This window comes from Haliotis rufescens, unplaced genomic scaffold (assembly GCF_023055435.1).
Source record: "Haliotis rufescens isolate VD_foot unplaced genomic scaffold, xgHalRufe1.0.p SCAF_12, whole genome shotgun sequence".
Lineage (NCBI taxonomy): Eukaryota > Metazoa > Mollusca > Gastropoda > Lepetellida > Haliotidae > Haliotis > Haliotis rufescens.
Window position 1 is genome coordinate 1,690,001 of NW_025963802.1, and position 239,230 is coordinate 1,929,230.

The 239,230-nt window shown below is 42.3% G+C and overlaps 5 protein-coding genes across 10 annotated transcripts in view; 4 read left to right on the plus strand and 1 right to left on the minus strand.

The window, feature by feature from the left end:
* Positions 1-3,269, plus strand: part of LOC124118251 (OTU domain-containing protein DDB_G0284757-like) — a 7,099-nt gene extending 3,830 nt beyond the window's left edge. The window contains exons 7-11 of the mRNA XM_048393827.1: positions 143-325; positions 418-459; positions 672-758; positions 2,756-2,824; positions 3,183-3,269. Coding sequence (XP_048249784.1) covers positions 143-325; positions 418-459; positions 672-758; positions 2,756-2,824; positions 3,183-3,269 — 468 coding nt within the window. The remainder of the gene's footprint in view (positions 1-142; positions 326-417; positions 460-671; positions 759-2,755; positions 2,825-3,182) is intronic.
* A 170-nt stretch (positions 3,270-3,439) lies between these two features.
* Positions 3,440-9,085, plus strand: LOC124118246. The gene is made up of 13 exons (XM_048393240.1): positions 3,440-3,555; positions 3,752-3,784; positions 3,893-3,964; positions 4,155-4,208; positions 4,981-5,073; positions 5,243-5,271; positions 5,548-5,591; positions 5,756-5,862; positions 6,208-6,360; positions 6,641-6,702; positions 6,907-6,972; positions 7,095-7,171; positions 7,769-9,085. Exons 7-13 carry the CDS (start codon positions 5,588-5,590, stop codon positions 7,774-7,776), a joined length of 477 nt encoding a protein of 158 aa, XP_048249197.1. The 5' UTR covers positions 3,440-3,555; positions 3,752-3,784; positions 3,893-3,964; positions 4,155-4,208; positions 4,981-5,073; positions 5,243-5,271; positions 5,548-5,587; the 3' UTR covers positions 7,777-9,085.
* A 59,753-nt stretch (positions 9,086-68,838) lies between these two features.
* On the plus strand, positions 68,839-85,454 carry LOC124111739 (arsenite methyltransferase-like). Of its 3 annotated transcripts, XM_048393241.1 has the most exons (10): positions 68,839-68,995; positions 69,979-70,146; positions 75,075-75,225; positions 76,282-76,418; positions 77,127-77,196; positions 78,231-78,312; positions 79,217-79,348; positions 80,700-80,839; positions 82,309-82,434; positions 83,834-85,454. In XM_048393241.1, exons 2-10 carry the CDS (start codon positions 69,986-69,988, stop codon positions 83,927-83,929), a joined length of 1,095 nt encoding a protein of 364 aa, XP_048249198.1. In that variant the 5' UTR covers positions 68,839-68,995; positions 69,979-69,985; the 3' UTR covers positions 83,930-85,454. The 3 variants fall into 3 exon arrangements, with proteins under 3 accessions (XP_048249198.1, XP_048249199.1, XP_046327493.2); XM_048393242.1 differs by lacking the exons at positions 68,839-68,995; positions 69,979-70,146 and adding an exon at positions 70,492-70,545; XM_046471537.2 differs by lacking the exons at positions 68,839-68,995; positions 69,979-70,146 and adding an exon at positions 70,612-70,659.
* A 2,125-nt stretch (positions 85,455-87,579) lies between these two features.
* On the minus strand, positions 87,580-138,759 carry LOC124111738 (dynactin subunit 1-like). 4 transcript variants are annotated; one of them, XM_046471531.2, is made up of 37 exons: positions 138,661-138,759; positions 136,775-136,894; positions 136,273-136,388; positions 135,020-135,152; positions 134,003-134,331; positions 133,284-133,484; positions 130,636-130,707; positions 129,689-129,893; positions 129,324-129,402; positions 128,253-128,412; positions 126,823-126,927; positions 125,188-125,289; positions 124,885-124,974; positions 124,585-124,701; positions 122,260-122,310; positions 120,291-120,390; positions 118,765-118,850; positions 117,948-118,075; positions 117,413-117,527; positions 115,748-115,801; positions 114,898-115,029; positions 114,538-114,621; positions 113,634-113,696; positions 113,164-113,266; positions 108,693-108,707; positions 106,063-106,162; positions 105,012-105,105; positions 100,453-100,581; positions 97,337-97,479; positions 96,325-96,467; positions 93,896-93,960; positions 93,532-93,603; positions 92,436-92,591; positions 91,537-91,594; positions 91,107-91,198; positions 89,416-89,511; positions 87,580-89,221 (listed from the first exon to the last, which is right to left on the minus strand). In XM_046471531.2, the coding sequence occupies exons 2-37, from the start codon at positions 136,872-136,874 to the stop codon at positions 89,084-89,086; spliced, it is 4,026 nt and encodes a 1,341-aa protein (XP_046327487.1). In that variant the 5' UTR covers positions 136,875-136,894; positions 138,661-138,759; the 3' UTR covers positions 87,580-89,083. The 4 variants fall into 4 exon arrangements, with proteins under 4 accessions (XP_046327487.1, XP_046327485.1, XP_046327489.1 ...); XM_046471529.2 differs by lacking the exon at positions 108,693-108,707 and adding an exon at positions 111,541-111,564; XM_046471533.2 differs by lacking the exons at positions 108,693-108,707; positions 122,260-122,310 and adding an exon at positions 111,541-111,564.
* A 161-nt stretch (positions 138,760-138,920) lies between these two features.
* On the plus strand, positions 138,921-191,992 carry LOC124111737 (vacuolar protein sorting-associated protein 51 homolog). Its single transcript, XM_046471527.2, has 20 exons — positions 138,921-138,952; positions 140,045-140,340; positions 141,496-141,651; positions 142,910-142,983; positions 145,518-145,650; positions 146,005-146,093; positions 146,604-146,724; positions 147,639-147,742; positions 152,768-152,867; positions 155,195-155,295; positions 155,863-155,942; positions 157,108-157,250; positions 173,874-173,996; positions 176,359-176,463; positions 180,231-180,371; positions 181,364-181,593; positions 182,113-182,233; positions 182,932-183,044; positions 184,393-184,471; positions 191,173-191,992. Exons 1-20 carry the CDS (start codon positions 138,937-138,939, stop codon positions 191,200-191,202), a joined length of 2,355 nt encoding a protein of 784 aa, XP_046327483.1. The 5' UTR covers positions 138,921-138,936; the 3' UTR covers positions 191,203-191,992.
* Positions 191,993-239,230: the final 47,238 nt, after the last annotated feature.

Genomic DNA, 239,230 nt, shown 5'->3' on the forward strand with positions numbered 1-239,230 from the left:
TTTGTTATTACAGGGCGGTTTAACTTTAACTGTTACTTGTAACCTATAACTAAGTACACTTACAATATATAAAGGAAATATAAACTTGGCGGATACAATGATATCTTTGATATATAGATATAATTTGTTGTATGTTTTTCAGTTTCAAGATATCTGTAATGATGACAGAAGATTGGACGAAATAGTAGTGACGATAGGTCCCTACCGAATATCAAAATTGGATATTCTGACAATAGCACCAATACTTCCGAAAGAAACAGAAGACCAGCTGAGAGTGAAAATTGACAAAGAGACCAGATGGACTGTGGGCTGGTTAAATGATCAGGTATGTGTACACCACTGTATACACATGAAGTACATTTATTAAACGGTGATAAAGTGGAACAATAACGTTAATAATATTATGTTTCTTTGCAGATAATAAACGTCTCCTTGTATGTGCTGTGTCAAAGGCAGGGGGTAAGTGACAGGATATTCAACATACCGTGATATATACATATGATATGTACAAAATGATATGTAGATATGTTTACAAGATGCCATGTCATTCATTAATAGATTAATCAACTTTGTTACAAATTGTGATAATGTGTGCAAATACCAAAACAATATTCGTCCTTGATTATATCACTTGCTATTTTAGAATATGTTATTTGTTTCGGGGTAAGCAGAGAAACGCAGCTTTATCAAGCCAAGTTATAGAGGGATGGCAACATTTCAAGTCCAAAAGGAGACGCCGGGCGCCACTTGTTCAAAAGGTCAGAATTGCTTTTTAGAAATATCTGCAGTTACAATTTTAAACTGAAGACAAAATATGCCAAGGGAATATGTAGTTTTTTTATTCGCCCGTAAAGAGATCACCCGTTTAATAAACATACAGCTGTATAACACGTTGTATAATACCAAAGCGCGTGCTTATATACTGCGGGAACAAGTTTCAGTAACAAATATTGAAAACTCCCAACATCCCTGGGCTTATTCAACGACATTGCGTGTAGTGACGATAGATCACTGAGAGGGTATGCACACGCAATGACCCTCTCAACCCTGATGCTATGCTGACGTCACATGACATTGTTTCGTGGTTGGATCTTGTAACAATATTCTACATATTACGTCAGAGGGTATTGTGACGTGTTGTAATCTTTTTGATGCAGCATCCTGTTCCACAAGTCGATAGTAGAGCAACGACAGACGTAAGTTTATGTTACTATAAGGGTAAATCTATTTTTCAGTGCATTATCATTTGCAGAAGCCCGAGGTCTTCCATTAAGACCGAGGGTTTCTGCAAATGATAATGCCCTGAAAAATAGCGTTACCGTTATAATAGCTAAAAAGGATGGAATTTGTTATCAAATAAAAAGAATCAACGATATCGGTTTTGAAACATTTACTGCAATCAACACGAATGTCACTGACCCGCTTTTACAAATATGGAAACGCCATAGAACAAACCAGATGACGTCACTATTGAACATGACGTCACCTATCCCTATCCTAACAAATAGTCAAAACCCAAGTATGACATCATCTGGTTTGTTCTATGACATTTCCATATTTGTAAAAGTGGGTCAGTAACATATTTAGAAAAGTTATAAACGGCAAGTAATAAATAAATTACTAAGCTCGCTCCTGTTTAATAACATTTTTATGAAACTCGTGAATAGTTTCTTGTATCGGACTCCCTTTCGATCGTGAGATACCAGAACTATTCACTCGTTTCATACGATAAGTATTACAAAGGAGCTCGTTTAGTATTCTCTATTTGTCATAAAGTGGGAATGGGTAAAGAGAAGGATATTTCGAAGATGACGTTGAGGAGAAGATATCATTCACTGTCGGTTGGTGAATAAGAATCGCCTAGCCTTGCAAGGCTTGTCATTATTGAGAAAAGAAAATTAAATCTTCAAGAAAAAGCGTTTTCTGAAATTGACAGTATCATAAGTGAGATAAGATGCACTGGAAGAGTTTCTGAACCGCCGAAAGACGCCGACATATTGAGGAAATGAATTGAATGAATTGAATAAAGTTGATGAAGACAAACATTCCCTTAATGTAGCAACAGGTAACTGGATACATATCAAGTCTAATCGTTGCACATATATGAAACCTTAAGACGGGATATTATGTTGTTTGTTGTTGTAATGCCACAATAAACAATAGTCTAGGTATATGGCGACGTTTTAATCATGTACATGCTACTGTTGGAACTACTTCTAGATTAACAATATAATATGAGGTACGGTATGAAACAAAAGGTATGTTTTCAAGATGGATGCATGTTGTTATACTGTCTTCAGTTGTCAGATATATATGGGCAGTGAATGTCATAAGAAACGTTTTAATAGAAGATAGATGCAGTTCTTTTGATGGTTGATGTTTTAACATAATGACATGGAAACGAACTATGTACATGAGATGAACATAGATATAATTTACCAGTGATATTTTATTCAATTAAATATTTTATGGCTAACTGAAAATTGCCACAACACAACAACATAGGCTACTGTGAAAGACTCGCTACACTAATAAAGAAAACAAAATTTAATGTCCTCAATAATATATGTGAACAACCGATTGCCTGTTAATACATATGATACCAGAGATGTTCAAGGGACGACATGAGATACCGTTTGTAGGATGAGATTAAGTACACAATGCCGTGAGACAGCACAACCTTAGTCCTGTACTGTAGATTGTAGGTATTTGAGTATTGTTCCGAATGTAAAGGACCATGTTCGTTGTATTTCAGGAAAAACTCTCGGAAGCAGAGAAAGTGTTTATACCGATTCACAGACATGGAAGCCATTGGACATTGCTGGTAAGTTGTATTTCCTAGGTATTTGAGACAGAAATTGACCACACATGAATGGTGCCTATCGTATGTGTGTAGTTGTGTGACTCACGTCGAAGTGTGTGGGCGTGTGTTGGATTTCAATCGTGTGACTGAATTTCGGGTCGATCACTTGATCCTCAGATTTGTGTACAGGCCCACGTCGGATGGCAACAAATACATACGTTTTTGTGCAAATTGTGTGAATGGCAGTTGCTTCCATTTGGGGAGACATGCTTACCCCTTTCGTAAAAACCTGGCGTCGTCTTTGATTTTCAGTTTACCTTTATGTGAAGGTCACATATAGACGTACAACAGTTACTGTCACTCCTTATTTCTGACGCAGGTGTTGGATGTACAAGCCAAACGAATGCGCTTCTATGACCCCTTGAACCGGAGATTAGACGAAGAAGTGGTCAACACAACAAGGTAGGGTTGCTGAATAAGTAAATGCCCTATATCGCCACATCTATATTAATAAATGAAGTAGTTTTATAGCCTTACAAGTACATGGCTGCTTACGTTATTACTATGAACTGCTGCGTTGCCTGTCGGTCCAAACTCATTGCATTTGCACTTTTCTTCAAAGGGAGAACATGGAATACAGACTTCAGAATGTACCAGATGATGCAATTGACCTATCAAACTTCAACGTAGAGGTCAGTCATGAGTACACCACACAGACGGATGCTACAAGCTGTGGTGTTTGCATATGCATAGTGAGTACAGCAAGGTCTTAGAAAGAGTTGTTCAAAACTGAATAATAACGATTAAATATTTTCTCGCCACTGATTACACTTTGACTTATTCACGGTTACTATGAAGAAAATATTTTTTTTAAATTTATGTAAATGAAAGAATACCTGGAATAGTGAGTGATTTAATGGTCACATTGAATATGATTTCGTGTTTCAGTATGCGTGGAACGAATGCAGCAAGGACAAGAAGGTACGACCGTTTTTTTTGGTGTATTGAAGTTCTAATGTATAGCAGTTATATTACAGACGATATGTATCAATGATTATTTTTAAAATAAAAACATGACATATTTTGCAGTGTGACCCGAGCAGTTGCCGTTCTTTCATAGCCAAAGAAATTTTGAATGCAGTGAAGGATGTGGAACCAAAGGTACTTTATTTGTGCACTGTGAATAATTGTGACAGTAATGGGCATATACGCTACTGTTTATTGTTCGTAAGCTAACCAAAGATATGTGTCACAAATATATCCCCGTATTTCGAATATTCAATAAGTAATTCACATGCAATTCTATTCTACTTATAAAATATGTGCTACTTGGAACATCGTTCCATTTCAGAATACAACAAAGGAAATACGAAGCAAATACGGACTGCGGGAGCAAGTTCCAGTGGTAAAACATAATGAGGTTTCACTGATACATCTAGATGGTCGATTCCATTTCATGTAGTACTGAAAATACATTTAGTATACATGCGACCCGTGAAGATCCGGGTAGAATAGGTCTTCAGCAACCCATGCTTGCCGTAAAAGGCGACTATGCTTGTCGTAAAAGGCGACTAACGGGATTGGGGGGTCAAGCTCCCTGACTTGGTTGATGCATGTCATCTATCCCAATTGCGTGGATCGATGCTCATGATATTAATCACTGGATTGTCTGGTCCAGTGGTCCAGACTCGATTATTTACAGACAGCCGTCATATAGCTGGAATATTGCTGAATGCGGCGTTAAACAACAAACCAACCAACCAACTAGTACACATGCATGTGTTATGCACATAATGCATTAAGTACCCATGACAACAAACTGTTATGATTCATACCTAAAATACACCCGTGAAGATCCGGGTCAGAAAAGGGTCTTCAACAACCCATGCTTTTCGGAAAAACGGGGTCTGTGCTTGCCGACTTTTATTCAGTGAATTTATCTCCATAAGTTTGCATGGAAGTGATGCGACCCTATATACATGTTGTATTCACGTGCACTTTCTGGTTTCATAAGGTAATATAGAATTGACGTAATTTAATTCGTACTATAATTCATTAAACATAATAACTAGTAATAATGGTACACTGTTTCAAAATTTCATATAAAATTTATTCGCTCCTGAAATTCTGTTACTACACTCAGGACACAAAAACATTTCTATATGTTTCTGAATCAGAAGAGATTTTCGGATTCGTGGTGTGCTGACCAACCTCTGCCATTGAAACGAATACGAAGACCTGAATATGCGGCATTGAAGATCCAAACACAGGTACAGAAAGTAAAATCTGATTCATGAAATAACTGAATGTTCTGTTCTTGCTCCATCACAAGAAGACTTACGAGAGTGTTGTACAGTTCGTATCTTAGGTTGATAAATAGTATACATTTGTTAAAAATTGGTTTGTGAATGACCATAGAATTGTTTGTATTTCATTTAGAAACCGAATCCTGAGGTGCAGCTTAAAAGGTATGATACTTTTGACAATAATATATGAAAACATTTTAATAATCATAATAAATCTTTGCTTGAAACATGATACGATTAAGACGATATCATAAGTTTGTGAATAATAAATTTCTATACTTGTGTCGCTTGATACACATCGACTAGTCACATAAGTTTGCAGGCAGTTATCATACAGCAATTAAAATATATTGGAGAAAGAATAATTACTAATTGCATTTACTGTTGCGAAAGAGGGAATACTAGAGATAATTATTAATTTACTACATATTATTGCAGCACAAAATGTGTCGAAAAGACGACAGTGACAAGAAAAGCCATGCGTGAGTATTTGTTTAGAAACCAACCTCATATAAGAATTAAGACACACATGCACGCACGCACGCACGCACACGCACACACATGCACACACAGACAAACACACAGAGAGAAAAAGATGCCCATGGTATAAACTCAAAGTATGAATATGTTTGTTTAATACAAATAGCGGTTCCTGCAGTAGACATGAAGGAATATGGTGACCAACAAGTGAACATACTTGCTGATGATCTCGAGGAGCTGAGGACTGTGGAACGATCAGAATTCCGAAATGTGGTATGAACATTCATATATATTGACCTACAGTTTCAGTTGTAAATATTATATTGGCATAACAACTTGTGAGTTTCAATATAGATAGATAGATAGATAGATAGATAGATAGATAGATAGATAGATAGATAGATAGATAGATAGATAGATAGATAGATAGATAGATAGATAGATAGATAGATAGATAGTGTTAATTTCCAATCTCTAGACTGTAGTAAATGTGTCACGAATAACAATATGAAAACGTATTTTTGATGACGTTTTTATTCCATTGGATTTGTAACTATATAAATATGTTTCTGTGTACACTTGATGAACGGTATAACTAGGAATGTTTTGTTCCTTTAGTTGGAAAAGATAATTGATGAAGATGTACCCAGGCTGTACCGGTACCCAACAAATGATACAGAAGAAGTACCTGAAGAGTTCAGGAGACATGTGCTTTATTTTCAACGAAAGAAGCTGGAGAGGAGCAGGGCCATGTCCCACCTCAATGCTGTTGTAAATATTACTCTAATTTGACTTCACGAATGTTGAAAACGCCTATTAATTTGCCAGTGTTTGGAAATACTGATAACCATCTCAACACAGAAATACTGAGTTACATATTAAATTTGCTTACAGATAAACGGTATGTTCATACTACAGTGACATTTGTCTAACCGGCCTCTGTCTAAAGCGGATATGCCCATATATGAAGATATTTTCGATCCAAACTTTTACACGTAAATTTATACTGAGAGTACATGACATGACTTAATGATAGAATGACTGCTTTCAGGGATATGCCATACTGATGCAGTCCATGGAGACACATTTGGTGACGAGGACAAGAGGTCCAAGGTAAGTATAGGATAAAATAAACTTAAGGAACATATTTAATTTTCCATCAAGAAGCTTCTGTTTGTTTGTCATCACTATATAAGAATCAAGCGCGTATTAAGAACGAATAAGCTTTGTTTCCACATCTGACCGATAGTTTTACGCTATACACTACCAACAAATATACAGAAATGATGTAGTGATTTATTTAATTTGCATTTTCAGACTTTATGACATCACAAAAAGAAATCTGATACTACCCGATGTTGTACTACAATTTGGACGTCCAAGGTATGTGACTGATGATTGTAAGTTGTAATACATAGTTCTGTCCTAATGGTTGTACGGGTGACAGAAACATGAGGCTTCAGCCATCACAAAAATTGCTGTCACTCGATTCATATATTTTTCAGGAACGACTATTTCCTCAAAGTGGTGGAAGATTTCATTTTCTACCATGCCAGAAAGCATTTCGAAACAAGGCACACAGATATGTAATTCTTGAGTGGGTGAGTGAGTGAGTGAGTGTGATGTTCGTGGATATGAGTATACCAATAATAAATGAAAGGATTTGTCAGCATATTAAAGAGGAGAGAAAATGCCGAGGTCATGCAGGTCGAAGTCATGTAGGTCGAAGTCATGTAATCCTTAAATGACTGTCACTTCGTTGAAACCATTTTGTGTAAATAAACTACTTTTGCATTTTCAACATGTATACTCGAACCGTGTTTTGTCGAATGTACCGATATGTCGAACCTTGTCTGTGGTCGCGACCGCCTATACAAATACATATAAATTTACCCGCATCTGTCTAATTAGACACGATATAACATATCGTTATCTCGAAATTTGACTTAAATATTTAATGCTTGCCACGTTAACAGTTTTGAGAAGCGCAAATAAACATCTCGCATAGTTGTGAGCAATTCTCCTACATACATGCATGTATAGGCCTATTTGTAGTATATTTCTTCTCACATCTAACAACGCTGTAAATGGATTTTGAACCAATTGTTCATACACGTATGTAGTTACAATTTTGTCCAGTTGTCATGTATGTAACTTTTAGTACGTTATTTTGTTTCAGATTCATGACAGATTGGATATGCGCTTATTTAAGAGAAAGCGTTATGAGTACATAAGAGTATATCTATTACAAAAAATGAGGACCGGGTTGATATAAGAGTGAGTGAAAGGTTGATACTGGAGTGAATGAGTGAGTGACATTAAGAAGATATGTTGTTTGAATATTGAATATTTGATGTTTGTGCTTAGTGGAAGGCCATAGAAAACTTGTTTAATAGAAATTAGCGTAAAGCAATTGACAAATTATCCACTTATTACAAGGCTGGATAAGTGAAAGAGAGCTAAATATTCCAATGAACAAATACGCGAAATTGCAGCAAATTAAGAACATGTAGTGTGCAATTCATGGGACTAAATTAAATATAAAAGTCGTGTATGAACCCTATTTACTACTAGATTGTAATCAATACATTATAAATATGGGAACACTGCCCACTTCCTGGAATGTACAAGCAAAACAACCGAAACTAAACAACACATTAAAACACAAATGTTATTTCAGAAAGTGGTCATATGTAACAAGTGTCATATTTGGGACAACACGTTCTTAGTAAAGTACAAATTCTCGCACTTTGTTTGGTTGAGTCCCTATCTAATTACCCACTCAGCCACCGAGGCTTACGCAAAAATGGAAGTACGACAACTGGTAGTCTAGATCACGTACTTTGTGTACCGTTCTGACAAGTGTAAATTGGCACAGCTCCCATGGCCGAAAGCTATGAACTTTACTAAGAAAGTGTCATCCAAAATATAACATTTGTTACATATGACCACTTTCTAAAATGACATTTGTGTGTTCATAAACTTAGCACTTTTGTCTCCAAAATTACTATAAAGAATAAGAAGGCCTCACTGCACACTTTGGATAGCAGAAATACCAACCTGAATATAAATACAATACAAAGAACTATATATTGCACCTTACGGTTTATTAAGCAGCAGCAGCTGTGACAAGTTTATAACAATGTCATTCAAAGAATTGAACTTACACAAAAAGCATCCGGTGAGTTATCACTGTTGGGGACAAGAGATCTACTCACGCACCCAGTGGCAAACTGGGCATCATTGAGCTGAGTACTCAAGCAGTCCAGACAGACACAACCCATGCACTGTGTCAAAGGCCGACAAACTTATTCTCAGATCTGACGTTTACAGAACACCCCTAATACATGAATCACTTCACTTAAAGTCAAAGGCTCTTCACTTAGTTTACTCTTTTCCATATTTTCAATTTTGTAGATATATGTTTGTACATCTAGTCTAATACCACCATTAGCCATCAAATGTATATAAAGTTCAGTTCAGTGTCGTCTGAAGGAACTTCCATGCGTATGTGTAATGGACGGAAGTGACAGTCGCTAGGGCAACGTGAATGAGTGAACTGTTCATTTGAATAATTGTGTCATTTGTACTACTTGCTCTGTGTTTATATCTAATACTCTCTTAATTATGTAATCACGACCCCAAGAACGCGAGGGTTAGTACATGTACTGGTCTTCAGCAACCCATGCTTGTAGTAAAAGACGACTAACGGGATGCATATCATCGTATACCATTTGCGTGATCGATGCTCACGATGTCAATCACTGGATTGTCTGGTGTAGACTCGATTATTTACAGACCCGTGGTCATTAGCTGGAATATTGCTGAGTGCGGCGTTGAATAACAAATATAAATGTATTAATGGCCTTAAATGTTGATGTGACCCTATGGGGAGTCCTAAAGAAGTAGGCGTTGCCTCAAGTAACCTGTGCTTGTCGTAAGCGGCGACTTACGTGGACTGGGTGGTCGGACTCGGTGACTCGGTTGATTGAGTGTCACAGTATCCCGAGTGCGTTAATATTTGCTGGTGAAGCTATTTGAAGCAGGTATACCTAACACACCTTTTTTATTACAATGGATATATTATATATGTTTATTATTCTGTTATGAATAAATGTCTTTGTTATCATGTACCCCAAAGTTTGAGTTCATTGTGTGCACTTAATGCATGTGTATGGTGTTATACGCTTCAACGGCTACATCACGGCGTCGGGGGGCTGCAGGAATGGGCTTCAAACGAAACATTACCCCGATGTAAGGAATCGAACTCGACAGTTTAGGCGTTGATTGAGACACTGAGCTACCCTATCGCTAATATGGACATATTTTCTTCACACCTATTACATTTACAAATATTACCGTGCACAGTGGAATCTGTCGGGACAGGACTTTAACTAATCAGCATTTGTATTACAAGGCGATATCAATGGTGCCGAATATACTATGATTCATAATAATACTTCTATAATATTCCTAACACAGGCCTCTGTAAAAATCAGACTAACCTTCGGCCCCACAATAAGTAAAACGTTCATTTCACCTGGATGTCAAAACAATGACGCAATGAAGTCCGAAGCAGATATTCCACTGTACTACACAATACACATTGAACGTCAAAAGCCCATTGGATGAATGTGCAATTGCAATGCTGATGCGATAGGGTAATTCTCTCAAATGTTGGAGGCAAAGGGAATTCCAAAGCTTTGTACACATAGATTGCGGTGTTCTCAGCATTCCAGAGAATCCTGCGCTCGTCCTTACGGTAGACTTCACCAAATGCATGGTGATAAATGATGATTTGTTTGTTGTTTAACGCCGCACTCAGCAGTATTCTAGCTATATGACGGCGTCTGTAAATAATCGAACCTGCACCAGACAATCCAGTGATTAACATCATGAGCATCTATCTACGCAATTGGAATAAGATGACATACATCAACTAAGTCAGCGAGCCTGACAACCCGATCCTGTTAATCGCCTTTTACGACATGCATGGGTTGCTGACGACCGATTATAATCAGGAGCATAAACGGCGTCTCACCTACCATGGGAGGTATTTACAGGTTGTTACAATCAGCAATCCCCGTTATTTGAATCGGCCAGATGTTGTATTTTTAGTAATTTATTGTGTATTGTTCGTCATACATGATGCGACACACTAATGCAATATTTTCGCCTTTGTTAACGGTACCAAAACACTACAGAGATGTAATGATGATTTCCCCTGATATTGTGCAGTCTGGATCAATTAGAATTGACTGAAGGGTTTGGCAATAACACTATGGTCATATAAATTCGTCTACCGTAAATAAACCAGAATTGATTAAGTAAACTATGTAACTAACTTTTCTGACAAACACTATATTTATATTAAAAAGTGCAGAACATTGAAAAAATATTTTAATTATCTCAAGAAGTCGGCGTGAGAGTTCTGGAGACGGATGTGAGTTAGGGGCGTCCCGTATTTCTACAGCCTCGTAATAAAGGATCTGGCGAGGGAGGCTTGCCGCCAGTCTATGTAACTTAACTCTCCCCTGGGTTCACGCTTACTGGCACTTCTTTGTGGCTCCCGGCACACGGCACATAGGAGCCTTCCCCTACTCCTAACTGGTCGTCTAGCGCGAATACCTTCAGCGTGTAAACGGTTCCTCACTGCCTGTGATTGCCGTAGTTGTAGAGGTGGCCGTGGTGGTTCTTTCACATCGGTGAGAAGCCGTGTGAATCTGCTCTGTGCTCTAGTAGTGATACGTAGTCGAACGGATCTTGGAAGGGTCACGTGTTGTCCCGTGTGTCTAATAACGGTTCCCGGTTTTGTAGTGGTGCTTGGTGCTAGGTGGAAACACCTGGCCACAACTGACGATTATTCTCCTGTTTGCAGTCGGCCTATGGCGTTGTTGCGTTGGGCTTCCGTCAGTCGTGGAATGTTTTCGCTGTTCACTTGCTGTAAGATTTGATGACATGCAAATGAAAACCCAACGTTTTTATAGCCCAACAAGTGATGTCATATCATGTCATGTTGGTGTGTTTAGGTGCAAGGCTCTCAAGTGGCTGTGTTTTTGCGATTTGTTTCATCTTTTCACCAAATTTCCACCATTTTTCCACACAAATCAATCCCATCCATGCAAAAATTACCAATTCATTTTTGGTATTAATTTTGTATGTATGTTGGCAACACTCTGTCAGATATTTACGATTTTACTACTTTTGCGTTTCTTATTTTTTTCCCAACAGAGTATATATGGTCACCACGTTTTGTAACAAATGTCCCATTGATCACAGAATGAAGTTTGTTTGATGGGATTCCTTTCACATCAGGCTTACATGCTGTAATATAACTGAAAATACCAGGGTAGAATAGGTCTTCAGCAACCCATGCTTGCCGTAAAAGGTCACTATGCTTGTCGTAAAAGGCGAGTAACGGGATCGGGTGGTCAGGCTCGCTGACTTGGTTGATGCATGTCATCGATCCCAATTGCGTGGATCGATGCTCATGATATTAGTCACTGGATTGTCTGGTCCAGACTCGATTATTTACAGACCGCCATCGTATAGCTGGAATATTGCTGAGTGCGGCAACAACAAACCAACCAACCAACTGTTCAAATCAGTGTTCAGCCGTAACTCATTGCAAAACATAACCGTGGATATTCCCACTTGATCAAGCTGTTTTCATTTCCAGTCATTTATACATGTAGTGCAAATCGTTAAGGGAGGTTTCATACTTTTAGAAAAATCTTTGACATGAAATATTCCACAACAGAGAATATATACACTCTGCTGGGTAAATAAGATTATGGGAAAGTAGTAACTGCACATTATATAAACTGCATAAGACTATTCTGAGTGTTGTCTTGTCACAACGTCTTCCAGCCCTATATAAAAGAAGAGTGAAAACAGAATGAAACAATACACCCGCGAGCTGATCACACCATTAGCAAAATATCTAAAGACCAAATGATAAATAGTTATGTATTTCCATGTCAGATCGATTTATACTAAACAGTTCCATTTTGAACATCATTCAGCTGATAAGATATTGGTACGAGGTGATTTCCTAATTGTATCAAATGTTAACCCGGAAGTCGGTTGGCACAGAACTAATGTGTGAAATCATTATAAGACATCGTAACATCAATGCGCACCTCATGGCAAGTCTCTCTGCAGTGTTTTATTGCACGATTAACAACCACCACGAGTCGTTTATTTCTTAAATAACATAGACAGTCGAACAGAAACAAACTGATGTTAATTAGAAAGTATAACTGCCCGAGTACACAATGAGCCCCAATATATGCCATTGATGCAGACTCTATAGCACACAGTGTTCTTGATTGTAACCTACGAAGAAATGTAAAATCAGTTATATTAGATTATGTTACGCCATAAATGTGACAATTGTTAAGAGGAGGTTTGTACCTTAAGAGAAGGCTTGTATGGTAATCGTAATGCCTCCTCATTGTCTGCTGTATTAGGCCCTGTGTTCAGTTAAGTAATGCTTAGCGGTTTCACAAGAACTGTTATTATTAGAGTGTGGCCCTCGCCCCACTCCACTCCCTACTCTCCGGCCCCGTCTACAGCCACATCCAGCACTCCAACACTCCACACATCGCACTACATCCCCTACACTGCGGTCGACTGACGTGACAGGTGAAAAAAATCATGATGATGGTCTGAACTTCATGTTTGAGAAGATTGCTATCGTTGTCCAATGCATTTCTAAGATCTCAATGTAGCTATTTACTGCTATTATATATGTCACGCAACCGATATTGCTCTCCAGAGCTCGGCCTTTCAGATGGGTTTAACGCCATTCTGAACTGTATTTAATGTACTTCATGGCTTATCAGCTTCATGTTGCAAGGAAAGACCAGATAGAATGACAACAATGACAGACCCGGCCCAGTAGACAGATGCGGCAATGACTGGTCACGATCCAGCAGACGGAATGACATAAAGTGATTTGATGTGTTATGAAGACAAAAGGTAATAAAAGCGACAAAACACATTACATAATGATATGAAATCTCTACTAAAGGCAGAGTCCATTATACGATTCCGACTATATAATGTGTTTGTGAGTCATGATCAAATAGTGATGAAATAGTTGTTCCCTGAAAGGTAAGAGTATCATGCCCCACACATGCAAAGGCAAGTGAACTCTTCACCTGAAAGAACAGTAAAGCATATAGCTCTAGTTAAAATAAAGGATTACATAAGACACCATTTTTGTCACTGATGAGTCAAATTTGGAAATATGTTCCACTTGTCAATCATAAATGTTTTTCAAAGCTTTGCTGAGGCCATGAATGTTGCGACCCTGATCAAACAACATATATATTTGAGCAAGAGTCGTAAGAGCTCTTTGAAATATCGTAACCTTGATCAAACAACATTTAAGAAAGAGTCGTATAAACTCTTTGAAATCTTCGTCGAAAGAGCATACCCGATTGTACCTCAAAAGCTGTGAAATGTCGACACCAACGACTGGAGTTTCTGAAATACAGTTGGACATGAAAGGAAACTTGACAATTGGAAAATGAAGGCATCCCCCTTGTCGTGTAACCTTGTGGATAGTTTTTTGTGTATCTCTTTATGCACAGATCTAAACATGAAACAGATGAGGCGATTTCACTGGTAGAGCATCTGACATATTGTCTTCAGATTACCTTTGAATCACCACGGTTAGTGACAAATGTCCCACTGATCAAGGAATGAAGGTTTTCCTGAAGTTTGTTATGTGGGATAGTGATGTACAGAAGTTAAAAGATCAAATGCTTTAAAGGAATACAATATATTTTAATAAAAATACATGTATGTAAATATTGTTATCTAATGATTAGAATATACAAACATACAAGTACAATAGAAATGTCCAATAACAAGAACATGTAATTATCATCTACTTTTAATTTGTCCTTGCTGTTAGTGGAGACCCAAAAATTATTCCTGAGATAACATACAAATATATACAAGAAATATGTTCTGTCAACTCTCGCCCTCAAATAGCATTGGCCACAAAACAGGCTTTAAATGTATGAATATACAGTCAGGTGTTTTTAATGACAATTATCAAAAGAGTACTAACAGTGCTGCAGTTGACTGGATGTACTACGTCCCTTCGTTCATAAAAACAATAACTGTGGAATATAATGGATGGACAGGATTGGATTGACTGGATTCTTTATAATGTCTTATATCGCTGTGAAGGGTTATGAAGTCGTACTGAATAGAGTTATATATGTCCATTATTTTAGTAACTTCAGTTTATGTGTGTTTCATTATCTAACATTGTGTAATATACATTACTTTAGCCAGAGACATATACAAGTTTATGTTACACATACAAATTACATTTGGCGATTTAAGGTAACAATCAATCTAAAGGAATGGCGTTCTATGTGCTATTTGTCTGTCTTCCGCCGACTGCGTGAGTCCAGTACCAGCAGTGGAGGTTGATAACCCTACTTCGGTGTGTAAAGTACCGGAAGTCTGGGATCTACCCTGATGCCACTTTTAGAATATTGTCCTCAACAAATAAGTGGAGTGAGAACAATTTCCTTAATGCCGCTGGTCATTCGCTCTTCGCGCGTGTTCTGATGGCTTGCTCCCACTGCCATGACTCCAATGCCATGACCTTTCTTCCTTTCTTGTTGACATTTATTTATCTTTCTAATGTCGCCCAACTGGTAGTAGCTTGAAATAACTTTAATTGTCCGTGTTAAAGACTTAAAATGATACTTTTTCAACAAATATAAATAGTGATTTTATGAACTAAGAAAGTCGACTCTCCTGGCCAGTAGTCAAATCCAGGTCGCCTGCTATATACACATCCATGTCCAGCTTTAGTTATATGGTCGTGTATTGATTTAAGCTGTTACGCGATGACAATAAGCATTGCCTCCTCCATACTATTGCAAAATGGACAAGAGGGAATTCTTCTTTATTCAACTTAATGCATGAATTTGACATCCGGGGTCAAATCCAGCAATGCCAATCCTATGACCATTGTCATCAAGTGAGTGAGTGAGTGAGTGAGTATGTTTTTACACCGCTTTTAGCAATGATCAGGCAATATCACGGTGGGAGACACCAAAAATGGGCTTCAAACATTGTACCCATGTCGGGAATAGAACCCGGGTCTCTTCGGGGGTGACGAGCGAACGCTTTAACAACTAGGCTACCCGACCGCCCTCTTACCAGAAAGTTTATATAGAGAATGTCCTTCCTCTTGATGTCCGCAATGCTGATGCCAACATGAGAACACTCCTGTAAGAAATCGGGAAAGATAAAGAATGCTTCATCAGAGGTGGTAGAATAGTAATGAACTCGACCACCAAGATCAAAACTCCATATTAGTGGCGTGTCCTACTCGGCTTTAGGAATGTGGAGGCCGGTCACTAGACTCTGAAAACTATTAGACGAAATGTTCTAGAAAGCTCAGATTTTTTGCCTGTGAATCATATTTAACAGATAATAAGGTTTTAACTTGAATACAAACTATACATGGTATGGTCATAATTGGTCAACTCGTCATGATGGTGGTGGTGGTGGAATTGGGTTTAACGTCGCGTCCAAGATTATTGCACTTATATAGCGACGTGCATGCACGTGTATGTGTGTGTGTGGCTGCTTGTACTAGTCCGGACTGATGCCGATTTATAGTTCTAGCTCACTGAGATACCATGCCTCAGTTTAACATGAATACCCCACTCAGACACAGTATACTGACTCCGAGCCGACCAGTCCTTGTTTTAGCCCCTTTATGCCGAGCGCCAGACAGGGTAACAACAAGTACCATCTTTTAACGTCTTTTGGTATGACGCGGCCGGGGATCGAACCCCGGACCTTCCGCTCTCCGGGCGGACGCTCTACCACAAGACCACGGAGGCGGCCAACTCGTCATGAATCTGCGAGGAAGGGGTCGGGGGTGTTGGTGCCTTCATTAAGAACACATTCCTGTTTCTGCTTCATTTGTCCTGCGTACTAACAACATGGCGCTTGAATCACCATAAGTTGAAGAAATTCTTCCAAAAGGATCTTGAGCGTCGGTGCTGTTATGTTTGCAAACACAACCGCAGGTACATGTTGTCCATGCGTATGCATAGAAATGTCAACAAGATATCAATATCAAGATATCAATCTTCATGCACAACCAGATTTTGCAACCGGTTCCAGTTTGGTCTGTCAACGAACGAAAGTTGTTATGTATTTACACTTAAAAATATATTTAACGTGGTTAATAAATAAAATACCACACTCATTCTCGTTAGATACCATTTTTACGATGGTATACAATAGAAAGTCCAGTCCTTTCGTAAAAATGGTATCTAACGAGGATGAGTGTAATATTCTCTATGTTTTAATACTTAATTTAACCAATCTATATTTCGTTTCTCATAAGAACTGCCCATATAGACTTGAGTATCACTAAGAAGTAATACAAAGAAAAGGAGAGCGTTCAAGAAAAGCTCGACCTAAGAGAATTTTAAACTCATGGTCCTCTTGCTGCTCCAGCAATGGGGTCGGTCGAACCTCGACTTGTACATCATGTGCACCTACACACATCATCATCATTAACGGTACTACCCATGACCCATGTATTATTGTCACGTTGGGTCACAGTTTTCTGTATAAGTAAGAAACATAATCAATCATGACAACCGGGAGATATTGGATCAGCTCGATCAAGTAACTTTCCTTCCGCTTCACTACTTAAGGGACTTTGTTTCGCGGAGTTTTTTGCAAATTGGAGTGAATCCTTCGACATTCCTTTAGCTTGTTTTAGAGCTATATCAATGCTTGATTGAAATCCTATGATGGAATTCGGTCCACGTTTGGACCCATCAACTTTTCTCAAACCTATCACGAATTTGCGCGAAATGTTATTTAGTTTATTTGGGGGTATTTCTTGAATTGATCTTTATTCGTTTCATTTCGCACACAGGAAGATATTTCACATTGTTTTTCAGTTTCATTTTCATTTTCTATCCGAAAATTGTCAACGTCTGGATCATCTACGTTAACGAATCTTTAATGTTGTTCGACGTTGTCAAAAACCTCATCTGCCACTAACTCTTCACATACACACTGAGGCAAGTCTGTCGAGGCAGGCGGGACCGATGAGACCGTCCCCGGCCCAATCCTTAATCTGTATCGTGGTACTTGTCAGATGCTCTTTGGGGCACGGGTGACCCAGTCGTCTGATTTGTTGTGCAATGTTGCGTCCCTTGGGCTCGCCAGAAACCTATGGTTGTGGGTTCGAATCCCGGTTCGCCCCGATTATGTTTCTAGGTTTAATTTGTCAGCACCATACCCGTGCTCGTGGGTTTTATCGAAGTGGTAAACGTCTGAGACCTGCATCACTTGGGGCTTTCCTCCAACATTTAGCTGGCATGCCGTGACTGGAATACTGTTAAAAGCGGCGTTAAACCCAACTCACTCACTCAGATGCTCTTTTACAACGTAAACATTAAATGTATTGAAAGCTTGTAAAACAATGTCTCTTACTTTCACCAAATCGTTGGCATAATTGTCCTGGAGGCCAGCATTATATATATCAGCAACTAGATTTCTATCAAGTATCTACAATGAACGTTTTACGTTGCACAGATCATTGTAGTTTTGTTCACAAATGTGTATAAAATGTTTAAATATATATGCAAATCATCAAGCCGAGTTTTTTACAGAAAAATGTCATTTCCACGAGCGTTTAATACCCTCTATTCAAGGAGAAATGTTCTCTACCTATATGGGCCGGAGGAATATTAGTTTCTCGAAGGTATGAACGCATCATCTCTTTTGACTTAACCATACGGAAATGCAATATCTTATAAAATATTCATATAATCTTTGACACTGATATTTTTCAAAGTGTATTATATGGTCCAACTGTTTTGAGTAGAAACAAAGACCCAGCAGAGAGGATATGTTTCAAATGATATTTGGAAAGACGTATCCATTCATGTTTGGACCACGAAGCAGCGAGTATTACATTTGAAGTTACAAAGAAGTAGTATTAACGGCATCACATTCAAACAAAAAATGGGCAATGGCGTAGCCTGGTGGTTAAAGCGTTCGCGCTCGTCATGCCGAAGATCCGGGTTCGATTCCCCAGATGGGTACAATGTGTGAAGCTATTGATGGTGTCCCCCATCTTGATACTAATAGGATATTGCTAAAAGCGGCGTAAAACTATACTCACTTACTCACTCTAACGAAAGAGGAGCATAAATTGATAGGTTGCTTCTGTTCCACACAGGTGTGTCGTGTCCATTGTTTGCACATCATTGTAGAGGTGTAACTGTTTTATCACAATATTTTCTCTGAGATCTAGAAACACTGACATGCAGACATGATGCGGTGTGTTTATTAATTCACCGTTCGTGCATTCGCGACCAGGTTCTACTTGAAACAGGAAAATACATTCTTGACTTGCTTCATCGTAAAAATTGGCCATGTAGTGCGCGTGTTTATGTTATAATTTTAACCTACAAACATACCTTTCAGAACAGTAGTTTATAGCGCTGAACGTAATTATCAGCTACTCGGCGATATATTCTTTAATGTGTCCGTATTACTATTGATGTATTGATGATACCAAATCCCAATATATGTTTTGTCTGTACAAAACTGCCTGCAAAGCGGGCCTTCAAAGTTACCAATATAGATGCAGCGGTACTTCATAGCAATTAGCATGAACTATGAGCCACCAAACCTACAGTAATATGCATCTTTTCCTGTCCTGTTTCCTGTGTCACGGAAATTAATTGCCCTTTCATTCCTATCCATGCTGATGTTGGCCGAGTGCACCACGTCTCCTTGTCGATAAAATTAATAAACAGGGAATACGACAGATTCTTGCATTCCATGAACGTCAGAGTTTTCTGAAGATTTCTTTCCATAATAATTCCGTTACAAATGGCAGGTTAGTATGGCATTACTATCGTCATTAAACGTAGGGAAATGGATGTGGCGACCATGTCATATCCTGATGCACACTGCGAGTGTAGGGAATAGTACCTCCATGGAAGCAGCCTTGCTTCGGGGTAAAAACTTATTGTATCAAACAGTTACCTAATTATCTAACAGCGCCAGGCGACTTCACATAGAAGTCATATGTAGTATTCATTGGATTATATATTTGGCCCATATCGCTGTGATTGGTTTGATATGTAGAACTGTTTAGATTTAAATATGCCCGTTATATTAGCTATTGTGTTTTTGTGTTCCATTATCTAACATTGTGCTACTTACATGATTTCATTCATCGACATTCACAAAGTTTATATGATACACTTTTGACCTTTGACGTCATACCTTCGTTTTGTATTTTCGAGGCTTTTCATGTATTCCCGATATTTAAGTAACCAAAGTGTATGTGTGTTCCATTATCTAAGATATAATAAACATTACCTAAGCCATTGACATTTACAAAGTTTAAGTAATACACACAAATTAATTGTAGTGATTTCAGGTAAAAGAATTACTTTATAAACAAATGCGACAAAATAGGGAATTGCATAGAACATCATTTCTGTCACTGATGCGTCAAATTTGGAAATGTTCCTCACAAGTCTACCATCACACTTTTTGAAAGCTTTAATAAGGCCTTGGATGTTGTGACCCTGATCAAACGACTTTTAAGCAAGTCGTATAAGGGTCTTTGAAATCTTCGTAGACAAATTTGCAAATGTTCTCCACATAAAAAGAGCATGCTCGATTGCACCTCAAAAGTTGCGAAATGTCGACGGCTGGCATGCTGAAATATTGCTCGACTGAAAGGGAAGCTGACTACTGGAAAGTCATCTCTCTTGTCAAACAATATTGTGGAGAGTTCTATTGTCACTCTTAATCTTTATGCAGGAAACAGATGATGAGGTCTCACTGGTCTCTTTTAGTTCTGTCACAGGCGGGTAAATCAATAGCTTTGAGGCTCTGTGTTCATCATTGACGTCATACAATTGTTTAACATTTCATTTTAATACTTTTTATGCCCTTTATTTTAGTAACAAACATTAATGTGTCCCATTATCTAACATATAAAGGGGCGGTCGGGTAGCCTAGTGGTTAAAGCGATCGCTCGTCACGCCGAAGACCCAGGTTCCATTCCCGACATGGGTACAATGTGTAAAGCCCATTTCTGGTGTCCCCCGCCGTGATATTGCTGGAATATTGCTAAAAGCGGCGCAAAACCATACTCACTCACTCACTCACTCACTCACTCACTCACTCACTCACTCACTCTAACATGTAATGTACATAACTTTAGCCATTATCATTAACTAAATTTATATTATACATAAACAACTAAATGCAGTGATTATGGGTAAATAATTAACGTATTAATGACAGCGACAAAAAGTCTTTCCTTAGTGATAAAAAATCACAGCTTAAACCTCTTTGCGGTTCCGACTATATCATAATCATTTGTTAATGAATTGCTATCAACATTTATAGTGATTTTACCAACACATCAGCAACAGTAACTGTCACAAATACATGCGAAGACAAGTCAATTGTAAACCTGAAAAAACATGGGCTACAAGTAGAATTAAGAAATTGCATTGAACATAAATCTGGTCACTGATGCGACACATTTGCAAATGTTATCCATATAGAAAGAGCATGCTAGAATGTACCTCAAAAGTTGGGAAATGTAGACACCCCGACGGCTGGTGCTCCTTGAATATTGTTTGAAATAAAGGGAAAGTTGACAACTGGAAAGTTGAAGTCATTCGTCTTGACATAGTCTTGTAGGGAGTTTATTTGGTCACTCCGAATGCATTTATATCTAAATATGGAACAGATGAGGGGGATGCTTTCACTGGTGTCTTATTTCTGGCTCAGGTGGGTAAATCAATGGTTTTCATGTGCTGTTTTTTCTGTGACGTCATAAAACTGTTTAAGTTTTTCGAAGGTACTTTAGGAAGGAAGACGTTCCTCGATTTAGCAGTAAGTTTTAATCATTGGCTGCACTTACGCGACGTATTCCTAGGAAATTTTTCAACAAGCTTTCTCAGCATCGGTTTTCTATTCACTTGGTTAATTTGATTCTATTTTGAATGTAACTGATACGCATTAGGTTTTCCCAGTGTTGTTATTTTAAACTATTTGTATTTTTCTTCTTCAATACGGGTAAGAGGAGTTGATGTATGTAGAGTAGAGATGACGTCGGCAGATAAATGGCATTCTTGTCGTGGGTACTTTTGCATCAGTCGTGATGTCTTGCGTCAATGAAATTTCGACAACTGGTTTCACATTTACAAAATCTTTAAACGTTTCTGTAACAGTATCCCTGCCTACCTGCAGTACAGTGCGGTCTGTCTATAACCTGCACAACGTGACACTCCGTGGTCTAGTGGTAAGAGCGTCCGCCGGAAGAGCGGAAGTTCCGGGGTTCGATCCCCGGTCGCTTCATACCCAAAGACGTTAAAAGATGGTACTTGTTGTTTCCCTGGAGGACCATTAGCATTAGGGGGATAAACAAGGACTGGTCGGCTCGGAGTCAGTATGCCGTGTCTGAGTGTGGTATTCATGTTCAACTGTGGCATGGTATCTCAGTGAATCGGCATCAGTCCGGACTAGTGCAAGCAGCCACACAAACACACACACGTACATTCACGTCGCTATATAAGTGCAATAATCTTGGACGCGACGTTAAACTCCATTTCACACCACCTAATACAGCAAGGTGGCTCTGTTTTAGGTTTTATTTGTTGTATTTATTTCACCTTCTTACGATAACTGCCAATGTTTTGTGGATGAATGAACAATTGTAAACAGTTTACGCTTTGGATATACATTGTATACTGATAATGTCACCTGAATGTCTTTGGATATCAAATATATCAACACGAGGTGATAAACGTTTAAAGCTCCGAGGTTTACCGAGACTTGAAATTTATCATCCAAATCATTCTTCCAAGATTTTCAATTTGTAAACAGTAATTTGTAAACAGTAATAACCAGGCCATGTTCAGAATGTTGTAACCTTGATTAAACAACATGTAAGAAAGAGCCGTATGATCTCTTTGAAATCTTCGTAGAAAGAGTATGCTCGATTGTACCTCAAAGGTTGTGACATGTGGACATCCTAGGGCCGAAGCTGCTGGAATATTGTTCGACATGAAAGGAAACTTGTCTCTTGGAAAGTTGAAGTCCCCCCTCTTGTAATAAACTGTTTTGTCACTCTAAATCGTAATGCATAGATCTAAATATGGAAGAGATGGGGCGGTCTCAGTGGTCTCCTTTGTTGCTTGTTCAGGTGGATAAGTCAGTTGAGAACCATCTGGCTATTTGATGGTTATTGAACGATATCAGATAATTGATATACCTGAAGCTGAACATAAACTTCTTAGCTAAAGTACCTTGTTTTCACTTTGCCGACCAGACATTTCGATTCATATGCATTAAGAAACAGATCAGCAAGAAGGGGAGCACGATTGGTGCCCATGGAGATCCCTCCTTTTACCGTGCTTGCCCGTGCTTGCTGTAGAAGGTGACTTTGCTTGTTGTAAGAGGCGACTAACGGGATCGGGTGGTCAGGCTCGCAGACTTAGTTAATGCATGTCATCGATCCCAATTGTGTGGATCGATGCACATGATATTATCAACTGGATTGTCTGGTCCAGACTCGATCATTTACAGACCGCCGTCATATAGCTGGAATATTACTGAGTGCGGCGTTAAACAACAAACAAACAAACCCGAATTGTGGTCGCAGTCGTTGATCCAGTGCATTCCATCATTTTTTTATTGGATTGAAATCTGGAGACCTGGAGGGACATGGCAGGACCTGGATATTGTGGTTCCTTTAAAAGACTGTTGTCAGTCTTGCCCTGAGAGGTCGGGCATTGAATTGCTGGATGATGACGTTTGCTTTGTTGCATAATGGGACGGACGTGTGGCCGAATAATCTCATCCGTGTAACGATGTGCCGTTATATTTCCCAGTACTTGCACCAAGTCTGTTCTACCAGTGTGGGAGATGACTGCTCACATCATAACACTACTACCACCAAATCTGTCCACTTCCTCTATGCAGTTTCGTGCATAACGTTCCACGCTACACCTGTAAACACGACGTCTACCATCCGCAAGGCGAAGCATACAACGTTACTCATCAGTAAACCAAACATGTCTCCATTGCAGTTGTAGCTATACTCTGTGACCTTGACACCATTGACGTCGCAGCCGACGATGTAGGTCAGTCATAATGACACCTCTAACTGGTCATCTAGCGCGAATACCTTCAGCGTGTAAACGCTTTCTCACTGCCTGTGATTGCCGTAGTTGTAGATGTGGCCGTGGTGTCTCTTTCACATCGGTGAGAAGCCGTGTGAATCTGCTCTGTGCTCTAGTAGTGATACGTAGTCGAACGGATCTTGGAAGGGTCACGTGTTGTCCCGTGTGTCTAATAACGGTTCCCGGTTTTGTAGTGGTGCTTGGTGCTACGTTGAAACACCTGGCCACAACTGACGATTATTCTCCTGTTTGCAGTCGGCCTATGGCGTTGTTGCGTTGGGCTTCCGTCAGTCGTGGAATGTTTTCGCTGTTCACTTGCTGTAAGATTTGATGACATGCAAATGAAAACCCAACGTTTTTATAGCCCAACAAGTGATGTCATATCATGTCATGTTGGTGTGTTTAGGTGCAAGGCTCTCACGTGGCTGTGTTTTTTTGCGATTTGTTTCATCTTTTCACCAAATTTCAACTATTTTTCCACACAAATCAATCCCAATCCATGCAAAAATTACCCATTGATTTTTGGTATTAATTTTGTATGTATGTTGGCAACACTCTGTCAGATATTTACGATTTTAATCTTTTGCGTTTCTTATTTTTTTCCCAACAGAGTATATATGGTCACCACGTTTTGTACCAAATGTCCCACTGATCAAAGAATGAAGTCTGTTTGATGGGATTCCTTTCACATCAGGCTTACATGCTGTAATATAACTGAAAATACCAGGGTAGAATAGGTCTTCAGCAACCCATGCTTGCCGTAAAAGGTCACTATGCTTGTCGTAAAAGGCGAGTAACGGGATCGGGTGGTCAGGCTCGCTGACTTGGTTGATGCATCTCATCGATCCCAATTGCGTGGATCGATGCTCATGATATTTATCACTGGATTGTCTGGTCCAGACTCGATTATTTACAGACCGCCATCATATAGCTGGAATATTGCTGAGTGTGGCAACAACAAACCAACCAACCAACTGTTCAAATCAGTGTTCAGCCGTAACTCATTGCAAAACATAACCGTGGATATTCCCACTTGATCAAGCTGTTTTCATTTCCAGTCATTTATACATGTAGTGCAAATCGGTAAGGGAGGTTTCATACATTTAGAAAAATCTTTGACATGAAATATTCCACAACAGAGAATATGAACCTTCTGCTGGGTAATTAAGATTATGGGGAAGTAGGAACTACATATGTATATAAACTGCATAAGACTATTCTCAGTGTTATCTTGTCACAACGTCTTCCACCCCTATATAAAAAAAAGAGTGAAAACAGAATGAAACAATACACCTGCGAGCTGATCACACCATTAGCAAAATACCTAAAGACCAAATGATCATTTGGTTATGGCTTTCCATGTCAGATCGATTTATACTGAACAGTTCCATTTTGAACATCATTTAGCTGATTAGATATTGGTACGATGTGATTTCCTAATTGTATCAAATATTCACCCGGAAGTCAGTTGGCACAGAACTAATGTGTGAAATCATTACATGACTACACAACAATGCGCACCTCATGGTTTAGTCTCTCTGCAGTGTTTTATTGCAAGATTAACAACCACCACGAGTCGTTTATTTCTTAAATAACATAGACAGTCGAACAGAAACAAACTGATGTTAATTAGAAAGTATAACTGCCCGACTACACAATGAGCCCCAATATATGCCATTGATGCAGACTCTAAAGGACACAGTGTCCTTGATTGTAACGCTACGAAGAAATGTAAAATCAGTTATGATAGATTATGTTATGCCATAAATGTGACAATTGTTCAGATGAGGTTTGTACCTTAATAGAAGCCTTGTATGGTAATAGTAATGCCTCCTCATTGTCTGCTGTATTAGGCCCTGTGTTCAGTTAAGTAATGCTTAGCGGTTTCACAAGAACTGTTATTATTAGAGTGTGGCCCTCGCCCCACTCCACTCCCTACTCTCCGGCCCCGTCTACAGCCACATCCAGCACTCCAACACTCCACACATCGCACTACATCCCCTACACTGCGGTCGACTGACGTGACAGGTGAAAAAAATCATGATGATGGTCTGAACTTCATGTTTGAGAAGATTGCTATCGTTGTCCAATGCATTTCTAAGATCTCAATGTAGCTATTTACTGCTATTATATATGTCACGCAACCGATATTACTCTCCAGAGCTCGGCCTTTCTATTGCTTACTACCCTCCTCACTTCTTCGGACTGACAAAGCAAGAGACTTGAGTGGCCAACCGTACGAATGTAACTGACTAGAAGTGTAGTTTTTTTCAGACATGGGAAAGTTGAACTAACAAAGGCTCTGCAAAAGTTAAACTCTTAAATGCAAGACATTTTTCACTCGAGAAAATTTGTAATGTCAGCCCAATTGACAGTTGACAGCTAAACTTTCTCACGGTAGCATATTTTACTTGATTTCGATTTCCAGAAGATAACACTTTAACATTCGATTTATTGCGAGGAATAATGAAATGAATGTAGATCTAATGTCCCGTGTTCCTTTCACGTTTTAGCGTGATCTCAATAACTAGAGCGAGGGAGTGACTCAGATGGGTTTAACGCCATTCTGAACTGTATTTAATGTTCTTCATGGCTTCTCAGCTTCATGTTGCAAGGAAAGACCAGATAGAATGACAACAATGATAGACCCGGCCCAGAAGACAGATGCGGCAATGATTGGTCACGATCCAGCAGACGGAATGACATAAAGTGATTTGATGTGTTATGAAGTCAAAATGTAATAAGACACATTCCATCATGATATGAAATCTCTACTAAAGTCAGAGTCCATTATACGATTCCGACTATGTAATGTGTTTGTGAATCACGATCAAATAGTGATGAAATAGTTGTTCCCTAAAAGCTGAGGGTATCCTGCCCCACACATGCAAAGGCAAGTGAACTCTTCACCTGAAAGAACACTGAAACATGTGGCTCTAGTTAAAATAAAGGATTACATCAGACACCATTTTTGTCACTGATGAGTCAAATTTGGAAATATGTTCCACATGTCAATCATAAATTTTTCAAAGCTTTGCTGAGGCCATGAATGTTGCGACCCTGATCAAACAACATATATATGTGAGCAAGAGTCGTAAGAGCTCTTTGAAATATCGTAACCTTGATCAAACAACATTTAAGAAAGCGTCGTTTAAACTCTTTGAAATCTTCGTCGAAAGAGCATATCCGATTGTACCTCAAAAGCTGTGAAATGTCGACACCAACGGCTGGAGTTTCTGAAATACAGTTGGACATGATAGGAAACTTGACAATTGGAAAATGAAGGCATCCTTCTTGTCGTGTAACCTTGTGGATAGTTTTTTTTTGTCTTTCTTCATGCACAGATCTAAACATGAAACAGATCAGGCGATTTCACTGGTAGAGCATCTGACATACTGTCTTCAGATTACCTTTGAATCACCACGGTTAGTGACAAATGTCCCACTGATCAAGGAATGAAGGTTTTCCTGAAGTTTGTTATGTGAGATAGTGATGTACAGAAGTTAAAAGATCAAATGCTTTAAAGGAATACAATATTCAAATAAAAATACATGTATGTAAATATTGTTATCTAATGATTAGAATATACAAACATACAAGTACAATAGAAATGTCCAATAACAAGAACATGTTATTATCATCTACTTTTAATTTGTCTTTACTGTAATTGGAGACCCAAGAATTATTCCTGAGATAACATACAAATATATACAAGAAATATGTTCTGTCAACTCTCGCCCTCAAATACCATTGGCCACAAAACAGGCTTTAAATGTATGAATATACAGTCAGGTGTTTTTAATGACAATTATCATATGAGTACTAACAATGCTGCAGTTGACTGGATGTACTACGTCCCTTCGTTCATAAAAACAATAACTGTGGAATATAATGGATGGACAGGATTGGATTGACTGGATTCTTTATAATGTCTTATATCGCTGTGAAGGGTTATCAATCGTACTGAATAGAGTTATATATGTCCATTATTTTAGTAACTTCAGTTAATGTGTGTTCCATTATCTAACATTGTGTAATATACATTACTTTAGCCAGAGACATATACAAGTTTATGTTACACATACAAATTACATTTGGCGATTTAAGGTAACAATCAATCTAAGGAATGGCGTTCTATGTGCTATTTGTCTGTCTTCCGCCGACTGCGTGAGCCCAGTACCAGCAGTGGAGGTTGATAACCCTACTTTGGTGTGTAAAGTACCGGAAGTCTGGGATCTACCCTGATGCCACTTTTAGAATATTGTCCTCCACAAATAAGTGGAGTGAGAACAATTTCCTTAATGCCGCTGGTCATTTCGCTCTTCGCGCGTGTTCTGATGACTTGCTTCCACTGCCATGACTCCAATGCCATGACCTTTCTTCCTTTCTTGTTGACATTTACTTGTCTTTCTAATGTCGCCCTACTGGTAATAGCTTGTAATAACTTTCACTCTCCGTGTTAATGACTTAAAATGATATTTTTCAATAAAATATAAATGGTGATTTTATGAACAAAGATAGTCGACTCTCCTGGCCAGTAGTCAAATCCAGATCGCCTGCTATATACACATTCATGTCCAGCTTTAGTTATATGGTCGTGTATTGATTTAAGCTGGTACGCGATGACAATAAGCATTGCCTCCTCCATACTTTTGAAAAATGGACAAGTGGGAATTCTTTTTTATTCAACTTAATGCATGTGCTTTCATTTCACGTCAAGAAAAATGCAAATCAGTATGGAAGGTTAAATAATGCAATATGCTCAGAGTTGTATCTCTCCTGATCGAACCTGGTAGACGTCGTGCAGTTAGTCATGGCGGTAAGTCCAAATCCTATGACAGATGCAAACAGTCCCCGGGTTGACACGCTACTGAACTTAAAAATCGGAAACGACAGAGATTGGGAGATGAAAAAGTAAAATTATAGTAGGAAAGGAGGACTTGTGTGGTACAAATAAACATGTAATACACCACGAAGCTGTCGTGCATGACAGCCGCCATGACAGTCAACGTCACAAGCATCGTAATGATGAAGTTGAAACGCACTCTCCAGATCTCAGCTGTTGACATTCACCAAGTATCTAATCCTGTTGGAAAGAGAAACCGTTATCCGGTCGAGGCTAGTGCTATGGCACATGGCTTGTGTTCATTTATCGCCTGACATCTGTGACATGTTCAACGTTGTAAGAAACAAAATGTCCACGCTTGAAACAAGCACTGAAGCGTCACTAAAATTAGGTCTGGGGAAGATTCTTGATAAAAAACTTTAAAAACACAAATGACTGTGAAATCAATAGGTGCGGAATGAATTCAAGACCGAGATGAAGAAACTCAACTCTCTAATCGATGATGTACAAATGTGATGATTATCGGACACATCCGGGGTCAAATCCAGCAATGCCAATCCTATGACCATTGTCATCAAGTGAGTGAGTGAGTATGGTTTTACACCGCTTTGAGCAATGTTCCAGCAATATTACGGTGGGAGACACCAGAAATTGGCTTCACATATTGTACCCATTTTGGGAATCGAACACGGGCCTTCAGCGTGACGAGCGAACGCTTTAACCACTAGGCTACCCCACCGCTCCCATTGTGATCAAGAACCTGAGTGAAGACAGTAAAGAGAAAGACAATAACTGTATAACTAAAAGTAAGGTTGTCAGTCTCGTCAGAGATGGGCTCTTACTAAAAATACGTTAACAATAACTCGCAAGGAAAGAAGAGGGAAGTGCTCCGTTGTTGTGATAGCTTCAGTGCAAATCTCGGAACAGATGTCTCAGGTGATGAAGGCCAAAAGCAGCCTAGCTGATCACAAGTCTTACCAGAGTGAGTGAGTGAGTGAGTATGGTTTTACGCCGCTTTTAGCAATATTCCAGCAATATCACAGCGGGGGACACTAGAAATGGGCTTCACACATTGTACCCATGTGAGGAATAGAACCCGGGTCTTCGGGCGTGACGAGCGAACGCTTTAACAACTAGGCTACCCGACCGCCCTCTTACCAGAAAGTTTATATAGAGAATGTCCTTCCTCTTGATGTCCGCAAGGCTGATGCCAACATGAGAACACTCCTGTAAGAAATCGGGAAAGATAATGAATTCTCCATCAGAGGTGGAGAATAGTAATGAACTCGACCACATAGATCAAAACTCGATATTAGGGGCTTGCCCGAATCGACTTTAGGAATGTGGATGCTGGTCACCAGACTCTGAAAACTATTTGTTAGACGAAATGTTCTAGAAAGCTCAGATTTGCTGCCTGTGAATCATATTTAACAGATAATAAGGTTTTAACTTGAATACAAACTATACATGGTATGGTCTTTATAGGTCAACTCGTCATGAATCTGCGAGGAAGGGGTCGGGGGTGTTGGTGCCTTCATTAAGAACACATTCCTGATTCTGTTTCATGTGTCTATTATTGAAGAAGCAACTGATGATAACATGTGGCTCAAGGTCAATTCCAAGTTTCCCTCATGCACATTATGTGTCCGTGTCTGTTACCTACCGCCGGCGATCCGTGAAGATCCGGGTTAGAATAAGTCTTCAGAAACCCATGCTTGCCATAAAAGGCGACTATGATTGTCGTAAAAGGCGAGTAACGGGATCGGGTGGTCAGGATCGCTGACTTGGTTGATGCATGTCATCCCAATTGCATGGATCGTTGGTCATGATGTCAATCACTGGATTGTCTAGTCCAGACTCGATTATTTATAGTCCGCCGTCATATAGCTGGAATATTGCTGAGTGCGGCGTTAAACAACAAGCAACAAACCTACCGCCGGGTGGGTCAACTCGACCGCGTGACGCTGAGGAATTCTTCCGCATGCTGCACGAACATCTGTGTACATTTAACAAAATAGGTCGGCTATATTTGTGCGGGGACTTAACACACGGTATGGTAACAACGCTGATTTCATAGCGGGTGTTGATCACGTGTCACCACGAACTGGTACAGATGAAATGGAAAATGGACATGGATATCTCCATTCGTGACCAACTCGTGTTATTCCGGGACAAGCCGAATAGCGACTCGTGCCCCTCTCAGGGCCATTTTTGCGACCGGGTTTCGTCTTAGCGCAAACGGGCATACCTAAAATTGTTGTCAACTCGTCGCGTTATGGTTCACATATATTTCCACATATATTATATATATTTCAGATGCAATTTAAAGCACATCTGGACATGCGGAATTATACAGCATGACTGAACATATTTAACTGTGCCTTGGGTATATCTTTAGATGCAAGACATGTAAAATCAAAAATTATTTCTGAGGGATTCTTTGACGAAGAGCTTGAAATCATACGCGCATTCTGATTGGTTTGTCGTATTTTCGCACATAACATTAATCGATTGGGGGACGATTCTTCTTGCAGGTTACGGAAAAAGGCGAATGGTGACGAATGGGAGATCTTCTGGTTGACTTTCTCACACGCTCTGATGCTTATATGTTTAACGGTAGATTATGTCAACAAGATTTTACCTACGTTTCAACGAGGCAATTCAGTTGTTGATTCTGTCATCATCTCAAAGGAACAATTCTCCTTCTGCACTGACTCAAGGTTCATCGTTTGACAACCTTGGTACATGACTTCGATAGCTGTTCACAGTGTCCTGGAGTGGACAATACGACTGGAAGTGGATATAGCAGCAGATACAGACAAAACCAGCACATCCAGAGGGCTTAGATGTATTACTTCAAACGTTCCAAACAACTTCTTCAAAGATGAAAACGCAGAAGGAAACCTTCAATAGTCACTCACAATTTATGGAGAAAGCTCTAGCAGAAACGAATATAGACCTTGCCTATGATGTGTTTAGCTGTTGTGAACTCTGAAATGTTGGATTAACTCCCGAGAAACCTACTTCACCTGGTCGATATGGAGGGCAAAATAAAATATGTAAAGTCTAAGCCTACTGGAATAAGTCTGAATAATCTTTTTACGTCAGTGGGCATGAAAGAAAAGACTTGACTGAATTGTAAAAGCAAACAAGAAACTAAAACACGAATTTGGTAGTGAAAGAAGAACATTTAACAGATGATTGCGAAAAGCAAAGGGACAATATCAGCTGGAGCAGAAGGTACATAACAATGCCAAACTTTATAATGCACCCGACTGCGACGGTTTTGACGGCATCTCCAAGGTATTCACAGCTGAAAAAAACGCGAACGTTTTCACCCCGATTATGTTTCTAGGTTTGTCAGCACCATACCCGTGCTCGTGGGTTTCAAGGAAGTGGTAAACGTCAAAGACCTGCAACACTTCGGGCTTTCTTCCAACATTAAGCTGACACGCCGCGATATAACTGGAATACTGTTAAAACGGCGTTAAACCCAATTCACTCACTTTTTCATGAATACTATTACTCACAAGGTGAGATATGGGCTGGTTAGACCCACAAATGAAATTATGTGTTGAATCAGCTAGGCTGTGGTGTGAACCTCCCACGTTTCAAAAGATCTGCTCACGCCTCTTCGTTGTGGTTCTATGAAGCTAGAGGCTGAAACTGGCAGATTCAGTAAACAGCCTATCCCAGCTGATAGGCGTTATTATAAATTCTGCGTCAACGCTCTCCTTGATTGTCCCTTGACGACATCCGCTACAGTGAATTACCAACAGTATTATCTAAGGTCTGTACGCATGGTAACATTAATTAGGATACGACTAACTCTATATCATCTGTAGGTAATATGTGTTTTAAATGTTTGTTCGCAAAAAGCTTTATTACAAGTAATTTTACCACAGTACATGTTCTATCAATCGATCACTTTATTTACATGTAGTTTTATATATTTATGTAATGCTCCTACTGTCTCGTTCAAGTATAACCTCACGTATATATACCTCCAACTCATAGATATGGCTGTTTGTTTACCTGTCCAATACCTGGTACCTCCTACTCATAGATATGGCTGTCTGTTTACCTGTCCAATACCTGGTACCTCCTACTCATAGATATAGCTGTCTGTTTACCTGTCCAATACCCGGTACCTCCTACTCATAGATATGGCTGTCTGTTTACCTGTCCAATACCCGGTACCTCCTACTCATAGATATAGCTGTCTGTTTATCTGTTCAATAGTGGTACCTCCTACCCATGACTACAACTCCGAGCTATAACAGTCTGTTTACCTTCCTCATTCTTTGGTAGCTTCTCCTTATGCAGGACCGCCTCCGTGGTCTAGTGGTACACTGTCCGCCCGGACAGCGGAAGGCCCGGGGTTCGATCCCGGCCGCGTCATACCAAAAGACGTTAAAAGATGGTATTTGTTGTTACCCTGTCTGGTGCTCGGCGTTAAGGGGCTAAAACCAGGACTGGTTGGCTCGGAGTCAGTATACTGTGTCTGAGTGGAGTATCCATGTTAAACTGCGGCATGGTATCTCAGAGGGCGAGCACTATAAATCGGCATCAGTCCGGACAAGCAGACACACACACACTGCACGTCGCTATATAGGTGCAATAATCTTGGACGCGACGTTAAACCCCTCTCACCTCACCTCACCCTGGCGAAACTGTCCGTTTACCTTTTCAATCCCTGGTACCTCCTACCCATGGATATAACTGTCTGTTTACCTGTTCACTACCTTCTACCCATGGATATAACTGTCTGTTTACCTGTTCACTACCTTCTACGCATGGATATAACTGTCTGTTTACCTGTTCACTACCTTCTACCCATGGATATAACTGTCTGTTTACCTGTTCACTACCTTCTACGCATGGATATAACTGTCTGTTTACCTGTTCACTACCTTCTACCCATGGATATAACTGTCTGTTTACCTGTTCACTACCTTCTACGCATGGATATAACTGTCTGTTTACCTGTTCACTACCTTCTACCCATGGATATAACTGTCTGTTTACCTGTTCACTACCTTCTACCCATGGATATAACTGTCTGTTTACCTGTTCACTACCTCCTACCCATGGATATAACTGTCTGTTTACCTGTTCACTACCTTCTACGCATGGATATAACTGTCTGTTTACCTGTTCACTACCTTCTACCCATGGATATAACTGTCTGTTTACCTGTTCACTACCTTCTACGCATGGTTATAACTGTCAAGGTCACTACAAGTCTTGCTCAACTGCCTCCAGTACGGCACCAGATATTATCCATCCGTGCGTGCGTGGGAAGGAAACGCTCTCTTCCGATAGTTATTGAAATATCGAAGTCTCTTCAGAAATGTATGCAGACAGCGTCTGTCTGGAAGTGTCACAATTGGCTGACGAGTTGGCCTACATAGAGTACACCACGGGCCTCAACGTCGTGAAAAATGCTCGACCCCGCAAAATCCAAATAAGATGCATGAATTTGAAAACACATGACAACAGGGCAATGAAAAAACATTAACAATAGACAGACATACACTGGCAGCAAAAACAGTAGATCTGCAGCTTTGCAAAATAATGACGGTAATACCAATCCCCCATGTCACTCGGCAGCAGTAATTGGCAACCATCTCAGGGAAACATTCTGTAATAAGGATTATTGATGTGGTCTGTGTTAGTGTAAAGATCATTACTGTATAAGGATTGCTGGTAGTGTCCGTGGGTTGAGGTGGGGTTTTAATTTAGATAAACATTCTGTGTTTTCAAGTTTGTGGGTGTTTTTTTGTGCTAGCCCACTCTGATATACAATGCCACAGTTTAACATGGATTCCCAGAGCGCACACATTATGCAGATATGACGTGTCCTTGCTTAATGTCCATAATGCCGGACCGCCTCCGTGGTCTAGTGGTAGAGCGTCCGCCCGGAGATCGGTAGGTCCGGGGTTCGATCCCGGCCGCGTCATACCAAAAGGCGTTAAAAGATGGTACTTGTTGTTACCCTGTCTGGTGCTCGGCATTAAGGGGCTAAAACCAGGACTGGTCGGCTCGGAGTCAGTATACTGTGTCTGTTTCAACTCACCTCACCCCTTAATGCCGAGCACCAGGCAGGGAAACAATAAATACTAGTTTTAACGTACAGTAAACTACGGTTATAACGAACACGCTTATAACGAACTGACGGATATAACGAACCTACTTTTTGGTCCCGACTACTTGCTGTAGTCATGCTGTATATGTACTTATAACGAACTACGGTTATAACGAACTAAAAATAGTTGTCCCTTTGAGTTCGTTATAACCGTAGTTTACTGTATTTTGGTATGGCGGGGTCAGCGAATCGAACCAACGACCTTCCATTACACCAAGGAGGCGGGTGATTTTTTTGGTGGTATTGTTGATGGTATTGTTGATTTGATGCCCGAAAATTTCATTCGGATCCGAACCGTTGCTTATTTATTTTCTGAGGCACTTACTTTCTACATGAACTCTCATATTCGTGAGACATATATGACTTCTATGGCGTCACCCTGCAATTCGATGACGTCATAATACAATGGAAAACGTCACGTTCTTCCTAAGCTGGTTCCCGGCTCTCTATGCGCATCGTCAACTTGCTTATATTCTGATATACAGAGACAGGACCCAGCTTACATGCTTCCGTGATAACTGAACTCTCGTTAGCAGAATGTGAAAACCAAAAAAGTAAAAATCGAAGTGTGTTTTTTTATCAAACTTAATTTTTATTAATGTCGTATCCATTTCGACAAACCGAATGGCCCGGTTGTTTTGTTTTCCAATTTGTGGTTGAGGAAGATATTTATCAAGAAAAGCAGACCTGAAATTACCCACATCAGAACATATCATCAATAATCACATCCACTCTGTCTCCTGGCAACACACTAAGGTCTTCTGTACAAACATGAACAACTGGAGAAAGTCCCAGCTCCAAGAAGCTATACGCCTCAGACGAGCCAAGCGATCCATTATTCGTAATCAACGCGTTTTCCTCCCCAGTGCATGGTACATATATATCACTGAACACACACTCATCAACTGTAAAACACTTCCAATCAACTCCATCAACTACTCATCTAACAAATTATTAATCCTTGATACACCACGCACCTCGCATCAACTCCCATGACAAATATTGTACCAACATTAATATGTTCCCGACTGGATTCACATGTGAACACACAATGAACACACAATGCCATTTAGAAAGTGATCAAATGTTACAAGTGTTATATTTGGGATAACACTTTCTCAGTAAATCAAACCCTTTCGATATCCAAAAGAAATCTCTGCATAAACCGTGTCGATTTTACAATTCCGACTTTATCATGAGCATGTGTTTATGAACCACTATCATATACAAATGAAACCAGGTGTTCGCGAAAAGATGAGCGTATCCTGCCTCACCGTTGGCACCCGTCACAAACACATGCAAAGGCAAGTCAAATGTTCACCTACAAAACGTGGGAACATAGGGTACAAGTCGAAATAGGGAATTGCCATACTTTTTTGGTTGAGTCCAGTCTAATTATGGCTTCATTGTCCTTCACCTGATTATGGGGGAAGAAGTAGCCCTGAAACGTTATAAACATACAATCAAGAAGTTCCTTTTCTCCTTTTCATGTGGACCATTATTCCCTTTTTAGTCCGATTGACACATTAGTTGAAGCTAAGCAAGGAGGCTGTCGGTCGTGCAAAGGGCTGCTTGATTGGTATGATCCCCAGGGAGCAGAGTTTGCAGCGTCAAGCAGCAAACAGACCATCGGTGGTTTCTATTGTTTTTACGATAACTACACATTTACAGTTATCACAGTCTAGTATTTGTGAGTAGAGTGAGCGAGTGAATTGGGTTTAACGCCGATTTGACAGTATTCCAGTGATGCCACGGCTTGTCAGGTTGATGTGGGAGGAAGGCCCGAAGTGATGCAGGTCTCGGACGTTTACCACTCTGATGTAACCTACAAGCACGGGTCTGGTGCTGACAGACCTAGAAACATAATCGGGGCGAACCGGGATTCGAACCCACAATCATAGGTTTCGAAGGCCAAAGTACTCTACAATGATTGTATGCAGTGACATTAAAATGTTTTTTAAAATATTCAAATGAAGACATAGTGTCGCGAAAGGCTGGTATCATAACCATTTGACGGTGATTCATAAAAACACGCTTATGATACAGTCGGAGTCGGACAACCGACACTGCTTTTAGCAGAAAGTTCTTATGATTATGGAAATGTTTTGTCACTTCATATTCATGACAGCATTTTAAAAGTCCCTTGTCATACTTTGTCTTATGAAATATACCCTTTTGTCAATCTTTTGTGTTGATTATTATAACTACCTTCAACAAACAAATCGTTCTTGGGAGACGTTGTCACTAGCGTAATGTAGTGAGTGAGTTGGGTTTGACGCCGCTTTTAACAGTATTCCAGTTATATCACGGCGTGTCAGCTTAGTGTGGGAGGAAAGCCCGAAGTAATGCATGTGTCAGACGTTTACCACTTCGGTGAAACCCACGAGCACGGGTATGGTGCTGATAAACCTAGAACCATAATCGGGGTGAACGGGATTCGAGCCCAAAGTCATAGGTTTCTGGCGTGCCCAAGGGACGCAACTCTGCACAGCGAGTAATGTGGCGTATACTAGTGTTTAGATGTTGGCGACTGTATTCAAAAGAACGATATGAGCCCTGTTTAAGTTAATTCAAATGAAAATAATGTATCCGACATTGTTTGCCTATAAATCATTCTCATTGTTTTCAACTACGCTTAAAGGGCGGTGGGGTCGCCTAGTGGTTAAAGCGTTCGCTCGTCACGCCGAAGACCCGGGTTCGATTTCCCACAAGGGTACAATGTGTGACGCCCATTTCTGGTCTCTGCGGCGCCGTGATATTGCTGGAATATTGCTAAAAGCGGCGTAAAACGAGACTCACTCACTCACTCATCTTTGCTTAGAGCCAGCTTTTGGGTACAAATTACCTGATTTCATTTTATTCATCTCGAATTTTCCCCATTAAAATCGAAAACAAGACTTGAAATTGTTTGCGTTAAGATGGTGTCTACACTCCTATAGCAACACAGTACTACACCCCACCGCAGTTAAAGGTACAGGATTTTTCTAAATCCATCAGCTAATGTTGAAAAACTTGTTTTAAACGCAGACTTGACCATATTTCAGAAATGCGCTGTTGAACAGAGTACGATTTACGGTTTAGACACATTAAGACAGGTCATAAAACCATTCTTATTTCAACGACGACAGGAAACTCCTTCCAATTTAATCAAAAACTTATAAAAGAGCGCACCGTCAAGTTTTAGCCATATACTGCTCCAGTGTGTTAGTTGTGACAAGGTATTATCAGTCTATAGCATCCCTCTGAGGTATAGTAATCACATGATTCGCAATGCAGCATTATTTACGGTGCTAAATATGTTAACCCGGTCCGACAAAGTCACACGTAACAAGGTAACACATCCTCCCCAGAGGCCTGGTGATCCAGCGTGAGCGAGATAAGTCTGTCACACCGTCTTCCATAAGTTAAAGTGATTTAAACAATGTACTTGTACAATGTGACATTTCTGTATAATCACACATCCTTTGGGATTGTAGCAAAAGTAAGCCCCGTTTGATTTCGGAGAATTGGCTAGGTAGTAAATCTATATCCGATTCTTCAGTATCAGGCTAAAACTACTCCCCCTGTTCTATGTCCGATTCTTGAGTATCAGGCTAAAACTACTCCCCCTGTTCTATATTCGATTCTTGAGTATCAGACTCAAACTACTCCCCCTGTTCTATATCCGATTCTTGAGTATCAGTCTCAAACTACTCGAACTAGAAAGGATCCCAAGCACCACGGTCGCAAGGGGCGACTCAGTAGTTAAGTTCACTGGTTCCAGGAATAGCGTTGATTTTCCCGATACACCACTTCGAGCCTTAACCACCTCGATTGGTCGTGGAATGGGTCCGGTCCTATTAATCGGCTGATCATGCCAAGCCCTGTGAATCAAAATTGACTTGCACAAGTTTGTAAAACTGTTGGATTATTTGATTTTCCTCTCTCTCTCTCCCTCCTGCTTTCTATTTATTGAGACTGTCCACAATAAAAGCGACAAAAACCTTTCCCTATTCCAGGTGAGGTAAGAAATATTAAACGATTGCGTACAGGATCTCTATTAACAGAATGTCGTAGGAATCATCAATCTATCAAACTGACGTCAACTGATTGTTTGCTGGCGTTTTGGTCTTGGTTTCCGCACATACACCACTGTATGCTAGCAAAGCACTTATGAGAGACAGGGGTCGATTGTTGGAAGATGTGACTGAACTTGAGATAGTGCCTGAAATGAGAGCGCAAGAAGTTGCTTTTGTATATATATATATATATATATATATATATATATATATATATAAAGCACAGTAAAGTTCTAACTCTCAGGCACAATATAGTAATAATTAAATAAGTGGAGTAAGATTGAACACAGTTTTAATAGGCTAGCGCTTTCAACTCGTACCACGTACGAGTCTCATCAGGCCTTAACTGAATAATGGACATGAAGTAACTACTACTTCATGTCCGTTATTCAGTTATGGCCTGATGAGACTCGTACGTTGTACGAGTTGAAAGCGCTAGCCTATGAAAACTGTGTTCAATCTTACTCCATCATCTTCTTTATATCAGCAGAAGAAGAAGAAGATGATGGACTAACGTGGACTTTATTATTTTATTATATATTTCATGTACACCGAGTGAACATTTACCTCATTTTTGTGTGTGTGTGTGTGTGTGTGTATATATATATATATATATATATATATATATATATATATATATATATATATATATATATATATATACTCAACAACAAAAGTTCCTGTGACACCAATATTTTAGTGTATTTTTCAAACAAGTAAAGTTTGGTTTTCAATATTGTAGTACATGTATGGAATCAAGACACAAAAACGCAATTGCTACAGAAAAGCATGCATTCCATGCAAAAGTTGACTTTTATGCAAGCCCCATGCATTTCACTACCAAAGAATGGGTATAAAAACATGTGCGTTAACGGGATTCCATATGCATTGTTTAGCATCGTGCTGACAACCACTCAGAAAAACAACAAAATTACGCAATTATTCAACATTACGAAATGCTACGCCTGTCCGAAAATGAGCGCGTCTGCGAGCCATTGGTATGCTTGAAGCAGGATCGAGTCAACGTGATGTTGCAAGACAATTTAACGTCCACAGAAACAGCATTTGGTGTTTATGGCAACGTTGGCAACAGACGAATGCAGTCAGATACCCTCCTCGGAGTGGCAGGCCACGCGTAACCAATAACCGACAAGACAATTGGATTCGAACAATACACCTACGAAATCGATTCAAGCCAGCAACAGTGACTGCAAGAAGCATTCCTGGCCTTCGACGAATATCTTCTCAAACCGTACGTCGTCGCCTCAGATGTGCAGGGATTGTCGCCAGAAGACCTGCCAGACGTCCCATTTTGACAGGAAACAACCGTCAAGCACGTCTACAGTGGTGCAGACAGCGTCTACGCTGGACGGCCATGCAGTGGGGACAAGTTCTCAGTCACAGCAATGGACGGATTCGAGTGTACCGACGTCGAGGTGAACGTTACGTCAATCATTGTGTCATGGAAGAAGATCGGTTCGGGGGCGGCAGCGTTATGGTATGGGGTGGGATTACAGAAAGACAGAGGACCCGTTTGATAGTGGTAGAGGAAAAACTCAATATACAGCGCTACCGCGACGAGATCATATTGCTCGACTTGTTCAGGATTTACAACAAAACAACGTGAATGCCATCCCCTGGTCGGCTCGCTCCCCTGATCCCTCACCAATCGAGCACATGTGGGATGAGATAGATCGGCGCCTTCGACGTCAACCAGGTGTTCCACAGACACTCCAAGAACTTCGAAACATGCTCCAGCAGATATGGACAGATAACCCACAGGACTTTGTGCGACTCCTGGTCCATTCCATGAGACGAAGATGTGCATCGCAACCAGAGTTGGACACACACGCTATTGATTTGAACACTTACAGGAGTCTTTTATGTGATGCAAACCGAAATTGTTTCAGATTTGGTAAGAAACATAACTTTGCATTAAATCGTATTCAATTTCACAGGAACTTTTGTTGTTCAGTATATATATATAACTAGACCTTGATAAATAGGCTACTTGGGGATCTTGCCAAGGGAAGATGCTTCACCTCAGGAACAATTGTTATTTCAGTCCGCTCCATAACCGTAATATGAAACAAATATGACACAAATATGAAACAAATTGTAAAAACACAGAGAGCCATTTAGAAGGTGGTCAAATGTAACAAATGTTATGTTTGGATTAACACTTTCTTAATAAAGTGTAGTATGTTTTGTATTTTTTTTTGTATTTTTTTTTGTATTAAAACAAAAAATTAGGGGGGGGGGGGGGGGGGGGGGGGGTTGAGAGCCATTAAGAAGCAGGTGAAATGTAACAAATGTTATGTTTGGATTAACACTTTCTTAATAAAGTATAGTATTTTTTGTATTTTTTTTGTTATTTTTTTTGTTATTTTTGTTATTATTTTATTAATTAATTTATTTATTTTATTATTATTATTTTTATTTTTTATTTATTTTTTTTGGGGGGGGGGGGGGGGGGGGGAGTCCCATCCGGGATTCGAACCAACACTGCCAGAGAGAAGCACCTTATCGTCGAGGGGATGGAAGAGCACGGATCTACAGACGTCGGGGAGAACATTACGCCGGAAACTGAGTACAGGAAGTTGACAGGTTTGGTGGCGGTAGCGTTATGATGTGGGCCCCTATCTCTTGTCATGGCAAGACAGGTTTGGTCCATAATCAGGGCAATCTTACGGCTCAACGGTACATCAACTTAATTCTCCTACCACACGTCCTCCCAATTGCAGGTAACGGTGTTTTTCAGCAGGACAACGCTCGACCGCATACAGCACGGATCACAAGAGCCTGTCTACACAACAACGTTAATGTTCTCCCCTGGCCCTCCAGATCGCCAGACCCGTGAAGATCCGGGGTAGAATAGGTCTTCAGCAACCCATGCTTGCCGTAAAAGGTGCTATGCTTGTCTCAAAAGGCGACTAACGGGATCGGGTGGTCAGACTCGCTGACTTGGTTGATGCATGTCATCGATCCCAATTGCATGGATCGATGCTAATGATATCTATCACTGGAATGTCTTGTCCAGACTCGTTTATTTACAGACCGCCGTCATATAGCTGGAATATTGCTGAGTGGGCGTTAAACAACCAGCCAACCAACCAACCAACCAACCGGATTTAATCCCGATAGAGCACCTGTGGGATGAATTGGATAGACGGCTACGCCGACGTCAACCACAACCCCAGACGTTGCAGCAGTTGGCGGTTGCGTTGCAGGCCGAGTGGGCTTCCATTCCCCAGGATGTGATTCGTCTCTTCCATGGGCAGGAGATGTCAGGCCGCTATCGATTCCAACAGGGGACATATGCGTTATTGATGGTGTCTGACTACAATCACCTGGTGTTCTCTTGACAACATTTTGGCTCGATACCTTGTACGGTTCCTCGTATAAATGCATTTTCCTACCTCACACAGATCAGGCTTTGCGTTTCTTTTTTTGAAGAGTATATTTGGGATAACACTTTCTTTTGAAAGTTCAGATTCTAGTACAAAACAGTGCTTGAATCTGTCCTTTACAAAAAAAGAATTTACAATAAATTTCAAGTGAGTGAGTGAGTTGTGTTTCACGCCGTTTTTAACAGTATTTCAGTTTATACCAGGGCGTGTCAGCCAAATGTTGGAGGAAAGCCCGAAGTAATGCAGGTCTTAGACGTTTACCACTTCGGTGAAATCCACGAGCACTGGTATGGTGCTAACAAACCTATAAAAATAAGCTGGACGAACCGGGATTCGAAACCACAATCATGGGTTTCGCGGGTGCCCATGGGACGCAACTCTGCACAACGAATTGCGACGCCTTAGACGACTGGGCCACCCGTGCCCAAATTACATTTCAAAGTAACAAAGAGAAATATTTTACATGAAAAGCATCAACATGTTTTTAAGAGCAAACATAAACATACATAAAATGCATACATAAACTCATATACACGTGCAGACCTACATATATAATTACACATAAATACACATACATACATGTACATACACATATACACACACAGCAGATATATATACACACATATATATATGTAGCTACATACACAAACACACACACACAAACACGGACGCAAGCACACACACACACTCTCTCTCACACACACACACACACACACACACACACACATGATACATATACATATATTTATTCCTCGAATCGATTGTTCAACAAGCACTTGGACAGAACATCGTGAATGTGATCCGATGGCCTGCCCGCTAACCAGATCTTTCTCATATTGAACACATGTGGGATGGAATGGACCTTCGTCTCCAACGTTTACCACGTGCTCCGACTACAGTGGAGAAAAGCTGGTGGAGATATGGGATGCCATCCCACAATACTGTGTTAGACGTTTGATCCGTTCAAAGCGAAGGAGATGCATGTATGCATCCAAGCGAGAGGGGCCACACACGCTACTGACGTGTGAATTGACAATTCTGTTCAATTGCATCTTTCTTTTGTTATAACGTCATTAAATGTGTAAATTTGTTTCACTGGTCCTTTGTTTAAAAATATGAATTTCAGATGTGTGCGTCTACTTTAATCAAGTTCTTGTTTTATATCGTTTCACAGGAACCTTTGTTGCTGAGAATATATTTTTGAAAGCTTTTGAAAATTAAATTATTGTGACTTTCATCACCATAGAGAATATTTTGCATGTACACGTACTTCCAGCTGTAATAATGTTTGTGAACATGGTATTTCTGAGAATAGAGTATTAGGGACATTAAAAAGAGCAGGACGAAGTATCAGATAAATTTACTTTGAAAAGATCTTCATTTAGGGAACTGCAAGACTGTCTTAGACGTGGAGGTAAAATGCTAGATCTTCAGTTGCCGGTTAAGAAGTACGAAGGTGGAGCTGCAATAGTTGTTTTAATCATCTGTTTGAAATTGGACAATGATGTTGTACTTCTGTATTCAGGCGGTTAACTCATTCCATAGTGTGATGGAAGAAGGTATAAATAAATGCTGGTGTGTAGTCTTTCGTGACTGCGGCATATTCATATTGTTACTATTTCGTAACTCATACCTAGTAATAGTTGATACTTTGGGCGATGACGTGCCATGCAAACACGATGCACATGCACTATCAACAATGTTGTAAATTTTACAAAGCATTTTATATTTTCTTCTATTAGATAGCGATTCCTATCCTGTCAGAAAATATAAACTCGATCTTGAAAGAATTTAGGGAGACTTTTAACCATACAAGCTGCTTCGAGTTGAATCATTTCAAGTTTTTCGGAGTTTTCTTGGCTAAAGTTATCCCCTACATCTGAAGCATATTCTAATGTATGCCTTTTGAAAACGAGATACAATTTGGACAGGGTTGGTCTGTAAATATTTAACGGTTCTTAACGAACACAACATTTTGGAAATCTAGTGTGACACATCATTAACAATAGATATAGCAAATGAAATAGTAGCTAAAAATTCTTCCTCATCAATTGATTTACTGAAATTTCCGAAATATAAAAAATAAGGAAAAGATTATTTCTGATAGTGCTGAGGATTATAATTAAATCTTTTCCATTTATGGGTTGCATACCGCCTTAGGACAGGCTCATGATACTGCTACGGGTGCTGATAATATTCATAATCAATTACCTTATTCATGCATGGAAACACTGTTTAATATATTTGATCATATCTGGACAACGAGAAATCACCTTTAAAATGCCGTTATAATTACAATGCCTAAACATATCCGGGATCACACTGAATATAGGCTAATATCGTTAACTAGCTGTGTTTGAAAGACTAGAATAGATCGAAAACAGATTATTAGGGTATTTAGAAACAAATAATCTTCTTGCAAACATTCGGTGTGGTTTTTGAACAAATAGAAGTACGATTGACCATTTGGTTAGATTCGAAACATATTTACAAATACTATAATCAATAAACAACACACCGTATCTGTATTTATCTATTAAGATAACATGAAAGATTTTAGCCAAATGGAACTGAGAGACCGTTTGCCTAATTCCATATCTTATTTTTTAACAGATAGGCATTTCCAGGTGTGTGAAGAATACGCTTCACCAGAAGCCCCACGGGACAGCATATTATTGGTAACGTTTGTATCAAAATGAATACTGTATCTACCGTTTTAAATAAATCTGCTAATGCGCATTACTTGTGGATGATTTCATTGTATGATGTCGATGTAAACACATGCACACGATTAGGAGACAATTCAGCTTTGTTTCAATATAATCATGGATCATATAACTCAATGGATTTAAGATTTCTAAATCAAAAACTTATTACATTTATTTCTGTCGAAAGTAAAAACAGCCAAGGTGACCCAAAATTGTATCTAACTGGCACACTCATGAAAGGCCTTCCTTTGAATGTCTTTGTGTCACCACCGTACTTTCTTGCAACATATAAATAACTTGAAACAAACTGTCGGGAGGCATTGGGTGTATAAATAGCTGATTCTAAGTCAACACTGCTTCACTTGTAAAGATCTATGGCTCCATCACGTATTGGTGGTGCTGGCAAAAGTAAGCTTACATAACTCGATGCAATCCATCATCACCGTCTAAGAGTCTATCTCTTGACTCTTTCGGGGCGTCTATCTTCAGGCTGATGAGCCATCTCTTTTACAGTTCCGTATCAAATTGTCGTTACAACACATCATAAAACTTATATTCTAATGGGACCAACCCTTCATAATCTGTGTCGTCAAACCCCTTTGTGAGGAAGTATACAATAAGGAGTCATCTCTAATTCCTCCCATTGGAATAAGTGGAACCAATATATATCTCCTTTCCGCCTTCTTCTCTTTGGAGGGGCGGTCGGGTAGCCTAGTGGTTAAAGCATTCGCTCGTCGAGCCGAAGACCCGGGTTCGATTCCCAACTTTGGTACAATGTGTGAAGCCCATGTCTGGTTTCCCCCGCCGTGGTATTGTTGGAATATTGCTTAGAGCGGCGTAAAACCATACTCACTCACTCTTTTCTTTGGCAATTGGCAAAGCCACAGGTAGACCTGTCATTGACCAAATTAAAGAAAACGGAAACAAATCTTTTACCGTATCAACATGAATATTATCACTTTAAAAGCACCTACAACACACTGTCGTTGGATGGAGAACTAATTAAGGATACAGAGTAAATGGTTCATTTTTTCAGCCGATTGAGATGCAATTTTAACAGCTCTAGAATACATTAGTTAACAGTCTAACCAAAGGCAATTCATTATTTTTCAGACTCTCTTTCCTGTCTTCGGGCATTTCAAAATAATTCGCGTCAGCATCCAATTTTGCTTGACATCATGGAATTACATAATTACCCTGCTACTGGCCGATACATCTTTTTTTGTTGGCTACCCAGCCATATTGGCACCATTGGTAACCCGAGTAAGTATAAACAAATTGCATGGAATAAAACACACTATCAGTTACATTACCTGGGTTGTCAGTCGGGATTTGACCATTTTACGACAATGTCACATTGACCATTCAATGGATAAACATGACTATTTGTTAAATGCTGTGGATCCTCTAATGTTTATCCCTTGACTTTGTCGATTTTCCCATGTCAATTATACTTGCCAGCAACAAAACTTTAACCTCGTCAGCAGCTGAAAGCATGGTGTAAACCCAGGTCCCCGTGAAGATTCCGGGGGAGAATAAGTCTTCACCAACCCATACTTGCCGTAAAAGGCGACTATACTTGTCGTAAAAGGCGACTAACGGGATCGGGTTGTTAGGCTCGCTGACTTGGTTGATACTTGTCGTCGATCCCAATTGCTTGGATCGATGCTCAAGATGTCAATCACTGGATTGTCTAGTCCAGACTCGATTATTTTACAGACCGCCGTCATATGGCTGGAATATTGCTGAGTGCGGTGAAAAACAACAAACAAACAAAACCTTGCAGGTAGCAGAGGCACTGTCTTCACGGTCCCTAGTAGAGTTTTGGAACTTTGGATGCTGACGATCTTTAGTCCGAATTTTATTTTGTTTCTTTGTTTAACTAAAGTTATTGTATTCTCCAATCTATGATAAATAAAATTATGGGATATGTTATTGGTTGTTTTACTCTTCTTGGTTGGCAGGATTTTATTTTGATACAAAGGTTGCAAATATTCTAGCCACAAAAGGGGCGGTCGGGTAACCTAGTGGTTAAAGCGTTGGTTCGTCACGCCGGGTTCGATTCCCGACATTGGTACAATGTGTGAAGCCCATTTTTGGTGTTACCCTCCGTGACATTGCTTGAATATTGCTAAAAGCGGCGTAAAACAATACTCACTCACTCTAGTCACAATATGACTGAAATACTGCTAATGTTACGTTTTCACTCACTCACTCACTCACTCACTGCACCCACACATCCACACACCCACGCACCCACACACTCACTCACTCACTTACAACGGTATGAAAAAAAGCATCAAATAGATACAAAACAAGAGTTAATTTTAAAACATGTTGAATGTATTTAGACGAAATGTAGGCTGTAGCCAGGATCAGATGAGCAGATAGATGTATCAATGATTCGGCTTGGAATCTGATGTTGCCGTTGCTACTATGATGTCTGCAATACGGAATGAAGCGTGACTATGTCAAACAGGTGCGTGAAGAACGTCATCCCGGGACAGCTAAATGGAATACAAAGAACAAATGTAAGGCAATGTGTTGTAGACAGACAGGACAAGAGGTTTATTTTTCTGAAGGAAACAGATCGTTACTGACTTCCATCAGGCAATGCTAACTTTCTACCAAAACAACTATGTGTTTAAGTTTTCAAGTTTCAAGACATCAAAGCATCTATCGTGACAGACACCATTGATCTCCCCATGGATGTCTTCACCAGACTAATATGTTTTCCACAAAAACATATTGTCTTTTATAAATGAATAGTTGCTCACCTTGGTGCTTTCTTTTCTTTTGTTCGTCGATGTGTATGATGATATTTGACTTATAAATTCGACATGAAAAAATCGAATCATTGTGTCTGACATTAACTACTGGTGAAAATGTTTGAAACGACATGAGTCATTTTGGGTAAATATCAATTCATTTAAATGTATCCGTTAGTTGGGTTTAACGCCACTTTTGAACAGAATTTCATATATATTGACCATATCATATCAAAGTGTGTCAGCTGAATCCCCAAGGTGACGTACATCTCTGAAGTAAACCACACGGGTATGATGCTGACACACCAAGAATCATTATTTTAGTCTTGGATTCGACCACACAATCATCGGATACTGGCACACCCAAGGGATACAATTCCACATTTGATCTGAACTTTAACAACAAACTGAAGAGACAAAAAAATCAATAAAATGTCCTACCTATAATCATTTTCTGTGAAAACGATGGCAGCAGCATGTTGCGTATTTATGTTTGTAATGTCAGGATCTATTGAGAGAGTCATCGTAATGTTTGGGCGGTGGGGTAGCCTTGTGGCTAAAGTGTTCGAACGTCACGCCAAAGCACCAGTTTGATTCCCCATATGGGTACAATGTGTGAAGCCCATTGCTGGTGTGCCCCGCCGTGATATTGCTGGGATATTGCTAAAAGTGGCGTGAAACCATACTTACTGTCACATTCACTCATCGTAATATTTTAGAACTGATTGTTGTAATGACAGGATCATCTTAATATTTTAAAACTGATTGTTGTATTGACAGGATCATTGAGATATTTCAGAACTGATTGTTGTGTTGACAGAATCATTGATATATTTCAGAACTGATTGTTGTATTGACAGAATCATTGAGATATTTCAGAACTGATTGTTGTATTGACAGGGTCATCGTAATGTTTAGAACTGATTGTTGTGTTGACATAATCTTCGTAATGTTTAGAAGTGGTTGTTGTATTGACAGAATCATTATAATGTTTAGAACTGATTGTTGTATTGACATGGTCATCGTATGTTTAGAACTGGTTGTTGTATTGACAGATTCATTGTTATATTTTAGAACTGATTGTTGTATTGACAGATTCATTGTTATATTTTAGAACTAATTGTTGTATTGACAGAGTCGTCGTAATGTTTAGAACTGATTGGTGTATTGACAGGATCATCATAATGTTTTAGATTTGATTGTTGTATTGACAGGGTCATCGTAATGTTTAGAACTGATTGTTGTATTGACAAAATCGTTGTTATATTTTAGAACTGATTGTTGTATTGACAGGGTCATCGTAATGTTTAGAACTGACTGTTGTGTTGACAGGGTCATCGTAATGTTTAGAACTGATTGTTGTAGTGACAAAATCATTGTAATATTTTAGAACTGATTGTTGTATTGACAGAATCATCGTAAGGTTTAGAACTGATTGTTGTAGTGACAGAATCATCGTAAGGTTTAGAACTGATTGTCTTGTTGAGAATTCAATGTTATGTCGAGAGGATAATTGCTTTGTTGAGAACATATTTTAATGTCGATTGAATTAACTATGTAATATTTTGCATCTCTGCTCCTATTTCCTGTGATGTAGATGTCGCGGGAGCAAGAAGCTGGCGGTGGCCACTGTTACAGTAGTCGATGGTTCCGCACACGGTGTAGGCTGCCAGTTGGAATACTGTATCTACTGATAGATGAGGCCAGTTTATGGGGATCCTTCTCATTGCTCACTTTAGCAGTGTCCTCATTTAGCAGTCACGACAAGACAAGAACTGACAGTTGTCACATCCACGTATCTAATCCACACATCAAACAGACAAGGGAATATTTCACACCGTGATCCCGGCAACACTAACGATTTCCTCTTGAACGGCATCAACGAACAGGGAAACAAGAGACAACAGTCTTCGCAAGGCGTCAGGCAATACATTCTACACACCTGTGTCAAACATCATTCAATTCACACTACACACCTGTGTCAAACATCATTCAATTCACACTACACACCTGTGTCAAACATCATTCAATTCACACTACACACCTGTGTCAAACATCATTCAATTCACATTACGCACCTGTGTCAAACATCATTCAATTCACACTACACACCTGTGTCAAACATCATTCAATTCACACTACACACCTGTGTCAAACATCATTCAATTCACACTACACACCTGTGTCAAACATCATTCAATTCACACTACGCACCTGTGTCAAACATCATTTAATTCACACTACACACCTGTGTCAAACATCATTTAATTCACACTACACACCTGTGTCAAACATCATTCAATTCAGACTACACACCTGTGTCAAACATCATTCAATTATCACTACACACCTGTGTCAAACATCATTCAATTCACACTACGCACCTGTGTCAAACATCATTCAATTCGAACTACACACCTGTGTCAAACATGTTTCAATTCACACTACACACCTGTGTCAAACATCATTCAATTCACACTACCCACCTGTGTCAAACAAAGTTCAATTCACACTACACACCTGTGTCAAACATCATTTAATTCACACTACCCACCTGTGTCAAACATCATTCAATTCACACTACGCACCTATGTCAAACATCATTTAATTCACACTACGTACCTGTGTCAAACATCATTTAATTCACACTACACACCTGTGTCAAACATAATTCAATTCACACTACCCACCTGTGTCAAACATCAGTCATTCCATTCTACCCAGGTGTATCTAATGTCACTGGACTATTTACAGACAGCTGCCATATAGCTGGAGCCGAGTGAGGTATTAAACAACAGTAAAACAGCATTGTTGTCATGGCTTGATACAAACTTGCTGGCACCAGTGTAAACTCTCCGCCTATGTCTGGTCGTGTGAATGAGCTGGGTACTCGTGAATCAAAAATCAGTCAATACTCTCTACCCATGTATATCAGCCATCAGTCAATACTTTCTACCCACCTGTATCAAACATCAGTCAATACACTCTACCCACCTGTATAAATCATCAGTCAATACTCTCTACCCACCTGTATCAAACATCAGTCAATACACTCTACCCACCTGTATCAATCATCAGTCAATACTCTCTACCCACCTGTATCAAACATCAGTCAATACACTCTACCCACCTGTATCAATCATCAGTCAATACACTCTACCCACCTGTATCAAACATCAGTCAATACACTCTACCCACCTGTACCAATCATCAGTCAATACTCTATACCCACCTGTATCAAACATCAGTCAATACTGAGTCTCTCTACCCACCTGTATCAATCATCAGTCAATACTCTCTACCCACCTGTATCAATCATCAGTCAATACACTCTACCCACGTGTATCAATCATCAGTCAATACTCTCTACCCACGTGTATCAATCATCAGTCAATACTCTCTACCCACCTGTATCAATCATCAGTCAATACACTCTACCCACCTGTATCAATCATCAGTCAATACTCTCTACCCACCTGTATCAATAATCAGTCAGTACACTCTACCCACCTGTATCAATCATCAGTCAATACTCTCTACCCACCTGTATCAATCATCAGTCAATACTCTCTTTTCACGTGTATCAATCATCAGTCAATACTCTCTACCCACGTGTATCAATCATCAGTCAATACTCTCTACCCACCTGTATCAATCATCAATCAATACTCTCTACCCACGTGTATCAATCATCAGTCAATACTCTTTACCCACCTGTATCAATCATCAGTCAATACTCTCTACCCACCTGTATCAATCATCAATCAATACACTCTACCCACGTGTATCAATCATCAGTCAATACTCTCTACCCACCTGTATCAATCATCAGTCAATACTCTCTACCCACCTGTATCAATCATCAGTCAATACACTCTACCCACGTGTATCAATCATCAGTCAATACTCTCTACCCACCTGTATCAATCATCAGTCAATACTCTCTATTCACCTGTATCAATCATCGGTCAGTAGCGGGGGTATAGGGGACGTCAATAGAAGGGATATAGGGGACAGCAATAGTGGGGGTATTGAGGGCTGCAATAGCGGGGATAGAGAGGGCTGCAATAGCGGGGATGTAGGGGACAGTAATATCGGGGATGTAGGGGACAGCAATAGGGGGATATAGGGTACTGCAATAGCGGGGGTATAGGGGACTGCAATAGTGGGGGTATAGGGAACTGCAATAGCGGGGGTATAGGTGACAGCAATAGCAGGGGTATAGGGGGCTGCAGTAGCGGGGGTATAGGGGACAGCAATAGTGGGGGTATTGGGGGCTGCAATAGCGGGTGTATAGGGGACAGCAATAGTGGGGGTATTGGGGGCTGCAATAGTGGGGGTATTGGGGGCTGCAATAGCGGGGGTATAGGGGACTGCAATAGCGGGGGTATAGGGGACAGCAATAGCGGGGGTATAGGGTACTGCAATAGCGGGGGTATAGGGTACTGCAATAGCGGGGGTATAGGGTACTGCAATAGCGGGGATATTGGGGACAGCAATAGTGGGGATAAAGGGAACAGCAATAATGTGGGTATAGGGGACTGCAATAATGTGGGTATAGGGGACAGCAATAGTGGGGGTATAGGGGACAGCAATAGCGGGGGTATAGGGTACTGCAATAGCGGGGGTATAGGGTACTGCAATAGCGGGGGTATAGGGTACTGCAATAGCGGGGATATTGGGGACAGCAATAGTGGGGATAAAGGGAACAGCAATAATGTGGGTATAGGGGACTGCAATAATGTGGGTATAGGGGACAGCAATAGTGGGGGTATAGGGGACAGCAATAGCGGGGGTATAGGGGACTGCAATAATGTGGGTATAGGGGACAGCAATAGTGGGGGTATAGGGGACAGCAATAGCGGGGGTATTGGGGGCTGCAATAATGTGGGTATAGGGGACAGCAATAGTGGGGGTATTGGGGGCTGCAATAGTGGGGGTATAGGGGACAGCAATAGTGGGGGTATTGGGGGCTGCAATAGTGGGGGTATAGGGGACAGCAATAGCGGGGGTATTGGGGGCTGCAATAATGTGGGTATAGGGGGCTGCAATAGTGGGGGTATAGGGGACAGCAATAGTGGGGGTATAGGGGACAGCAATAGCGGGGGTATTGGGGGCTGCAATAGTGGGGGTATAGGGGACAGCAATAGCGGGGGTATAGGGGGCTGCAATAGTGGGGGTATAGGGGACAGCAATAGTGGGGGTATAGGGGACAGCAATAGTGGGGGTATTGGGGGCTGCAATAATGTGGGTATAGGGGACAGCAATAGTGGGGGTATAGGGGACAGCAATAGCGGGGGTATTGGGGGCTGCAATAATGTGGGTATAGGGGGCTGCAATAGTGGGGGTATAGGGGACAGCAATAGTGGGGGTATTGGGGGCTGCAATAGTGGGGGTATTGGGGGCTGCAATAGCGGGGGTATAGGGGACTGCAATAGCGGGGGTATAGGGGACAGCAATAGCGGGGGTATAGGGTACTGCAATAGCGGGGGTATAGGGTACTGCAATAGCGGGGGTATAGGGTACTGCAATAGCGGGGATATTGGGGACAGCAATAGTGGGGATAAAGGGAACAGCAATAATGTGGGTATAGGGGACTGCAATAGTGGGGATATTGGGGCTGCAATAGTGGGGGTATAGGGGACAGCAATAGTGGGGGTATTGGGGGCTGCAATAGTGGGGGTATAGGGGACAGCAATAGCGGGGGTATAGGGGGCTGCAATAGTGGGGGTATAGGGGACAGCAATAGTGGGGGTATTGGGGACAGCAATAGTGGGGGTATTGGGGGCTGCAATAGTGGGGGTATAGGGGACAGCAATAGTGGGGGTATTGGGGGCTGCAATAGTGGGGGTATTGGGGGCTGCAATAGTGGGGGTATAGGGGACAGCAATAGCGGGGGTATAGAACACTAAGTCTAGAATGTAGACAAGCGAAACGAGAAACACGTAGGGCACTTAGGAGATTTAGAACACAAAGAACAGTCGCTAACAGAATTGTGTACTGTAGACAAAGAAATCATTATAAATTTTGTTGCAGAAAATTTAAATCCATTTCACGTAAGAAATCAGTTGAAAGATTGCATAGAAGCATAAATAGTCAATCTAGCTTTTGGAAACAGATAAGATCATTACAAAACAAACCCAGACAGAAGAATCATAAAACGAAAGCAGAATGGCTTTGCCATTTTAGAGAGGTTTTTGCAAATGACAATGTTTTTTCTCCTCACTTAGATGATGAAAATGAACTCAGTTCTAATCAGTTTACAGATATTGATGCATTCATACTAAATTCTACGATAACTGAACATGAAATTACATCATCAATATTTGAGTTAAAAAAAGGAAAATCCGCCGGGCCCGATCAAGTGCTGATAGAAATGCTTAAATGTTCCCAATTGGATATTATGCCATTTCTTCATAAATGTTTCAACAAACTCTTTGATAATCAAATATTTCCAAACAGTTGGTCTTGTTCCTTAAATAGTCCCTCTACATAAAAAAAGGCGATCCGAGAAACCCTGACAGGGGGATCTCATTAATGAGTGTTTGAATAACAGGCTTAGTAACTGGGCGAATATGAGAGATAAGATACCGGAAGTTCAAGCTGATTTTAGAAAAAATTATTCAACCATAGATCATATTTTTACATTATATGCTGCAAAACAAAAATGTCTAACACGTCGTAAACACAAGGTTTACGTTGCTTTTATTGATTTTAAAAAGGCATTTGATACAGTTGATCGTTATAAATTATGGTGTTGTTTAAGAAAAGCTGGACTACAAGGGAAGATGTTTAATATACTACAATCAATGTATTCAAATATCAAGTCATGTGTACGTAGTGATTATGGTGTTACTGATTTAATCGATTGCCCATCTGGTTTACGTCAGGGATGTATACTGGGTCCTCTGTTATTATCGTTTTTCATTAGCGAATTATATTATGAAATCTCAAGTAACGGCAAGCATGGTATACAGATGTATCCTGACATCCTTGAACTTCTTAAGCTCCTTTTTGCCGATGATGTTATTTTACTATCTGACACTGTTATTGGTCTACAGAATCAGTTGAATGTATTAGATAAATATACTAAGGAATGGAATTTATCTGTAAATTTAGATAAGACAGAAATTATAGTATTCAGAAAAGGGGGTCCTTTAAATTTTAGGGAAAGATGGTACTTAAATGGACAACAAATTAATGTAGTTAATGGTTATAAGTATCTCGGCATAATGTTTAATTCAACACTAAATATGAACAAATGTGTATCTGACTTATCACTGCGACGGAAACGAGCTTTACTTAATATAATGTCTGTTTCACATAAACTTGGAGTTATTACTCCAAAAGTATTTTTCAAAATATTTGATACTCAAATACAGCCAATTTTATTGTATGGATCTGAAGTGTGGGGTTACCGAAGATATGAATGTTTAGAAAGAATTCACCTACTGGCATGTAAAAAGTTTCTTCGCGTTGGAATAGCAACACCAAATAATATGATATATGGAGAATGTGGAAGCTTAAGATACCCACTTTACATTAATTCACAAATAAAGTGTTTAAAATATTGGTTTAATATCATCCGTATGCCAGAACATCGGCTTTCGAAAAAAGCTTATAACATGCTCTTTCATTTAGATAGTATCGGTAAGATTACATGGGTATCGCATATTAGGACACTATTATTCTCACATGGATATGGGTATATATGGCTTAACCAATCTGTTGGTGATCAATATTTATTTCTAAATGATTTTCGTAAAATAGCAATAAATATGTTCTATCAAGGTTGGCAATGCAACTTGGAAAACAGTTCACTTTATGATTTGTACAGAACATTTAAGACTCTATTAGAGCCAGAAAAATATCTATCAGTTTTAACAAATAGTCACCTAAGAAATGGATATATTAAATACAGACTTGGCTTGTCAAAACTTATGATTAACTATGGACGGAATATATCACTTGAAAGAATACAAAGAATTTGTCCATTCTGTAACTCTGCAATAGAAGACGAAATGCATTTTACCTTTGAATGACCTGATTATGCAGAATTACGTACTAAATATATACCAGAATGTTTCTTATCTAAGGGGAGTAGAATAGCGTTTGTTTTTATTTTGTCATCAAATGATGCCGATGTAATGTTTAAACTGTCTTTATTTGTAAAACATGGGATGGAACTACGAAATAACATGTTGAGTGGAAATTCATAATTTTAATTACCTCACCCTAGAAAGTCCTCATGATTATCACCGATTGTTAAATGAATGTTATATTTATATAATTTTTGTTGTATCTGTAAATTCTCACCCACTGTATTTATCTGAACTTGTATATGGGCCGATGGCCTTTGATACAATAAACGTCTTTGACTTGACTTTGACTTGACAATGGCGGTGATGTAGGGGACTGCAATGGCGGTGATGTAGGGGACTGCAATATTTGAGATGTAGGGGACTGCAATATTTGAGATGTAGGGGACTGCAATAGCGGGGATGTAGGGGACAGCAATTGCGGGACTTGAGATGACTTTATCTTTCTTCTACAAGTAGGGAGTCGGGGGATGAATGTAGTTGGAGCTGAGAACTACCATCGTGAATCCATTAACCAAGGCTATAAAGGAAGATTCGATTTTACCGTTGCGTCGTTACTTGATAGTAACTCTCTGGAAATCGGTCTGTTTCGTCATGTAATGACTTGGATGCAATTACATTGCATACAAGGTACAGGTAAATAGCATCAAAACACATCGACGGAGGAACAAACTCCCAGGACCCCGTTGCACAAAGCGATCGTAGCGGTACAAAAGTCCATGTTAAAGCTTAGCGCTACGATCGGTTTGTGGAACGGGCCAGTGGAGGGCTTCTGGCAGTGGAATATTATGATGTAGGGTAACGCGGGGCTGCAAAGTGCGTCGTGGTCGTGACCCGTGATCTGTCCACTGCAGCGGGTGCAGGAGGGTATAATTACACGCGGTCAACCAGGTCACCGCATCTAACCACCAAGGACCCGTTCCACAAGGCGACCTCAGCACGACGGCGGTCGTAAGTTTGTGTTTAAATATGGGAGTTGCGGAACAGTGGAGCGGCTAGGTATAAAAAAGTGTCGAATTGTGCACTTTGAGTAAAAAGCTTGAATCTTGGTACAAAAAAAGCTTTATCCATGGTGATTAATTTTGGCTACAGGGCCAAGCAAAATGGCCGCCTTTTTAAAGATGGCCGCCATTTCATGCCTGAAATTCTGCCTGCTTCTTAGTAGTGTTCACAGAGAGTGCTACTGAAGCTATTGTCGAGAAGAAATGACCCAATTAATACTATGAAACTTAATCACTATTTTGATTTGAGTAAATATGTTGAAAAGTGCAAAAACAAACAGTTAAATGGTTAAAGTTAAAGTTAAATGGTTGAAAAAAGTTTCCAGCTTTTATCTGAGATTGTGGCATAACCGTCTGATTGATCTTTGAATTAAAATAATTAATTTTGGCACATTAACAGCTCTAAGAATGATAGCATTAAAAAGGTAAAAGGAGACACGAGGCGTTCGAGGGATCGCGTGGTTTTTCATTGGGTGAGTGAGTGAGTGAGTTGGGTTTAACGCCGCTTTTAACAGTATTCCAGTTATATCACGGCGTGTCAGCTTAATGTGGGAGGAAAGTCCGAAGTGATGCAGGTCTCAGACGTTTACCACTTCGGTGAAACCCACGAGCACGGGTATGGTGCTGACAAACCTAGAAACATAATCGGGGTGAACCGGGATACGAACCCACAATCATAGGTTTCTGGCGTGCCCAAGGGACGCAACTCTGCACAGCGAATCGCGGCGCCTTAGACGACTGGGCCACCCGTGCCCCCTTTTTCAATTGGACATAAATCTAAACGGACAGGAAACGTGAAACTGGAAAGAGGCCTCCACGTTAACAGTGGCAATCCAACTCGAAACTACACTCATCTACAAAGGTACATATTGAGTTGATAAAATCTTATAAAAAAAATTGACACTCTTTGGAGTTAAAAGTCCTCCTATACTGCACAGGGAAATCGGGTTTTTTTTAGTCCACCATTTCGCGTCAAACTCAACCACAGGGTCGATAGGTGACGCTCGTACTTCAGCAACTGACGAGGGCTTGACAGAGCACAGGCAACGAGTGCCGCATTTCAGAGTTTTTTTAATCATCACAGATTCACAGTTTACACATCTAGGTCATCACTCAAATGCATCTGGGTATTCACTTGAAAATTAAACATTTCGACAGCAATCCCACGTGTAGTTTCAGTGCTTTAAGAAATACTTGATGTTTGCTCCCTCATATACCATGTTTGTAAACCCCTACTCTCGGCTCCGTGTCAGCACAAATTATATATCCTCAAGTGACTAGTTATTCTCAACAAATCGTTATTATACTTTTTTCAACACTCCCGAGAATTTTCTCTCTCAATGATATGTGTTTTACTTCAGCTATATTCCGCTGGGACCTGGCTGCGGACTACGACCACGCAGGGTAGTAAGAATACAGTTCGAGTACGCGTGCACTGCTATGTATTTAATTAAAGGGCCGCGACACTCCAACTCTCAGTCGTCTAGCCGGCGCCATTTTTATTAGTCCACATAATTACCAGAAGACAATTAGCGCCAGCGACCCAACAAACTGGGCTACTGACCCAGAGAGGAGCCAACTGGAAAACCGCGTTCACAGCGCTTGGTATCCCCGCATTTGAGAGGAGGATGTTTACTGTAACCTTTCACCCTGCAAATTTATCTGGGCACTGTGAAACTACGCGTCAAACAGGCAGGCAGGCGATGATTTTATAGGTGCTTCATTTCTCGCCCCTCCCCTTTTTTATACCACGGATGCTGTTGAATTCTTCCATCTGGATCCGAGGGAAATGTATTAGAATTGAGCCCTTTATTAATTGCGTCTGTATCACTAAGTTGCATTTTTTAAAGGTCTATCCCGTCTGTATCCCTGTATATACATTTCTCAGTGGTCTATCACGTCTGTATCCCTGTATATACATTTCTCAGTGGCCTATCCCGTCTGTATCCCTGTATATACATTTCTCAGTGGCCTATCCCGTCTGTATCCCTGTATATACATTTCTCAGTGGCCTGTCACGTCTGTATCCCTGTATATACATTTCTCAGTGGCCTGTCACGTCTGTATCCCTGTATATACATTTCTCAGTGGTCTATCCCGTCTGAATCCTTGTATATACATTTCTTAGTGGCCTATCACGTCTGTATCCCTGTATATACATTTCTCAGTGGCCTATCCCGTCTGTATCCCTGTATATACATTTCTCAGTGGCCTATCACGTCTGTATCCCTGTATATACATTTCTCAGTGGCCTATCACGTCTGTATCCCTGTATATACATTTCTCAGTGGCCTATCACGTCTGTATCCCTGTATATACATTTCTCAGTGGTCTATCACGTCTGTATCCTAGTATATACATTTCTCAGTGACCTATCACGTCTGTATCCTTGTATATACATTTCTCAGTGACCTATCACGTCTGAATCCTTGTATATACATTTCTTAGTGGCCTATCACGTCTGTATCCCTGTATATACATTTCTCAGTGGCCTATCCCGTCTGTATCCCTGTATATACATTTCTCAGTGGCCTATCCCGTCTGTATCCCTGTATATACATTTCTCAGTGGCCTATCACGTGTGACTCCTTGTATATACATTTCTCAGTGGTCTATCACGTCTGAATCCTTGTATATACATTTCTCAGTGGTCTATCACGTCTGTATCCTTGTATATACATTTCTCAGTGGCCTATCACGTGTGACTCCTTGTATATACATTTCTCAGTGGTCTATCACGTCTGTATCCTTGTATATACATTTCTCAGTGGCCTATCACGTGTGACTCCTTGTATATACATTTCTCAGTGGTCTATCACGTCTGAATCCTTGTATATACATTTCTCAGTGGTCTATCACGTCTGAATCCTTGTATATACATTTCTCAGTGGTCTATCACGTCTGTATCCCTGTATATACATTTCTTAGTGGCCTATCCCGTCTGTATCCCTGTATATACATTTCTCAGTGGTCTATCACGTCTGAATCCTTGTATATACATTTCTCAGTGGTCTATCACGTCTGTATCCCTGTATATACATTTCTTAGTGACCTATCACGTCTGTATCCTTGTATATACATTTCTCAGTGGTCTATCACGTCTGTATCCTTGTATATACATTTCTCAGTGGTCTATCACGTCTGTATCCCTGTATATACATTTCTCAGTGGCCTATCACGACTGAAACCCTGGTTCAGACCAATGACAAAACTCTATCCTCATTACAATTGACGTTCGGCTTTTCTTCAAATTAACCAAAGACAGCACAAGGTGGCAACACAAAACGACGTCAGATTATTCACTGTCTTCTCTCTCTATTCTTTTATTACAAATATTTATCATAGAATTGAGATATAAGTTAAACATAATACACTGCATTATCGAGCATGTATTGATGAACGGTTCTTCATAGGAAGAGGTTGAATATGATTTCTTTGTTATTCAGAGAAAGCAATTTATTCACTGCCTTAATATGAGTCCGAATAAACTCGGTACGCTCTGTTTAAGAAGTAGGTTAGGTACAATAAGAAAAATAAGCTGTGGTCGATGTTCACATTTTATACAGAGATGACAGGTCAAATGGAACAATGATTTTCTCAGCCGAGACCCCAGCTGTCAATGTGAGCGTGTTTATGTTGCACTGACTACTTGGCGCTGACAGCCGACTGTGATTCAGTAAGGCTATTTTCTTTAGGGGTAACGCCTTGTTTCTAGGTCAAGGCCTGACTTTGTAAGTGTAAATATAAATTGTCAAAGCAAGAGAATAACAGACTAGATTTTCTGCCGTAACAGATTCCACTTGGCGTAAAGGGTAAAATCAGTGACGACACCGGGTGTTCGCGAACAGAGTGAGCATGTCCTGCCCTACCGGTAGCAGCACCGCCATTCATACAGTTTGCATAACAAGTAAGAATGTATTGCCTGACGCCTCACAGTAGTACCCTGCCATGTGACGTCAGCTTGTAAACAAACCAGACAATCCAGTGACACGAGAGTACCATTACTAATTTTGTAGAAACTAATAAAAACGATATGTTAAGTTTGAATTACGCCGGCAGTTTACAAGTGCAGATAATTTGCTGCTGATAAGTAAAGGAAAACGTAATTTTTAGAGATGAGGCCATGCTTATTAGAAGTAAGGCCATTATGGTAAGGCCTGGTCTATTGTGGTCAGACCATGTCTCATAGAGAATTACAACATCTATGGTGGTCATTTTAAGGCCATATGTCCGGGAAAAAGATCTTGTCTCTGGTGGGAGGTCGTTGTGTTTAACGCTGCTTTGAATAGTGTCTCAGTTCAAATCACAGCGTGTCAGCCAAGCAGGGGAGGATACCTGAAAGAGACGGCTGTCTTGGGTGTTTATTACTATGTTTTTGTTTGTTTGTTTTGCAGTTCTGGCACAATCAACTCAACTTTGCTTTAAGGTGTGCTAAAACAAGCTGTGGTGTATCTGTTAGTGATCATCTCACAACAACTGATAAAGTAAGTCTGTTCTCTTCTTTCATGTATAGGGGGCACGGGGCGAATCGCTGTGCAGAGTTGCGTCCCTTGGGCACCCCAGAAACCTATGATTGTGGGTTCGAATCCCGGTTCGCCCCAATTATGTTTTTAGGTTTGTTAACACTATACCCGTGCTCGTGGGTTTCACCGAAGAGGTAAACGTATGAGACCTGCATCACTTGGGGCTTTCATCCCACATTAAGCTGACATGCCTTGACTGGAATACTGTTAAAAGCGGCGTTAAACCCAACTCACTCACTCACCCACTCAGATGCTCTATTACAACGTAAACATTAAATGTATTGAAAGCTTGTAAAACTGTAAAACAATGTCTCTTACTTTCGCCAAATCGTTCGCATAATTGTCCTGGAGGCCAGCATTATATATTTGGCTGTGCAGAGTTGCGTCCCTTGGGAACGCCAGAAACCTATGATTGTGGGTTCGAATCCCGGTTCGCCCCGATTATGTTTCTAGGTTTGTCAGCACCATACCCGTGCTCGTGGGTTTCACCACGTCTGAGACCTGCATCACTTCGGGCTTTCCTCCCACATTAAGCTGACACGCCGCGATATAACTGGAATACTGTTAAAAACGGCGTTAAACCCAACTCACTCACTTTTTCATGTATACTATAAGATAAGACGTATCCTTGCAGAAATAAGTGTATCATTACCACAGGATCAAGCATGGAAGGCATCAAATAATCCATACAACCAGCGGTCATATGAACGTAGTGGCGTCAGCAGGGAGTTAACCATGGCCCAGGTGTTCTATACAGTGACATACGCTCTCTTAAAGTTAGCGATGATTTACTGAAAAGTGACAATCTTCGACAGGCCTTTGTTTTCTCGAGTAATGAGTAGAGAAATGACAGTATGCACTTTGAGGTTGGTGGTGCTTTCACTTTCTAAAAGGTTGAGCAACCACAATATGCTAAAAACGCTTGGAAAAATATAATTTTCAAATCAAAAGGTTTTAGAAGATCGTGGTATAGATCATGGTATAGAAAGACTTAATGACTCAATATGAACTTTTGTATGGGCTCTTGGAGCTAAGGCTCAACACGAACAAACTCCGTTTTGAAAAGCAGTTGCTGCAAACGTCCAGGATGCCATTTTCGTCAGCCATTTCGATGCCATTTCGTCTACCTTCGACTATCAACCGATATCAAGATCTGGTTCTAAAGTAGACCATGTAGACCATGTTTTCTGAATAGGTATAAATATGTCCCCAAGTAACATGGAACTGAAGATTGAACAAGTGGTAGGTTATAAAAATAAAATTGTAATTGTTACTGATAAACAAACACTAGGTATCAATTCAGATCTCACCACACCTTAATAACTCAACCAAGCACAGGCACAACAGGAATAGTCAAACCACAGTCATCTACTGTAATTGAACCTCATTCAACCCAACCCTGCAGTGACTCAACTACGTTGTACTGTAGCTAGACCTCATATGGATACAAAAACTGGACTTTGGTGTCTTAGGCTTAGCAGCTATATATGCAGGAAAAGTTACCGTCTGATATTAAGGTTCGCTACGTGTATGAGGCTGGTGAACTCTAAGGAGGTCGTGTTAAGGACACCGATCCCATATGGTCTTTGAATTCATTTTAAATATCGTGATTAGTCACAAAGCCTGTTGAACCAGCGTTGTATGATCTTAATAGTGGTCCAGGTCGAGGGTATTACGTGAAGAATTACTTAAAGATCCTCGATGCTCATGATATCAATCACTGGAATGCCTGGTCCAGACTCGATTATTTACAGACCGCCGTCATGTAGCTGGAATATTGCTGAGTGCGGCGTAAAACAACAAACAGATATACAGTGTGTCGCAAAGGCATGCACTTCCTCTTTCTCCATCACCTACCCTACATGTCACACGTATGTTTCCCTTACAGTGTCCTTTACTGTTATCTAATCTATCTGCACTAAACTGCTGTGTCCCTGACGGCTGGTAGCTCCATAACATTTCTATATTACACACAGAGCAGTGGTTGCGCTAATTATCTCTTTGTTGAAGTACATAGTCAACACTGAGGTCAAACTTCTATCTTTTCTTAAATCATGTCGCTTGTACAGCATACGGTTTTTTTCTGGATTGTTTACTGACATCTTGTTTGGGTACCTCAGGTTGTTTTTCGTGGCGAACAGCTGATATGCTGTAATCGACTTAAGTATTCTAGCCTGGAAATAGCAAATTATGGCAGATTATTCCATTGTATCCATGCTCTTTGATCTTTGATAGTTAGACCTTGGGAAGAATGATGGTCATAGATGCTAGTAATCGGTATTGTCTACCATGTCTGAGGCCTTGAATGTTGTAACCTTAGTCAAACAACTTCTGAGCAAGAGTTGTATGACGCTCTTTGAAAGCTTGGTAGAAAGAGCATGCTCGTTTGTATGTCAAAAGTTGCGATGGTTAATGTAGACATCAAAGGCATCAAAGCTGCTGGAATATTGCTCGACATTAAGGGAATGTTGACGTCATCCATCTTATCATACAGTCTTGTCGAGAGTGTTTCGTCACTCTGAATCTTTATGCATAGATCTAAACTGAAACAGATGAGGCGGTCTCACTGGTCTCCTTTATTTCTAGTTCAGGTAGGTAAATCAGTGGAAGTGGATGGGATATTTGATAGTTATTGGACGATATCAGATCATCGGTATACCTGAAGCGTAGGTAAAACGTCTTGTTTTGACTTTGCCAATCCGAACAGTAATTCCGATTCATATGCATAAAGAAACAGATCCGCAAGAATGGGGGCACAATTGATGCCCATGGGGATGCCTACTTCTTGCCTAAATGTTTTACCCCCAAATTGTAAGTACACGTTATCAATGAGAAAGTCACGCATTTCACATATTGATTTCTCAGTGAACGTCAGATGGCATTTGGTTTCATTTTTCACAAATTGTCCCAAACCTCTGAATATAGATGGGCGTTTTTTAACAAAAGCCCCATGAATCAAGGAATGAAATTCTTCCTTAAGTTTGTCATGTGAGATAGTGGTGTACAAAGTTGAAAAATGAAATGTTTTGACAGAATGGTGCTTGGTTCTTTCCTGAGATTGCAAAAAGTCAAGCAAATCCTTTGAGATTTGGAGAATCGGCATGGTATTAATTCCACTTATCTCAAATACTTTCTGTGAATATAACGAAGGTCCTTGCTTGATTGTATTAAGGATTATGGTAAATCTTTGAGAAAGAGGTTTGTAGGTACATGTGCTGAACCCAGCAATATGCCTCTCCTTGTACGGATGTTTATGGAGCTTTGGAATCCAGCACAAAAGAGGAATGGACGGACATGTCTTCAGGTTTTAAAGTAAAGTCAAAAGTTGACATTACTGATTTGTGGTTTTGACCGATTTCTTTTATCATTTATACCAAGTTCTTTGCTCAGACAATTAATTAGTGATGCTTACATATAATGGTTTTGTTATTTCAGGCCTTGTCAGTGGGAACAACCACAAACTTTTCATGTAGGAAAGCCAGACTTTGGATGACATCTGGCTGGGACAGAATGGGTTTATTCCAATTCCGATTCCTCTTTTTAAGTTTGAGCATTCTACCAATGACAACATCACTCACTGATTTAACCCACCCTGAAAGACATTCAGCAGGTTCCTCTTCTATTTTGGCCCACTTTTTGGCATATTCTTCTACAACATCAATAATGATTTTAAACTTGTGATCCCAATTGGTAGGAGGTTGCATATGGTATTTTGGTCCATATTTGAATAACTGACGAAGGTTGTCAACCTGTGATTATATGACCTGCAGGTTGAAAGCAGTATGATGAGTCTTAGCGGCCACTAGTAGTGGAAAATACCTCATGAGCTGCCAACTCCACGTTCTGCAACACGTTCCTATAATTGAACAACCCGGATGAAATTGTGTTCGTATGGGAAAATGAAATCGTTGGGTGTATCTGAAATTTGAAATATAGTTGGACATTTTGTGAAACTGATCTTTGACTGAGAATGTTACTTAAATTAATTCCCCTGTTTGCAAATTTTAATAAATGGATCAAATAAGCCCAGTGAGCGCTGACAAAGATCGCTGATTAATTACATCAGATCAAATATCAGTGACTTGGCTAAGCAACTGTATTACAGTAATATAACGAGAGTAGCTGGAACAGCACTATGATAAGATAGACAGGATGCACAGGGAGTCAGTAAGGTCGGCTGCGACCAATTAACGCCTGACTTAATTAACTACACACTCTAATGGGCCGAGTTGAATAACAGGAAATCGGTAAATAAACACAGAGCGCTTATCGCTAAAATAAGTCACGAGACTTCTTGACGTGAACATCTGAATATCAGGTCTAACAGACTGAAAATTTTGACTTTGACTAAGCAGGGAAATACTAACATTTCCCAAAAGCTAGACAATCACGGGAACGTTAGCCAAAGTGTTTTTATTGGTTGGTTGGTTGGTTGGTTGGTTTGTTGTTTAACGCCGCACTCAGCAATATTACACATCCGGGTCAGAATAGGTCTTCAGCAACCCATGCTTGCCGTAAAAGGCGACTATGCGTGTTGCAAGAGGCGACTAACGGGATTGGGTGGTCAGGCTTGCTGACTTGGTTGATGCATGTCATCGTACCCCAATTGCGAAGATCGATGCTCATGATGTCAATCATTGGATTGGCGGGTCCAGACTCGATTTTTTACATACACCGTCATTTAGCTGGAATATTGTTAAGTGCGGCGTTAAACGACAAACAAACAAACAAACGATATTCGAGTCAATGCAGTGACGGCCATGTGTGCACATAAACTCATGGGAAAAAGAAGGCATACACTTTAAAATTGATTTATTTTTCTCAAAAACTATCAAAGAGAGCAAAATGGTATAACGCTTAAAACAGTCGCCCAAACAGCCGCCGAGAGCTGGAATCTGATTGGTCCATAGGAGAGACTTAGAAGGGACATAACTGGTAATAACCACTGGTGGCGCTACGATCGAGCCCAGTAATTCCAGCCTAGTTCGGCAAGGGTGGAAACTGGACTTTTAAAGTCAGTTAACTCTCTTGCCTCGGGAAGATGGAGTATACCGTCGCAGGTGGGAACGTTTAGTGCCAGGCTGCATACAAGAAGTTCATCCCGATGGTGGAGCGGTGTGATGGTTTGGGATGGAATTTGTGGCAACCAACGTACGAGACTTGTCATCACCCGTGGCAACCTCAACGGCCAGCGATACAGAGATGATGTTCTTCAACCCGTGGTGCTTCCATTCCTTCACCAACAGCAACAGGGAACACTCCTGCAGCATGACAACGCTAGACCACACACTGCAAGGCTCGTCCATGACTTCTTGAATACGAACAACGTCAATGTTCTTACGTGGCTAGCACTCTCGACTGACTTGAACCCAATGGAACTCTTGTGAGATCATCTGAAGCGTCAGATCCGATGACGTCCACACCCACCAGCAAACCAGCAACAGCTTGCCGACACTGTTAGGACTGAATGGAATCGCATTCGCGATTACGTCATCAGGCGGCTGACAACATCAATGAGGCCGCGAGTCTGGGTCTGCATTGGTGCTCACGGTGGTCATACTCGTGACTGAGCGTACCAGATACCATGTATCCGTTGAAGACCACAAAATTATCCAGACAGCACCTGGTTGACTCTGATCATTCCTCTGAACTGTGATCTGCCTACCCTCATGTTCATGTAAACGTCATGAACACGTCACCTGTTTTGAGTTTCGCACTAAAATTGTGCATTGACTATCGCATGTGACCCTGTTAGCGAATATACCATCATTGAGTAACATTCTCTTGTTTGTTTTCATTTTACAATTCGCTGTGCGTCCCTTGGGCACGCCAGAAACCTATGATTGTGGGTTCGAATCCCGGTTCGCCCCGATTATGTTTCTAGGTTTGTCAGCACAATACCCGTGCTCGTGGGTTTCACCAAAGTAGTAAACGTCTGAGACCTGCATCACTTCGGGCTTTCCTCCCACATTAAGCTGACACGCCGTGATATAACTGGAATAATGTTAAAAGCGGCGTTAAACCCAACTCACTCACTCACTCATTTTACAAACATTGGTGTATACTTTCTTTTGCCATCTAGTTTACAAAGAGTGAGTGAGTGAGTATGGTTTTACGCCGCTTTTAGTAATATTCCAGCAATATCACGGCGGGGAACACCAGAAATGGGCTTCACATACTGTACCCATGTCGGGAATCGAACCCGGGTCTTCGGCGTGACGAGCGAACGCTTTAACCACTGGGTTACCCGACCGCCCAGTTTACAAAGAATAGTGAGACCTGTGAAGATCCGGGGTAGAATAGGTCTTCACCAACCCATGCTTGCCGTAAATGGCGACTATGCTTGTCGAAAAAGGCGACTAACGGGATCGGGTGGTCAGGCTCGCTGACTTGGTTGATGCATGTCATCGATCCCAATTGCATGGATCGATGCTCATGATGTCAATCACTGGGTTGCCTGGTCCAGTCTCGATTATTTACAGACCGCCGTCACACAGCTGGAATATTGCTGAGTGTGGCGTTAACAACAAACAAACAACAGTGAGATAATAATATCGTCTCTCCTTCACAACCAGGACGCAGTCATACCACAGACTTGTATATAGGTAAGAAATATCGTGTGTTCTTAAAAATGCAAAACCATATACGCCAATACATCACTTATTATTCATACATTGCATATTAAAGGAAGCCATCGAGTCATACTCAAGGCTGGAAGCCCCGAAGTAACACGTGACCTAAAACCCGTCACAGTGGAATGCCCTTTCTACACGTAGATGATACCAGTGACTTATATGTGAGGAAAGAGTGCATGAACTATTTCTAAAACTGATGGTCTAAAATACATCGCGATTGATTTATTGATTGATTGATTTAATTATATTTTTCTTTATTTTTTTATTTATTCTACAAATGATCTAAAAAAATATTTTTTATTTATTTATTGCTTTTATAAATTTACTGAAAAAGCTGTCTTTTTAGTTGACAGATTGACTAAGAAAATGGAGTTCAAAAGGGCCCCAAAACATGTAAAAGTGACTAATTATGCTAGGTTTAGGGGCCAAAAATATAACATATATATATATATATATATATATATATATATATATTAACGTCTTTTTTAAATTTTAATTCCATCATTTTTCAGTCACTGGGTGATGCAACTGAACATCAAAATGTTTTATATTCGTTATCATAACGCAATCAATAGATGGACATATTTTTCAGTCAATTTTTATAACGACTAAAATATCTAGGCGTTTTGTAAATGAGCCATGCAAAACTGTCAGTCATATTCCACACTGACTGTAACACATACAATTTAAAGGGTAATATAGGTGAAAATGGTGACGCTCGCCTGCCTGAAGGGATAAACAAATGAACAGCGGTCACCTTCTCAAGGATCGTCGATGCACCGATAATGTTAGCAAACTCTATATCAGCGCTTGCTACTTTCGGAGTTATCATGGTCACATGTAAGGGGAACTAACTAATGCTGCGGGGAGCTTGTAGGCGGTTGTGACACACGACTGAGCTATTCTGCATTGTCACTCGTCCGCCAGGAGATAGATAGACAGGGCCTATCGGTACACACACTTGACATGTAAGTATTAGCCTAGCTACAACGGTACAAATGAACGGTACATCACCCTCGCTCACTGGCAGTGTATTTCAGTTCTGTTTAGAACCAGTGAGAGTATATAAACGCCAGTAAAATCACAAACATAGCATCAGTGGTAGAATATTAGCCTGAGATTATTCTGGCACGTGTTGGGGTGTTGGTTCTTTAGGCCCTAGTTGTTGTTTTGTTTGTTTACGCCGCACTCAGCAACATTCCATGTATATGACGGCGGTCTGTACATAATCGAGTCTGGACTAGACAATGCAGTGATTGACATGAGCATCGATCCGCGCAATTGTGACACGATGACATGCATCAACCAAGTCAAGCCTGACCACCCGATCCAGTTAATCGGACTACCGTGAGTGGGTCACTGGGGGGGGGGGGGGGGGGGGGGGGGGGTTATATTTAGAGGGAGATAACTCTGTGTTACACAGAAAGTATGACCACTAATATTTGTCTGAGCAGGTGCTATAACATCATAGACAGAGTTTAGAAAAAGAAGATTTTAATAATGTTTAGTATACTTACTAGTAAAACTAGAGATTTTTCACAAGACATGACAAATTTAGCTCAAGGCAACACTGAACTAATAACGATTTTCATCAAATTTTTCCCAAATGTGAGACAAGTCATTTTATTTTTTATTTACTTGTATTAAAGATTTACATTAACTGCTATGGATGTTGTTTTAATGTTTGACACATCATAAACAAGAAAAAGGTTGTAAAATTGAGTGACCTCGTTTTACTCTCATGGTCTTGGAATACATAATCCCAGTTCTTTTTACGTCAAAATATTGGATCACTTACCATATTTAACATCTTTTGGTCTCAACACTGTTGAGCATTAGTCACCTCTTACGACAAGCATAGTCGCCTTTTACAGCAAGCATGGGTTGCTGAAGTCCTATTCTATCCCGGATATTCACGGATCACACTGATTGTGAATCTCTCTCTCTCTAGTCTCATCATGGCTGACAACAGTGTCCGTGACTCTGTGAAGGAGTATTATGGGAAGACCCTGCAAAAAACCGATGACCTCAAGACAGGAGCCTGTATGACCCCAGCCAAGCTGATGACAAAACCCATGAGAGCTGCCCTCAGTGCAGTGCATGATGAAGTGGCCATGAAGTAAGTCTAGGTGTGTTACGAGGCCCCCAGTGCAGTGCATGATGAAGTGGCCATGAAGTAAGTCTTGGTGTGTTACGAGGCCCCCAGTGCAGTGCATGATGAAGTGGCCATGAAGTTAGTCTTGGTGTGTTACGAGGCCCCCAGTGCAGTGCATGATGAAGTGGCCATGAAGTAAGTCTTGGTGTGTTACGAGGCCTTTAGTGCAGTGCATGATGAAGTGGCCATGAAGCAAGTCTAGGTGTGTTACGAGGTCCTCAGTGCAGTGCATGATGAAGTGGCCATGAAGTAAGTCTAGGTGTGTAACGTGGCCCTCAGTGCAGTGCATGGTGAAGTGGCCATGAAGTAAGTCTAGGTGTGTTATGAGGCCCTCAGTGCAGTGCATGATGAAGTGGCCATGAAGTAAGTCTAGGTGTGTAACGTGGCCCTCAGTGCAGTGCATGGTGAAGTGGCCATGAAGTAAGTCTAGGTGTGTTACGAGGCCCCCAGTGCAGTGCATGATGAAGTGGCCATGAAGTAAGTCTAGGTGTGATACGAGGCCCCCAGTGCAGTGCATGATGTAGTGGCCATGAAGTAAGTCTAGGTGTGTTACGCGGCCCTCAGTGCAGTGCATGGTGAATTGGTGTGTTACGAGGCCCCCAGTGAAGTGCATGATGAAGTGGCCATGAAGTAAGTCTAGATGTGTTACGAGTAAGGGTGCGAGGTACTACCGTCATATAGGTAAATTGAGGTTCATTCTTTCCACGATATATATCACAATATAATGTTTTCATGCTCGATATATCGGGTGTTTCAAATAGGGATTTTCAACATGTGTTTAACATGCTTATTTATTGAATGTGTAAACATTATGTGGTACCACCATCTTGTTTTGTTCCATTCATATACCTTAATGTATCAGATTGCTTCTGAATCAAAAATTTAGAATTATACAATATATCGTGTTACATATCGCAATACGACCTTGTGCATTGCAAAATATTGTGATACACATTAAACCTCCAATACCCATCCCTAGTTACAAGGCGACAATGAAGTAAATCTTGATGTGTTATGAGGCGACAATGAAGTAATTTTGGTGTTCTAGGAGGCAACAATGTGATTGTGTAATCCAATATCTGTGTAATCTGACATCTGTCTAATCCAATACTGTGAATCTGGAAACTAATGCGTCTCCAAATGAATATGACTTCTGCCCCCCCCCCCCCCCCCCCCAAAATGCAAAATGCGACTCAACATCAATGCGACCCTTTTTCACATTTTATTCATGCTCGCGTTAATTTCAAGATTTACGGTATCTGTCAATCCGACTTATCTAATCCAATATCTATCTAATCCGATATCTATCTAATCTGACATCCGTCTAATGTGACATCTGTCTAATCTGACATCTGTCTAATCTGTCATCCCTCTGATGCAACATCTGTCTAATCTGACATTCGTCTAATCTGACATCCGTCTAATCTGACATCTGTCTAATCTGACATCCCTGTAATGCAACATCTGTCTAATCTGACATCCGTCTAATCTGACATCCGTCTAATCTGACATCCGTCTAATCTGACATCTGTCTTATCTGACCACTGTCTAATCTGACATCCATCTAATCTGACCACTGTCTAATCTGACCACAGTCTAATCTGACATCTGTCTAATCTGACATCCGTCTAATCTGACCACTGTCTAATCTGACATCTGTCTAATCTGACCACTGTCTAATCTGACATCCGTCTAATCTGACCACTGCCTAATCGGACCACTGTCTAATCTGACATCTGTCTAATCTGACATCCGTCTAATCTGACATCTGTCTAATCTGACATCTGTCTAATCTGACATCTGTCTTATATGACCACTGTCTAATCTGACATCTGTCTAATCTGACATCCGTCTAATCTGACCAGTCTAATTTGACCACTGTCTAATCTGACATCCGTCTAATCTGACATCCGTCTAATCTGACCACTGTCTAATCTGACATCTGTCTAATCTGACCACTGTCTAATCTGACATCCGTCTAATCTGACATCCGTCTAATCTGACCACTGCCTAATCAGACCACTGTCTAATCTGACATCGGTCTAATCTGACATCTGTCTAATCTGACATCTGTCTAATCTGACCACTGTCTAATCTGACATGTCTAATCTGACATCCGTCTTATCTGACCACTGCCTATCTGACGTCTGTCTTATCTGACATCTGTCTAATCTGACATCTGTCTAATCTGACCACTGTCTAATCTGACATCTGCCTTATCTGACATCCATCTAATCTGACATCTGTCTAATCTGACATCTGTCTAATCTGACCACTGTCTAATCTGACATGTCTAATCTGACCACTGCCTAATCTTACCACTGTCTAATCTGACCACTGTCTAATCTGACATCCATCTAATCTGACATCCATCTAATCTGACATCTGTCTAATCTGACATCTGTCTAATCTGACCACTGTCTAATCTGACATGTCTAATCTGACCACTGCCTAATCTTACCACTGTCTAATCTGACCACTGTCTAATCTGACATCCATCTAATCTGACATCCATCTAATCTGACATCTGTCTAATCTGACATCTGTCTTATCTGACCACTGTCTAATCTGACATCCATCTAATCTGAAATCCGTCTAAACTGACATCTGTCTAATCTGACATCCATCTAATCTGACATCTGTCTAATCTGACATCTGTCTAATCTGACCACTGTCTAATCTGACATCTGCCTTATCTGACATCCATCTAATCTGACATCTGTCTAATCTTACCACTGTCTAATCTGACCACTGTCTAATCTGGCATCTGCCTTATCCGACATCCATCTAATCTGACATCTGTCTAATCTGACATCTGTCTAATCTGACCACTGTCTAATCTGACATGTCTAATCTGACCACTGCCTAATCTTACCACTGTCTAATCTGACCACTGTCTAATCTGACATCCATCTAATCTGACATCCATCTAATCTGACATCTGTCTAATCTGACATCTGTCTTATCTGACCACTGTCTAATCTGACATCCATCTAATCTGAAATCCATCTAAACTGACATCTGTCTAATCTGACATCTGTCTAATCTGACCACTGTCTAATCTGACATCTGCCTTATCTGACATCCATCTAATCTGACATCTGTCTAATCTTACCACTGTCTAATCTGACCACTGTCTAATCTGACATCTGCCTTATCTGACATCCATCTAATCTGACATCTGTCTAATCTGACATCTGTCTTATCTGACCACTGTCTAATCTGAAATGTCTAATCTGACCACTGCCTAATCTTACCACTGTCTAATCTGACCACTGTCTAATCTGACATCCATCTAATCTGACATCCATCTAATCTGACATCTGTCTAATCTGACATCTGTCTTATCTGACCACTGTCTAATCTGACATCCATCTAATCTGAAATCCGTCTAAACTGACATCTGTCTAATCTGACATCCATCTAATCTGACATCTGTCTAATCTGACATCTGTCTAATCTGACCACTGTCTAATCTGACATCTGTCTAATCTGACCACTGCCTAATCTGACCACTGTCTAATCTGACATCCGTCTAACCTGACATCTGTCTAAACTGACATCCGTCTAATCTGACATCTGTCTATCTGACCACTGTCTAATCTGACATCCGTCTAATCTGACATCCGTCTTATCTGACATCCGTCTAATCTGACCATTGTCTAATCTGACCACTGTCTAATCTGACATCTGTCTAATCTGACATCCGTCTAATCTGACATCCGTCTAAACTGACATCTGTCTAATCTGACCACTGTCTAATCTGACCACTGTCTAATCTGACATCCGTCTAATCTGACATCTGTCTCATCTGACATCTGTCTCATCAGACACTTTTTCCCGGTCCCGAGCAATGGCTGTTGTTTAGTATTAACTTTTCATCGCTAACCAATGGTTTTGTTCTAACCAGTTCAAATGGCTTGGTTTTCATCATATTTAGGTTTCTTTGGGGTGGTGGGGTAGCCTAGCCTTTGCCCATTTCCGGTGTCCCCCACCGTAATATTGCTGTAATATGGCTAAAAGCGATGCAAAGCCATACTCACTCACTCACTCACTCACTCACTCACTCACTCACTTTAGGTTTCTAATGCATTTAAGTATTAAAACGGGTAATGAAAAATATGTAAATATATATATGAAGGGTTGTGTGTCTTCTGTACACCGTAGTATGAACCCCTGTAGTAAGAACAACTGTACTAAGAAACCCTGTAGTATGAACCTCTGTAGTAAGAACTACTGTAGTTTGAACCTCTGTAATATGAACTACTGTAGTATGATCCCCCTGTAATATGAACCTCTGTAGTATGAACAACTGTAGTATGACCTCTGTAGTATGAACCAATGTAGTATGAACCACTGTAGTATGAACCAATGTAGTATGACCTCTGTAGTATGAACAACTGTCGTATGACCTCTGTAGTATGAACCCCTGTGGTATGAACCACTGTAGTATGAACCCCTGTAGTATGACCTCTGTAGTGTGAACCCCTGTAGTATGACCTCTGTAGTGTGAACCCCTGTAGTATGACCTCTGTAGTATGAACCCCTGTAGTATGACCTCTGTAGTGTGAACCCCTGTAGTATGACCTCTGTAGTGTGAACCCCTGTAGTATTACCTCTGTAGTGTGAACCCCTGTAGTATTACCTCTGTAGTATGACCTCTGTAGTATGAACCCCTGTAGTATGACCTCTGTAGTGTGAACCCCTGTAGTATGACCTCTGTAGTGTGAACCCCTGTAGTATGACCTCTGTAGTGTGACCCCTGTAGTATGACCTCTGTAGTATAAACCACTGTAATATGAACTACTGGAGTATGATCCCCCTGTAGTATGAACCCCTGTAATATGAACTACTGTAGTATGAACCTCTGTACTCCACCCATCTGTACACAGGTACTATGGCTGTGGACTGGTCATACCAGAAAAGGTGGAATCAACACGCATCCTTGACCTTGGTAGTGGAAGTGGGCGTGACTGCTATGCGCTCAGTAAGCTGGTGGGTGAGGAGGGGTCAGTTGTGGGCCTTGACATGACCGATGAACAGGTGAGACCTCCACAGCAAATTACCCAGAGTATATACATGTACATACACTCTATAACGAAGGCGGTACATCTCGCTTGTAGTTAATCAGACATGTATAACGGTATTGTGAACTTAAGTGACTTGTCACACACCTGGGGCAGCACACTAACAGATACAGATTAGATGTCACCTGCATTTTAAGCAGAATTTATTCTAATAATGTCAACATATTGGTGTAAAAATACCCAGCAGGCTGCAAATACAGAGTACAAATATTTTAAATCAAAAGCAGACTTTCAATACCCATTGTGAATATATTATGAGAATATACTCAATGGCTAAAAAGAACAGGAAAACTGCTGCGATGTCAGACTAGTCAGTTGTTGAGAACAGGAAAGATCAATTAGAGTGTCTGGACTTTTTTGTTTCTTTCATAGAATTACTTGATATTGAAAATTATTACAACATGTTTTGCCCAAACTGTGCAGAGATCCCCAACACATTGTATCCTTAAAATCAGATGTGAGTGTTCGCTACTGCCACACCAAAGATGAACTGTTTTGTGCGGCGATAGTGACCACTTAGATCTGTTTTTATGAGATTCCAAAAACAGGTGTCACCTTAAAAAAGTTTCTTTATAAATATAGTGTAAAAGAATGAGGCTGGAGACGTTGAATTGGTTCACACGAATAAAAACAAGAATTAAGTGTATAGAGGTCAAAAGATACACCTCATATGGCGATATGACAAATATGTCTTTGTTAGTTATCTGTTTAATCACTGTAATTGTAGAGCTCTGTATACAAGGGTTTAGCTGGTGCCATGTGCTTGCAACCCTCAACATGCTCGTGGGAGTTATCTCCCTTATCCTGTCATTGGCTGAGGCCCATTTAAGGATGGGGCCCATTTAGGGTTTAGCACACCTTACACCACAGAAATATCATTGTACCTAGTGCAACCCTGATCGTGACAGTTCATGAAGTTTCTAATATGATTTATAAAGTACAATATGCATGTTACATGTGTTATAATGCACATAATAACATATTGTGTCTTCTTTTGTCTCCTTTCTCTCAGCTGGAAGTGGCGAGGAAGTACATTGACTACCATACTCAGAAATTCGGCTACTCCAAACCCAATGTGGAATTCGTCAAGGGCTACATTGAGAAAATCACTGAGGCTGGGATCAAGGAAAACAGTATAGATATCATCATGTATGTATAGAGCCTTGACACGAGTAGTGAAGACATCATGTATGTATAGAGCCTTGACACAAATAGTGTAGACACCATGTATGTATAGAGCCTTGACACAAATAGTGAAGACACCATGTATGTATAGAGCCTTGACATGAGTAGTGAAGACATGTATGTATAGAGCCTTGACACAAGTAGTGTAGACACCATGTATGTATAGAGCCTTGACACAAATAGTGAAGACATCATGTATGTATAGAGCCTTGACACAAATAGTGAAGACACCATGTATGTATAGAGCCTTGACACAAATAGTGAAGACATCATGTATGTATAGAGCCTTGACACAAGTAGTGAAGACATCATGTATGTATAGAGCCTTGACACAAATAGTGTAGACATCATGTATGTATAAAGCCTTGACACAAATAGTGTAGACACCATGTATGTATAGAGCCTCGACGCAAATAGTGTAGACATCATTTGGGGCTGTACTTGAACATCTGCTAATTAGAGGAAACCTGAAACAACATAGAAGTAGAACTGGTATTAATAAATGTCTACTCATTGGTTTACAAAACCCAATAGACAAAACACAAGAGAGTAAACATTTGTTGAATACCACTAAAAAACTATACAGTTTGAATGATAATGTGAGTAAATACTCTTGGGCTACATAAACTATGTGGCTCCCTGACTAATCCTGTACCGACTCTCTCCTCCCAGCTCCAACTGTGTGGTGAACCTGTCCCCTGACAAGAAGAGTGTTCTGAGGGAGGCGTACAAGGTTCTCAAGGTAGGTGTGTTGACCAGCAGGGTGGGGATGTTGACCAGCAGGGTGGGGGATGTTGACCAGCAGGGTGGGGATGTTGACGAGCAGGGTGGGGATGTTGACCAGCAGGGTGGGGATGTTGACCGGCAGGTTTGGGTTGTTGACCAGCAGGGTGGGGATGTTGACCAGCAGGGTGGGGATGTTGACCGGCAGGTTGGAGTTGTTGACCAGCAGGGTGGGGATGTTGACCAGCAGGGTGGGGACATTGACCAGCAGGGTGGGGATGTTGACGAGCAGGGTGGGGATGTTGACCGGCATGTTGGGGATGTTGACCGGCAGGGTGGGGATGTTGACTGGCAGGGTAGGGGATGTTGACCAGCAGGGTGGGGATGTTGACCTACAGGGTGGGAACGTTGACCAGCAGGGTGGGAATGTTGACCGGCAGGGTGGGGATGTTGACCGGCAGGATGGGGATGTTGACCAGCAGGGTGGGGATGTTGACAAGCAGGGTGGGGATGTTGACCGGCAGGGTGGGGATGTTGACAAGCAGGGTGGGGATGTTGACCAGCAGGGTGGGGATGTTGACAAGCAGGGTGGGGATGTTGACCGGCAGGGTGGGGATGTTGACCGGCATGTTGGGGATGTTGACCGGCAGGGTAGGGGATGTTGACCGGCAGGGTGGGGATGTTGACCGGCAGGGTGGGGATGTTGACCTGCAGGGTGGGGATGTTGACCGGCAGGATGTGGATGTTGACCTGCAGGGTGGGGATGTTGACCGGCAGGGAGGGGATGTTGACTGGCAGGGTGGGGATGTTGACCGGCAGGGTGTGGATGTTGACCTGCAGGATGGGGATGTTGACCGGCAGGGAGGGGATGTTGACCGGCAAGGTAGGGATGTTCACCAGCAGGGTGGGGATGTTGATATGTTGACCGGCAGGTGTACTGCTGTACTTTGAAGATGGTCAAAGTTATGGTGTTATGGTGTAAAAATTAGTTAATAAACTGATTTGTGAGCAATGCAATACTTTTTTCTAATTGACTCTATGTTTGATTGGCAGGAGGGTGGAGAGCTGTACTTCAGTGACGTCTACTGTGACCGGGACGTGCCAGATTCAGCCAGGAAACATGAAATCCTCTGGGGTAGGTCGTCAGGCACCAGGTGCCCCAGGGTAGGCAGGACACCAGGTGCCCCAGGGTAGGCAAACACCAGGTCTTCTGGAGTTGGTAGTGAAGACACCAGGTGCTTTAGGATATGTAGAATCAGGTGTTCTGGGGTATGTAGAGCCAAACACTAGGTGTTGTAATGTAAATTGAGCCAGACACTAGGTGTTGTAGGCTAAATAGAGCCAAACACCAGCTGTGCTAGGGTAAATAGAGCCATACATTGAGTGTTCTAGAGTAAAAAGAGCCAGACACCAGGTATCTAGGGTAAATAGAACTATACATTGAGTGTTCTAGAGTAAATAGAGCCGGACAGCAGGTGTCTAGGGTAAATAGAGCCATACATTGAGTGTTCTAGGGTAAATAGAGCCAGACACCAGCTGTGCTAGGGTAAATAGAGCGACATTGAGTGTTCTAGGGTAAATAGAGCCAGACACCAGGTGTCTAGGGTAAATAGAGCGACATTGAGTGTTCTAGAGTAAATAGAGCCAGACACCAGGTGTCTAGGGTAAATAGAGCCATACATTGAGTGTTCTAGGGTAAATAGAGCCAGACACCAGGTGTCTATGGTAAATAGAGCCATACATTGAGTGTTCTAGGGTAAATAGAGCCAGACACCAGCTGTGCTAGGGTAAATAGAGCCATACATTGAGTGTTCTAGAGTAAATAGAGCCAGACACCAGGTGTCTAGGGTAAATAGAGCCAGACAGCAGGTGTCTAGGGTAAATAGAGCCAGACACCAGGCGTTTAGGGTAAATAGAGCCAGACACGAGGTTCTAGCTTATGTTCTTTTGTAGGTAGTCAGATGGCATGCACATGCCCTGGGTATATAGTCCTGAATGGTCAACCATGTGCCCTGAATGCTCCTGATATCTTATTACAGGCGAGTGCATCAGTGGTGCCCTCTGGTGGGAGGACTTGTACACGCTGGCCAAGGAGGTGGGGTTCAGCGAGCCCAGGCTTGTGACAGCAACACCAGTTCCCGTGACCAGAGACGATTTCAGACAGGTGCTTGGTGAGCAGAACGCATTCAGTCATTTGAGAAGCATAGTTTGTCCGCAAATGTTATTTGAACATGGATAATGATGTGGTTAAAGATATGACTGTCATATACACTAAAAAGGTGAACGGTGAATGGTGAACTTGGTTGACAGCAACCTATGTTCATTTTGCAATTGAGACAATGAAAACATTGCTCACGTATATTTAGAATGTTCTTATGTTAAAGATTTCTGGGATGAATTTAATGCTTTCATAAATGTTATTTTCGGTCATGTTATTATTACAAAACAAGATATCTACTTTGGAGGTACAAACAACTTCTACTGTATCACTTACTGATATGAGCAAACAGACACATTTACGTAACATATTAAAGGAATAAAACCATGTGTTAAGTCATATAGAAATATACCGATAACATTTACCATGTTGAGTTGTTCCTTGCAAATAGAAACGGAACAATAATTTCTTATTGTAGGCTGACTGACTTACTTAATCGATATCTCTTACAATTATTCCAACGTACATCGGAAGATAAACTTACCGTCATGTCACATCCTGTATATTTTTCTCATAATATTTACCATGTAATTTGATGCCTCTTATGATACGATGACTATGAACACAATGTAGGTCTGGGACGTGTAACTCGGGTACTCGGGTCGGATGGGTCCTCAGTAAGACCCGGGTACCCAGTAAGACCCGGGTACCCACATGACTACCTGGACCCGTGGTTAGTCACATGATATACTGTTTGATGACATTAACAATAAAACTCAATGGTTACACTACAAGTCTAGCTAATGTTCACATTTCATTCTCACTGTGCAAACATTCGTTCTGACTTTTATATGTTCGAGTAAGGATAAAGCGTCTATCAACTGCAGTGTATGGAGGATCAGATCGTTTTATACATGTAGCTAAATAGTTTTTGCCAGGGCTGCCGTTAAACAATACTCATTTGGACATTTTGTACCCAACTCTTGAGACCTACAGTGGGTACCCGGGTAGGGTCGGGTAATAGGGTGCTGGGTACCCGGGTAGTAAATTTGGACTCGTCACAATGCCATGTACCCTCTGAACAAGATTTTTTTTTTATAATTATTGTTCATGTGTTGAATTAAACTGTTACTGACATGTTGCTTCTGGCGTGACATGATGACTGTTGTGAGCATGACCTTTGTAGGAATTTATCAGTGAAAAAAAAGTTTTTTAACATGCATAATATTATGTGTTTTCATCACTTTTCTCAAAACAGACTCCACATGACATTGCCCCTTATGGCTCTAAGCTCTTCAGTTGTGTGTTAATACTGGTGGTGGCTGTGTATTGTGTGTTACCCCTAACTAAAGTGTCTGTGTCAGGTGATGCCCAGTTCGTGTCGGTGACGTACCGACTGTTCAAGTTACCATCCACCCTGCAGCCTAAGAGGCAGGTCATCTACAATGGGGAGATCCCGGGCTATGAGGGGGAATTTAAGTTTGACTACCAGCTCACATTCAAGGTAAGGTCGCCTCACTGTGATGAACACCCGTGAAGATCCGGGGTAGAATAGGCCTTCAGCAACCAATACTTGCCGTAAAAGGCGACTATGCTTGTCGTTAGAGGCAACTAACGAGATCGGGTGGTCAGCCTCACTGACTTGGTTGATGCATGTCATCGTATCTCAAGTGTGTGGATCGATGTTCATGATGTCAATCACAGGATTGTCTGGTCCAGACTCAATTATTTATAGACCGTCGTCATTTAGCTAGGATATTGCTGAGTGCGGTGTTAAACAACTAACAATCAAACAAACTCTTTGATGAAAATTCAGCCACACTAGTCTAAAACAGAAAGGACAGAACCGAGTACCACGGCACTGGAGCTCACCTTGATTCAGAAATATCACATTTAAGGGGGGAGGATGTGCTACTTATGCTGAAGGGGTCGTTTTCGGCACAGGTACTACAGAAATGTACCCTGAGGAAAAGAGGTTGACATGAAGGCTGGTTTCTACTCACTGAAATGAGCTGCTGGGGAAGCCATTTTTAATTTTTTCAATGATAATTAGTTTTCTTTGTTGGCAAGGTGAGCTAATGACCATGTGTTGTCAAAATTGATAACGTTGTTATACAGAATAACATTGTCGGCATCGATTTAACACTGTCACAATATACAGCATTGCCATCATTATGGAACATTGTCACATTGTCAGCATTGTTAAATGTTGAGTTGACCCATGAAGATCCGGGGTAGAATAGGTCTTCAGCAACCCATACTTGCCGTAAAAGGCGACTGTGCTTGTCATAAGATGTGACTAACAGGGCCGGGTGGTCAGCCTCACTGACTTGGTTGATGCATGTCATCGTATCTCAAGTGTGTGGGTCGATGATCATGATGTCAATCACTGGATTGTCTGGTCCAGACTCGATTATTTACAGACCTCCGTTATATAGCTGGTATATTGCTGAGTAAGGCGTTAAACAACAAACCAACCTACCAAACCAAATGTTGGATTGTCAGGCATTGTCAAAGAACAATGTTAGCATTGTCACAACATTGTCAGGGGGCACGGGTGGCCCAGTCGTCTAAGCCGCCGCGATTCGCTGTGCAGAGTTGCGCCCTTGAACACGCCAGAAACCTATGATTGTGGGTTCGAATCCCGGTTCGCCCCGATTATGTTTCTAGGTTTGTCAGCACCATACCCGTGCTCGTGGGTTTCACCGAAGTGGTAAATGTCTGAGACCTGTGTCACTTCAGGCTTTCCTCCCACATTAAGCTGACACGCCGCGATATAACTCGAATACTGTTAAAAGCGGCGTTAAACCCAACTCACTCACTCACTCACTCAAAACATTGTCACCATTGTCAGCAGATTTGTTATAACAGAAAATGAATTTGATGCCACATAAATTTCCATGAATATTAAAACACCTAGTTAGGACAGTGTGTAAGTAGGGCAGCTGCTTAATGTCATGTTGTCGGCCACAGAATGGGGATGCAGTCAGTGTAGGGGAGGAGATGTCCACCATCTTGTCTGCATCGCGGTTCAAGGACGAGTTTGACTTCCAGCCAGTCTCTGCACCTGGAAATTGTTGTGTCCCGGCCATGAAAGTGGTAAGTACCATTCTGAGCTCCCGACACCAATAAGTGTCCATGAAACTTCCAGACCATCTGTAGGTAATCTTATAAACATGTGCCCGGAAATTTTCATGACTTGTGTATTACAGATATCTGTCAGAAAAAACTGCAGTCTATAAGGGGTATATGATTGTGTATTGACTAATATATCAAAGGCGTTAGTTTCATTTAAAGTACTAAGTTTGTTATCTACCACTTGATCGCTGACAACAGATTTAACTTATGTATGGTTAAAATTAGTGCCTTCATTTGTCAATTTTCTTATTGCGGCAGATACACCATAAATAATCAGGTCAGAGAAGCGGGTTTGTCAATCATCTGTACTAATAAGGCCTGGGACGGGTAACTCGGGTCAGGTCAGGTTGGTTCTGAGTAGGGCCCAGGTCTCAGGACTATCCGGACCTGTGGCTAGTCACGTGATTTATTGTTAAGTGATGATAAAAGTCAAACTCCATGGTTACACAAGTCACTAAATGTGTTTGCACTTCTTTCTGACTATGCACACATTCTGACTTTTATTTGTTTGAGTAAAGATATAGCTTCTGTCGACTTCAGAGTATGCATTATCAGATTGTTTTATGCATGTATCTGAGCAACTTTTGCCAGGACTCGGGTAAAATTAGAAGCCTACAGCGTGTACCTGGGTAGAGTCAGTAAATTTGGACTCGTCCCAGTCCTAGTACTAATACAGGTACACTATGTTTGAAGGTCAATGCTGACCTAAACAAGCCTTCGCAACATCAAGAACTATTCAGGCCAAACTCAATTTGCAGACATTGTTAACGCAGATCAAGTTCAAAGGGCAAGCAATTCAGTCACTATGCTCGAAGTAGTCACATGTGATGATTGTTGTCCAGTTCAGCACAAATCCTAAAGGATTTCTTCCAGTTTTGGTTTCTGGGATACCGAAACAACCCATATCTATAGCTTTGTTAGCTTTTTCATTCATGTTGAATTTTGAATCAGATTTATGTAAAATAAAGAACAATCATATTTTGGGACAGTAAACTACGGTTATAAAGAATTCAAAGGGAAACTAATTTTGGTTCGTAATAACCGTAGTTCGTCATAAGCATATAAACAGCATATGTACAACAAATGCCCAGGACTAAAAAATAAGTTTGTTTTATCAGTCAGTTTGTTATAAGCATGTTCTATATAAACGTAGTTTACTGTATTTGATCCAAACTCTCAGGTTCATGATTTCAATTTCCAGCAGATTAATGAATCATTCTTGTTGTTCCTCGTTGTGACCGGCAACTACACAGAAAGCGTGGTTCCAGCACACCACAAAGTCTGAACACTGGTGTTTCTGCTCTTGTTCCATGAAGATCGATTTGTTATCAGACATACATACAATAATTTTTTTTAACAGAAAGTTGACCCATTCGAGTACATGGCCCAGTTGGATGCCAAGGGAGAGTTACCTGCCCCTGCTTGCTGTGCATCGGATGAAAAGAAGTGCTGCTAATCCGATCATCATAATCACAGAGCAATGTCACATATCGTGCAAGAATTGTCCAGATCTTCAGAGAAAAACAATTGATTCTCAGCCAATGACATCAGTAAAATGAGGGCAAATGACAATTTTAATTGTTGATCTTAAACAGTGTGCTGTCAGATCAGAATTTCAAATTATACCCTACAGCAGAAACAGGATTCTTTCTTGTAAGTTGATGGCAACAAAGAAGAGGACCTGAATTTGTGATGTATCTTGTTGGTGTCTGCTGCATCCAACATCATTTGGAAGTGGGGGCACGGTTGGCCCAGTCATCTAAGGTGGATTTTGGCCACACCAGAAATATGATTGTGGGTTCGAATCCCGGTTCATCCCCAATTGTTTCTAGGTTTGTCAGCACCATACCTGTGCTCATGGGTTTCACCAAAGTGGTAAATGTCTGAGACCTGCATCACTTCAGGGTTTTCCCCCATATGAAGCCGACACATCATGATATAACTGGGATACTGGTCAAAGTAGCATTAAAAGCCAACACACTCACTCTTTTGGATGTGGTGGGTAGCAACAGGATGATCAAGCTGTTCAGTATTTAATAACAGCATTGATGGCAGTTAAATCCACGGTTTCACAACTCTTTCATCACGTGTATGTTCCAACAATCAGGACGTTGTTTTACATCTCCCCACATTTACAGTGTACTTGAGTCACCCACAGTGGGAAGAGACAAATGGTTTTACATAATCCATGGCTCGAATAAACAGGATTCTTGTCACTGAATGCTCTTACAGATGCTAGTAGCGACATTCTTCAATTGTATATCATTGTTGACAACGCTGTCTCTTTCTTGCCTTCAGTTCATTTACCTCTCATCACCTTAACTAGTCTTTTTTAACACTTTAACAACTTGATTTAAGTTGTTCAAGTACCACTCAAATAACCCAGTTCAAATTTTATGATCTGTATCTAACAGAAACTTATTGGCCATGTCATTAATTACATATGGCCTCAAGAAAATAGGGCACCAGAGCCTCGACAGTCTTTAAAAAGACACATAATGCTCAGGTGCTCATTTTCATCATAGATGTCTAGGTATTGAAATTAGTGCCTTGTGTGAAACAAACTAACATCCTCCATATGTATATAAGTAACTGTTCACTGTTGGATTGACATATATCATAAATTTTTATCGAAACGACATACTGATGTTTGAACGACTTGCTGTAAACTTTGTATGACTGGCTACAAGGCGGAGCCGAGTCTTACATGGATTATTATGAGTTCTCAACTTCCTGTTTTGAGGTGTAATTCATCTGAATCTTCAATAAATTAAGACAATTGACATGAGACTATAACAGTAATAAATTTCATTGTTTCATTTTTGTTGTTCAATGACTTTCCAATTGTATCAGTATTCTACATGATTAGGAAGCACTGTTTGGAGAATGTGCTCATCAGAGATTATCAATCATGAATACTGTCATGTGACCCTATTTATGATTTGTGCGATTTATACAAATAAATTTGCTCAACAAATAAATATCTTTGGTTCTATATTCTGATTGGTCCAGGACATTCATCAGTTACCGACATAAATTTCCATGGATACTGTTACACCTTGTTAGGATACTGTGTAACTATGGCAACTGATTAATGTCATGTTGTCTGCCTGTGTGGGCCACAGAAAGGTGATGATGCAGTCAGTGTTAGAGATGGGTGGTGGGGCAGCCTAATGGTTCGCTCATCATGCCGAAGATCGAGGTTCAATTCCCCACATGAGTACAATGTGTGCCATTTTCCATGATATTGCTGGAATATTGCTAAAAGCAGCATAGAAACATGCCCATTCATTCACTCAGTGTAGGAAAGGAGATGTCCACCATCTTGTCTGCATCAAGTGGAAAGTACCATACAGAGCACCTACTCTAATAAGAGGCCCATAACCAACTCTAGACCAGGCTTTAGATATAAGAGAATGGGTTCTCAGGCAATGGCTTTTGAAATATGGTGCAGGTGGGTGGTGTTTTTTGTTTGTTATTGTTGTTGTTCAAGCTAGTATATAACCATATTTTGTTTTCAATAATTTTGGCAAAATTATGTTGTTCTTAAGTATTGTAGCATTTCACTGCCGGGGTGGTGTGTTTGTGACAAGGAATATTTGACGATTTTTGTGTGTGTTTAAAATAGAAAGAAAAACGAAACATGTGGCAGACTTGATGTGGGCAGTCCCGAGAACCAAGACCCTTTTTTTTTTTAACTCTTAGTAATCACATAAACGCTGCCTAAACCCGAAAATTTACATGACAAGTATGTGAGTGATATCTTACAGAAAACGAAGCAGTCTCAAAGGGGTAGTAGGGTAGCCCAGGGGTTACAGCACTTACTTATCTCACTCAAAACTCAGGCTATTCCCCTCATGGGTTCAGTGAGAACTCTCAGCATGGGGACTCCAGGTTAGAATTGGTCCCCAGCCACCTGTGCTGGTCGTAAGAGGCGACCAGATGGATCTGGGGGTCAGGCTCAGTGACTTGTTGATTGTGAGTGAATGTATCCCAATGGCATGGATCACTGTTCACCCACGGGAATGACTCAATTATTGGTCTCCGTCATGTAGCTGGAAAATTGCTGAGGGTGGTTTTAAACAACAAAAACAGCATTGTTGTAGTAGCTTGATACAAATTTGCTGGCATCAGTGTAAACTCTCCGCCAATGTCTGGTCTGCTGGGTATCAATGCTGGTTTTGAACAGTATTTCTGTCATGTTACAATGTTTCAGCTTGGAGAATAGCACCAAAGTGACACAGTACGAGATAGATATCTATCAGTGCCACACATCAACTTGATCCCCCCACCCCTTCACCTCCCCCTCCCACCCCTCCCTTGTACCCTGGTGGTGGTGATTACAGCTGTGATATTGACGAGTACTAAGGCCATAATAAATTAATTGCTAGATTATCATCCGCCTTTTCAAGTTGAAGACTGGACACCTTGGTATGAACAACTGATGACTGAAATAACAAAGATAATAAATAAACATTGATTTCAACAGTAGCAGTCGGATGAATCTGTGTCAAACCTATTTTCTATTTCCCAGCCCCAACTTGTACTCGTTTGTGAATTTATCCTCAATTGATGCTAACTTGTCAAGTTCCCCACAGCAAACTTCATAGAGCCATAGACACTAAACATATCACTTGGGCAAATCAAATTAATTTGTCAAGGGGTTGGTCATGAGTTGGGAGGGGATGATAATGTGGCAATTAATTCATTATTTCTTAACAAACGAGGGCAAAAGTGAGCGTGGCTCACTAATACCCCCGACCCGCCTAGTGTGTCAGTAGTTTCAAATTAAATAATGGATAGGGTTAGGGTTAATGTTTGAAAAATTCATAAAAAAATGGAAAATTAATAAAAACAATTTTTTTCTTTGGACTGCATCCCTCCATATGACACAGATTATATGTACTAAGTTTGAGATGAATCCACTGAATAGTTTAAGAAAAATCGCGCAGACAAAGTTTTCGGACAGACGGACGGAACCTTGGTATAACTATATACCCCCGACCTAAAAGGTCGGAGGTATAAAAAATTATCCCAATTTGTATTGTCATCACAGTGGCCATCAACAAAAACATCACAGTGGCTATCAAACACAAACAAAGACAGTTTCAAGGCAAGTGTTTTACTGGCAGTCATAAAGCACATTGATAATATTCTACATCATGGCAGCAGAGGTACATACAGGAAGGTGTCCCTGACAAGGTTATAGCTCTAGCACAGTCTCTGTAAACACAGTTGTGTGGCACCTATACATGAGGTGGTAGACACAGCTTGCCGTCAACCTCCACTGCATCACATGCAGGAAGAGATACGCCAGGGGACACAGGGATAATGGTACACAGTTCAGTATTGTAGATTCAGCTGCAGACAGCTTAAGTACAATTTAGAAGATTTCTACAATAGTCAGTCTAAATCTCGTCGAAATACATTGGTCACCTGTCAACAATGGGGTGATCATCCTCCTCGAAAGTCTTGGGGGATATATCCCACTGCCTTCAATAATCCCGAACATACTAGAACCACACAGTGGGATTCAAATTGTACATCAAAACAGTGGTCACTATAATGTTTTTTTTATGCCCAAGGTGATATAGTTTGTAGGAGAATGTAGCACCCATGGACGGTGACCAATGGCATCGTCTGCAGCTCGAGGACAATATATCAGTTCTGGGTAGCGTTGTACAAAGTAACTTTAGCCCTACAACTGTCATAAGCCTATGTTAAGGTATAGGAGTTACGATCACCTTAGCACTAAGATCACTTTCTACAACAGCACCCTGGCCCCACAAAGTGATCGTAGCTGTACAATTGTTGTATTAAATCTGCTAAATTACTTTGTGCAACAATAGTGCTATGACTGTTGAAAGTCTATGTTAAAGTACTTTGTGAAACGATACCTCTATGACTGTCGGAAGTCTTTGTTAAAGTATACAAGTAACAACAGTCATGGCACCACGATCATTTTGTGAAACGGGACCCAGGTCAAGATCTATGACTTGTCGTAAGTCTATGTTAAAGTACAGGAGTTACGATAGTCGTGGCTGCAATCACTTTGAGAAATATGACCGAAGTCTATGACTGTCGTGAGTCTATGATAGTTGAGGCGCTACGATCACTTTGTGAAACGGGACCCAGGTCTATGACTGACAGAGCTGATGCGGGGACAAGCATCCCTGTTGTTGAGAAACAATAGAGAAGTAACAATGGTTATCATGATTATGTTGAAGAAACATAACTAATAATGCTCATAACAATCACCAAAGACACCAGCACTTATCACCCACAGCACATAAAGGACAATAAATATTTAGAAATAATGGTCGAATATTCAATATTGCACAATAAGACCACAACAAACCAACAGGTATTTTCCCAACAGGTCATACTTGCGAAACCATCTACCTGAGCTGAAGGCTCAGTTTAACAAAGCAAAGAGCTGTTACTTTTAAGTTCAAGTTTGTACATGAGAAAAGGTGCTGCAGAGATAAAACTGTTCATACAGAAAGCTCTTGGCGTGCTGTTACTACAAATTGAATGCATTTTGTTTTCAGATGAGTTTGGGGTTTTTTCTGGTGTGATGCTTTGTTGTGGCCTGAGTGGAAGCTTTGTTCTAGCTGATGAATTTCCCATGAATCCTCCGCAGTTGATCGGGCGACACGTTGATCGGGATTGTCTCCCCTTTACCACCTTTGAATGGCACTGTTATAGTTCCTAGCTTCAGGGAGTCTCCACTCTTCTCATGCAGCACCTGCACACAGAACAACAGCAGTTGAGAGGGAAGTATTATATGCCGATGTAACAACAGGTTACAAGAGCTGCAGTACATAAAGACCAACTGACTGGCTATATGATCAGAGCTTCAGGTCACAGCTTTTTCTGTTGTCCAGTATGGTCTACTGAAAGCTGACTGGAATGGAATATAGGATCACTTTCTGAACATACCCGAGCAAACTGTGGTGTTGGGAACGTGGAGAAGTCTGTTCGGACCTGGCCACCCGTTCTGTACGATGCCAGCAGAGTCGTTACCTGGACCTGAACCTGGGAAACGTAAGGAGAAGATGCAGTATGGACACACGTTAGTTTTGAGACTGCTCTCTATACACGTTAGTGCTATTGAGTATATATACTGACAGATGGAATGCTACACTACCTCCTGTATCTGTCTCTCCATGGAGGCCATCTGCTCTCTACATAAGTTGGTGTTATAGTGGTATATATACTGACAGACAATCCTACACTACCTCCTGTATCTGTCTCTTCATGGATGTGAGGGAGGCTGTCTTCTCTCAATACATGTTGGTGTTACAGGGGTATATATACTGACAGACTGAATGTTACACTACTTCCTGTATCTGTCTGTCCATGAAGGTGAGGGAGGCCGTCTGCTCTCTATACAAGTTGGTGTTATAGGGGTATATATACTGACAAACAATCCTACACTACTCCCTGTATCTGTCTCTCCATGGATGTGAGGGAGGCCGTCTGCTCTCTACCAAAGTTGGTGTTATAGTGGTATGTATACTGACAGACAATCCTACACTACCTCCTGTATCTGTCTCTCCATGAAGGCCGTCTGCTCTCTACATAAGTTGGTGGTATAGGGGTATATATACTGACAGACAATCCTACACTACCTCCTGTATCTGTCTCTCCATGGATGTGTGGGAGGCCGTCTTCTCTCAATATAAGTTGGTGTTATAGGGGTATATATACTGACAAACAATCCTACACTACTCCCTGTATCTGTCTCTCCATGGAGGTGAGGGAGGCCGTCTGCTCTCTTTACAAGTTGGTGCTATTGAGTATATATACTGACAGACTGAATGCTACACTACTCCTGTATCTGTCTCTCCATTGAGGTGAGCGAGGCCGTCTGCTCTCTATACAAGTTGGTGCTATTGAGTATATATATATATACTGACAGACAATCCTACACTACCTCCTGTATCTGTCTCTCCATGGATGTGAGGGAGGCCGTCTGCTCTCTACCAAAGTTGGTGTTATAGTGGTATATATACTGACAGACAATCCTACACTACCTCCTGTATCTGTCTCTCCATGAAGGCCGTCTGCTCTCTACATAAGTTGGTGGTATAGGGGTATATATACTGACAGACAATCCTACACTACCTCCTGTATCTGTCTCTCCATGGATGTGTGGGAGGCCGTCTTCTCTCAATATAAGTTGGTGGTATAGGGGTATATATACTGACAGACAATCCTACACTACCTCCTGTATCTGTCTCTCCATGGATGTGTGGGAGGCCGTCTTCTCTCAATATAAGTTGGTGTTATAGGGGTATATATACTGACAAACAATCCTACACTACTCCCTGTATCTGTCTCTCCATGGAGGTGAGGGAGGCCGTCTGCTCTCTATACAAGTTGGTGCTATTGAGTATATATACTGACAGACTGAATGCTACACTACTCCCTGTATCTGTCTCTCCATTGAGGTGAGGGAGGCCGTCTGCTCTCTATACAAGTTGGTGCTATTGAGTATATATACTGACATATTGAATGCTACACTACTCCCTGTATCTGTCTCTCCATTGAGGTGAGGGAGGCCGTCTGCTCTCTATACAAGTTGGTGCTATTGAGTATATATACTGACAGGCTGAATGCTACACTACCTCCTGTATCTGTCTCTCCATGGAGGTGAGGGAGGCTGTCTGCTCCACAAGCTGTCGGGCAGGGTTGCTGCTCTCAGTCACAGGCTGTGATCCTGTACACATAAACTTGGTGAGAATCTATTATCTTAAAGATTTTTACAGTAACAATTTACCTGTCATTGAAAAATTATTTCTTAATGCTGTAAGATCAAAACCAGTACTTCCTCAGGCAAAACCCCTTTGGAAAAGTCTGGTCCTCACAGTCAGAATGTTTATCATTGCCTTGCAGTAGTTTAAATGTTGAATGTTCCACTGATGCTGGCAAAAACACAATTTTGAAACAAAACAAAAAAGTGGCTAAATTAATTGACCACATAATAATTTACAGTTCCCTAACACAACCTATTTAAAACCTTAAGTTGCCATTGTAAACCTTTGAGTGACCACCCACCTGGCTTCCTCTTCGTGATGTCCACGACAGTCGGGCAGCAGCTCAACTTGTTGGCTTCCTGCAAACATCATTGCTCAGCATGAGTGAGTGAGTATGGTTTTACGCCGCTTTTAGCAATATTCCAGCAATATCATGGCGGGGGACACCAGAAATTGGCTTCACACATTGTACCTATGTTGGGAATCGAGCCCGGGGCTTCGGAGTGACGAGCCAATGCTTTAACCACTAGGCTACCCAACCGCCCCTTGCTCAGCATGAAATATACCTATCTGACTGGTCAGTCACCATCTTGTAAAACTACCAATACAAGTTGGCACAATGGCTATCATGTCACTTGCTTGTTACGTCATAAATGAGTCTCTTGATACTTTTGTGTCATCATACTGAGTGACAGTGGACAGGCCACGAGAGAGAATGGACTGTCATCCAAACATAATTTAGCCAAACTAGATTCTAACATATATCATCTAAAAGAATGAAATATTTTGGAAAGCATATATATCCTTTCCAAAACAGATTGAAAGATAATGATTGTTCGATTTTAAAAAAGCCGGTATTTTCTTTGGGAGAACAACCAATCCAGAATAAAACATAATGAAATATGAGTTCTCAAAACAACAGAACCTTTGCCTCCTAGTCATGTTTATAGATTAGTATCTTCAAAATCCATAGATGTCTGACACAATTGGGAAATCATTATGAAAAATACAAACTGGCTAATTGGTTACCTTTAAATGCCAGATAAGTTGCTCTCGTACAGAAACAGAGTGATTTGAAACAAAATTTTCATTATGCTTAAATACGAGCAGGTTGTACTCTCGAGAAAACATGCCATCTATCCAAATTAACATATATTCATTATTCTTTACAAAAGATGTGGTTTCATGAAGTAAACATACAGCTAGCAGTGATGCTGTCTTCCTGGCCAGTTTAGACAGCTCACTTTTGCCAGGAACATTGTCGGGGAGATCACCAATATCAACATGACCGGTCTGGTTGGCCATTCCGATTGGCTTACTTGGGATCCGGAGTGAGGGTAAGCTGGCAAGCTGGTTCTGTTAAAGTAGAAGTTTCTAGATCAGTGAAGAGGTCTGGGAGTCCCACAATACATCAGTAAACAGGGTGGGGGTACTACAATACATCAGTAGACAGGTCTGGGGCCCTTCAATACATCAGTAGACAGGTCTGGGTATCCTACAATACATCAGTGAACAGGGCCAGTGTACTACAATGCATCAGTAGACAGGTCTGGGACCCTACAATACATCAGTAGACAGGTCTGGGTATCCTACAATACATCAGTGAACAGGGCCAGTGTACTACAATACATCAGTGAACAGGTCTGGGGGCCCTACAATACATCAGTGAACAGGTATAGGGATCCTACAATACATCAGTGAACAGGTCTGGGGATCCTTCAATACATCAGTGAACAGGTCTGGGGATCCTTCAATACATCAATGAACAGGTCTGGGGATCCTTCAATACATCAGTGAACAGGTGTGGGGATCCTAAAATACATCAGTGAACAGGTCTGGGAATCCTACGATACATCAATGAACAAGTCTGGGGCCCTACAATACAATAGTGAACAGGTTTGGGGTCAAACAATACATCAGTAGACTGGTCCGGGGGTCCTACAATACATCACTGAACATTTCTGGGGGTCCTACAATACAATAGTGAACAGGTTTGGGGTCAAACAATACATCAGTAGACTGGTCCGGGGGTCCTACAATACATCAATGAACAAGTCTGGGGCCCTACAATACAATAGTGAACAGGTTTGGGGTCAAACAATACATCAGTAGACTGGTCCGGGGGTCCTACAATACATCAGCGAACAGGTCCGGGGGTCCTACAATACATCAGCGAACAGGTCTGGGGGTCCTACAATACATCAGCGAACAGGTCTGGAGGTCCTAAAATACATCACAGGACAGTCCTGGAGGTGTTGGAATACATCAGATGACAGCTCTTGGGATCTGAACTTACCCTCATCTTGGAGGCCTTCAGGCGTAGGTTTTCACTTTTCACAAAGCGCAGCGCTTCACGGAGACAGTTGTTCTGAAGTGATCAACAACATGACATTCACACAAACAGACTTCTATCTGTCTAACAGTGAAGAGACTGATGAAAGCTTACTCTATCCAACACCCTTCAATCCTCCCATGTTACCTTTCACTCATACCACAATCAGTCGCATACCTGTTTAATTATCTACCATCAAAAAAAAATGTCATTGTGTTTCTAATAAGAATTTCATTTTCAACAATGTATTTAACAAATAAATAATGCTCCCTGCTTAAAAGATATCTGCTTCTATTCCTCATACCGAAGTACCCCTGGCTCGTCTCACCTGTTGTAGCAGGATCGGGGAGTCCTGGACGGGTAGCTCCACCCCACCCCCAGGCAAGGCAGCACCTGCAACACAGAACACACACGTCAGTATTGGGAGGCAAGTCTTTCCGGGCTGCTTCACAGCAGGGAGTCCATGTTGAGAATATGGACACACATAACTTTACATCATCTGAGTCAGTGAAGGGATGTACAGACAACTGGCAGTGTGGTAAAACATTGACTGATGCCATGACGGTACAATCCTGTCAGATGAAAGCTGAAGTTTAATCCCCAATCCAAGGACAATCAATACACATCAGACAATGTGGCTACCCAATTACCACTTCAACTACCTGTTTTCCTTGAGTACTGAGAACCTGATTAGCCTTGAAATTCCCAAGGGGAAGATGGCTAATGGATGAAACTTCATAAATAATGAAAATAAACTTCAAAACATTTTTCCAACACCCCATCACCCAGCAGTCTGACTACCCCATCACCCACCTGTCTGACCTCCCCATCACCCACCTGTCTGACCACCTCATCACCTACCTGTCTGACCACCCCATCACCCACCCGTCTGACCACCCCATCACCCACCTGTCCGACCACCCCATTACCCACCTGTCCGACCACCCCATCACCCACCTGTCTGACCACCCCATCACCCATCTGTCTGACCTCCCCATCACCCACCTGTCTGACCACCCCATCACCCACCTGTCTGACCACCCCATCACCCATCTGTCTGACCTCCCCATCACCCACCTGTCTGACCACCCCACCACCCGACTGTCTGACCACCCCATCACCCACCTGTCCTACCACCTCATCACCCACCTGTCTGACCACCCCATCACCCACCTGTCTGACCTCCCCATCACCCACCTGTCTGACCTCCCCATCACCCACCTGTCTGACCTCCCCATCACCCACCCGTCTGACCACCCCATCACCAACATGACCTACCACCTCATTACCCACCTGTCTGACCTCCCCATCACCCACCTGTCTGACCTCCCCATCACCCACCTGTCTGACCTCCCCATCACCCACCTGTCTGACCTCCCCATCACCCACCTGTCTGACCACCCCATCACCCACCTGTCTGACCTCCCCATCACCCACCTGTCTGACCTCCCCATCACCCACCTGTCTGACCACCCCATCACCCACCTGTCCTACCACCCCATCACCCACCTGACCTACCACCTCATTACCCACCTGTTTGACCTCCCCATCACCCACCTGTCTGACCTCCCCATCACCCACATGACCTACCACCCCATCACCCACCTGTCTGACCTCCCCATCACCCACCTGTCTGACCACCCCATCACCCACCTGTCCTACCACCTCATCACCCACCTGTCTGACCACCCCATCACCCACCTGTCTGACCTCCCCATCACCCACCTGTCTGACCACCCCATCACCCACCTGTCCTACCACCCCATCACCCACCTGTCTGACCACCCCATCACCCACCTGTCCTACCACCTCATCACCCACCTGTCTGACCTCCCCATCACCCACCTGTCTGACCTCCCCATCACCCACCTGTCCTACCACCCCATCACCCACCTGTCTGACCTCCCCATCACCCACCTGTCTGACCACCCCATCACCCACCTGTCCTACCACCCCATCACCCACCTGTCTGACCTCCCCATCACCCACCTGTCTGACCACCCCATCACCCACCTGTCCTACCACCCCATCACCCACCTGTCTGACCACCCCATCACCCACCTGTCCTACCACCTCATCACCCACCTGTCTGACCTCCCCATCACCCACCCGTCTGACCACCCCATCACCCACCTGTCTGACCACCCCATCACCCACCTGTCCTACCTCCCCATCACCCACCTGTCTGACCTCCCCATCACCCACCTGTCTGACCACCCCATCACCGACCCGTCTGACCACCCCATCACCCACCTGTCCTACCACCTCATCACCCACCTGTCTGACCACCCCATCACCCACCCGTCTGACCACCCCATCACCCACCTGTCCTACCACCTCATCACCCACCTGTCTGACCACCCCATCACCCACCCGTCTGACCACCCCATCACCCACCCGTCTGACCACCCCATCACCCACCTTTCTGACCACCCCATCACCCACCTGTCTGACCACCCCACCATCCACCTGTCTGACCACCCCATCACCCACCTGTCCTACCACCCCATCACCCACCTGTCCGACCACCCCATCAACCACCTGTCTGACCACCCCACCATCCACCTGTCTGACCACCCCATCACCCACCTGTCCTACCACCCCATCACCCACCTGTCCGACCACCCCATCAACCACCTGTCTGACCACCCCATCACCCACCTGTCTGACCACCCCATCACCCACCCGTCTGACCACCCCATCACCCACCCGTCTGACCACCCCATCACCCACCTTTCTGACCACCCCATCACCCACCTGTCTGGCCCGAGGACTGCCTGGTGAGTCCCTCCAAGAGGGTTTTCTTGGATAGCACCTTCAGCCTGTCCTTCAGCTCGAGCTTCTCCTGCTCCAGGGTGTCGATGTCACTCTGCAAGGTGTCCATCGTCTCCTCAAACTCCCTGCAACACAAACATCAAGTCACTGCACCACTGGAGGAACAGACAACTGTACTGTGAGGAATCTTGTTTTTACCGCAGCCAGCCACATACACAGGCTGTAAATAGTCTGGGCCAGACAATCAATGGCTAGTAGCATCAGTAACAACTCATGTGTGCGTCAAAAATGGTTGGTTGGTTGGTTGGTTGGTTTGTTGTTTAACGCCGCACTCAGCAATATTCCAGCTATATGACGGCGGTCTGTAAATAATCGAGTCTGGACCAGACAATCCAGTGATTAATATCATGAGCATCAATCCATGCAATTGGGATCGATGACATGCATCAACCAAGTCAGCGAGTCTGACCACCTGATCCCGTTAGTCGCCTTTTACGACAAGGATAGTCGCCTTTTATGGCAAGCATGTGTTGCTGAAGACCTATTCTACCCCGCAATCTTCACGGGTGCGTCAAATAATGACACAAAGTGCAAAGCTCTTAAAGCAAGCATGACAATTAGGGTCCTGCCCATGACAGAGAGAGACTTGTGACCTCTCTGAAGCCAGATCTCCATGCCTTGAGGTAATATCAGAGTGAGTGATTGGTGTATTAGCTACAACAACATCATGGACAGGTATCAGGCACGGAACAAGTAAACCGAGGCTTGACACTGTGAGCTTCAATACTTTTTGTCTTGGAACAATACGACAATATTCCCATCACACCATATGAGGTCTGATGGGAAGATTGCCCAAATCAAGTCCCATCCATCATCAACTGATTCCCTACATTCAGCTCATATCTGCATGGATGTATCTGTGTCTTGAGTTGAATGGAGAGTATCTCTATTGACTTACACACCATCCAAGCTTCCACCTTCAGACATCACTTACTTCTCCTTCTTCTTCATGCTGATGTTCAGCTCGTCGAGTTTCCGCTGTATCTTGTCCACACGACTGTCGCCGTCTTTGGAGGCATTCTCTAACTTCTTCTCAACCAGTTCCACTCGAACCTGCTGCTCACTGAGCTCTTCTTGCTGGGGACACACGAGGACATACATCTTGAGACATATACACACACCTCTCTTATAGGGACACACGAGGACATACATCTTGAGACATATACACACACCTCTCTTATAGGGACACACGAGGATATACATCTTGAGACATATACACACACCTCTCTTATAGGGACAAACGAGGACATACATCTTGAGACATATACACAGACCTCTCTCATAGGGACAAACGAGGACATACATCTTGAGACATATACACAGACCTCTCTTATAGGGACACACGAGGACGTACATCTTGAGACATATGCACAGACCTCTCTCATAGGGACACACGAGGACATACATCTTGAGACATATGCACAGACCTCTCTTATAGGGACACACGAGGACATACATCTTGAGACATATACACAGACCTCTCTTATAGGGACACACGAGGACATACATCTTGAGACATATACACAGACCTCTCTTATAGGGACACACGAGGACATACATCTTGAGACATATACACAGACCTCTCTTATTGGGACACACGAGGACATACATCTTGAGACATATACACACACCTCTCTTATAGGGACACACGAGGACATACATCTTGAGACATATACACAGGCCTCTCTTATAGGGACACACGAGGACGTACATATTGAGACATATACACACACCTCTCTTATAGGGACACACGAGGACATACATCTTGAGACATATACACACACCTCTCTTATAGGGACACACGAGGACATACATCTTGAGACATATACACAGACCTCTCTTATAGGGACACACGAGGACGTACATCTTGAGACATATACACACACCTCTCTTATAGGGACACACGAGGACGTACATCTTGAGACATATACACACACCTCTCTTATAGGGACACACGAGGACATACATCTTGAGACATATACACACACCTCTCTTATAGGGACACACGAGGACATACATCTTGAGACATATACACAGACCTCTCTTATAGGGACACACGAGGACGTACATCTTGAGACATATACACACACCTCTCTTATAGGGACACACGAGGACATACATCTTGAGACATATACACAGGCCTCTCTTATAGGGACACACGAGGACATACATCTTGAGACATATACACAGACCTCTCTTATAGGGACACACGAGGACATACATCTTGAGACATATACACAGGCCTCTCTTATAGGGACACACGAGGACATACATCTTGAGACATATACACAGACCTCTCTCATAGGGACACACGAGGACATGCCTCTTGAGACATATACACAGACCTCTCTTATAGGGACACACGAGGACATACATCTTGAGACATATACACAGACCTCTCTTATAGGGACACACAAGGACGTACATCTTGAGACATATACACAGACCTCTCTTATAGGGACACACGAGGACATACATCTTGAGACATATACACAGACCTCTCTCATAGGGACACACGAGGACGTACATATTGAGACATATACACACACCTCTCTTATAGGGACACACGAGGACATACATCTTGAGACATATACACACACCTCTCTTATAGGGACACACGAGGACATACATCTTGAGACATATACACAGACCTCTCTTATAGGGACACACGAGGACGTACATCTTGAGACATATACACACACCTCTCTTATAGGGACACACGAGGACATACATCTTGAGACATATACACAGGCCTCTCTTATAGGGACACACGAGGACATACATCTTGAGACATATACACAGACCTCTCTTATAGGGACACACGAGGACGTACATCTTGAGACATATACACAGACCTCTCTTATAGGGACACACGAGGACGTACATCTTGAGACATATACACACACCTCTCTTATAGGGACACACGAGGACGTACATCTTGAGACATATACACACACCTCTCTTATAGGGACACACGAGGACATACATCTTGAGACATATACACAGACCTCTCTCATAGGGACACACGAGGACATGCCTCTTGAGACATATACACAGACCTCTCTTATAGGGACACACGAGGATGTAACTCTTGTTGAGAAATACACAGACCTCTCTTATTAGACATACAAGGATGTGCACAATAATAACCATATTGTGGAGACATATACACATTTAAGCAGGCCTTGTAAACAAGCCTTATGGGGCCCTGTACATTCTTTGATGAATGGCGTTAACATTCACCTTTACAGAACAGGTGCCTGTCATACTGGTCACCAACATCATACCCAATGATCCTGCCACATTGTGGAGAGGAAGTTGTAAATAGGCTTAATGATCATATGATTCAAGTCCCACAATACACCATCGCAAGGTCCTCAGAATCAGTTCAGCTCATTTTTAAAATTTCGTTCACACCAAGAGACCAGAGTGTCATTCATTGACAGAAACAAGGGGTCCGGAAACTGTCATATGCGCCGGATATGTCCGATTGGGAATCTCAAATGTCCGGTTTAAAATATTGCTTACCAGACATTTAAATTTTTCTGTCTGGCCATTTTAAAAACAAAGAGGAGTCCAAATAATTGATGAGCATTATCGGATTTATTGACTGTTATTTCCGGTATTACGTGATCGCGGTGATCGGCTGATAATGTTTTCTGAGATTGGGGAAAACATCGTGTCATTGGAAAACTTGAAGTTTGTTAAAAATGTTAGTAAATTTTGGGAGCCATGCTTTACCGCACGCTATAACCAAGTTAGCACTATATTAAAGCACGCAATAACGAGGGAACACTGAAAGTAACAACTTGTAATGTGTGTGAAAAGTCATACTAAAATACGCTAATTGAAGGGGGCGTGGCCTAAATGCAAATGTCCGATTTGTATTTTAAATTTTCCGGACCCCTGACAGAAACCGTGACTTTTCTCTAGAGGAAAATTACCTTACCAGCAAATCAGTTCAGCTAAGTTTTAAAAGTTCCGTTGTCCACCACGTGCACACACCGAGTACCTGACAGTGCCGCCTTCAACAAGTGGGCCGAATCTCACCTTGAGTCTCAGCTGTTTCTTCAGCTCCTTCACATCATCATCCTTGGCATCCATCTTGAACTTCATGACCTCAATGTCCGCAATCTGGGACCTGACCATGTTAGCACGCTGCTTGACTGGTGGCACCACCTGGTGAGGGAAAACACAAAAATGTAGAAACAGCCAAACAAGCGAACACACTCCTTACATTGACAGCTAATGAAGGAGTGAGTATGACAATGGGGTCTGAAAGTATTGCAGCTACATCTTGACAGCATGTCTACATCATAGCCTGAAACAAACCTGTAGTAGACAGGGATATCTGATGCTGGCATCTGGGGCTTCTCGGGGCAAGAGTGAGTGAGTGAATCTAATGCTAGCATCTGGGGCTTCTCAGGCAAGAGTGAGTGAGTGAATCTAATGCTGGCATCTGGGGCTTTTCATACAAGAGTTAGTGAGTGAGTGAGTGAATCTAATGCTAGCATCTGGGGCTTCTCAGGCAAGAGTGAGTGAGTGAGTGAGTGAGTGAGTGAGTGAGTGAGTTTGTGAGTATGGTTTTACGCCGCTTTTAGCAATATTCCAGCAATATCACGGCGGGGGACACCAGAAATGGGCTTCACACATTGTACCCATGTCGGGAATCGAACCCGGGTCTTTGGCGTGACGAGCGAACGCTTTAACCACTAGGCTACCTGACCGCCCCAGTGAGTGAGTGAATCTAATGTGATCTGGGAGCTTCTCATACAAGAGTTAGTGAATGAATCTAATGTTATCGGGGGGCTTCTCATACAAGGGCTAGTGAGTGAATCTAATGTAATCTGGGGGCTTCTCATACAAGAGTTAGCAAGTGACTCTAATGTTATCTGGGGGCTTCTCATACAAGAGATAGTGAGTGAATCTAATGTAATCTCGGGGCTTCTCATACAAGAGTTAGTGAGTGAATCTAATGTAATCTGGGGGCTTCTCATACAAGAGTTAGTGAGTGAATCTAATGTAATCTGGGGGCTTCTCATACAAGAGTTAGTGAGTGAGTGAATCTTATGTAATCTTGGGGCTTCTCAAACAAGAGTGAGTGAGTGAATCTAATGTAATCTGGGGGCTTCTCAAACAAGAGTTAGTGAGTGAATCTGATGTAATCTGGGGGCTTCTCATACAAGAGTTAGTGAGTGAATCTAATGTAATCTGGGGGCTTCTCATACAAGAGTTAGTGAGTGAATCTAATGTAATCTGGGGGCTTCTCATACAAGAGTTAGTGAATGAATCTAATGTAATCTGGGGGCTTCTCATACAAGAGTTAGCGAGTGAATCTAATGTTATCTGGGGGCTTCTCATACAAGAGTTAGTGAGTGAATCTAATGTTATCTTGGGGCTTCTCATTCAAGAGTTAGTGAGTGAATCTAATGTAATCTGGGGGCTTCTCATACAAGAGTTAGTGAGTGAATCTAATGTTATCTGGGGGCTTCTCATACAATAGTTAGTGAGTGAGTGAGTGAATCTAATGTATTCTGGGGGCTTCTCATACAAGAGTTAGTGAGTGAGTGAATCTAATGTAATCTGGGGGCTTCTCATACAAGAGTTAGTGAGTGAATCTGATGTTATCTGGGGGCTTCTCAAACAAGAGTTAGTGAGTGAATCTAATGTGATCTGGGGCTTCTCATACAAGAGTTAGTGGGTGAGTGAATCTAATGTAATCTGGGGGCTTCTCATACAAGAGTTAGTGAGTGAATCTGATGTTATCTGGGGGCTTCTCAAACAAGAGTTAGCGAGTGAATCTAATGTTATCTGGGGGCTTCTCATACAAGAGTTAGTGAGTGAGTGAATCTAATGTAATCTTGGGGCTTCTCATACAAGAGTTAGTGAGTGAATCTAATGCTGTAACCTGGAAGCTTCTCATATAAGATATTCTATTCACAATGAAGCTGAAAAAAATATTAAACTTAATCATTCAGACTGTAATATCCAATTATTTCTCATGATCATTATAGGAAATAATTCAAATAAGATTTAACATGCCCTTTAAGAATTGGGACTTTTAAAAAATGTTTATATTCATGATATCAATGCTGTTTAGAGCCCTACTTGAAAACAACCAAGGCAATTGCCATCTGTGTGTCCAACAAACAAAGCTGCATGCAAACACACATCTCACAACCAGCTTGGTCATGGAAACAATGCTGAAAAAAGACTGACATGACACTGTTGTCATGGACACAGTGTTGATTACAAGCTGATAGCACACTGTTGTCATGGAAACAATGATGAATACAAGCTGGCATTACACTGTTGTCATGGAAACAATGATGAATACAAGCTGGCATTACACTGTTGTCATGGAAACAATGATGAATACAAGCTGGCATTACACTGTTGTCATGGAAACAATGATGAATACAAGCTGGCATTACACTGTTGTCATGGAAACAATGATGAATACAAGCTGGCATAACACTGTTCTCATCAACATAATACACTGATAAGCATCATGCATGATGAACTCAATATTTCACAATCGTAAACACGAAAGAAGCAGTTGAAATAAGACATTCCAAAACTAAATTAACACTTTTCTGTAGTTTCTTTGCATGAGAAAGTATAACATGCAATTGTAGAAAATGAATCATTGTCTTTTTGCACACAAACTTAAAGATATTCATCTAAATTACAATACACAGGTGAATGTTACCACTGTTTTGGATGAAGTTATAAATCCTGATGGCTGGAAAACAATGGCATGGGAAGATTGGTATGGTTATAGTCATGACTTCTTGAAGCCATCATGTTGAATGGCCAGTGTTCCCGTTTACCGGTAATTATCAGTTTTTTACCAGTAAAATTTGTCTTGGACCGGTAATTCATGTAACTGTCAGTCCCTGTGGACCGGCAAATGAAGCAAATTATAAATCTTTGTTGTTGAACAAAACAGTAAAGTAGTCTCAAACGAAAGTGAACTTTGTGTTACTTCAGAGATAACATCATTGAATTTGTTAGCCATGAGTGAGTGAGTGAGTGAGTTGGGTTTAACGCCACTTTTAACAGTATTCCAGTTATATCACGGCGTGTCAGCTGAATGTGGGAGGAAAGCCCGAAGTGATGCAGGTTTACAACTTCAGTGAAACCCATGAGCACGGGTATGGTGCTGACAAACCTAGAACCATAATCGGGGCGAATCGGGATTCGAACCCACAATCATAGGTTTCTGGCGTGCACAGCCAATTGCTGCGCCTCAGACGACTGGGCCACCTGTGCCCCTTTGCCAGCCATGAACTTACACAGCATTGTTGATGATGTCGAAAGAATTAAAACTAGGTAAATGTTGGGACTGACAAAAATTAGGGGGGAGTGTTAATTTTTAGAGTTTCAAAAACTAGCGGGAACACTGATGGCCACATTATGGGCCTAACATATCATTGTACCAAGGTGGGAAACTGAACCTGGGTCTTCTGCCTGACAGCAAATGCTTTAACCACTGGGCTACCCCGCCACATCAGAAACAGATGAGGTCATAAATGTTTAGGACTTGTATACCTCTGATACTGTCAGAATACTCAGTCTACGTGAGATCAACACATGGATGACTGAAGGTCAGATCTTTATATCACATATTTAAACCATTGCCACCCTCTGGTGCAGACATGATGGAATTAAACTTGAGGCTTTGAAACATCCATCGTGTCATCCAAACAAGGGAATTACCCATCCAACAGCTCCCGCCTAGTCAGTGTTCTTAAAGGGGAAACTGCAGTTCATGTGGATTACTGCTATAGTTATTAATTCCACCTGATTTTTTACTTTTAACAATAAGGTTATGACAAGGACCTCTTAACGTTTCTGCTTAAGTTCGAACACTGCTAGTTCCAATTTGTTATTTATCTGTCCCCACCATTCCAAACCATCTCCTATTTTTCTGTCTGTGTGTTGCAGTCAGTATAGTTGTCATTGGTCAAAGGAAACTAACACTGAGTAAATAATTGGATTACAATGACAGTACAGATGTCATGCAATGCAGAGCTCCAACAGGACTCCATTCCTGCGACATACAATGTCCAGGGATTTATCCAGGGTTCTAAACTAAGCACCCCTGGCAGGCAAATTGGGAAAAATCATTATTTTGTTCAAAATTGGGATTTTTTAAAGTTCTATTTTTCGTAAAATGAGAGGAAAGCCCATTTGAACATTGTATTTTGAGATTGCACTTAATGCAATAATATATAACTAAGCATTACATCTTCCTATTTATACGTCCTGTTGAAAAAGTTTTTTTCTACAAAGCCATAAAATTAGCTATTTGTTATATACATATATGTTAAATTGGGAAACTTCCATTTTGGGAATGTTAAATGACATTTGCTGCAGACTTGAAGCCTAATATTGGCCTCTGAGCACGTCTAGATAAATCCCTGATGTCACAACACCAAATCCTTGAAGTACACAAAATTCTAAGCCTCAAGGTTTATATGACTTTGGAATTCCGTCAGGAGCAATTACCACTGTAAATGTCCTGCCTTCTGTGGCCGGCCAGTGGAACTCAAAACACAGTGGACAGCTGGACTGATCACGAGACAGACAAAACATACACGTACCGTCATGTCCCTGGTGCCATCAAAGTCGTACTCGCCATTCTCCATGGCGTTGGCCAGCTTGTTCATCGTCCCAACCACAATACCGAATGAGAGCCTGCAATCACAACCATATATCATGCTTTGCCTCTAATTATATAAAGTGGATAAGATCAGAGCAACATCCACACTATTCTTGCAGCCACTATTCTAATTTCAAAATGATGGAAAGAGTGAGTGAGTGAGTTAAAATTTAACATCACATCGGCAATATTTCAGCCGTATCGTGACGAGAGAAAGTACTCCATTCAAAATAGATATATTTAGACTGTATTAAAAAAACTGTCGTTGGAGGACAGTAAAATAACTAGACTTATCACACATTTTATTTGAAACTAGAATAGAACCATAAAAAGATAAAACCATGCATAACAATACATGATAATAACGAGCTATAGATTGCCAGGCACTGAAGGTAGATCCCCATACTAGGGACCATGGGGACTCACAGTACCTTTGCTACCTGCATGGGTGAGGTGAGGTGAAATCGGTTTAACATCGCTTCCAAGATTATTGCAATTATACAGCGACGTGCATGCACGTGTGTGTGTGTGTGTGTGTGTGTGTGGCTGCTTGTACTAGTCCGGACTGATGCCGATTTATAGTGCTAGCCCACTGAGATACCATGCCACAGTTGAACATGAATACCCCACTCAGACACAGTATACTGACTCCGAGCCGACCAGTCCTTGTTTTAGCCCCTTATGCCGAGCGCCAGACAGGGTAACAACAAGTACCATCTTTTAACGTCTTGGTATGACGCAGCAGAGGATCAAACCCCGGACTGTCCGCTCTCCGGGCAGACGCTCTACCACTAGACCATGGAGGCAGTCTGCTACCTGCATGGACCAAATGATGGAAAGAGAGAGATGGTATACCATGGTGCAGTTAGCAGTTATACAGTTAACTCAAAGCTGCCTGTAATGTAAACAAGTCTGGTCTTATTGTCTTTAGCTTTATGCCACTTTCAGCAGTCTTCTTTAAAATGATAATTCCTTAAATATCCCTGACTGACCTCAGACACTCATAGGGTCCATTGTCTTCCTTGCCATAGACCCGGTCTGTGGCCTGGTATGCCAGCTCCTCCAGTTTCTTGGGCATAAGACCCTCAGCATCTAGACAAATCGTGAATGAACATTAGCTCATCATCTGGCGAATGTCAGGCCATATCATGAACAGACACTAGTACTCTTGTCTTCAACATACTCATACTCCGTCTGGAGAGACTTGTCGTGCTAAGAATGACTAAAACCACTTCAAATCTTATATGGTGATAAGTCACAAGACTGACGAATTTACCCAACACTTTTTGTGATGAAGGTATGGTATACAGAGATATTACACCTCTAGGGGTGAGATACAGATACAATATCTCCCTTAATTACTTACTGTATGAAACGTTATGATCACTGATGGTACAATTATGCTGACAGGAAAACAAATGTTGAAGAAAAGGTGCAGCATTGATAAAAGATAAACTGAATTAAAGCCAGGAGTAGATTAAGATGCTGTAAAATAAAAGTAAGTTTGCAGCACTGTGAGGGTGTGGAGGGAAGGGTGCCATCTCATATCTCAGTCACTGCAACTACTTAAATCAAGTAGTACTAGTGTCAATAAGTGCCAAAATCAAAAAGAATTAAGAATTCAAAGAATTAAATCTTTATATTTAATGTCTTATTCAAGATATCATATTCAACCAAATACCAATAAAAGACTTCGTAAAAAACTTTCCAAAGAGATTTACTTGGCCAAATTTTTTTCTAAATGTCTTATTATCTTTATGAAGGTTTCATAAAACCAAATATTACATTTTAAAACACATCCATATATATAGTCTTGATGAGGTGCCCCCCTAACTCCCCCCACAACCCAACACCACCCCCATGCTAGTCCGGCTAGGCTTTTGGTACCCCCAGCTACTGGAGAGAGAGCTACCGAGTAGCCATCATGCAGGTTAGTAGCACCACAGAGGATTCCGCATTCATAACATGCATACCATTAGTACATGATAATGATTCAATGATAATCGTTTCCCTATTCTCAATGCAATATGGTTACCAGCCCCTGCACTCTGTCAGATCAGCGGCCGACTTCTGCCAGAATGTTGTCAAGCAGCCATGCCATCCACCTACACAAGGTCACAGCTTTGTTTGTCTGTTTGTTGTTTAACTCCGCACTCAGCAATATTTCAGCTATATAAATGGCGGTCTGTAAATAATCATGTCTGGACCAAACAATCCAGTGATTGATATCATGATCATCGATCCACGCAAATAGAATACGATGACATGCATCAAGCAAGTCAGCGAGTCTGACCACCCGATGCCATTTGTCGCCTGTTACGGCAAGCATGGGTTGCTGTAGACCTATTCTACCCCGGATCTTCACGGGTCCAAAGTCACAGTATGCCATTGGGGCAACAGAACACAGCTGATCAGCAAAGCTTCAACCAGATCTTCCAAAACATACGTTATCATTTTGGCCACCCAACCACCAATTCTGGAGCCTTCTTAGACACACGTCCTGTACAAGTTCAAGCTCAAACATGCTCTGTTATGCATGTCATGTTATATTGACCATAGGAACAATTTGTGTTGCAGGGTATTTAATGTGATGTAGCATATCTGGTGAGACGCTACACAGGCCAAGAACATATAATGTTGTCCATATATCCTTGAATTTGAATCTCTATTTTGCAATTAGCATATATCATTCATATCAATGAAGCCAGCAGGTAGAAACACAAACAATTCATCTGTTCCAGCTCTAACAAACAACCTCCTTCCTGTTAATCAAATGGGACGAAATGTTTTTGAAATATCTGTTCTAAACTACAAGTAGAAAGATCAGGTTAAGAAAATATAGCATGAACTATGTGAGAAGGAAGCCAGTGATGAGTGCTACGTCCAACTGTTATCAAGAACATGTTTTGTTTCTTTGTTTGTTGTTTAACGCCACATTCAGCAATATTCCAGCTCTATGACGCAAGCCTGTAAACCAGGCCAGACAATGCAGTGATTGACATCATCAGCATCAATCTATGCAATTGGGATATAATGACATCATTAACCAAGTTAGCAAGCATAACCACCCGATCCCGTTAGTCACCTCTTATGACAAGCATGAGTTTCTAAAGAGAAATTCTAATCCGGATCATCACGGAGGACATGGCAGCCTGTGGTTCTAGAGTATCTGACATTCACAGTAGATGTCTCTGATGATGTCTGTCTGTCAAACTATGCATGCCCTATGGACTAAAAAAAATTCTGCTGAAATTGAGCTTTAAACGTTTGTCATATTTTACTATTTATGACGTTAATCAATTTAAGCTCCAAATGAACAGAAATCTGTGAAATCTTGAAACTGTCTGCCGTATTGAATGGACACATAGTAAGAAACTTTCTGCCATACTGTGTGTAAACATAGTGATGACACGATCTGCCATATTAGGTGTGAACATGGTAAAGAAGGGCACAAAAAGAATGTAAATCTAGTAAGCTTTGTTAAGTGTGTATGTGTTATGGACACCATGTTTGCCAGATATCTACTAGTTTGCAGTAGTCTATATGCCCCACGGCTGGTGAAGCTCAGCAACCACCAGCGACCTGCTGAGCTACAGTTAGTAAAGAAATACCTCATCCTTGCCTTTTTTTTCCCTCTCTGTAAAGTGGGAGATTGTCACAAATCAATATACAACTCAACACAATGTCATGTGGAAACAGAAACATACATATCGCTGGCTGCAAACTGGAAACTTCATTTGATAGAAATGATGGAAATGACGAAAATGACGAAGATGATGATGATGATGATGATGATGATGATGGGCTTCAAGACATAGATAGTGTTAGTAGTTACAAAAACATACGGACATGATCTTGTATTGAACATCCATCAAAGATCAAGAATTAACAGAGTTACCTCCCCTGACTTTCGCAACCAATGCCTTGATCAACAACACAAAACCTTCACATGGGGCACAAAGGGATCTCTGCTGGCAACATGACAGTAGCTGTATAGACATATACAAAAATGTGCACTTCAACACATGTCCTGTTATGTGAGCTATTGCCATGCAATCTGGGCCAAAAACTTGAGAATCTACTAACCCGAACTTGGCCTTTAGCTTCATTTTCAGTGTTATAATATGGACTATTGCAGCCTTCAATTTCAGTCTGCTAGCCCAAGACTACTTAATTGTGCTCCAGCCAAGTAAAAATTCACTGAGTCCCCACTGATCCAGTTCTAAATAAATACTTCAACTTTGCTACAAATTACAACTGAAGAAAACTGACAGAAAATGTAAACATAGTAAACAATTTTGTATTGGTCAGGTAGGACCAGAACTCTGGACTTGTCTAAATAAATATGTACTTTTTCGCTGAGCTTGCAAGACAGGGCAGAACAAAATGGGGCTTCAGAGTAGTGGGATGTATCTCTACACATGAACACCCTTAGCTCTATCTTATACAGTAAACTACGTTAATAACGAACACACTTATAACGAACTGACCGATATAACAAACCTATTTTCTAGTCCCGGACATTTGTTGTACATATGCTGTATATATGCTTATAACAAACTACGGTTATTACGAACTAAAATTAGTGGTCCCTTTGAGTTCGTTGTAACAGTAGTTTACTTACTTAGGTTGTGAAATGGCAATAATAAAGAGAATAAAGGGAGGTAACTCCTACACTCTACAATAACAGAGCATCCATGTTCAGGGCCAGCTTCTCAAGCTGTCGTTGACACAATGTAGGGTCAGACTTCACGGACAGTCCTCACAGCAGGCAGAGGCAGAGGCAGACCTCTGATGGACAAGAGTGGCAGTTAGTGTATGGAGGAGATCTGCATCAACAGAACAATTCTGAGTCAATAACTGCCTCCTGCAAAAGGAGCTCATTTTAAACAGAGCTCATTCTAAACAGGTCTCACTTTGAGTAACACTAAAACTTCAAGAAATTTCAAACATATCACCACTAGAAAGATTTCCATACAATTTCTGGCAAAACTGATCTGACAAGAGGTTTCCTGTGAGAATATATCCATGAGTTCTGAAATTCAATTAACTTCTGAGACAACAACTTATTTCCAAACATAACAAAAATTTAACTCATTTAAGACCCTTACCACCTCACAAAATTGATAAAGGAAATATAGTGCAGAGGAAGCTAGAGTATTGATTCAGAATCATTAGTGTCAGGTCTGAAAAACAAGGACATCACCGAGATAGATGTACATAGACATAGCTAGCACATGTCTGAGAGGGACATACAGCTAGAACATAAAGATACACCAAGATATGACAAACATACTGGATCTACATAACATGGTCTAATGATATTGTCCAACACATCATGCTATAGCCATGGATATTCTCAACTCTAATCTCTCATCTAGATTTGGTCATACATTCATTACACACATCTGAGATGTCTGTACAGTTTTTGCTTCCACTGAAATCATTATTAACTGAATTCGGATTAACGAATCATGGTTATAGAGAAATGCCATGCTGTATACGTGTAAGCGGTCCATGCAGTAATCGTCCATAAAATGGGTGTCCACATTCACAGTGTCCCTACTGACAAGGGTTCTCTCCTGTAACCTGATCTTGTGCAGATTTCGGTTGACTGCAAAGCATGTGTACTGTCAACTGGGTGCCGACAGATAATTCCAAATCATTTCATGTTTTTAATAAAGGTGCTCAAATGATTAGATGCACTTTGCAAGGTAAGACCCGTTCTATTACAATAAAGATCTTGATTATCAATCTTGACTCAGCACCACCATTTTGTTTGAAGCTAATGCAAATGATATGAGAGGTGGAATCTGATTGGTCAATAGGAGGTACATAGAAGGGACATAACTTGTAATAGCCACTGGTGGCGCTACAATCAAGCCATGAAATTCAAGCCTAGTTTCGGCAAGGTCTGAAACTGGACTTTTGTAGTCAGTGGTCACCTTTGCCTCAGGAAGGTGTGACCTGGTATACACACAGAAGCATTACATACATGCAGTCCAAACTGCACATCGGCCAGATCAAGTTTCTGTTAATTCTAAATAAGATATTCTTTGGGTATATTTGGTTTAACACTGCTCTCTCGACATAATATTTCAGTAATATGACAGCAGCATGTAAATATTCAAATCAGACAATCCTGTAGTTGATATTGTGAGCAATGATCCACGTCTTAAGGTACATGCAATCAACCAAATGACATGGTCTGACCACCCAATCCATTTGGTCACCTCTTTCCGGGGACCATTCAACCAAGAATCCCTACACCGTTAATCTAAATAGGACAGTATTTTTACGTACATAATTATGTTATGTGACCTATTACTAGAGAGAGAGAGATCAGAGTTGTAGAAATTTAATGACTATATCACAGTAAAATACAGGAATATTGCATCAAGACGATACAAAGCAAGCAGCTATCTGAGAACTGTCGATATCAGGCAAGATGGACAAGATCTGCAAGTTACCCAAATATGTCTCCAGGTTCCCGGCTGAGAATCAAGACATTTTAGCCGTTAGCAACAAAAACAAGCTGACATAACCACAGCAAGAAACAACAACAGTAATAGTCCATTACTTGTCTTCAAGAGTTATGTCTTGTAACTACAGTGTATACAGTGACTCATTCAGTTTTGAACTATCAGTAATTTCCGCTTTCGGAAACAGAATGTATCTGATACCACTGACGACGACAGGTCACTGCTCCTGGATACTGAACCTGTTCCTAAATTACTTTTTATTTGAGAAACAAATGTGTAGACATAAATAAAATATCAAACAGTCAATCATTTGATTCAAATAATAAAATATGATTTTGCCCAAAGAGGTAAAATATATGACAACATGAACCTGAAACAAAAGGGGTGAAAATCAACCGAAGAAAAACAAACACAAATAAGCATAGTAACCATGGTAACAAACATGGATCAGGATGGCAAAACTAAACTGTCACCAAAAGTGTACTCAGATGTAAAAAATGTCAGACTTTACAACATGAAAAATTTTAAGACGAATGTTTTGATTTGCCAAAAGTCATATTATATAAAATACATCGATAGAACTTATAACGACAAATGTAAAGCAACACCAACCTATCACACACAGGGAAATACACAGTCAAATATACACAGTCAAATATACACAACCAAACCTACAACTAATGCCCCTGACTGAGTCTAAGTGCTGCCTACCTGTCATGACACACAACTCATGCCCCTAAGTGCTGCCTACCTGTCATGACACACAACTAATGCCCCTGACTGTGTCTATGTGCTGCCTACCTGTCAAGACACACAACTGGTGCCCCTGACTGTGTCTATGTGCTGCCTACCTGTCAAGACACACAACTAGTGCCCCTGACTGTGTCTATGTGCTGCCTACCTGTCATGACAGCCAACTAACGCCCCTGACTTTGTCTAAGTGCTGCCTACCTGTCAAGACACACAACTCATGCCCCTAAGTGCTGCCTACCTGTCATGACACACAACTAATGCCCCTGACTGTGTCTAAATGCTGCCTACCTGTCATGACACACAACTAATGCTCCTGACTGTGTCTAAGTGCTGCCTACCTGTTATGACACACAACTAACGCCCCTAAGTACTGCCTACCTGTTATGACAGCCAACAAACGCCCCTGACTGCGTCTAAGTGCTGCCTACCTGTCATGACAGCCAACTAACGCCCCTAAGTGCTGCCTACCTGTCATGACAGCCAACTAACGCCCCTAAGTGCTGCCTACCTGTCAAGACACACAACTAATGCCCCTAAGTGCTGCCTACCTGTCAAGACACACAACTAATGCCCCTAAGTGCTGCCTACCTGTCAAGACACACAACTAATGCCCCTAAGTGCTGCCTACCTGTCATGACACACAACTAACGCCCCTAAGTGCTGCCTACCTGTCATGACACACAACTAATGCCCCTGACTGTGTCTAAATGCTGCCTACCTGTCATGACACACAACTCATGCCCCTTAGTGCTGCCTACCTGTCATGACACACAACTAATGCCCCTGACTGTGTCTAAATGCTGCCTACCTGTCATGACACACAACTAATGCCCCTGACTGTGTCTAAATGCTGCCTACCTGTCATGACTGACGCCTGCTGCATGCCACCACTGGCGATGTGGATCAGTGACTTGGCCACACGGGACACATTCTTCGTGCATGACTGCAGCAGCTCTATGACCTGAGGATGAGGCATCACAGAATCAGTGGAAGATCAGCATGAATCTCAGCACAGAAACCCTCAGAATTGTACCATCACTAAAAGCTTGATTCCCCTTGTCTCCCAATGAATTGCAGTACTCAAGTTAGCTCTCACAACCTTAGCAGTACGACTTTGTAAGTTGTTAAGGTATGAGAGTTATGATCACCTTAGCGTTAAGATCGCTTTGTACAACGGCACCCTGATAATTAATCATATAAGCAGTTCTACTAAGAACAATGGACATCACATTCAACACCTTTCATCTGAGTGAGTAATTTGCCAAAAGTTCAGACTGTAAAATAATTTGTATGAGAAAGTGAAACAAGTTGTTCCATCCATACACTACCTCTTTTCCAAACATGAGCGGCGTGATGATGGCTGAGCCTTCCTGTGGGAGTCGTCGCTTGATCTAAAATGCATAAGACCAATTTTTGTATTTTATTAATCATAAAGAATAGAAGTATTATACGGTAGTCCCAGCCCTACACTGATGATTGTTTACTATGACATAGCATAATGCAAGATACTGCTGAAGAATTTTTGTATTTTATTAATCATAAAGAATAGAAGTATTATACGGTAGTCCCAGCCCTACACTGATGATTGTTTACTATGACATAGCATAATGCAAGATACTGCTGAAGAATTTTTGTATTTTATTAATCATAAAGAATAGAAGTATTATACGGTAGTCCCAGCCCTACACTGATGATTGTTTACTATGACATAGCATAATGCAAGATACTGCTGAAGAATTTTTGTATTTTATTAATCATAAAGAATAGAAGTATTATACGGTAGTCCCAGCCCTACACTGATGATTGTTTACTATGACATAGCATAATGCAAGATACTGCTGAAGAATTTTTGTATTTTATTAATCATAAAGAATAGAAGTATTATACGGTAGTCCCAGCCCTACACTGATGATTGTTTACTATGACATAGCATAATGCAAGATACTGCTGAAGAATTTTTGTATTTTATTAATCATAAAGAATAGAAGTATTATACGGTAGTCCCAGCCCTACACTGATGATTGTTTACTATGAGACAGCATAATGCAAGATACTGCTGAAGAATGGCCTGAGACTATGAAAAGGCCATCTCTTATCAATGTTTATATACACATTTTTCAAAATTAATTTTCATTTTTGAGGACTTAGGAGTTTGTATCTCTTTCCCCTATGCTTTGGCTGTTATGAATCCCAACTCCGACCCCAGTAATCAGAAGCTGGTGCTGCACATACCTTCCTGGCACACATGCGTGCATCATTGTTGCATGTCTCCAAGTCACGCAGTAGGATGGAGAACTCACTCTGCTCCTGTCCTGGCTGAAACACCACAAACACAATCAGCACTCCAGACAAGAGGCCACCTTTTTACAACTATTTAAGTCTCCGTAATGGATGGATCCTACATCGATAAATGCTAAAAGCAAACAAATTTAAGATTTCTTTTAATCAAAAGCACTTGTCTTCCAGGATCTTTGTAAAGATGACCCCAACAGAAGTACTATACATACAGGTGCAACATGTACAGCTGTGATTGGCTGCCCCAGTGGGGTTATGCATAAGAGCCTGAGTACTAACTGACAAGAGGTGCGTTACCATGAGGAGTATCTTCAGGCGGATGGTGTCGGTGGTGATGCAGTCACAGGCACTGAGCACCTGCTTCACCTGGTCCGACAGCAGCGTCGTACAGTCCATCTTCTCATTCACCAGGTGCACACTGTACAGTTGCTGCAGACAAAATGTGTGTACATGTACAATTGATGCAAACATAACACAGGACTCTCATTCTCAGACACCATTTTCCTGAGCAAGTCACCTGTACTCACACTCAAGTTAATGAACGCCAACACTCCTGGACTCTCAGACACCCATGTTCCTCAACACATCACAGACTTACCTGGAACGCCAACACTCCTGGAGTCTCAAACACCCATGTTCCTCAACACTCACAGACTTACCAGGAACACCAACACTCCTGGACTCTCAGACACCCATGTTACTCAACACTCACAGACTTACCAGGAACACCAACACTCCTGGACTCTCAGACACCCATGTTCCTCTACACTCACAGACTTACCAGGAACGCCAACACTCCTGGACTCTCAGACACCCATGTTCCTCTACACTCACAGACTTACCAGGAACACCAACACTTCTGGACTCTCAGACACCCATGTTCCTCAACACACACAGACTTACCAGGAACACCAACACTCCTGGACTCTCAGACACCCATGTTCGTCAACACTTACAGACTTACCGGGAACGCCAACACCCCTGGACTCTCAGACACCCAGGTTCCTCAACACTCACAGACTTGCCAGGAACGCCAACACTCCTGGACTCTCAGACACCCATGTTCCTCAACACTCACAGACTTGCCAGGAACGCCAGCACTCCTGGACTCTCAGACACCCATGTTCGTCAACACTTTCAGACTTACCTGGAAGAAGTTGATGGACTTCTCCAGCAGCTCCAGGGAAATGGTCTCGTCCAGCTAACAAAACAGAGAGGTTACAGGTCAGTCAAAAGGTACAGATAATCACATTTACAACAATACATCTCAACATGGTTTTCCCCCTTAATCTAACCCTGAGTGTATTTTAAATCTTAGCTTCAACAACAATTAGTTCATTCAATGTTATTTCCAATGAGACCATTCACAATTGAGCTAGTACCTATCTGATCCTAGGAACACCCCACTGATTGGAGAAATAAACCACTGATCCCAGAAATACACCACTGATCCCTGAAATACATCACTGATTCCTGAAATACATCACTGATCCCAGAATACACCACTGATCCCAGAAATACACCACTGATCCCAGAAATACACCATTGATCCCAGAAATACACCACTGATCCCAGAAATACACAACTGATCCCTGAAATACACCACTGATCCCAGAAATACACCACTGATCCCTGAAATACACCACTGATCCCTGAAATACACCACTGATCCTAGAAATACACCACTGATCCCAGAAATACACCACTGATCCCAGAAATACACCACTGATCCCCAAAATACACCACTGATCCCAGAAATACACCACTGATCCAAGAAATATACCACTGATCCCCAAAATACACCACTGATCCCAGAAATACACCACTGATCCCCAAAATACACCACTGATCCCAGAAATACACCACTGATCCAAGAATTACACCACTGATCCCTGAAATACACCACTGATCCAAGAAATACACCACTGGTCCCAGAAATACACCACTGATCCCAGAAATACACCACTGATCCAAGAATTACACCACTGATCCCCCAAATACACCACTGATCCCAGAAATACACAACTGGTCCCTGAAATACACCACTGATCCCTGAAATACACCACTGATCCCAGAAATACACCACTGATCCCAGAAATATGTCACTGATCCAAGAATTACACCACTGATCCCCAAAATACACCACTGATCCAAGAAATACACCACTGATCCCTGAAATACACCACTGATTCCTGAAATACACCACTGATCCCAGAAATACACCACTGGTCCCTGAAATAAAACCGATCCCAGAAATACACCACTGGTCCCTGAAATAAACCACTGATCCCTGAAATACACCACAGATCCCTGAAATACACCACTGATCCCAGAAATACACCACTGATCCCTGAAATACACCACTGATCCCTGAAATACACCACTGATCCCAGAAATACATCACTGATCCCCAGAATACACCACTGATCCAAGAATTACACCACTGATCCCTGAAATACACCACTGATCCCAGAAATACACCACTGATCCCCAGAATACACCACTGATCCCAGAAATACACCACTGATCCAAGAATTACACCACTGATCCCTGAAATACACCACTGATCCCGGAAATACACCACTGATCCCGGAAATACACCACTGTTCCCCAAAATACACCACTGATCCCAGAAATACACCACTGATCCCAGAAATACACCGCTGATCCAAGAAATACATCACTGATCCCAAAATTACCCTAACGACGGAACTAGTAATACTAAGCTGATTCCCTGATTTTGAATTTTGGGTATATGAACATCCTCAACAATCTAAGTCTGACTGCATCCCAGCCCAAGTGGGAGACATACCTGGTCCTTCCTCAGCAAGTCAATAAAGTAGTCGACCGCCTTCTCATGTGCCATCATCTCAGGCAGCAGTGTTCCGATCTTGGTGAACAGCTCTGTGCTACAGCTGCTCAGAGCACTGCAAACACACAAAGACATCGGTCAACTAAATTGTAAATTCAGAGCATTTCGGGAAGATTTTGGATATGGATAGTATGACAAACATAGTTGACCATACACAAAGGCTGTAAATTAATATAAATAAAAGTGACAAAACCCTTTCCACAGCCAGAAGAAATCTCTGATAAAAGCAGAATTGATTTTTCCATCCTGACTGTATCACGTGTTTATGAATCACTATCAAAAAGTGACCATACCAGGTGTTTGCGAAAAGGTAAGCGTATCCTGCCCTAACGGTCACAAACACATGTAAAGGAAAGTCAACTCACTTCCACTAAGGTTTCTTTGCGTACTTTGTCTCTGGGATGACATTGATCATCGTATTACCATGGTATTTCATTGGTAATATACATGCATTACTAAAGCTTTCTCAACGTACCTCTCATACTGTCTCATGTTGCCCTGCAAGGTGTTCAACATCAACACCAGCTCATGGGCGAAGCTGTTCTGTTCCGCCTTGTGGCTCTTCAACACATCATCTCGGGTGATGGCGTCAACAATTTCAAACTGAAACCACAAACTTGCTAATCAGTCTCTACAGTTTTGGTCCCACTTGCACAAAGCGATCTTAGCACTAAGATGATCATAACTCCCACACTTTAACATAGGCTTATGATAGTCTTAGCGCTAAGATCGCTTTGTGCAAGTGGGTCCAGGTGTAACAGACAACAAAACAGAACACTGCAGGCTCTTAAAAGGATTTATCACAGCTGCCACTACTCATACACAATCATCAACTGGTGCAGCTTTTCAATATATAGGTACAAAACGCATTTCACACAAAAATGGTGCATCAGGATACGAATGAAGCAATGTATCATGTGTATCGTAAATCATATGTATCATATTTCATGTGTATCATAATCACGTCACATTGTGTATCGTATTACAGTGCATTATATCTCATTTATATTGTATATCATGTGTATCGCATATCTTGTGTATCATATATCGTGTATTCTATATCATGTGTACAGTGTATTATATATCATGTGTATCATATATCTCGTTAATCATGTGTATCATATTTCATGTATATTGTATATCATGTGTCATATATCAAGTGTATTGAGTGTATCAAGCATATTGTGTATCATGTGTATATCATATATCTTCATGATCATGTGTTTTGTATATCATGTATATAAAATGTATTAGGTGTATCGTATATCATGCATATCTTGACGTATACATACCTTGTCTTTCACCTGCGACGCCAGTAGTTCTGTCTTGTTGATGACCCGCGGCACCATGAGGAGGACATTGACTGCATCATGATCCCCTGCAACAAGACGACGTTCACATACCAGATCAACTTAGATTCACATACCATATCAGCTGAGATTCACATACCAGATCAGGGGAGATTCACATACCAGATCAGCTGAGATTCACATACCATATCAGGGGAGGTTCACATACTAGATCATGGGAGATTCACATACCAGATGAAGGAAGATTCACATACCAGATCATGGGAGATTCACATACCAGATCATGGGAGATTCACATACCAGTTCAGCTGAGATTCACATACCAGTTCAGCTGAGATTCACATACCAGATCATGGAAGATTCACATACGATATCAGGGGAGATTCACATACCAGATCAGCTGAGATTCACATACCAGATCATGGGAGATTCACATACCATGTCAGGAGAGGTTCACATAACATATCAGGGGATGTTAACATACCAGATTATTGGAGATTCACATACCAGATCAGGGGAGATTCACATACCAGATCAAGGAAGATTCACATACCAGATCAAGGAAGATTCACATACCAGATCAAGGAAGAATTACATACCAGTTCAGCTGAGATTCACATACCAGATCATGGGAGATTCACATACCAGATCAGGTGAGGTTCACATACCAGATGAAGGAAGATTCACATACGATATCAGGGGAGATTCACATACCAGATCAGCTGAGATTCACATACCAGATCATGGGAGATTCACAAACCATGTCAGGAGAGGTTCACATAACATATCAGGGGATGTTAACATACCAGATTATTGGAGATTCACATACCAGATCAGGGGAGATTCACATACCAGATCAAGGAAGATTCACATACCAGATCAAGGAAGATTCACATACCAGATTAAGGAAGATTCACATACCAGATCAAGGAAGAATTACATACCAGTTCAGCTGAGATTCACATACCAGATCATGGGAGATTCACATACCAGATCAGGTGAGATTCACATACCAGATGAAGGAAGATTCACATACCATATCAGGGGAGATTCACATACCAGATCTGCTGAGATTCACATACCAGATCAGCTAAGATTCACATACCAGATCATGGGAGATTCACATACCATGTCAGGAGAGGTTCACATAACATATCAGGGGATGTTAACATACCAGATTATTGGAGATTCACATACCAGATCAGGGGAGATTTACATACCAGATCAGGGGAGATTCACATACCAGATCAGGGGAGATTCACATACCAGATCAGTGGAGATTCACATACCAGATCATTGGAGATTCACATACCAGATCATGGGAGATTTACATACCAGATCAGTGGAGATTCACATACCAGATCATGGGAGATTTACATACCATGTCAGCGGAGGTTCACATTCCAGATCAGGGGAGATTCACATAACAGATCAGTGGAGATTTGCATACCAGATCAGGGGAGATTCACAAACCACTGAGGATTACATGATGACCATGTTGTACCCACCTCCTCTGTTGATGAAGGAGTCGGGCATGAAGGACAGGAGCATCTGGACATGGGAGTTGGCCTGCTGTACCTCCAGCTTCCTCAACTCCATGTCAATAGTCTACAACATCAACGACAGAGACAGCGTCATATATCAGATCCATATCTCCAACAGTATCAGCTGATATGCAGAGGCAAAACCACACGCAAATGTTTAATGATCACAAAAAAATAAATGAAAAATAAGCCACCGCCTACTTAAATGGATCTTTCCTGAAGAATGAAATTCTTTCAAGAATAACTTGAATCTCAAGAGCCTCGAAATTTCACAGTGAAAAGAGACTAAGGAATGTACTTCTCATTACTGACATATGTAATAGGATGAAATATCTACATAATATGAACTTCAGATATATCAGACAGGATTATATGTAGCAAAATGCTATTTTGTTATTTTCAGAGCCACTCTAAAGCTGAAAGCTGAAGATATACATGATATACAGTGCTCGAAATGAAGGGGGTCGTGGGGTCACTGAGGTGTGCTTCTATAACAAGCACAGTATTTGAATCTCAGAACCTCCTAGAATCTTTCTAACATGAGTCCTACACCATATACCCCTAGAATTGTGGATTTAGCTTTCGAACACTGTATATACCAGCAATTAGTTACCAGACTTAAATCACACAGTTTTGCATCATCATCACCATGGATAACCATGATAACATTCGTCCAACACAAGAAACCTATATTTCTTTACCTGTCAAGACATCTTCCAACACACCAGCAGTTACTTGTCTTGTAGAACACCTATCATGTTGCATTCCCCTATCTGCGTATACATGCAGTTACCTCACTTACAAGTCACAGCTATGTGACACCACAACAAACACGGGAAAATGTCCTCCCACTTGAAACCAATATCACACAACCTGGCACTAACTAGGCATGTGTGCATTAAGTAACAGCACACTGTAAAACAGGTGACAGTCAAACAACTGACAGATTATATACGAGCGATGAGAAATCTCCAAGGGAGACAATTTGCCAGGGGAGACAATCTGCAAGGTAAACAATCTGCAAGGGAGAGAGAGAAGAACAGTGGGAAGCCCCCAAGCTGATAAACATAACACAGCTAATCCCCGAGCCAAAATTACAAAACAAAGGATGTTACATTAGATAAATAAAAACTAAAAGTATTTTTCTTTATGGTCAAAACCGTAGAGCAAGATCTGAGTGGGCTCTCGAACGCCTTCATCCGACACAGACTGCCATGTCAGATCAAGGTGTTACCCCAATTCTGTGTTGACCTCTCTTAAGGTGTAAATGTTTGCATAAATATAGCAAGACTATCTTCCTGAGGCAAGTGAGTTAACTGTCTATAAAAGTCCAGTTTCGACCCTTGCCGAACTAGGCTGGTATTATGGAGTTACAGTTTGGCTGGACTAACGAGTCTCTGCATAGTCCAATCAAAATCGCACACAGATATCGAAAGTGTCATGCAGATTTCAGTCGACTGCAGGGTTTGCAAAGCATGTGCACCGCTAACCTGTTGTCAACAGATATTTTCTAAATCTTTTCATGTTTTTTAATCAAGGTGCACTTCGCGATGTAAGACTCGTTTTATCACAATATAGATCTTGATTATCGATCAGATCGTCTTGACTGGGCGCCACCGTTTTGTTTGTAGCAAATGCAAGTGATACGAGAGGTTGAATCTGATTGGTCAATAGGAGAGACATAGAAAGGACATAACTCGTAATAGCCACTGGTGGCGCTACGATCGAACCCAGTAATTCCAGCCAAGTTCGGCAAGGGTGGAAACTGGACTTCTAAAGTCAGTTAACTCTCTTGCCTCGGGAAGATGCAAGACTATAGGCTCAGTTGCTTGGTATCAGTTTTCACGTATATACATGTAACATCAATAACGGAACTGAAACAGGGGAGAGAGCCGCAGACAGCTGAACAACCATTGCCGTGACAAGCTGTTACCTTCTGGTAGGACAATAGGTCCCGTTTGGTGCTCATCCTGGCCATGTCATCCTACAGCCATACATGTACAAACATACATCAGTGTGCATATCGGCAGAGTACAGTGACACAGACACATCAATACACTTCACTATACATACATGCAGTTTGCGAATGTTTAATCAAGGGTGGAAAACATTTCTTACATCAATGACTCTAAAACTAAGGTCTGACATAAAGATATGTACTACTCATTTCGGATAGAGATCGATAATATCTTACTAAATATCGACACATAACCAGTAAGTATCAGAGAAGTGACTTTGAGCAAATATGCAAAAAAGTCTGAAAGAAATCAACATAATTCATGCCAATGGTGAGTGTTGACACCTTTATCCATGAATTATTTTGTGGACATCTAATACGAAAAAAATTTAATACAAAAACAGTCATTTTCCGTCTTTGGTAGTTGACATGATTGACAATAACAAGTCTGTTTCGGTAAATTTAAACTGTATTTCATCATAATTTTTGTTTATGTAAGATATTATCGATGACACAATTTTCATATTGATAATCATTAATATTTCATCCAATCGACCATGATTCCAATAATTGATCTTTTCAGCCAGCCTGCCACTCCTAAAGAGTTAAAGATCATCCAATTCTTTCATATTACTGTAGTAATCTAACTATAGTACTTTGGAAAAGAATCGGGTGATCCACAACATTTTTAGTAGCATATACCTTCATATGTCTGACCTTTTTGCCTTCTTTCATATAATACTAAAAAAGTTCAACAGTGTAAGATATTTCTTTTTGTGACTCAAAGTTTTGAATCAAAGGGAAACAGGATTTTGGCAAGTATGGACCAAACACATAAACTTTGCCTTAAGAATAACAGTGTGTCGGTTTATGTATTTATCATCAGACAGAACACTGCCTTGACCTAAGTGGTTCAAAGCACACAATAAATACACATTGCCAGTAACACGTTTAACTGACTAGATGTAACAAAAAACTCAAGTGGCTTAAAACTATTTTCCCACCCCTGTTAATCGCTGTGCAGGCTAGTTAGCACACCAATACAAAGTGCATCATGCTACATGTAAACAACATAACAACACTTTCCACACTCTTTAAGACTGAGTTCTAATTCTATCAAAGTCATAACCTAAAACAATGATTATCAAACCTAAATATTCAGACATTACATGACAATCAGATAATAGAGCCTTATCAGACACTGTCAGAAACGTGTGATTGTTTCAAGTCTGATAGGGGTGACTTTTTGACTGGAAATCACTATTGCAATAACTATTGATATTCAAAGAAACTATTGCGATAAATATTGATAGTTTTCAGTGTATCATTTTAGATGGATTTTAGAGTTGAATTAAACCTTGGAACTGAAGTTTCCTTTGAATGTGATAACCATAACAACAAATAAAAAGTAAAGTTTGAGATATTACTGATTTGTTCTTTCTTTACCCTAATAATTTAAGAAAAAGAAACTTCCACAATACCATGTGTAAATTACTACCACTCATGATCAAAAGAAAAACAAATTTGAACAGCATTGCATGTACAATGATCGGAAACTGATTTAACAATCAATTTATTCACTTTAAATGCTTACCAATAGCAATATATTGATATTTCGATTTATCGTAACACCCCTTAAGTCAGACATATCAATACAAACACAAAAAGATTTATTTACAAAATATTTGTTCAAGTGAAATCAGTTCTATGCAGCTTGACTACATTTACCACTGTGTATGTACATACAAACATTTTAAGTAATTCTGTAACACTTAGAGTAAAGTTGGTATAGTATCAGGCATCAAGTAAAGACAGAACATAAGTGGTAGTGGGAGTGAGTGAAAATTGAACGCCACATTGGCAATATCTCAGCTATATAGCAACTAGTAGTTGGTTGGTTGATTTGTTGTTTAACACCGCACTCAGCAATATTCCAGCTATATGACTGCGGTCTGTAAATAATGGAGTCTGGACCAGACAATCCAGGAATTGACATCATGAGCATCGATCCACACAATTGGGACTGATGACATGTATCAACCAAGTCAGCGAGCCTGACCACTCGATCCCGTTAGTCGCCTCTTTCGACAAGCATAGTGGCCTAGCAACTAGTACAGGAAGATATGACATGGTTTCTGTTTCTGTAGTCCTTCAGACACAAGGTCAGAGCTCAGTCTAACATGCAATGAAAACTACAGTACAACAGTCAACAACAGCATGGACAACTACACCGACAGGGAAGTACACACTACATAGCACCCATGCTGTGTGCTCAGTTGGGTTCAACACAGGTTAGCCTACCTTAGCATAAGCCTTCGATTCAGCAAACTTGGCCTTGAAGTCGAACATCTCGATGGCAGGTGTTTCTGCTTTGTGTTCCGACTCCTGCTGTTTGCTGCGTAACTCTCGGTTCGCATCCTGTAACCATGGAAACAGGGAAATTTAACTCATCTTGTTTTCACATCGTTATTGGCCGAATGAGTATCAATACCAAAAATGCAAACCAACATGAAAGAAACAAATTTGATCCCCGTAAGCTGGAGTTTTAATGATCCAATTGTGAAGAGAACTTTACACGTTGTTTGTTTGAGACTCACGTACCTGCAACTGAGACACCAAGTCCCGGAACTTGCTGATGGTGGCCTCGTAGTCAGCCATTGTTTCCTGGGTGGCATCTAGTTTCCTTTGTGTCTACAACAACACAACTCAAGCGATAGCTGACACTCATTCATGAATACATGTAAGAAACAAATAACTTTGAAACAAACCATTTCATTCACCTAAATTGGATAACTAGCTGATGAAATGCGTACAAAAGCCTCAGTGTAACATTTCATCACCACGAGGGCAACCTCTTAGACCTTTCTCATTTCTTCCATTAAAACAAGATGACCTTGACCTCACCTCTGTGACCTTGGCCTGTGTAAGGTCAAGCTCTTCCCTCAGCTCCAGCTCCGTCTCCCTGGTGTTCTCCTGCAGCTCCTCATTCATCTCATGCAGCGCCTCCTGCAACACCAAACAGTCATGAGCATGACATCCCACCACAAGAAACACCACATGACATCTCCCGTCTCAAGCAGCGCCTTCTCTGACACAGTCGTCAGGCATCATGAAATAGCATGACACAGCATACCACATGACATACAAGAAGACAAACGAAGGATGATCACATGACATCTCCCATCTCAAGCAGCGCCTTCTCTGACACAGTCGTCAGGCATCATGAAATAGCATGACACAGCATACCACATGACATACAAGAAGACAAACGAAGGATGATCACATGACATCTCCCATCTCAAGCAGCGCCTTCTCTGACACAGTCGTCAGGCATCATGAAATAGCATGACACAGCATACCACATGACATACAAGAAGACAAACGAAGGATGATCACATGACATCTCCCATCTCAAGCAGCGCCTTCTCTGACACAGTCGTCAGGCATCATGAAATAGCATGACACAGCATACCACATGACATACAAGAAGACAAACGAAGGATGATCACATGACATCTCCCATCTCAAGCAGCGCCTTCTCTGACACAGTCGTCAGGCATCATGAAATAGCATGACACAGCATAGCACATGATATACAACACGACAAATGAAGGATGATCACATGACATCTACAAGATATCATCACATGACATAACACAGGTTGATATCTACCAGATATCATCACATGACATAGCACATGTTGATATCTACCACATATGATCACATGACATAACACAGGTTGATATCTACCAGATATCATCACATGACATAGCACATGTTGATATCTACCACATATGATCACATGACATAACACAGGTTGATATCTACCAGATATCATCACATGACATAGCACATGTTGATATCTACCACATATGATCACATGACATAACACAGGTTGATATCTACCAGATATCATCACATGACATAGCACATGTTGATATCTACCACATATGATCACATGACATAACACAGGTTGATATCTACCAGATATCATCACATGACATAGCACAGGTTGATATCTACCAGATATCATCACATGACATAGCACATGTTGATATCTACCACATATGATCACATGACATAACACAGGTTGATATCTACCAGATATCATCATATGACATAGCACATGTTGATATCTACCACATATGATCACATGACATAACACAGGTTGATATCTACCAGATATCATCATATGACATAGCACATGTTGATATCTACCAGATATCATCACATGACATATCACATGTTGATATCTACCAGATATCATCACATGACATAGCACATGTTGATATCTACCACATATGATCACATGACATATCACATGTTGATATCTACCAGATATCATCACATGACACAGCACATGTTGATATCTACCAAATATCATAACACGAAAAAAACACATGTTGATATCTACCAGATATCATCACATGACATATCACAGGTTAATATCTACCACATATGATTGCATGACATATTTACCCAAGATGTTCAGATGACATAGCACAGTTGATATCTACCGAATACGATCAAATGTCATACCAGATCAGCATTTTCCTCGAGGAGCTGCTGGATCTTCTCCTCCTGTTCAAGATTCCTATCCGTCAGTTTCTCCACCATCTCCTCGGCTCCAAGTGCTGCATCCACCTGTAACCACGGACACCAGAGTTACTGGTCAGTGTGTCAAATAATGCCCCCGTCTTGTTGACTATACACCATCAGTGAGAATTTAACCAATCTTACACCCATTAGTGCAAACGTCACAACCCACATGGACAAAAACAACTCTACATACACCACAAGTGAGTGAGTGAGTGAGTTGGGTTTAACGCCGCTTTTAACAGTATTCCAGTTATATCGCGGCGTGTCAGCTTAATGTGGGAGGAAAGCCCGAAGTGATGCAGGTCTCAGACGTTTACCACTTCGGTGAAACCCATGTGCACGGGTATGGTGCTGACAAACCTAGAAACATAATCGGGGCGAACCGGGATTCGAACCCACAATCATAGGTTTCTGGCGTGTCCAGGGACGCAACTCTGCACAGCGAATCGCGGCGCCTTAAACGACTGGACCACCCGTGCCCCCACATACACCACAAGACCACACATATATTCTACATGAACTAAGAGAGTTATCAGGTTAAATAAATACCGTATTCGACATAATAAGCGCCCCGCTCTAATAAAAGCCCACGGCGATATTTGCTAACATATTGGCTAGTGAACAATCCCAATTAGCACCCCTTCCGATTGATTAATGTACACAAGAGTTATTTACTAGCGTATAATACGCACTCGTTATATGCACACTTAATTATGCGCAATTAAATTCGAGGAAAAATATATCTGTCGTACATAAACACTTAAGGCTGTCAGCATTAACCACGAAATTTATCTTTCAACTCAACTTTTTTCACCAAAATAATATTCTAATTTTGAGAGCGCCCTGGGCGCTTATTACGTTGAATACGGTATTCCTGACTTGCCCCAGCATCTAGTACTGCTTACAGTATCTGACAACCAACCTGTTCCTTGAGTTCAATGAGTTGCCCTAGCATCTAGTACTGCTTACAGTATCTGACAACCAACCTGTTCCTTGAGTTCAATGAGTTGCCCCAGCATCTAGTACTGCTTACAGTATCTGACAACCAACCTGTTCCTTGAGTTCAATGAGTTGCTCCTGCATCTAGTACTGCTTACAGTATCTGACAACCAACCTGTTCCTTGAGTTCAATGAGTTGCCCCAGCATCTAGTACTGCTTACAGTATCTGACAACCAACCTGTTCCTTGAGTTCAATGAGTTGCCCCAGCATCTAGTACTGCTTACAGTATCTGACAACCAACCTGTTCCTTGAGTTCAATGAGTTGCCCCAGCATCTAGTACTGCTTACAGTATCTGACAACCAACCTGTTCCTTGAGTTCAATGAGTTGCCCCAGCATCTAGTACTGCTTATAGTATCTGACAACCAACCTGTTCCTTGAGTTCAATGAGTTGCTCCTGCATCTCTGAGGCCTCAGACTGGAAGCGTTCTTTGTCCTTCCGCAGGTTGATGATCTCCGACGTCTGTTTCTCACTCTGCTTACTCAGCTTCTGGGAATCATGCTTCTCCTGATTGGACAAGTCTCGCATCCTGGAAACAAATGGTGGAGGCACTTACAGATCTGCTCAACTTGGTCATATGGACAAGGCTGTATGTTAAAGCAGTTGTTCCCAAAAAGCATGAATGGATGCAGGATAAAAAAAATCCGCCAGAGCGGAGGGCGTCGACTGGGGAGGAGGACCTGCAGGTGCACGTGTCTGCGTAGAGGAGTTCACTGGAGTCGTCGGAGGAGGCGAGAGGAACGATGGCGCAGCAAATGTCAGCAACAGAGGTGGAGGGCCCGATTTACAAGCTGCTTTCACCTATTAAAGGTCGGTTGGTTTGTTGGTTTGTTGTTTAACGCCACACTCAGCAATATTCCAGCTATATGACGGCGGTCGGTAAATAATCGAGTCTGGACCAGACAATCCCGTGATTGATATCATGAGCATCGGTCTACAAAGTTGGGATCAATGGCATGCATCAACCAAGTCAGCGAGCCTGACCACCCGATCCCGTTAGTCACCTTTTACGGCAAGCATGGGTTGCTGAAGACCTATTCTACCCCGGAATCTTCACGGTTCACCTATTGCAAGGCCTTTTGCAAGAAGAGTATATACATGCCAGAGGAACGATATGCTTGTAGAACACCAACAGAAATAGTCAAGAAATGAAGAATTTGAAGACAAGAACACTGTTCCAATGGAACATATCTGTATATGGCAGACACAGAAGTATACGAAGGAGTGGATAACTCGTGGGTATCGGGGCATGGGCTATCATCTGTTTCAACTGTCGCTCTGTTTCAGTAGTGTGTGTGTGTTTGTATAAGGTAGGGAAGTTAAAGCACTGTGTAGCGTCAAGTAAGGTAAAACACAAATTTTCACACATACACTAAGATGCACCTGTACCCTGATGCCTCTCTACTCTATGAATACAAAGTGTAACGTGCGGCAACTCACTTGACAAGTGCCTCCTTCAGCCTCTCATTCTGCTGCTCCAGCTGTTTCAGCTCGTAGCTGGCGGCCACACCATCTGTGCCTGCAACACAGATCCGCCGTGTCATCATGCTTCAGCTACATATCTAAGTCCATCTAGATTATTCTTTCACAAGTGAACCCTAGATTCACAGGCAAAAGGCTGACACTGACAAATAGTGTCAAGTCCTTAATTGTTAGCATGATTGTTAACTATACGATGTTAGGTGGGATTTTATTGCATATCTTGAAGATAAGGTAGATACTTTCAAATGAGTGCTCATCCTCATAAACCACAAATCATTACTATTGTTGTAATTTTTAGAACACCAGTACTGAGCTTGGCTGACCTTTCTCACTGATCTCTCCTCGAAGCAGTTCAAGGTCAAGGGTGAGTTCCTCAACCTTCTCCTTCATCGAGTCAATCTCCACCTGCAGCGTCTCAGCCTTCTCCTCCGCCATCTCCTTGTCCAGCGTAGCGATCTCAATCGTCTCAGAGACATCCGCCATCTCATCCTTGTATCGCTCAAAGGCCTCTTGAATGTCCTTGACTTCCTGTACAGAGAATTGTGGGCAGAAGAAATAAGAAGCAGGGTGCTTCACAACGCAGAAATCATACATACAAAAGTGTGTGGAATGGATGCAGAGATAAATGTGTTGCATCCAAATGGATGCACAATAATATTCATTTGCACCAACTTCTGGACACAAAACATAAAGGTCCTGTGAGTGAGTGAGTGAGTATGGTTTTACACCGCTTTTAGCAATATTCCAGCAATATCACGGCGGGGGACACCAAAAATGGGATTCACACATTGTACCCATGTCGGGAATCGAACCCGGGTCTTTGGCGTGAAGAGCGAACACTTTAACCACTAGGCTACCCGACCGCCCCTAAAGGTCCTGTGATTAAAGTAATGATTTGATAATCAGAGTATTCAGTTTATTTTACATACCCCCAATTATTATTAGCAAGCGTCCTTACAGGATCATATGATGGTTCTGCCATCTTACCATGTTCACAGTACAGTACACTGTTCAATTTCACTACTTTACAGAACCCTCATATTTCCTGTAAGGATGCTTGATAATAATTATTGGGGTCCCCTGGACCCGTAGTGTTTCAGGTCAAGGTTAAACAGAAAAAAGGCTTGATGAATGAAAAGAGAGATTCTTACACCTAACTTTCTCTGGCTCTACAGCTGCAAGACATGGAACGTGCAGAACAGTTGCTGCCCCCTTCAACAACATCTGAAGCTGAGCACACAGGCCCTGCTTAACAAAACCAATCTCTCACCTTCTTGGATGCCTGCAGTTGCCGCTGAAGGTCAGCTGATGTTTCCTGCATCTTCATCTTGTACTCTTGAAGCTGATGAGGACATAAAACATGGCTGTAACGAATTGTTCAGGAGACATATTGCTCATCCCCTACTACAGTCAGACACAAGGAATCAGCATAACTCTACATACAAGATACAAAACCCACCGATGTATACCACCAATGTATCAATGTGCTTGTGTGTATTTGTGAAGTTCTATTAACATAGTTTGTTTGTTGTTTAACGCTGTACTTAGCAATATTCCAGTAATATGACGGCGGATGTAATAACTGAGTGTGGACCAGACAATCCAGTGATGACATTGTTAGTAATGATCCACGTTGTTCAAGTACAATAACACGCATTCAACCGAGTCACTAAGCCTAACTATCCAACTGCTTCTTACAACCAGCAGAGGTTGCTGGGGGCCTATTTTAACCCAGAATTCCCACAGGGATAATAAGATAGAACTGAACAACAAAAGTATCATCAAAATACAGAGTTGCTGTCCACCTGGTGTGGCTGTATGTAAACTATTATGCTGCCTATAAAATGATGCATAAATTACCCCTTGGCTGAAGCTTTTAATATAAGTGCTAAATCATATAACCCCTCTGTAGCATGAACCTGATTTAGTTGCCTATATACACTCACCTGCTGCAGCTGTATCTGCAGTACAAGTATACACATTCACCTGATAGTTCTAGGCTATAGACCTCCACTGACCTGATAGTTCTAGGCTATAGACCTCCACTGACCTGATAGTTCTAGGCTATAGACCTCCACTGACCTGATGCAGTTCTAGGCTATAGACCTCCACTGACCTGATGCAGTTCTAGGCTATAGACCTCCAATGACCTGATGCAATTGTAGGGTATAGACCTCCACTGACCTGATGCAGTTCTAGGCTATAGACCTCCACTGACCTGATGCAGTTCTGGAGTATAGACCTCCACTGACCTTATGCAGTTCTAGGCTATAGACCTCGACTGACCTGATGCAGTTCTAGGGTATAGACTTCCACTGACCTGATGCAGTTCTGGAGTATAGACCTCCACTGACCTGATGCAGTTCTGAAGTATAGACCTCCACTGACCTGATGCAGTTCTAGGCTATAGACCTCAACTGACCTGATGCTGTTCTAGGGTATAGACCTCCACTGACCTGATGCAGTTCTGGAGTATAGACCTCCACTGACCTGATGCAATTGTAGGGTATAGACCTCCACTGACCTGATGCAGTTCTAGGCTATAGACCTCCACTGACCTGATGCAGTTCTGGAGTATAGGCCTCCACTGACCTGATGCAGTTCTAGGCTATAGACCTCCACTGACCTGATGCAGTTCTGGAGTATAGACCTCCACTGACCTGATGCAGTTCTGAAGTATAGACCTCCACTGACCTGATGCAGTTCTAGGCTATAGACCTCGACTGACCTGATGCAGTTCTGGAGTATAGACCTCCACTGACCTGATGCAGTTCTGGAGTATAGACCTCCACTGACCTGATGCAGTTCTGAAGTATAGACCTCCACTGACCTGATGCAGTTCTGAAGTATAGACCTCCACTGACCTGATGCAGTTCTGCAGTATAGACCTCCACTGACCTGATGCAGTTCTGAAGTATAGACCTCCACTGACCTGATGCAGTTCTAGGCTATAGACCTCCACTGACCTGATGCAGTTCTAGGGAATAGACTTCCACTGACCTGATGCAGTTCTGGAGTATAGGCCTCCACTGACCTGATGCAGTTCTGGAGTATAGACCTCCACTGACCTGATGCAGTTCTAGGCTATAGACCTCCACTGACCTGACGCAGTTCTGGAGTATAGACCTCCACTGACCTGATGCAGTTCTAGGCTATAGACCTCCACTGACCTCATGCAGTTCTGAAGTATAGACCTCCACTGACCTGATGCAGTTCTAGGGTATAGACCTCCACTGACCTGATACAGTTCTGGAGTATAGGCCTCCACTGACCTGATGCAGTTCTGGAGTATAGACCTCCACTGACCTGATGCAGTTCTGAAGTATAGACCTCCACTGACCTGATGCAGTTCTAGGCTATAGACCTCCACTGACCTGATGCAGTTCTGAAGTATAGACCTCCACTGACCTGATGCAGTTCTGGAGTATAGACCTCAACTGACCTGATGCAGTTCTAGGCTATAGACCTCCACTGACCTGATGCAGTTCTGAAGTATAGACCTCCACTGACCTGATGCAGTTCTAGGGTATAGACCTCCACTGACCTGATACAGTTCTAGAGTATAGGCCTCCACTGACCTGATGCAGTTCTGGAGTATAGACCTCCACTGACCTGATGCAATTCTGAAGTATAGACCTCCACTGACCTGATGCAGTTCTAGGGTATAGACCTCCACTGACCTGTCGCAGTTCTAGGCTATAGACCTCCACTGACCTGATGCAGTTCTGGAGTATAGACCTCCACTGACCTGATGCAGTTCTGAAGTATAGACCTCCACTGACCTGATGCAGTTCTGGAGTATAGGCCTCCACTGACCTGATGCAGTTCTGGAGTATAGACCTCCACTGACCTGATGCAGTTCTAGGGTATAGACCTCCACTGACCTGATGCAGTTCTAGGGTATAGACCTCCACTGACCTGCTGCAGCTGTATCTTGGCCTTCTCAAACTCCTTCAGCTTGCCCTTGTCCTCGGTCCTCTTGAAGCGCAGGGTTTCCAGCTTCTCATTGAGGTCCTTCACCTCAGCCTGCAGACCCTCAATCTCCTGCTGCTGCTGCAGGTTGGAGATCTTGTCATCGATTGACGTCGTCATCACACTTAGATCGGGCTTTGAGGGTGACTGTAGGCAGAAAGAGATACCGTTTCAGCACACAAAAGACTGAACACTGTACAACAGTTCCCAGGTTAGAATTAATATCCACAACACATGGCTTTAAGATCCATACAACATGCAGGACTAAAGAGTAAACACTACTGATGTTATTGGTCTGACAAAATGCTATCTCAGATTCTTACATCTAAAAGTGCTTCCCTCACTCACATAAATGACAGCATAATTAAACCGTAACATTCATATATCTTTTGCCCTTTTTCACATTTGCCATGAAAATATGAGGTTCTGTGTTAAGCAATAAAGCAACTACATCTGGTGGAGTGAGTGAGTTGGACTTAATGGCATGGTGTGTCAACTTAATGTGGGAGGAAATCCCAATATAATACAGGTCTCTGACATTTACCAACAAGCACGGGTATGGTGCTGACATAACCGGGGCAAACTGGCGTTTGAACCAACAAACAAAGGTGTCTGGCGTGCCCGAGGGAACCAACTCAGCGAATTGGGACTAGAATACTAATTACCTTTCTGGGGACCTCCACTACAGATGGCTTCTCAACCACAACTGCCTTCTCCTCCTCGGGTGGAGACTGTCTGGCAGGGGTGGGGGCCCCTGGTGGGGACTGTTTGGCAGGGGTGGGGGCCCCTGGTGGGGACTGTTTGGCAGGGGTGGGGACAACAGCAGGTGGCTTGTCATCAACCGGAGTTGTCTCCTTGCTGGTGCGGGGCAATCGCGATGTGGGGATGCCACTCTCTCGCCGACCTGGAGCAGGGTTGCCATTGTCCTTTGGTACACTCCCCTCTTTCTTAGGGGAGGAGGTTGCCGCCGTGGAGTCTGGTATACTCTCACTACCTGCAATGCACATGCACTCCCGTTCAGAACCAACTTCAATATGTTTTGTGCACACCTCCTTTACATATAAATACCTCCATAAATGCAAAAACATATTGAAGTCAATTATCACATGTCAACAATACATCAAGAATAATAACTTCACAGAATGCTTCTTTGATTATTTACATAAAATACTGTAGACAACAATACAAAATAAGTGACATCAATTCGCAGAAAGTTGTAACACAAACGCTGCACACTATTATTAGCCAATCAGGAAACAGTAATCCATTAGTTGGCAGTCGCAGGCCTAATTTCTTTCGATTTATGGACACAAATGCAAAACAAATTGCTCTGTAAGCCAATCACATACCACAGAACACTTGCAATTTTACTTATTCCGAATAACAAGGTACCTTAAATTCTGAACACGATTTCAGATACTTACAACCCAGTCAATGGCATCCATTCCAAACTGACCTGACTCCCCAAAGAGAATCTCTTCTCATTCTGTCTCCACACACTTACTTACAATCCATCACTTCAGAAACACAACACTTACCACACTTCACATGATTAACCATCATCCAGCATGTTTAGCTTTTTGTCTGGCCCATTCTAAGGAGATTATGTATGTAAATAACAATACATGGTATAATGTTTCTGTGGACTATGGATAACGTTCCAGTAGCAAGTGTTCACATACTCTTCCCGACATAGCTGGGTGGCCGCAGCCCAGACCTCCTGGCCAGGGTCTTCCCATCACCAGGGGAGGGGCGTGTCTTGACCGCGGGCGTGGCAGGGGCAGGAGCAGAGCCTGGGTCATCAACTGCCGTAATCTGATACAAACATACTTGTCAGTAATCTTCTTAGTACCAGCTTCAAATCTTCCAAGATACTTTCAATGTACATTTACTTGGAGAAACATAATATTTCGTCTCCTCTGCATGAATACAATAACATAAATAAATAAACAGACATAAATAACAATCAGTTATCTTTCTGTTTGATTGGCATTCTAGAAGTGGCTGAGTGAAAAAGAAAACATACAGCTTTATGGATGATTATTTCTGGGTTATTGCATTTAGCAAGGTTTGTTTGTTTGTTGCTTAACGCCGCACTCAGCGATATTCTAGCTATATGACGGCGGTCTGTAAATAATCGAGTCTGGACCAGACAATCCAGTGACATCATGAGTATCGATCCCACAACTGGGATACAATGACATGCATCAACCAAGTCAGCGAGTCTGACCACCCGATCCCGTTAGTCGCCTCTTACGACAAGCATGGGTTGCTGAAGACCTATTCTACCCTTGATCTTCACAGGTAATTTAGCAAGGTTGGGATGTAGATTCTTACACTGTTATCTACCAGGAGTCTTGAACACTCCAGCTTGATAACAATGTTTGAATCTACACAGAAACGTCATTAAAAGTAATAAACCAGAAGTTGTTAACCATGAAGTTGTATGTTTTCTTAATCAGCTATCTCTTTAAGGCAGAGATTGTTTGATCGCATGGGTACTACAGGTATAATGAATCTCATATTAGTCTCAAATTGAGGAATTATTTGTGTTTTGTTGATGCACTGGAGTATCATTGTGAGTGAGTTGGGTTTAATGCCGCTTTTAACAGTATTCCAGTTATATCGCGGCGTGTCAGCTTAATGTGGGAGGAAAGCCCGAAGTGATGCAGGTCTCAGATGTTTACCACTTCGGTGAAACCCACAAGCACGGGTATGGTGCTGACTAACCTAGAAACATAATTGGGGCGAACTGGGATTCGAACCCACAATCATAGGTTTCTGGCGTGCCCAAGGGACACAACTCTGCACAGCAAATCGCGGCGCCTTAGACGACTGGGCCTCCCGTGCCCCCCACTGGAGTATCAACATGCTGACAATCAAACATATCAAACAAGACGCTGGTGATATGTTTAGTGGACAGTGGTGTACGTACCTGGGACTGCCGGACAAAAATGCCATGTCCCTCAGGAGACTGGAAGTAAGTCTTGCCCTGCACAGTGCCATTGTTCTTGCCCTTGGCTTCATCAAGCACTACACCAATCCATTTCCCTGGAAAGTCAAATTTCATAACATTATTAATCCCTTCCTGGTCTTAATTCTCATTCCACGAGTTTGTTAAATTCAGCTTCTCATTGATGTGGAAATAACCATATAAACCAGTTACCCACATTGATACACATGCAGTTGGAGCACTGCATGGTTGAAACAGAGGTCAACACCTACACAAAATGGCCTTCCAAATGCTCATGCTTCTTAATGCCTAAATTCACTGAAATACAACAACAATGATAACCATAACACTACTACATGTTACCATGGTTACAATCTTTGAGAAAAAGCTGAATCAGTTGCTGAAAAATAGTTTCAAAAGGATTTCTTACTATGTTAAGCATGTTAAATGGACTGTGAAATTAATCTTCCTAACCAGCACTCACCACTAGAGAACAGCGTTGTTCCAATATATGCCACCGTTCCGACAACACCTTTGCCGACAACTTCAACTCTGGTCCCAATCTTTATCGGCTTTTCAGACATCTTTAATTATTCCAGCCAACCTGACAGTAAAAGATGCATTACTAGTAAATACACATAGAGAATCGTTCACTTACCAAAATGTTGACTGCACACCATGTACACAAAATTGGCAAACCTGCTAACTGGGTTAACAAATTGGCATGACCGTACAAAAAGATATTCAAGTACATTTACCATGTTTACTCATCATGTTCATTGGTTGACCCATGTACATGCTAAAATTAGCATTTGACTTACCGTATTCGACATAATAAGCGCCCAGGGCACTCTCAAAATTAGAAATAGGGGGCTCTTATTAGAATATTATTTTGGTGAAAGACAACAGAGTTGAAAGATCGTAAATTTCGTGGTTTATGCTGACAGCCTGAAATGTTTATATACGACAGATATATTTTTCCAGAATTTAATTTCTATAATTAAGGATGCATATAACACACGTATTATACACATATAAATAAGTTTTGTGTACATTGAACAATCGGAAGGGGTGCTAATTGGGATTGTTCACTAGCCAAATATTAGCAAATATCAACGTGGGTGCTTATTAGAGCGGGGTGCTTATTACGTCAAATACGGTACTTGAACACACACATATTCCAATAATTTGTGAATGGGTCAGCCAAAGGTTGTGAAAATTGTGCACAGGTAAGCTGAAGTAGTGCTACCTACTAGTGACTAGTTTACACTCCTGGATGAATCCTTGTCAATGAGGTTTCATTGTAATTTGTATGTCAATAAACCATTATTTTGATGCAAGGAAGCAATGATTACTGTAAATCATGAAATCAATGCAATCAAGACATTGATTAATGCGAAAAATGTGAGTTTCCTTTGTGATGCATTTTTATCTGGACCTAATAGACATGTTGGACTATATTGTCGTCAGGTTCTATGCAGAAATAATGACATGTAAATAACCATGATAACAAATACACTTATAACAGGGAGCTTTTGAACATTCTGATAAACTCAGTCAAATTACTTACTGCAATCTGTGTGAGCCTTTTAAAAGGCTGTGTCTCTTAAAAACTAGTTGGGCCAACATCATGAAATAAATTTGTATATTGACTTGATAGGATGGATGGAGTATATCGCATGAGAGTACCAGACAAAACATCTTTTCATTTCAGTTTACACAGCATAATCCTTAAAGAATAAAGAGGATGAAAGGCCAAAGGCAAAATAAACATGATAAAATTCAACTCGTGAAAAATGCAAAAGTGAACATTGTTAACAAAGCGGTTTTGTTGATTGAAATATGTATCAGGACAAAGATAGGTAAACATAACAAATATAAGGCATAAAATACAAGCTTGATCAGTGAAAGTTAGATACTGTAGTTATGATTGTTTATCATGGTTTCGCACGACATGTTAAATGCAGTTTTGACAGAACTGTCATCTATTCCTGTTCTCGACCTATTTCGACCTAAGTCCTACAAAAATATTAAAATAGTCTGGGGTGTTACAGTTATCAATTATCAATACTTAACATTGTTTACATGATGATCTTGCATGACTCTCTAACTTGTGCTCATAACACTCGATCATATGCACAGTCACAGTTTTCATAGGCTAGGTGTATATTAGATCAAGACCAATGAACAATTGTTGAATAAAACTGGTCACTGACATGTCTGCAAGTGTCAGTCACAACTACGACACAGGAACTAGATGACTTGTCTGTCAACAATCCAAACGAAGCAAAAACTGTAACTTCTACATAAACAGATACTAGCTAAAAACCGCTGTGTACTAAACAAATGAAAAAGAGCATAAAGCTATACCTCAAGATAGACTAGATCATCAAAACTTCTCGCTGCATTTTTATGCATAGACGACTTCGTCAACCGGAAGTTACTCTGACATCATTGCCCCTTAGTGCATCTGCAAAGCAAAATTTAGTTAAGGCATTCAAACAAAATATTTATAACTAATTATACCATACGCTCAGGTGTATACAGATGAATGAAATGTATCCGTTGGATATATCAGATATACTTGCCAGTACTATGCATTTTATGACATTTGAGTTTGGTGTTGGTGGCATAATTGTATCCAAGATGGCTGCTCAACAAGGTTCGTGGCAAATATTTTCGTCTGCTTTTTCCGGTTTCATGATCAAGACAAATGATTCATTACGTCCATCCACCAGAATAACATTCCAGCATCTAAGGCAACCCAAAAAGTCTCAGTTTTTGACTACAGTCTCAGTGTCACTGTCGTTATCGACAGTCATAGACAAAGTAGGGTGTAACTTCATCACACTTACCAACTGCTGTCATTCGCTTTACGGGTGGCTACTCTTTTGCTTTTGTTATCCTTAGGATTGCGGTACATCTTTTCAGAGACCATATACTGATATTGTCTGATGTTCTCTGGTCTATGTATCTGGTGAAATTTTTACGCAAGTTCATTTGATCTGATAACTCATTTATTATTCAAAAGTTGTTGCCAGTAAAAATATGTGACCCTATTTAGATATTAACAAACCTTCCAGCTAATGATTGTTATTTCCTCCAATAATGATATGATGGCAACATTGTGGTTTACCTGGTATAGCCTATATATATTTCCTCAGACTGATCAAGATGATATGCAGAATGCGTGTGAATGCAAGCCCTTGTTTCAAGTTGTTTGACAATGTTTGATTTGTTAACAGACACAATAGTCATCAAAGAATTGCCTTGAACTGACAGTGATCTCAGCAGTCAGTAATTTAGTCTCTGTAATAGTAAAATATTTGTTCATAGCTGTAGACATAGTATTTGTTAAGTTTGTTTTCACTTATTATTCACCCTTATACCACTGTAAACTAGATTGAAGTGAACTAGAATAAAGACCTGTTTGTGTGTAAAAGTGTTACCATATTAAACTTCTACATTATCATTGCATTATTTGCAGTCAGAGTGAGTGAGAAATTATTGCTTAACTGTGCATAAGCAATCTTGTAGCTATTTTCATGTCAAATTGTGGAATCTGAAGCCGGTAAGAAAACTCAGCGGTTTGAGTTTACCCTGTATGGTACAATACAACAAAATACAATAATACATGTTCAAACACATATGACTGACAGATATGTAAAGAAGCACAGAATGTTTAAGAGAAGAAAGGAGCTAACACCATGTGGTAAGAAGACAAACTAGTGGATGAATCCTGGTTGTTTTTCAGACGATGAAGGTGATCAGGCTGATAGCAAGCGACGGAGACATGAAGTGCTCAAGATGTATTATGGGATTGACGAGGAGAAACCAGGTACAACAACTGTGGATCCATGCGACATTGATGGAGCCCACTTCAAGCCTGACACATACTTGTCAACGTTGATCAAGAAGAGCTCTCTGACAGAGTTGATGGACAGAGAGAATGAGATGGTGCGCCAGATCCGTGCCCTGGACAGCGACATGCAGACTCTGGTGTATGAAAACTACAACAAGTTCATCAGTGCTACAGACACCATTCGCAAAGTAAGAACTATCTTAGTAGATGTAATGTTACGGTCATCTGAAATATGAGAAAAGAAATTGAATTTCCCAATATGATATCATATAATGTGTGTCTTGTGTATAAGGCTAAAAAGAATAGTCTTGCTTCTCAGGCACTGCCGCATCATCACAAAGTCTGCAGCATGGTTTGTTTATATTTCCATTATGAAAAAAAAGCCTTAAAGTTAAATATTCCCTGTCTCGAACACATGGCCCCAGCATTGAAATGCTACAATAGTTTAAAAAAACTCGATCCAATATAGCGTGCAGTTACTTCCCTTTTCATGCGCACTGCTTTATTGCGCATCTTGTGTTATCGTCATGGCGACAACAGGAGTTGGTGTGCTTGTTTTGACGTTTGCAAATTTCTTCAATGGAAAAATGAAATTTACGATAAGACATCACTAGACATGATGATTTACAAATTCAATGTTATTTGTGTACTGTATGCCAGACAATGTTTCATAAGCAGAGATTAAGATTAATTGTGTTTTTGTCTCGTGAAAAAAAGCCAGAATAGCAATTAGCTGTTTACACATTTACTCCCTGATCTATGGGTGATTTAGTTTAAAAAATACTTAATGTCAGGGCCAATATCATGACTGAAAAGAAATTTCATTGGAATTGATAGGGAGACCAAAGACTTTGTATCTCTAACGACTAATGTTGGTTTCAAGGCGAGTTCATGGTGAGTTTATGTGATTTGCTGATGAGATCATACACGATTTTGCCGAAATTAATGTAAACAAAATTGAATGAAATCTGGAAGAAAAGTAATGTAATTGATTACAAATGTATGTCTAGATACACAATGAACACTTTATTAGCAAGATAGTGTAGTAATAGGACTAACTTGCATACCTCAGTGCATTTTGACCTTTAATCTGGAAATATTATATATAGGTGTAGTTCCATTTATGGGAGAGGTATATTAAATGAGCTGGTGATACAAGGCCTATGTTAAAATGGTATATTTTGTTCACGGGACAATATGTAAAGACCCCTACTTTATATATCTCACAGTGATATGGTGGCAGTATTAATTCAAGCATTGTGTACCATGTAAACACCACTCATTGAGTTGAGCATCACACCTAGTCTCTGCAGCTCAGTATTCCTTGTGAATTGTGATTCTAGATGAAAAACGACTTCAAGAAGATGGAGGATGAGATGGATCACCTAGCAACCAACATGTCTGCCATCACAGAGTTCAGTGCCAACATCAGCAACACTCTGCAAGACCGGCGCCAACAGATCACCAAGCTGGCCGGAGTTCACTCTCTGCTCAAGAAGGTAAGGTGTTGTACTGCTTGGTAGATGTAGACCTTACTTATCAGTTGCCATTCTTCCATTGCCTTTCAGTCAACAAATGGGCTCCACCCTAGCTGACCGAGGTAGTATTGTTTCCTACTCAAGGGTGCCCTGTGAAGATCTGGGTTAGAATTGGTCTTCAGCAACCCATGCATGCCATAAAAGGCAACTATGCTTATCAAAAGAGGCGACTTATGAGATCGGGTGGTCAGACTGTCTGACTTGGTTGATGCATGTCGAGGTATCCTAATTGCTTAGATCGTTGCTCATGATAACAATCACTTGACTGTCTGGTCCAGACCCGATTATTTACATACAGCCGTCATATAGCAGGAATATTTCTGAGTGCGGCGTTATACAACAAACAAATCCTACTCAAAAGAGTGTTATTTTGGGCCTATGTCTTGTGGAGTAACCGGTGTGACTCTGCCTATGCACTGCAGTATATGGATGTACAAACAATTTACAATTGGTTATGGAAATAAAAAAATTGGCATTTTCTTGGATTACATTGAAATATGTTGAAGGTGGAAGAAACTTGTTTGTTTAATAATTGACCGCCTCTGTGTTCTATTGGTAGAGCGGAAGGAATGGGATTCGATCCCCAGCCACGTCATACCAAAAGACGTTAATAGGTGGTACTTGTTGTTACCCTCTCTGACGCTCGGGATTAAGGGGCTAAAACAAGGACTACTCAGCTCAGAGTCAGTATACTGTGTTTGAGCGGGGTATTCATGTTAAACTGTGGCATGGTATCTCAGCAGCCCCCCCTCACACACACACACACACACACACACACACACACACACACACACACACACACACACACACACACACACATTATATAAGTGCAATAATCTTGGACGCGACATTAAACCCCCTTTTCACCTCAACCACCTTGTTTAGTAATTCAGCTGTGGTGTAAGTTTTAATCAGTGTCACCGCAGCACAGTGCAGACACACCAACTGTTTTTGTCCACTAGTCCTATTAATGATAACATATAGTAAAACCCTTGAAAAGGGCAAGTTTCTGCTAGTCCTTAGGATACCTTAACTATTGGGCAGTTTGGGAAGGACTACAGGACTATTGCCAGTTTTGAATGCTGCAGACAGAATAAACTGCAGTATTGTTGACTGTTAACACCAATCAAGTGTAGGAATCTATTTGACAGACTTGAATGATTCTAAAGTTCTGGTATGGTTCAGATCATTTTCTCAACAATTGTCACCTTGGTTTCAGCTTCAGTTCCTGTTTGAACTGCCAGCTCGTCTGAAAAAGTGCATCGAGCTGAAGGCTTACAGTCAGGCTGTCAGGTAAGAAGTGCATCGAGCTGAAGGCTTACAGTCAGGCTGTCAGGTAAGAAGTGCATCGAGCTGAAGGCTTACAGTCAGGCTGTCAGGTAAGGAGTGCATCGAGCTGAAGGCTTACAGTCAGGCTGTCAGGTAAGAAGTGCATCGAGCTGAAGGCTTACAGTCAGGCTGTCAGGTAAGAAGTGCATCGAGCTGAAGGCTTACAGTCAGGCTGTCAGGTAAGGAGTGTATCGAGCTGAAGGCTTACTGTCAGGCTGTCAGGTAAGGAGTGCATCGAGCTGAAGGCTTACAGTCAGGCTGTCAGGTAAGAAGTGCATCGAGCTGAAGACTTACAGTCAGGCTGTCAGGTAAGAAGTGCATCGAGCTGAAGGCTTACAGTCAGGCTGTCAGGTAAGAAGTGCATCGAGCTGAAGGCTTACAGTCAGGCTGTCAGGTAAGGAGTGCATCGAGCTGAAGGCTTACAGTCAGGCTGTCAGGTAAGAAGTGCATCGAACTGAAGGCTTACTGTCAGGCTGTCAGGTAAGGAGTGCATCGAGCTGAAGGCTTACAGTCAGGCTGTCAGGTAAGGAGTGCATCGAGCTGAAGGCTTACAGTCAGGCTGTCAGGTAAGGAGTGCATCGAGCTGAAGGCTTACAGTCAGGCTGTCAGGTAAGAAGTGCATCGAGCTGAAGGCTTACAGTCAGGCTGTCAGGTAAGAAGTGCATCGAGCTGAAGGCTTACAGTCAGGCTGTCAGGTAAGAAGTGCATCGAGCTGAAGGCTTACAGTCAGGCTGTCAGGTAAGGAGTGCATCGAGCTGAAGGCTTACAGTCAGGCTGTCAGGTAAGGAGTGCATCGAGCTGAAGGCTTACAGTCAGGCTGTCAGGTAAGAAGTGCATCGAGCTGAAGGCTTACAGTCAGGCTGTCAGGTAAGGAGTGCATCGAGCTGAAGGCTTACAGTCAGGCTGTCAGGTAAGAAGTGCATCGAGCTGAAGGCTTACAGTCAGGCTGTCAGGTAAGGAGTGCATCGAGCTGAAGGCTTACAGTCAGGCTGTCAGGTAAGAAGTGCATCGAGCTGAAGGCTTACAGTCAGGCTGTCAGGTAAGGAGTGCATCGAGCTGAAGGCTTACAGTCAGGCTGTCAGGTAAGGAGTGCATCAAGCTGAAGGCTTACAGTCAGGCTGTCAGGTAAGAAGTGCATCAAGCTGTTAGCTTACAGTCAGGTTGTTGGGTAAGGAGTAGAGTGTTGAAAGTTGATTTAGTGGACCTGACAGCCCCTGTTGAGTAGAGACATGCACCTGACAGCCCTCGTTGAGTATTGGCGTGTACCTGACAACCCCCGTTGAGGAGAGACGTGCACCTGACAGCCCCCATTGAGTATTGGGTCTGCCTGACAGCTCCCGTTGAGTATTGGCGCGGCCTGACAGCCCCCGTTGAGTATTGGCGTGTGCCTAACAACCCCCGTTGAGTATTGGCATGTGCCTGACAGCCCCTGTTGAGTAGAGACGTGTGCCTGACGACCCCTGTTGAGTAGAGACATGCATCTGACAGCCCCTGTTGAGTAGAGACATGCATCTGACAGCCCCCATTGAGTATTGGCGTGTGCCTGACAACCCCCGTTGAGTATTGGCATGTGCCTGACAGCCCCCGTTGAGTATTGGCGTGTGCCTGACAACCCCTGTTGAGTAGAGACATGCATCTGACAGCCCCTGTTGAGTATTGGCGTGTGCCTGACAACCCACGTTGAGTATTGGCATGTGCCTGACAGCCCCTGTTGAGTAGAGACGTGTGCCTGACAGCCCCTGTTGAGTAGAGACATGCATCTGACAGCCCCTGTTGAGTAGAGACATGCATCTGACAGCCCCTGTTGAGTAGAGACATGCATCTGACAGCCCCTGTTGAGTAGAGACATGCATCTGACAGCCCCTGTTGAGTAGAGACGTGTGCCTGATAGCCCCTGTTGAGTAGAGACATGCATCTGACAGCCCCTGTTGAGTAGAGTCATGCATCTGACAGCCCCTGTTGAGTAGAGACATGCATCTGACAGCCCCTGTTGAGTAGAGACATGCATCTGACAGCCCCTGTTGAGTAGAGACATGCATCTGACAGCCCCTGTTGAGTAGAGACGTGTGCCTGATAGCCCCTGTTGAGTAGAGACATGCATCTGACAGCCCCTGTTGAGTAGAGTCATGCATCTGACAGCCCCTGTTGAGTAGAGACATGCATCTGACAGCCCCTGTTGAGTAGAGACATGCATCTGACAGCCCCTGTTGAGTAGAGACATGCATCTGACAGCCCCTGTTGAGTAGAGACGTGTGCCTGATAGCCCCTGTTGAGTAGAGACATGCATCTGACAGCCCCTGTTGAGTAGAGTCATGCATCTGACAGCCCCTGTTGAGTAGAGACATGCATCTGACAGCCCCTGTTGAGTAGAGACATGCATCTGACAGCCCCTGTTGAGTAGAGACGTGTGCCTGACAGCCCCTGTTGAGTAGAGACGTGCACCTGACAACCCCTGTTGAGTATTGGCGTGTGCCTGACAGCCCCATCCTATGATGCAGGTACTACACGAAGGCCAAGCGGGTGCTGCACCAGTACCAGCACATGCCCAGCTTCCAGGGCATCAACAGGGACTGCAACACCATCATTGAGGAGCTCAGCAATAAGCTCCGCGAGCAGTTCAAAGACAAAGATGTAAGTATTTATGTTGGGAAAATGTTGATACCATATTTAACAAGTTGTCAGTTTGTATCAAGTAGAAGAGGGGTATTTTCATGAGGGTGCATGGGTAAGATTTGTTTTAAAATTGGAAATAAAGAAATATGCAACCAAATTTTGATATGAGAGGTAAAATCTTTAGTAAATCATGTAATATACATGACACTCTTGTCTTAAAGATTTACAGAGTTAATACAACAAAAGTATGCAAGTTTACTGATTTAAAGAACATTATCCTGAGAATTGTTACTCTGAGTTGATGTAGATGCAGGTTTGGAATCTCAGTTGAAGTTAATGAGTCAGTCACGGTTGTTGTTGTGGTTGCTGCAGTCCACGCCGAAGCAGCTGGCGGAGTGTGTGGACCTCCTGTTGCAGCTGGAGGAGCCAGCTGAACAGCTGTGTGAGGAGTTCCTGTCACAGTGAGTCCGCTATAGGAGTGTCACCGTTCATCTCATCAGGGTCTGATGGCAATACATAGAAGACAAGCAAAAATGTCAATAGTTAACATCAATATGTTTATACTTTACCGTTCTTTTTAATCCAAACTTATGATAAGTCACCTGTTGCTGATTAGCTCATTGTAGTGAATCATCACACACTGATTGGGTTATTGTAGTGAATCATCACACACTGATTGGGTTAATATTATGAATCATCACACACTGATTGGGTTATTATAGTGAATCATCACACATTGATTGGGTTATTATAGTGACACATCACACACTGACATTGTTACTGTAGTGATAATAACAAGTAGCTATGGTACTGACTATAGGTACTTTTTATTAATATAATTAATTGTCTTGACAAGCAAGCTTATCTTATTTGTACAAGTCTTGAGCTGCACCAAATGATGTGTTGGAATCTTGACTGTTGCATGTCAGAAGGTATTTAATCTATGTTTCTGTTATAACAAAACTTCACAGTGCAAGGCAGAAAATAGATGAAGACTTGAATGAACTGAATCGGCAGATCAAACTTCAGGCAGGGGAGGTAACTCCAAGTGAGGATCAGAGACCAGCACAGGCTTATCTCAACACGCCTATGGTGAGCACTGTCTTATTGCTTGTTTTCATCACGGTTGTGATAACTGCCGTCATTAAGCATCATAAGGCCATGGAAAATTAATAATTAGATTTTCATCACTTCCCACCTCACTACCAAACACCCACCTCACATCAAATTATAATCCCTGTAGACACCTTACAGATGGAGAACATTCACATCTGTGTCCTTTCTCTCTTGGGGGAATGTATCCTCTACCAGTACATAGTCCCAAAATACATTCCTGCTTCACATGAATTACATCCGTCCACAATGAATGTCCACGTAGGTGCCTGAGCAGTTGTTGAACCCATGCTTGCCGTAACAAGCGACTATGCTTGTCGTAAGAGGCGACTAATGGGATCGGGTGGTCAGGCTTGCTGACTTAGTTGATGCATGTTATCGTATCCTAATTGCGTGGATCGATGCTCATGACATCAATCACTGGACTGTCTGGTCCAGACTCAATTATTTACAGACCGCCGTCATATAGCTGGAATATTGCTGAGTGCAGCGTTAAACAAATAACAAACAAACAAACAAAAGTTGTCCAATATAATAAAAATAACATGACTTCGACCTCACATTTGAAATAAATTTGGATAAAAAGTCCAATAATGACTTTATCGGGCATAAAATGCACCAATATATACTAAACAGAAAGGTTAGGGATCATCATTATTTTAGGGGATCTTATGAAATTGTGTGATCAATCTTCATGGTCTTCACCACGAAAAGATATCCCAAAACATATTCATGATCCCTAACTTTTTTCGTTCAGTATAGGCGTAGAGTGGGTTTAACTGAGGCAGTGATATGTTGTAGTCCTGATTATCTGCCCAGCTGATGGGATGTTTTCATGTTGTTTTCCACACATGGTGAGTGTGATGTTTACTGTGTTTTTGTGTGATGTTCAGGATGTGCTGGAGTTTGTGGACTCGGGCTGCAATGGTTTCCTCAGCAACATGTGTCTGGTGATAGCATCCTACAACGACATGTTCCTCCACAGACAGGGCGAAAAGTAGGTAGACAGGTGATCAAAGGGTGTCCCTGTAGGTCCAGTTCCCTGTTACTGTAGGACCAGTTCTCTGTAGACTGTAGGACCAGTTCTCTGTAGACTGTAGGACCAGTTCCCTGTAGACTGTAGGACCAGTTCCCTGTAGACTGTAGGACCAGTTCCCTGTAGACTGTAGGACCAGTTCTCTGTAGACTGTAGGACCAGTTCTCTGTAGATTGTAGGACCAGTTCTCTGTAGACTGTAGGACCAGTTCCCTGTAGACTGTAGGACCAGTTCCCTGTAGACTGTAGGACCAGTTCCCTGTAACTGTAGGACCAGTTCCCTGTAGACTGTAGGACCAGTTCTCTGTAGACTGTAGGACCAGTTCCCTGTAGGTCCAGTTCCCTGTAGGTCCAGTTCTCTGTAGACTGTAGGACCAGTTCCCTGTAGACTGTAGGACCAGTTCCCTGTAGACTGTAGGACCAGTTCCCTGTAGACTGTAGGACCAGTTCTCTGTAGACTGTAGGACCAGTTCCCTGTAGACTGTAGGACCAGTTCCCTGTAGACTGTAGGACCAGTTCCCTGTAGACTGTAGGACCAGTTCTCTGTAGACTGTAGGACCAGTTCTCTGTAGACTGTAGGACCAGTTCTCTGTAGATTGTAGGACCAGTTCTCTGTAGACTGTAGGACCAGTTCCCTGTAGACTGTAGGACCAGTTCCCTGTAGACTGTAGGACTGGTTCCCTGTAGACTGTAGGACCAGTTCCCTGTAGGTCCAGTTCCCTGTAGACTGTAGGACCAGTTCCCTGTAGACTGTAGGACCAGTTCCCTGTAGACTGTAGGACTGGTTCCCTGTAGACTGTAGGACCAGTTCCCTGTAGGTCCAGTTCCCTGTAGACTGTAGGACCAGTTCCCTGTAGACTATAGGTCCAGTTCCCTGTAGACTGTAGGACCAGTTCCCTGTAGACTGTAGGACCAGTTCCCTGTAGACTGTAGGACCGGTTCCCTGTAGATTGTAGGACCAGTTCCCTGTAGACTGTAGGACCAGTTCCCTGTAGACTGTAGGACCAGTTCCCTGTAGACTGTAGGACCAGTTCCCTGTAACTGTAGGACCAGTTCCCTGTAACTGTAGGACCAGTTCCCTGTAGACTGTAGGACCAGTTCCCTGTAGACTGTAGGACTGGTTCCCTGTAGACTGTAGGACCAGTTCCCTGTAGACTGTAGGTCCAGTTCCCTGTAGACTGTAGGACTGGTTCCCTGTAGACTGTAGGACCAGTTCTCTGTAGACTGTAGGACCAGTTCTCTGTAGATTGTAGGACCAGTTCTCTGTAGACTGTAGGACCAGTTCCCTGTAGACTGTAGGAGGACCAGTTCCCTGTAGACTGTAGGACCAGTTCTCTGTAGACTGTAGGACCAGTTCCCTGTAACTGTAGGTCCAGTTCCCTGTAGACTGTAGGACCAGTTCCCTGTAGATTGTAGGACCAGTTCCCTGTAGACTGTAGGACCAGTTCCCTGTAGGACCAGTTCCCTGTAGACTGTAGGACCAGTTCTCTGTAGACTGTAGGACCAGTTCCCTGTAGACTGTAGGACCAGTTCCCTGTAGACTGTAGGACCAGTTCTCTGTAGATTGTAGGACCAGTTCTCTGTAGACTGTAGGACCAGTTCCCTGTAGACTGTAGGACCAGTTCCCTGTAGACTGTAGGACCAGTTCCCTGTAGACTGTAGGACTGGTTCCCTGTAGACTGTAGGACCAGTTCCCTGTAGGTCCAGTTCCCTGTAGACTGTAGGACCAGTTCCCTGTAGACTGTAGGACCAGTTCCCTGTAGACTGTAGAACCAGTTCCCTGTAGACTGTAGGACCAGTTCCCTGTAGACTGTAGGACCAGTTCCCTGTAGATTGTAGGACCAGTTCCCTGTAGACTGTAGGACCAGTTCCCTGTAGACTGTAGGACCAGTTCCCTGTAGACTGTAGGACCAGTTCCCTGTAACTGTAGGACCAGTTCCCTGTAACTGTAGGACCAGTTCCCTGTAGACTGTAGGACCAGTTCCCTGTAGACTGTAGGACTGGTTCCCTGTAGACTGTAGGACCAGTTCTCTGTAGACTGTAGGTCCAGTTCCCTGTAACTGTAGGACCAGTTCCCTGTAGACTGTAGGACCAGTTCTCTGTAGACTGTAGGACCAGTTCCCTGTAGACTGTAGGACCAGTTCCCTGTAACTGTAGGACCAGTTCCTTGTAGACTGTAGGACCAGTTCCCTGTAGACTGTAGGACCAGTTCTCTGTAGACTGTAGGTCCAGTTCCTTGTAGACTGTAGGACCAGTTCCCTGTAACTATAGGTCCAGTTCCCTGTAGACTGTAGGACCAGTTCCCTGTAGACTGTAGGACCAGTTCCCTGTAGACTGTAGGACCAGTTCCCTGTAACTATAGGTCCAGTTCCCTGTAGACTGTAGGACCAGTTCCCTGTAGACTGTAGGACCAGTTCTCTGTAGACTGTAGGACCAGTTCCCTGTAGACTGTAGGTCCAGTTCCCTGTAGACTGTAGGACCAGTTCTCTGTAGACTGTAGGACCAGTTCTCTGTAGATTGTAGGACCAGTTCTCTGTAGACTGTAGGACCAGTTCCCTGTAGACTGTAGGACCAGTTCCCTGTAGACTGTAGGACCAGTTCCCTGTAGACTGTAGGACCAGTTCCCTGTAGACTGTAGGACTGGTTCCCTGTAGACTGTAGGACCAGTTCCCTGTAGGTCCAGTTCCCTGTAGACTGTAGGACCAGTTCCCTGTAGATTGTAGGACCAGTTCCCTGTAGACTGTAGGACCAGTTCCCTGTAGACTGTAGGACCAGTTCCCTGTAGATTGTAGGACCAGTTCCCTGTAGACTGTAGGACCAGTTCCCTGTAGACTGTAGGACCAGTTCCCTGTAGACTGTAGGACCAGTTCCCTGTAACTGTAGGACCAGTTCCCTGTAACTGTAGGACCAGTTCCCTGTAGACTGTAGGACCAGTTCCCTGTAGACTGTAGGACTGGTTCCCTGTAGACTGTAGGACCAGTTCCCTGTAGACTGTAGGACCAGTTCCCTGTAGACTGTAGGACCAGTTCCCTGTAGACTGTAGGACCAGTTCTCTGTAGACTGTAGGACCAGTTCTCTGTAGACTGTAGGTCCAGTTCCCTGTAGACTGTAGGACCAGTTCCCTGTAGACTGTAGGACCAGTTCTCTGTAGACTGTAGGACCAGTTCCCTGTAGACTGTAGGACCAGTTCCCTGTAACTGTAGGACCAGTTCCCTGTAGACTGTAGGACCAGTTCCCTGTAGACTGTAGGACCAGTTCCCTGTAGACTGTAGGACCAGTTCCCTGTAGACTGTAGGACCAGTTCTCTGTAGATTGTAGGAGGACCAGTTCCCTGTAGACTGTAGGACCGGTTCCCTGTAGACTGTAGGACCAGTTCCTTGTAGACTGTAGGACCAGTTCCCTGTAACTATAGGTCCAGTTCCCTGTAGACTGTAGGACCAGTTCCCTGTAGACTGTAGGACCAGTTCCCTGTAGACTGTAGGACCAGTTCCCTGTAGACTGTAGGACCAGTTCTCTGTAGATTGTAGGAGGACCAGTTCCCTGTAGACTGTAGGACCGGTTCCCTGTAGACTGTAGGACCAGTTCTCTGTAGATTGTAGGAGGACCAGTTCCCTGTAGACTGTAGGACCAGTTCCCTGTAACTATAGGTCCAGTTCCCTGTAGATTGTAGGATCAGTGTAGTCCTCATTCAAGGCACCAAAGAAGGGATGAGTCTGGGCCCGGTTCCACTAAGTGATGTAGTGTTATATATCACAACTTTTGACATAGACTAAGACAGGGTCATGTGGTGAAACATGGTGTTATGCATTCACTGGTCTCGGCCAAGACCAATAGTCCCCTGGGTCAAGACCTTTACCTACCAATAGTCCCCTGGGATCTAGACCTTGACCTACCAATAGTCCCCTGGGATCTAGTCCTTGACCTACCAATAGTCCCCTGGGATCTAGATCTTGACCTACCAATAGTCCCCTGGGATCTAGACCTTGACCTACCAATAGTCCCCTGGGATCTAGACCTTGACCTACCAATAGTCCCCTGGGATCTAGACCTTGACCTACCAATAGTCCCCTGGGATCTAGACCTTGACCTACCAATAGTCCCCTTGGATCTAGACCTTGACCTACCAATAGTCCCCTGGGATCTAGACCTTGACCTACCAATAGTCCCCTGGGATCTAGACCTTGACCTACCAATAGTCCCCTTGGATCTAGACCTTGACCTACCAATAGTCCCCTGGGATCTAGACCTTGACCTACCAATAGTCCCCTGGGATCTAGACCTTGACCTACCAATAGTCCCCTGGGATCTAGTCCTTGACCTACCAAAATTCCCCTGGGATCTGGACCTTGACCTACCAATAGTCCCCTGGGATCTAGACCTTGACCTACCAATAGTCCCCTGGGATCTAGTCCTTGACCTGCCAGTTGTCCCCTGGGATCTAGACCTTGACCTACCAAAATTCCCCTGGGATCCGGACCTTGACCTACCAATAGTCCTTTGGGGTCTAGACCTTTGGGCAAGAATACACTATATCTGCATCAAGCTCATTCCTTAGTAATGGTTTCTAAGTTTTTGAGACAGCATTTTTGTCACCTCGCTAAAATAACAGGTGGTTCAGGGGGCTATCCACCCACTCAACAGCTGTAATTAAATGCTTTCGTAAGTAAATGAAATGTTTAATTACCAAAGTAGATACAAAATACATGTGCTGCTTTATTAGTAGCATCAAACAAATATGGCGGATAGGTGTCTGGTATAATGCATGTGTACCGACCTTTACCTTAAAAAAATCCCCTGGAGTCAATGGCTTGATCTACCTATGGTCCCCTGGGAAATAACAAAACCATTTGTTTATGATCATTGACTCTGTAGTACCTTACACAGTTACAAAAACATGAGGAACAGCCTGTTAGTGGATGGTGATGAGGAGGAAGAGGATGCCTCCGCAGTGAAGTAATTGGTAACATTCCTATTTCTTCTCCCACAGTGAGAACTTTGACACAATCGCCCTGAAGAAGTTGGTGAACTTTGTCAATGAGCTGATGGAGCAATATTTTGCCTACGTCCAGAACCGGGTGCAGCTCGAGGTATGTGTTGAGAGTTTTGTTCCGAGGCATTAGTTCAAGCATACACAGTTTCTACTGTTGGTACACCACTACACAGATGCTTCATAAACCACTACATAGATGCATCATACACCACTACATAGATGCTGCATACACCACTACATAAATGCTGCATACACCACTACACAGATGCTGCATACACCACTACACAGATGCTGCATACACCACTACATAGATGCTGCATACACCACTACACAGATGCTGCATACACCACTACATAGATGCTGCATACACCACTACACAGATGCTGCATACACCACTACATAGATGCTGCATACACCACTACACAGATGCTGCATACACCACTACACAGATGCTGCATACACCACTACATAGATGCTGCATACACCACTACATAGATGCTGCATACACCACTACACAGATGCTGCATACACCACTACACAGATGCTGCATACTCCACTACACAGATGCTGCATACACCACTACATAGATGCTGCATACACCACTACACAGATGCTGCATACACCACTACATAGATGCTGCATACACCACTACATAGATGCTGCATACACCACTACATAGATGCTGCATACACCACTACATAGATGCTGCATACACCACTACATAGATGTGGCATACACCACTACATAGATGTTGCATACACCACTACACAGATGCTGCATGCACCACTACATAAATGCTGCATACACAACTACATAGATGCTGCATACACCACTACACAGATGCTGCATACACCACTACATAGATGCTGCATACACCACTACATAGATGCTGCATACACCACTACACAGATGCTGCATACACCACTACACAGATGCTGCATACTCCACTACATAGATGCTGCATACACCACTATATAGATGCTGCATACACCACTACATAGATGCTGCATACACCACTACATAGATGTGGCATACACCACTACATAGATGTTGCATACACCACTACAAAGATGCTGCATGCACCACTACATAGATGCTGCATACACAACTACATAGATGCTGCATACACCACTACACAGATGCTGCATACACCACTACATAGATGCTGCATACACCACTACATAGATGCTGCATACACCTCTACACAGATGCTGCATACACCTCTACACAGATGCTGCATACACTACTACATAGATGCTGCATACACCACTACATAAATGCTGCATACACCACTACACAGATGCTGCATACACCACTACATAGATGCTGCATACACCACTACACAGATGCTGCATACACCACTACATAGATGCTGCATACACCACTACATAGATGTTGCATACACCACTACACAGATGCTGCATACACCACTACACAGATGCTGCATACACCACTACATAGATGCTGCATACACCACTACACAGATGCTGCATACACCACTACATAGATGCTGCATACACCACTACACAGATGCTGCATACACCACTACATAGATGCTGCATACACCGCTACATAGATATTGCCTACACCACTACATAGATGTTGCATACACAACTACATAGATGCTGCATACACCACTACATAGATGCTGCATACACCGCTACATAGATGCTGCATACACCGCTACACAGATGCTGCATACACCACTACATAGATGCTGCATACACCACTACACAGATGCTACATACACCACTACACAGATGCTACATACACCACTACACAGATGCTACATACACTACTACATAGATGCTGCATACACCACTACACAGATGCTGCATACACCACTACACAGATGTGGCATACACCACAACACAGATGCTGCATACACCACTACACAGATGCTGAATACACCACTACATAGATGCTGAATACACCACTACATAGATGTGGCATACACCACTACATTGATGCTGCATACACCACTACACAGATGCTGAATACACCACTACATAGATGCTGCATACACAACTCCATAGATGTTGCATACACCTCTACACAGATGCTGCATACACCACTACATAGATGCTGCATACACCACTACACAGATGCTGCATACACCACTACATAGATGTTGCATACACCACTAGACAATCACATAGATCGAGTCGTCACGCTCAGGGGCTTGGTTGATTGTGTGTCATCGTACCTGTGGATCATGCTCATAATATCGATCACTGGATTGTGTGGTCCAGAATGGATTATTTATAGGTCACGGCCAAACAGCAAACAGCTGTAATATGCTGAGTGCGGCGTTAAATAACAGACCAACTTTACATTTATGTTGCATCTTAAGGCCACACCTTACACAGCAAGCAGAGACAGTGCATTCACCATTACACTGAAGTATGTGTTGTATCAATACAGAAAGAGACTGGGGACAACACAATCCTTGTCCGAGCCCTTGACCGATTCCACCGTCGACTTCAGGCCATGAACAAGCTCTTACCAGACACCGACTTTTCAAGGTGAGAGTTGCCTCCCTTTGCCCATGTCCTTGGCTATTGCAGTCAATAGTCAATACATGATGATTTTCAAATCTTTATTTTTAGCCTGTTTTGTGATAGTAAAATCAGATACATTTGTACATACTTGCAATATTCAAATATTAAGGTATACCATAAATAGTAGTAATTCATTTTCTCTAAAAAAATAATCAAGTCTTACTGAAAAACTATTACATATGCTTTGCCTCGTAGGAATAAATATAATAAGCCTTTTTCTTGCAGATTATGTTGAAGTGTCCAAAAAATACAGTATATTATTCTTATCGATTCAATTCACAACACATAATTTAGCACCTGTTTATGTTGGGAAAAATAATTGAGCTTCTGAACAGTAGACAAATTGCCGATCTCAAACCAAAATCCCCCATCCCCTGAAAAATGAATGGTTGTCCCTAATGTGATGGCTGAGCATGGTCATTTATATAGAAATAGTCCACCTAAGTGACGTATTACAGTTATTGTGAGAAGTATTCTGATGCATGTATTGTGTGGACTAGGATATGTGACCATGTTTGTATTCATCACCAGGGCAGGGACGGAAATCGTGTCTCGGGCTGCTAAGGACAGAGTCGCACACTATCTCCAGGCCCTGAAACAACACTTCTCAGGTACAGTCCTTCACAATGTGGCCACACCATTCTAGTGGGGAAATAAGAATACCTGTAATGTGGAGACAGGGATTAATGCAGAAATAGTAGAACATTGAGTGCACATGTACTGATGGAATCAGCTGCAAGAGTCATCATCCTAATAATCTAGATTTCCTGCTGGTGAATCAAAATTCTTTATAATGCCCTCTGCAATATCCTCTATAATACCCTCTGCAATATTCTTTATAATACCCCCTGTACTACCTTCTTTAATACCCTCTGTACTACTCTTTATGATACCCTCTCAATATCCTTTATAATACTTTCTGCAATATTCTTTATAATGCCCTCTGCAATATTCTTTATAATACCATCTGTACTATTCTTTATGATACCCTCTGCAAGATTCTTTATATTACCCTTTGTACAACTTTCTATAATACCCACTGTACTACTCTTTATGATACCCACTGTACTACTCTTTATGAAACCCTCTGTACTACTCTTTATGAAACCCTCTGTACTACTCTTTATGATACCCACTGTACTACTCTCTATGATACCCACTGTACTACTCTTTATGATACCCTCTGTACTACTCTTTATGATACCCTCTCAATATTCTTTATAATACTTTCTGCAAGATTCCTTATAATACCCTCTGTACAACCTTCTATAATACCCTCTGTACTACTCTTTATAATACCATCTGTACTACTCTTTATAATTCCCTCTGTACGACCCTTTATGATACCTTCTGTACTATCCTTTATGATACCCTCTCAATATTCTTTATAATACTTTCTGCAATATTCTTTATTATGCCCTCTGTACTACCTTCTGTAATACCCTCTGTACTATCCTTCATAATACCCTCTCAATATTCTTTATGATACCCTCTTTTCTACCCTTTATGATACCCTCTGTCCTCTCTTCTATAATACCCTCTGCACTATCCTCTATAATACCCTCTGTAATACCCTATCAGATCCAGATCCTTTGGGAAATATGCTGCGCCGTAGCACCAATTTATTTAAATGACCATCTATTGATAACATTCAGCTTTTTACATCCAACTTATTGGGACCAGCTAACCCTGCTCCAAAAATAATACCCCTGGATAACACAACCCAAAGTGAGCTAAGCAGAAGCACCCCTTCTACCCCAGGACATCTTGTTCCAGATTGTCTGACAGATATCCGCCAGAGTCTGGCCGCGCCCCGTCTGGTAGGAAAACAGGACGGCAGCACCAACCTCGCCGAGTTGCTTGGCAACATGCAGTCATCAATTGTTGACCAAATCAAGTCTGTGCTGGCTAACCTACAGGTAGGTCATTGTCTGTATTCTGTACTAGGCCAGGCAAGCACTGGTGAGACCAATGACAGTGATCATTGCTCAAGCTTTGTGTGCCTGCTCAAGACCATCTTCCCGAGTCAAGGGTGTTAACTGACTTTAAGAGTCCAGTTTCCAACCTTGAACTAGGTTGGAATTTCCAGGCTCGATCACCAGTTGCTGTAACTAGTTAAGTCCCTTCTATTTCCCACCTATTGACCAATAAAATTCCACCTCTCACATCACTTGTAATTGCTTCAAACAAAATGGCAGCGCCCAGTCAAGACCATCTGATCACGATGTCACGGGGATTGACAATACCACTGGTATCACGTTACACCTGAACAAATAGTCAGAAATGATGAAATCACAGAAATACAACTCTAAATCCTCTTGCTTCACACATTTATTTATTATTATCACAACAACAAAAAACAGTTCTAAATGAAGGGATGGTTATTAAAAGTAATAGTTACTGGGCACATCCTCTATCATTCTAACAAGTTGAACTATGCTACTTCTGCCATTACAAGAGATAACCCTATCAGCTCCTGTTCCATCTTAAACGTATAACAATCTCACAAACAGACAATTCAAGTATCGTCAGTACCTAAGTATTGATGATATAGGTATCGGTGAATCTTTACAACTCTAGGATCAACCCATGAAGATTTTGAAGGTTCCAAGTGTTGTTAGACAGCGTGATCTTTGACATAAATAGTCAGTATTCTGTATCCAGTTTCCCATGTGAATGAGGAGTAGTTTGTCTATCTTTATGAGAATATTTAACAAGGTTTTGCAAGGACAGAAGAGGCAGTCAGCTACTGTCATACATTCTTGATCTAATTGTAAACAAACCATCATCAGAGAGAGACACTAAGTTTATTGCTATATTTACATTGTTTACTGTGACCTGTGAAGATCTGTGGAGATCTGGGGTAGAATAGGCCTTCAGCAACCCATGTTTGCCATAAAATATGACTATGCTTGTTGTAAGAGGCTACTAATGGGATCGGGTTGTCAGGCTCACTGACTTGGTTGATGCATGTCATCGTATCCCAATTGCCTGGATCGATGCTCATGATGTCAATCACTTGATTGTCTGGCCAGACACGATTATTTACAGACCACCGTCATATGGCTGGAATATTGCAGAGTGCAGCGTTAAACAATTAACAAACAAACAAACATTGTTTACTGTAGGCTTTGTTCTGTGATATGTATCATTGTTTCCAGCATGTGGACCTGACATGACAACAAACTGCAGTAGGTTCAGATACAAATGTGTCACTGTACTAATGCGAACCACTGACACGCCCACTTTTCTCATAAGTCTCATGTTGGCAATGATTTCATGATTTACAGTATGTACAGACTGCTGTGATACAGCTGGAATGTTGCTGACTGTTACACAACACACATTCAGTCCTCCCTGTTACAGGGGTCCTTTAAAACACTTCTTGCCAGTCAACACAAGATGAAGATCAAACTTCAATATTTGCACGCTGCTGCCATACAGCTGAAATATTGTAAGGCTGAAAACAATAAAGAATTGGTCCTCAGGCTATGACTTTTGAAAATATAGTGCGGGCGGGCAGTGGTACCAGTATTTATTTTGCTTGTTCAAACTAGTATGTAATAGAGGTGTAACGCTACGGGAGGATCGCGATACGATACGTATCGCGATACAGGGGTCGCGATACGATACGTATCACGATACAGTGTTTACTGGTACAAGCTAAGCCAAGTTGATGTCTTTCTGCTCTCTAAAAGATGTGACAAGTACAGTTGAAGAAGATATAAGGTGTTTATTTACTGTCACAGCAAATTGTAAGCAATACAGTATGTTTTACTGAAACAACAGACTGGCTTTGAAACTGTTAAACGTATTTCATGTATTTTCTTGAGTATAGTGCGCACTCAGGTATAATGCGCACCCCCCTCTAGCGGGTTCAATATTTTGGAAAAAAAGAAATTTGAATATTATGCGCAGAAAGAAATTACACCGTACCCCTTCAGCGAAGACCGGCAAACGAACGGGTGATGAGAAACTTTGTCAGTACAAATTCGAAATTTGAGATAAAAAATCACCAGACATGTTGATTTACCGTTTAAATTGTATTTTTTGTTCAGCTAGGCATTGTTTTATATCCAGGGATTAAGATTACCTTGTGTATTTTCTCGTAAACTAAGCCTGACACAGCAATCAGCTGTCCACACGTTTTCTTGGAATCTACCGGTGATTCGGTCAAGTCACACCCAATGATATAACTTTACAGGATTTTAATGCAAGGATCGGCAAAAGTTGTATCTGAAACTATTTTTTTTATCAGGAATAATATATTCCAATATCTTGTTAATTTAGATGCAGCTTTTACTAAACATATTTAAAATAATAATAACCCTAAGCGAAGCAGCTGATCGCTATTGCCGGGTATTATTTTTTACATGGAACCAGTCTGACCAGTCACCGTCAAGGCTCCTGTGCACGTGATCGCGAGTATTACGTGCTGACATAGAATCGTCCAACAAACACAAATATGACTTTTAACGAATCAAAGTATGGCATTTATGATATATGTATCCATTCTCTGTCAACTAAAGTTCGTTTCAAGGCATCAATAGCGGTAATCTGCGGTTAGCGGTTAATAACGGTGAGTTGGGCGATCTTCCGATCGCTTCACACACAATTTCGCCGAAATTAATTAAAACAGTATTAAAAGGAATTTTGAATAAAATTAATGAAATAAGTTACAAACATAAGTCCAGACATACAAAGAACACTTTTTATAGCCAGACAGTGTAATTACATGAATAATTTGTGAACTTCAGTGTGGATTTGTTGACATGGTCTTTCCGGTGTTACGTGCTCACGGTAATGTCTTTCCATGGGAGAAAAAACATTAATTTGTGTATAATGCGCACCCCGTTCTACACAGCTGTGTCTTTTTGGAAAAAAAGTGTGCACTATACTCAAGAAAATACGGTAAATAAAACTGTGTTATGAAAATGTCGTATGTATCGTGATACATGCTTTCCAAATCGATGCATCGTATCGTGGGCTGTGCATCGGGATAAAATACTGTATCGCCGTATCGTTACACCACTAGTATGTAACCAAATAAACAGTTGTGTACCATCAACCTGGGAAAGGGCCTCCCTACAAAAAGAAGCATACAAACTCCTATTACCGCCATGACCATAACACAAGATGGAGATGTGCAGTAATTCAGTGTGCATGTAAAGGGAAGTAACTGCGTGCTATATTGGATCGCATGGTGTTTAAGTGTTAGGATTTTTAGGATGTCAGTATTAATTATGGGAGGGGGTTGGGCACATGTGGTGATGAGGATGTCAATATTACATATAGGAGGAGGGGGTGGGGCACAGGTGGTGAGGAGGATGTCAATATTACATATAGGAGGGGGTGGGACACAGGTGGTGAGGAGGATGTCAATATTACATATAGGAGGGGGTGGGACACAGGTGGTGAGGAGGATGTCAATATTACATATAGGAGGAGGGGGTGGGGCACAGGTGGTGAGGAGGATGTCAATATTACATATAGGAGGGGGTGGGACACAGGTAGTGAGGAGGATGTCAATATTACATATAGGAGGAGGGGGTGGGGCACAGGTGGTGAGGAGGATGTCAATATTACATATAGGAGGGGGTGGGGCACAGGTGGTGAGGAGGATGTCAATATTACATATAGGAGGGGGTGTGAGACACAGGGGATGAGGTGAATGTCAATATTACATATAGGAGGGGGTGGGGCACAGGTGGTGAGGAGGATGTCAATATTACATATAGGAGGGGGTGGGGCACAGGTGGTGAGGAGGATGTCAATATTACATATAGGAGGGGGTGGGGCACAGGTGGTGAGGAGGATGTCAATATTACATATAGGAGGGGGTGGGACACAGGTGGTGAGGAGGATGTCAATATTACATATAGGAGGGGGTGTGAGACACAGGGGATGAGGTGAATGTCAATATTACATATAGGAGGGGGTGGGACACAGGTGGTGAGGAGGATGTCAATATTACATATAGGAGGGGGTGTGAGACACAGGGGATGAGGTGAATGTCAATATTACATATAGGAGGGGGTGGGACACAGGTGGTGAGGAGGATGTCAATATTACATATAGGAGGGGGTGGGACACAGGTGGTGAGGAGGATGTCAATATTACATATAGGAGGAGGGGGTGGGACACAGGTGGTGAGGAGGATGTCAATATTACATATAGGAGGGAGTGGGACACAGGTGGTGAGGAGGATGTCAATATTACATATAGGAGGGGGTGTGAGACACAGGGGATGAGGTGAATGTCAATATTACATATAGGAGGGGGTGGATCACAGGTGGTGAGGAGGATGTCAATATTACATATAGGAGGGGGTGGGACACAGGTGGTGAGGAGGATGTCATTATTACATATAGGAGGGGTGGGATACAGGCGGTGAGGAGGATGTCAATATTACATATAGGAGGGGGTGGGACACAGGTGGTGAGGAGGATGTCAATATTACATACAGGAGGGGGTGGGACACAGGTGGTGAGGAGGATGTCAATATTACATATAGGAGCAGGGGGTGGGGCACAGGTGGTGAGGAGGATGTCAATATTACATATAGGAGGGGGTGGGACACAGGTGGTGAGGAGGATGTCAATATTACATATAGGAGGAGGGGGTGGGGCACAGGTGGTGAGGAGGATGTCAATATTACATATAGGAGGGGGTGGGGCACAGGTGGTGAGGAGGATGTCAATATTACATATAGGAGGGGGTGGGGCACAGGTGGTGAGGAGGATGTCAATATTACATATAGGAGGGGGTGTGAGACACAGGGGATGAGGTGAATGTCAATATTACATATAGGAGGGGGTGGGGCACAGGTGGTGAGGAGGATGTCAATATTACATATAGGATGGGGTGGGGCACAGGTGGTGAGGAGGATGTCAATATTACATATAGGAGGGGGTGGGGCACAGGTGGTGAGGAGGATGTCAATATTACATATAGGAGGGGGTGGGACACAGGTGGTGAGGAGGATGTCAATATTACATATAGGAGGGGGTGTGAGACACAGGGGATGAGGTGAATGTCAATATTACATATAGGAGGGGGTGGGACACAGGTGGTGAGGAGGATGTCAATATTACATATAGGAGGGGGTGTGAGACACAGGGGATGAGGTGAATGTCAATATTACATATAGGAGGGGGTGGGACACAGGTGGTGAGGAGGATGTCAATATTACATATAGGAGGGGGTGGGACACAGGTGGTGAGGAGGATGTCAATATTACATATAGGAGGAGGGGGTGGGACACAGGTGGTGAGGAGGATGTCAATATTACATATAGGAGGGAGTGGGACACAGGTGGTGAGGAGGATGTCAATATTACATATAGGAGGGGGTGTGAGACACAGGGGATGAGGTGAATGTCAATATTACATATAGGAGGGGGTGGATCACAGGTGGTGAGGAGGATGTCAATATTACATATAGGAGGGGGTGGGACACAGGTGGTGAGGAGGATGTCATTATTACATATAGGAGGGGTGGGATACAGGCGGTGAGGAGGATGTCAATATTACATATAGGAGGGGGTGGGACACAGGTGGTGAGGAGGATGTCAATATTACATACAGGAGGGGGTGGGACACAGGTGGTGAGGAGGATGTCATTATTACATATAGGAGGGGTGGGACACAGGCGGTGAGGAGGATGTCAATATTACATATAGGAGGGGGTGGATCACAGGTGGTGAGGAGGATGTCAATATTACATATAGGAGGGGGTGGGACACAGGTGGTGAGGAGGATGTCAATATTACATATAGGAGGGGGTGGGGCACAGGTGGTGAGGAGGATGTCAATATTACATATAGGAGGGGGTGTGAGACACAGGGGATGAGGTGAATGTCAATATTACATATAGGAGGGGGTGGATCACAGGTGGTGAGGAGGATGTCAGTATTACATATAGGAGGGGGTGGATCACAGGTGGTGAGGAGGATGTCAATATTACATATAGGAGGGGGTGGGACACAAGTGGTGAGGAGGATGTCAATATTACATATAGGAGGGGGTGGGACACAGGTGGTGAGGAGGATGTCAATATTACATATAGGAGGGGGTGGGACACAGGTGGTGAGGAGGATGTCAATATTACATATAGGGGGAGGGGGACACAGGTGGTGAGGAGGATGTCAATATTACATATAGGAGGGGGTGGATCACAGGTGGTGAGGAGGATGTCAATATTACATATAGGAGGGGGTGGGGCACAGGTAGTGAGGAGGATGTCAATATTACATATAGGAGGGGGTGGATCACAGGTGGTGAGGAGGATGTCAATATTACATGCAGGAGGAGGGGGTGGGACACAGGTGGTGAGGAGGATGTCAATATTACATGCAGGAGGAGGGGTTGGGGCACAGGTGGTTAGGAGAATGTCAATATTACATATAGGATGAGGTGGATCACAGGTCATCTGAAGCGTTGTGCATGTCGCTCTGCAGAGTTATTCCCCTTTGACAGTCAGGGGGCCTGTTGAAAATGTGGACTTTTAATTCCAACCACAAGACTTTTGTTTGTTTTGTGTGTGTTCTTGGGCAAGGTCACTGATGTGTATATTAATTTACTTACATGCCCTGTGTTGTGTTGTCACCGATCAAGAGCACTTGGTGGATTCCTTGGTACTCTTGTTTTATTTTTTCCGAAATGAAAAAAGTACAATTACGGTACAACTAATTGAATTCCCATGAATATGCATAACTATGTCTTTCTTATGGTGAGTTTTACACTTAACAAAAAGGTGCGGTCGGGTAGCCTAGTGGTTAAAGCATTCGCTTATCATACTGAAGACCTGGGTTCAATTCCCCACATGGGTACAATGTGTGAAGCCCATTTCTGGTGTCCCCCATCGTGATATTGCAGGAATATTGTTAAAAGCGACGTAAAACCATACTCACTCACTCACTTAACAAAAAGGGCATAAAATGTTTATAAACAGGTCTTAATTGAATTCCATCACAAGAGTTATGGAAATTGACCCTTTGAAAGCTCCATAATCAAGAGGTCACCCTGACTGTTGGACAGTTACAGCCACATATGAATCGCCCTGAATAAGTTCTAGGTTTGTCCGTTCAATACCAGTGCTTTTGAGGTTTCACCAGACTGGTAAACATCTCCTTCATTAAGCTGACATGGTGGGCTATAACTGAAATACTGTTGAAAGGGGCATTATTGTGTTTATTCTCTTGACAGACAATGTTTGCTTGTTTAATAATGAAGACCATCATGTTATGCACACCTGATTCACTCACAAATAGATGACACTTGGTATGGCTGGCACGTATTGAATATCTAATATCTAATATGTAGCTGTTGGCTACAACTCCACACAACACATGAATTTGATTCCCCAATATTGATGAAATGCGTGAAGACTGATGCCTGATGTCCCCTTCACTCACTCACTCACTCACTCACTCACTCACTCACTCACTCACTCACTCACTCACTCACTCACTCACTCACTCACTCACTCACTCACTCACTCACTCACTCACTCTCACTCACTCACTCACTCACTCACACACTTGAGCACCCAACCAACCACCCACTCACCCATTCACTCACTAACTCACTCACTCACCCATTCAAACTTGAACACCCACCCACCCACTCACTCACTCACTCACTCACTCACTCACTCACTCACTCACTCACTTCAATACCCAGCCATCCACTCACCCATTCACTCACTCACTCACTTGAACATCCACTCACTCACTCACTCACTCACTCACTCACTCACTCACTCACTCACTCACTCCTGTGTGGTATAAATGATTCAACAGGCGCAAGCTGTTACGTTGAATCTAACATGCAAAACCATCTCTCGGCAAGTGCGGATCGCCAGTCTCGTCTGCAGGGAAACATGGAGACAGCTGGCTCTGCTGACAGTAATTCATGTTTGCAGTACACTCAGTGGTTTGGGTGTGTTTTTAGATTTTGTTACGTACGACTTTTACAAGATTTAAGCACAATTACGATATACAGTAAATTTTCAATTTACGCAAAACAGTTGACTATGGGCTTGTTATGTTTTTTAGTTTATGATAAACATTTGACTTATTTTACGTTACGTTAGTTTTTTAAAAGTTATTTTACATTAAACAGCATACTCCATCACGATCCTAATTTCATAGTCACACGATGTCAAAAACAATTTGGCTTTATACTGCTAAACAACAGCATGTTAACAGTATGTATTAATTGGACGCGCTTGATGAAAGCATGTGTGTATTAACCATTGTAGGTTTCCAGCATGGCCATCAACAGTAAAAGTAACTGTTTCTGAATTAATAACCAGACAAAGAAACATATACTGTATAGAAAATATTATTGAAACACCCACAGTTGGGTTTATGTTTAATCAACAAGTTATTACCTCGTGCTTCATCACTGTCACCTGACCGGCTTGTCAGTTCCACCTGTCACATCGTCATGGTGTTGGGAATACCAGAGATAGCAACAGTACAACTGGCTAGAATGTATTTTTAATGAATAGTTTGTTTTGTGGAAAATATCCAAATGTAAAAAATGTTGTGTTTTTAGTGAAAATGTAAAGATTGTTTGATGGTGCTCAGTAAATAAATAGCAACAGTACAACAGGCTGTAGTGTATTTTTAATGAATAGTTTCTTACTGATTTATCCCCAAGAAGTGATATATCCCCTAGATACAGGTTAATGTGGGTGTGTTAGTATGTAGTGCTGGTGTAAGTGATTTATCCCCTAGATACAGGTTAATGTGTGTGTGTGTTAGTATGTAGGGCTGGGGTCAGTGATTTATCCCCTAGATAAAGGTTAATGTGTGTGTGTTAGTATGTAGTGCTTGTGTAAGTGATTTATCCCCTAGATACAGGTTAATGTGTGTGTGTTAGTATGTAGTGCTAGTGTAAGTGATTTATCCCCTAGATACAGATTAATGTGTGTGTTAGTATGTAGTGCTGGGGTCTGTGATTTATCCCCTAGATACAGGTTAATGTGGGTGTGTTAGTATGTAGTGCTGGTGTAAGTGATTTATCCCCTAGATACAGGTTAATGTGTGTGTGTGTTAGTATGTAGCGCTTGTGTCAGTGATTTATCCCCTAGATAAAGGTTAATGTGTGTGTGTTAGTATGTAGTGTTAGTGTAAGTGATTTATCCCCTAGATACAGGTAAATGTGGGTGTGTTAGTATGTAGTGCTAGTGTAAGTGATTTATCCCCTAGATACAGGTTAATGTGGGTGTTTTAGTATGTAGTGCTTGTGTAAGTGATTTATCCCCTAGATACAGGTTAATGTGTGTGTGTTAGTATGTAGTGCTTGTGTAAGTGATTTATCCCCTAGATACAGGTAAATGTGGGTGTGTTAGTATGTAGTGCTAGTGCAAGTGATTTATCCCCTAGATACAGGTAAATGTGGATGTGTTAGTATGTAGTGCTAGTGCAAGTGATTTATCCCCTAGATACAGGTTAATGTAGGTGTATTAGTATGTAGTGCTTGTGTAAGTGATTTATCCCCTAGATACATGTTAATGTAGGTATATTAGTATGTAGTGCTTGTGTAAGTGATTTATCCCTGAGATACAGGTTAATGTTGGTGTGTTAGTATGTAGTGCTTGTGTAAGTGATTTATCCCCGAGATACATGTTAATGTGTGTGTGTGTTAGTATGTAGTGCTGATGTAAGTGATTTATCCCCTAGATAAAGGTTAATTTGTATGTGTGTGTGTTAGTATGGTAGTGCTGGGGTCAGTGATTTATCCCCGAGATACAGGTTAATGTGGGTGTGTTTGTATGGTAGTACTGGTATAAGTGATTTATCCCCTAGATACAGGTTAATGTGTGTGTGTGTTAGTATGTAGTGCTGGTGTAAGTCATTTATCCCCTAGATAAAGGTTAATGTGTGTGTGTTAGTATGGTAGTGCTGGGGTCAGTAATTTATCCCCTAGATGCAGCAGTGCTCCAAGCTGCAAGTGAATTGGTCGCATTTGCAAGTGAACTTTGAGAAATGCAACAAAATATTTTAAGACACATATCTGTTGGCAAGTGTGGAAAGATCATGAATGTAAGGTAATTGGCGCCAGTTCATTTCGCATTATCCAGCCTCACAATATAGTCCACAGAGTATGGATAACAATGTGGTCCACAGAGTATGGATAAAATGGCTCCCACAATCCCTTGCATTAGCAGACGCCCAAACATGGAGACTTCTGTCGATTTGAAAGGTAATTCAAAATTAAAACGAACCATTACATCATATTTTCAAGTTAACGTGACTGAAACATCAAAAGAAACCAAAAAACCGATGTCACCCCAGAAAAGAAATCAAAAGTCGAGAATGTTCAATCACGTGTGTTTAAGGAGTCGTGATTGCTAGACTTTGACTGGTTACGATATGACAAATCATCAGATATGATGTTTTGTGATTTTTGCACACATGCAAGTGTTTCTTTTGCTGGAAATACTGGTTTCGTGAATGGCAGTCAGAATTTTAAGCGGGAGAATATTGGAGCACATAGTAATTCTCACGGACATAGAGAGTGTAGTGACTACATTTTATGCAGTAGACAGAAACGTCAATATCTCAATCAGCTATTGTGCAACAATGTCATGCACTAGATACCAAAACTGATCAGAATTCAATACTGCATATTGTATTGGTAAAGAAGAAATGGCATTAACAAAAAACTTTAAATATAAAAAAATGTCTTTTCAGCAACATGCATAGAATTTTGAGCCCAACATTTTGTAAACCAACTATTAATAGATATAAACAGAATGTTCTCGATGCAACAATGGAATTAAAATTGTCTCTCAACTCACTCTCATTTAATTGAATTTTGTTTAAATACATTATAGCTGTATTTTTTATGGATTCAAATTGTTAATTGTATCTATATATTTCCACTTGGTGACTTGCTTGATATTAACTGGTTTCATGGGCAATAAACCATAGAACACCTGTAATTACTTTGTGTGGCAGGCAGCCTGTGATAAACAATCTATATTCCCTCCTGGTGACATCTGTACCAGGCTGAGTCACGGCAGCCATGTTGTCTTGTCATGGGGCTTGTAGACTGCCAGCAGCCTGGTCGTGTTAGAATGGTGAGGCACAATTGTCTTAATGTTAATTGCCCCACAGTTACATACTGACCTTGTCAGGCCCCAAACATTGCACCACAATCTGAATACCAACTTTGTCAGGCCCCAAACATTGCCCCACAGTCTAAATACCAACTTTGTCAGACCCCACAAATTGCCCCACAGTCTAAATACTAACTTTGTCAGGCCCCAAACATTGCACCCCAGTCTAAATACCAACTTTGTCAGACCCCACAAATTGCCCCACAGCCTAAATACCAACTTTGTCAGGCCCCAGACATTGCACCACAGTTTAAATACCAACTTTGTCAGACCCCACAAATTGCCCCACAGACTAAATACCAACTTTGTCAGACCCCAGACATTGCACCACAGTTTAAATACCAACTTTGTCAGGCCCCAGACATTGCACCACAGTTTAAATACCAACTTTGTCAGACCCCACAAATTGCCCCACAGACTAAATACCAACTTTGTCAGACCCCAGACATTGCACCACAGTTTGAATACCAACTTTGTCAGGCCCCAAAACACTGCCCAAAAGTCTAAATACCAACTTTGTCAGGCCCCAAACACTGCCCCACAGTCTAAATACCAACTTTGTCAGGCCCCAAACATTGCCCCACAGTCTAAATACCAACTTTGTCAGGCCCCAAACACTGCCCCACAGTCTAAATACCAACTTTGTCAGGCCCCAAACACTGCCCCCCAGTCTAAATACCAACTTTGTCAGGCCCCAAACACTGCCCCACAGTTTAAATACCAACTTTGTCAGACCCCAAAAATTGCCCGTCAGACTAAATTCTAACTTTATCAGACCCCAAACATTGCCCCACAGTCTAAATACCAACTTTGTCAGGCCCCCAAACACTGCCCCAAAGTCTAAATACCAACTTTGTCAGGCCCCAAACACTGCCCCACAGTCTAAATACCAACTTTGTCAGGCCCCAAACATTGCCCCACAGTCTAAATACCAACTTTGTCAGGCCCCAAACACTGCCCCAAAGTCTAAATACCAACTTTGTCAGGCCCCAAACACTGCCCCACAGTTTAAATACCAACTTTGTCAGGCCCCAAACACTGCCCCACAGTCTAAATACCAACTTTGTCAGACCCCCAGACACTGCCCCACAGTCTAAATACCAACTTTGTCAGGCCCCAGACACTGCCCCACAGTCTAAATACCAACTTTGTCAGGCCCCAAACATTGCACCACAGTCTAAATACCAAATGTGTCAGGCCCTAAACACTGCCCCACAGTCCAAATACCAACTTTGTCAGGCCCTAAACATTCCTCCACAGTCTAAATACTGACCTTGTCAGGCCCCAAACATGGCCACAGTCCAAATACCAACTTTGTCAGGCCCTAAACATTGCCCAAAGTCTTCATACCCACTTTGTCAAATCCCAAACATTGCACCAGTCCAAATACCAGCATTGATAAGCACAGAACATTGCAACATGGTCTGTGTAGTAGTGTGTTGTCCTTATATTCAAACCTACTTCACTATTACAGAAAACATTTTGGTTTTTGATCTGAAAATCCTGCCCTGGGAAATGGTCCTCCTTATCATGAAATCTAGCTGTTTGGCCTGTTTAGAAAAGCATGTACAAGTTGGCGAACCCCCTATATGTACGACACAGCGTTAGTATGTTTGATGTGGTGTTTGCTTGCCACATCACAGTTGGGTCTTCTGGTTTCCGCTGTGGCCAGTGGCTGGTCACACAATTGCTGAAATAGTTGTACAGTGATCCCTCGCTACAGTGCTACCTTTGGGGTACTTCGGGGTACTTACGGGGTACTTACATATTTCTCCAAAGAGTCATAAACATGATACTAGTACATTGTTACATGTGTGTCAGTAGGTTTGTCCTGTTGAACTGGCTTCAGAGAGTTTGGGGATTTTAACAGCCACTTCGGACACAGTCTATTTTGCAGTCGGATGGCAACACTTGCTTATGCACCTTGTAGTATCCCATAAACCCTGTGGATGCACCCTGATGGCCATCTCTGTTCAGATTCATTACCCACTCATGAAGAGATCACCCATTACATGACAATACAACTATGTTAAACAGTGTCATGAAGAGATCACCCATTACATGACAATACAACTATGTTAAACAGTCTCATGAAGAGATCACCCATTACATGACAATACAACTATGTTAAACAGTCTCATGAAGAGATCACCCATTACATGACAATACAACTATGTTAAACAGTCTCATGAAGAGATCACCCATTACATGACAATACAACTATGTTAAACAGTCTCATGAAGAGATCACCCATTACATGACAATACAACTATGTTAAACAGTCTCATGAAGAGATCACCCATTACATGACAATACAACTATGTTAAACAGTCTCATGAAGAGATCACCCATTACATGACAATACAACTATGTTAAACTGTCTCATGAAGATATCACCCATTACATGACAATACAACTATGTTAAACAGTCTCATGAAGAGATCACCCATTACATGACAATACAACTATGTTAAACAGTCTCATGAAGAGATCACCCATTACATGACAATACAACTATGTTAAACAGTCTCATGAAGAGATCACCCATTACATGACAATACAACTATGTTAAACAGTCTCATGAAGAGATCACCCATTACATGACAATACAACTATGTTAAACAGTCTCATGAAGAGATCACCCATTACATGACAATACAACTATGTTAAACAGTCTCATGAAGAAATCACCCATTACATGACAATACAACTATGTTAAACAGTCTCATGAAGAGATCACCCATTACATGACAATACAACTATGTTAAACAGTGTTTGATAACTTCACGTTTTTTCATCAGCTGGTCATTCAAATTGTAGCACTGTGCAACTGAGCTGTGAAAAGTCTACTCTACTCTGAGACGGATAATCTACTCCCGATAGACACTACTTCAGTTCACAAAACACACCTTGCATGCATCTCAGAACTTGTTGTAGATAGGCCTGTTGACATGTTTTACTTGAATTTGTAGTCAAGTTATACCATACAGTTATATACGAGTTATACCATACAGTTATATACCAGTTATACCATCCAGTTATATACCAGTTATACCATGCAGTTATATACCAGTTATACCATACAGTTATATACCAGTTATACCATACAGTTATATACCAGTTATACCATACAGTTGTATACCAGTTATACCATATGGTTATATTCCAGTTATGCCATACGGTTATTTACCAGTTATACCATATGGTTATATACCAGTTATACCATACAGTTATATACCAGTTGTACTGTTGAAGGTGGTGGAAGCAGCAAGAATACAATCAGATGTTTCACACTTGTGGTTCAGTGGTCGTGACTAATCCTACATCTGCTCCCTATGTTGTTTTTCTCCAAAAATATACAGTACATTCTGTCAAAGCCTAATGATATGAGAAAGTTTTTGTTATGATATATGTAGATTGCTGAAATGTATTTTGTGTGAAGCATTGTCCCATGACTGTTAACACAATACCACTTCCACCTGTTGCTGTGGCAGTGATAGTTCATATTCACTTCTCTGCCAATTACACAAACTTGGTCTTTTGTCTAGGGAATTTTTGTGTGCTGTCGGAGCACACACAACTCTGTCCTCATAGTCAGCTGATCATCGGTGATGATGACCGTGATGTTGCCAGCCCTGACTCATGCATATATATACTCATCAGCAGTCTTCCAAATGAAGGGGTCCTGGGCCCGTGAAGTTTGCCTCTGTACTATTTGAATCTAGGGGCAGCCAATATGTGTCATTATTGACATTAGCTATCACAGGGTCCCTAGATCTGTGTGCTAATTTCTAACACTGGATCAGATCACATTATTAGCATTTTTTAGCTGGCTACAACAGTACTTAATTTATATATTACGTGCAGAAATGATCTCTGGCTTACAAAGTTATATATTATGTGGAGGAATGATCTCTGGCTTACAAAGTTATATATTATGTGGAGGAATGATCTCTGGCTTACAAAGTTACATATTATGTGGAGGAATGATCTCTGGCTTACAAAGTTACATATTATGTGGAGGAATGATCTCTGGCTTACAAAGTTACATATTATGTGGAGGAATGATCTGTGGCTTACAAAGTTACATATTATGTGGAGGAGTGATCTCTGACTTACAACAGTACATAAGTTATATATTATGTGGAGTTATGATCTCTGGCTTACAACAGTATTTAAGTTATATATTATGTGGAGGAATAATCTCTGGCTTACAAAGTTATATATTATGTGGAGTAATGATCTCTGGTTTACAACAGTATTTAAGTTATATATTACATGGAGGAATGATCTCTGGCTTACAAAGTTATATATTATGTGGAGGAATGATCTCTGGCTTACAAAGTTACATATTATGTGGAGTTATGATCTCTGGCTTACAACAGTATATGTTACCTATCTCTTATTAATCATGTTAATAGCAGTCTTAGTATAATAGTGATCACAGAATTGTGTGGTGTGCAGAATAACAGAACATAGCCTATAGAGCTAAAACTTTGAATGAATGATCTCAGCTGTTGTGTCTCTAAAAAGTGATCACAGAATTCCGATCTGATATTAAACATGGACACCATGGTAGCCATATTGAAAATGTAATTTTTGCCAAATTATCAGCCATTTTTAAATATACTTTTCTCAAATATGATATGCAGCAAGCATGTAGTATGCGATGTAACATATAATACATTTTGGGGCATCTTTTTATTTTATTTTTATCAAACATGCCATAAAACCTTTGACCTTTATGTACAATGTTTTTTAAGTGTTTCTATATTTTTGACATCTTCACTGAAACTGCAAGGCCTTTGTATCAATCTCAGCTATATGTCTCTTGTCTTCGGCAACCCATACTTACTTTAAAACGCAACTACATGTATGCTTGTTGTAAGAGGCGACTAACGGGATCGGGTGTCAGACTCGCTGACTTGGTTGATGCATGTATTCCAAATGCATGGATCGATGTGAACGATCTCTGGCCTAAAACAGTATTTAAGTTGCATATTACCTGGAGGAATGATCTCTATCTTAAAACAGTATTTAAGTTATATATATATGGTGGATCAATGTTCATGATGTCAATCACTGGATTGTCTGGTTCAGACCTTATTATTTACAGACCGCCGTCATATAGCTGGAATATTGCTGACTGGGGCGTTAAACAACAAACTAACAAATATATGTCTCTTAAACATTGCCCATAGAATTATGATTCAATAATAATCATGACTGCTTTTGATCCTTCTAAATTCTTCTTGTTTTTCTAGGTTTGTAAAGAATCAAGACATCATTTGTATTAATGTAAAAGTAATGTTTTAGTTGCAGTGCCTCATGAGGTGATACTGTCTCACAATCACTGCAATCACAAATCTGCCATGTGTTGTCTTTAACCATATGCCCTTCTGTTACAGGCCTTCATAGCCACGGACATTACGTTCGCGATGAAGCCTTACTTCCGAGGACCATTCTGTACCCAGGATGTGAGAGAAGGGCTGGTTGTGGCCTTCCTGAAGCACATTTCCACGACCTGCTGCGTGAGTTGTGTAATAACTTCACCTACCCATGTGGATTCCAGGTTACAATATGTCCCCAGCAACTGACTCGTCTCCCTGTGTGGATTCCAGGCTACAATATGTCCCCTGCAACCAACGCTAGTCTCCCCGTGTGGATTCAAGGTTACAATATGTCCCCAGCAACCAACGCTAGTCTCCCCGTGTGGATTCAAGGTTACAATATGTCCCCAGAAACCAACGCTAGTCTCCCCGTGTGGATTCCAGGTTACAATATGTCCCCAGAAAATGATGCTAGTCTCCCCGTGTGGATTCCAGATTACAATATGTCCCCAGCAACCAACGCTAGTCTCCCCGTGTGGATTCCAGGTTACAATATGTCCCCAGAAAATGACGCTAGTCTCCCCGTGTGGATTCCAGGTTACAATATGTCCCCAGCAACCAACGCTAGTCTCCCCGTGTGGATTCCAGGTTACAATATGTCCCCAGCAACCAACGCTAGTCTCCCCGTGTGGATTCCAGGTTACAATATGTCCCCAGCAACCAACGCTAGTCTCCCCTTGGGGATTCCAGGTTACAATATGTCCCCAGCAACCAATGCTAGTCTCCCCGTGTGGATTCCAGGTTACAATATGTCCCCAGCAACCAACGCTAGTCTCCCCGTGTGGATTCCAGGTTACAATATGTCCCCAGCAACCGATGCTAGTCTCCCCGTGTGGATTCCAGGTTACAATATGTCCCCAGCAACCAACGCTAGTCTCCCCGTGTGGATTCCAGGTTACAATATGTCCCCAGAAACCAACGCTAGTCTCCCCGTGTGGATTGTGGGTTAGAGTAGGTCCCCAGCAACCGATGCTAGTCTCCCCGCGTGGATTCCAGGTTACAGTACGTCCCCAGAAACCAACGCTAGTCTCCCCGTGTGGATTGTTGGTTAGAGTAGGTCCCCAGCAACCGATGCTAGTCTCCCCGTGTGGATTCCAGGTTACAATATGTCCCCAGCAACCAACGCTAGTCTCCCCGTGTGGATTCCAGGTTACAATATGTCCCCAGCAACCAACGCTAGTCTCCCCGTGTGGATTCCAGGCTACAATATGTCCCCAGAAACCAACGCTAGTCTCCCCGTGTGGATTGTGGGTTAGAGTAGGTCCCCAGCAACCGATGCTAGTCTCCCCGTGTGGATTCCAGGTTACAGTACGTCCCCAGAAACCAACGCTAGTCTCCCCGTGTGGATTGTTGGTTAGAGTAGGTCCCCAGCAACCGATGCTAGTCTCCCCGTGTGGATTCCAGGTTACAATATGTCCCCAGCAACCAACGCTAGTCTCCCCGTGTGGATTCCAGGTTACAATATGTCCCCAGCAACCGATGCTAGTCTCCCCGTGTGGATTCCAGGTTACAATATGTCCCCAGAAACCAACGCTAGTCTCCCCTTGGGGATTCCAGGTTACAATATGTCCCCAGAAACCAACGCTAGTCTCCCCGTGTGGATTGTGGGTTAGAGTAGGTCCCCAGCAACCGATGCTAGTCTCCCCGTGTGGATTCCAGGTTACAGTACATCCCCAGAAACCAACGCTAGTCTCCCCGTGTGGAATGTTGTTTAGAGTAGGTCCCCAGCAACCAATGCTAGTCTCCCCGTGTGGATTCCAGGTTACAATATGTCCCCAGCAACCGATGCTAGTCTCCCCGTGTGGATTCCAGGTTACAATATGTCCCCAGCAACCGATGCTAGTCTCCCCTTGGGGATTCCAGGTTACAATATGTCCCCAGCAACCAATGCTAGTCTCCCCGTGTGGATTCCAGGTTACAATACGTCCCCAGCAACCAACACTGGTCTCCCCGTGTGGATTCTGGGTTAGAATATGTCCCCAGAAACCTATGATAGTCTCCCCGTGTGGATTCTGGGTTAGAATATGTCCCCAGAAACCTATGATAGTCTGGGGGTTGGGATTCCATATTAGAATAGGGCTCCAGCAACTAATGCTGGTCCCCCCTTGGGGATTTCAGGTTAGAATACGTCCCCAATAACCTATGCTCGTCTCCCAGTGGGTATTCTTGGTTACAATGGGATCAGCTTGTCAGGCTTGGTGATGTGGTTGATGGCGTGTCATAGTACCCCAACAGCATGGATCATTGCTCACAGTATCAGTGGATTGTGTGGTCGAGACTCATTTGGCAGGCTGCCATCATATAGCTGGAATATTTGCTGAATATGGACAAACAAAAACCTTTCGCTGATGCATGAAATACTGTAAATGTCAGTCTTTCTAGTTGTTTGAAGCTCTGCGTTGCTTGATGCTGTTTCTCACATACCATTATTCATTATTTATGTTTCTAGTATTACATGAGGTTGTGAGAGTTGTTTGTGTTTAGGAACTACCCCTATTTTCAGGACTTCTGCGAGGGGATGAGTGAGCGAGGTTCTGTTCCACCAGCTCTGCTGCTGGTTCTGTCCCGATTCTGTCTGGATCTGGAGAACGCGTCCATCTCCTACCTGGTGAGAGCATCCAGTTCCCCTTCACCATCACACACAGTTGCTACAGTGTTGAACCATAATATCCCACTTGACATGCCATCCCACTCTACATCATGTCATCCCACTCTACATCATGCCATCCCACTCTACATCATGCCATCCCACTTGACATCATGCCATCCCACTTGACATGCCATCCCACTTGACATCATGCCATCCCACTTGACATCATGCCATCCCACTCGACATCATGCCATCCCACTCAACATCATGCTATTCCACTCGACATCATGCTATTCCACTCGACATCATGCCATCCCACTTGACATCATGCCATCCCACTTGACATCATCCTATTCCACTTGACATCATTGCATCCTTCTAGACATCATGCCATACCACTCGACATAACGCCATCCCACTCAACATGAAGCCATCCCACTCGACATCATGCCATCCCACTCGACATCATGCCAACCCACTGCCATCTCACTCGACATGACGCCATCCCACTCAACATCATGTCATCCCATTGAACATGAAGCCATCCTAACCGACATCATGCCATCCAACTCAAAATGAAGCCATCCCATCCACCATCATGCTATTCCACTCGACATCATTGCATCCTACTAGATATCATGCCATCCCACTCGGCATAACGCCATCCCACTCAACATGATGCCATCCCACCCGACATCATGCCATCCCATTTGACATTATACTGGATGTCTGCTAACTTCTTAAAACTAAACATTAATAAACCATAGTATATGATTCTCAACACTCGGCAGCATTGCCACAAAGTGCCAACCACATCTGTTGCTGTTTGAAATGCCCATGTTTCTCGGCTAGAGAACATACAGAATTGAGGTGTCAAATTCAAAAGGAGTATATCTCCAGAAGCACAAGCTTTATTTGTAGCTCATACTGCATCGCTTCACCTGAGAAGCATCGGAAGAATTTGCTGATATCTGGATACATCTACAACCAAGCTTCTAATGCAGTCATACATTATACCTCATGACTCATATACCGTATTTGACGTAATAAGCACCCAGGGCGCTCTCAAAATTAGAAATAGGGGGCTCTTATTAGAATATTATTTTGGCGGGAAAAAGTTGAAAGATAAATTTCGTGGTTTTATGCTGACAGCCTGAAATGTTTATGTACGACAGATATATTTTTCCAGAATTTAATTGCCCATAAATAAGGGTGCATATAACTCACGCGTGCGTATTATACCAAATAAATAAGTCTTTTGTACATTGATCAATCGGATGGGATACTAATTGGGCTTATTCACTAGCCAATATGTCAGCAAATATCGCCGTGGGCGCTTATTAGAGCGGGGCGCTTATTACTTCGAATACGGTAACTCTCTGCTTCGTGGTGTCACCGCCGTGAAGGATTTCCAGCGAGTGCAAAACAATGCTGCACAAATCACACCATCAATGTGTTCAGAGCTCATGACGCCAGTCCTGCAAACCCTCCACCTAATGACAGTCTTAATATCTTAGACCAACTATCTGTGACCGTGGGACCGATTTAAGGAACTTGATTTTACTGCACCAGGAGCATGTTGACATGAAAACCTAGTTGCTCCAGACAAAACCAGGTTGCCTGGTCCAATAAATTTATCAAAGTTGAAACATAGATGCATAAACCAGTCTAAATAACTACAATCTCCAATTTCTGATGACAGTTTCATTATTTTACATACAATTAATAACATATTACTGTAAAACTTGATTGGAACATGTGCACATAATTTTGAAGTGGCCACAGTTTACACATTACACATAACAGGGTTTAGTGATTTAGTAACGATGGTTCATAAAGCTTAGGGGCGGTCGGGTAGCCTAGTGGTTAAAGCGTTCGCTCGTCACGCCGAAGACCCGGGTTCGATTCCCGAAATGGGTACAATGTGTGAAGCCCATTTCTGGTGTCCCCCGCCGTGATATTGCTGGAATATTGCTAAAAGCGGTGTAAAACCATACTCAGTCAGTCACTCAGTCAGTCAGTCAGTCATAAAGCTTAGAGGTATCAAGTGTGTTCAACATCCTTGTCATGTTCAAACGTAAAGGTTAGTAAAACATTGGACATTTTTTTACATGCACTTGAATACATAATCCATGTAATTAAGAGGGAATAGATTATGAACTATAATAAGAATTGATAATATCATTAAATTAGAAATGCACTGTTCTGAGGGAGACCGCCTCCGTGGTCTTGTGGTAGAGCAGCCGCCCGGAGAGCGGAAGGTCCGGGGGTCGATCCCCGGCCACGTCATACCAAAAGACGTTAAAAGATGGTACTTGTTGTTACCCTGTCTGGCGATCGGCATTAAGGGGCTAAAACAAGGACAGGTCGGTTTGGAGTCAGTATACTGTATCTGAGTGGGGTATTCATGTTAAACTGTGGCATGGTATCTCAGTGGGCACTATAAATCGGCATCAGTCTGGACTAGTACAAGCAGCCACACACACACACACACACACACACACACGTGCATGCACGTCGCAATATAAGTGCAATAATCTTGGACGCGACATTAAACCCAATTTCACCTCACCTCACCTCACCTGTTCTGAAGGAAATGGTCTAAACACATAAAAGTAGGTGAGTATCACATTTCATGGTGAGTGTAATAAGATTTTGAAACTGCATCAGAGTTGTCAGAAATAGGTCTTTACCAGCCAGGCAGCTTTCAACTTATCAGACATAGATGGTTCTGGGAATGTCGGAATTCAACAGATGGAAGGCCAAATAAGGAATTGAAGTTAAGAGTGAGTGAGTTGGGCTTAACGCCACTTTTAACAGTATTCCAGTTATATCACGGCGTGTCAGCTTAATGTGGGAGGAAAGCCCGATGTGATGCAGGTCTCAGACGTTTACCACTTCAGTGAACCCCATGAGCACGGGTATGGTGCTGACAAACCTAGAAACATAATTGGGGCGAACTGGGATTCGAACCCACAATCATAGGTTTCTGGCATGCCCAAGGGACGCAACTCTGCACAGCGAATCGCGGCGCCTTAGACGACTGGGCCATCTGTGCCCCCTGAAGTTAAGAGCAACTGGAGAAGTGGGATAGTTATTTCAGCTTGGAAAAGTTACCGACCCATGGTAAGTCATGTAGGCAGGTGTGTGTAGGGAGGAACCCAGGTTTTTAACAAAGAGCAGACCTCAGTCTGGTGCTCACACGCTCTCATCTTGTTGAACTATCTTTTGAACCAGAAACTGATCTCAGGCACCAGCATTTTGACGGAGACTGACACTTTGCAGCCCAAGTCTCTCGACTAAGTGACAAATAGAGTGGGTTTGACTGACAACACAAGAAGTGAATAAAAGTTGTTAACGTAGATTGTCCTATTGTGATTGCTGGGGGAACTACGGTGGAGGTCCAAGGACCCTTAGGTACTGACTCTGTATCTATTCCACATCCTAAATCAGAACTAAATAATGAGGATATACCGTAGTTCCGGTAAAAGTATGGCCGTTAATCCAGGTGTCGTCAATGTCTAAACCAGAACACAAACGGTCGACTAAAAACTGTGAAGTTACCGTCCTAAATTAACCTTGGACATTTGGTGCATGTAGGCATAAGTATTAGGTTCCATTTTTCTATAATAGGTTGCACTGGTGCATGTTCTATTCAGCTAAATTGAGCTCTGGTGTGTGACTTTACCTGGTTGACTTCAAGTGATTGTCCAACAATTCTGTGTAGCTTGATCTCCATGTATGATGTCTCTGATCAACACTGACAAGTTTCTTCCCCTTTCCAGATAACACTCACAGAAGAGCAGTTTCTATTGGCTGAGAAGAGTCAGGTGACCCCTGTGGCTGACCTATGGGCAATGGCCAAGGACACAGCACAGAAGCTGTTGAACCATCACGTCCGAGTGCAGGGACTCACCATCTCACAGGTAGGTCGGTCTTTCCTCCCCTGGCACAGGACTCACCATCTCACAGGTAGGTCGGTCTTTCCTCCCCTTACACATGACTCACCATCCCACAGGTAGGTCGGTCTTCCTCACCTTACACAGGACTCACCATCCCACAGGTAGGTCGGTCTTTCCTCCCTAGGCACAGGACTCACCATCTCACAGGTAGGTCGATCTTTCCTAACCTTGCACTGGACTCACCATCTCACAGGTAGGTCGATCTTTCCTCACCTTGCACTGGACTCACCATCTCACAGGTAGGTCAATCTTTCCTCACCTTGCACAGGACTCACCATCTCACAGGTAGGTCGGTCTTTCCTCCCCTTACACAGGATTCACCATCTCACAGGTAGGTCTGTCTTCCTCACCTTACACGGGACTCACCATCTCACAGGTAGGTCAATCTTTCCTCACCTGGCACAGGACTCACCATCTCACAGGTAGGTCGTCTTTTCTCACCTTGCACAGGACTCACCATCTCACAGGTAGGTCGGTCTTTTCTCACCTTGTACAGGACTCACCATCTCACAGGTAGGTCAGTCTTCCTCACCTTGCACATGACTCACCATCTCACAGGTAGGTCGGTCTTTTCTCACCTTGTACAGGACTCACCATCTCACAGGTAGGTCAGTCTTCCTCACCTTGCACATGACTCACCATCTCACAGGTAGGTCTGTCTTCCTCACCTTACACAGGACTCACCATCTCACAGGTAGGTCGGTCTTTCCTCACCTTGAATAGGACTCACCATCTCACAGGTAGCCTAGATCAGTCTTTTCTCACCCACATGAAGCATGTCAGTTTTGGACTTTTGCCGTCCATACCAGGGTATCATCAGGTTGCCCATATCTTCTTTCACCAATGATGGAGTAAATGTAAGGCATTTCATTCCTGAAAGTACATGCTGCATTCATGGTGTATTAGAATAATGATGATCTTGATGACTGAGGGAAAGTGTGACCTTGACCTTCCAGATGATGAGGAAGAGTGTTGAGACTCGGGACTGGCTGAATACAATTGAGCCTCGCAATGTCCGTGCTGTCATGAAGCGTGTGGTGGAGGACATCTCGGCCATTGACAACCAAGTGGGTCAGTTCTATGAGGAAGGTGTACGCAAGGAGCGTAGCAGTGACTCCAGTCGGCGGACACACACGTACAGTCAGTCTCAGCAGCAGAGACGTACACCCTGGTCCTACTCCCCGAGGTGAGACAATCACACACACACATGCATGCACGCACGCACGCACACACACACACACACACACCATGGTTCATAGAGGCCTTGCTTTAGAAGGCCTTAGATGCAAAATTAGCTTAAAAAGGCCTGGAATTCAGACAATATGCCTTGAAAAGGCCTAAATTGGTCATACACTGTCAAGTCTATTTTTAATTTCACTTTTTAAATAATTATTGTGTTCACATTGTTACCGGCTTGACTGCTAATAATGCGAAATATTGATAAACATTTGTTCTTGTTGAATCTAATCGGTTCAAGGATTACCAAGCTCTGTTCCGTTGGTCATTAAACCTGTTAAAAGTATGTTACGTTTTTCATTATTAGGGCCTTAATTCTGTGTGCAAGGGCCTTGAAAAGGCCTGAAAAAGGCCTTATATTTGGTGACTGAAACTCTGTATGAACCGTGTACACTCACACGCACATCACACACCATCAGTCATCACAACAGCAGAGACGTAACCCACTGTTCTAACTGCTCTGTTTCAGTGTTGACAACAGCCTCATCAGCAATATACAGAAGCTGTTCTCAGAGAAGATAGAAATATTCAGTGCAGTTGAGTTCTCCAAAGTGTCGGTCCTTACAGGCATCATCAAGATCAGCCTCAAGGTAAATCTCAGCATCAAACAAGCTGATACAGCTGATGGAGATGTTATAATCAGTAGCTAAGCTACAACCCCTGCTTGTAATGTTGATGGTAATCACTTCCAACAGGAAGAGTTGTGAGGTTTGGGTTGCAGCTCAGTGCAGGGCAGTGTGGTAGCCTAGTGGTTAAAGCGTTTGCTTGTCACACCGAAGACCTGGGTTCGATTTCCCACATGGGTACAATGTGTGAAGCCCATTTTTGGTGTCCCTTCGTAAGATATTGCTGAAATATTGCTAAAAGCAGCGTAAAACCATAATCACTCACTCACTCACTCAATCTTTGTGTTCGGCAGTTGATTCAGTGATCCAGTTTGCCAACCTCAGTGATATGACAAGAGGGGGGCACGGGTGGCCCAGTCGTCTAAGGCGCCACGATTCACTGTACAGAGTTGTGTCCCTTTGGCACGCCAGAAACCTATGATTATGGGTTCGAATCCCTGTTCGCCCCGATTATGTTTCTAGGTTTGTCAGCACCATACCGAAGTGGTAAACATCAGAGACCTGCACCCACATTAAGCTGACATGCAGTGATATGACTGGAATACTGTTAAAGCGGCGTTAAACCCAACTCACTCACTCACTCACCCTAACAAGACTCTCTCATACTTATGTCAGTTTGTAAATACATGATCCACTAATATGATCCTCTGTTTCTTCCTCAGACCTTCCTGGAGTGTGTGCGACTGAGGACGTTTGGCCGGTACGGCCTGCAACAGATCCAGGTGGACACACACTATTTGCAACTGTACCTCTGGAGATTCGTCTCAGACGAGAAGTAAGTGATCATAGTGTTGTGGCTGTAGAATGAAACAACAAACAAACAAACAAACAAACCTGAGTGAAAGTCTGGTGTTGTGATCAGTATCCCTCATCTGTGAGAGATCTCCTTACCTATTCATGAGAATTCCAGGTAAGAATAGGTCCACAGCAGCTTGTGCTGGTCGCGAGCAAATAGATCGGGTTGTCAGGCTCAATGACTTGGTTGAATATGTATCATTGTACCCTACAGCGTAGATCATTGCTAACAATATCAATCACTGGATTGTCTGATCCATACTCAATTATTTCCAGGTAGTCATCATATGGCTGTAATATTTCTGGAGTGTGATGTTAACAACAAACAAAATGAAACAAGACCTTTTGTTAACTTACATACAACATTCAGTTCACATGTACCTGGCGAGCTGTACCAAGCTGTACGACCACAGCACCGATACTCGGTACAACATTTAGCTCACATGTACCTGGTGAGCTGTACCAAGCTGTACGACCACAGCACCGGTCTCGGTACAACATTCAGCTCACATGTACCTGGTGAGCTGTACCAAGCTGTACGACCACAGCACCGGTACTTGGTACAACATTCAGCTCACATGTACCTGGTGAGCTGTACCAAGCTGTACGACCATAGCACCGGTCTCGGTACAACATTCAGCTCACATGTACCTGGTGAGCTGTACCAAGCTGTACGACCACAACACCGGTCTCGGTACAACATTCAGCTCACATGTACCTGGTGAGCTGTACCAAGCTGTACGACCACAACACCGTTCTCGGTACAACATTCAGCTCACATGTACCTGGTGAGCTGTACCAAGCTGTACGACCACAGCACCGATACTCGGTACAACATTCAGCCAACATGTACCTGGTGAGCTGTACCAAGCTGTACGACCACAGCACCGGTACTCGGTACAACATTTAGCTCACATGTACCTGGTGAGCTGTACCAAGCTGTACGACCACAGCACCGGTCTCGGTACAACATTCAGCTCACATGTACCTGGTGAGCTGTACCAAGCTGTACGACCACAGCACCGGTACTCGGTACAACATTTAGCTCACATGTACCTGGTGAGCTGTACCAAGCTGTACGACCACAGCACCGGTACTCGGTACAACATTCAGCTCACATGTACCTGGTGAGCTGTACCAAGCAATACAATCAGAAAACTGGTACTCGGTATCATCCTGTTGGTAAACAGATATGTGCAAATCCTTTTTTGGATCAAGACTAACTTTCACAAAGCTATCTAAGTATATTGCTTTCATCCCAAAACAACGTGTCGATTTAGGGACCAGGTGCACCCAGGCCAGAACTGAAGTTTACCTGTCTGTTTCAGCCTAGTGCAGGTGTTGCTGGATGAGATTGTGTGCAGCACCATGCACCGCTGCCTCGACCCAGTCCTCATGGAACCTAGCGTGAGTGTGCCGCTCTCTGTAGCATCATGTCAGTCCATACACCCCACCATATCACTCATACACCCCAGTATAACAGTCCATACACCCCAGTATATCAGTCCATACCACCCAGCACATCACTCATACACCCCAGTATATCAGTCCATACCACCCAGCACATCACTCATACACCCCAGTATATCAGTCCATACCACCCAGCACATCACTCATACACCCCAGTATATCAGTCCATACCACCCAGCACATCATTCATACACCCCAGTATATCAGTCCATACCACCCAGCACATCACTCATACACCCCAGTATATCAGTCCATACCACCCAGCACATCACTCATACACCCCAGTATATCAGTCCATACCACCCAGCACATCATTCATACACCCCAGTATATCAGTCCATACCACCCAGCACATCACTCATACACCCCAGTATATCAGTCCATACCACCCAGCACATCACTCATACACCCCAGTATATCAGTCCATACCACCCAGCACATCACTCATACACCCCAGTATATCAGTCCATACCACCCAGCACATCAGTTATACACCCCATAATATTAGTCCATCCACCACAGCATATCAGTCCATAACCCCCAGCATATCAGTCCATACACCCCAGTATATCAGTCCATACCACCCAGCACATCACTCATACACCCCAGTATATCAGTCCATACCACCCAGCACATCACTCATACACCCCAGTATATCAGTCCATACCACCCAGCACATCAGTTATACAGCCCATAATATTAGTCCATCCACCACAGCATATCAGTCCATAACCCCCAACATATCAGTCCATACACCCCAGCATATCAGTCCATACCCCCAGCATATCAGTCCATACATCCCAGCATATAAGTCCATACACCCCAGCATATCAGTCCATACCCCCCAGCATATCAGTCCATACCCCCAGCATATCAGTCCATACACCCCAGCATATCAGTCCATACCCCCAGCATATCAGTCCATACACCCCAGTATATCAGTCCATACCACCCAGCACATCAGTTATACACCCCATAATATTAGTCCATCCACCACAGCATATCAGTCCATAACCCCCAGCATATCAGTCCATACACCCCAGTATATCAGTCCATACCACCCAGCACATCACTCATACACCCCAGTATATCAGTCCATACCACCCAGCACATCACTCATACACCCCAGTATATCAGTCCATACCACCCAGCACATCAGTTATACAGCCCATAATATTAGTCCATCCACCACAGCATATCAGTCCATAACCCCCAACATATCAGTCCATACACCCCAGCATATCAGTCCATACCCCCAGCATATCAGTCCATACATCCCAGCATATAAGTCCATACACCCCAGCATATCAGTCCATACCCCCCAGCATATCAGTCCATACCCCCAGCATATCAGTCCATACACCCCAGCATATCAGTCCATACACCCAGCATATCAGTCCATACACCCCAGCATACTGTCAAGCTCTATTTCTGATACACACCCCCTCCTTTTGTGAAAAGAATTCTCTGTCCCCCCTTATTCACTGCTGTGAAACCCATGCTCTGTCCACCCTCCAGCTGTGACAAAGACCAAGAGGTGAGATGAGGATACCCTGAACACACATGCAAGATATGTAATTGGATACGTATGATTTTTTACATGAAACAAAAACCTTGTATGTAAAATCCATAACTCACACATGGTCGAAACAAGTGTATTGTATTTTATCATCCAAAACTGGCTCCCACAGGAGATATGCTTGAGTGAGATCAAGCGATATCTTCATTGTAGATATCGCTGCAGTGAGATTGCATCACAAAAACTCCTCGGCAATTATTCTTTTTAAAAATATATATATTTACAATAAGTATACATAGTGGTATTAAAACACTAACTCAATACAAAGTACTGTGATATTGGCAGAGTGATTAGTCTCAGTGTCAACAGTCTGGCGAGGGGGTGGTGGGGTGGCCTAGTGGTTACTGTCTTCTTATGGTCAGGGTTTGATTCCCAGCATAGTCCCCAATGGGTCAAGACGTTTTATAGTGTCCCCCGCCGTGATATTGCTCGAAACTTACTCATTCACTAAGTCAGCCCTGTATGCAATTTTGTGTTTGTCTATGGTTTAGCACTCTTTATGTATCGGTTTGTCTATCATCTGTTGCAATACTTCTCTATCCCCCCTGCTGTGATGTAACTAGAGCATTGTTGGAATAAGCGTTCTTTTATTACCTGTTTCCACATGCACTGAATCTGTCAATAACACTGCTTAGTGTGTTGTTCAATAAAATGATTGATGTTCTGTTTGATGTTAAAGCTGTTACATTATGGTAACAGAGGGAGTGGAGGAGGGGAGGCAGCCTCAAGTGTTGCACCTGTAGGTACAGGGGGGAAGAAGTGGGTGTGGCAGCCTCAAGTGTTACACCTGTAGGTAGAGGGGAGGGGCAGAACAGCCTCAAGTGTTGCACCTGTAGGTAGAGGGGAGGGGCAGAACAGCCTCAAGTGTTGCACCTGTAGGTAGAGGGGAGGGGCAGAACAGCCTCAAGTGTTGCACTTGTAGGTAGAGGGGAGGGGCAGAACAGCCTCAAGTGTTGCACCTGTAGGTAGAGGGGAGGGGCAGAACAGCCTCAAGTGTTGCACCTGTAGGTAGAAGGGAGGGACAGAACAGCCTCAAGTGTTGCACCTGTAGGTAGAGGGGAGGTGCAGAACAGCCTCAAGTGCTGCACCTGTAGGTATTGGGGAGGGGCAGAACAGCCTCAAGTGCTGCACCTGTAGGTATTGGGGAGGGGCAGAACAACCTCAAGTGTTACACCTGTAGGTAGAGGGGAGGTGCAGAACAGCCTCAAGTGTTGCACCTGTAGGTAGAAGGGAGGGACAGAACAGCCTCAAGTGTTGGACCTGTAGGTATTGGGGAGGAGAAGTGGGTGTGGTAGCCTCAAGTTTTGCACCTGTAGGTATTGGGGAGGAGATGTTGGTGTGGCAGCCTCAAGTGTTGCACCTGTAGGTACAGGGGAGGAGATGTTGGTGTGGCAGCCTCAAGTGTTGCACCTGTAGGTAGAGGGGAGGGGCAGAACAGCCTCAAGTGTTGCACTTGTAGGTAGAGGGGAGGGACAGAACAGCCTCAAGTGTTGCACCTGTAGGTAGAGGGGAGGGGCAGAACAGCCTCAAGTGTTGCACCTGTAGGTAGAGGGGAGGGGCAGAACAGCCTCAAGTGTTGCACCTGTAGGTAGAGGGGAGGGGCAGAACAGCCTCAAGTGTTGCACCTGTAGGTATTGGGGAGGAGATGTTGGTGTGGCAGCCTCAAGTGTTGCACCTGTAGGTAGAGGGGAGGGGCAGAACAGCCTCAAGTGTTGCACCTTTAGGTAGAGGGGAGGTGCAGAACAGCCTCAAGTGTTGCACCTGTAGGTAGAAGGGAGGGACAGAACAGCCTCAAGTGTTGCACCTGTAGGTATTGGGGAGGGGCAGAACAGCCTCAAGTGTTGCACCTGTAGGTATTGGGGAGGGGCAGAACAACCTCAAGTGTTGCACCTGTAGGTAGAGGGGAGGGGCAGAACAGCCTCAAGTGTTGCACCTGTAGGTATTGGGGAGGTGCAGAACAGCCTCAAGTGTTGCACCTGTAGGTAGAAGGGAGGGACATAACAGCCTCAAGTGTTGGACCTGTAGGTATTGGGGAGGAGAAGTGGGTGTGGCAGCCTCAAGTTTTGCACCTGTAGGTATTGGGGAGGAGATGTTGGTGTGGCAGCCTCAAGTGTTGCACCTGTAGGTACAGGGGAGGAGATGTTGGTGTGGCAGCCTCAAGTGTTGGACCTGTAGGTAGAGGGGAGGGGCAGAACAGCCTCAAGTGTTGCACCTGTAGGTATTGGGGAGGAGATGTTGGTGTGGCAGCCTCAAGTGTTGCACCTGTTGGTACAGGGTGAGGGGTTGGGACGTGATAGTTATTACACCTGTAGAAAATAGTCATTACAGCTCTGATGTCAGATGTGTAATACATCTCAGTCTGTTATGTGAGGGATATTACAGCCAGTACTCGTAATTGCATTACCATATAATGTAGCCGAAAAAATATGCAATTTACAGCAGCAGAGTGCAATTGACAGAAGTGTCTTTTTTCACAGAAAGATGAAATTGTATTAAACTTTTAATTTATTGGTACGTTTTTTAATTTCATATGGCAACATAAGTGGCTGTGTTATTAAATTAATAGTTGATTTTATTCATATTTAATGGTAATTATACCAGAAACATGTAACTCTCAAAATTGTGAAACTTGAGCATGAAGTTTCATTTTCCACTCCTTTAAAAATTCATTTTAATGTAACTTTGTGAAGAACTATGTTATTATTTTATGTGCTATCTTTGCATCATTGGGAATTATTTTACAGTTTCATTCGGAATACACATGCCAAGACTCACACCACTGCCGAGCCTCAGACCGAGCCTCACACCAAGCCTCACATTAAGCTTCACCTAAGCTCCACACCAAACCACACACCAGTGCTCAACCAAACCACACACCAAACCACACACCAGTGCTCAACCTAAGCTCCACACCAAACCACACCAGTGCTCAACCAAACCTCACACCAAACCACACACCAGTGCTCAACCAAACCACACACCAGTGCTCAACCAAACCTCACACCAAACCACACACCAGTGCTCAACCTAAGCTCCACACCAAACCACACACCAGTGCTCAACCCAACTCCACACCAAACCACACACCAGTGCTCAACCAAACCACACACCAGTGATCAACCTAAGCTCCACACCAAACCACACACCAGTGCTCAACCTAAGCTCCACACCAAACCACACACCAGTGCTCAACCAAACCACACACCAGTGCTCAACCTAAGCTCCACACCAAACCACACACCAGTGCTCAACCAAACCACACACCAGTGCTCAACCTAAGCTCCACACCAAACCACACACCAGTGCTCAACCTAAGCTCCACACCAAACCACACACCAGTGCTCAACCAAACCACACACCAGTGCTCAACCTAAGCTCCACACCAAACCACACACCAGTGCTCAACCTAAGCTCCACACAAAACCACACAACACTGCTCAACCTAAGCTCCACACCAAACCACACACCAGTGCTCAACCAAACCTCACACCAAACCACACACCAGTGCTCAACCAAACCTCACACCAAACCACACACCAGTGCTCAACCAAACCACACACCAGTGCTCAACCAAACCTCACACCAAACCACACACCAGTGCTCAACCTAAGCTCCACACCAAACCACACACCAGTGCTCAACCAAAGCTCCACACAAAACCACACACCAGTGCTCAACCAAACCACACACCAGTGCTCAACCTAAGCTCCACACCAAACCACACACCAGTGCTCAACCAAACCACACACCAGTGCTCAACCTAAGCTCCACACCAAACCACACACCAGTGCTCAACCTAAGCTCCACACAAAACCACACAACACTGCTCAACCTAAGCTCCACACCAAACCACACACCAGTGCTCAACCAAACCTCACACCAAACCACACACCAGTGCTCAACCAAACCTCACACCAAACCACACACCAGTGCTCAACCAAACCACACACCAGTGCTCAACCTAAGCTCCACACCAAACCACACACCAGTGCTCAACCAAACCACACACTGGTGCTCAACCTAAGCTCCACACCAAACCACACACCGGTGCTCAACCCAACCACACACCGAGCCTATGCCTGATGATTGGTCACATCTGGTACTGTTTGGGCTCTTGGTTTATTCAGAAATAAATATTATAGAAAATGTCCAATTGATATGAAAATTGGATTGGTGTTTTTTTCTCTGGTTTCACATTTACAGTGTACCAGTTGTTACTTAATGGTAGTAATTGATGCGATTAGGTGAATAAATACCAGAGCGCTATATGCATGGTGTGTTTCCCCGTCACCCTTGGGCACCCATCCACAACAGCCACTCAGCTGTTCAAGTCCTATAACAGTGGACACATGTTGCAGTGCTAATCAACTTTGTCACTCACCTATGCATTCATCAATATCCATCTGGTTTGCAAACTTATCTTTTTCCACAGGTGATGTTGTTCAAGCAAACATGTGAGAATTAAGTGTAAATATCACAAATGATTGTCCATCAATGTGAAGACTGGGATGAGATAGAAATGGTCCCACTCACCTGTGGAGAGAGTGTGTGTGTGTGTGTGTGTGTGTGTGTGTGTGGAGGGGGGGGGGGGGAGGGGTCACCTGTATGCGAAGCCAAATTTGTGGGAGGTCTACTGGTGTGTGGAGACACCTGAATGAAGGCACCTGTCTGTTGAGACACCTGTATAAGGTCACCTGTCTGTTAAGACACCTGTATTAGGTCACCTGTCTGTTATGACACTTGTATGGGGACACCTGAATGAGGACACCTGTTTGTTGAGACACCTGTATTAAGACACCTGTCTGTTAAGACACCTGCATTTGAAGACACCTGGAATGTACCAGTCACAAATACCTGCAAGATTACAGATGTAGCTTAATCCTATTCCATACCACTCAAAAGAAGTTAAAGAACACCCAGTTCTTTCATATGTTAGTCAGTCAAGGCTTGTGGGTTTTGCAACACAGAGACTTCCAATTGTGAGTGTTCTCTAGCTTGTTTTGAGTCGTAGCTATTTTTAAAGAAACACTTGCTAATGAAGTGACTTGCTCTGTTTCAGGTGATAGAGCTCATCTGTGAAAGGGGCTGAATACCTCACAGCAACAACTGCGTTCTGTGTGCAACATGTGCCGAAATATGTGCTTACCCAAATGTCGGTATCTGGCGCAACAGGTGTCGAGGTTTTTTCACACCTGGTGTCATATCAAGACACCTCTGAGAGCAGGAAAAGACTGAACCTGGATGATAGTTGTACAATGTGGATTTTGGAACATTATGTGATTGAGTTGGGTTTAACACCGCTTTGAACAGTATACCAGTTAAGTCACGGTGTGTCGGTTTGATGTGGCAGGAAATCCTGAAGTGATGCAGGTCTCACGTTTACCACTTCAGTGAAACCCAGGAGCATGGGTATGGTGCTGACAAACCCAGAAAAATAATTGGGGGAACCTGGATTCAAACCTTTGATGATAGGTTTCTCGCTTGCCACAGGGACGTGGAACATTATGAAGCGAACACATTCCACTGAAGGACATCTCATATCAATCATTAATGCACAGACAATTGAGAATTGTTATTGGTATCCCAATGATTGGACTGAGCAACAGTACAGCTCACAGTTTCAGCTAAGAATGAAAGGTCTGCAACTGGCCTGCAACTGGCCTGTGTCACTATCTAAACCAGGTGATGCTGTCCACATAGACATGTGTTAGATGTGCTGTAAAGATCATTGTGTACATGTATAGCAAGTTATGATGTCTTTTATTTGTATATACATTTGTATGTTAGGTATGTGGCTATAATCATTGATGTGTAACCATTGGTAAGTATGTATATCTTGTTGAAGATAATATAATAAATCCTGTCAACATTGATGTTTATCATGTGTTTTGCCTCAGACATGGTTTAAATGCTCTGGAAAGTCTTCTTTTTTCTTTCTTGGATTATAGCTACAATATTGCATGATTAAAATGACATGCCCTTGCCTTGGTCTAAAATAAAATTGAGAAAATAATTCTGGTTTAAGAAATATTCTAATTAAATTTATTAATATTAATTAAGATTTATAAATCAATGGTACATTTGTAACCTTGCACAAAATACTTTGTGAATAGGGGTTAGAAACCTCTAACCCATGCTTGTCGTATGAGACTACGAAATGGATCGGGCGCTTGACCTGGTTGATAACCAGCAGCATACCCTGACTGCGGATCGTTGCTCATAATATCAAATACAGGATTGTCCGGTCCAGACTCGATTATTTACAGACTGCCTCCATATAGCTGGAATATTGCTGAGAGCGGCGTTAAACAACAAACAAACACGTTGCACAAACACGGTGAACATCATGTCAGCTTGCGTGGGTTCAGTCAAGCCTCATGCTCCTGGTAGTGTGAAAGATGGCCAAGCTGAGGACCCTGGAGCCTGCAGTGCGATCTTGGTCTAGGCGAACCGTGGCGGGGGTGGGGTCGGCGAAATGTAGTCAGTTATAGGCGAGAGAGGCACGTTAATATTTAAGAATGAAACTCGAAATATAACTTTATGAGATGTGATCGCGATCGTTCGAGCAGGATAATGAACTTAAAAAACGTGCTGAAGTCATAACCATGGAGTCGGAGGGTATGATGATGTGTAATGTATAAAATAACTCTGGTGTACCAGGTACAAAACGCCAATACGCAATAGTACCGTATTCTAAATTATTGTTGTATAACGCCGCACTCAGCAACGGATTTCTACAAAATGATTAAAGAGACTTACAAATAGAAAAAGGTAGGCGCATGTAACATGAATATTTCATGACCACCTGTGACTGATTGCTAGCAACCAAGCACGACTAGTAATAGGTTATTAAGCAGCTTTCATCCTGACGTGGAAGTTTATGTCTCAAAACGAATGTCTCTTCCGATCTTTCTGAAAGGATCCGAAGCCTGTTGCAATGATGCTGCTTGAATATTGCGGTGAAAGTAGTAAACATGGTTTTGTTTCATTAATGAAATCTGGATTGGTAAACAAGTAAAACATTGCTTATATGTATACCGTTCCAGGAAAATCAGGTTACAGTTGGTAACTTTATATAAACATGTTCATGTTGAATATATATGTTTAATACATAAAGTTAATTTGTAACCGTGAGTTTAAACTAGTGGTGACCGAGCTGAAGGAATGCAGTATCTCAATTTCAATATTTATCCAAAATGTATTCAGATTATTGTAACTACTATTCGAATCTTTTACCTTTTACAATAAAATGGTGGACTGATTTAAGGATTCCCATGCTGCTTGTGTCGCTGAATGAAGAGCTTCCCCTCTAAAACTTGTCAGGTTATGTCCATGGACTGAAAGGTAACTGAAGACTTCGTACCGCATTTACCCAAGTTTCAGTCACACAAATTATGTCATTAGGTCCATATTCTACATTTACATATCAAATTTATCCTTAAGACTGCGAACGTTTAGAGGTATCATCTTTAATTCCTTATGGTATTATAATAGAAAATAGACACGGGGGTTATACAGGCAGCGAAATTTGGATATATTGAAGAAAATCAGGAATTTATATAACGTTTTCGCGTGAATTCTAACTGCCAAGGTACCCACTGCTTGTCTATATTGCGCTATGTCAACCAACATTTAAAAAGAATATATGAATCAAATAGACAGTGGGTCCTGAGAAAACAGGATAATAATTCGGACACACGCTCACCACATGTCCCACTTGGTTCAAGAACCATGACTACAAACATGATTACAAGTCACGGTAACATCGTGTGCATGTGCCGTATTGTAGCGAAACGAACAATTATTTTCTTCATATATTTTATTTTTTCGATATTTGTTTCATTAATGTACATCGCACTCCTTTTCTCAATGCTTTTGAGATTAGTCAGCAATGAGATTCAGAGTGAAAAATACGATGGTATTCGTGATTCAATTGCAAGGGAGGAGGGGTTTGCACCCTCATTAATGGCACTTTATTATAATTAATACAAGGACACAGTTATATAGAATACACTTATTTATTTAGTATCATTCTTCCGGACGCTCCCAGGCGTTATTTAGAAGGACCGCAATTAAATACCTCTTTTCTGAGTGCAATATTGTTTAATACTTGAGCACATTTCATCCCGGACTTTCACAACGCTGCCGTACTCTCCAACCCCAACATCCACAACGCACCCGTACTCTCCAACCCCAACATCGACAACACACCCCGTACTCTCCAACCCCAACGTTGACAACGCACCCCATAATCCCCAACCCAAACATCGACAACGAACTCCGTACTCTCCAACCCCAACATCAACAACGCACCCAGTACTCTCCAACCCCAACATCGACAACGCACACCGTACTCGCCAACCCAAACGTTGACAACGCTCCCCATAATCCTCAACCCAAACATCGACAACGAACTCCGTACTCTCCAACCCCAACATCGACAACGCACCCCGTACTCTCCAACACCAAAAGCGACAATGCACGCCAAACTCTCCAACGCCAACATCGGCAACTTTCGGTCCTCGCCAACGCAGCACATGCCGGCTGTCGCACGAGAATGCAGTTATTCCAGCAGGTAATATGATCATTATACGTTTCACATAAACACCTCAGACCATTCTGTGGCGCACACGCCCAAGGACGCCCATGTAACGATATGTATCACTCGTCAATACAACTCAGCTCTCTCATGTTGCCGAATTCAATATTTATTTTACATTGGACTCGTTGACACCAAAGCTGTTTCTTCTACTGGATTTAAAAGATGAATGTTAAAATTATTATTTAGACATAAAACGAAAATAAAAATAATTTTGATGAAAATGTGACCAGGAGTTCAACCCCAGCTGTTGCTTTTATCCCGTAACTGTTACGAAATTTGGTCCATCTCACAATACGGATTAACGTAAAATGTTGATTAATTCCGCCAAAAGGAATTTCAGTATTCAGACAACTATTTTCGGCATTCCGATCTCACAATAATTAATTATAATGCTTTGTAGACACGGGCCATCACGAAAAAGCTCACATCGGCTTATCCTCCTCCCACAAACTGACCGCCGTGATATAACTGAAATTCTGTTCAAGAACCACTCAAACACAGCAGAAATAATGCATTCAGATATTACGTTTTAAAATAAGTAGGTCCTGAAAATGTGATCTGTATGTCTGGGAAAGAAACCCTTCCATTGAACATACTTCGCTTTTAAGCGAAGTGTTTAGTTTCCATTTGGTTCCTAGAACTATACCATGTTAATAAGCCGACTCCAAACTATATATTCTGCTTCATCGACTGCCAGCATAATTGCAAACAGGAGATCAATATAATATTTGCAAAATAATAATATCATAAAAATGTGCAATGTTTTCAAGTACGATAGGAAAAGGATACCTAATGAGCCGTTTGTGTTATTGGTCATGCCCTTATATGGCAGACAGCTGTGCAGGGCATTGATGGTCGGATGATGCCAACATTCAATGGCGTGCTCCATAGTGACGCGAGACTATAGACCGAGCGGTTGAGCGCAGACTTTCAGGGCATCTCGACTGAGGTCAGCCTTCCAACACACCACTAAAATTATCTCTTTTCATAACATATTGTACTGCAAACCTTTTTTTTATCTGATTTAACGGTCGACCGCAGACATGGCAAGTGAAGATTGATATGTAAACTAACTACTCCACTGTACTTCGTGACAACATTCGCTGTCATGTCAGATGTGATTTAAGTTTTATATACCTAAAGCGGACAATTACCATTGTAATATGGGTTTTTCAGAACACAGAAAAGTCTGTTATGAGGTTTAACTTTAACTTGGAAAAATAAAACCTCAAGAAAAAACCTCGCAAATAAAGGAATAATTGTAGAACATGAACAGGACAAAGGTAGACAAGTTATATTTTGAATACCAGTTATTTGAAATGGGTGAGGTGGTGAGGTGAGGTGAAATGGGGTTTAACGTCGCGTCCAAGATGATTGCACTTATACAGCGACGTGCATGTACGTATGTGTGTTTGTGTGGCTGCTTGTACTAGTCCGGACTGATGCCGATTTATAGTGCTAGCTCACTGAGATACCATGCCGCAGTTTAACATGAATACCCCACTCAGACACAGTATACTGACTCCGAGCCGACCAGTCCTGTTTTAGCCCCTTAATGCCGAGCGCCAGACAGGGTAACAACAAGCACCATCTTTTAACGTCTTTTGGTATGACGCGGCCGGGTATCGAACCCCGGGCCTTCCGCTCTCCGGGCGGACGCTCTACCATTAGACCACGAAGGCGGTCTTATTTGAAATGGAACTTCCGACAGGACCATATTGGACAGCCGTCTGTGCAGGTTCATCTTCAGGCACGCAGCCTGCTTTTTGTTCATAATTGGTCCTTTAGAAGATGCTGATAGCTTCTCTGTCCTGAAATACACAAAATGTACACGTAGACATTTTACAGGTTGAATATAGCACACGCCCTTCCTTTTCAGAATCCGGAGCATTGATTTCTACACTGTACCACATTCTATTAATCTGATATTCCAGCTACATAACGGCGGCCTGCAGCTAACAGTTTGTTCAGACAATCCAGTGATTTACACCATAATCATCGATCCACGATACTGGGGTACCAGGACACGCCATCAACCAAGTCACCGAGCCTGACCACCCGAGCCATTAAGTGGCCCCTTGCGACAAGCATGGGTTACTGGGCCTTTATTCTAACCCGCAAACTAGTGCTGGTGAAACTGGGGTGTATCTTCATAGTTGGCATTTGTACCAACTCAAATATTATTCTAATTCACCATAAACAAGTAACAAAGTCAATTAAGTATTATATATCCAAAATGTTACAATACATTTTAACAGCCTATAATTATTTTTCACAAATGCAATTAATTGCAATCACCTGTAAATGGAATTTGTAATCCAACAAATGACAAAATGTAATCATTGCTTCCGTGAAAAGAAATAGTGTTTATAACCTCTAACCTAACCAATTTAAACCTCTAACCTATAAAAATATAAAGCTGACCCGCTGATAGAATATTACTCGATTTGCAGTCTTCAAGCACTGACAATATTAAACCCACCCGCTGATAATATTACACAATTTGCAGTCTTCAAGCACTGACAATATTAAACCCACCCGCTGATACAATATTACACAATTTGCAGTCTTCAAGCACTGACAATATTAAACCCACCCGCTGATAGAATATTACACAATTTGCAGTCTTCAAGCACTGACAATATTAAACCCACCCGCTGATAGAACATTACACAATTTGCAGTCTTCAAGCACTGACAATATTAAACCCACCCGCTGATACAATATTACACAATTTGCAGTCTTCAAGCACTGACAATATTAAACCCACCCGCTGATAGAATATTACACAATTTGCAGTCTTCAAGCACTGACAATATTAAACCCACCCGCTGATAGAACATTACACAATTTGCAGTCTTCAAGCACTGACAATATTAAACCCACCCGCTGATAGAACATTACACGGTTTGCAGTCTTCAAGCTTTACCAATACCATACCCACCCGCTGATAGAACATTACACGATTTGCAGTCTTCAAGCATTACCAATACCAAACCCACCCGCTCACGGAATATTACAGGATTTGTAGTCGTCAAGCATTGACAATACCAAACCGAGCCGGTCACAAAATAATACAGGAATTGCAATCGTCAAGCATTGACAATATTTAACTTCCTTAGCACCGTATCCGCGTTCGTGGATTTCACTAAAATGGAACAGCTCTATGACGTCACTTTCTTACTACATGCTGATAAAGATGCAACTATATATATACACCGAAACGTCGTAACAGTGTCAATGAAAACATTAATATTGTCATCTGTGCACGTTTGCTTGAACTTTAGCATAGTAAAACAGTATTCCAGTTACATCACGGCGTGTCAGCTTAATGTGGGAGGAAAGCCCGAAGTGATGTAGGTCTGAGACGTTTACCACTTTGGTAAAACCTACGAGCGAGCATGGGCATGGTGCTGACAAACCTAGAAACATAATCAAAGCGAATGGGGATTCGAACCCACGACCATAGGGTTCTGGAATGTCCAAGGGACGAACTCTGCACAGCGAATTGCGGCGCCTCAGACGACTGGGCCAACCGTGCCCCTTTTAGGATTGTGACATGTAATATGTCGTAATTGTGTATGTTTTGCTGTGTAGTTTTACATAAGAACATGTTGAGCTTTGACCCTCCACAGCTGTTGTTACCATGGTAGTCATGTTTAAAATGCAATTGTAATTATCAACGTAACAATGAGTACATCTAATGTAAATGTACTTGTCCCTTTTTTCATTTTTATCTCCTGTTACATATTTATGAATATTCTCCATTACCACTGTAATGTTTACGGAAGCATAATGGTGCCTCCCTAGTAGCATATATATTCATTTTAAAATCGCTATTTTTCTAGATTTCAATTATTTGTTTATTTCCTCGAAATTTCGAGTTTTTTCTTATTATTTCTATTATATTTTCGTAATATCAATTTTTTTCTCGTTATTTCAACTATTTTCTCGTTACGTCAATTAATTTCTCGTTAATAAAAGTTTATTTCAAAAACTCGAAATTCCGAGTTTTTTCTCGTTACTTTAATAATTATTATCTCGTTATTTCGATTATTTTCTCGTTATTTCAAGTTTATTTAAAGAACTCAAAATTTCGAAAAACAATTCTCGTCATTTTAAATTATTTTCTCGAAGTTACGAGTTTTTCTCTCGTTACTTCGACGGTTATTTTTTCGTTATTTCAAATTTATTTAAGGAACTAGAAATTTCGAGAAAATAACTGAAATATACAGAAAATAATCGAAGTGACGAGAAAATAATCAAAGCAAAGAGAAAAAAATCGAAATTTTGAGGGTTTTTTTAGGTAAACTTGAAATAACGAGAAATATTTGAAGTAACGAGTAAAAAATTGTTATTTCGAAAGCACAAATGAAATAACGAAAATGTCGATTTAAAAAAAAATAATGCTACCAAAGTGGCACCATTAGGCTTTTGTAAATGTTATCTTTATTGTCTAATGTTGCAAACAATCAAAACAACTCAAGAGCGTTATGTACTGACGTTGATGTTGTATATATACTGAACCGCAAAAGAAACGTCACCATGGATAGATATAAGAGAAACCTTATTTGTCCAAACACTGTAAACATACTTTGAGACATATTAAAAAGATGAAACTTGGCAAAACTGATCACCAAGTGTCAAATGTTCTTGAAGTGAAACACAACACTAGCCTCTGAGAGAATGGCATCACAAGTATCTCGTGTGTCCGCCTTGTGCTTTGATGACTGCCGTGCAACGTCGATACATGGAATGGATGAGGCGGCTGATGAAGGCCATAGGCACTTGAGCCCACACTCTGAGGAACGCATGACGAGGTTCAGCTGCAGTTGTCGGCCTTGGTCGGACGTCATTCAGCCGTCTTCGAATCTCGTCCCACAGGGGCTCAATGGGATTTAAATCGGGACTGAGGGCAGGCCAATGTATTGTTCTGATGCCACTCTGCTGGAGGAAGTCTCTTGTTGCTCTCGCAGAGTGGGCACGGGCGTTATCATGCGGAAACTCGTGGTTGCGGCGACGTGCAAAATGAGGTACGGCGTGCGGTCTCAAGACTTGATCAATGTACCGAGCAGCTGACACCATTGCCTCTCCCTGGACCGATGTTCTGGAAGACCACAGGGCCGACCCTCTGTGCAAGACCAATTCCACCCCACACCATGATGCTCGGACCACCCCACGAGTCTCTCTCAACAACACAAGCATCCGAATAACGTTCCCCACGGCGTCGCCAGACTCTCTCTCTCTCTCTCTCTGCCATCTGGTGTTGAGAGACAGTAACGGCTCTCGTCCGAGAAGAGGACTCTTCTCGGCTGCTGGTGGCACCAATGCTGGTGCTGTGTTGCCCACTGAAGACGGTCCCGGCGATGACATGGTGTCAGAATGGGTCCTCGGTGTGGCCTGTGACAGTGGAGGTGTCTGCTCGACAATCGTCCACGCACGGTGTCCGCACTTATGTGTCGCTTGTTTGTCCCCATGGTCTGTCGAGCTGTTTCCGCAGCAGTAACAAAGCGATCTTGAAGATGTTGTCGCACAATCTGACGATCCTGACGTCGGGTGGTGACCCTTGGTCTTCCACTACGTAGTCGGTCATCTGTAGTTTTGTGGTTTGGTACCGTTGCTGGAGCCTGTATATGGTCCTTACGTGGACTTGAAATACATTGGCTACTTGCTGAGCGGTTTGTCCAGCGTGCAATCGTCCGAGGACTTGGTGTCGCTGATTTCTTGTCAATCTTGGCATGTGGTAGCAATTCAATAACGAAGGAATTTCAATTTGCACAGAACCCACGTGCATCGGGTCACCATGGCCGATGCCGTGATGCGTTGCCGTGATGAAAGGCACCCCAATGGGTACCAGCTGTCAACCCCTCCTTGCTGATCTGTTTCTCTATGTTTTCGAGTCAGAATTCCTTCTCGGACTGAGTGAATCAAGATAAGAGAATGTGGCCAAGACGTTTAACTTAAGTTTCAGGTGTATCGATCATCTGATATGGTTCAATACTGGTCAAATTGCCCTTTCAATTCCACTGATTTACCCCCCTGAACTAGAAATAAGACAGACCAGTGAAACCGCCTCGTCTATTTCATATCAGGTCCATGCATAAAGATTTAGAGTGACAGCAAAATACTTTCACAGCTTTTGAGCTACAATCGAACATGCTCTTTTTGCGAATATTACGAAGAGAGGCGCGTGACTCTTGCTCCAAGTTGATTCATCAAGGTTTCAACATTCAAAGCCTTATTATTAAAGTTATATGTCAGACACGTTAAGGACTTTTCAAGATTTGATGCATTAGTGACAAAAATTATGTCCGAAACAATTCCCTAGTTTGACTGTGATCCATGTGTCCCACTGACTTGTCTCTGCATGTGTTTGTGACGGGTGCCACCGGTGTGGCAGGATACGATCATCTAGTATCATCACTACAGCAAACTACGGTTATAGCAAACACGCTTATAACGAACTGACGGATATAAAGAACTTACTTTTTTGGTCCCGACTATTTGCTGTAAATATGCTGTTTATATGTTTATAACGAACTACGGTTATAACGAACTAAAATTAGTAGTCCCTTTGAGTTCGTTATAACCGTACTTTACTGTATTTGATTGCGATTCATAAAACATGCTTAAGAATCGTACAATGGACTCTGCTTCTGTCAGAGGTTTCTTATGATTATAGAAGGGGTTTTGTCGCTTTTATTTAATTATATATTGAAGCGAATTTAGTACATCGGTGTTGCTCAATCTGCCTAGCTGTTGTTCCGTGGACGACATAGACATCACATGACTTTATGAAACAACTTTACGTCTATAAAACTCAATTAGAAACAGTGAGACCCTGCTGTCTCAAGGGAAGAAAATGTTACTGAAAAAATAATACAATAACATATACTCAATGAGCGGAATACCTTATCTGAGACCACAAGAATAAACGATTGGAGGTTCCCGCTCAGGCACACATGAGGTGAGCGGAGCTCTAGCTCAGACATACATGAGGTGAGCGGACCTCCAGTTCAGACATCCATGAGGTGAGCGGAGCTCCAGTTCAGACATACATGAGGTGAGCGGACCTCCATCTCAGACATATATGAGGTGAGCGGACCTCCATCTCAGACATCCATGAGGTGCGCGGACCTCCATCTCAGACATCCATGAGGTGCGCGGACCTCCATCTCAGACATATATGAGGTGAGCGGACCTCCATCTCAGACATATATGAGTTGAGCGGACCTCCATCTCAGACATACATGAGGTGAGCGGACCTCCATCTCAGACATATATGAGGTGAGCGGACCTCCATCTCAGACATACATGAGGTGCGCGGACCTCCATCTCAGACATATATGAGTTGAGCGGACCTCCATCTCAGACATACATGAGGTGCGCGGACCTCCATCTCAGACATATATGAGGTGAGCGGACCTCCATCTCAGACATATATGAGGTGAGCGGACCTCCATCTCAGACATACATGAGGTGAGCGGACCTCCATCTCAGACATATATGAGGTGAGCGGACCTCCATCTCAGACATCCATGAGGTGAGCGGACCTCCATCTCAGACATATATGAGGTGAGCGGACCTCCATCCCAGACATATATGAGTTGAGCGGACCTCCATCTCAGACATCCATGAGGTGAGCGGACCTCCATCTCAGACATCCATGAGGTAAGCGGACTCCATCTCAGACATATATGAGGTGAGCGGACCTCCATCTCAGATATCCATGAGGTGAGCGGGCCTCCATCTCAGACATCCATGAGGTGCGCGGAGTTCCATTTCAGACATATATGTGGTGAGCGGAGCTCCAGTTCAACCTCCTGGCGTTTCCCACCGCGGTCGTCGGTACGCAAGCAGTCGGAATACCTTAACAACTACGCAACATCAAACATTGTAACAGTCACATACACCAATATTTCACTTGCTAATCTAACGGGTTAGGGAAATATATTCGTTTGGGATTATAAGCACAGGGACCCTAAAACCGTTATAAAGTAAAGGTTGGTGACAAGGAGCTGATTGACAGGGAAGCATACGACGTCAAGCCAGAAACTAACCAGTCTCGATTATCCAACGAAACTGATTCGGTTGGGCGTAAAAGGTGAGGTGAAATGGGGTTTAACGTCGAGTCAAACATTATTGCACTTATATAGCGACGTGCATGCACGTGTGTGTGTGTGTGTGTGTGTGTGTGGCTGCTTGTACTAGTCCGGACTGATTCCGATTTATAGTGCTAGCACACTGAGATACCATGCCGCAGTTTAACATGAATACCCCACTCAGACACTGTACTGACTCCGAGCCGACCAGTCCTTGTTTTAGCCCCTTAATGCAGAGCGCCAGACAGGGTAACCAGAAGTACCATCTTTTAACGTCTTTTGGTATGACGCGGCTGGGGATCGATTTCCGGACCTTCCGCTCTCCGGGCGGACGCTCTACCACTAGACCACGGAGGCGGAGAAAATAGCGGTGACAATTATAAGAATGAATCACTGAAAATCAGTGATGATAATAGGTGTTCGCGACATATTACACACGAACATACAGTGTGCAAATAAATCAAACATAGGAAATATCTGCACAAAAGGGTGTATATTGTGACAATAGACCTACGACATGAACATCCGCTGTGCTGACATCGCGTTGCGAAACGATTGGAGTTTTACGGTTGTAACTGTTAGACGTAAACATGGGGGCGGTCGGGTAGCCTAGTGGTTAAAGCGTTCGCTCGTCACGCCGAAGGCCCGGGTTCGATTCCCGACATGGGTACAATGTGCGAAGCCCATTTCTGGTGTCCCTCGCCGTGATATTGCTGGAATATTGCTAAAAGCGGCGTAAAACCATACTCACTCACTCACTAGGCGTAAACATAGACTTACGACATGAAAATCCGCTGTGCTGACATCGCGTTGCGAAACAATTGTAGGTTTACGGTTGTCGTAACTGTCAGACGATAATACAGACTTATGACATGAACATTCGTTGAGGTGATGTCGCTTTGTGACACAAATGTAGTTCAATGGCCGTCGTAACATTTTATATTTTTTTCAGACTTACGACATGGACATCCGTTGTGCTGATGTCGCTTTGTTGAACACTTGCAGTGCTACTACACAATGGCGCGAGCCGTGTTGATGGACTTCCCACACGCCATGTCCGTGAGCGGTAACTGGAGATATTCATCTATAACAGAATTTATAGGTTTTTACACGTGTACATGAAGAGAAGTCTATATTCGGGTCCACGTGGTTGCCGTGAACAGCGGTAGATGTGCTCCAACAGGCTCCACGGTAGGTCACGTGGTCCCAACTGCCTCGTCAGGTTGTGACATCCAGTATGGAATGGTCATGGTGTATGTTTTGTGCGTGTTGTGTTCATTCTCTCGGAGATGAACAAAGTTAACCTACATGTGTAATTTCTAACCCCATTTTCCAAATTCTCTTCACGGGTTTTACACAAACATATTGGATGAATGTAGAGTATATACCATACCACACTGCAACCCTTGGATTAATGTAGCATATATACCATACCACACTGCAACCCTTGGATGAATGTAGCATATATACCATACCACACTGCAACCCTTGGATGAATGTAGCATATATACCATACCACACTGCAACCCTTGGATGAATGTAGCATATATACCATACCACACTGCAACCCTTGGATGAATGTAGAGTATATTCCACACCACACTGCAACCCTTGGATGAATGTAGAGTATATACCATACCACACTGCAACCCTTGGATGAATGTAGCATATATACCATACCACACTGCAACCCTTGGATGAATGTAGAGTATATACCATACCACACTGCAACCCTTGGATGAATGTAGAGTATATACCATACCACACTGCAACCCTTGGATGAATGTAGCATATATACCATACCACACTGCAACCCTTGGATGAATGTAGAGTATATACCATACCACACTGCAACCCTTGGATTAATGTAGAGTATATACCATACCACACTGCAACCCTTGGATGAATGTAGCATATATACCATACCACACTGCAACCCTTGGATGAATGTAGAGTATATTCCATACCACACTGCAACCCTTGGATGAATGTAGAGTATATACCATACCGCACTGCAACCCTTGGATGAATGTAGCATATATACCATACCACACTGCATCCCTTGGATGAATGTAGAGTATATTCCATACCACACTGCAACCCTTTGATGAATGTAGCATATATACCATAACACACTGCAACCCTTGGATGAATGTAGCATATATACCATACCACACTGCAACCCCTGTAGTATATATATCATATCACACTGCAACCCTTGGATGAATGTAGCATATATATCATACCACACTGCAACCCCTGTAGTATATACTAGTATATCATACCACACTGCAACCCCTGTAGTATATATATCATACCACACTGCGACCCTTGGATGAATGTAGCATATATATCATACCACACTGCAACCCTTGGATGAATGTAGCATATATATCATATCACACTGCGACCCTTGGATGAATGTAGCATATATATCATACCACACTGCAACCCTTGGATGAATGTAGAGTATATACCATACCACACTGCAACCCTTGGATGAATGTAGCATATATACCATACCACAATGCAACCCTTGGATGAATGTAGCATATATACCATACCACACTGCAACCCTTGGATGAATGTAGCATATATACCATACCACACTGCAACCCTTGGATGTATGTACCATATATATCATACCACACTGCAACCCTTGGATGAATGTAGCATATATACCATACCACACTGCAACCCTTGGATGTATGTACCATATATACCATACCACACTGCAACCCTTAGATGTATGTAGCATATATATCATACCACACCACAACCCTTGGGTATATGTAGCATATATATATATCATACAACAGTGCAACCCTTGGGTGTGTGTGTGTGTGTGTGTGTGTGTGTGTGGCGTGCAATGTGTGTTTTAACTGACGTGCGTGTCAGTGTTATTATCCCCCGCCGCGCGAAAGCGCGAAGCGGGGGATATAGGATTCACGACCGTACGTCCGTACGTCCGTCCGTACGTCCCACCTGTTTATTGCCGCAATATCTCAAGAACTAAACACTGGATTGTCTTCATATTTGGAACTATGGTGTATATACAGACTCCGCAGACACCAGTCGGTTTTGGTGACCTTGATCCCATTTTCAAGGTCACAGCAGACAAATCTGCTTTTAGAGTTGGAAAACGGTGTTGCCGCGATATCTCAAGAACTAAACACTGGATTGTCTTCATATTTGGAATTATGGTGTATATACAGACTCCGCAGACACCAGTCGGTTTTGGTGACCTTGATCCCATTTTCAAGGTCACAGCAGACAAATCTGCTTTTAAAGTTGGAAAACGGTGTTGCCGCGATATCTCAAGAACTAAACACTGGATTGTCTTCATATTTGGAACTATGGTGTATATACAGACTCCGCAGACACCAGTCGGTTTTGGTGACCTTGATCCCATTTTAAAGGTCACAGCAGGCAAATCTGCTTTTGGAGTTGGAAAACGGTGTTGCCGCGATATCTCAAGAACTAAACACTGGATTGTCTTCATATTTGGAACTATGGTGTATATACAGACACAGCAGACACCAGTCGGTTTTGGTGACCTTGACCCCATTGTCAAGGTCACAGCAGGCAAATCTGCTTTTGGAGTTAGAAAACGGTGTTGCCGCGATATCTCAAGAACTAATCGCTGGATTGTCTTCATATTTGGAACTATAGTGTATATACAGACACCGCATACACCTGACAGATTTGGTGACCTTGACCCCATTTTCAAGGTCACAGCAGGCAAATCTGTTTTTGGAGTTGGAAAACGGTGTTGCCACAATATCTCAAGAACTAATCGCTGGATTGTCTTCATATTTGGTACTATGGTGTACAGGCGGGGGATATTTCGTCACTCTGTGACAAATACTTGTTTATGTGTGAGTCGGTGCCATACCTATCAGTGTTGTGAGTGTTTCCGTGCCGTGGGTGTGGCATTTATCAAGTTCAGATCAAAGTAAGATTCGTATGTTGTATGCATTACGTTGTCTTTACACGCTGTAAACAAGGATTTTTTATGCAGTTGAGAAGTGAAAAAAACTCTTAAGTTTGACTATGTAAACTTAACATAAACGCCACTCATCCCCGCAACAGATTGTAAAAAGTATCCTGTAGTTGGAAAAAAATAAACAGGTTCAATGAAGACTGTGGTAGGAAAATCCCCATGACCCCAACCATATGTTCGTAATGTAGTAAAGTTTTGCCGAAAAAAGCAAATCTATTGATTTGCAAAGATAAGATGTCTAAGATACCAATCAGCAGTAGTGTTTTATGCTAAAAAATGTGTTTTCCTAAATATTAAATGTTTCAAATCAAATTTTTTGATATGTCACCAAGAAGAGGTATTCTTTGATTGCTGGGGGCGCTTTAACCACTAGGCTGGCTACCCGACAGCCCTCTCTCTTACAGCGAACCAACACTGACACGACTTCCAAGGGATGACAACATGATAATCATGTTGGTAAATAAAGAAGGCATTCGATCAATCCGTGGCTAGACTTCATTCTCAGTGTAAATGTAGATATGTAGGGTGTTTTTCTTCATTTGTCGCCTCACTAATAGATGAATGATATCTATAGTTGAATGATGAACCTACTTACATTTTCCCCTGACATTTGGATAAAGGCAATCATTATACCTATCTACTATAAGGGGGTCTAGATTATTCCCATAATTACAAACATGTACGATATTGTTTCTACGCATTCTTAGTAAAGCGTATGTACATGTGTTCTTAACAACAGGCAAACACTACTGGCAAGAACGTGGGATAGAAAATCAGATGCACATCAGGTTTCCTGAAGACTATAAAGTTACATGGTTCTAAACAATGAACCTTTAATCATATATTGACCCTGTAGACTTAAAGAAAAGCGAAAGAAAATTACAACAATAAAAAGAAATCTCTGCTCGAAGCAGAGTCGTAGAAAGTGAGGTGAAATTGGGTTTAACGTCGCGTCCAAGATTATTGCACTTATATGTGTGTGTGTGGCTGCTTGTACTAGTCCGGACATTATAGTGCTAGCCCACTGAGATACCATGCCGCAGTTTAACATGAATACCCCACTCAGACACAGCATATACTGACTCCGAATAAACCAGTCCTTGTTTAAACCCCTTAATGCCGAGCGCCTGACAGGGTAACAACAAGTACCATCTTTGAACGTCTTTTGGTATGACGCGGCCGGGGATCGAACCCCCGACCTTCCGCTTTTCGGGCGGACGCTCTACCATTAGACCACGGAGGCGGTCTCCAAGAAAGTATTTGCCTTGGTCCATCAAGCAATGCTATCGTTCATATTAAGTAAATGCGATAAAGCATTTCCTGATGTGCTTTAAACATATTTATTTCCAAAATATATTTGAAACTGGATTGGCAAAACAAGCCGCAGGCCTATTTTAATGCCTCTCCAGAAAACATAATGCAAGTATCAATAATGACAATGTAAATAAGAGCGAACGACAATTCCAATCCAACCGTCGATTTTATTCCATGATATGGTCGAGATACATTCAGAAGGATAGGATTGACTGCAAAATTAAACAGTGTATATAGCAGTCAATTTATGCAAAAATCATTCTTAACAACACAAATTTGCTTTTCGATAAATAATCTATCAAAAACATTACATTTTGCCAAAAATACAATTCTAAACGTTAGACATCATAATGACAACAATATTCACTAAACTGTTTACACAAATAAAGTTTACATACCGTTTTATACGCTCCGCACTTCGACAAACAATACCAGACACGAGCGGGCCTCTCACTCAGCCACATAACAAAACACTAGGGTTATCGTTCTTGGCGCGCTCTTCTCTTGCGCTCATACAACAATAAATACGAACTTTAAATATTTGACTGAAAATAGTGGGTGACACTGATACAACTTCTGATATATATTGTGCACATTTCAATGAAACGCTCAAATGTCTATAAGAGACCATATTTTTTGTTCTACATTGTCTGTAAAGTTTATGTTTAAACATTCAGACTAAATCGGCCTGATTTAACAATAAAGTTATGGACTGATTGGACAAGTCGTAAATTTTCATTTGCAGACGTGTGAGAATTCCCATACAAAACAGGGTGTAAGTTATACCCCTTAACAAAATGATACTGAGTCATCCTTACGCTACTGTAATCGGGACATATGTGTGGCATCCTCATCAGAACATCATCTGAAATAGATCTATTCTCCTTATCAATGTCATTAAAATCAGATCTTAGTTCTCGCTACCGCTAAACAAAGATCTGACGACATCCCATTAGGGGTCACGTCAGAACGACCTTCTAATCATGCAACCTCGAAAACTTTAACACGGGGTATTCTGAACGATAGTTACGGGTTAAACGACAGAATCCATACAGTCTAGACCATCTAATAGCCATTCCAGAATGTTCTTTTGTTCAGGTTTCAAATTTGTAATCGAGAATTTGTCAAAATGTGTTTCGAAGCGTAGTCGCCAGTTTGAAATTAGTGCCGTAAAGCACGAGAAAGCTCCCTTCTGATTGGTCAATCCATTGGCCGGTCAAAGTTCGCGCAAGGTCGGTCAGACGTGACCCGTAATGTGATGTCCTCAGATCTTTGTTTAGGGGAAGCGAGAACTAAGATTTGATTTTAATGAGATTGTTCTCCTTATATGAGTTTAATGTCGCTACAACTTAACCTAAGACCAGATTGCATAATTTTATTGATCATCCAAAACTGGCTCCCACAGGAGATATGCTTGGACGAGATCAAGCGATATCTACATTGTAGATGTCGCTGCAATGAAATTGCATCACAATGCTTTGCAGACCATTGTGACGTCATCACTACTGCTACTGAAGCTGTCAGCAGTACCTTTTACACTTAAGACACTGCTAATTACTGTCTGCAAGCTGAAAATGTTGGAAGAATGATGTTTGATGGTAAATGAAATCTCACCCTCGTGTCTTTTGATATCAAATATATCAACACTCGGAATAAACATCTGTTTTACTAAAGAATAATGAAGACAAATGGTTGAAAAACTCACCGTACATAAACCTTTTCCTGAGGATGAATTCCAATTTCTAATGATCTGTAAGCATATACCGATTATCGGGAAAATATTTACCATGTACATTTCACGCACGTGCTGACATTATTTGTTTTACAAAATTTGAGTTGACCAAGGGCCAATGCGTCTGTCTGCATTTATTAATGCATCTGTCATTGTTGTTTAACTATATGAATTCATTTTTTAGTTCACTTTTATTGTGGACCAGATATTTTCAACTCTGTTTTATTACATAGTGGGGGACCGCCTCCGTGGTCTAGTGGTAGAGCGTCCGCCCGGAGAGCGGAAGGTCCGGGTTCGATCCCCGGTCGCGTCATACCAAAAGACGTTAATAGATGGTACTTGTTGTTACCCTGTCTGGTGCTCGGCATTAAGGGGCTAAAACAAGGACTGGTCGGTTCGGAGTCAGTATACTGTGTCTGAGTGGGATATTCGTGTTAAACTGTGCCATGGTATCTCAGTGAGCTAGCACTATAGTCGGCGTCAGTCCGGACTAGTACAAGCAGCCACACAAACACACACATGCACGTCGCTATATAAGTGCAATAATCTATGATCTATGGTTAAAACGAATTTCACCTCACCTATTACATAGTGGCGAATCATAACCAGCTGTTTCATACACAAGTCATGTCAGAACCTTTAATTGTCCACAGTCTCCATGTTTCAAACAGACGCGCAGCAGGCGACACGTCATCACACATGCAACACATGTCACGGGAGAAATGCATATCACGCTCATAACGAAGCTTACTGAATCTTGACTGACATGCAAAGTGTCCACCAGTACTTAAACACCACAAATCAATTGTCACCCATCGGACTTCATTAGATTAGGGCAAGAAACGCTATTTACTTTAAGGGACTGTTCATTTTTAGATAGGGGGTGAAATTAGAGGAAGGGGAGATATGTAAAATTGACACAGCGAAAGGAGAAAGAGAAGGAAGAGAAGGTGGGGGGGGGGGGGCAAAAACTAATGACAACTCTTTGGGGTGGGTGGGGTTGGGTGTTATGATTAAGTAATAAAGTCATATACACGAACATTATTTAGGGACTGGTCTTGTCTTATTTGAGGTGTTTCGTGATAAAATGTACATTAAATGGGGATGTGTGCGTGGCATAATATGATTCAGTCCTAGTACCATGTCCCATCCGACCTACCCCCCCCCCCCCCCCCCCCCCCCCCACCACTTAATAAATTGCCAGTCCCTAATATTCAAATGATCAACATGTCCTTGCCACGTCAGCATGCTGATCCCATGCACCAATTACCCCTTCCCGTGCTATGTTATGTATACTGTCTCTTGGTCACTGCTATGTATTCGTCACCCGACTACATTGCGGACATCGATCTGGGTGCTGCTTCACCCCGGCTGCTGTGGGGATCCCCCGGGGGTCGTGTGAGGCAACAGCTGAGAACATGATAGGGCTACAGGTGCGGCAGGCAGGTCACGTCAGATGCACCCGTGTCACGTACAGACATCTCTCTCATTGTCTACCTTTTATTACGCCATGTGGTCTATCCCACAGCAAGTGATCCCAAAGCAGCGTCAACTTTACAGGCTGAAAACAGGCGAAAACAAGCGTTAACTGAAACAACACAGCAAGCTGCTGAGTAACATATCCCAAAATAAAGTGATGCCTAAGGTTTACTAAAGTAATTCTATAAATAAAAGCGAGAAACCTGTTTCAAAATAAGAAATCTCTGCCAAACGCAGAGTCGATTGAACAATTCCGACCGTATCATGAATCACCATCAAATGAGGGGGGGGGGGGGGGGGGGGGGGATGTTGTTGTTGGTGTAAGGATAGACTGCTAGAGATGCGATGGAATGGGGGAGTTGTTATATCAAATATATGATGCTCTGGGGTCTGTAAGAGAGACAAAGCAAAGTCGACGTAAAAACAGCTGGGACTGTTTGCAGCGACACCTGTTGAACGTGTCAAGCATATTCTGCACGTGGGAGGACTCGGGGACTAAATCCTATACCATCCACCATGTGTTGGAGAGAATAATGATTTATTATATATACTTAACAATAGACATAAAATAATCTCCATACCGCCCTTCATTTCGTGACACGTTCAAACTTATTGATTTCATTTAAAAAATCGTTCCATCAGTCTTACCTTTACACTTTTCTCACCGACTGACATGCTCTTTCGATTCTTGATCATCACGACTTCCGAAATGATGACGTGTATAATGATTACGTAGTGTACATATCCTGATGACGTAGTGGGTACATTCTGATGACGTAGTGTGGATATCCTGATGACGTATGACGTAAAACCTGTACCAATAGTAAGCACCAGAGTCGCGGGAGTGTAGCGAACACAGACTCCTGCGGCACCAGTACTTAGTAACGGACAGAAGAGACTCGGTGCTGCTGGTGGGATTCAACGCCCCTGCAGTAGACGGTAATTGACGACTCCCCAGTAGACGGTAATGGAAGACACCACAGTAGACTGCCATATCCTCGGTGATCAATGGGACTCTCTTCAGACTGCCTCAATTTCTGGTGTCCCCCGCCATGATGTTGCTGGAATATTGCTAAAAACGGCGTAAAACCATACTCACTCTCTCACTCACAGCCTCACAGCCATCAGTCGCACATGGTGTGTTCGGTTAGATAATCCGATTTGTCTATGCACTGAACATTCATGAGAGTATAAAAATGAATAGCAACATTAATTCACATGTATTCTTATGTAAATTTAACCATGTTTCAGTGATGCCCGACTAGATATACCTCAACCTAGCTTACGTTTGATGTAGACATCAGACGTGAATGTTCCACCGACTGTATGGCGTAGAACAGCACATGGTGTGAAATTAGCGTGACAAGACCATGGCACCCCTGTCTACACTACACTATGGCACACAGTGATTTGTGTATACTTCCCAGACAATGTGCGTGTAGTCTACCCGTAAACATTTCTGCAGTATTTGCACATTTCACTCAAAGCAACCTCGCCCGACACCTTACATGACAACGAGATATATTCTTACACGCGCCATGGAACGCTACCTGTTGGTCAGGTCGAATAGACCACACCGTTACACCCATTATTAAAAGCGCAATAACAGGTTATGCATGGTCTCACGTTATTTTAATTATATTAATTCAGTTTTTTAATATGTTTGCTGATGTGAAATGTACACCAACGCGAGCCCACTACCTACCGGAGTTAAAGACAATATAGAATACTACCACTTGAATACGATTGTGCTCCCTTGAAATACAGGGCATCGGATGAAGAGCATGAAAAGATACAGGGCACTGAGTCTAGAGCACTGGGTTCAGGGCATTTAGGGCATAGGGATTGGTTCAGGGCAAACGATGTAGGGCATTGGTTCTAGAACATGGGGATTGGGATACGATTCGCCTTACCTTCAGAGCGTGGTGATATATCAATTGGTGTAGTTTATGTACGCGTATACGGTCGAACCAGCGTCTAGTAAAGGTATATAGCATTGGTAGCATCTGGTTCTGCCACAGGACATAAATCTGATTTACAACACGGATCGAACTGCAAGACACGATGATGGCTGGCTATATATCTCCGCATCTGGCGTGGTAAGCAGGTCTTTGTGTACAGCTCGCACAACGTGACACGAGGAAAACCATTGATTTGTCCTCATTGTCAGATAATACCACTCGGCAATATGGCGCGATCACACTCTCTCCCATATTACATCCACCCAAATGTTTTAGACTTATTTAACGAAATTCATTAACCTATTGCGTGTTAATAGATAAAATTTAAAACAAATACAACTTTTGCTTAAAATGCGAATATTAAAAGGCTTCGTGTGTAGTAAAATGTACTTACTGCCGGTGCATCCATCGCAGAGCATGCCTGTGACATATAAAACACAAGACATCCCTGACATGCGCAGTAGCTGGACTGGCCTATCTGTAAGCATCTTGTATTTGAACAAGTATTCACAATATCACGGTATAATTGCATGTGTTCCTGCTACCAATGGGTAATATGCTTTTATATTGGGACACGGCCTTTGTCCCAAACTAAGCCCAGATTCCAAACCCGCGTGACGGATAGTTCTATGAGTGCGCAGCACGACATCCATGACGCCTTGTGAATCAGAACTGGAGTGAGTGAGAGGTGAGGCACCAGATATCTCTCAGCCATTACATGGTATTATATAAATGTATGGTAGATCATTACCGTCAACGACGTCCAAAAGTTCCGAGGTATAGTTAGTGTTCTTACCTTTCCAGTAGACTGGCGTTGTAGGTATTGGACAGGTGTGTGTATAGGACAGGTGTCGGTATAGCACAGGTGTTATGCTAGCCTATCAGAACCGGGTCTGCTACCGGGATCCACCGCGTTATACAGCTGTAGGCAGGGAATATGCAAGGCTGACACCGGTACTGACGCTGTCTCCACCGCTGGCGTATGTCAGTAGATACCGACGCTACAGGTAGATATAGGCTGTACTTACACCTCGTGCACCCTGCACATTCCGCACGTGCAAGTAGTGCTTGTGCTGCACCGGTGCTATCTGCACTTGTTCCCGTTCAGGTAAATGTTGGGCGAGATAGGGAAAGGTTGGGTGCAGCAGGTCGCGTTATAACGGGGCGTAGATCTATCTACACAGGCACTAGTATCACCTCGACTGAACTAAGGTTGAGTCCAAACAACACAATTTCTGAACATTACGACCTTGAACAATAAACTTATAGGTACAGCCAATGTAATATATGTACATCTACTGTTGGTACAGCCAATGTAATATACATGTATATCTACTATAGGTACAGCCAATGTAATATACATGTATAGCTACTATAGGTACAGCCAATGTAATATATGTACATCTACTGTTGGTACAGCCAATGTAATATACATGTATATCTACTATAGGTACAGCCAATGTAATATACATGTATAGCTACTATAGGTACAGCCAATGTAATATACATGTATATCTACTATAGGTGCAGCCAATGTAATATACATGTATATCTATAACAGGTACAGACAATGTAATATACATGTATATCTACTATAGGTGCAGCCAATGTAATATACATGTATATCTATAACAGGTACAGACAATGTAATATACATGTATATCTACTATAGGTGCAGCCAATGTAATATACATGTATATCTATAACAGGTACAGCCAATGTAATATACGTGTATATCTACTATAGGTACAGCTAATGTAAATATATGTATATAGGATATGAAGAACGAAGCGTGGTTTCTGTCACAATAAAACATTGTTCTATCATGACGTCATTCCTGGAGATTCGAACACGCGCTTGCAACTTGATGACGTCGTAAAATGGTCAACGTTATTTTTGAGAGGGAAGTGTCTATTGAGTTGTTCCCCATAGATGCAGCTGGGCAACGTTGAAAAGCGCAAGGGCCGAACGATCGCTTCAGTTGTTGGTACCGATATGACAATCGGTACGGAGAGAAAAGGTACAGATATTCGACGTTAGAATTGTAAGAATATGCAAGAAAGACCAACTTTAACCCCCCTGTTGAGATGGACTTGCCGACATCGCCGAGGCTGGATTCTGTTCAGGGAGTTATCATTATTTAAATACGGGTAAATATTTTTGAAGCTTGTAAATTCTGTGAACACCATTAAACAGAATGTACAACCATTGATATCATATAAACTTATAAGAAATAAACGACTGGTGGTCGTTCTTTACCGTACAATAAAACACTGCAGAGAGAATAAACCATGAGGGTAAAATATATACTGAAGGTACAGCCAATGTAATATACATGTCTATCTACTGTTGTTACAGCAATGTTATCTAATTTATGAAGGGCGTTTTCATCTCCTATTTTTTTTAATTTCGTGAATTAATAAGGCGACGTTAAAAGAACAGCTCTACCTTACAAGGGCAGAAGGAATATATATGATGTATTTCTGGTTTATTAAAGCATGTTACACGCGCTCCGGGAGATCTATATACAACTGATCGATTTACATCACCTACACAAACACGCACCTGTTCTCCTAGGTGGCACTGTATTGAACTTGTTTCAAAAGGCGACGCATTAATCAATATCATAACGTACCTAATATCTACACAATATCTTGTTCGGACAATTTACGGGACTACTTTGTAATTCTAACGTTGTATTTCGGAAAAGTAGATATTTTCATTTCTGCCTATTCGTATGCATACAGTATTGTTCATATACTCAGTTACCTACCGCCATGGTGCGCTGGATAACATACTCCAGCAGCTGTTGTGTCATTGAACTTGGTGATGGAGCATACTTTTAAACAGAGCCTGTATTTCTGCAATGGTTGACTTCAGTGTCTGCGTGACCAAGGAAGTGTGTTCGGTTAGATGACCGCTGTCTAGGGCTGCTGATGGAATAGTGAGAGAGACGAGAGACAAGGATTTATATACCATGCAGTCAAGTGAACAGCGCGGTCATAAACGCTGCGGGAGTTCGCGTATCCAGCCGACCAGTAGATATTGTTCTGGCTCATTGAAAGTGGGAAAATACAACTGAATGTCATTACAATGACATTTAATGCCTTTTTACAATGCTCGCGAGCAACAGGCTGCTTATAGTGGCCGTTACACCTGTATAAATTAGTTCTAATGAATGGATCCCCACAGCAATGTTCATTAGTTGCGCAGATGTTTTCATAACGGTAATTTCATCATCAAAGTTTTCAATTATTGCGACCAAGCTGTGCACCCGTTTCTAAATGACTAATTGCATCCAACATTCGTTTTTAATTAAATTGGGCCTATATGAAGCATGGATGTCGCCTGTCCTGCTCAGTTTGTGCGTCGTTCTGGTGATGAGATGAAGGTAGACACTGATGAACAGTGTACAATCTCCAGCAAACGTCATTACCTTACGGTATACCAGAATCTAAACCTATATCTGTTACCTATCGGTTTCGAAGGCTGATACTGATGTATTTCAACCCTGTGGAGAATCCGCGTGAGACCCAACGTACGAACTGATTGTCGAGTAATATGAGTACCTGGTGATCAGGTTTGGTCCTTGGCTGATTTCTAGTCATCGTACCCCTGAAATTGTTACAGGTGTACGCAGCGAGAGAACGTCCTACAGGTATCCACAGCAACAGAACGTCCTAGAGGTAACCACAGCAACAGAGCTCCATGCAGGTGTCGACTCACCTGGAACAATGTCCGACAGTAGACTCGGTTCACCAGGAACAATGTCCGACAGTAGACTCGGTTCACCAGGAACAATGTCCGACAGTAGACTCGATTCACCAGGAACAATGTCCGACAGTAGACTCGATTCACCAGGAACAATGTCCGACAGTAGACTCGGTTCACCTGGAACAATGTCCGACAGTAGACTCGGTTCACCTGGAACAAAGTCCGACAGTAGACTCGATTCACCTGGAACAATGTCCGACAGCATACTCGGTTCACCTGTACCAATGTCCGACAGTAGACTCGGTTCACCTGGAACAAAGTCCGACAGTAGACTCGATTCACCTGTACCAATGTCCGACAGTAGACTCGATTCACCAGGAACAATGTCCGACAGTAGACTCGGTTCACCTGGAACAATGTCCGACAGTAGACTCGGTTCACCTGGAACAAATTCCGACAGTAGACTCGATTCACCTGTACCAATGTCCGACAGTAGACTCGATTCACCAGGAACAATGTCCGACAGTTGACTCGGTTCACCTGGAACAATGTCCGACAGTAGACTCGGTTCACCTGGAACAATGTCCGACAGCAGACTCGGTTCACCTGGAACAATGTCCGACAGCATACTCGGTTCACCTGGAACAAAGTCCAACAGTAGACTCGATTCACCTGTACCAATGTCCGACAGTAGACTCGGTTCACCTGGAACAATGTCCGACAGTAGACTCGGTTCACCAGGAACAATGTCCGACAGTAGACTCGGTTCACCAGGAACAATGTCCAACAGTAGACTCGATTCACCTGTACCAATGTCCGACAGTAGACTCGGTTCACCTGGAACAATGTCCGACAGTAGACTCGATTCACCAGGAACAATGTCCGACAGTAGACTCGGTTCACCAGGAACAATGTCCGACAGTAGACTCGGTTCACCTGGAACAATGTCTGACAGTAGACTCGGTTCACCTGGAACAATGTCCGACAGTAGACTCGATTCACCAGGAACAATGTCCGACAGTAGACTCGGTTCACCTGGAACAATGTCCGACAGTAGACTCGATTCACCTGGAACAATGTCCGACAGTAGACTCGATTCACCTGTACCAATGTCCGACAGTAGACTCGGTTCACCTGGAACAAAGTCCGACAGTAGACTCGATTCACCTGTACCAATGTCCGACAGTAGACTCGATTCACCTGTACCAATGTCCGACAGTAGACTCGGTTCAACTGGAACAAAGTCCGACAGTAGACTCGGTTCACCTGGAACAAAGTCCGACAGTTGACAGGGTTCACCTGGAACAATGTCCGACAGTAGACTCGGTTCACCTGGAACAATGTCCGACAGTAGATTCGGTTCACCTAGAACAAAGTCCGACAGTTGACTCGGTTCACCTGGAACAATGTTCGACAGTAGACTCGGTTCACCAGGAACAATGTCCTACAGTTGACTCGGTTCACCTGTAACAATGTGCGACAGTAGACTCGGTTCACCTGTAACAATGTCCGACAGCAGACTCGGTTCACCAGGAACAATGTCCGACAGTTGACTCGGTTCACCAGGAACAATGTCCTACAGTAGACTCGGTTCACCAGGAACAATGTCCTACAGTTGACTCGGTTCACCAGGAACAATGTCCGACAGCATACTCGGTTCACCTGGAACAAAGTCCGACAGTTGACAGGGTTCACCTGGAACAATGTCCGACAGTTGACTCGATTCACCTGTACCAATGTCCGACAGTAGACTCGGTTCACCTGGAACAAAGTCCGACAGTAGACTCGATTCACCTGTACCAATGTCCGACAGTAGACTCGATTCACCAGGAACAATGTCCGACAGTAGACTCGGTTCACCTGGAACAATGTCCGACAGTAGACTCGGTTCACCTGGAACAAATTCCGACAGTAGACTCGATTCACCTGTACCAATGTCCGACATTAGACTCGATTCACCAGGAACAATGTCCGACAGTTGACTCGGTTCACCTGGAACAATGTCCGACAGTAGACTCGGTTCACCTGGAACAATGTCCGACAGCAGACTCGGTTCACCTGGAACAATGTCCGACAGCATACTCGGTTCACCTGGAACAAAGTCCAACAGTAGACTCGATTCACCTGTACCAATGTCCGACAGTAGACTCGGTTCACCTGGAACAATGTCCGACAGTAGACTCGGTTCACCAGGAACAATGTCCGACAGTAGACTCGGTTCACCAGGAACAATGTCCAACAGTAGACTCGATTCACCTGTACCAATGTCCGACAGTAGACTCGGTTCACCTGGAACAATGTCCGACAGTAGACTCGGTTCACCTGTAACAATGTCCGACAGTAGACTCGGTTCACCAGGAACAATGTCCGACAGTAGACTCGGTTCACCTGGAACAATGTCCGACAGCAGACTCGGTTCACCAGGAACAAAGTCCGACAGTAGACTCGGTTCACCTGGAACAATGTCCGACAGTAGACTCGGTTCACCTGGAACAATGTCCGACAGTTGACTCGATTCACCTGTAACAATGTCCGACAGTAGACTCGGTTCACCTGGAACAATGTCCGACAGTAGACTCGGTTCACCTGTAACAAAGTCCGACAGCAGACTCGGTTCACCTGGAACAATGTCCGACAGCATACTCGGTTCACCTGGAACAAAGTCCGACAGTAGACTCGGTTCACCTGGAACACTGTTCGACAGTAGACTCGGTTCACCTGGAACAATGTCCGACAGTTGACTCGGTTCACCTGTAACAATGTCCGACAGTAGACTCGGTTCACCTGTAACAATGTTCGACAGTAGACTCAGTTCACCTGGAACAATGTCCGACAGTTGACTCGGTTCACTGGAACAATGTGCGACAGCAGACTCGGTTCACCTGTAACAAAGTCCGACAGTTGACTCGGTTCACCAGGAACAATGTCCGACAGTAGACTCGGTTCACCAGGAACAATGTCCGACAGTTGACTCGGTTCACCAGGAACAATGTCCTACAGTTGACTCGGTTCACCTGTAACAATGTGCGACAGTAGACTCGGTTCACCTGTAACAATGTCCGACAGCAGACTCGGTTCACCTGGAACAATGTCCTACAGTTGACTCGGTTCACTGGAACAATGTTCGACAGCAGACTCGGTTCACCTGGAACAAAGTCCGACAGTTGACTCGGTTCACCTGGAACAAAGTCCGACAGTAGACTCGGTTCACCAGGAACAATGTCCGACAGTTGACTCGGTTCACCAGGAACAATGTCCTACAGTTGACTCGGTTCACCAGGAACAATGTCCGACAACATACTCGGTTCACCTGGAACAAAGTCCGACAGTTGACAGGGTTCACCTGTACCAATGTCCGACAGTTGACTCGGTTCACCTGGAACAATGTCCGACAGTAGACTCGGTTCACCTGGAACAAAGTCCGACAGTAGACTCGGTTCACCTGGAACAAAGTCCGACAGTAGACTCGGTTCACCAGGAACAATGTCCGACAGTTGACTCGGTTCACCAGGAACAATGTCCTACAGTTGACTCGGTTCACCAGGAACAATGTCCGACAACATACTCGGTTCACCTGGAACAAAGTCCGACAGTTGACAGGGTTCACCTGTACCAATGTCCGACAGTTGACTCGGTTCACCTGGAACAATGTCCGACAGTAGACTCGGTTCACCTGGAACAAAGTCCGACAGTTGACTCGGTTCACCAGGAACAATGTCCGACAACATACTCGGTTCACCAGGAACAAAGTCCGACAGTTGACTCGGTTAACCTGTAACAAAGTCCGACAGTAGATTCGGTTCACCTGGAACAAAGTCCGACAGTAGACTCGGTTCACCTGGAACAAAGTCCGACAGTAGACTCGGTTCACCTGTAACAAAGTCCGACAGAAGACTCGGTTCACCTGGAACAAAGTCCGACAGTTGACTCGGTTCACCTGTAACAATGTCCGACAGTAGACTCGGTTCACCTGGAACAATGTCCGACAGTAGACTCGGTTCACCAGGAACAATGTCCGACAGTAGACTCGGTTCACCTGGAACAAAGTCCGACAGTTGACTCGGTTCACCAGGAACAATGTCCGACAGTAGACTCGGTTCACCTGGAACAAAGTCCGACAGTAGACTCGGTTCACCTGTAACAAAGTCCGACAGTAGACTCGGTTCACCTGGAACAAAGTCCGACAGTTGACTCGGTTCACCTGTAACAATGTTCGACAGTAGACTCGGTTCACCTGTAACAAAGTCCGACAGCAGACTCGGTTCACCTGGAACAATGTCCGACAGTAGACTCGGTTCACCTGGAACAATGTCCGACAGTAGACTCGGTTCACCTGTAACAAAGTCCGACAGCAGACTCGGTTCACCTTGAACAATGTCCGACAGTAGACTCGGTTCACCTGGAACAATGTCCGACAGCAGACTCGGTTCACCAGGAACAATGTCCTACAGCAGACTCGGTTCACCAGGAACAAAGTCCGACAGCAGACTCGGTTCACCAGGAACAATGTCCTACAGCAGACTCGGTTCACCAGGAACAAAGTCCGACAGCAGACTCGGTTCACCAGGAACAATGTCCGACAGTAGACTCGGTTCACCAGGAACAATGTCCGACAGTAGACTCGGTTCACCAGGAACAAAGTCCGACAGCAGACTCGGTTCACCTGGAACAATGTCCGACAGCAGACTCGGTTCACCAGGAACAATGTCCGACAGCAGACTCGGTTCACCAGGAACAAAGTCCGACAGCAGACTCGGTTCACCAGGAACAATGTCCGACAGTAGACTCGGTTCACCTGGAACAATGTCCGACAGTTGACTCGGTTCACCTGTAACAATGTCCGACAGCAGACTCGGTTCACCTGTAACAATGTCCGACAGTTGACTCGGTTCACCTGTAACAATGTCCGACAGTTGACTCGGTTCACTGGAACAATGTCCGACAGTAGACTCGGTTCACCTGGAACAAAGTCCGACCGTAAACGCGGTTAACGAAAGATGTCCGACAACCCATATTTAAAATAATATAAAGCATAAGCGTTCTCATGTCCAGTACAACAAAAATAACAACGTAAATAACTTATTAAAAAAACAAGAAATATTGAAACGCCGGAAAATCGAACATGAATCCCGAAAAAAAAGTGAAAATTCAAAATATTAAGCAAAACCAAGGTGCGAATTTACAAAACCGCGATGGAAATAGTTTCGTTATGTTTTGTTTTGTTAGTATATGTTGAGTTTCATATTTTATTCTGCGATTCTCATTTGACATTTCTGTGTTTTATCTACTGGAGATTTTATCAACATTCAGTGTGTTCTTGCTGTTCGTGTGCTTTTTTTACTTTGCGGAGTTGTAGAGTTCCTTTTTTAATGCTTCTGTAGTTTTGTAGTATGTGTCAAAATATGCGCTAAAGCAAAGTCTAAAAACGTTTAAAGAAAACGTGTATTGCACGGAGTAATATCGAAAAAACACATCGACATCGTGAAAACAATGTCCCTTATGGCCAACCGTAGAAATGGGACATTTGAAGAATTACTAAGTCACCTATTTTCCATGCCAGTTGGAACATAAAGGTGAATGCCAAATGACTGGCCAACACAGTGTGTGAATAGCGACTCTGTCTTGGAGCAGTATTCCAGTCATATCACCACTCTCGCCAAACATAGGCTCGGAACATTGCACCCGTGTCGCCCGTAAAGATCCGGGGTAGAATACGTCTCCAGCAACCAATGCTTGTCGTAAGAGGCGACTAACGGGATCAGGTGGTCAGGCTCCCTGACTTGGCATGTCATCGTGCATGTCATCGTGTCCCAATTGCGTAGGTCGATGCTCATGATGTCAGTCACTGGATTGTCTGGTCCCGACTCGATTATTTACAGACCGCTGTCATATAGCTGAAATGTTGCTAAACGTGGCGTTAAACAAACAAACAAACAAACAAACAACAAGCATAGGTTTGTGTGGCTTTTGTGGGCCCCTGAATCTCCAGAAGCTGCAATCTGGTAGAAATGACCTACTTGATGGGGAACAGGTTCATTTGATCTGAGATGTGTTGACTAGGCAACCGGGCAGGTAGGATCTGAGATGTGTCTACGAGGCCTGTGAAAGTAGGTATTGCCACTCCCGTCTGTATGGCTGCTCCGTGCGCCGTTAGAAGACGGTGTGTCTGTAGAGTGTGTTGGATGAATTGGACAAAAAGATATATATTCTAAATTCAGGAAATGAAAACCACTGAAATCGAAAGCAATATTCATGCCCTTTATCAGGTTGTTATTAAATGTCAGTGTGATCACGCGTGCCGTGTGCGCAGCTGTCGGGATGGTCTCGTGACGTATGTGGTGTATTTAAACATTCATATGTTAACGTTCCGTTTGATATACCCTATATGGAGAAGTAGCTTAGCATGGCGGATATCATAGCATATATACAGCGTTTCTCTGACGTAGTATATGTATGTATCAGAAGCAACTTGGTATGACATACATAACACATGAAACGCCGGAGTTGACTTTTCACATGGGAAAGTGTGTGAAGCCAATTACTGGTGTCCCCCGCCGTGATATTAATGGAGTATTTCTAAAAAAGGTGTAAATCCATACTCACTCACTCACCTCACCTCACTTCTCATCCACACTCACTAACTCACCCACTCACTCAATCTCTGACGTATAGGGGGAGAGACACGGTGGCCCAGTCGTCTAAGGCGCCGTGATTCGCTGTGAAGAGTTGCGTCCCTTGGGCGCGCCAGAAACCTATGATTGTGGGTTCGAATCCCGGTGTTATGTTTCTAGGTTTGTCAGCACCATACTCGTGGGTTTCACCGAAGTGGTAAACGTCTAAGACCTGCATCACTTCGGGCTTTCCCCCAGCATTTAGCTGACACGCCGTGATATAACTGGAATACTGTTAAAGCGGCGTTAAACCAAACTCACTCACTCACTCTGGCGTATAATACATTTAACATTACCCTGATCTGGAGTTCACGATCACATGGGAACACATGTGGAAGAGTACCCAAAACTAATCTATTGGGGAACATACGAGCAGCATTGTCGGTGTTTTTCTCCCTTTGAATTTGAACGTACATACGCATATACTTCTGAGATTAAGATATGTTTTGTTAATTTGTGGTGGATTATGACAATTATCAATCACTGATAACACAAATAATGATGTTATCCCCCTTGTGCTGATAACAAGGGGAGGTAACAATTTCACTCTCGAGGAGGAAAATAAGGTTGGTTGTTTTTTTGTTTAACGCCGCACTCAGCTATATTACAGCTATATGACAGGGGTCTGTAAAAAATCGAGTCGGGTACAGACGTTCCAGTGATTGACATCATGAACATCGATCCACGCAATTGGGATCGATGACATGCATCAACCAAGTCAGCGAGCCTGACCACTGATCCCGTTAGTCGCCATTTACAGCAAGCATGGGTTGCTGAAGACCTATTCTACCCCGGATCTTCACGGGCCAGGAAAACAAGGAGCATGACAAAAACCCGTGAACAATTCAATGCATTTTATTCAACAGCTATCACAAACACATGGTCAACACATCGCATAGACAAGGTCATAATATTCTATAATCTCCAATGCTACACATTGTTACGTGTCTAACAGTAGGAAATACTTTACAGGAAGACCTGTGGACGGTCACAGTAAGAAGCAAGGCAAACCTTCCCCGAACATATCCGATCTTCACCCTGCGTAACAGGGCCCACTTGCACAAAGCGATCTTAGCGCTAAGATGATCGTCGCTCCCATACTTTAACATAGGCTTACGATAGTCTTAGCGCTAAGATCGCTTTGTGCAAGTTGCCCCTGGGGCTGAAAGTAGATGGATCTATCTAGAACATCTTGCTACTATTATACATTACCATCATAAAGAGGACTCTCGTGACGTCATCTGCCGCCTCAACGTTAAGCAACGACGCGCAAGTATCACTAAATAGTACCTGCGGCACCACTACTTATCATTGAAACGACCATAGTATCACCCTCACAACTACCTATCGTAACTACGTTAATGTTTTCAATATTATACTTACAGAAATTGAAACTGAACAAATACGTATAAGATATTTGTGAACACTGCTTCACATACACACGTTAAGTAGGCTGGAACTGAAAGTTGATTACAAATAATGAACAATTGACAAAATAACACGACTATACAGTCAGTACATATAAGTGAGGAAACGCGACGAAGAACCAGTCGGCAAGGACACCAGGTCGCTCTGTCTACTGGTGTCCAGGAGTGGCCACAGAATAGAAGAGAAAGAATACTCGTGTCACATCACACGTCACAAAAGGACATTTCATGGCAGATACGCTTGCCCGTTCCTATGAATCCTTCTCTTTGTCCATCATGGGTAGAGATGACAGCCAGTGTTGTGATGGTGTACTTTTCCGGCGGGTCTTCTCAATGGCCATGGCTCTGACTCTGCAAGGTTCACACTGACTTAGGGTACGGTATCAGTAGATGGAGATGGATGGTCAGTCGCGGACGCCGGCCCGAGCCACCACTACATCGCCCCTGTGACGGTGTTGACGCTTCTGGTTGTTCATGCCGCCCACAGTTCTATATATACGGCAGCGTGGCCCATGAGTGAGGGCTACGTCATACCTCGAGATTTATGACAACAGAACAAATGAATTAACATACGCTCTGTTATATGTTAAATTATTCTGCTCGCCTCGTGACCTCGGGCTTCCAAATCTGTTTTATTTGTTTGAAATCCCGAAGCTTCATTATATTAACTGCGCTGGATAACAGATCATCCCATTGTGCCGCTGGCCTACGGAATCTCCTGTTTTGGTATTCAACTGGCACAGCTGACGGGGCAGTATGGGCACGCGCCGTTACACCTCGTGCATTATTCATTGTCGTTCCCCATGCTGGGCACGCGCCAGTACTATAACACACCGTAGTACTAAGTAGCATACCACGGAGCAGATATCAGAGTTCTACACGGGTGAGGGTGTGTGATATAGTATAGTATCACACACGAACAGGGAGGCAGCTTAATATTCGTTATCAAGAACTGTGTAGCCGGACTTTATCATCCGTAACATCCGTAACATCCGTAACATTTAAATGCCTTTCAGAGACCTGGTCCGTAACATCAGTAAGAACATCCCGTGCATTGAACATAGGTTTCTAACTTAACAAGTAGGTTAAAAGATTGGTCCAGGTTTCCACTTCATCTAGGTCCGTAATTACAGCTCGGTTGGTCGACAAGTTTTCTGAATACTGCGATACCTGCGTTTCATAAATCATTTCCAAATTATAATCCTAGATGAAACACAATACTTCTATGAAGGGTCATATTCCAAATTGATAAAAACTTAAATGAATTTGATCTCAATGATATATACATTATTAATGTCGTCGGCAACAGCTTGGCCAGATCGGTGCTGCACATATTTCCAAAATGGCTGATTCTAAATCTAACTGATGCGGCAGTGTGGATGAAGTAGTAGATGTCGCGGTAGTGTGGGTGAAGTAGTAGATGTCGCGGTAGTCCGGGTGAAGTAGTAGATGTCGTGGTAGTGTGGATGAAGTAGTAGATGTCGTGGTAGTGTGGATAAAGTAGCGGATGTCGCGGTAGTCTGGATGAAGTAGTAGATGTCGCGGTAGTCTGGATGAAGTAGTAGATGTCGTGGTAGTTTGGATGAAGTAACGGATGTCGCGGTAGTGTGGATGAAGTAGTAGATGTCGTGGTAGTCTGGATGAAGTAGTAGATGTCGCGGTAGTCTGGGTGAAGTAGTAGATGTCGTGGTAGTCTGGGTGAAGTAGTAGATGTCTCGGTAGTTTGGATGAAGTAGTAGATGTCGTGGTAGTCTGGATGAAGTAGTAGATGTCGTGGTAGTTTGGATGAAGTAACGGATGTCGCGGTAGTGTGGATGAAGTAGTAGATGTCGTGGTAGTCTGGATGAAGTAGTAGATGTCGCGGTAGTCTGGGTGAAGTAGTAGATGTCGTGGTAGTCTGGGTGAAGTAGTAGATGTCTCGGTAGTTTGGATGAAGTAGTAGATGGCGTGGTAGTGTGGATGAAGTAGTAGATGTCGTGGTAGTCTGGATGAAGTAGTAGATGTCGTGGTAGTCTGGATGAAGTAGTAGATGTCGCGGTAGTCTGGATGAAGTAGTAGATGTCGTGGTAGTCTGGATGAAGTAGTAGATGTCGTGGTAGTGTGGATGAAGTAGTAGATGTCGTGGTAGTCTGGATGAAGTAGTAGATGTCGTGGTAGTCTGGATGAAGTAGTAGATGTCGCGGTAGTCTGGGTGAAGTAGTAGATGTCGTGGTAGTCTGGATGAGGTAGTAGATGTCGCGGTAGTCTGGGTGAAGTAGTAGATGTCGTGGTAGTCTGGATGAAGTAGAAGATGTCGCGGTAGTCTGGATGAAGTAGTAGATGTCGTGGTAGTGTGGATGAAGTAGTAGATGTCGCGGTAGTCTGGATGAAGTAGTAGATGTCGTGGTAGTCTGGATGAAGTAGAAGATGTCGCGGTAGTTTAGATGAAGTAACGGATGTCGCGGTAGTGTGGATGAAGTAGTAGATGTCGTGGTAGTGTGGATGAAGTAGTAGATGTCGTGGTAGTGTGGATGAAGTAGTAGATGTCGCGGTAGTCTGGATGAAGTAGTAGATGTCGTGGTAGTCTGGATGAAGTAGAAGATGTCGCGGTAGTTTAGATGAAGTAACGGATGTCGCGGTAGTGTGGATGAAGTAGTAGATGTCGTGGTAGTCTGGATGAAGTAGTAGATGTCGTGGTAGTCTGGGTGAAGTAGTAGATGTCGTGGTAGTTTGGATGAAGTAGTAGATGTCGTGGTAGTCTGGATGAAGTAGTAGATGTCGTGGTAGTCTGGATGAAGTAGTAGATGTCGCGGTAGTCTGGGTGAAGTAGTAGATGTCGTGGTAGTCTGGATGAAGTAGTAGATGTCGCGGTAGTCTGGATGAAGTAGCGGATGTCGCGGTAGTGTGGGTGAAGTAGCGGATGTCGCGGCAGTGTGGACGTCACAAGGAGCACTATAGGATACAAATGCCCATTATAACGGTCACAACACCGCAAGCAACCACATCACAACAACAGGAACATCGTCGACGACTAGGTTATGTTGTCATAAAAACATCCTGACATTTTCGGAGAAGTCGTAACCATGGCACCACGTTGAGCGAATGTCACCCGTTACTGCAGCAGCGTGACAGTTTCATCTCTGGAGTAAAACACCTCCCGTTGCATCAACCGTCCACACGGGCACAATGATACGCGTTAAACAACCGTCAGCATCTATAACGCGTGCTAAGATATTTTTTTTAATTGAACTTGAATTGTTTGCTTGTTTAAGTTGTGTAAGTACAAGTTACTCAGGTAACTTGGGGGTGTGTTCCGCGTTTGTGTCTAATTATTTCTGAATTATTATTCTCAAACCAGTCTATGTAAAGACGGGAGTAACCTTGACTGCACTTGACACTACTCACGTATGGGAGCTACATCCCCCCGTGCACCATGAGACGCCAGGGGGAACGATCAGGGGGGGAGGTCACAGCGTGCCTCAGTATGATGTCATCTATGAGTGCAGCGAGCTTATTTTAGTCACCGGGGCAGTAGCGCTGGCGGGTTTGGGTCATATTTTTTTTTTTTTATTTAAAACTATAGAGTTAGAAATGAAAGGATATTGGCTATGTTAGCGTGTACGGCGCTCCTTACACGGGGGTGGTGGGTCTATCTCTCGAAAAAGGCTGCTAGGAGTTCATGATGCCACATCCAGTGCCTCTCAGGTTAATCTTGTCCTTCATCTGAAGGTGTGAACTAAGGAACGAAGGTGCGCCATGCACGTTACAGACAAACGCTCTTCAGTTACCAGTTTTATTTGTTCATCAAGTAATCAAAAAGGAATTACTCAGAAGCGACACTCCCCGCATAACCATCTCCGATAGTAATGCGTTGTTATAACGAAAACAATAAATTTTATTCCATCATTTCCTTTATCACTGCGTCCATTTTCATGCCACAATGGTGCCAGTTGAACCTCTCATAGAATCGAACACGTGTAAAATAACAATAGTCACTTCGTCTTTGTTCCCTAGACCGTTCAGCTCTGTGTTGCCCGGCCGCTGATAAAACAAACCGTTCAGCCTGAATATCAAGCCAGGCATCTAAATACCTCGGTGGATGATAATTTTATACTTTCTCTCTTAAACTGCGCGACCCAGACAGCTGTTACGTGTTGTTCCCATGGAAACTGAATTTATATTGAAATATTGAATATTACAATCGATTTACCTGGTAAAGCCGATCCATGCATAATTATTAGTTAATCGTGTTTTTGAACAACAGATGTACACACATATTGCAAGTTTCTTCTGGACATACAGTATTTAACCACATTGCTAAACATACAGATAAGTCACTTCGTTGTTCATTTCCATTTTGTATGTATTTCCCTTAAAACAGCTGGTAAATGCAATATTATATAAATATGTATTCGTGTATTATCTTACATATTCAATATACTCCGATTAAATCGTCTATATACCATATTAATAATACATACATGTTATTGCTAACATCAACACACTTTATCTTCAAGTTTATCGAGATAGATGAGTTAGTAGAGGCTAGTCTGTATGTTGTATGGATTCAGAGCCTCGCTTGTGGTCTCTCTAGTAACATCCGGGACCTTGTTGCGTTCTGCAACAGGTGCGCGTGATATTGACTGACTGGGGTACTATGACGGGCGCGGGGAGGGGTGGGAGGGAGGGGTGGGGTGGTAATGCTAGAGTTTCTGACTGGATCTATCTGACTCTTGTGACTTCAACGCTTCAGTTGATCCTTTCGGTTCAAACTTTGTTACAACAAAAATCTAATATATATTAATAAGATTCTTTTTTTTTACATATATGAAACAGTACACTTGGTTGGTCTTGATACAAATCTCTGACATAGAACTGATATCTGAAGTATATGATGCTTTGCTGAAGAAGACTGGCTAGATGGAGTATGACTGGCTAGATGGAGGATGAATGGCTAGATGGAGCATGAATGTTAGATGGAGCATGACTGGCTAGGTGGAGCATGAATGGCAAGATGGAGCATGACTGGTTAGATGGAGTATGACTGGTTAGATGGAGTATGACTGGCTAGATGGAGCATGACCGGAATATGACAAGCTAGATGGACCATGACTGGAGCAAGGCTGGCTAGATGGAGTATGAATTGCTAGATGAAGCATGACTGGCTAGATGAAGCATGACTGGCTAGACAGAGTATGGCTGGTTAGATGGAGTATGACTGGCTAGATGGAGTATGAATGGCTAGATGAAGCATGACTGGCTTGACAGAGTATGAATGGCTAGATGGAGAATGACTGGCTAGATGGAGTATGACTGGCTAGATGAAGAATGACTGGCTGGATGGAGCATGACTGGTAGGATGGAGAATGACTGGCTAGATGGAGTATGACTGGTAGGATGGAGCATGACTGGCTAAATGGAACATGAATGGCTACATGGAACATGACAGTCCGCCCTGTGTCCTTGAACGGACATTACTTTCGGTCTTTCCTTTATGATAATCTAAATATGAACCGAATACATGTCCCAGCTGGTTTGTTCAGCAAGTTGTTACCTTCATAGAAAGAAAGAGGGTAACACTCGAAACGAATCCATCACTCACATACATAGGAAGTATTTCCACTTTGCAACAAAGCTCCGGGGATACGAAGACAGCAGGGCATGAGATGGACTTCTAAACACTGACGAATACAATACAGTGATCAACAAGTAGAGGAATAGGGGCAGGCCAATTGATATGTTGGAGCGGGTGGGAGAAAAAATATTCTGTTCCCGAATAATACCAGCTGAATATTGAACGCTGAAAATAATGTGTAGTGGGTAAAAGAAATGTTGTTGTTTTTCTTTTAGAGGGTACAACTGTATCCTGTAACTTAATTGATTGGTCCTCTATGGACGAATGGATCGTTTTTTACGGTACATTAGCGTGGATATTATTGACTTATTGACCAACGTACAATACATAGCTACGCACACAAAGGGAATTATTTGTCTACGGACACAAAGGGGGATATATTTGTCTAATTTCATGACGCCAGATAAAACGTCCCACATTTGATACCTGAATATGTACGAGAATAAACAGCGTGTTTTGTGACCAAGTTGTAGTTGGACAATAATGACGGGCACGTTCCGCGTCAACCCAAAGCAAGTCATGCTTCACGTCATGCACGTGATCTGCATGCTGTCATGGATGTGGAATAATTAGTATTTGTCAACGCCACGCATACCTACATTCTCTCTTGACAACATCCGACCAATCGTCAGGTGGAATATCGCCACGTTACCCTGGTATTAACCAGTCCACGAGTCCGACTTCGCCATGACAGACGCAAACAAAAGCCATGTCACATTATTCCCATGTTGGGTTCGAACCCTGGACGACGACATGATGGACGAACGTCTCAACAAGGCCACCTTTGCCTGTCCTTACTCAGACAATGTGTAAATAATCTGGTCGAGCATATTTCCTGGCGTAAAGCTAGTATATCTGCGGTAAAACAGTCTAATAAACAGTGCGGTCCATTCATTCATACGGGATACTGGTTTGGTAGCTGTAAATTAACACCGGGTCTGCCTTTGAGTCGTGTGGAATACAGTCAAGGGGAGATATCCCTTTACAGTCAAACGAGACAATAAAATAGTAGGATTTAACAAGGAGGGCTATCTCAGCGAGTGGGGAGGTTTTGTCGGCCGCTAACTGACGGGTATTGTGTGTGAATATTGCACGAAGCATCTGTTGCCGGAGACCCCCCCAGCTCACATCCCGGCCATTGTGGTGGGTTAGGGTTATTGGACCATTCAGCGGATCGATGACAGACACGAGCCTCTCACGCTTTGGCGCGTGCCCTCATTTGCATACTGGCGCGTGCAGCTCACTTGTTCGGCGCTGGCCTTTGAAGTAGTTTTCATTGCCTTGGTCATTTTTTGCCTGTAGTTTCGACAAATCGGCGAACAATCTAACCATTGATTCATCCACACATGTTGTAGAGAGTCACCTCATCTCTCTGAAGTCTGTAGTTTATAAAGGCTGTTTGGTCAGTTACATTAGGCACGTTGTGCACGCACCTTACTTTAAACTACATACACAACAATTGCAGCAATTGTATAAATATGTTGAAATATATCACAAAATGAGTTAGTCATTGTGTTATACGTTCACATTTAAAATACATGAGCACCTATAAAATGAATTGTTTGTATGCACATACAAGCGCACCGTTCATTTATATACGTGTATACCGGACGGTATGCGTGCTCTATTGACAAAATATCAAATGATATATTGACTACCTAGGCGTTTATGATATACCGACTACCATGATGTATCTGGTCATATACAATAATAACTATGATACTACATGACATACTGACTACAATGTTATCGGAGATAGATATCTACCATGGTATATGTGTTGTATTGTCTACCACTCTACTATCTGATATTTCCTAGTGTCCATTGTTTGACGAACCTGGTCGATACCCCTTAATAAAAGCCTAGTTTCATATGAGCGAGGATGTGATAGCGCATCTCCCGTGTCCTCACATCATAGCATCTTTACCTTCATCTTTCGACAAATAATGTAAAAAATTCAATCCCCCTGAATTAAGTGTAGATACGGGGCACGGTGACAACAGGCCGTAAGGTTGGGATGACTGGAAACACTTGTTGAGCGGATGTGACATGTGCGCGCTATTGTAGATCGATAGTTGCTACCTATACCATGATCACGCTTTCACTCGAGCTACATAAACCTACGATGCATAGGTTAACATCGAACATGGTGGCATGTTAGTTAAAGTGAACATGACTTAAATCAAGTTGTAAATGTTTCTAAAAGTTTAAATCTGTCCGTAACATTATTTACATTAAAAAGTTATAACCCAAACAAAATGTTTCATCTTACGACGAGAGTTGTTTCTGCAATTTCCTTTTTAACACGCTTAGACACACGTCATCACAACGTAGTTTATGCTTAACTGTTTCAATCAACGTCATAAGTGTTGCGTTGGACAACTTTCGAACTTAAACGCTTCGGCTTAGTCCACGAGTAGTTAATTTGCAAGGAAATTACAATATTTTAGATAGAATACAGGGAGAGAACAAGGGGCTTTATTGGCTCCTTTGTTTTTCATTATATCCCAGAAATAAATACGTGCGTTCAATTTGTAAAATAATTACATCAATATATACGTGCTTTACAGCTCGAACCAGGCAATACAAAGCTCATATCGCACGCTAGATATAACACCTGTTGATAAATGACAACTGTCCGTTTCACATTCAAGTGGCTTTACAGATACACCACTCAACTTACCTGAGTGACAGAATCCTTACTCCTCGTGTGTAGGTAGGTAAAGATCACTGTAGAGTCCAGTGTGAGAGATATGCCACGGATTGTGTAATCACCCTCTGTCCTCTGCCCTGACCATGTTATGAGGGATAAACACGGCTTGATGATCGCGCTATACTGTGACGGCACGGCCCCAGTTCTGGCAGTTAAATATTTGGCTGAGCTGTCGGGGAACGCGAACCGATGGCTTGAATCACTCGGAGATACCTGTGGCGCGTTCTGGGGGGGTTGTCGGCGCGTGTCACCCTCCTCAGCGAGCTGGTTCCTCTCCCCGTGCCCGGCGGACCAACCGGCCTATAAGACCTGCCTGCGGCAGTCGTTCCCAGTCGCCCCACATGTTACACCCACGACCAATCACAAGCTGGCGACTCGTATTAACAGACCATTATTCTATATCGGAGATCCGTTTTTGTTGTATTCAAATTTCTGAAGCTGAATTGTCATCAGAGATGAAGCTGGGGAGACAGGTTGCAACGACGACAGCCGGTGCCGATGTTGGCGACACCGCCTCTGTCAACGCCGCTGATGCCGACGCTTAAACTGATTCTAACGTTTCAATAAATACATCCCAGGGTTCTCATCGTTCGAATCCCCCAAAACATCGACAGCATTTGCCCAATAAAGTTTGGTAGAAATTCTATATGTTATAAATGGGGTATTTAATGCATCACCACCATCTCAGCCATAATCGAAGTGTGACATTTAATTAAAACCGTAATAGTTTCCTGAAATGAATATTCCGAAATAATTTCCCTGCTCGTGTTAATACCTAAGCTTTATTACAACGCACAGTGAATCGACCGTTATGAGCTTATAATGTAATCATACATTTACATTATGGAAATAAATTGCCAAATCAATGTATATAACATATTCTTTCTGGAACGGCTGTCTACAGCATAGCAGGGTTAGGAGCATCGTATGTTACGGCAGCCTTGACACGGGGATATTCCTACCTACTGCCGATATAGCGACACGTGGACGGACTCAATAACTGAAGCCCGATTCTACACGTCACATTTCCAAACACCTGTATTACCCTTTGGGCAAACATGTACTTATATCTATTAATTTGATAAGACAAATTAGAAAATTATATCTTATATACAACATATATTCATTTTAACTGGCGTCCCGGTCGGGATGTTGCTAAAAGCGGCATACTCACTCACTCACTGTTCATTTTAAGCATCTAATGGACCAAACACAGATGAAATGCAATTTCCAAATTCTAATTTTCATCCTTCGTTTCTAAAAGCCGTTATACCGCCGGTTCCATATTATCAGCCACCAGAAAACCGGGCCTCCTATAGTAAAATGTCTCTGTGTCCTTCCTGTGCTGTAGTTCATAAACACACAAAAAGTGTCCTCCCTTTTAACGGGGAAAGTACGCCTTGTCTTACATACTAAACTGTGTAACCAACACATATTCTCCGAAACAAATACCTCTTGACTTCAATGACCAAATACATCGCCTCTGTGCGGGGACCATACCGCCGTTGTCGGATTGCGACGCGACTACAACCTGGAGAGGTACAATATGTATGATGGGAGCAGCTGGGGTGGACCATCTTTACTCTTGTCTTTAGTTTCAACATCAATATTTTTCAATCAATCCTACTGAGAAATGTTTATATATTTACATCAAAAAGTGACAATTTAATATAGATCCGACTTGAATGATGTGAACGGGTTCAGAGGTTGGCATTATAGATATTATTTGATCGATAACTTAACATCCTGTATCCCACATGCTCTTGTAGTTGCAAAAACTGAGATCGTGATTATGTTTTTTATTCGTAATCAAAAATCAATGAATTTAAATCACTTGCGAAGACGGTTAGAGTTTGTTGGTTGGTTTGTTGTTTTACGCCGCACTCAGCAATATTCTAGCTATATGACGGCGGTCTGTAAATAACCGAGTCTGGACCAGATAATCCACTGATTGATATCATGAGCATCGATCCACGCAATTGGTATCTATAATAAAAGATCATTGGTATTTTGCGCACACTCTAGTTGAAAATTTAACCGAGATTTCAGCATTTTCCCGAGGCAAGTGCGCCTCGAGAAGAGGGACTTCGACATACTAATTCATACAAAAATATTTTCTGAAAAGATGAGTGGTGTGTCGTCACGCCGAAGGTCTGAGTTCAATTTCGTGGGTACAATTCATGAAGCCCAGGTCTGGTATTCCACAACGTGAAACCACACTCATTCAAGTAACATAATTTGGCAAAGTTTTTGCTATATTTGTAAATTTTGCAAAACTAATTTACTCGATTCAAAGAAATGAATTTTTGCTTATTCAAAACAAGGTTTGGAGAAACCTGGATATGCAGGTTTTCAAGCCATGCGCGCGAAGAAATAGATGCAGCTTTTTTCTTGATTCTAGCTTAACGTATAGAATGCACAACCTAAACATCACATTACTGGTTATCATATGTTTATGACCTGCTCGTTATCATGAATAAAGATGGATTAATACGTGTATATTTGTCCATCATTATGTTTTTATTAATATGATCCATATCACATCCTCATGATAGACTCCGAATCGTACAGTCGACTTTGTTTTTGGCAGATAATTCTTACGAATATGGAAAGTGTTTTGTCACTTTCATATATATAATTAAATTATATTTTGCTGGATATACGGTATATTCATTGATATATACGGTATAGTGTACTAAACTGCTACAGTGTGTGTGTGTGCGTGTGTGTGTGCGTGTGTGTGTGTGTGTGTGTGTGTGTGTGTGTGTGTGTGTGTGTGTGTCATATTTTACATTGTACCACTTTCTCACTTGAAATAGTTATTGCATAATCTACCCCTCTCTGTATATAAACAATATCACTCTATATCCATCTATTGCGCTCATCAATAATTTGGACCCCGAAAGTAGCGTTGTAGCGAAGGATCACTGTACATTTATAATGTACCACACACCCAATGCAGAGCTCATACATACAGTGATAACATCCCACCCCCTTTAACACACACGTAAATTTAAACTGTTTAATGTATCACTCCTTATGTAAATACCATTATATGATGCACAATGTACCACACACACCAATTTTTGAACAAGTGTGAAAAAAATGCCGTTTAAGATATTGCAAATCGACAATGGCTGCGTTTTGACGAACCGTTTGTCGAATAGGCCACCAACCTTTTCCAATAACATATATCCAATTTATATACCGGATTTTTTGTGAAGTCAGGTTCAATGAACTACATACTACCTGTGCGTTTCTTTCATTGAAGGGTGTACGTGGTGTTGCAAAGCTTGTTGTTTTTCCTTCATGCTGAATATCAGTCGCTTTTCTAAACTATTTCATTGTATTTTATTACCCCTGTTTGTTATACAGACTCCACGTGACATTGTTATTGTTCGTTATTGTGAATACTAGCTATGTGAATCAAACACCTGCTAATGTATCGAGAACACGCAGCAATACAGACGTTGAACACTCTTATAAAGGATGGTTATTATGTATAGCACTTTTAAATACAAAACTTGATACACTGCCATTAATGTTAATAAACTGTACAATGAAAGATAAAAATCCTTTCCAGCAAACAAACCCAGGAATGTGCTGGTCGCGCAAGACTGAACTTCCATCAGTGTAATTTCTGTTGCTGTGAGATGACGTAACGTTGACATGTGTTGACGGTAACAGGTGTGTTCTGCCGCGCACCACTCCTGTCAGCTGTGACGGAAACCATACAACCACTTCAAGCAGCCACTTGCAAGGGTGGTTTGATCATATCAACCAGATCATTCACCAGACAAATACATATATATTGGACGGAAATGGCAAAATAGTGGTAAAGTTATGGGAAAAGGTCATGAAATTGCGAAAAAGGGTAATCATGTCCTGCATATACTTGGTGTAAATGGCAAAATAGTGGTGAAAATTATAGGAATGGGTCACTGAAATCGCTTATAGGGCATGTTCTGAATATACTTGGTGTAAATGGCAAAATAGTGGTGAAAATTATAGGAATGGGTCACTGAAATCGCTTATAGGGCATATTCTGCATATACTTGGTGTAAATGGCAAAATAGTGGTGAAAATTATAGGAATGGGTCACTGAAATCGCTAATAGGGTATGTTCTCCATATACTTGGTGTAAATGGCAAAATAGTGGTGAAAACTATAGGAATGGGTCACTGAAATCGCTAATAGGGTATGTTCTGCATATACTTGGTGCAAATGGCAAAATAGTGGTGAAAATTATAGGAATTGGTCACTGAAATCGCTAATAGGGTATGTTCTGCATATACTTGGTGTAAATAGCAAAATAGTGGTGAAAATTATAGGAATGGGTCACTGAAATCGCTAATAGGGCATGTTCTGCATATACTTGGTGCAAATGGCAAAATAGTGGTGAAAATTATAGGAATGGGTCACTGAAATCGCTAATAGGGCATGTTCTGCATATACTTGGTGTAAATGGCAAAATAGTGGTGAAAACTATAGGAATGGGTCACTGAAATCGCTAATAGGGTATGTTCTGCATATACTTGGTGTAAATGGCAAAATAGTGGTGAAAATTATAGGAATTGGTCACTGAAATCGCTAATATGGTATGTTCTGCATATACTTGGTGCAAATGGCAAAATAGTGGTGAAAATTATAGGGATGGGTCACTGAAATCGCTAATAGGGTATGTTCTGCATATACTTGGTGTAAATGGCAAAATAGTGGTGAAAATTATAGGAATTGGTCACTGAAACCGCTAATAGGGTATGTTCTGCATGTACTTGGTGCAAATGGCAAAATAGTGGTGAAAATTATAGGAATGGGTCACTGAAATCGCTAATAGGGTATGTTCTGCATATACTTGGTGTCAATGGCAAAATAGTGGTGAAAATTATAGGAATGGGTCACTGAAATCGCGAATAAGGGTAAGCACGCCCTGCCCGTTACCACTCACAGAGCAAAATGAACTAGGTGCATGAAGAAGAAGGACAATGGTTGATTTCTGACGGACGTGGTCGGCCAGCCACTCCGCTTCCTGCGCTACTGCTGGACCATATGTGCCGAATTTCAGTAAAACATAACGTAAATTTGTGAGGAAAGCACAGTGTGAAGCAGGTCGCGGAAGGCGAGAAACCACCATCTCGTGTACATTTGAGGCCTGTGACTTTTGTTAGCGACAGAAAAAATCTCTTTCAACGTTATATGAACTTTTTGGGCCCAAAACTCTATTTTTTAGAACGATACTGAAATATAAGTTGAGTTTTAAAACCTGAGGCCATATTATTGTTTTCCAGTATTTTCATTTTTTTTTCAATTAACAGGTGACACGTGTCTTCCACACAGGTTCATATTTGTTTAATTCGAACGAAAAATGCTTTGAGTGTGCCAAAAATAAAGAGAGAGGCCAATCTAATCTGCAGAGATAAAGCCTAGGTTGTGTTATAGTTGTGTTATAATTGTGTTAACACAATCATATAATACGCAGTCCTTTCATAATGTATAATAACATTGTGATCTCTATACATTAATATTTAGATGATGTTTGACAAAACTAACAATTTCAGAACAATTATATAGTAATTATGAACGCTTAGCTTCTTCCTCTGTCAGCGTTTGGCCACAGCTGGTGTACTTAATGTAATGTAAATATGTCCATACAACATGTCGATGATTAACCACTCACGTGTATGAAATATTTACATATTTTATAACTGAGGTGCTAGTATATGCTGTGGAAGTCTTACAGCTATACATCATAATGCATTAATCTAATGTGTTGTATACTGTGTTG

What these genes read in the sequence shown, in the direction of transcription:
- LOC124118246 (XM_048393240.1), top strand. An exon ending in GATCAGAATTCCGAAATGTG is followed by an intron (nt 5,863 to 6,207) that starts GTATGAACATTC and finishes TTGTTCCTTTAG; the next exon opens with TTGGAAAAGATAATTGATGA. An exon ending in TGTCCCACCTCAATGCTGTT is followed by an intron (nt 6,361 to 6,640) that starts GTAAATATTACT and finishes GACTGCTTTCAG; the next exon opens with GGATATGCCATACTGATGCA.
- LOC124111739 (XM_048393241.1), top strand. Translation starts at nt 69,986, where the DNA reads ATGGCTGACAACAGTGTCCGTGACTCTGTGAAGGAGTATTATGGGAAG. An exon ending in AACAGTATAGATATCATCAT is followed by an intron (nt 76,419 to 77,126) that starts GTATGTATAGAG and finishes CTCTCCTCCCAG; the next exon opens with CTCCAACTGTGTGGTGAACC. An exon ending in AGGCGTACAAGGTTCTCAAG is followed by an intron (nt 77,197 to 78,230) that starts GTAGGTGTGTTG and finishes TTTGATTGGCAG; the next exon opens with GAGGGTGGAGAGCTGTACTT.
- LOC124111738 (XM_046471529.2), bottom strand. Translation starts at nt 136,874, where the DNA reads ATGTCTGAAAAGCCGATAAAGATTGGGACCAGAGTTGAAGTTGTCGGC. An exon ending in TCGAGGAAAATGCTGATCTG is followed by an intron (nt 125,290 to 126,822) that starts GTATGACATTTG and finishes TTGGTGTTGCAG; the next exon opens with GAGGCGCTGCATGAGATGAA. An exon ending in CAACACCACAGTTTGCTCGG is followed by an intron (nt 89,222 to 89,415) that starts GTATGTTCAGAA and finishes TTCTGTGTGCAG; the next exon opens with GTGCTGCATGAGAAGAGTGG.
- LOC124111737 (XM_046471527.2), top strand. An exon ending in AGAACCGGGTGCAGCTCGAG is followed by an intron (nt 152,868 to 155,194) that starts GTATGTGTTGAG and finishes GTATCAATACAG; the next exon opens with AAAGAGACTGGGGACAACAC. An exon ending in ACATTTCCACGACCTGCTGC is followed by an intron (nt 173,997 to 176,358) that starts GTGAGTTGTGTA and finishes CCCTATTTTCAG; the next exon opens with GACTTCTGCGAGGGGATGAG.